The sequence below is a fragment of the Gossypium raimondii genome, chromosome 12 (genome assembly GCF_025698545.1).
Source record: "Gossypium raimondii isolate GPD5lz chromosome 12, ASM2569854v1, whole genome shotgun sequence".
NCBI lineage: Eukaryota > Viridiplantae > Streptophyta > Magnoliopsida > Malvales > Malvaceae > Gossypium > Gossypium raimondii.
Window position 1 is genome coordinate 57,420,382 of NC_068576.1, and position 277,711 is coordinate 57,698,092.

The window sequence follows — 277,711 nt, forward strand, 5'->3', positions numbered from 1 at the left end:
ATACCATTGGTCAAAAAAGAAGGAAAAAAAGAGAAAAAAAATCTGATATAACATGAATATGTGCATGGGATAAGGACTTCTCAACTGACATTTTTTAAAATATCTTTTATAATTTAGATATGATTCAAGTTCACACTGCTATTGGACTTTGACATTGATATTCTTTATTTTCATGGTTTTGTCGTCCCCAAAACTGGAAACTTGTAGAAGAGTTATTGGAGAAAATATCATAACCCACCGTATTATAATACCACTAATAATTTTAAAACATGCACGTAATGTAAATTATATACTTTTATCTTATTTCATTTTCGTTACGTCATGTTTGCGATATCATTACCTTTTTGAAATGCCTACCATTCATTCCACTTTTATTACTTGTGCCTCTCATTTTCTTCTTCCTCTTCTAACTTCTTTTACCTTTAGAACATGGTTTCTAAAATTAAAACCTTAAATTCTAAATTTTATCCTAAAAATTATCAATAAACCCCGAAAAAGTATAAACTTATACTTTACTATATCAAGTCTACATCATTCAGGCCCCTTTTCAATTATTTTATGATATTTCAGTAAATTTTTCCATGTTATTAACACATAATTTTTGTAATTTTTTTACCCTGAATCCCAAATCTTAACCTTGAACCCCGAACCCGAATCCTAAACTCGAACCTATTTAGGGTTTAAGATTTTAGGTTCGAGGTTTGGGGTTTATAGTTTCCAATTTAGGATCCATGTCATGGTTTGGGGTTCGATGTTTAGTGTTTGAGGTTTAGGATTTAGTGTTCAGAGTTTGAGATTTAGGGTTAAGGATTCAGGATTCAGAATTCTGAGTTCAAGGTAAAAAATTTACCAAAATTATGTGTCAATGACATGGAAAATTTTATTGAAATGTCATTATATAGTTGGGAAGTGTCACGTAAATTCAACTTGATTTAAGTCAAATTCTACACGTACTTTTCTAAATTCAATAATTATCGATATTAAAATTTTAATTAGAGAAAAGTATATAAATATTATTTAAAATTTAGTAAAATTAAGTTTTTAAAAATAATATTAGTTAGCTTAATTAGATTTTAATTTGTTACTATCTGTTTACAAATTCAATATGCTTTTTTCAAATAAATTTTTATTATCACTTATATATCATATTTCTTAAAAGTTAATATAATATTTTGGTATTTGAGTTTGGTTTTAATGTTCAATTTGCTAGTTAAGTTTTGTGTCCTAAATTGATACCTAAAATTGGCTTTAATGTTCAATTCGATATCGAACCAAACGGTTTCTTGTAGTCCAATAAATATTTGACATGTGTGCTTTAGTAAAAAAAACACTCAAGCATCACATTAAAAAAGTTTAGACAGCAAAGTGAATATTGAAGCCAAAATCAGATAAAAATTTTAGATATTAAATTAAACATTGAAGCCAAATCTAAATACCAAATAATATAAGGATAAATATCATAACTATATATGAACTTTGATTTTCACAAATCATTAACAATGTTATTGAATTGATACCATTTTCCATTGATGATTGTATACACAAATAATTATATTAATTCAATATAAAAATAAATATATGTACTTGTTTCTTTAAATGTGTACAATTAGATTAATATCAAAGTTTCACCTAAATAATTAGGTTAGATTAAAATATTCACATGTTAAATTACATATTAAAACAAAATTCATATATAAATTTAATATTTATCTCAATAAATAATTAACCCTATTTGTTACTGCACAAAGCGCATATTTACGTTTACCTACCGACAAATGGACATTTTACATTAATGAATAGCTGTATGAAACATACTGCTATTACATTAATCCATTATTTATCCATATACTATATCAGGTGACCGATATGTCTGAAAATGGAAGGTACATTTTGTGATTATGGGTTTTGGTTTTACACACTAGTGAGATTGACATATACTTTAAAACTTATTAAATCAATATTATTTTACATTGTCCTGCTTTTTGTCTTATGCTAATCATGATTTTTATGTTATTATAAAATCTTATATTAATTAACAACTTTCCTTCATTCAGCGGCAACTACACGCTCGGAAAGCCTTTTGCTTTGAACATTCTGACATCCCGGTTCCCAGGGTAACATGCCTTATTTTCATTGGCCTAGCTGTCTTCGGTCGGCTACTTGTTGGCCCCACAAAATGTCATTGGGCAGATAGCTGACCCTGTTTTAAATACGAACCCAAAATCTAATGAATCGGTCAATTTTAGGTTTATTCCACTTTGTGTCATCAAACTATGGCCTATATTCTAAATTAGTTCTTAAATTTTAAAACATTATTGAATCTTTAAAGTATCAGAATGGTATCAGTTTGAAGCTCAAATATGGCATTAAACATATTTAAAATATATTGATTAAATTAAAAATACATTTGTACCTATTGTATCGACAATTTAGAATTGACTTGCTAAAAAGAAGAGAAATAATCCTCTTAAATTTTAATGACATTATTTAACATGTTGAATCCAAGCTATTCATGTGATAGATATACATGTGCTTATAATTTAACCAAGGGTGAAATAAAAAAAAATTACTTAGGAGGATTGAGATAAAATTATAAATTCTTTTAGGGCAAAGGCTAAAAATTTTAAGACATAGTCAAAAGGGATTAGATTGTATTTTTTAGAGGGGCCAAAAACAAAATTTTTAATTTCAATTAAGAACTAAAGGGATTAAATAAAATAATTTAGTGTTTGAGACGGATCAAGGGAAAATTTTTCAATTAACTAAAGGGGCCAAGGCCCTTAGGCTACACCCTTGATTTGATCTATATGTTTTAAATATGCTTCATGTTAGATTCAAAACCAACATTTAACACTAGGCTCAAAGAAGGACTTGATTGATACAATATCAATATTTTCAGTATTCAATTATAAAAAGTTAAGTGATGAAGTTAAAATCTAGCAGATAGTTTGAGTGTGTTTTGTGAGATTAACCCTTTTAATTTTCAAAGTCAATTTATTTCGCGAGTTAGTACTCTACTTTTTAGCAGTTTCGGAGAAGCAATCACTTGTCCATCCTCAAAACTCCACGTGTCCCAACACGTGTCCTAATTACGTGGACGCCAAATCGAACCCAACCTGTCGTCTCACAGTCAACTCGTAAGCAGTGTGCAGTCATGTAATGCACCATATTCGGCCACGTGTCTTCCAAGATTTTCTCGTTATATTTTCCATTGGATTTAACTGAAACTCCTCACTCAGCTTAACCAAACAAAAAAAGCTTTTGGATTTTATATGCACGTAAAGGAACAGAGTGCTCTGTTGTTTTAAATTTTTACGCAAATGATACAAAAGAAATTCAATGAAGTTGATCGCCGGATTTTCTATTTTCCGGCAGTTCGTCCTTGCGAAACAGTATCTCCGGCGACCCTTCTCGGTTCCTTAATCGTTCTTTCTCAAAATATCGGTAATTACCAATCGAAATTCTTTGCTACCCAAAGAAGAAATTCCCGGGAAGCAATTCGGAAAATCGGGATTTTACTTGTGTTTTTCGAGGAGATTCACGATCGGGGTTTAATCCTTCCCGAGACGGCCGTTCTTTGTTTCTCCGAGCTCCATCTTACTTTCCAAAAAATCCGGTTCTTATTGGAGGATTGTTCACGAGAAGGAGCAAGACTATGGATTTTAATGAAGTCAGAGATGGTCGTCACTCAATTCCGCGTGCTCATTAGAACTGTGGCCACCGCCTTCGACATTTTGCCGTTGAATTCGATGGATATTTGCGGCGAAGTGATGGAATTGGTGGAGTTGGTAGCGAAACAAGCACGGAAGGCGAGAATCGAAATCGACCCCAACGATGAACGAGCTATGAGACGAGTTCTTTCGGTTTTGGACTTGTTCGAGAAAGGAATCGAACCAGAATTTCAAGTCCTCAAATGGGTTCTTGATTATCTCGAGATCAAAACATGGAGCGATTGCAATAAGGAAATCAAGTTTTTGGAAGAACAATGGGTTGAAAGTGATGAAAGGGAAGTGCCGTTTCTAAGTAGCTTGCTGGGTTTCATGTGTTACTGTCGGGTAAGGATTTTCGATACATTAGATTACCAAAACGCGGACCAAACTGACGTACGATGTAATATGGAGGTTCTCAGTTGTTTAAATCCTGAAGATTTTCGTTGTCCGATATCATTAGAATTAATGATCGATCCTGTCACGGTCTCAACAGGACAAACGTATGATCGATCATCAATACAAAAATGGTTAAAAGCAGGGCATACAATTTGTCCCAAAACAGGGGAGAAACTAACCAATACTGGATTGGTTCCAAACACAAATCTCCGTAAGCTGATCCATCAATTCTGTGCCGACAATGGGGTGTCTCTAGCCAAAACAGGGAAGAAAACTCGGGACATAGCGAGGACGATCCTTCCTGGAAGTCCGGCAGCCGCCGAGGCAATGAAGTTTCTGTCGAGGATAGTAGCGAGGAACCTGGTTTTTGGAACGAGTGAGCAAAAAAACAAGGCAGCTTACGAGATTCGTTTGCTTGCAAAAGCAAATATTTTTAACAGGTCTTGTCTGATTGAAGCTGGAACAATCCCACCACTTTTGAACTTGTTGTATTCTTTTAATAAGTCTATACAAGAGAATGCAATTGCAGCTCTTTTGAAGCTTTCAAAGCATGCAAATGGGAAGAAAATAGTGGTTGAAAATGGTGGATTGAGATCAATTGTTGCTGTTCTTAAAAGGGGAATAAGTTTAGAAGCAAAACAAACAGCTGCTGCGACTATATTTTATCTTTCTTCAGTGAAGGGATATAGAAGATTAATTGGTGAAATTGATGAAACAATCCCTGCACTTGTTGATCTTATTAAAGAAGGTACCCCATGTGGGAAAAAAAATGGAGTGGTAGCACTATTTGGTCTGGCTTTATACCATGGGAACCGTCAAAGGGTCATTGATGCTGGCACTATCCCGTTGCTCCTCCATATTATAGCGTCTTCGAATAAAGACGAGCTCATTGTGGATTCGTTAGCGCTTTTGGCAACGTTAGCCGAGTGTCTCGACGGAACGTTAGCGATCCTCCAGGCCTCCTCGTTTCCTTTAATAACCCGAATCTTGCAATCTACAACATCTCAAGCGGGGAAAGAGCATTGTGTTTCAATCTTCTTGTCTTGTTGCACTAATGGCGGTGACGAGGCCGTTGCCGTATTGGCTAAGGATACTTCGGTGATGAGCTCGTTGTACTCGGTTACGACGGACGGTACGGCTCAGGCAAGTAAAAAGGCTCGGTCGTTGATAAAGATGCTTCATAAATTCCATGAAACAAGCTCGTCTGGACAAGGGTGTCAAGCATTTACGAATGAACAATCAGTTCATGTTTGGTAGTATAGTAAAATTTATTTGCTGCATGTAAATATATATACTTAATTAAGATTTGAATTTCGAGACATTAGCTCAGTTTTTGTAGGAGCTAATGACTACACAATCATATACTTTACTTTTACCCTGAATTGAATTTTTTTTTATCATAATTCTTTTCTATCAAATAAAACTAAATAATTAAGATTTTGTGCGTCGAGAGACTTGAATGAAATTTCTTTCTTTGTTCGTTATGTATCTTTTCTTATTTCCTTATTTCTTTTTTTATTTAAATATTTTCAAATAATTAGTTAACTAACTAATTAATAAATAGTTAATTTATTTCATAACAAGTAAATGAACAAAAATAAGCATATTTACAATGACTATTTGAGAATAGAAATAATCATACAAATACAAACATGAAAGTTAAAAATAATTTTATATATACTTCAAATTTACCCTCCTTTCACACATTGTTCTTCTTTTAATAAATTTTCAGCCTTGGTATATCTAAAAGCATTTAAAGCTTTTAATTTTAATACATAATTGCTCTAAAAAATTAAAAAAATCAATTCTTTTACTTTTTCTTTTGATAGATAAAAAGTAAATTAATTATAGATTATTTGGTAATCGCATGCTGAGCATCTATACATAATTGTTCCATCAATAGATTTGGAGTTTTCTGGAACACTTTAGGACTGTAAGTAAGATTCCTCATCGAACTAGTCAATTCATGCGTGACAAATTAGCCTCCCTTGGAATTTGTTGTATGACCACATGCCAATCTCATCTACACAGATTTTGAATTCGTAAGATCAAATCTATGTATGAAACTACACAAGATGTATCAAAAATGACTCCAATAGTTAGAACACAATCCATTTCAACTACAATCTTCTCCCTCTTTGCATTCTGAGCCAATATGAGATCATCATATATTGCCCAAAGTTCAACTTGCTTAATGTTACATTTTCCAATGTTTCTCCCAACTCCACTAAGTCAAGTGCTGTGATCATCTCTCATCATTACTACTGCTGAAGCCAACCTCAAGCTTGGATTCCTTGTCCCATCTGTGTTAACCTTAATGTATCCAGAAGGCGGAGTTCTCCACTTCTGGTTCTATGTATTCCTTCCACTATTGAAAATTAAAAATTGAAAACATGATAGTATTGTAAGACCATGTTAAGTTTTAGATTTGAAAACCAACAATTGGATAATTTGTACTCATAAAATTAACAAAAAAAAAAACAGCAGCTCAATAGTGTTTACATGTAATAAATTAATAAAAATTATTAGTTCAATTTACCAACAAATGGATTAATTTCTCAATTTTCAAAAAAATACAAAATTAATTTTTGAAAAATTAAAATAAGTAAGCTAAATTTTCAATTTTGTAAAATAGAGAAATGAAATTTGTAATTAAACCTAAAACTTAAAAAAATCCTTTATATCTCTTTCAAAATATAATTGTTTTTTTTAATCTTAAAATAATTATTATTAAACGGACAAACTATTAAACGCGGGTAGCACTAAAAATAATTAATTGAAACAGATTAAAAACCTCGGCAGAAAAATTAATCTTCAAAGTCTCTCTGGTCTTTAGAATCCTAACTCGCAAGTTAGTAAGTATTCTTTGTTAATCTCTTTTAAAATTTAGATCTCTAATTTACAGCCTTCAATGTCCTTCTATTTCGATTCTCTATTTTCGGTACTTTCGAGAGTTGCTGTTTATGATTATCATTATTATATTTTATTTCAGCTAAGAAGAAATGGCAACTGAACAACCAAAGCCTCAAAATGAAGACATAAATATGGATTTGTTTGAAGATGACGATGAATTTGAAGAATTTGAAATCGATGGAGGTAATTTTTATTTATCTTTTACTTTTTAAGGAAATTTCCGTGATTCTAGGGTTTAATTTAGGCATATGTTAAGTAATTAGGTATCAAGAAAAAATTGATGTCGATCCGTTTGATCTTTCTGTTTTCTTTCTATTTTTGTTAATGTTGGGCTATAAACTTATATTTAGGGGTTCGTTTTATAGATTTTTTGCTGTTCTGGGAATTTTTTTGAGCAGCGATACTTGTTGTTATTCATTAGGTCATTGCTTCTGTTGCAAATGTGCATTTGAAAATTGTGATGATATGAAACCAGTGTTATCGATGACTGGTTGCTGGTTGTGATTTCGTTGCAAAGGTGTTCATGTGTTAATATGTCTCATAGAGTTTGTTTCTTTAGGTATCTGAGACGTATAAGTTGCCTGAGTTCATTCACTGGTTACCAAGGGGCAAATATCTACTGTTGAACTGTTTGTAAATGCAATTAATCTCCCTGATTTTGACCTAGATGGCCATATTATGCGAAATCTGGTTTGAAATCTTGTGCAAATTCATGCCTTGATCCTACACAAATAGAACTGATTCTTGATTTATTAGAAACTCTTTGCAGGCCTCGAGTTGATTGCCTACTCTTGTAGCTAATCTGTATCTTGATAACTATCCTAGCAACAAACCGGTGTTTAATTATAGTGAGTAAATTATAATGACTCTTTTTTTGTGCCACAATTTAGACTAATAAGTTTCGGACGGAAGCTCCATGCCTCAAGCTAGGATGGCCTATTATCATCTATATGACTATGGCAGTCTTTTCAAATTTGCCATATTTGAGATGTCACCTTACAGCCGTCTTATCCTCCATGAGCTTGATTTCAGAATTAGCTATTGATAAGTATATTCCATGAGATGAAATCCGTCCTGATTTGAAGAGTTAAATGTTATAAAGAGTGATAATTAAAAGCAAAATATCAACCTGAATATATTACATAGACTAGGAGTGCGAGAGAAAGAAGACAGGTGGCAATTTTCTTGTTGAATAATTTAGAGAGATGGGTCCTTTGGGCTTTTGAGTTCACACTATTTGGTCTTGATGTATTTTTAATGTTCAAGTTCTTAAATTCATAATTGATTTCAAAACTTGAAAAAGTAATTTGCATGTTAATACTTGTTTGAAGAGTATCGATTAAACATTTTTGTTGTATATCATTATATAAAAAGTTTCATTGTCATGTCATGTTGTACCTGTATTTGTTGCACCCGTATTGTTTCTGCTTCTTATGTTTACATATAGTTTTAATTAACATCGTATACTTTGGTTAGACTTATCCAAGGATTAAAATATGATGCTGGTATATTATTGTTTGTTCTTTTTTAATAGGGTTAAATCACTTTTTGGGACCTAAATTTGGCAACTACTCTCACATTGGGGCCTAAACATTTTTGTGGTTCAAGTTAGTCCTTGAACTTGACAATTGTTTCTGCATTGGGGCTTGAACTTTTTTTTGTCAAGTTCAGGCCCCCAATATGAGAACAATTGTCAAGTTCAGGAACTAATTTGGACAAAAAAAAGTTGAAGCCCCAATGTGGTAACAAGTGCTTAGTTCAGCCCTAATATGGGAACAATTACTAAATTCAGAGCCAAACTTGGACCCAAAAAAAGTTCAAGCCCCAATGTGGGCATAGGTACCAAGTTCATGCCCCCAAATAGTGATTTAACCCTAAATAAATTCATATTATACTTTCCTTTTTCTCTCTCTAGTATTTAATACCATATCTGAGAGTATAAAATTGCAATCCGAACAGAGTGGGATGACAAGGAAGAAGGAAAGGAAGTGACACAGCAGTGGGAAGATGAATGGGATGATGATGATGTCAGTGACGACTTCTCACTGCAGCTGAGGAAGGAACTCGAGAATAACACCAAGAACTGAACCAGAGTTGTGCTTCTCTATTGTCTTGCTTCCTCGTTTGAATTTATTTTGGTTTCCTTGTAAAACTGATGTTTGAGCTTTAACTCTTTCTGATTGGGATGTTTGATAGAAACAGTGTGCATAAACCGGTTTTTATGGTTATCTGAAATATAGATTGTGTGGGTGTTTGCCTTGTTAAAGCTGTGTACATGTTTTGGTTTTTCCTTTTTTATATATACTAGTTGTGTGAAAACTAGGGCCGATATTGGTTCGGTCGGATTTTTTTGGGATTTTTTAACCTTCCCTTATTAGAGGCGAATCCTCGTTATGGCCTAAGGTAGCCTTGGTCCTTTTTAAAAATTCTTGTTATATAGGTCCTCCGAATTTTTTGAAATATATTATTAAAAACCTTTGAAAAGTTTTAAAAAATTCAATTAGGCATTTCAAATTTTCATTTTGTAAATTTTCATAAAGCCTTTAAATTTTTTAAACATTTAATTAAACCTACCAAAACTTGTAAAAAATTTCACTAAAACCCTCGGTTTATAAAAATTTTAGTTAGCCCCCAAAATTGAATGCCAGGATCCACCATTGTTCATTATAATTGGTTATTGGTTTTTCATATTAATTTTCGGTTTTGGATTTTTAGTCTTATATTGAGAAAATGAGTTTTTGTTTTAATGCTTTAAATATTATTTAGCAAAATTTAAAAAATCCTAAATATTTGTAAAATATAATAATTTTTAAGAACTTTTAAATTATTAACATTATTTTAAATATAAAATATTTATTTTTTATACTAGAAAAATTAAAATTACTTATAAATTAAATAAAAAATAGAATTAATTTTGGTGTCGAATAATTATGGTTTTCAAATTTGCATTTCATAAATCGTCAAAACATTTCGTTTCGGGTTGGTTTTCGATTTTTCTTGCACAGCCCTAGTGGAATCTATTTAGAACATAGGTGGGGTTTAGTATCAATAAAGACTCAATTTTGAAATTATTTACGGAAATGGACTGTTTTCAAAAATAATGTGCATGGACCTAAAAAACGCGCTGACCTTGACGTGTTTTCAGGGGATATCCCAGAAAAGCGCTTCCACGTCAGCGTTTTTCTCCTTGTGTCAGGCAAAAGCACGTTGATGTGGAAGTGCTTTACTAAAAAGTGCTGACGAGGACGTGCTTTGGCCGTGTTTTCCCCAACGGTCACCTCCAACGGCCGTTTAAAAATCAGACAGTTGGGCCTGCAACGGTCAGGTAAAAAAAAGTATAAACCCCCAACCCATTTTTTCACACCAAATTTTTTATTTTTCCAAATTTCTCTCTAAATTTCTCAAAAAGCTCTATAAGTTTTTTATTTTTGTCTGAATTATTATTATTTTTTATAATTTCTAAGAAATTTGATCGTGTTAGCAATTACCCGGCAATTAATTCATCTTGATTATAAACATATCTCCGTCGATCACATACAAATGGTAAGGGTTAATTCCATTTTTTAAATATTATTTAATTTTTTATTTAATTTTATAATTTAATTAAATTTTTTTATAATTTTTTTATAATAGTCGAAAATAGCCCGGCAAATAATTTTTTCAGCACACATCACATCAAATTTATTTTTTCAAAACCCGTCTTGTCAAAATTATTTTTTCCGGAACAATACTTAGCAATTAAAAAAATTAAACCCTAAACAATTAAAAACCTAATACCCTAATTTAAAATTTTCATAACCCTAATCAAACCCAAAAACCCTAAGTAGCAAATAACCCACTCGAGATTACACGGCCAAAAACGCTTCCACGTCAGAGCGATTTTGCCTGACATGAGGAAGAATGCCCTAATTAGCAAATAACCCACTGGGGATTACACGGCCAAAAGTGCTTCCACGTCAGAGCGCTTTTGCCTGGCACAAGGAAAAAAGTGTTGATGTGGAAGCGCTTTTCTGGGATATCCCCTAAAAACGCATCAAGGTCAGCGCGTTTTTGGGTTTTCAGTCCATACCTGTTATTATTTTTAAAAACGGCTCATTTCCGTAAATAATTTAAGAAATGGGCCTTTATTGGTACTAAACCCACATAGGTGTGCATTTAAAAATAATACAAAATAAATAATAAAACATAAGATTTAAAATTAATAATAATAACACAAATGCAGTATGCTTTAAATTAAAATAAAGAAAATTAGATTAAATTGCATATAAAAGAGAAAATTTAAATAGGTAAATAAATGTTAAATGCATTCTAATTGGTTATTATGGTATTGTCATTTTGATGAGTTTATATCGAGTTGGCGTATAATACCAATTCAATTAATAATATTATTAATATATATACAAATAAAGTGGATGAAACAATTTGTGTAATAAATAAAAACATCCAAATTTATTATCTTACTTTTGTTTTTGACTCTTTGTTGCAGTTGATATGCCTATCTTTTACTGCTTTAGTCCCTCTCATAGATATTTCGTGATGTTCATATATATATATATATATTATTTATGCTCTGCCAAAAATGTAGTGGTCAAAATTGAAGTATGTATTTTTCATTGTGAATTAGTTTTTTTTTAATGAACAATTTTAGACGCTATTTTTTCATGCAGTGATTAGAATACGAATCCGAGCCTGCTGCTGGCAACACACATGTATAGATGTTTCTGATATTGATTTGTATTCATGGCTTAGCTCTATGAATTACTTACCCTAAAACTGGGGTAAATCCAAAAGAATCGATGGTTTAAAAAATTGCTGCCTCTATCTCGTACTCAAGAGTCAAGTGTTCATAAAAGAAATGCAATGTTTTCCAAGTAGATATGAGCTGCATGTGGCAATGTAGCTCAAAAGTGTGTACACCTAATGTTTCCACGAGTGAGCAACAACCCTACATGAGAATGGCTCATGCATGGGACCGCAAATTGCCAAATAAGAAGAATGTGTGTAAAATACCACAAATTGCTACAATGTCACTCTCCCTTTCCTTGCTTTACTTCATTTAGAGTTCTAACACCACAACTGCGTTCGCTACAAAATTCGTAACGCAATTTAGAACTACTTTTATTGCAATGAAATTCGTAGCGCCAATTTAAAACTGCTTTTATCGGTTATAAATAGGGGAGTACGTGGTTTCTTTTCATTACTCAACAACCTCTCTTAATTCCCTGGATTCAGTTTCTTCTAGTTGTAGGGGACGATTACCCAACAACTCCAACGGTGATTGTCAATAGCATGAAACCTGCAACAAGCCTTTCCAAGCTACACATCACCAACCACCATGTTGCGAGCCGTCTATTTATTTACATGGAAAATGATGGGGATGATGACGATGATGACGATGGAGCTGATGTTGCACCTGCGGCGTAGCTGACTAATGACATCATGGAGTTGTAGAGGAGTACCAATCGGTATCGAGCTGGAGATTATTTATGTATTTATAGACTTAGTAGCCAGTGATGTACTGGTATATGTAGCTTAATCATGCTGATGGTTGGCTAAATAGCATCAGACTTACTCTTAGTTCTTGGAGACTATGAGTCACTAGTAACTACTCACTATAGCTTGTCACTTGGGACTATACTACAAAGTGGCTTCCATGCTAATACATATATTTAGTAGCAATAAATGCTGATTTCACTCTCTCCTTCTCTCTTTCGTAATCAAATCTTGAATCTGCTAAATGTTATCTTTTAAAGCCCATCTTAACTAAATTCAGCTTTAGGTTTCAGCCAGGACCTCATGATACCATGCTTAGGGTTTACTTGTTTAATTAGGATACAACCATAATTAAATTTGTTGTGCAATGATTCTGAACTCCCTGGATAAGAAAACACATTACATACCCTTATCCTTCGCCACATTATATGCTTCATTATACATTGTTTAACAACTATTATCTGATAAAATATTTATTATTAGTGCTCTTCACTTGAAGTGTAGCACATTTCAAAATGTAAAAAACAACTCACTTTAATTATTTGAATATGTAGTTGATAAAAGTTATATATTTTACACTAATCTTTTAGTATTTAATTCAAGCTATAAAATTAGTATGATAAAAATATCATTTTAAGAATATATATATAAGGATAATTTAATAATTTTTAAACAAATTAGTGTCATAATACTAACTTAATCAAGAGTTTATATATATATATTCCCATTTTAGCATACATAATTATTAGATTTGATATGGTGATTGTTTTGACTGTTTAATGGGGAACATAATTATTTTGGTGCATATGCAATCTTTTGTACTGCTTTAGTCCTCTCATAGATATTTGGTGAAGATGCTTCAAATCAATGCCCTTTTAGATGTCATCTCTCTTTGGTTATGTATTGTGAATAAACATTTGAATATGTTAAAATTATTAAATGGAGATGAAAGTTGAAGTTAATTGATATTAATCAGAATGCCCAAAGAAAATATTAAAAAGACCCATCAAAACTCAAAAAATATTAACAAAAATATAAGCCAATGACTAGCTATAGCCATAAAAAAAAATAGCAACAAATACCTGTAATTTCAGGATTAGAGTGATGTATTAGGGTTAACACTATCTCTTAATTAAGAGCTGGTATTATCATCTACCTTACTCTCCATATTTTCTTTTGGAAAATGTTTGAAATGGTTTATTCCGATTCACCCAGCTTTTTCAAAAGAAAATAATGCACCATCCCGCATCACTTCTGAATCAATTTGTTTTGCAAACCAAATTATAGAAATCTCCAAAGATATTGAAGAAAGGAAACTACAGAGAGTTGGAGTAAATTTCCTTGTAACTGAAATCTTGGATTGACGCCCTACAACTATTACACAAAATAACTTTACCACTAATGCCTAAATGTTTCATATATGCTAATCAACCATCCCTTCATTTGGGCTACGATACTAGCAATTGTAGCCTACTGCACGAGGTGCATAAAATAAACTTGGATTCACGAACCCCTGCCGGTATGAATATTTTTTCATTTAAACTCTTTTATAATTTATAAAATTTTAAATTAATAATAGTAAAATTATATTTCAACCTTCCTAAATATAATAAAAATTTAATTTAATTTTTTAAAAATTCTAAATATATAAACTATTAAATTTATGAAATTACATTCTTTTTATTATTTTTATTATTGTAACCATATCTAATTTAATTTTTGACTCTAAAAGAATTTTCTAGATCGGCCTTAATAATGTCTTGGTCTAGTGTATAATATATAGAGTGGAGGAGGCAGTCCACATCCAGACTGGCAAATTAAAAAAAGGTATATATAAGATTCCATTAAAATAAACAAAGTAAAAAGCTTTACAATCATTAAACAAGCTTGGATTGAATTGTCATGTTTTGTTTTCATTATAATACAAATTAGACTTGTCTAACCTTTAAGCAACCGTCTTTTCTTTTTTATATGCATTTGGGAAATACTTCTTTTTAAGGCCCTCTATACCTTCTGAAGCAAAGACAGCTCTGCTGTTGATCAACAGGAATCATACCTCCACCTTTAGATGTGTCTATGGCTTCCAACATCGAAACTACCTCGTCCATTTCAGGTCGCTTGTCCGGGTTTGCATCCCAACATCGTTTCATTACGTTTGCAAGAGAACTAGGGCAACATCTTGGTATTTCCGGTCTCAAATTCTGCGGTTTTCATGTAAGGATAATTAGCAATTATGTAGGTAAAAGTATATAGTGGCCTCTCTACTAGTAGTTAAATTAGATTTTGTCCAATCTATTTAAAAATAGATAAATTAGTCCTCATGCATTAGATTAAAGAGTAAATTAATTTTTGTACTGTTAAAAACTAAGATGACTAGTGAAATAATTATATAGTGACACATGGCATGTTGTGTGTACCTCATGTTAACATATAGGGACTAGTTTTTAACAGTAAAAATAGATGAAAATTTTAATAGAATGACTAGCTTATTTTTTAATTGAATGTGAAAGAACTAATTTATCTATTTTTTTAGTAAACGGAACAAAATGTAATTTGAGTTTTAAGTACAGAAACTTCCAAGATGCTTTTACTCTATTATGTAAGATACAAGCATGACTCAATAATGCCGGAGGGAAAGAAAGGAAAACTGACATACTTGACGAACTACAGCCGAGGTCACTTCAGAGAAACTAAGGTCAGGATATGGCATGTCACAACAATATATCTCCCACAAACAGATCCCGAAACTGTACACATCGCATTTCCGGTTATAAGGATTGCCATTGAGAACCTGAAAAACCCTCCCATTCAATAACTCACAATCATTCACTTTCATTTTTCTTTTCATGTCTTGTATAAAAATGATAAAACTAAAACTAAAGTAACAATAACATCCATACCTCGGGAGCCATGTAACCAAGGGTTCCGGTCTCTCCGGTCATGTCATTAGGATTCGAAGCCTCAACACGTGCAACCCCGAAATCAGCAATTTTTACGGTACGTGTCTTGTCTAACAACATGTTCTCTGTCTTTACATCTCTATGAACAATCTTTTGTGAATGAAGGTAACTCAACCTACAAATAATGGAACCCCCTTTTTAAGTCTAAAGCTCGAGAAAATTATTGTGTATTGTATTTTATTCTATTTATTTAAAAAAATAAACAAATTAATCATTACACATTAAATCAAAAAGTAAAATAATTTTTCTGTTAAAAATTCAATCCATTCTTATTGTTAAAAACCAATCCCTTCATGTCAGAATAAGATACATGTAGCACACCACTTATAACTGTCAAGTTATTCCACCATCTAGACCAATTTTAACAATAGAATTAGATGAAAATTTTAACATAATGGATTAACTTGCTCTTTGATCTAACATATAGACACTAGTTTACTTACTTTTTTGAATAAAAAGACAAAATACAATTTGACTCCTAGTACAAGGGTTCATAAAACATTTTTTTAATAAAAATAATCTCATTATAGGTTCTGATCATATTAATCCCTCCCCAATCCATAAATATATAGGAGGATAATACGCTTCAACGTGCTAAAACTCACGTCCTCTTACATTAATAACAATGTCCATACCAATCAAATTAAAACTCAATTCACAATAAAACTTTTACCTAAGGCATACTACATGCTTGAGTAATAAAAACCAATAATACGATAAATAGAAGAACTAAAAATAGAAAATGGTATATATATATATATATGTGTGTTAAATTACCCTCTTGCAAGATCAAGGGCAAGTTGAACAACCACTTTGAAAGCTAATTTCCTTCTCCTGTTCTTTATCAGAAAACTTTTCAAAGCACCGCCGGGAAGGTATTCCACAACAACGCAACACACACTATTTGGCAGGCCTATTTGACCATTCTCTGTTTGTATTTGTAGCCCTGATGAACCCATTGTTGCCCCTATAAACTGGAAATCATAAACCAGAATATAATTTGTACCTATCAAATATCATTCTAAGGCCAAAGACTACTGATATAGGTATAAGTATCAAATTTATACATGAACTTTGATTGAATGTAACTATACACGTAAAATTTGAATGTGATTTATCTGAATATATAAAATTTTGATTTTTATTTAATTGTATCGTATTTAAAGAAATAAATACATATATTTATTTTCATATTTGATTAGTATAATTATTTGTGTATGCTATATATCAGCGTAAAATGATATTAGTTCGATAATATTATTACTGATTTGCAAAAATTGAATCAAATCAAATTTTATATATAACATTGCACCGTAGATCAAAGTTCATGTATAATTTGACATTTATCCCTGTCAATATCGTATGCAACCATATCTTAAGGTAAAAGTACCATGGCTGCTCTTGTATTAGGAGTCAAATTGCATTTTGCATCCTTTACTCAATAAATGGACACATTAATCCCTATACGTTAGAACAAAGAACAAATTAATTATTTCTGTTAAAATTTCATCTCTTTGTACTTGTAAAAATTGACGTGGCTAATAAAATAACCAGACAATGACACGAGGCATGCCACATATATCTCATGCTGACGTACAAAGATCTATTTTTAACAATAGAAATGGATGAACAATTTGCTCTTTGATCTAATATACAATGACTAATTTACCTATTTTTTAAGTAAATAGATTAAAATGCAATCCGAATACAGATTACTCCATAATATTTTTCGCCAAGATCTTAAGTAAAAAAGTCACCTTAGTAACATTGGGATGGTCAAGTTTATGCCAGACAGCAACTTCTTGTGAAAAAGCTGCCCTTAATGCGGCGATCTCGGCATCTGTCCTGTGACCTTCCTCACCCCAATCAAGCAGCTTTACTGAACATGAAAAAACCCATTGAATAAAACAAACAAGCTTGTGTATCAAAACCAATAGATCTTATGTTGGTTGGAATTACATACTTATCTCTGATGTCCATTTAACAGTTTAATTCTATTCTTTCATTGTTTACTGCTATCTATGATGTAATAACTAAAAGCTACGATCACATGAAAGTTAAATTAATGGTCACGGATTACATAAGACTACATTTGAAAATTAGTAATCACCATGGATGAGGATCTAAACGATTAAACCATAAAAATCATAGCAACATTGAAGCCAATGAACTAAGAAGGATCAAAGAAAAACAATGCTAAAGAAAAAGGGATTATTTTGCAATTTAGACATTTAAAAGAATAATCTGACCAGCAACATCGAGATCGTCGTAGATGCCACGATGAACCGTGCCAAAAGTACCACGAGCAATGACGGTTTTGATGATGAGTTTTGAAGGGTCGATCTCCCATTCTAGTCTTTCCCTTTTGGTGAAAGTTGTAGCCATGTTAGTGCTATTACCAGCAAGCTTGAGCTTCTCATCATTATTATCATCCTGATCACCACCATGATCATCACCATCACCATCACCATCACCACCACCGTCATCTTTCTTAGTGTTGTTTTCGCTGCTCCAAACCCTGTTAAGATGCTTCTCGAGCTGTTCATCTAAGCTTTTGAGATCAATTTGATCTGCTCTAACGAACCCATCACTGTTTTCCTTCATATTACTCATTGAGACAAAAACACAAACACGTAATGATCAGTGGGAAAAAAGGGAATGAAAGAGGGAGTTTTGGTTGATAAGTGATTGAAAAAAAAAACCAGAGACTTTGCTTTTTAGTTGAAGAAGAAGAAGAAGAAGAAGAAGAAGAAGAGAAACACAGAGTTTTGTTGAGTTTCTCTTACAAAACCAAAAGCAATGATCCATGTGGGCACATGGAATTGCCTCAACACAACGTGGCTAACTGACCCACTTTGGTCTCCTCTTCTTACTTACTCCTTCAATGTTTCAATTTCCTCCTTCACTGTTTTCTTTCTTTTTTTAATTCTTCAGTATTAATATATATTTTCTTTGGTTAAATTCTGTTTTAAGTATATGCAGTTTTTATACATTTGAGATTTTCGTCCTTCTATTTTTATTTTAAAATTTTCTACTTTTCATTTAAAAATGCATGTCTAACAGTTAATATCCTTAAAATTATTCTATTAAATATTCTATTTTTTTATAAAGTTAACAATAGAGTATTTTTTTAATTTTAATAAATTTAAATCTCATCTCAAGCTAGGAAATATGTATAGCATTATTATCTTCACGAATGGGTTTTAGAAGGAAAAAAACATTATACATCTCATTTATTTTTAATATCAATTAAAACCATGTTGCAATTTTTCAATTCTGTTTATGTATTCAAAACTATATATTAAAAAAAAACTACTTGTCTTTGTAACTTTGTATAAAAGTTGTTACGTTAGTCCTCACAATTGTTAAGGTATTTGTCGGTCCAAATTTATAGCCAAATTTTGTCCATTTTCATTATTTAGCTCCTTGTTATAAATAGCAAGAATGTCATTACATTAGTGCCACCGATATATTTATGTATTGATTTATCCACAATGATTCGCGTGGTCATTGGACTCGCATTATTTTTCAATTGTTTATCAACAAATTACAAAAGGACATATTTAGAAGTTAATTATTTACTTGATATGATGAATTAAATCTTAAATATAATTTTCTTTTCAATTGAGAGTTAAAATATGTTATAAATTTCTGTAAATTTTAAATATTTAATTTTAATATATTTTTTAAAAATTTGTTTTTCTATTTTCTAATTTAAAAATTCAGGTTCAAGCATTAATATTAATGAATTTTTTGTTAAATTTATCGGTGTTATATTTAAAAAAAACCCACTTAATTACCATGTAAATAAAAATGATGTAATTAACATGAAGTCAACAAAAAAAAGCTACCTTATTAATAGTTGGACTTAGATTTTTAAAATTTAAAAAGTAGAGGAATTAAATTATTAAAAAAATACAATAACTAAATTACAAAATTTTGAAAAATACAAAAACTTATGACATATTTCAAATTGGTATGTAATATTTGATAAATCTCTTGGTACAAAGCAAATGGTTAGATAATCACATCAATGATCAAATACATCAAACAATCTTTGATTTAAACTGTTAAATTCGCTGTACAAACATTACGAAGTATAAAAATTTAGAAAAGCTTAGAAAATTCATAAAAATATTATTTTATAAATTACAACAAAAAATTTAATAGTTAAATTAACTTAAATTCGCTTCAAAAGATTTTTAACTGATTTTTTATCTAATTTGGCCTATATTTTACTGGTTCAATCCTCGTTCAATTTTATGATACTTGTTGAACCATTTTTATCAATTCAATTCAATTAATTCAATCTGATTTAACAACGACAAAAATAACATAATTATTGGTTTTACTTGAATAAATAAAATGGGTAAACTACATTAGTAGTCACCCAAATATATTTTTCTTTTTAGTCACACAATTATGAAAAGTTACAAAATTGTCAACTAACTATAAGAAAATTTCTTTTTGGTCACCTATCTGTAAAAATTACAAAATGGTCACTCAATTATTTAATTTATATTTTTTTAGTCACTAGTTAGTTAACATAGAAATGGAAACACCCAAAAAAATTTAATTGAATGACCAAAATAGATAAAATTAAATTATTAAGTGATCGTTTTATAACTTTTTATAATTTATCAGTTCTCTAAATTTTATCCAAGAAACCTAAATCTAACATAAGTGGTCCAATTGAGTTTATAATAAATATGTGGTGTGTTTGAAGGTGTGAATTTTGTGGTTTAGCATAATGGACAATGACAATGATAGATGAACTTGCGAGCCCACCACGGATAGCTTTGAGGTGGCTAAATGCTAAAATATATATGCCAATTCAAGATTACTAGATGCCGATGTGCTATGTCCTTGCAATTATGTTTCCATCCACTTGTTTTTACTACTATTCTGAATATGACCATCCATCTTGTTCTATAATTGTTGTCCCTATGGTAACTGTCCTCATTTTTTTTTTTTTTACAATTTTTGACTTATCAGTATTCATAATAATATTAAATCTTTTTTTAATATGAATAGGGTAATCTAAATTTGTAAGTAAAAGTATTATAGAAGCCTCCGTACTAAGACTCATATTGCATGTTGTCATTTTTATTTAAAATTGAACAATTTAGTCTATGTACATCAAATCAAAGAGCAAATTGGTACTTCCTATTAAAAATTTATTCATTTATATTGTTAAAAATTGACGTAGCTAACAGAATAACCATATAGTGACACGTGACATGCCATGTGTACCTCATGTTGATGTATTAAGACTAGTTTTTAATAGTAGAAATTGATAAGAGTTTTTAATAGAATAATCAATTTACTATTTGATCTAATATATAAAAATTAATTTATTTACTTTTTAAGTAAAAGAGCAAAATACAATTTAATTTCTAATTTAGAGTCATCCATCAAATTTTTACCAAAACTTGTAGTGTTTGTATATGGTAAAGAAAAATTATAATTTTGGGGAGCTAAGGCGCCTTTTAACTACAATTTGCATCAACCATTGATGAATTAATGGCCGGATGATAATACGACATTTACCGGTGGGTATGGTGGAGTGTCTCTCATTTATAGCTGTCTATTGCTGGGTGAACCCCCCACTTGGTCGGCCCGGTTGAGTTTGGGCCGGATAAAATGTTCTCATTTTCACAAGTGGGTTTGACTCAATCGGGATTGAAATAAGATTATTTTTAAAATTTCTTTACTTAAGGTTAATATTTAGTACTCCGATAATTCATTTTTTTAAAATTCACAAGTAAAGCTAAATATTGTCGTATCTCATTTCTTTTATGTATATATATTTTAATATTTTATTATATTCTATTGGACAATTCAGATCATCATAATTTTACTTGTGAAATCTAAAAATTTATATTAAATATTTTTCTTTTATTTAAACTTAATTATAAATTATATAAATATTAATATAAAATTATATATTTTAATTTTTAAAATAGTAATATGAGTTTCTGGGTTGATCAAGCTAGGCACAACCTCAAGCCTTAACTTGAACCAATCTAATCTATAAACACTTCTACTCTAATTGTATTATTGGAAAACGATAGAAAATATATAGATTAATTAAAATAAAAATATTTTTATATATTTGAAAAGTATGGAAATATAAAATTTAAATTTATAAATATCATTCGAGTAATTAAGTATTTCAAGCTAATCACTAAGTAAGCATATAATAAAATTTTTATTTAAAAAAATCACAATTTACATTTATATTGCATGATATTTTATTTTAGAGATATTCATTGATGGGTGAAATTCAGGTTAGATTTATGTATGGTATTAACAATGTATACATACGCAACTCGATTTAGCTTGAAATAATTTTAAATTTTGCCTAAACTCATTTATGTAAATGATAACTCAAGTTTCTAAGTTTGTTTAGAAACACAAATATTGTTTTTAATTAATATTACGCACATTTAATATTTACATTATATTATAAAAATACATAAAAGGTAATTATAACCTATTTTATAATTAACAAAAAAACCCAAGTAATAAACATTAGAATCAACACTCATTTTCAAGTTTAATATAATGTTTAAATTATTTTGATTTAAAAAGAATTAAATGAAATTGGATGGATTTCAAAAAAAAAATCGAATCGAACTGAATCAATTTCACTAATTTAGATTTATTTGATTCATTAGCTTTTAATTTTAAAAAATAATTTTATAGTATATTAAATTTATTTCTATTAATTCAAATATGAACTTTTTTTTATGTTATGAAAAGTAAAAACTATTTGTAAATAAAAAATAAAAATTCAAATCAGTTTTGATAATGGTGTATTTTAACTTATGAATAATAATCAAACTAATATTTATTTGGATTTGATAAAATTAAACCAAAACCAGATTAAATGTAATGCTTGGAATTAATTCTTTTTATTTGATTGTTGTTTTTATTCTATCCTAGTTCATACCCTCAAAATATATTCAGCTAATTTTACTACGTAACTGAGCTGAGTTAGAGTTCGACTCAAAATTTAAAGCTTAATATTTGATTCGATTTTGACTGACCATCAATTTTTAATTTTAAACCCGCTCGATTAAACTCATGTATTAATTAATATACTCAAACTCAAACTCGAACTTGATTAAGCTATTCGTACTTGAGCTCTTTCTATATAATAAACGTAAAAATGTAATTCCATATTATAATATTAAATGAAAAGCTCAATTAGGTTAATTAGTCGTTCAAATAAAATATTTTGGTACTCAAAGCTGGCCCAACAAAGAGCTCAAGCAACTCAAGCTTGACTTGATAATTACTTAATTGTATTTTGAGTTTTTTTAAATTTAAATTTGAATAATTTGCAAGTACCAATGTCTCATTAATACTTCTAAACCTGAGCATCATGTAAAGGTATGATATCAAATTGGATCATCATGAATTTAATGGTAAAAATATTATGGAGGCCGTTATATTAAGAGTCGGATTGTATTTTATCCCTCAACTTAAAAATTAGGTAAATTAGTTATTATACATTAGATCAAAGAACAAACTAGTCTTTTTATTAAAAATTCATCTATTTCAACAATTAATTTTATTCTTATATACTAGAATGAGGTACACATGACGCACTGCATATAATTGCTTGGTCATTCTGGCAACAACGTCAGTTTTAACAATAGAAATGTAAGAAAATTTTAACATAAAGGATCAGTTTGCTTAGTGATCTAATTTACAAGGATTAATTTATCTAATTTTTTAGTAAAAGAAGCAAAATGTAATCTGAGTATAGGGCGTCTATGGTAGTTTTACCCAAATTTAATGGGTTCGGATATATCCGAATGACTCCTTGCTTTCATGCAATTATCTATAGCGATATTATCCATCCGATCCCTCTCTCCCTCCACGGTTAAAACCCAAAATTCTCGAAAAGAAAAAGAAAAAGAAAAGTCCACTGATACTATTACAGGACATAGATTCGTTGAGAATCGAAGATATCCTTTGTATCAACAATAGAAAGATGATAGTAAGCAACCATGTATGTGGTCTTGGGCAATCAATTTCAATGCCTCAGCTAAAACCCTTCTCTTATATCGATTTCTCAGCCAAGAAATCATCCAATTTCAGCTTTGTTTTGGGTTGGAATTGGAGTTTTACTGCTCAAAACAGGCCTTTTCTGAGGCACCAATCGAAGAACTCTTCTTGGCGTTGTTGCTGTAACACCACCAATAACAGCAACAATAATAACCCCAGCAACAGTCAGACCGTCAGTTCTTCTTCTGAATGGGATTGGAATCGATGGAGTCGTCATTTCTCTGAGATTGAACAAGCTGAGAGTTATACTTCTGTTCTCAAAGTAAGCCTTTTTGCTAAGTGTTCTTTATCTTGGTTTTTAATTTGTTAAATATTCGTAGTTATAGATAATTGAAGCTTACATCTTTACCTATCCATTTATCATGTTTCTATCTAGTCTTGATTTTGTTGTTTCTTGTTCAAATTGAGTCCCCTTGTTCGTTTTATCATATAAACTACTTCTAAATATTACAAAATGAAAAATTGGTAGCTTGTCCCAAAATTAATAGCTTGAAGGAAGATAGAACTACATGCAGCTTCTGCACTTTTCTCCATTTTCACCCAAGGAAGAAGAGGAAGAGGGGATTTGAAGCTTACTCTTTAGTGAAGGTGTATAAACATGAAAGGTTTTTACAGTGAATTTTTAGACTTTTGTGTTGCTGTTAGGTGTTATACCCCACTTAGTGTCAGCAGGATAAATTGAAATGAGACTCTCAGGTGGCATTAGATATAAAACATGTAGAATATATAGTGGAAGGGGAAGAGGAGAAGAGGGGGGAGGGGGGTAAATATTTGGTGTAAAACAAGGGGAAATAGGGAGTAAATATTCAGGAAACTGCTGGTTTTCCACCTGCATATTGTAAATTACTTTATTTGCTTCTTATTTGTGGTATTCATTACTCTCCGTCTTCTTTTTCAACTTTTCATTATTTTCATTACAAAGGCATGAAAAGAAATGCTTTTTAGCATTGAAATGCTACAAGTGGTAAACTTTTTGCTTATGAGTATAGTGCGTGAATTATTAGAATATACATTATCTAATTTGCCTTTAACTTTGGTTTGTTTGCACTTTCGGTTTGTACTTTACAATTAAATTGCATTTGGTACTTCATATATTTTTACATGTAACCATACATGTTACATTTATTGTTATATATATAAGAATCCTTCTCTTTTTTCCTGATTGAATGCTCCACCTTGTAGTTCCAACTTGAGGATGCAATTGATAAGGAAGACTTTGAAGAAGCTGCAAAGTTAAAGTTGGCTATTGCAGAGGTTTCTTCAAAAGACAGTGTAGCTGAAATCATGTCTCAGTTGAAGGTAAGAGATTGTAAGCCTCTCAAATAAACAGTTTGCTGTTATGCTTTGGCATTTACTGGAATCTGTTGTTTATCTGCAGAGTGCCATAGATGAAGAGCGGTACCATGATGCTTCACGGTTGTCTAGACTTACAGGAAGTGGACTGGTAATTTCTTTGGTTGCTACTTACTCTTGGGCTGTGTTCCTTATAGTGAATAAATGGCCTCCACTGAAAATAGTCAAGTAACACATCAGCACCATAGCTGCCTGGTTTTCTAGTATTTAGTAGCTCATGGTTTGGGTTCTACCATTGTTCTTTTTCCCAGCAATCTTCCTTTCTTGTCACTGGTGCACTGCTTTTATAAAGACAAACAATAGACTGTGAACCTAAAGCTCAGAGATATTTAGGTTCTTGAGAAAAATATTTTATGAATGAACATAATAGTAACTTGCTAGCATCGTATAACTGTTGGAAAGATGTTCCCCCTTTAATATTTAAAGCAATCACTGAAATGAAAATTTAACATTTGTAAGAGTGAATGACGGTAACGATAACTAGATGATGATATTTTAAATGAATAGCAGGGAATTATGAGTTTCTTTTTATCAAGGGGCCTTGCATAAGTATAAAATGTTCCAGTATTCCCACTTTTTGGTAATTTTTACCTCAAATGATAGGGAACTTAAAATTTGAAGCTTAGCTCCCTATAAATCTTTACTGGTAAGTTGTATGGATTTTAATATGCTTTTTTAAGCTATATGGTCAAATAGATTCCATAAGAACGCATTTCTTGAGATATGTTTTTTCCCCCTAATGGAGTCAATTCTTTGCATTGTCTGTTTGTTGCTACATTGGACTCAGCAGAGCTACATTGAACTGCTAACCAGATTTGAAAACCGGACCTTTAGAAGATCACTTTCTCTTTCTCTGTGGTGTTAATTTGATGTTATTTTATTTCTGTTGGGCAGGTGGGTTGGTGGGTAGGCTACTCCAAGGACTCTGACGATCCATTTGGCAGATTAGTACGCATAACACCTGGCGTAGGTAGATTTGTTGCTAGGAGTTACAGTCCAAGGTGAGAAAAATCCCTCCACAACTAAGGTTCTTTCTACTGTAAATTATTGATAATTATTTACTACTGATTGCTTGCAGACAGTTGGTCAGTGCGTCACCTGGAATTCCATTATTTGAGATTTTTGTGGTTAAAGAAGATGAAGAAACATATCTTATGCAGGTAAAGTAGTAATGTGCCTTAATTTATTATTATTTTTTGTTTGGGGTGGGGGGCATGAATTGATTCTAAATTATGACATCTTCAAAATTTGATGAATTCAGAGTATTTAATGATACCATGAGTCATGAGTGCAGTTAAATGCTGTGTATGGTTTGTTTGCTTTGTTTGGCTTTTTGCTGATTGATATGAGTTGAAATACTTTGGCACCATGCCTTAATGGCATCAACTAGTACGACCACGTTTGGAGAGATCTTGAGTCTTAGATATGTGGAACCTCTTCAAGAGAGATTTGGGTTAATCCACTTTGACTCTGGAATTCCATTAGGTTGGTTAAGCAGCTGCTAGGTTATCGATCATAGTTCATAACTTCCTTTCTGATCCAATCATAGTACAGAAGGGTCTACAGATTGATAAGATAAACAGAAAAATGAAGGCCTTGCTAGTTAGAATCAGTCTTTTTTTTGGGTAAAGTAGAGAATGAACAGAAAGAAAGAAAGAGAGCATGTTTTCCATGCCTAGGAAGATATTGGTACAACAGTGACTCAAGGACCTTTCAGTTATAGTTCATGGTTAGATATACTGTTCTTAAGTGTTTATCTAAGCACTTAATTGGGGCTTCCTTTGTGTGTTTTGCTTGTCATCTTTTTCACGAACACCATATCTGAATTGCTTTTGGATAAGTGCTTTGCTGCATGCTGCCTTCTCTGTTTCGCATCGTGAAACAGCTCTGGGTGTGTTTGTTCAGTAACTGAGCCTCGCTGCAGTACGATAAATTTTTTGGATTCTATAATTTGGTCCATGGAATCTTGAAATTCTGGATTAAATATTTTGGGTGGTAAATCTGCCTGAACATGGCTATTCTTAGACGTGTAATGTTATTCCTGTTATGTATCTATTTGCATGCATATAACTGTATCTATTTGCATGCCTGAACATGATATTTTCATTTTATATAACTGTAAGTTGGTTTCTGCATGCATATACACATGTTATGTATCTATTTGCATGTTAGTCTTCGACATCTCTTAACCAGTGTGTGATGTATATCTCCTGTAAAGTGATCTAAAGTCTTCTAATACAATCTGTTTCAGGTAGTTTATTTGCAGCGTGCTAAAGGAAGTTCTATGAATAGTACCAGCTCACCTTCCAGGCCTACAAAAACCCCATCCACTTCCGAAGTTGAGAATGCATCTGTTATAGATGTTCAAGGAAATGAAGCTAAAACAGAAAGAAGTGATGAGAAGGGAATAAATATTGAGGGAGCAACCGAGGAAGGGATAAAAAGTGTGATAAATTTTCTTAAAAATAAAATTCCTGGATTAAAAGTCAAAGTCATGAATGTTGATGTTTCTGAGGACATAATGGTTAATGATTCTGTGGAGCAACTGATACAGGAAGATGATGAAGAAACATCATCCACCGAGAATTCTGAAGATGAAGCTAATGATTTGGAAGAGATTCAGCCTGATGGAGTTGCTATGGGGGAGGGTGGCAATCCTGCAGATGACAGAAATGATTTGGATATGAAGCTTTTCATTGGTGGGCTTGTTCATAAAAATGAAGACGCTTCTACTAAGGATGAGTATATTCGTCTTCCAGCTGATATAAAGGACTTGGAGAGAGATTCTTTTCTGCTACATGTTCCCAAGAGGAATTTAGATAGTGATACCGGAGAAAGTAAAGCATCCAAGGTGAAAATAGCAGCCATTGCAGCTCAAGGTGTTTCTGAGCTTATGCCTCCAGATGTTGCCAAGGCATTTTGGAGTTCAGATAAGGCTTCTTCTAAGGTGAGATTTAATTCAATAATACATCAACATGTTCTCGTGTTACCAAAGTCTTTTTTTTGTTGGGTTAAGCATAAGATAACTGAAGCACTTCCAGATGTTTGATTCTAAGAACTCTTTCAACTTATAAAAACCGGACATCCTCTTCCTTTTGTGGGTTGGATGACAATAAATTATCTGTAGTTACCATGCTCCCTGTTGGGTGCAATTGAAGTGCCGAGTAGCTGCTTTATTACCAGGTTGTGCCATTTCAGAAATAGAAGGAAATGCGGATTTTGAGTTGTAATAGTGGATGCTGTGCATAGGTTGACGTTTTTTTATAACCGAGTTTGATAATTAGCTGACCAAATGTTAATGCTATTTTAGGTTTCTAGAGATGTGCGCGAAATTGTCAAACTTGCTGTTAGTCAGGCACAGAAGCGGAGCAGGTTATCTGAGTATACAAAATTCAACCGAATTAGCAGTGACAATGGCAATTTAGACCCATTTGAGGGTGAGTATTCTTATGATATCTTTTTATTTTCTCTCCACATACCAAGCATCATCTATTGATACCAGCTGATTGAAATGTAGGCCTCTATGTTGGTGCATTTGGTCCTTATGGAACTGAAATAGTTCAGCTAAGGCGTAAATATGGTCGCTGGAGTGATGCAGATGATGAATCTTCAGATGTTGAGTTCTTTGAATATGTTGAAGCTGTGAAGCTAACCGGAGATCTCAATGTTCCGGCTGGCCAGGTTTTTTTTCATTTTATTGTATCTTAGATAAATCTATTGATAGTTGTATTTCTAGCATGTGAGCAATCGGTATGCCTTTTACATCTTTAGGTTACTTTTCGTGCCAAAATTGGAAGGGAAAGCCGGCTCTCAAACCGTGGGTTGTATCCAGATGAGTTAGGAGTGGTAATTACTCTCTTTTGTCTCTATCTGTTTGTATGCTTCGATTACTATCTGAGGGGCATTACCAGTACTGCACATTACCCGTGATTTCATGACTGTGGAAATGAGCAGGTCCTATTAACCTGGAAGTCCCATTTAGTAATTTACAAATGTTGAAAACCGAGAAGATCAATAATTTACTAATGGGAACTTTAAAGCTGCATGAAATGAAATAAATAGATTGTCATCCTATGACCATGAAAACCTACTTACCAGAAAATTTTCGATTAATTCAATCCATCTATTGGACGTTTTCAGTAAACCATTAAGCATGCTCTAATGCTCATACAGACCAAGGCATGAACCTTGTTAGTGAATTCTTTCATTTTCTTCCCTAGGTTGCATTATGAGAAGCAATGCTATCTGATATATTGTGTTCAATATGAACAATGTATTGAATTTGGGGTAAGATTTGCCTGAAATATCTCTACTATCTCATTCATTTGACTTTATTTAGAACCTCGTATTGAGTACGTTAATTCATACTTTTGAGACTTCTAATTGATGGGAAAAACTCTAAAATATAGGTTGCATGTTACAAAGGTCAGGGAAGAATAGCAGAATTTGGTTTCCGTAACCCGCGATGGGTCGATGGTGAACTTCTCCAACTTAATGGCAAGGTAATAAAATATTCAGAACTTTATGCTAATAATATGATGTGACTTGCAACTTAAAATTATTTTGTTGAGTTTTCAAAACTATATGAACTGAAGGAAAATCCCTTGTGGATGGTCATATGCAGGGCATTGGACCCTATGTCAAAGGAGCTGATCTAGGTTTCCTTTACATTGTGCCCGAGCAAAGTTTCCTTGTGCTATTCAACCGTTTAATATTACCAGATTGAAATTAGTCTATTACTGATTTTGATCTCCCTTTGACACAACTAGAGATAAAGAAAGAACCTGACGATGAGGACCTATTTTGTGTACGATATTCGATGACAATGTGAGTCTTATATTAAGCCTTGTGTTTTATGCCTGTTCCTTTCTAACCATCGCCCCACACTTTTGATGTTGTATATCAATTTTGTTGATTGATCAAATAAAACTAATAAGGTAATATGTTATCTTCTTCCTAGGTCATTATATTCTTTGGAAACATTTTGTATGGTTCTCTATGCTTCCTTTTATTCTTATGAGCTTCATTAACACCTGAACATTGGCATGATAATCAGATCAGCAATGATAAAATGATGCATTGTCTGATTATTTTGTTAAGTATGCCAATTTGTAGTAGAAATGTTTGATTTGTTCATTGATTTAACGTATGAGGACTATTTTGTCCATTTTTTAAGTAGAGGATGCAAAACGTAATTTAACTATTAATTTAGGGGTCTTCATGGTATTTTTACTTGCAAGACGCATATTTCAATAAAATCACTCATAATTTATTCTTGCTAGCTCATGCATTTTTTTGGCTGCTTATCAACAAATCATTGATGCATGATGGGGGGGGGGGAGGGAGGTCCAAGTGTTTGCAGTCACTGCTCATCCGCATGCTTAAACCAAACAATTATCCATGCTAGGTGGATTACAAATGTATATATATTGTGATACCAAAAGTGCTTTCAGAAAAGCAGAAACTGATGGGGTTCTCTTTTTGTTGTGTGTTAACTAGTGAAAAGCATTGGATTATTTGAAAGTCTAATGATGTGAGAGATAAAATGAAAAAGAGGGGAAGGATGCTTTACTTGTCTCTTTTTAATTATTTTTCATTCTTTTTGGGTATATTCTTTATGAAAAACCTAGGGGAGGGGCTACTTGTGGAATACAGGTGTCTGATCAATTACATGTCAGTCCATTTTTTTTTCTTAAACCTAACCTGACATATACGTATGGTTAAAGCAGTGTTATTAGACAGTTGAACTTTCGCTGTACACAAGGTTATTATGCAATTAATTCTGAAAGGGATTTTGCATGTTTGTTTATTTATACATGGCAAATTCAGCTATTAGTCCTTATACTATGTGCAAGTAGTGGATTAAGTCCTTGCATTCTAATTTGATCATTTTAGTTTTTATACTTTTAAAATTTTAAATTTTCAATCCTAAGTTAAATGGTAGTCATTAAATTTTATTAATTTTAAAATATTATACGGCTAATATATTATCATTTGTGTAATATTATACCAATTTGTTAATGTATATTAACAGTTTATGTATAGTTCAAGTCTAATAGCATAAATCAACTTAATGAATTTAACTACTATTTTTTGGTTCAAGCTTGAAAATATTGACCAAATAAAAGTATATGTATTAAATTCACTAATTTATTATTAGTCCAAGGACTAATAAGAAAATTTGACCTTTTATTCAAGAGTGTAGGAGGGAATCTTTGTTAGGATGAATGGAGATGGTGCTTTGCCTTTTTATCACAAAGCATAAGCATAGCCCACTCCTAAAGAAACCCAAAAGATGAAAAAGAAAAGAAATAGCTTTACTTTTGTAAAGTCTCTCGACGAATTTGATATTGCTAAGTAATTGAATTCTCTTTTCCACCTGCATCAAAAAATGGACCCTCCTTCATTTTAATATTATATTTTATTTTATTCTCAAAATTATAATTTCTTTTTAAGAAAAAGTATTAAATATTATTAAAATAATACTAATAATGCCATCTCATGCTTTTCTTTTATAGTAAAGTCACAAATTCCAAACCCAAAAATCTTCTCAATTAAGTACTATTTATTCAACTTTTGATTAATTAAAAAATTGAGGAATAAAAATTAGGCAAATTACACTCAATGTCATTAGACTGTTAGTATATTTATATTTTAGTCATTCAACTTTAAAATGTTACAAAATGATCACTAAATCATTTAAAAGTTTTTATTTAAGCCGCTAGACTATTCATTTTTTTTAATAAAGTCATGCTATCGAGCTTCAAACAATAATTCGATGATCGGTGTAATGGATCAATATCCATCAACGAGTAAAATGAAATATCTTAGATCTAAGTCAATCTAACAGTTAGTGTCGGAGATCAAAGAAAAAAAATAGTTTTGGATTATTGGTTCCCAAATTTGTGAAGTTTAAAATTGTTTCATAAAAAAATAATTGTATAAGAAAATTGGAAGGAGAGCTTTCGTTCGGTGCAAGCGGTAAAAATTGATTAGGCCATCCAATAACAGTTTTAATAGTCCGATGACTTAAATGAAAACTTGTTAATAATTCAATTACTATTTCGTAGCATTTTAAAATTGAGTGAGTAATTTATAAACTTATAATTAGTGAGTCAATCATTGCATTACAATTCTAAAGGAAAACTAGTTAGAATAATTCCCGGGAAAAAGGTAAAATAATAATGTAAAATTAAATAAAAGTTTGTATTTTACGAATGATTTCACCTCAAATATCGAATTTCTATTTTCTAAAAAAAATGACCAAATATTATTAATGATTGCTTTTGAATATTGAAAGCTTTTGCATTTGAGTTATGTAGAATCTTCAGATTCTGTCGAATGGAAGTGTCTTATCAGATTCACCGTCAAAACAGTCAACGAGTAACAACTCGCCACGTTATGGTATTTTATTAACGTGGCAGGTCTTCATTGGTAAAAAATCCTGGATTTCTTTTAAAACTTAACAAGAGATGCCACGTGGGTGAAAGCATGAAAAGTGGACTTGGTTAATTAATTGTCTGTTGTCTCCCTTCTCCCGCGACTTTCTCTTTTTGATTACTTTTTTTTCTCGCTTCCCAAACACTGAGAATCCTTTTAAATTTTTTTTTTCTCGCTGAGTCTAATAAATTGCGAGAAAGCAAGAGAAACCAAAGCCGCGATGAAAAGGAATCAATATCCCAACGAGATCATGAAACGATCCTCTTCTTCAAATTCCGAGACAATGACTCACTACGAGTCACCACACTCACCTTTACGACTCCATACCCATTTCCGATCCGACCAGGGCGATTCCGACAACAACACCTCCAATTATGCTTCCCCTGAAGCTTCCCCCGTTCCGCAGCACCCCGTCGTCGATAATTCGATGGCACTCATCGCTATCGACAAGTCAACTCAGCACAACGCTAATTCTTCTCCTACTACTCTTCCTTCTCCGCCGCTTCCTCCTAGTACTCCAGCGCAACAGTCATTGCATTTGACTATGAACCGCGCCGTGAGGGAGGAGGGACAGGGGGTGACGACGAAGACCAAAGTAAGTGGTGGTGCTGGAGGAGGGGGAGCGAGGGCAGAGGCGCTGAGGAGATCGAAGGTGTATCATACGGCGACGAAGGCGGCTTTAGGGTTTCGATTAAGCGAAATCGTTTTGTGCTTGATTTCTTTCTCTGTTATGGCTGCTGATAAAACCCAAGGCTGGAGTGGTGACTCTTACGATCGCTATAAAGAATACAGGTGTTTTTTTTTTTTTGTTTATACTTTCTTAATTAAAATTCTCGAGACTTGCGCTTCATTGTGGGTCAAGTAGTTTTCTCCTTCCATTTATTTCTTATCGTCGTTTAGATTAATGCTTTACCCCTGTTTGACAATTTGTGTAAATTTCACAGATACTGTTTAGCAGTAAACGTGATTGGATTTGTATATGCCGGATTTCAAGCCTATGATGTATCCTACTATCTCATGACACAAACGCATGTCATCCACCATTACCTTTTCCCGCCTTTCGAGTTCTTCATGGATCAGGCAAGTTTCCCTTAAATTAAATACGCTTATTTGCTAATTACTCAGCTTAGCTTCGTTCTTGGTTGTTCCCCGCTTGCACTTTTTTTCGGCGTAATCAAAGTTTATCTTATAATTTAGACCAACACAATGTTTTAATGACTTCTCCTTTAGGATGTTTCCCGTGCACCTTGTAGCTTATAGCTACCACACTACTACTATATTTTGATAGACAATTAAGTGTTGTCCTACATTAGTTTATAGTGTAATTTATTATGGTCTCTATTTCATATACAACATCATACAATTAGCTGTGGATTTTGAGATTAAATTTTGAGGAGTCTAATTAAAAATTTTAAAATTTTAAAGAGTTTCATGAGATTTTTTTTTTTGAAAATTGAAGTTCCAATTTTAATTTTTAAAAATTGTGACATTAATAAGAATTTTGGAAAAAAATTTTCAAAACTTGGAGTTCCAGATTAAAATTCTCAACAAATTCCAAGGAAAAAAAAGAAGAAATTTTCGAAAAATTTTGGGGGAACCGACGCCCTCTTGGCCTCTATTAGGGTCGGCCCCTACGTGCAAAAATTAGTGTCTTCCAGTATTCTGTTTGGGCATAGGGTGCATTGGTCTCTCTATATCAGTGTAATTTCAGGCATGGTACGGTACTATTTTGCTCATAGGTTATGCAAATGGCTCTCTGTTTTGTGCATAGGTTGCTTGTTCTCTCTAAATCAATGTAATTTCAGGCATGGACTCTTAATGGTTCTATTTTTGCGCATAGGTTAGGCATATGGCTCGTATGGTTCCATTCTGGGAATAGGCTAGGCTTTTGGGCTTGTATGTTTTTCACATAGGTTAGGACTTCGGCATAATCTTCATTTTCATCATTTAGTTGGACAAGCTACATCATAGATTTAGTGTAATAGATAAGATAGATGTGGGTCATTCGTATCGCTAGGACCGTACGAAATGCAAAAAAAAAATTGCAATTAATGAATTGGCTCATTTTGCAGATACTAGCCTATCTTTTGATTTCAGCATCATCAGCAGCAGCCACACGAGTGGACGATTGGCAATCTAACTGGGGGAAAGATGAGTTCACTGAGATGGCTAGTGCCTCAATTGCAATGGCCTTTTTGGCTTTCATTGCTTTTGCATTTAGCTCAATTATATCTGGTTTCAAACTCTGGACCCATCAAACTCCATGAAATCTCTCTGAGGCAAGTAATAGATTGTACTGAAATTACATTTAACAGTTGGGTTAAAACAACTTGAGTTGCGAATTCCTTTATTATTATTATTGTACAGAGAAGAACATACATAGCATGTTTTTCTTACAATTTTTTAACATACTGGATATGGAATTTCTTAATAGCAGATACCATTTTATTGTTGTCATAGAATTTGGTGTAGGGATAGAGAATCAAACACAAACAATTTTCAGTGTTGGGAGACACACCCATATATAGCTTAAAACCCATTTATTATCATAGGGAATGCATAGGATGAAAAAGAGCTGTTATTTTCTCAAAGCATCGAATTTTGTGTGTAAGGGATGAATTAGTTGAAGCTCAAACATCAAATTTTATTTTGATATCCATCTCTTCCACTCACTCGAACCTCAAGAATCTAATCAGTTCTCTCTCGAAAAAAGAAGACAAACTTAACACACTGTTTATTTTTTTTGATTATTTTAGAGCAAACAAGCAAGTTCTCAGTTGCAGCAGATAAAGTAAATGAGACGACAGTTAGAAAGGCTGGGGCATGGGTGGCAAGGGTGGAGCTGGTGTGAAGGCCCTCCATTGCTCAAAATGTCCATTAACAAAGTCGTAATAACCTCCTCTCAGTGCCAATTGTCCACTCGTCATAGCATCTCTCACATATGGATATGTCAGTAGATTTCCCAGTGAGTTATTCACTGATTCCTGCACACACACACACACATATATATATATATATATATATATATATCAAGTTGATTGATTTTCAACCTTTAATTTGGTAAAATTACTGTATAGTCCCCTGTACTAAGAGTCAAATTACATTTTACTCCTACCCAACAAATGAGAAAATTAGTCTTTGTATGTTAGATCAAAAAGCAAATATCAAAAGTACCATTGAGGCTCCTATACTATGAGCAAAATTGCATTTGGTTCCCTCTACTCAAAAAATAAGTAAATTAATCCATCTATATATCAAATAGCAAATTGATCTATTTTGTTAAAATTTTTATCAATTTGTACTATTAAAAATTGGTGTTGTAGATAGAATAATCAGATAGTGACATGTGGTGTGTCATGCGTACTTCATGTTGATGTACAGAGATTAGTTTTGAACGGTAGAAATAGAATAAATTTTTAATAAAAGGGCTAGCCTACTCTTTTATTTAATTTACAGGGATTAATTTGCCAATTTTTAGTAGAGGGGTAAAATGTAATTCAACTCCTAATTTAAGTGCCACCATGGTACTTTTACCAAGAGCAAATTAGTCATTTCTGTTAAAAATTTCATCCATTTGTACCATTAAACATTGTCTTGTTATTTCATCCATTTGTATTGTGAAAAATTAACGTGAATGACAGAATAACCAAAAAATGGATGAATTTTTTAACAGAAGAATCAACTTATTCCTTTTTCTAATGTAAAAGGAATACATTACCTATTTTTTAAGTAAAAGAAATAAAATGCAATATTCCGACCCTTAATACAAGGTTGCCGGCTCTAATTTTACTCCCATAATTGCTATCAACATATCCATAGTTAATCAGCTTAAATTAATTTACCTTTTCGCAAAGCTTCAATTGTTCTTCAGAAGGCAGGCCACTATTTTCTTCCAGGACCTTTTTCTTTGCAGGCAAACCAATTTTCACCCAGTCATCTATGAAGTCACTGCAAATAAGCCCAAAAAAGGATTAAATATTTTATCCCACACATGATGGAATTTTCAGTAGAAGTACTATAGAAGTTTTTGTACTAGAAATCACATTACATTTCACCTATTTACTCAAATTAAATATGAGTAAATAGATCAAAGACTAAATTAGTCCTTTTGTTAAAAAACATCCATATTTACCGTTAAAAACTTATTTGTATATATTAGCATAAGGTACACGTGGCACACCATGTGTCATTGTTTGGTTTGCCATCCTAGTTTTTAACAATACAAATAGATAAAATTTTTAATAGAAAAGATCCATTTTACTTTTTGATATGATGTATAGGAATTACTTTATCTATTTTAAAAAAAATGTAATCTAACCGTTAATATGAAGACTTGCACGATATTTTTACATGATATTTTTATAATTGATTGATATATATATATATATGTGGCTTACTAAGTATGAGAATCAGAGTCATCTGGAAGATTCATAAGCCTCTCCACACCACCACAACGACTATGCCCAATTACCAATATGTTACGTACCTGTGTAAACATAAAAAATGGGTCGTTTTATTTCTTCATTTTATTGCATAAAAAAAAAAAAACTCCCCTCTACACAATAATTATATTGATCTTTATTTAATTACCTTAAGAGCTTTAATAGCATACTCAATGACTGCACCAGTCTCAGTGTGTCTTAGCTGTGCAAATCAACACACAAAAGCAGACTTTAAATTATAGCTGAAATTAGACTAGGATTTGGGGTTTGGGGGGAATTATAAGAACCTGGTCAAATGGAGGGACCATGTTGGCAATATTGCGAGAAACAAAGGCTCGGCCTGGCATCAAGTTGAAAATAGTCGAGGGGCTTACACGGGAATCCGAGCATGCAAACACCAAGTACTGATCACAGATTTATGGATTCATTTAACAATTAATAATTGAGTTTAAAATTATTTTGAAACAAAAATGGAAACCGATAATATATATGATAAAAGTACCACAAAGGCATCTATATTAAGAGTTAATTTACATTTTATTCTCTTTACTTAAAAATAAGTAAATTAACCTTTTTACATTAAATAAAAAATAATTTGATCTTTCCGGTTAAAATTTTCATTAATTATACTGTTAAAAATTAGTGTGGATAACAAAATAATTAGAAAGTAACACGTGACGTGCCAAATATACCTTATGCTAATGTAAAAGGGCTAGTTTTTAACAGGTGATTTTTTAAATAGAAAGATCAGTTTACTATTTGATATAACATATAAAAATTAATATCTCTATTTTTTCAATAGATGAAGCAAAGTACAATTTAACTCTTAATATAAATTCTTCAACTATACTTTTGCCTCTCTATATATATAGATACCCTGGGATGCTGGGCTTTTGCAAGTTGACTGAACAAATTAGGATGTTGGCTGCAAAAGAGAACATAAGAAATATTAGCAGTTATTATTGGTTATTCGAGGGTAACATAAGGGGCATGCAGAGGCTTTTGCTCTTTAGGTTAAATCATCATTTGAGTTTGGCAAAAATATTATGAAAGTTAGTATGGCATGACATGTGTATCTTATTTTGACATATAAAGACTAGTTTTTAACAGTAAAAATGCATGAAACTTTTAACAGAATGATTAGTTTGCTATTTGATCTAACATATAAAGATTAATTTACCCACTTTTAGATATTAAATGATTTTATTTAAGCCTTTTAGCTCTTAATTAAATGGAAAAAAAATCCATTTTCAGTCCCTCTAAAAAAATAATAATGCATTGACCCCTCAAAAATTATAATTTTTATTTAGGTAAAATTTTTAACTTTCCCTAATATCTTACTCGAAAACGTTGATCTTAAAGGATTGAAAGCCATTGTAAAGCGTTTGAGCATCTTCGTCGGGAACGGGAAAAGGGATTCTCCCTTGGAGCTCAGCAATAAGCGTCTCTACTTTTCCTTGTACCTCCTCATCCAGCTTTACTTCCTCACTGCAACCCAACATATATATATATTTATATATCCACAGCTAAGTATACGTATGTATAACAATATGGAGCTATATATATGTGTGTGTGCGTGTATATATACCTGATGAGAATCTTCCTCAGTCCTTCAACAACAACATCAGCAGAATATTGCTTCTCAGCCATTTGTATATATGCTCTCTTTTTCAGGTTTCACACCAAAAGGTTCACAAAATTAGCGAATTACAATCAACTGTGGATATTGGCATTAAGTTTTAGAGGGTGTAGTTAAAATTTTCAAAAATTATAATGGATTTAATGAGAATTTCAAGAAATCTTGGAGAGTCTGATTAAAATTTTCAAAACTTTGAAGAGCTTAATTGAACCAAAATCCCGAAAGACTTGATGAAAATTTTCAAAAAAATTCGAGGGGACCAAATTAAATTTTTTTAAGAAAATTAGGAGCCTATTGAAATTCTCCCATTAGCAGTAGCTGTTGGAGAAATATTAGGTGCATGCATAATCATAAAATATCACATAATAAATGAATTACAAAGACATGAAATATTGGTATTAGCTATGATAAACCAACTAACCTTTGAAGTTGAATTGGATATGTTTGATATTGCAGCTTCAGGCTTGTGGTATTTATAGGCTCTGTTGAGTTTTCTCTTTGAAAAATTGGTCACGTTTAAAATGACAATAACAATTTGTTTAGGTAAGAGAAGGAACAAATGAACACGTCTCTTCCTTTCGGATAATTGCATGTAATAATATGTAGAAAGACAGAACATATAGTTTGGTCTGAAATGGAAATTATCCCAACTTATGGTCATATTTAACATCTTATTTGTGAATAAACGTATTTGTTTATATGATTTTTTTTAAATCAAAAAATCTTTTTATGTTTTTTTTCTAATAATATTATTTATAAAGGTTTAACAAGAGCAAGGAGTAAAAAAAGAATAAAAATTGGGAATTTAAAGTGCAATTTTATCATACCTTAAAAACTAAATGGACTTTATAGGGACCAAGGCCACTACTTGCTCCTCTCCCTCCACCTCTGTAAAGGTTAAAATATGCTATAAGTTCCTATATTTATAAAAAATTTAAAATTCAGTCCTTATACTTTTAATTATGTGAATGTAGTCTATTTACTTTTCAGATTTTAAAATTTAGATCTAATTGTTAATACCTTAAAATTATCTTATTAAATTCAAGTTCATTATAATATCATTTTTAGTTACATACCTGCCAAGTGAGTATTCTTTTTTAAATTTCAAAATATCATCAATAAATTTAACAAGAAAAAATTTTACAATATTAACTAATTGAACTTGAAAGCAAAGAGGTTAAATTCTAAATTTATGAAAATTAAGTGATAGATTTTTATGACTATCTGCGAATAATTTTCTCCACAAACGAATAACATCAAAACGTAATGATAGACACGTTGAGAAGCTGCATCTCACTCCATAGATTATAGGTATGACATTGACTCATTGCAGTAGAAAACATGGATTCAGTGGCCTCGACAAACACCCTTATCTAAACTTGTATCAAAACCATTGGCTGCCATTTCTTCATTTCTTGTTTCACGTTTTTTATTTGTATAAATAATTATGATAATTATGTTTTTTTTATGAATTACAAATAAAAGTAAAGTCCGAATAATTAACATGATTAACACAATTCGAACTCAAATCACATTTAAGGCACTTAACTATCACATGAAATTCAGTTTATGTTTATTTAAAAGCATTAATTAAGTTGATATTATTAATTAATTTAGAAATCTCCAAGAATTTTTAAACCTTTATAAAATAGTTAGTATTTAATATATTAGCAGCTAAATATTTTAATTATACAAGCAGAAATCAGAATATTTGATATATTTACAGTACAAGCAAACTTATAAATTTATCATATATCTTATTTTGTTTATATATTGATCTACTAAAATTTTTCTTTAAAATATTATACAAATCTTATTTTGAGTACTAGCTTTTTTATATTACAACTTTAAGGAGCGTTACTTTTAAACTCTACCGACAAATGTATCAATTTTTTATAAAACACTATAATTTTAATTATTAAACTTGATAGCTAAAATTATTTTAGTATCTCTAATTTTTATCAATTTTAATATTTGAACTTAAATTGCATCATGACATAAAAATTATATAAAATCTAAAAAAATTAGGCAATGACTTCAAATATCATCATAAACTTAATTACTAGATTAAGAAAAATTACATTAATCCAATTATACAACAAGTTTGATTTATTTAAGCGTGATTATGTGTTTTCCAATGGAAAAAGTTGACCCATTTTCAATATTTTTAAGATAAATTAATTTAGATTTATTATTTATTTATGGATAAACAAGCAATTATATATTTTGAACCAAAAAAAAGTTTGAAGAGATTATATATCACTAGAATCTTGACCCCGCGCAGCATGTGTCTTGACTTGAAATCACTGATTGCGAATTCTATTTATAGTCCACACGTGCTAGGCACGATCTTGGTCAGAATAAAGAACTTTAAATTGGGTTTAATACAGTTTAAATTTAAATTAAATAATTATAAACTAATTTAATATCAAAATTTTATTGTTAATACTTTCTTTTTTAGAACAGTAAAATATGACATTTGAGTAAATTATATGAATGACTTATAGATGAAAAAATGAAATTAATATTTTAATATACCAGATTGAGTTGATACTTCAAATTTTGATTAAGAAAAACTATTAATTTATCTACATATTATTGCATCTGAAATCAATGAACTTGGTACGTAAAAAATTATAAAATTATTTGCATGAATTGCGAGTAAAAAGAAAGTAAAATGAATTGCAGCATTAACAATGTCATAGGAGTACAATTTTATATTATTATTTTAGAAAAAACAAAAACACAACTGCATTAAAAAAAACGAAAAGGGAAAAAACTACAGATAAATTATTGGTGGAGATGTAGTAAAGGAGACATTCTCAGTAGCTTAAATTAAATTTTAGATAATGCATGGGGCAAAAGGGCCTTATTGTGGGTGGCATGGTTTGGTACACATCTTCCATTGCTCAAAATCTCCATTAACAAAATCATAGTAACCTCCTCTTAGTGTCAATGTTCCATTCACCACTGCACTCCTCACAAACGGATACGTCAGTAGATTTCCCATCGAGTTCTTCACTGATTCCTGCATATATATATATGAAGTTAAATCTTAATTCGCTTTCAACGTAAACCACCTCAAAATTTAAAAATATTAGTTTTTATACACCAAGTTGGTGCATGCCTCACAGGTTATACCTTTTCGCAAAGCGTTCTTTGTTGTTCAGGGGCACAGGTCACCAGCTTCTTCCAGTACCTTTTTCTTTGCTGGCAAACCAATTTTCACCCACTCATCAATGAAGTCACTGCACAATTCATCCAAAAGAAAATATTTTATATTTTGGTTAAAAATTGGTGGCTTTTTTCTTCATATTTAGCAATAACAGCTTACTATGTTTGAGTTTGATCTGGAAGACTCATAAGCCTCTTTATGCCACCACAACGGCTATGTCCCATTATCAATATGTTGTCCACCTGTAAATATAAATATGTGGTCGTGATCTTGTTCCTTTTTATTACATGACAAGAAAAATAGAATTGGTCTGTCACTGAGAAATGAAGATTTCATACCTGAAGTTCTTTAACTGCATACTCGATGACTGAACCAATTTCAGTGTGTCTCAACTGTGCAATAAGTATATATAAACAGGTTTAGCTTCCTAAGCAAATAAACCATAAGGTCTTTTAATGACTTAAAACTTGGTAAAAATATCAAAGAGTACTTTGTGCTAAGAACGGAATTGTATTTTATCTCTCTATTGATAGATGAGAAAGCTAGTCAGAACAAGGAGTAAATTAATATTTCTGATAAAAATTTCATTTATTTTTACTGTTAAAAATCGGCAACTATACCTTAGCAAGAGTTACCGTGACACGCCATGTGTAACTGTCTGATTATTTAGTCATCTACACTAGTTTTTAACAATAAAAATGGATAAAATTTTTAAGAGGAATAATCAATTTATTTTTTAATCTAACATACTTAAAAAAAAAGAAAAAGGAAAAGGGGTAAAATATAATATGGCTGTTAGTGCAGGAACATTTATGGTAATTTTACCCTTGAAATGGGGGGTATGGTACCTGGTCAAATTGAGGAACCATATTAGCAATATTGCGGCCGGCGAAGGCTTCTCCTGGTTTGAAATTCAAAACGACTGAAGGGCTTACTCGTGAATCCGAGCATGAAATCACCAAGAACTGAAAAAAACAATGGATTCAATTTAATCATTGTTAAAGAAAAAAAAAACCTAGGAAAATTACCATTTTCATTGTCTATGATAGTATACCTTGGGATGCTGATCTTCTGCAAGTTTCTTGAAACATTCTCGGTTTTTGCTGCCCAAAAAACAATGCAGAAATTAGTGTGATTATCCGTTGGTGAGTTATTAGGGATGTAAGCTGGGAACATGTATACGTACTCAAATATGTTGGTCTTGAAGAAGTGAAAGCCATCGTCTAGCCTTTGAGCATCATGGTCACAAGGAGGAGGAGGAGGAGGATGATGATGATGCTCTCTGCCTTGGAGCTCGGCGATAAGCTTCTCAACTTTGCTTTGAACCTTCTCATCCAGCTCTTCTTGGACACTGCAATCAACAAATGTATATATTATTGTTATTATTTACAGACACTGATCATATTGTTCTCCTGCTAAAAAAAAGTGATCGGTCTTGAGTGAGAGGAGAGGATGGAAAAGGAAGAAAATAGTTTTTTTTTTTTTCAAAAAAATTCCAAAGAACCGGTAAAACGGATCGTCTTGACCGAAGACGAAGACCTGAGTCGTTGCCGTTGACAATCCAATGGTAAGATCCAATTGTTTAGAGATGGAGCAATAATAAATTATTAATTGTAACACCTAACTCCTTAGTGACCGACCAATAATAAATTGTAAATAGGAGTACACTCTGGTTCATGTAAATTAACTCAAATAGTAACACACATGCTTCTACAAATGAATAATTAATTAGAATAAATTACTTGAGGAGAATCTTCTTCAATCCTTCAACAACAACTTCAGCTGAATGCTTTGCCATTTGGGCGCTTTCCTTCTAAAAAACATAAATATTTGAGTCAGCAAATTTTCACAAGCATGAGGAGGTTGGAGCAAGAGCAAGAAAGTTACTTGCATGCATGCATGCATGAAATTTGTACGTTCATGCAGCATATATACAGTTTTAAGAAGAAAAAAAAAACTTTAAAATCAAATATATATATCGATAAAAAAAACATCAACTAACCTTTTCCTAAAGATATTAGCTCTTAAACTTTTACGATAAAACAGGAAGATATGATGTTTGATGCAGTTCCAAAGGCACAGATATGCTATTTATAGGCGGAGTAGTTCAAGGGTTGTAAAAGAAGACATCATTCAAAGTAAAAAAGAAAAGTCGCTCTTTGTAATAAATAACTGTTGTCACACGGTTTTAGTGACACGGCAATTTACTTTTAGGTACAAAAGCTGACACCCCTTTGCCATTTTTTTTTTCACCAACAACCAATCTTGGAATTTTTTAAACCTAACCTTGTCACGATTTAATTGTTTTTTAATTAACCTTTCCACTACGTCTTAAATTTCAATTTCAATCACAGATCATACTTGCTAAAAGTAATGAGCTTTGAACCAATTAATATTAATTTGAGGAAATAGCTGTAATTATTGGCATCAACTTTTAATTAAGAAAGAGTTATCAAACGTGCACTAACTAAAAGAAATTAAAATTTAAAAGTTGTAAAAGAATAAAGGACCAAAGATAAAATTATATATTTTTTCAAAAAAGCTCACGTTGATAAATTACCTATTATTTACTTGCAATGAAGAAATGTAGTAGTTGGTCGGTCTTTTCATATTCATTTCTTTATCAATATAGAAGAATATTTGGTATTGAAATATGAAAGTTGATCTCCGCAACCATTTGTAATTAAAGCAATTATCAATATAGAGTTTGGAGTGCTATCCTTGACATTACTAGCTACGACTTTTGCTTATTAATGGTAATATAGGAAAAAGATTTTTATACTCTATAGTTTGGATACAGATGAAACATTGAAATCATCCAAGTCTAATATTATAAGCATGGGGGTGGTATACGTTGAATGAGAAAAGGTAACTTTTGACTGTCCGTGACTCCAAATTTCCACCTCTCAACTTTGGGGAAAAAAAATTAGGCAATGACTTCAAATATCAGAATAACTTAATTACTAGATTAAGAAAAAAAATTATATTAATCCAAATATACAACAAGTTTGAATTATTTAAGCATGATTATGTGTTTTCCAATGGAAAAAGTTGACCCATTTTCAAGATTTTTAAAATAAAATAAATTAATTTAGATTTATTATTTATTTTAAGGATAAACAAGCAATTATTTATTTTGAACCAAAAAAAAGTTTGAAGAAATTATATATCACTAGAATCTTGACCACGCGCAGCATGTGTCTTGACTTGAAACCATTGATTGCAAATTCTATTTGTAGTCCACGTGCTAGGCACGATCTTGGTCAGAATAAAGAGCTTTAAATTGGGTTTAATTCAGTTTAAATTTAAATTAAATAATTATAAACTAATTTAATATCAAAATTTTATTGTTAATACTTTCTTTTTAGAACAGTAAAATATGATATTTGAGTAAATTATATGAATGACTTATAGATGAAAAAGTGAAATTAATATTTTAATATACTAGATTGAATTGATACTTCAAATTTTGATTAAGAAAAACATTTAATTTATCTACATATTGTTGCATCTGAAATCAATGAACTTGGTACGTAAAAATTATAAAATTATTTGCATGAATTGCGAGTAAAAAGAAAGTAAAATGAATTGCAGCATTAACAATGTCATAGGAATACAATTTTATATTATTATTTTAGAAAAAACAAAAACACAACTGCATTAAAAAAAACGAAAAGGGAAAAAACTACAGATAAATTATTGGTGGAGATGTAGTAAAGGAGACATTCTCAGTAGCTTAAATTAAATTTCAGATAATGCATGGGGCAAAAGGGCCTTATTGTGGGTGGCATGGTTTGGTACACATCTTCCATTGCTCAAAGTCTCCATTAACAAAATCATAGTAACCTCCTCTTAGTGTCAATGTTCCATTCACCACTGCACTCCTCACAAATGGATATGTGAGTAGATTTCCCATCGAGTTCTTCACTGATTCCTGCATATATATATATATAAATCTTAATTCGCTTTCAACGTAAACCACCTCAAAGTTTAAAAATATTAGTTTTTATACACTAAGTTGGTGCATGCCTAACAAGTTATACCTTTTCGCAAAGCGTTATTTGTTGTTCGCAAGGCAGGTCACCAGCTTCTTCCAGTACCTTTTTCTTTGCTGGCAAACCAATTTTCACCCACTCATCAATGAAGTCACTGCACAGTTCATCCAAAAATAAAATATTTTATATTTTGTTTAAAAATTGGTGGCTTTTTTTTCCTCATATTTAGCAATAATAGCTTACTATGTTTGAGTTTGATCTGGAAGACTCATAAGCCTCTTTATGCCACCACAACTGCTATGTCCCATTATCAATATGTTGTCCACCTGTGAAATATAAATAGTGGTCGTCTTGTTGCTTTTTATTACATGACAAGAAAAATTGAACTGGTATGTCACTGAGAAATGAAGATTTCATACCTGAAGTTCTTTAACTGCATACTCGATGACTGAACCAATTTCAGTGTGTCTCAACTGTGCAATAAGTATATATAAACAGGTAATTAGCTTCCTAAGCAAATAAACCATAAGGTCTTTTAATGACTTAAAACTTGGTAAAAATATTATAGAGTACTTTGTGCTAAGAATTGAATTACATTTTCTCTCTCTATTGAAAGATATTGAGAAAACTAGTAACAAGGAGCAAATTAATATTTCTGTAAAAATTTCATTTATTTTTATAGTTAAAATCGACAACTATATGTTAGCAAGAGTTACCATGGCACGCCATGTGTAACTATCTGATTTTTTAGTCATCTACACTAATTTTTAACAATAAAAATGGATGAAATTTTTAAGAGTAATAATCAATTTATTTTTTAATCTAGCATACTTTAAAAAAAATGAAAAGCCGTAAAATATAATATGGCTGTTCGTGCAGGAACATTTATAGCAATTTTACCCCTGAAATGGAGGGTATGGGAAATTAATTACCTGGTCAAATTGAGGAACCATATTAGCAATATTGCGGCCGGCGAAGGCTTCTCCTGGTTTGAAATTCAAAACGACTGAAGGGCTTACTCGCGAATCCGAGCACGAAATCACCAAAAACTGAAAAAAATAATGGATTCAATTTAATCATTGTTAAAGAAGAAAAAAAAACCTAGGAAAATTACCATTTTCATTGTCTATGATAGATTGATAGTATACCTTGGGATGCTGAGCTTCTGCAAGTTTCTCGAAACATTCTCGGTTTTTGCTGCCCAAAAAAGAATGCAGAAATTAGTGTGATTATCCGTTGGTGAGTTATTAGAGATGTAAGCTGGGAACATGTATATACGTACTCAAATATGTTGGTCTTGAAGAAGTGAAAGCCATCGTCAAGCCTTTGAGCATCATGGTCACAAGGGGGATGATGATGATGCTCTCTGCCTTGGAGCTCGGCGATAAGCTTCTCAACTTTGCTTTGAACCTCCTCATCCAGCCTTACTTCCTCACTGCAACCCAATATATATATATATATATCCACAGCTAAGTATACGTATGTATAACAATGGAGCTATATATGTGTGTGTGTGCGTGAAATGAAATGGAGAGTCTATATATACCTGATGAGAATCTTCCTCAGTCCTTCAACAACAACATCAGCAGAATATTGCTTCTCAGCCATTTGTATATATGCTCTCTTTTTCAGGTTTCACACCAAAAAGTTCACCAAATTAGCGAATTAGAATTAACTCTGAATCTTGGCATTAAGTTTTAGAGGGTTTAGTTAAAATTTTCAAAAATTATAATGGACTTAATGAGAATTTCAAGAAATCTTGGACAATCTAATTAAATATTCAAAACTTTGAAGAGCTTAATTGAAAATTTCCAAAATCCCGAAGGACTTGATGAAAATTTTCAAAAAATTCAAGGGGACCAAATTAAGAGCAATATTATTGCATGAAATAGATGTAGGTGCATGCATAATCATAAAATATCATATAAGAAATGAATCAAAAAGAAATGAAATATTGGTATTAGCTATAATAAACCAACTAACCTTCGAAGTTGAATTGGATAATATAAAAGCTTGTATGTGTATGTTTGATGCAGCTTCAGGCTTGTGGTATTTATAGGCTGATGAGTTTTCTCTTTGAAAAATTTGGTCACGTTTAATATGACAATAAAAATGTATTTAGGTAAGAGAAGGAACAAATGAACACGTCTCTTCCTTCCAGATATAATTGCATGTGGAATATGTAGAAAGAGAGTGAAAGATATAGTTTGGTCTGAAAATGGAAATTATCCCCAACTTATAGTCATATTTATTAATAAATGTATTTGTTTATATGATTTTTTTTAAAATCAAAAATATTTTTATGTTTCTTTTTCTAATAATATTATTTATAAAGCTTTAACTATAAAGGCTAGAAAATTGTTTTAGGGAGTAAAAGAATATAAAATTGGGAGTTTAAAGTGCAATTTTATCATATTAACTTATGATTTTTAAAACTAAATGGACTCTATAAGGACCAAGGCCACTACCTGCTCCTCTCCCTCCATCTCTGTAAAGGTTAAAATATGCTATAAGTTCCTGCATTCATAAAAATTTAAAATTCAGTCATTGTACTTTTAATTATATGAATGTAGTCTATTTACTTTTAGATTTTAAAATTTAGATCTAACTGTTGATACGTTAAAATTATCTTGTTAACTTCAAGTTCATTATAATATTAATTTTTAGTTACATACCTACCAAATGAGTTTTATTTTATTTTAAAATAAGTTTAGAATATTAACTAATTAAATTTAAAATTTAAAAATTAGAAAGTAAAGAGGTTAAATTCTAAATTTATGAAAATTAAGAGGTAGATTTTATGAAGATGCAAGTGTATATCTGCGAATAATTTTCTCTAAAAACGAATAACATCATAAATCACAAAACTGAATAATAGACACGTTGATAAACTGCATCATACTCAATGGATTATAGGTATGACATTGACTAATTGCAGTTAAAAACATGGATTTAATGGCCTCGAGAAACACGCTTTTCTAAACTTGTATCAAAACCATGTGCTGCCATTTCTTCATTTCTTGTTTCACGTTAATAATTGTGATAAGATTGGAATTTATATATGATTTTGAACTTCATTAGTTGATTTATGTTTTTCTTTTTTTATGATACAAATAAAAGTAAGGTCCGAACAATTAACATGCTTAATGCAATTGAACTTTACTATCACATGAAATTTAATTTATGTTTATTTAAAAGCATTAATTAAGTTGATATTATTAATTAATTTAGAAATCACTAAGAATTTTTAAATCTTTATAAAATAGTTAGTATTTAATATATTAGCAGCTAAATATTTTAATTATACAAGCAGAAATCAAAATATTTGATATATTTACAGTACAAGCAAACTTATAAATTTATCATATATCTTATTTTGTTTATATATATTTTTACATATATATTGATCTACTCAAAATTTTTCTTTAAAATATTATCACAAATCTTGTTTTGATCGTACTTGCTTTTTTTTATACTACAACTTTAAGGAGCGTTACTTTTAAACTCTACCGATAAATGTACCGATTTTTATAAAATATATAGGGTCACTATAATTTTAATTATTAAACTTGATAGCTAAAATTATTTTAGTATCTCTAATTTTTTATCAATTTTAATATTTGAACTTAAATTGCGTTAACATGACATAAAAATTTATATAAAATCTAAAAAAATTAGGCAATGACTTCAAATATCATAATAAACATAATTATTAGATTAAGAAAAAATTACATTAATCCAAATATACAACAAGTTTGATTTATTTAAGCATGATTATGCGTTTTCCAATGAAAAAGTTGACCCATTTTCAATATTTTTAAAATAAATTAATTTGGATTTATTATTTATTTAAGGATAAATAAGCAATTATATATTTTGAACCAAAAAGAAGTTTGAAGAAATTATATATCACTAGAATCTTGACCCCGAGCAGCATGTGTCTTGACTTGAAACCACATTTATTGCGACCGTATATTGGAAACAATAACAACGTCCACGTGCTAGGCACGATCTTGGTCAGAATAAAGAACTTTAAATTGAGTTTAATTCAGTTTAAATTTAAATTAAATAATTATAAACTAATTTAATGTCAAAATTTTATTGTTAATATTTAATACTTTCTTTTTAGAACAGTAAAATATGATATTTGAGTAAACATTTACATACATATATTATATAATTTGAGTAAATTATATGAATGACTTATAGATGAAAAAGTGAAATTAATATTTTTAATATATTAGATTGAATTGATATTTCAAAATTTGATTAAGAAAAACTATTAATTTATCTACATATTATTGCATCTGAAATCAATGAACTTGGTACGTAAAAATTATAAAATTATTTGCATGAATTGCGAGTAAAAGAAAGTAAAATGAATTGCAGCATTAACAATGTCATAGGAGTACAATTTTATATTATTATTTTAGAAAAACAAAAACACAACTGCATTAAAAAAACGAAAAGGGAAAAACTACAGATAAATTATTGGTGGAGATGTAGTAAAGGAGACATTCTCAGTAGCTTAAATTAAATTTTAGATAATGCATGGGGCAAAAGGGCCTTATTGTGGGTGGCATGGTTTGGTACACATCTTCCATTGCTCAAAATCTCCATTAACAAAATCATAGTAACCTCCTCTTAGTGTCAATGTTCCATTCACCACTGCACTCCTCACAAACGGATACGTCAGTAGATTTCCCATCGAGTTCTTCACTGATTCCTGCATATATATATATGAAGTTAAATCTTAATTCGCTTTCAACGTAAACCACCTCAAAATTTAAAAATATTAGTTTTTATACACCAAGTTGGTGCATGCCTCACAGGTTATACCTTTTCGCAAAGCGTTCTTTGTTGTTCGGGGCACAGGTCACCAGCTTCTTCCAGTACCTTTTTCTTTGCTGGCAAACCAATTTTCACCCACTCATCAATGAAGTCACTGCACAATTCATCCAAAAAGAAAATATTTTATATTTTGGTTAAAAATTGGTGGCTTTTTTTTCTTCATATTTAGCAATAACAGCTTACTATGTTTGAGTTTGATCTGGAAGACTCATAAGCCTCTTTATGCCACCACAACGGCTATGTCCCATTATCAATATGTTGTCCACCTGTAAATATAAATATGTGGTCGTGATCTTGTTCCTTTTTATTACATGACAAGAAAAATAGAATTGGTCTGTCACTGAGAAATGAAGATTTCATACCTGAAGTTCTTTAACTGCATACTCGATGACTGAACCAATTTCAGTGTGTCTCAACTGTGCAATAAGTATATATAAACAGGTTTAGCTTCCTAAGCAAATAAACCATAAGGTCTTTTAATGACTTAAAACTTGGTAAAAATATCAAAGAGTACTTTGTGCTAAGAACGGAATTGTATTTTATCTCTCTATTGATAGATGAGAAAGCTAGTCAGAACAAGGAGTAAATTAATATTTCTGATAAAAATTTCATTTATTTTTACTGTTAAAAATCGGCAACTATACCTTAGCAAGAGTTACCGTGACACGCCATGTGTAACTGTCTGATTATTTAGTCATCTACACTAGTTTTAACAATAAAATGGATAAAATTTTAAGAGGAATAATCAATTTATTTTTAATCTAACATACTTAAAAAAAAGAAAAGGAAAAGGGTAAAATATAATATGGCTGTTAGTGCAGGAACATTTATGGTAATTTTACCCTTGAAATGGGGGGTATGGTACCTGGTCAAATTGAGGAACCATATTAGCAATATTGCGGCCGGCGAAGGCTTCTCCTGGTTTGAAATTCAAAACGACTGAAGGGCTTACTCGTGAATCCGAGCATGAAATCACCAAGAACTGAAAAAAACAATGGATTCAATTTAATCATTGTTAAAGAAAAAAAAAACCTAGGAAAATTACCATTTTCATTGTCTATGATAGTATACCTTGGGATGCTGATCTTCTGCAAGTTTCTTGAAACATTCTCGGTTTTTGCTGCCCAAAAAACAATGCAGAAATTAGTGTGATTATCCGTTGGTGAGTTATTAGGGATGTAAGCTGGGAACATGTATACGTACTCAAATATGTTGGTCTTGAAGAAGTGAAAGCCATCGTCTAGCCTTTGAGCATCATGGTCACAAGGAGGAGGAGGAGGAGGATGATGATGATGCTCTCTGCCTTGGAGCTCGGCGATAAGCTTCTCAACTTTGCTTTGAACCTTCTCATCCAGCTCTTCTTGGACACTGCAATCAACATATGTATATATTATTGTTATTATTTACAGACACTGATCATATTGTTCTCCTGCTAAAAAAAAGTGATCGGTCTTGAGAGAGAGGAGAGGATGGAAAAGGAAGAAAATAGTTTTTTTTTTTTTCAAAAAAATTCCAAAGAACCGGTAAAACGGATCGTCTTGACCGAAGACGAAGACCTGAGTCGTTGCCGTTGACAATCCAATGGTAAGATCCAATTGTTTAGAGATAGAGCAATAATAAATTATTAATTGTAACACCTAACTCCTTAGTGACCGACCAATAATAAATTGTAAATAGGAGTACACTCTGGTTCATGTAAATTAACTCAAATAGTAACACACATGCTTCTACAAATGAATAATTAATTAGAATAAATTACTTGAGGAGAATCTTCTTCAATCCTTCAACAACAACTTCAGCTGAATGCTTTGCCATTTGGACGCTTTCCTTCTAAAAAACATAAATATTTGAGTCAGCAAATTTTCACAAGCATGAGGAGGTTGGAGCAAGAGCAAGAAAGTTACTTGCATGCATGCATGCATGAAATTTGTACGTTCATGCAACATATATACAGTTTTAAGAAGAAAAAAAACCTTAAAACATCAACTAACCTTTTCCTAAAGATCTTAGCTCTTAAACTTTTACGATAAAGCAGGAAGATATAATGTTTGATGCAGTTCCAAAGGCACAGGTCTGCTATTTATAGGCGGAGTACTTCAAGGGTTGTAATAAAAGACATCATTGAAAGTAGAAAAGAAAAGTCGCTCTTTGTAATAAATAACTGTTGTAACACGGTTTTAGTGACACGGCAATTTACTTTTAGATACAAAAGCTAGCACGCCTTTGCCTTTTTTTTTTTTTTATCCACAGCCAACCTTGGAATTTTATAAACCTAACCTTGTCACGATTTAATTGTTTTTTAATTAACCTTCCCATTATGTCTTAATTTTCAATTTCAGCCACAGATCATACTTGCTAAAAGTAATGAGCTTTGAATCAATAAATATTAATTTGAGGAAATGGCTTTAGTTATTGGCATCAACTTTTTAATTAAGAAAGAGTTATCAAACGTGCACTAACTAAAAGAAATTAAAATTTAAAAGTTTAAAAAGAATAAAGGACCAAAGATAAAATTATATTTAAAAAAAAAAAAGCTCACGTTGATAAATTACCTATTATTTACTTGCAATGAAGAAATGTAGTAGTTGGTCAGTCATTTTCATGGTATTGAAATATGAAAGCTGATGGTCTCCGCAACTAATTGTAAGTCATTAGCAATTACATAACAGTAGTTTGGAGTGACTATCCTTAACATTACCACGAGGTGAGTCTTGACTTTTGCTTATTAACGGTAATATAGGAAAAAGATTTTTATACTCTATATGAAACATTGAAATCATCCAAGGTACGTCTAATATTATAAGCATGGAGGTGGTATACGTTGAATGAGAAAAGGTATTGACCGTCCGTGACTCCAAATTTCCACCTCTCAACTTTGGGGGAAAAAAATATACATGCATGTGGACGTGGTAAATTCTTGACCTTTTGTCAATAAGTGCCAACTACCACCTGAAACACAATGTAAATGCATCCCCTCATTTTTATTTAAAACTATTTTCTTATGTGCTTGATACATCAATTATTTTGCGCCGAGGGATGTTTATATTTATGGTTCTACTCATAATTTCAATATAACTTATTTTAAAAAATAAAATATAGATGGATCTAAAAACTATATGACTTAATTATTTAATTATAGACATGGGAAACTTAAATATTTATAATTTTTTGTCATTAATACATTTTAATATGATGTTAATTAATCAAAGAGGAAAAAATTAGATTTAAATATTGAAAACGATATATTATTTAAGAGGACAATCACAAATTTCAAAAATAGACAAAAAAATCGACATAAATAATTAAAATTTCACTTCATTGTTATCTCTTTTCTTATTCATTTCATTTCAACCTATTTTTTCTTTCATATCTCCACATTTCATCCTCCTAATCTCTATAGTTAATTTGTTACTTTTATGTGATTTTAATGTTCTTTTTATCTTTTGTAACAAATAAAATTCAAACTCTTGGGGTGCAGTTAAACATCAAATCAAATTATTTTTGGCATAATGATTTACTCTACCTTCCAACTTTATAAAATAAAAATCATTTTAGCCATTTATTTAATTTTTTATCTTTTAGTACTAAACTTGCATTATTTGTCAAATCACTTTAAAATTGATGAAAAAGTTAACATTCATTAACTTTGCTGATGTGGCATCCACATGTATGCCACGTCAGTGCCACATTAGCAATTAATTCATTTTTAAAATTTTAAAAATAAAACTATTAAAAAGGTATAAAAATTATTAAAAAATTAAGATAACATAACATACACGTGGATGTCACGTAGCAGAATTAACAGACTATCTATTTTGAGTGATTTGATAAATAATATAAATTGAAGAAGTAAAAAATAAAAAAATTTTACAAAATTAAAGCGAATATTTTTAATGATAAATTCAAGTTAGATGGCCAGTAGTAGTAAACCAAAATTTATTGTTAAATATTTTTCCCAAAGAAAACTTGCCATTCAATTAGTAACCTCTTTGTTACAAAATTATGATTTGTATGCCATATATATTTTTATAATGTTTTAGTATACGAAATAAAAATAAATTAATTTCAATTGATAATTTTAGTCACTCGTATAATTTGTTTTTGAAAAGATAAGGAAAAATAATTATTTTTTTACAAGAGTTATTACTAGTCTTTCTAATTTCAAACTATTATAAGATATATCTATTTAATAAACTTTTTGCGGGTAAATTACTATTTACTCAAAACCAAATCTTTGATCAGCACTATTCATGAAATTTGCTTTTAACAGTTTAAAAATTAACAAATATTTTTGTTTTCAAACTAAATTCTAATTTTCTGTAAGTTAGAAGTTAAGGATCTTGTCCAGCCCATCACACTCCACAAAACCCAAATCATCGCCTTTTTAATTATCGGTAATTGATTTGTTGTTAGTGAGAGCTAAACTAAGCAATAAAGGAAATGGACAACATCTTCGATATTTAAGTCAATATAACCATAAGTAATAAAGGGTATAGTACGATAATGTATCTTATTAGTCATATGCATAAGCTTTAATCATTTTCGGATAAGTTTCAAAGATGCTAAATCCTGTATACCATACAAAAGCTAGCAACAACAAAACACAGCTCCAAAAGAATGTCACGGTTGCCATGAATTATCAAGTTTAGCAGTTGAGAATTGCGAAAAAGTAACGTGCACTCCAATTCTTTTGCCAATCCCAACTTTTGATAATGTTGTTTTCTTTTCATTGCTATATATAACATTCTAGGTTGAAATGGATGAAGAAAAAATTATATATATAATATAATTGAAATCATACGTTAATATTCTCAATAAATATATTTGAAATCATACCATATGTAGAATTTTTTTAATAAATAAATAAATTTGCTCATACTTTTTCCCGATAAATCACAAAGAGATAGAATTGATTGAAAGATTGCATCTATTGGGACATCTTCACGCTTCTTTCAAATTTCACTTATTTTAGACAAAGATGTTAAACATTGAACTTAAACTCTAATATCATATTATACAAGTAGTTTTATCATTAGATGAAGAGGTTATTCGCACATCACAGAAAAAACAATGATAAAAGTACCATGAATGTCTTTGCATTAAGAGTCGAATTGTATTTATCACATTTACTGAAACCAATGAGCAAATCAATCCATGTAAAGTAGATCAAAGAGCAAAATAGTCATTTCTACTTTTAAAAATTAGTGTGACTGATAGAATAACTAAACAATTGCACGTGACGTGCCACATGTACCTACTTATGATATATAGGAACTAATTTTTAATAAATTAATAATAATTTCCTCTTTGATTTACAATGACTAATTTATCTATTTTTTTAAAGTAAAAAAAACCAATATTTAACCAGAATCCTAATATAAAATTACTTCAACCCAAAACAACTATGACAATAAACGTTAACCTCGAGTTTGTAAGGGCTAACCCTTGGATTAAAAGAAGTTGTCCTCACATCCATTAATAAAAAGTGAATAAAGCCTAAAAATCAACTTAATATGAAAAATATCACATGGATCCTAAAATCCCAAAAAGGCCACCACCTTAATGATGACTTTAGTGAAAGCCCATTACAGAGTTTAAAGAGTAAAACAAAAATCTGGGCTAGTTTTGGTTGTTTTTGGTTTCAAAGAATTCATTGTGTGGACCTAAAAGAAAACTTACAGATAATTTAAGCCCTTGAATGGATAAATCATAGCAGCAGCAGCAGCAGCATCAGCGTCATCGAAATAAGCGAAGTCCTCCTTTTATTTCCGAAATTTTCGTTTTTCAATTTTTCATCACCAAATCGTCAGCAGCCCCCCATTAGCCTTCTATTTTCTCAAATCAAATTTGGTTTCCCAATTCTCTTTTTACCTTAAAGTCCTCACCTTTTGTTTTTGTTCTGCTTAACTCAGTAAGCCGCCATGGCTACGACGACTCAGTCCCCTTCTCCTCCCAATTCCAACGATGATAAGCCCCAACCAAGCTCAGGTCTGATCCCTTCTTCTCTCTAGTTTTTCTTTTCTTTTCTTTTTCTAAGTTATTGTATAGTCTGTAATAAAGTTCATTGCTTTGACTTTCTATTAACAAAGAATTAAAATCCAATTATATATATATATATATATATATATATATATAAATTTCCTTGCTTTGAAGCTGAATATACATATACATACTGTGTTATAAGAAAAAAAGAAAATTCTGGGTTTTTTATATAAGGATAAAGGAATAATTCTGATTATAGATACTGGTTTCAGCAGAGGTGGTAGAACAAGCTAATGGGGTTCAACAAGATGTTAGGCCAGAAGCTACTAAACAGAATGTTCCAGCATCTGTGTTTGTGAACTCTGAACCAATAAGAGAAGACCAAGTTTCCAATGCTGTTAAATTCCTTTCACATCCCAAAGTTAGGGGTTCACCTGTTATTTATAGAAGATCCTTTCTTGAAAGGAAAGGCCTTACAAAGGAGGAGATTGATGAAGCTTTTCGGCGTGTGCCTGTAATTTATATGATTGTTTTGTTTTGTTGATTAGTGTATTTTGATTCCGTTTGATATGTGTTTATGGAGTATTCGTTGATTCTTTTGACAGGATCCACCTCCTAGTTCACAGCCAGCTAGTTCGAATCAAGGTAATGCATTGTATCAATGAATCGAGGTTTTGTTTTTATTGTGTTTGGGTTTTGTATGTTGTTTTGATACTGTAATGGAATTAGATGGACAAGTCATTACTTCATCGAATGTTCAAAGTCAGGCCGCAGTTCCAGCACCCCAGCCTGTGGTGGCTGCTCCTACAGGTATGGTACCTGCAAGGACGGTTGCACGGTGGCAATTTCATTGGTACCATGCTGTTTTTGGTTTAGGGTTTTTGGCAGCTTCTGGTGCTGGCTCAGCTTTATTAATCAAGGTATCGATGACTATTCCATTACTATCTCGTAAGCTAGATTTTTCTTACTGTCAGATAACTTGTGTTTGGTTTTAGAATGTTATTGTCCCAAGGTTGAAATCTTGGATACGTAAAGTTGTATTGGAAGAAGAAAATGACCATGCCAAGAAACTTGATGCAAAGCCAAGTTTGGCAGAAGAGGCAGCAGCCGCAGCAAAAGCAGCTGCAGCTGCGGCTGCTGATGTTGCAAAAGCAAGCCAGGAAATGTTGAACTCCAAAAATGAAGGTGGAGTCATAATGGCATTTTTATTTTTAGCTGACTAGTTTCATTATGTTTTTTGGGTCTTCTTTTTGTTTTGTTTTGTTTTTTTCATAAGCATCTTCTTGATTTACTGAACCTAGTTTGAATACTTACCAGAGAGAAGACGCTTTGAAGAATTTATGAATCTTATGGATGCGCAAGTACAAGAAATGAAGTTGATGAGTAATTCCATAAGGAAATTGGAAGGTACTCTGTTGTCTTGTTGCCTTCATGTATTAATGGTGCTAAGTAAGAGGCAATATAATGATGATTGTTAAACGGCTTCTAGTCTTGTTGGTACTGCTTGCTTACCGCTTCTGAGGAGCATGTGCCTGTATGTTGTTGGACTTCATTACTAATTTTGTTATTTGTGTGACGATTAGGACAAGCTAATAGCCCCAGCAGGACATTTTCTGATCACGAAGATCATAGAGTGTCAGCCTCGAGTACAAAGGTATGCTGAAACTAAGTTAATTATGAACACTTCATAGCTGCATTGGAAAATAAATTCTCTGATCCCAGTTTTGTGCAAGATGAGCTATTACTAAATAGAAAAACATCTTTCCAGCAAACCTATCCAAATGGCAAGGTGGATATTGATGTGTTGTCAGGTAATTTTCTATGATTAATTTTCTCGAAGTTAGTTTATCTCCAATGGTTTGAATTCCAGTATCCTATAACTATGATTTTCTAAGCAGCGAGATCATCCTCACCGCCTGTATCTGCCGAACCACCTCACCCAAAGTCATATATGGAGGTACTGACATGCTTCATCCTTAACTGGCTATACTTTATTCACCTAGACCGAGCTGTAACTGAGTTTCAATATTTATCAGTTTCAAAACAAATACTGTATTTCTAGACGTGTTTTGAAGACATTTCGCTAATTGGTATTTGTAATTGTGTTGTAGATTATGGCAATGATCCAAAGAGGGGAGAAACCTTCAAATATCAGAGTAATCCATTTAACATTTCCATGTTGATATTGGCTTGTATACTGCATTGATGTTAACTTTGTTATTCCTGATTTATATGCAGGAAGTTAATGATATGCCTCCCAACCCGAACCAACAAATATCAAATCCTCGCATAACACCAAGATCTAAGGTGTGTTCTAGAGTTCTTCCGGAATCTTTCGGATCATTTTCTTTGGCATTATATTCATATAAACTACTACGATTCTACTTCAATGTGGTTATTCGAACATTTTTGGAAAGTGGGATATTTTAAATATTATATTTGAAGTTTTTTTGGGTCATAGAGTAGCCTTATGCTAACTTTGAATAAAATCCGGACCGCTATCTTTTATTCTTTGGGATGATTTCTAAATTACCAGTGGTTGGTTTATGCCATTAGAATGTTAGAATCCTTGAAAACATGGATACTGCTTTTGTGCTGAGAAATACGACTTGTAAAAGGTAATATCGACGTGCCTTCAATTTGCTCGAATCTGACTTTTTATTTTCTCCTCTTTTTGTATGTAAATGAGTAGCCATGGGAGGCCCAAAACGGATCCAGCCAGGTACTCCAGTCTCAGAGAAGTGCTGAAGGCTTGAATCGACAAGATAATGGATTAAACTATCTGGTGGATGATGAGAGCTCAACCCCTTGGTGGCAACGCAAAAATGTTAGAATCACCGAGATTGAAAACGAAAACGAAAACGAAGTTAAGGCTGCTGCCGGACCTTACGGTGTAAGAACCGAACAACCTGTTCAACGTACATGGGTTCCACCCCAGCCACCACCTGTGGCAATACCAGAAGCAGCTGAAGCCATTAGAAGGCCAAAACCATTAGCTTCAAAAGAACAATCGGCTGATGAACAATCAATGGTTCACCCCGCAGAGCCAATTGATGAGTTACAGAGGATCACAAAAATATCGGAGTCAGGAGGTTCAGTGGAGATGAATGTAGGTTTTCCGAGTGGAACCTCCAGTGATGTACAAGAACAAGAAGTTAGCTATGAAGGGAATTGAAACTGGACTCCGTATCCAGGGTAAGCTCGATGTAAAGTCTATCGATGTGCCATAATATTGAGCGTCCCTGTAGTATATGCAGAACTTTCTCATCGTGATACGTTCTTTATGTACACCCAATAATGATAATAAGGGTGGAACTTTGTAAATGGGGTTGGTTTATGTTTATTTGAAGCTAGAATGCTGGCTTGCACTAAACGACCAATACCTCTATAAGATAAATCAAGAGGCCAAGTCTTGTTTATCTCTACTAAATTGCACCAGTTTATAAATCCGACAGCCTTAGCACTTGAATTGTTTTTGTGCTTTTGTATACAATGTCTTCTTTATTATTACATAAATATATGAAGAATACAAAAAAACTTTTATCTATTTTAAAAAAGAAAAATATTTTTAAAGAAAAATTAAAGTAAATGCTTTTGAACCACATTTTAGTTTAGTAAAACACTTTTGTCTAAGAATATTTTTGTCCCAAAATGCTTCTTAGAAGCAATATTAAACACACATTAGCACAGAAGTAAAAAATTGTATAAGAAAATTAACATGTAGCTTTATTAATTGTAGAAATAATTAAAATTCAAAAATTCAAAAACTATCTAAAATAACAAAATATACAAGTCGTCCTTTAATTTGCTAGCTCTTTTGTTTTTGTGAGGTGAATGCTGAAGTATTAAAAACCATGAAGTGGAATCAGTAGTTTAAAGCTAACTGCAAATTTGCTGTCTACATATTTACTTCCGTAATCAACTAAAAACAAGATATAAATTCATGAGAGCGGTTAAACATCACACACAGCAGCACTGGCTTTAAGTTAAACAAGAAAAAAAGAAGCTTTAGCTTTCCACACTCATCCACTGCTTCCTCACTTGTGCCTGTATTGCTGCAAATATCAAACAACAAAATTCAGGGACTGCACAGTACAATAATAGCTTCTGCTACTGCCCAATTACAACCCTTGTTTCGAAATTTTTACAAGGTTTTAACTAAAAATTTTTAACCTTTCTTCATCATATGAAAAATTTATAAATAAACACTAATAACTCTAAAACTTGTTAAATTTTAGATCCAGAATCACAAACTCAAAACTAAAAAATGGTGCTTAAATAAAATGACTAGTGTTCATATATGAACAAAAAATTACCCAGAGGCTAAATTTTGTCGTTAAAAAACAACTAGGCTGGAACCAAATGGGGCATGAGCACAACTCCTCATTTATTAATTCCAAATTTCACTTTTCTTTTTTCTCAAGAAAACATACATACGGGGTAATCATAAGAATTGTATTCAATCAAGTACCTTGGTCCTTGAGGATTTGATGACAGCAATCAACAACTTGTCCCCAGCAAATTGTCTCACAAGTTGTATGAGTTCATGCCTTGATATTTTCTTATCCTGCCCAACCAGAGATTGAATAATAATTAATCTCACTTCAACTCTAAAATATTAACTAAATTTAAAATAATAAAATTTTAAACAAAATGTTATTGCATAACAGTAAAGAATTTTTAAAACAAATACTTCTTAAAATAAATAAAATTGAATAAAAAAAAAAGAGTAAAGTTTTTTAAAACAATCACTTTTGATCTAATAATAATTTGAAGTTTAGAGATGAAATTAAAATAAGTGTGAATGTTTGGTGGAATTAACTCTAATTAATAATTAAATAAAAGCTTACCTTGTGATCTCTATAATACTTGGAGATCAAGTTCATGGCAGTTGGAGGTAGGTATTTAGAAAGTGCTGATATAAGAGCTGGAAACGATATCCATGGCGAAGTCGGCATCTTTAGCCTATCTTGCATCCCACGAAACCCTAAAAAAACAACCAAGCATTCAAAGTCAAAACCCAATGTCAACAGGCTCCTAGCTTTGACTTTCAAAACTATTCAACCGCCATGGAAGCCCAAAATCGAAATTTTGCTTACCTTTCAATGACGACGTAGCCCTGAAACTCACGATGAACTCCGGCAATATATGAGTGTTCAAATGCGTACTCCACACGACGTACTTCTTCGGCGACGATAAATCATCGACGCCGGAATCAAACTCGTCGGAACTCGGATGACATTGCTTCGAACCAGGTTGCACCAGCTCTGCCTTCCCTAATATTACGCGACAGAGCATCAAATATCGGACTCCATTTTTATCAGCCACGGCATTCTTCACACTGAAGAAAAAAAACAAAAACAAAATTAACAACAAATTACATAATTAAAACGTAACTAATTGATGGTTTCTTATTTTGACTTTTTCTTACCTCTCCATGGGAGAATCATCAGGGGAAAGATAGATTCCATGACCGTACAACCCGCTGTTTTTCGGCAATCCACAATGCCCAAAACCATGCTCGACGATCTTGCAAACCTCGTCTCTAGTAGCGGCACACCAAGCGTACTTAACATTAGCGTCGCCACCGCCGCCGCATTTTTTCTCCATTGCTTTATTGAAAATCTGGAAAGATTGAAGCCTCGCTTGCCAAGTAACACCAGCAAAGCAGTTTTTTTGAATCGTCAAATCCTTGATATGAACCGCCATAGAACCCAGATTAGAAAGGAACCTTCTCGTGATAAGATCATGCGCTTTATCCCCAGAACATAACTGAATCAACCCATTGTTACACAACGAAGGTTGATCAAAACAAGGACCAGAAACACCGCTTTCGCAATCGGAAACAACCGATTCCTTATCGTTTGCAGTGTCTAAAGAAGTTGAACCGGAAGAAAAAACCGTGGGAGCTTTGTACAAATCTTTTTCTAAATGGTTGTATTGGTTTCCAATATAAGCCATAATAGCAATACAAATTTAAACAACAACAACAACAACAAAAAACCTAAAATTTACAATCAAAAGAACAAAAAGAATCAATTGGAACAAGGAATAGTCGTCAATTTGGGTACTAAACGAATAACAGAGTGCATGTATACGAGGAGAAATTTAGTAATGATTCATCTCTGAAACAAATTTTGAAGTTAAATATAAGTAGTGAAGATGGTTGGGTTTTGCTTGGAGAAGAGAGAAAGATGAAAAATGAGGAGACTTTATATAATTTAGAGAGAGAAGAAAAAATTACGAAGGCAAACCGACTTTTGGAGCAGTGGGAAGGAAGGAAGGAAATTTATTAGCGGTGGGCGGGGAAGTGGGGGCGCTAATTGTTTTTCATTTTACATATGTGGGTGGGGGACGGGGACTGGGACCAGGGCCTATCGTTTTGGGTAATAAAGGTTTCCGGATTTGGCTTTGGAATTAAATAATAGGAATAAAATATGTACATAAATAGTATGTCGGTAAAAATACCTCTCCAGTCCCTTTCAATTGCAAAATTAAGTAAATTAGTCTTTCTCAAAAAATAGCAAGTAAAGACAATTAATCACATCATTGTACATAATTTTAATTGGTATAATAATAAATTTAGCTCTCGACACTTACATGTTTGGTTAATTTGGTCTTGATTCCAAAATTCAACAAATTTAGCCATAACATTTACACATTTACAAAAATATTGCAGGCTAAATGTGTTTAATCATAACCAATTTGATAGAATGTGAAAATTATGAGAATTAGTTTTTCTTTATTATACCAATCAGATTTTATGTAAAATTGATGAAAATGTTAATGTCTTAATATCAAAATTGACAATGATTAAATTGCTCTAATTTTTGAGACAAACCAATTTGCTCAAAAACGAAATTGAGAGGGACTAGAGTGGTCTTTACCTATACTATTCTATTATTCTATTTGTTTTAGGGTTAATATATTGTTTTGTACTTGAATTTTGTTTCAATGTTTAATTTGGTTTTTGTTTCAGTTTACTACTTGAATTTGACTTTGTTGTTTAATTTAGTACTCGATATAACGTGTCATGTGGTCGATGAATATTTAACACATGTGTTCTAATAAAAAGTATAAGCGGGATAAAAGACAAAAAATCCAATATCAAATAGATAATTTGGAAAAAATAAATTTATTGAGAAAAAATATTAAAATACTAAATTAAATATTAAAGTGAAACGCAAATACTAAATCAAACATTAACTCTACTTCTTGAGTCATTGAGACTATTATTGTATATAAATTTTTACGTTAAGTTATTTGCTGGACTCATGGATAATGATTTTTTAAAGCTAGTTATTTATTAATTTAATTAAAATATAATACATATTAAAATTAAAAATACACTCACAATTTCCAAAATATTATACGCTAAATTAAGCATTAATGCATTGGGAAGATTTATTTATTACCTCGGTGATAATTAACTATTCAAGTCGGCTCTACGCAACTAAAGATAAGATGAACGTATTTGAGACCAATTTGAAAACCCTAAAGTATCTATCTATACCACGTTTGCATTAAAAAAGGTAAATTATATCCCAAGGTCATAAACTATTATTGAATTATGTTTTGCTCACTCAATTTTAAAAGTTTACAAAATAGTCATTAAATTATTTAAAACTTTTCATTTTTCATGTCTAACTATAAACGAACTGACTATACTCAGTTAATGTTTGTTAATGACTATTAATAGCAAGTTAGTAATTAGTTAATAGTGGTTAATTTTCAGTTTGGCAGTTGTGTTAGATACATAGTTGTTAGCTTAATTAATCAACCTGCTATATAAACAAAGTCCTTCCATGAGCTGAAATAATAAAGTTTCATCATCTTCTTTGTTAACAGTCTTCTTTGTTTAGTTTCTTGTTCGGAAAATTCTCAAGATTCTTGAATTTCGCTCACTAATCGTCAAATCGACTTAAATTTAAAATATGTTATTTTATTAATTGATCGTCACTTGGAACTCATTAGTTGAACTTAAAAAAAAAAACTTAATAGCCTAGTATTTAAAAACTATTTTATAAATTTTTAAAGTTGAATAGCGAAAACTTAAATTTATGAGGATTAGAGTGTAATCTACCTTTAAAGGGAAAAAAAACCAGTGTCTAGTGGAATCGAATGGAGCATATAAAAATTTGACTGAGCTGAATTTGAGGATGGGATGGGAGTGTGCATGTTGTTTCCAGTGGAATATATATATATATACCACTGTTTTCCATTAATTATGGCTTTTGATAGCACATGGTATTGTGTCGATTTTGATGTTTCATTGATTTTCTTTTTTTCTTTCTTTAGGGTTATCCTAAAAATAAAATGGGATATTGGATTAAATAAATTTCATTAATTACACGTATTTTTAAACCAATATAATAGGTGGTGGATTAAGTATTTATATTACCATATATATATATATATATATTATTTTATTATTACAAATGTTATTGTGATCTCATTGCATATATCTCAAAATTATATTTTTGTATTGCTTCTGAAAAATTATATATTTATTATACAATATTAAAAGTGAAAAATATTATAAATTTTGGCCCTTCATTTTATAAAAAATATTTTAGTCTTTCATTTAATTTTTCATTCTTGTCAGTTATTTAATTTGTATTTTTGTCAAATTACCTCAAAATGAATAGAAGAATTATCGTTTGTTAACATTCTTGACATAACGTACACATGGATTGTCACATGAATGACATGAAGTTATTCAATTATTTTAAAAATATTTTTTAATTTTTATACTTTTGTAATAATTTTTATTTTTAAATTGTATTTTATAATTTTAAAATTTTAAATGTTGACGTGTCATCTGCAAGGTACTTCAAGTGTATGCCACATAGAAAAATTAAAAATATTAACTTTTACCTTTTTTAATGGTAATTCGATAAAAATATAATTAAAAGTTAAAAAGAACTAACATAACTTGAAAAGGTAAAATAAGTTGAAAATTTTAAATTGGTATAACTATAAAAATCTAAGCACTGGTTTACATAACTCAATGCAGAATAATGGAACATTGGAGTAGTTCAAACAAACCGACCTTTGTAATAAAATTTTCCAGTAGGTTTAAGAGATAGTTTCTTATTAATCTATTGCTTCAAGAAAGTGATTACGTTCAGTTGTAATCACTTAAAAAATACACTAAACAAATAATTATAATATTATGAATAATTAAAACTCAAATATAAAAATAATTAAAAGTTATTAATTATATGTATAACCTACCAAAACATAAACATAAACTTATGTTAAATATATATATATATATATATATATATATATATTTGGTGATTCAAAGTTTCTAGTAATAGAAGACTGTTTACATACAGTGAGCAGAGCATCTACCATCCATAACTAAAGCAGTAGATTGAGGAAATAAACACCATGTGCTGCCACACTGCTTCTAATTAATACTAAATAAAACTAACCACCCTATTCAAGGGAAACTATAAAATAATGTTTTATTATCTATTTTTCAATTAAAAATTTAATTTTATTATTGTCGAGTTAAAAATTTGTATTGTTAATATATTAAATAATTATTATATGTTATATTAGACATAAAATATGTCATGAATTGAAAGACGGTACAAGTAAAAAGATTATTTTTAAAAGAATTGTAACTACGGTAAAAATTATTTAAACATGAGATAAATTAAAGCACAACATAAAAAATATTAGCTATAATAATTTAATAGTCAAAATAAAAATATAACAAAACACACTGTCGAGCTATTTTTGTCTTTGTTGTGGATACGCAGATGGGAATATAGGTTGTTTTCTGTTTGACGTCGACAGTTGGTTGTTTATTTAGGTATTAAGATTTTAATTAAATGTTAATTTATTAAGAAATAATAAAAATATTATTATTTTATAAATTAAATTATATCATATCTCATTTGTTTATTATATAATTATGATTTTTACCCAATATATTTTGGGACCAGAAGAGAGATAAACCCATGAAAGCTGCATCAGTGTTGGATTAATTGATCAAAGGGGAAATTGTTTATGGCCCAAAAATGAAATTGAACATAACTAGCGGGCCAAATTGGGTTCAGCATCAGTGTTGGATTTATTGCTCAAATAACCCAAAATGTTGATGGGATGGTACTCTTAACTGAATTGGAATAAATCCAATACCAAAAGTTGAATGAAAATTGATAGCATTCAATATCTCTTGATGTCATATGATTTTTCTTGCCCAATTAGCTCTAGCTTGATAAACTTAAATATTTTTCTATCAATATTAAAGAAAAGCTTTTAAAAAAGTATTTAAAGCTAAAACATGATGGCGCGTAGGAGCCTCCACGACCACCAGAGCCCAATGTGCCGTTTATTGTTTCTATTTTTGGTTAAATGGTAACTTTGATTTTCTTTTTAACTTTTCATATTATTGGTAAAAAAAAATTTTAATTATTACGTTTTTAAATTTTTTTATAAATTTTTGGTAGAAATTTTAATTATAATTAGAATTAGTTTTAAAAGTCATCAATTAATATGTGTCTCAAAATCATATTTTAAAAATAAAATGTCATAATTAGTGCAATGTAGTTTTATACTTATTCTAATTTTTAAAATAAGTAATAATAGTTATCTAGAATATTTTTTAAAAATTTATACAGAACGTTATTTATATAATTTTTTTAAATTAATAAAAAAATAATATTTCATAGTATTAAAATATAATATTTAAATGTTTTTAGAATACATTACTTTACTAAAACTAGTCCCGCTGTATCCTCTTCACTCTTACTATATTTTCATTAAATTGATTGCCTTGTTTTGCCTTTGCATTCACCTCCAACTATCAACAACTCAAAACTTCAGTCTTCACTAAAACATTATCGTCAAATCAAAACACTCCATCAGAAGGTCTGCTACTGTTTTCATTTTTATTTATTTTTTCCTGTTTTTCTTTTTTCTCTTTTAACGTTTGACTATCTGGGGGTTTAACTTTGATTTTTGATTTTTCTTTTTGTTGCTTATCTTGGATCATTCAATGTAACCCACTTTTCTTGTTGCCCTTTTCCTCCTATGAATTATACTAAATACTTTTTCTATTATTCATAATCGGATCCTACTCAATCATATGCCCAGTTCTCAAAGCAGCCTTCTTTTTTCCCCCCTCAGCTTTATCGATTGAGATTCAACAGACCCATTTCTTATTTTTAGCTTATTGATTCGTATAATGGATTAAAATTTTAGTTCTTGACTTACACACTATTGCTTTTTAACGAAATGAATTTGGTAAATTGAGTACAGGGCAAGTGGCCAAAGGGCTCTGCCAAGAAAAAAACAAAAGAGAGGTAAAAAACAACAAAATACTGTTTGGTTGGCGTGGTTAGGCAACAGGTAGTAAGATATTGTGGGATTAATGGCTGGTCTAAATGGAGACCCTTTTCTTGGAATTGACGATAACATTGAAAAGCTTCAATATAATAATAACAGCAAGGAGGCTATAGACAAAGAAGGGTTGGTGGTGGGGATAGGAGAAGATAGCAGTAATAATAAAAACAACAATCAGGGAGGTGAAAAAGATATGGCTGGCAATTCAATTCACAGGTCAGGTTCGAGGCCTCAACTTGACCTTAGCAAAGCTGAAATCCAAGGCAATTCTGAGGAAAGAGATCCTACCATTTTGCTGCCTAATCAAACTGATGATATCTCTCATTTGGCTCTTGATATTGGAGGTATATCATGATTTCTATTTCAACCTGTTTTTTGTTGCTTTTGTACTACTCCTTTCTGGGTTTGTATTGCTCTTAATTTGAACTGTTGGCTACAACTTTTTGGGGATAATTTTTCTTTCTTTGGGGGGCAATGGAGCTGGAGAAAAACTCTGTTAATTTTCCTGTATTCTCTAGTTTATATGTCTGGTACATGCATGCTGTGCTTTTTCTTTCTTCTTCTTCTTCTAGTCTATTTCTTCCTTTTTCTCCTTTTCAACCACACTTGTCTGGAAGGAGTTCCACAATGCTGATGCCAAATCTAGTGTGAATGATCTTGTAATTTTTAAAAGGGGGCGGGGGAGATTGAAATATTATATATGAAGGAATCATTTTTAGTGTAAATTGGCTTATCGTTTTACCTTTTTATGATTTCTGCATTTTAAATTCTTTCATAAGAGTTAAAGATGTCATTTATAAGCTATTACTGTGTCAACAGTCGAATGAGACCCCTGCTATAATCTCTTCATCCCTTCCCCACCCTAGTTCTGCATGTCGGTTCTGTTCTGTTCTTTCTGCCATGCACAAAAGCTATGGGTTTCCTAGAAAGAACATATTTGGCAGCTTCTTGTAGCGCATTCAAAACTTCAAACATCATCTTTTGCAGGTTCACTTATTAAGTTGGTCTATTTTTCAAGACATGAAGACCAATCAGTTGATGATAAGAGGAAGAAAACTGTCAAGGAAAGATTGGGTATTTCAAATGGTAACAGGAGAAACTTCCCTGTTCTTGGTGGGAGGCTTCACTTTGTGAAGTTTGAGACAAGCAAGTTGAATGAGTGTTTGGATTTTATCTCTTCCAAGCAGCTTCACCGTGGCGGTATATATTCTTATTTCTTTCACTTTCATTTTTCCATTGATGAACTTGGTGATGGCATCAGATTTGTGGCTTTTTAACCTGCATTAATAATTATATTAAGTTTAATATTTTCTTCTGTATAGGAATTGACTCCCATCATTGGAATTCTGAGGCTTCTGCCAATGAAAATGCAGTTATCAAGGTAATTGCACTTATGACTTCTTCATAGCTGTTTTATTTTCTAATTTTGTAGAAGTTGGACCTATTTTATATTGTATGTCGTGTAAGATACTGTATTAAAGCTTTGCTTTCAAAAACATTGGCAATTGGAAAGTGATGCTAATTCTAAGCAATTTTTTCCTTATACTGATGGAACAATGCATGAGTACCCTTAAGCTGCTGCCTTTGCTTCTACTTAAGCAAGTATTTTATGAAATATTTTCTTGAGATTTCTTTCAAAACCATGAACTTTTAAGTCTTCTTCTCGAACAATAATTGTAAGGTGTTCTTTGTAGGCAGAAGAATTGTTTAACTAAGGTCTAAATTGTTAATACATTAATTGCTTCAAATTTATACTTTTATAAATGCATGCTTCTCCTAACAAGTTTAGTTTGTGAGAAGGCCACAGGGGGTGGGGCATACAAGTTTGCGGACCTCTTTAAAGAAAGGCTTGGGGTCAGTATTGACAAAGAAGATGAAATGGATTGCCTTGTCGCAGGAGCAAATTTCTTACTTAAGGTCAAACCTTGATCATAGTTTCATTCTGACCTTTTTTCAACTATGACACAACATGCAAAAAATCCTTATATTTAAGATGAGAATGTAACGATAGTGTATTCTCGAGATGAAGTAGTGAGACAGACAATCTTATAAGCCAGTTGAAGTTTTCCATATATAAAATCCAAAAATGCATTTCAATAAGTGAATTATTTTAAAACTAATCTTTGGAGTATATTTCTTAAATCTTTTACAAAATGTAAGCTTTCTCTAGTACTTTACTGAACATCAGTCAATGTAAATCTGGTATTTGTTAACTGAGCAGGCTATTCGCCATGAAGCTTTCACGCACATGGAGGGTCACAAAGAGTTTGTGCAGATTGACCACAATGATCTGTTCCCTTATCTTCTGGTTAATATTGGATCTGGTGTTAGTATAATTAAGGTATTTTTTTTTTCTTTCATATTTTGCCCTCGTTTTACTAATTGCTTGAGACATGGGCTCAACTAAGGTATAAACAATTAACACTCCTGGTCTGGTGCAGGTTGATGGGGATGGCAAATTTCAGCGTGTTAGTGGAACAAATGTTGGAGGTGGTACTTATTGGGGATTAGGAAGGTTACTAACAAAGTGCAACAGGTTATATTAATCTCCTTTTGTCCTTTTTGTGTTATCCCAACATGTGATATCTCTCTATTTATAATTTTATCCAGACCTTACTCTTTACTGACCCCCCTATTCAGTTTTGATGAACTGCTAGAATTGAGTCAAAGGGGAGACAATAGGACCATAGACATGCTTGTTGGGGACATCTATGGTGGCATGGATTACTCTAAGGTATATATTACTTATGATCTTTGCTTTTTAAAAGGCATGGACTACTCCAAGATGCATCAATTCTATAATTCATGGATAGCTTTGGTTCTTATTTTCTCCACTGTGGTTACCACCCTCTAATCTTAAACAATAACAGATTGGCCTCTCTGCATCAACCATAGCTTCTAGTTTTGGCAAGGCTATTTCTGACAAGAAGGAGCTTCAAGATTACAGACCTGAAGATATTTCCTTGTCTCTCTTGAGAATGATTTCCTACAATATTGGACAGGTTAATTCTAGAAAATATCATGTAAAGTAGAAGTACCTGATTTGAAATAAATTGGTGTTATTTTCTTTTTTCAAAGGGGTAGGTATAGTGACTAGGCTTAAAGTCTCGCTAGAATTGTCTTCAACGATTTTCTATGTTATGATAATAATTCCCATTTTCTTTATATTCTTGAGAAGGGTAAAGATTTATATTGTGAAGAACAAATCATTTACTTGTGAAAAATCTTGATACTCTCAGAACTAACTAAATTTATTTCTATATCATCTTGAAACTGACTTCTATTTGGAATTTTTCATTCAAGCTCTTACATAACCGATCTGATAATTAATATTGATATTCCTATGTGCTTCTGACTTGAGTAATTCTGCTGTATAGATATCTTATTTAAATGCACTTCGGTTTGGGCTTAAGCGAATATTTTTTGGAGGATTTTTCATAAGGGGTCATGCGTATACCATGGATACAATCTCCTTTGCTGTTCATTTTTGGTAAGTGTAGAACTCTTTATTGTGCAAGCTTATCCTTCTCTGTTCCTGCTGATGAGTGCTACTGTGCTCTTGAGACAATATCAAACAGTTCATCTCTGTTCTAGGTCAAAAGGAGAGGCACAAGCTATGTTCTTGAGACATGAAGGATTTTTGGGAGCTGTAGGTGCATTTATGAGTTATCAGAAGCATGGCCTTGATGACTTGATGGTGCATCACTTAGTTGAGAGGTTCCCAATGGGAGCACCATACACTGGTGGAAAGATACATGGACCGCCACTTGGTGACTTGAATGAAAAGGCAAGTATAATGGAATTTTGTCTTACTAATATGAGACAATTCATGCTTTACTCAGTATCTGAAATACCAAGATTATATTGAACCTATTTCTTGTTATAAGAAAAAGCATCATTCCTTCTAGAGAATGAATTATGGATTATTTATGCTGCATGAACTTTATCACAGTTTTCGCATACATTCATTCTTTAGAAAGATAAAAACAAAAGGCTTAGATGCATATGCTTTACCCCAAATGGAACATGTTTTAGATGAAACAATTAGTTCATTGATTTTAGTTCCCTTTTACTTTCTTTTATTGTTGATAATTCTTCACTTTTTCTTTAGGTTTACATTTAATAATTTACAACAATAAATGACTATCTGTGCTTCTAGTTGCAGACAAATAATCTTGTACGGTTAAAGAAACTAAAATGGACTAACAGTAAAAAATAAGCTTGGAAGCTCTTTTCCTTTTTAATTTTTGTTTTGAGCTTCACTTCTCCTACTAGGCGTAACTCGTAGTATGTGTGTCAACTGCAGATTTCTTGGATGGAAAAGTTTGTTCTGAAGGGTACTGAGATTACAGCACCAGTACCGATGGCTCCACCTGGAACCACAGGACTGGGAGGATTTGAAGTTCCATCTTCCAGAGGTGCCACTCTGCGCTCTGATGCAAGTGCTTTAAACGTTGGTGTTCTCCATCTTGTACCCACTTTGGAGGTGTTTCCTTTATTAGCCGACCCAAAAATGTATGTAATTTCGTATATTTGTTTCTCACTATTTTCTTCTCTGATCCTTTTGTGTGTGTGTGTGTGTGTGTGTGTGTGTTTGTGTGTATTAGCATAAGTTAGCACTCACAGGTTTTGCATGTCTATCCAGCTGATAAAATAGTTAGCTAAGAGCACTAATTTACTTTCTGTTGTGAATATATGCACGAACACATACATATATATAAATGAGTCTTGCACCTTTTCTTAACCTTTCATAGGAATAATAATGTAATAAATGACCAGTTCAACTAAAAATATCTTAATGCTCATCATGCATGCAAGTTTCAAGTGAAATTGATATCTACATCACAATGATTGTGAGTTCCTATTTTACTGTATATGTTAACTTTTGAAATGTTTTATGTTGAAAAAAATAGCTATGCATTTTAGTTAATTTGATATTTTACATGCACGATTTATATATATAGAGAGAGAGAATGTAATCCAGCACTTGAATTGAAACAATAAAAATCATACAAAAAGATATGGAAGGGTCATTTTGCCACTTTTTTGTTTACTAAGGTGTCATGCTATGAAGCAGAAAATATCTGCTTTTATTGAATATTTGTTCTTAGTAGTTATTTATATATCCATCCATGCAATGTTCTAATCTCATATCTTGAATTACAACACACTAACAGGTACGAGCCCAATACCATTGATCTATCAGATCACAAAGAGCTAGAGTAAGTATGCTTTTCAAATATGCTACTTAATACTCATTATTCTGGACTTCGTAAGAGTGCCTTGCAAAATAGATCATAATAACTTTTATGATCCAAGATACTGATTTATCTTATTTTTTATATACATGTTTCAGGTACTGGTTCACTGTGCTTTCAGGGCACTTGCCTGACCTTGTTGATAAGGTAAATAAATATACACACTATGAGGTATCTAGGATTCTCTCTAACATAAGAGAATTTTCCATTTGTATTCTAAGAAAGGAGTCATGTCAAGTAGAGTTCTGAAATCATATAAGCCTGAGGCTGTTATTGTCCCCTTGAAGCATGTCTAGATACTATTCAAAGCATTGGGGGTACCTGAGCTTTAAAAATGCTTAAAATGAATTCTCCTTCTTCTTTTTTTTTTTTTTTAAATTATCCATATTAAAATAGCATAAAATCCAACAAGAAAAGTATTTCTTAGTGATTAGTGTAAATAATTTGAAGTTGAAATTTTCCTATAACTGTTTTATAATGTGTAAGCTTGTCAAATGTTTTAGGCTGTGGCAAGTGAAGGTGGAACTGATGATGCTAAAAGAAGAGGTGATGCTTTTGCTCGTGCTTTCTCCGCTCACTTGGCAAGGTGACTTTACTCTGTTGAAACATCGAAACATTTCTCTTTTTAGGCTTTTGTAGTTGGTAACTGGTAAATCCATATATAGACGGCAAACTATCATTATTGTAGCTGAGGTTCTTTTTTCTTTTATGTCTGTGAGGATTAGCATAGAGCAAGAGATGCTTGTGATTACAGTTTCTTGTTGTTTCTAGATTCTGTTGTACTTGAAATCATTGGAATAAATTTAACTTATAGTTTTAGATGATTATGCGCTTACAACTTCCTGAATAGGTTGATGGAGGAACCAGCTGCTTATGGGAAGTTAGGATTGGCCAATCTTTTGGAACTGAGAGAAGAGTGCCTGAGGGAGTTTCAGTTTCTTGATGCTTATAGAAGCATCAAACAGAGGTAACCTGCATTTCAACCAAGTTTATGCATACATATGTGCATATATATAATGTTGTTTCTTGGGACCTTGTTGAACCTCATTCGTTCATCGTTGTTTTTCCCAATCATGACAGGGAAAATGAGGCATCTCTTGCTGTTTTACCTGATCTACTACTGGAGCTTGACCATATGGATGAGGTATGATAATCTAGATTTTAGTCCTTTTCCTCTCAGGAGCTTTAGGGTAACCATATCTACCATGCAGTTCGGATCACATAATGCATACTACCAGTTTTCTTGCCCTGTCTTTGCCACTATTTTACTGATCTTTCGAAATTCTCATTTTGCAGGAAACAAGGTTGCTTACCTTAATTGAAGGTGTTCTAGCTGCAAACATATTCGACTGGGGATCCCGTGCCTGTGTTGATCTTTATCATAAAGGAACAATTATTGAAATTTATAGAATGAGTCGCAACAAAATGCAAAGACCATGGCGGGTAAGTGGAGAAAAAACCCATTGCTTTTAAATTTCGATTGCAAGTAAAAGTACCATGGAGGCCCCTATATTAGGAGCTGGATGACGTTTTGCCCCCTCTACGAAAAAAATGGGCAAATTAGTCCCTTTACGTTAGATCAAAGAGCAAACTAGTCCTTCTGATAAAAGTTCCTTCTATTTCTACTGTTAAAAATTGATCTTTGTACATCAGCATGAGATACACTTGGCACACCACGTGTCACTACCTAATTATTCTATCAGCCATGCCAGTTTTTAACAGTACAAATTGATGAAATTTTTAACAAGAATGATTAATTTGTTTTTTGATCTAACGTACAGGGACTAAAAATGCAATATGGCTTCTAGTACAAGGGCCTCCCTGGTACTTTTACCCTTGATTGCATTGGACTAGTCTTTATTGGATGTAAATCTCCATTCTGTACTACAGGTTGATGATTTTGACCTCTTTAAGGAACGAATGTTAGGATCTGAAGGGAAGAAACCTAGACCCCATAAGAGAGCTTTACTCTTTGTTGACAACTCGGGTGCTGACATTGTCCTTGGCATGCTTCCGCTAGCAAGAGAACTCCTTCGACGTGGAACAGAAGTAAGTTTGTCTGGAAGATGATGTTACTGCTTCACTGAGTGCTGTAACTTTGGAACTGAAATACCAAATTACAATTACATTGCATAATAACTTAAATGAGTTGTTTCCGCAGGTTGTTTTGGTTGCAAATTCTCTTCCTGCACTGAATGATGTAACTGCTATGGAGCTTCCTGATATTGTTGCTGAGGCTGCAAAGGTTTGCCTTTCTCTCCAGTTTCTCACAAATCTTCTTTATTTAATTCCGAAAATGGAGGTACTCGTTTCACGGGTAAATTTGTATTATAGATGAACTAGTGCATGACATGTATTTAACAGAGCAGAGATGGGGTTAACGAAAACAATCAATGCAGCGGATACGTATAAATGGCATAATTTCTGGTTTTATTTGGGTTTTTATCGAACTTCATACCATCGTGCATTGAACACAATAACCTGATACTTTTAGTACACACACAGCATTGCGACGTCCTCCGCCGAGCTGCTGAAGCAGGAGGCCTCCTAGTAGATGCAATGAATAACAACTCATTAGATGGTTCCAGAGGAAATTCTTCTTCAGTTCCATTGATGGTTGTTGAGAATGGTTGTGGAAGCCCATGTATAGATTTAAGGCAAGTCAGCTCTGAGCTAGCTGCAGCAGCCAAACATGCTGACTTGGTACGTGTTTAATTCAGATAATACCTTTTCACCGCCTTGCCTTTTATTCGTTCTTCTGTTTTGAGAATTAGGAAATCGCTAAAGAAAATAAGACAAAACCATGCACAGGTTATCTTAGAAGGGATGGGTAGAGCTCTTCACACCAATTTCAATGCTCGGTTTAAATGCGAAGCCCTCAAGGTATGTATGGTTTTAAATAGATGGCCTAACAGGTTTGCTTGACTCGAGATTTGAAGTCGAAATAATCGTTGTTTTGCAGCTTGCAATGGTGAAAAATCAGAGGTTGGCTGAAAAACTGATTAAAGGGAAGATCTATGATTGCGTTTGCAGATATGAGCCTGCCACTTGATCTTTCTCTACTAACAACTTAAGAGCTTTTGGAACAAAAATTTAAAAAAAATATAAAAACTCCTGGAATGGAAATGGAGCAATGGGAGTCCCACAGCATTTTAGCCTATACCTTTCATTTGTCAGCTTTTAAGTTTATGATTTTATTGCTGACAGTGTTCGACAATTACCAGCAATTGTAATATAATCAGTAGAATACATGCCTGTAGATATCAATGTTATATACTTAAATTATTGTGAATCTAAATTGGGTTGAATTTTTAAGATTGCTCGTATAAGGTCTTAAGTTTTTAAAATGATGGTAATTGAGTTAGATTTTATTTGAAAAACTAAAAACATAAGCTGAAATTTTGACATATAGCATTTGTAAGGTCTTTATTTGATCACCAACTTGCATAACATTTTCTCGATACACAATCAATTACAGAAAAAAGTGATCATAAATGAGACTAATCATTTTTTCCAATAATATCATCAAGTATAATATATCATAACCCTTTTTTGTGCAACAGCTTACTTCAAAGTCATCCATTACTTGGTTTGCACGGTACAAAGTTTTCCCAAATGTTTTATGCTCGCCCTAGTCTACAATGCAACATATGAAGAAAGGCATGTCAAATTCCAAAAATAAATAAGCAACGACCAGGAAGCAATAATCCGTTTTCTTTCTTCCTCCAAAACTTTTCATCCTAGAAACAAGTTCTGTAAAAGTGTTCTTCAACATTATCCTAATAAACAAAAAAGAGCAAAGCAGCTGAGCTCATTCCATGACAGCAACTCCTCCAGCTGCTTTTATCTTCTCCATTATATCATTTGCTTCGTCCTTCGTGATCCCTTGTTTGAGTATAACAGGTGCCTTCTCAACAAGTTCCTTAGCCTCTTTCAAACCCAAGTTAGTAAATGCCCTCACTTCCTTAATTACCTTGATTTTTGCAGCTGCATCGAACTTTTCCAACTTCACATCGAATGCTGTTTTCTCTTTCTTCTCCTCTGCTTTTGGAGCTCCTGCACCTGCACCTGCTCCACCCTGTGCACCCAAGTCCATCCCTTCATCTGCAATGACTTGCATTTTTGGGTGTCTTAGCCTCTCGGTGAGAGTAGGACCGATTTGTCTGCGTTCTTCTGGTGGTAGGGCTGCAATTCGCTCTGCCAGTTCAACAACCTTATCAGACGGTGGAGGCCTTGGGCCATATGGATCATAAACTTGAGGGTATTTGAACCTTTTAGGCTTAGCATTGGGATCTCTAGGAACGAAATCATGCTGAAATGTCCGGACGTGCAAAGGCCCCATTATTTCACAAATGGAGGGGCGGGCACAAACTGCTTTCACAAGTCTGACCAACTTCATTATTCTGCACCAGATAACACAATGACGTGTGGACAATATGGATAGAGAATTTATCTGCTTCAACTAAGTAAAGAAAAGGCGTCTTCCGTTTTAAATACTTTCAACGCTACCTTATAAGAGCTCACCTGCAGGGAAGGGAAAACTATTACTGTTTTGCAGAGGAAAGACACTTCTCACAGCTAATAAAAAGGCAATTAATATCTGGCTATCAACACAAAAGATGTAGCCTGTCAAACCAAATAATCGATTGTGAACATTCATAAGTTATTAAAATGCATTACATCATAACCATATTTATATATTTTGCATGGTTGTATTTAGCTGATGCAATTATTGACTACTGGTCTGAACACACAACATATTTAGCTTCAATAAGTCAACAATCAAGTTGAGCTCAATGGCCGGCAATCATGTGGTTTTCGGAGAAATAGACCCATACTTCTAATGACCAATGATCGAACCCTGATTATCTAAAATATCAAAAAGCAAGTTGAGATAGCAATCATTTAGCCGGTTCATGGTATACTCGACTCATAATTCTAATGGATAAGGATCAAATCCACACAACCTCAAATATATAAAAACAAATTGAGCTAACAATCATGTTATCTGTCAGTAGAGAGCTTGAATCATAGTTTAACAGCCAAGCATCAAAACCCAAAAATCTCAAATATCAAAAACCAAGTCAAGCCAATGGTCATGTCATCTGTTGGTAGATTGCTTAACTCATAGCTCTGATGGCCAAGGACCAAACCCTCACAATCTCAAATATCAAAACAAAGTTGAGCCAACAATCATGTACTTTGCTAGTAGAGTGTTTGAGTCATAGTTCTAATAGCCAAGGATCAAACTCTACAACTTCAAATATCAACAAACAAGTTGGTCTTCATACTCAAGCACAAGTATTCAAAGACTTGGCTATAGCAAGTCACAAGGCGTAATTGAGCTTGGGCTTAAACTCAAATCAAAACTCGTGAATTAAAATTCAGCTCAATTTCGACGATGTTTTATGACTCTAGTGCCAGTTGAACTTGAAGATAAAAACCAACTATTTGAACTTGTGAACTTACTTTATCAGCCTAAGCTTATCTAATAAAAAATAAGATCAACCACAAAACAAGAATTCAAACCCGATGTACTCGAGCTCTTGTTAACATACAAATATGTTTTTGACTTTTTCATATACCTCTAGCAGCAAGCTATTCAAATTCAAACGGATTAAGGTTTCAAATAGCAGTGGAGTGGCAGTGTCGCAGCCGCTATTTCGCGGTGGCGGCAGCCGACAGTGCTAAAGACCTCAACAACGGATGAACAAATTTCACATCAATAGCAGTTGGTCGCGGCCAAAAATAGCAGTGTAACGGAAAATAGCGGCAAAGATGGCCCGCCATTTCCGCTAAACTGATACATTTAAAAAAAAAATCGATGAGACAGAGTAACAAGCAGTAGGATGAAAGAGAGAGAAAATCAAATATAGCAACAGCAGAGGCAGAGAGCAGATAATTCAAAATCCAAACACTGAATCACTATTCAAGATAAGTTTTTTAGGGTTTCAAAAAACTACCTTATTTAATTTCCCGGTCTGTCGGAAACTTGAAGCCGAGAGAGGGCTTGGGTCAGCCGCCGGAGGAGGAGAGGAATTGAGCTGACTAGATCAAATAGGAGGGAGAGAAAGACGATGCCGGGGCAGACTGGTGGCGAGAGGATTGTTTGGCGGCGGGGATGTGTGAAGAGAGACGGGAGTGGGTCGGCCAATTTCTAAAGGGAAACATTTTTATACATATAATTTTATTTAGAAATTAGAAATTTTAATACAAGATAAATTTACATATATATATATATTTTAAATATCATTATACATTAAAAATTTGAGTTTTTATTTTATATTTATATTATTTTTCTATTAAATAAATTCATGTGTAATTAGAATTGTTATTTATTATAAAATATATACTTTAATTCATAACCCTAAATGGAAGAGAAAATATGCATAAACACAATTCTAATTGTTGCTACAACTTCAACTATAACATAGATAACAATGCATTCATTTAACCGATGAAATATTAATAAAAATATCATGTATTAGAAGTTGAATTACATTTTATCCCTTCTACTAAAAAATGATAAATTAATTTTTATATGTTAGATTAAAGAATAAATTAACCATTCTATTAAAATTTTCATAAATTTCTATTGTTAAAAATTAGACAGTTTATTTTTAATTCAACATACATAAATTAATTTACTTATTTTTTAAATAAAAAAACATAATCTGAATTTTAATATTAAATTTATCCACGCATTTGAATTATTAGAAAACAAACAAGAAAGATCAGTACATAAACTTAAGTTTCGGCCTAATTTTTGTCAATTAAACCGGTGAGGTTGATTTTTGTTACACCATACCCATAAGCCTAATAGTAAAAGGGCCTAAATGGTTCAACAACATCCTTAAAAACATATGATGGAACAGCTGTCAAGTCTAATCGTAAATAGGTAAAAGAATTGAGCTGTTAAGAATAACTACAGACAAAGGACTAATGCAGTCTATCTAAGACTAAAGAAATACCTTGCCATTTTTATGGATACATTCCATCCTCTCTTTCCCTAAATTGTTCTGGCATTTCGATGCGCTTTAGCTAAATCTACTCAAACTCAAACAAGACACTAACATTTTAAATCGACTTAATTTGTGCTTCATCAATTTAAATTTGAGTGATTTCATATTTAAATAGTTTCTGTTTGAGTATTTTAAAATGGTATTATTTGAATTCATTTAAGTCTTAAATTATTTTTTTATCATTTCAAATTTATTTATTTTAGATCTAAATTATTGTCAATTTTTTGACTAAATTTACATTAAAATTAAGAGCCCTATGCTTTAAAAATATACATGAGCAATGGGACAATCCTTTCAAAAGATGATTAGGCATGTCGAATCCCATTCTTTCATTCTTGATCATCACACATAAAACAAAAAGGGGAAAAAAACAATCTATAGATCTTCCTCGATATAACAACAAAATCCTAAAGCTAGCATTGAATGTCTTTAGCCTAAGACACCAATGACAAAAAAAAAAAAGAAACACTAAGTAGCCATTTAAGGAACTCAATAAAATTACATTCTCATTCACAGCACATATTCTCCTTATGTTAAAACTTTATAAATTTGAAAGGCCAGCCCACTAACCCCCCACCCAAAAAAAAACAAATATTTAATAGAAATTAAATTAAAGACCTTTCTTTCAATCAAAGGCATTTTAAACGACGTGCCGATCCATCGAGCTGCCTTAGTAATTGGTTACAGAGATTGGTTTGAGATCACTAATGGATTTGTTGTGGAGGGTCCATAATATTCATTACACCAGGCCATGATCCCAGGCTATTCATGTATCCGTAACTGTCTTTTCCAGCATCAGGATAACCTTGGTCTTTCCATTCAAGAGACAAGAGCTTGTTGTTTGGTTTTACATCGATTGCATGTTGTTGGTCTTCATTTGTATCATAAGGTAGCATCATGAAACCACCCCCAGTGCCATCAATGGTTGACATTCCATATTGTGAGCAGAGACCATGGAGATTGGGTGCTATCCCCATATCCCCAACTCCTTCAACCAGTCCCATTTCATTACCATTCCCCAAAAAATCATAGTTCCTCGAGCTCCCAACTATGGCTTCCAGCTTACTCTCCATGAAATCAATCGGCATTGGGTTCCCAAGCAGAGAATTGTATTTATTACCGCCTATGAAGTTACCATCAGCAGCGTGATGAGTAGCAAGCATGTTATTAAGGTGCATTTCAGGGAATGATAGGTGAAGGTGAGTAGGGTTGTGATGATGAGCATTAGACGATCCAACAACATTGTTGTTGGAATTGGATGATTGGTCGGTATTTGGTTTTTTAGAAACAACTTTCTTGTTCTTCCTACATCCCCCACCAACAGGAATGTTCCTTAATGTCCCCCCTTTGGTCCAATACCTCCTACAAGTCTTACAGAAGTACCTTGGCTGAGACAAGCTGTAATTGTTGTAGTAACAAAACTTTGTGTGTGTGGACTCACACCTAGGACATTTGAGAGCTTGTTCATGTTGAGGTCTTAACCTCCTTTCAACCAAAGGCCTTGAACATGTCAGCATATCCCCTGATAATGACGATGAATCCATTTCAGACTCCTCGTGCATCGTCCCCTATAAACATTTAATAAGTTCAAAAAACAGTGTCAGAGAAATTCAAAAACGGTATACTCTAAGACATAATGTCAAACACTGTGCACATTCTTTTGTCTTTTTTTTTTCGTCAGATAATGCATTTATGACTAGATAGAAATATATATTTCTTTTATCCTTTTCACACATAATCACCTAACTATATACATTCTTTGTTGCAGCTTTATAACTATACATAATCAAGAACCTTATAACTAACATTGCTTCATAAACATGGATTGATGCTCATCAACATATGCATACCTGAAGCCAATCAGATGAATCCATGCAAACACGCAATGAAGTAAGACCCATCAATTGTAAAACACTAACCCAACAACAGCGCGAAACCAGATATAACAAAGGCACCAAAAGAGCTCTATTACAGAAAATGTAAGAGAGAGACAGAGAGTGAATGAAGGGAATGGTTTGTCAGGGAAAGGGGGAGGGAGGCTGTGAATATAAAGGAACAAAAAGGCACGAATACTGTATCCAGTACACTGTAGAGTATATAGGAGAGTATCTTTTGTGTGTGTTGTATTCGTATATTAATTTTATCTTATAGATTTTGAACTAAGGGATGATGATGATAGGAGATTATAGGGTGAAGAAGATTGTTTATAAAATGGTAGTCGTCGGTGAGCTGAAACAAAATATTTGATGGACCCACGGTGCCATCCAAATCGGAGGACATAGGGTCCACTGATCCTTGACTAATACTCAGGCAAACGAAGGGTTGTGATGTCACCAGGGTCGTCTTGTTGGGACAACCTGAGCCGTGTAAATACAGGGTTTAGAGCACGTCAGAAATATCGGCAGTGGGCGTCACACTAAGTTATGTCTTAATTTAGAACCCAGGCTTTGTAAGAGAATTATATTAATATTAATTAATTTTTTATTAGTGGGTTTTTCAATAAAGAAGGGGGAAGGGCATACCGAAAGAGCACTCCACATGAGGGGCCCAATATCGAGTGGGCCCCCCTCACTCTCCTCCTACAAGCAAAGAATCAATTCGCTGCTGCTCGTCCCCACCTTGTCACGTGCTTCCCCTCTAATGGCTTAAATTTATTATTTTATTACAATTTAGTCCCTAGTGGATTTTGCTATCCATCCATCTCCCTTGCTCCACTTCGGCCAATTACTACAATAATAACCCAAGGTTAGATTAATGTTTAGATATGTAGTCTGAATAAATGTTTAAAATACAATAAGCCTAATGCATGATTTTTTTGGGGGGGGGGGGGGTTGAGTGATCTCAAATGATTGCTTCAATTTTGGCAAATATAAATTGTATCATTTCAGTCACCAATCTCTGAAATAAGAGATGAAAGATAGACAGATAGAATGAATACTTTTCCCCATATACTCAGCTGAAATGAAAATTCTACCAGGCAAGCTGGCAGGCAAAGCTACAACACTTGATTGCTAGCTACAAAATGAGTCATTAGATTCTTTAAGCATCCAGTATTTTTTATATCGTTTATGAAAATTAATTTTTCTTTTTAAATTTTGTAACTATCCCTTCCAGTTGAAATCCCATTTTTCTTCTTTAAAATGTAATACACTTATTGATTTGGAGCATCTAACTAGCTTGAGGATCACACTCTCGGGCAGAACATGAGGGCCCAAAAGTACAAACTGTCAGGTGCATAAGTGCTCTCTATGCCCCACGTTCCGCCCCTAAACCTACACAGTTCCTTGAACTCAGTTCAGTAAAATTCATGATTAATTTCCCTTTAGCCTTCAAACCTTTTCCTCTTTTTTCGTGGTTCAGGAAAACAATGATCTCCCAATGATATATCCCAAGGGCGCAGTAACCAATCATTTGTTAACTCATTAACTAGCTAATTTCATGATGCTTGGTGTTGAATTCTTAAAAATTTGGGTCAAATATGCTAAAATTAAGAAATCATTTGGCCACAATCCCATCTCGAATTTATATTCGAATATGTATTAAATATATAAATGTGGGAAGGGAAGGAAATGATAGTGGACCTTCCAGATTTTGTATGTCATAGGTCTGAGTTGTCTTAATTTGTTGCCTGATGGTGACCCAAAAAACAAAGTCTCGATCTCAATTGGTAGCTTTAAACATGGATGAAGACGTTGTAATTAGCTGCTTCTTTTGTAGGAAAAAAACATTTGGAATAAAGAGTAACTATGCATGTATGGGTCGTTGTCTAATTTTTCCCGGTTTACCAAAACAAAACGATGGGGGGCATATTAATACGAAAAAAAACGACAAGCATTTGTATCTATTTATTTATTTCATGTGAAATACAATATTTCGAAGTTGAATATGCATGCTTGCATATAGTGCAAAAACACGTACTTTTTTTTTTTTTTGTATGTTTTCAGCCTTTAATCTTCAAACTAAAAGTTGAAAAAAAGCCATTTTGTTGCTTTGGTGTTTAAATTAAGAATAAATATATATAATTTTTATAGCACATTTGTAACTAAAAAAAGATTTTCATGTCATAAACTTTAAACTAAAATTAAGCATTTCAAGTTTATATGTATATTGGCACATTTAATTCAATAATAATAAATCATACAATCAATGGGGTTTTATTCATGAATTGAAATTAACATACTTTTGGTTCAAAATGATTCCCGATTTTGATCAAAGTAAACTAAATGCCAAAAAGAGAAAGGTGAAAGAAATAAAAATGGAGTTTGAGCTTCAGCTTCAGCTTCAGCTTCACGGTACCGCCACACCACATCTTGAATCAGTTCTTGTTTTGCTTTTATTTTCTTTTTAAAGATCAGCCTAAAGTTGAGGAAAAAGCCATTAAAATTCACCCCTCGAGCTCTCATTTAATTTCAAAAAGTTCTCTTATTATTATTAATATTCTTTTTTTATCTGAAGGGCTTCTTTTCTTTATGCATCTCTCCCCTTTACCTTTTGGAAAAAAAAATAAACACTTATTGAATAGCTATTAAATTATATTTCTCAGTAAACAACATCATTACACGTACACCCTAGCTATTACAAAAGACAACAACATTATCATCTTATATCTTTGTCCAGCATCAAAGTTGAACAGCCCCGCCCAAGAAAAAACAAAAATGAGGGACTCAATTGATCGAACATTGTCCATTGTCCAAAAGCATGCGTACGACATATAGGGGTGAGCATCCGATCGAATCGAAAATTTTCGAGTTAATCGATTTTTCGAATCTCATTTTATCATCCTAACTTTATTTGAAGTTTTCTCGAATCGAGTCGAGTGAGATGATATTCGAATCAAATCGAATCGAATATATTTGTTCGAGTTAAATTTTAAAAAATAATTTTGGATCATTGTAACCATTGTCACCCATCGTAATAAAATTTGTCCACCTTAATCAAAATTTTTATTAACTTTCATCACTTCATAATTTATTTATTAATTTTTTATATATTGGTTAGCTTCTTTGCTTGCTTAGTTGTTTCAATTATCTTGATTCTTGTCACTTGTATTTTAGAATTAAAAATATATTAAATGTAAAATATAATTTTTAATAAAAGTTATTTTAAAAATAAAATGTGAAATTGATATTAATATAAAATTTTAACACGAATATTTTATGGCATAATTAATAATTTAATTTTAATATAAATATTCAATATGACTAAACAATTCAATAATATAAATAATATAAAATATGAAATTTAATTTAATAATATAAATAGTAGATATAAATAAAATTATTACTATTTACGTTTAGTGATTTTTTTGGATAATTTTGATTTTTTATTTGAGAGTAAAGGGTGAGAAGTAAAAGTTTAGGGGAAAAATAAAAAGTTTTGGGGAATAAAAGTTTGAGGGAAAGTAAATAGGGGGAGTAAAATTTTGGAGGGAAAATATTAAAAAAAATTGGAGGGGGGAGGGTTTGGGATAGATGGGAGGTGAGATGAGAAGGGAATAAAAGTTTTAGGGGAAAAGTGGGAGGGAGTAAAAATTTTGGGGGAAAATAAAAGGTTTTGAGGGTTTTTGGGAGTAAAATTTTGAGAAAAAAATAAATGAGAGAGTAAAATTTTGGTGAGAAATGGATTTTGGGTAGATTGGGGGGTTGGGAGGGGAGGGAAGTAAAAGTTTTGGGAGAAAAGTGGGAAGGAGTAAAAGTTTTGAGGGAAAAGTAAAAAGGTTTGGGAGTTTGGGGTAAAAATGTAAAATATTATAGTTTGATATTCGAATTATTCGAATTATTCGAGTTATTCGAATTCGAAAACTCAACTCGATTCGAACTCGAAATTCGAAAAAGAATTCGAGTTGATTCGAATAACTCGATTAACTTGAATAACTCGATTCGTTTAACTCGAAATTCAAATTTTTTTCGATTTTTTCGAATCGAATCGAGTTTTACTCACCCTTACGTAGGGCGAAAAAAAAGAGAGTGATAAACCTTCAAATTTTAAATTGAAGCCAAATGGTTTTTGAGCTTTGGGGGCCATATTATATATATGTACAAAATATATAGAAATGGAGAAGAAAGAATCAAGCAACTTTGATGTGGGGGGATGGGCAGTGGCATGACATTCATGAGAGAATCTGGTGTGGTCCTCAGCATGAAGGTAATGATGGAACGTAGTTGATTGTGGTCAAGTAGACCTCGTAAAGTGTGTAGTCAATCTGGTTCAGTTAGGGCCTAGCTTAGGGTTATAGAGGGAAGGGACAATAAGAGTCTTATCATTGATCTTTTATGTATATGCTATATTTGAAAACCCACATGGAAGGCAATGATGCAGTCGAGGTTCCTTTGATCAAGTGGGACGTGGGGACCATCATTTCATGGGGGATATAAGAAACTAAAAATAAAAAAGAAGGTTATGTATAGTTGCTTTTTTCATCAGGCAAATCCCAAATCACAGCTTGGAACAGTTGCAAAAGTTGGAGAGGGTTTTAGTGTGAAAACAACGTGGATAAAATAAAACAAAGAGTCCTATGAAAATGAACATAATCCTAGATTGTCTGATCCGATCCGATCCTACCTCATGCATATCCATCCAGTCTCCATTAAATGAATATATATATTATATAATATCCATTCTTCATGCATGTGAAAGATTTCGTGTGTAAAATATAATGTTAATGGACTAAATTAGTTGCTTACCACCACATATTTCCAACGTCCAAAGAATGTTCTAATGAGAAATTGGCTCAGCTAGGTTTTAAGTAATTAATTTCGAGATTATTATGTGTATATCTTTAAGTTTCATCGTGAGATGTTGCTATGTATGAGTTTTAGTCCAATTAATTAGTTTATAGTTTGAACTTTTGTAGGTTGTTTATGTTAAATGGTTTGATTCTACATTAATAGTTACTCATATATGTATTTGTATTTATACATTGGGTTAATTGCACCAAACATCTCCAATCTATGATTCTCATTCTAAATTGGTACCTAAACTTTGAAACATTCTAATTGCATTCCTAAACTAAAAATGTTATTATATCGCTTAAGTTATTCCGTTACTAAAATCATTATTTTTCTATTGATTCATTTTAAACTTTTACTTTTAAAAGTGATGCGACAACGTCCTATTTATTCATTTTAAACTCAGTTACATAAGATTTGACGTGTCATTTAACAATTAAATTTAACATTTTAATAACGAAAGAACTTGATTGAACATCAATACTAATTTAGAATGAGAGTCATAGTTTAGAAATGTCTAGTGCAAGTAAATCTATATTGCGATTATTAGAGGTGAATTTAGAGAGTTGGCAGGGGCCTCGACCCCCTTAAATTTTGTAAAATTTATTTTTAAGCCCCTCTAAATTTTAAAAAAATTATTGTGATATTATAATTAGTGTGCAAATTTGTGTCTACCTCCAAAGTTTTTTTTTAATTTGAATTATTTTATAGAATTTATAATTTTAATGATAAATTTAGTAATATTTTAGTTTAATTTGATAAACTAATACAAAGTAGTATCTAAATATTAAATTGTTAAAAATAAAGTTTAATAATTACAATATCTAAATATTAATTAGACAAAAATAAACTTAAATAATTATAAAATCTAAGACAAATTCAAGGTTTAATAGAATTTATTTTCCTAAATTTTAATGATAAGAAAAATATATTGTTGAAAATAAATCCGATCCACACCATATATATTTTATATAAATTAATCAACAATTCTGACAACATCCCTGCCGATTATATTGTAATTGTAAAATTTAAAAATAGTAATAATAAAGGAGTAGGCTGTACGTATAATTTTAATTAAATGAGGGAAATCTATAACAAGATGGATCTGTGTATATAATAATTTGTGAAATTTCATTGATTTCATAAGGTAACAATGTCGTACAAGTATATTATTAATATTTGTTTGGAAGTCATTGGTGGAGAAAGTCAAAGCATGAACGTAATTTAAGCTAAAAAAGGCCTATAAATTTCAATATTAAATTGATAGCAAGTCTCAAACTGTGGTCTAATGAGTTGGTGGGTGGATATAGTTTAAAGGCGCATGGCATGCGCGATAGATACATACATACCCTCCCACGATGACTTCGGCGGCATGCACCCGTTGTCTGTCTACGCCTTGCAATTTGTAACGAAAACGAATCTCTAGGTTCGGTGGACAGTATCTTTAATTACACGGTTTTAATACTACAATATATATTCCAAGGATAATACACTATTGGCCAAGTAAAAAATTATTTGAAAGTTTTTATTTAAGTCGCTAAATTATTTAAAATATTTCTTTAATTCATTGGGTTGTTGTTGTTTTTTTTTTTAAAGTCTAGTTAGTGAGTTCCAAATAACGATTCAATGATTGATTCATTAGATCAATACTCATAGATTGATGTTCAAAGCTGTTTCATGAAAAAAAAATTAAATTGTAGAAGAAAAGAGGAAGGATACTTTCGATTGATGTAAGCAGAGAATACCATACAACAATGATTTTAATAATTCAATAACTTAAATGAAAACTTTCGAATAATTTAATGACAATTTTGTAACTTTTGAAGTTGAGTGACCAAAACATAAACATGTTAATCATTCAATGGCCTTGGGTGTAGTTTACCCTAAAAATTATATATATAAATTGGCTTTTTGAAATTTTTTTATTTAATTAACTGTGAATAGAATAATTATCTTGTTTATTTTGGCAGAATATAAATCCTACAGACCCTTTTGGTTTCGTAGCTAATTTTCATTCGGTAACATCTTCCCTACGTCTCCATTCTTTTATCAATGTCACGTTTAATGTTTTTATAGAAATAAAATTTTGAATCAATTTTTAAATTTATTTAAAGTTTAAAATAGATTAATAAAATATGTTACCGAATTTTTTATTTTTGACTGATGATATATTAATTATCCCTTCTTCTTTTGTCCGAATGGTTATTTATATGGACAACCGCATTAGACTTTTGTCCGAATGGTTATTTCTTGTATATAATAAAATAAATTGCAATTTGAATATTGATTCGGAAAGGATGGTATGATGGTAATAATTTGAAAGATGGTAGGTTGGGTTTGGTTTTGGAAATGTTTTCTTCCTTTCTTTTTGAAAATTAAAAACATGTTTGGTAAATAAAATTTATTTTAATAATAAAACATATTTATTACCTATTTTCTTATAAAACATAAAAAAGAAAATAAAAATTCCAACAGATTGGAATCGTGAAATATGTTTAACATTTAAAATTTGTTTGAAAATATGTTAGAAATAGAGGTGAGCATTCGATCGAATCGAATCGAAAATTTTAGAGTTAATCAAGTTTTCGAATCTCATTTTATCATCCTAACTTTATTTGAAGTTTTCTCGAATCGAGTCGAGTGAGATGGAATTCGAATCGAATCGAATCGAATATATTTGTTCGAATTAAATTTTAAAAAATAATTTTGGGTCCTTGTAACCATTGTCACCCATCGTAATAAAACTTGTCCACCTTAATCAAATTTTTTATTAACTTTCATCACTTCATAATTTATTTATTAATTTTTTATATCTTGGTTAGCTTCTTTGCTTGCTTAGTTGTTTCAATTATCTTGATTCTTGTCACTATGTATTTTAGAATTAAAAATATATTAAATGTAAAAATATGATTTTTAATAAAAGTTATTTTAAAAATAAAATGTGAAATTGATATTAATATAAAATTTTAACACGAATATTTTATGGCATAATTAATAATTCAATTTTAATATAAATATTCAATATGACTAAACAATTCAATAATATAAATAATATAAAATGTAAAATTTAATTTAATAATATAAATAGTAGATATAAATAAAATTATTACTATTTATGTTTAGTGATTTTTTGGATAATTTTGATTTTTATTTGAGAGTAAAGGTGAGAAGTAAAAGTTTAGGGAAAAATAAAAGTTTTGGGGAATAAAAGTTTGAGGAAAGTAAATAGGGGGAGTAAAATTTTGGAGGGAAAATATTTAAAAAAAAATTGGAGGGGGGAGGGTTTGGGATAGATGGGAGGTGGGATGGGAAGAGAATAAAAATTTTAGGGGAAAAGTGGGAGGGAGTAAAAATTTTGGGGGAAAATAAAAGGTTTTGAGGGTTTTGGGGAGTAAAATTTTGAGAAAAAATAAATGGGAGAGTAAAATTTTGGTGGGAAATAGATTTTGGGTAGATTGGGGGGTTGGGGAGGGGAGTAAAAGTTTTGGGGGAAAGTGGGAAGGAGTAAAAGTTTTGAGGGAAAAGTAAAAATGTTTGGGAGTTTGGGGTAAAAATGTAAAATATTATAGTTTGATATTCGAATTATTCGAGTTATTCGAATTCGAAAACTCAACTCGATTCGAACTCGAAATTCGAAAAAAAAAATTCGAGTTGATTCGAATAACTCGAATAACTTGATTCGTTTAACTCGAAATTCGAAATTTTTTTCGATTTTTTCGAGTCGAATCGAGTTTTGCTCACCCCTAGTTAGAAAGATGAAGTAAAGAAAGTTGGAATGAAAGTGTAAGATTATGATGAGAATGCTAAAGGAAGAGAGAGAAAAAAAAGTGATGTTTTGGGGAAAAGAATTTAAGTTTGGTTTATTTTAATTTTAATATGAAATAATTAAATAAGATGTGATTAATATTATTGAATTTAGCCGTGAAAGGTATGTTAGTATTGTAAAAAATGATAAAAGTGATGATTTAGTGATTAGTAAATTTTACGAAACTAAGGATTAAATTATAGAGGGTGAAATTTTATTTATTTATTTATTTGTCATAAATTGATAAGTGAATAGATGTAATATAGTAAAATTATTATAGAAATAACTAAATTGTAAACAAAGATAAGATTTGATATGTGAAATAAACATTGTGATTAAAGGTTTAAATGAAATGAAAAGTGATATTGGCGTGTTTATAAAAGTAAATGCTGAATTTTCATGAATTTAGAGATTATACTGTAAAATGCTCAAAAAAGTATTATGTGTGCTAAAATAGTGAAATAAATAATTAAGAAAAGTGTTATATGAAAGTGAATTAAAATCTAAAGTATTCATGTGATGAATTAATGTACAAAGAGAGGAGGTAGTGCATGTCGATATGAAATTCCAAGTGAATAAGTAATGTGATACAAAGTGATACATGTGCATGTTATATGAAAGTGAATGTGTGAAATGAAATTATTATGTATATGTTTATGTGATTTAAAATGAAAAAATAAAGTATTAAGTAAATAAATGCCTTAGTGAACTCAAAGCATATATGATATGTGATAATGAAATGATTTTGGAGTTGAGAGAGGTTGGGGGTTCGGATGGGAAACGGGCTGGTGTTGTGAGGATTTGGAGGGGATAAATGGGATATGAAATGTGTTTAATGGAATTTTGTTATTTGATTTCCGTTAAAGGCTAGGAGTTTGTTTTGACTTTAAGCTTAGCAATTTATTGAAATTATTGAAACTCCTCTGAGAGTCACTAATGATTGGAAAAGTAATATGTGAAAGTCAATGTGTACGTGTAATAATACGTGAAAATAAAGATAAAAGTGAACATGTGAATTAAGTGTTAAAAATATGTGAATGCAAAAGTTAATTAGTGGTAATATATGTTGAAATTAAGACCATAAGTTATAAAGTTAATTTAAATGATTTTATGTTTGGAAAAAGAATTAAAAGTTTAAGTATATTAGTGAAAGAAATTACGTGAATAAATGTTATTAAAAAATTATTAAATTTATATATATAAATGGTAAGATTGAACTCAGTTAACTGAACTATTCACGTAGCTTAATGCATTTGTTTTAAACACGTAGGTGATAGATAAGTTTTGAAAAGAATCGAAGATTGCTACTTCACTTTGGACCACATCACTCCTCAATCATTTTGGTATATATATATTTATTGGACTTTAGTTTGACATGTACTTAGGTTTATTAGTAAAAAAAATGTGAATTATGCATGAATAATAATGTTTTGTACTATAAGTTACTTCTATTATAATGAAATAAGAATATGTTTAAATGGTGAGTTTAGTGTTTCAGTGTAGCAGCTCTTCCTCGGGATTGGGTGAGGGGTGTTACAGTTTGAATCAAGCATTACTAAGCTTAAATTAAGCTCAAGCTACTTGAGCTCGGGTTGATAATTACTGAGTTGAGTTCGAAATGTTTTCGAGTCGAACTTGTAACGACCCAAAATCCGTGGGCACCGGAAAAATGTGTTATCGGGCCTCCGTCTTAGTAAACCGAGTTAGTAAATAATTATTAGGAGTAATTAAAATTATGAGTCTGATAGTGTATTTAATTAGATTTTTTCATTTAGTGAATTTAGTCTAAGTAATAATAATTAGGAAAAAGGATTAAATAGAGTAAAGGGTAAAATATGAATTATAGATTAAAAGAAAAAATAAAAAGGACTAAATTGGCAATTATGCTAATTGGATAAATGAGGCAACAATTGATGATAAAAATTTAAGATTTTATTGTTTTATTATATTAAATTATAATGTATACCATTATTTTATGGTTTCATATTAGATATTAATTATTAATGGATATAATATTAAATAAACTAAATAGATGACAATTGTATGGTAAAGATTAAATAAAAGTGTAATAGTAATAATTATATAAGTATATTTGTAATAAAATAAACATATGCTTAAATAATAAGTAAAATATTTTTTATATAATATATTATTATTATTATTATTATTATTATTAGTTAAAATAAAAGGAATAAAGTAAAGTAAGTAAATAAATAAAAGAAAAGAAACAAAAGAAGAATAGAAAAGAAGCAGAGAACGAAACGAAAACAGGGAAGAAAAGGAAAGAAAGAAGAAACGGAAAATTAGGGTTTTAAAGATTGAAATTTAATTGCTAAGTTTAATCAAGTCCTTTTCTTATAAATTTGATGTTTTGGAATCCTAGAGTGAAATACTCTTGGATTTAAGTTGAAATTTTGAAAGTTAATAGATTTTTAGTAGGGTTTATGTTGAAAAAAATGATGGAATTGAGGGTTTACTTTATAGAAATTTTGATTGGAATTGAATAAAGGATTGAATTGTAAACTAAGCTATAAGTTTTGAGTTTTAGGGATTAAATTGAAATAAATTCGAAATTATGAAAATATGATAAAAATTAGATAGTTAAATGTGAGTTTGGCAAGAAATTGAGTAGAAAAGGGTATGAATTGAGAAAGAAAATATATAGGTTTAGTCAAGATTCAAATTTGAATTAAAGTAAAAGTTAGATAAAAATTTCAGTAATTAAATTGTGTTGTGCTAATGATTGTGAAATTAGTTTAATTGTTTATAGCTAATATCGAGCCTGAAGCATCGACCCAAAAAGGAAAAGAAAAGATCGTTGAGGATTAAATCCGATGAGAATTCTGGTTTGTATCACTACAATTCAAACTTTATCATTATTATGTGTTTAATTTACTAAGTATGTGTGGTAAGTATTTTAAGGTAAGTGTTTAGTAAAATGAAAATTTATGATTGGGTATTGAAAGTGAGACTTATACTGAACTGAATTATGGAATACTGAATATTGTTTTTGAGTACTGAATTGAATTGTGAAGGTACTGAATATTGTTATGTGTATTGCATTGAACTGTGAAATTACTGAAGTAATGAATTACTGCAATACTGTGAAACTGATTGAAATAAGGAATTATAATTGATACTGAACTAAGATGGAAATTGTATTGAAAAGTGAATTAAATACCCTATTAACTAGTCGGGCTAGTCCGATATAGTTGGCATGCCATAGGATATGGAATAGTATGATTTTTTGTCGGCTTACTGATCAGGCATTTATATGTCGACTACTGTTACTGTTACCGATTCGACACTTTATGTGTCGAATACTGTTACCATTACTGTTATAGATTCAGCACTTTGTGTGTTGAATATCATATCATATCGCCGCCACATCGACATCTTGTTTAGGTGTCAGTACCGTTAAGGTACAATGTGTAATCTTGGTGTGTTGGTTGGAATCGTGTATTCACGAGTCCGAGTCAAGTTAATAGGGCAAATGAAATAAATTTCTTGATAAAACTAAATTTGAATGATATGACATATGTGAAAGGTGAGAATTGAAATAAAGAAATAAGAATGGTATATATAATCAAATGATAATATAAAAGATTGAATTGCTCATTAAGTGATGATAATTGTAATGTAAAAGTATATGTGTGTGATTTAATGTATTTAAATATGAATTGAATTATAGTGATACCACTGAGTATATTCATACTCAACGTACGGTTGTTTCCGTGCGCAGATTGTAGAAGTCAAGCATCGAATCAAAGATCAAAGCCGACGACTTCAAAAAACTTTTGGTGACGTATATTTTCTTTTGGTAATGTGGCATGTACATAGGATGTATATAAAGGTTATTACGTTTTGAATATAAATGGTTAAAAATGTTAGTAGTACAAGTCTAAGAATTATAATGAAAGAAGTTTGTCCGTTTCAATTTAATTAGTACATTGCTACATTTATAGAGTTATTAAATGAGAATAGTTTATTAAATTAAAATAGAGTTATTAAATGAGAATAGTTTATTAAATTAAAATAGAGTTATTACTTAATTAGAATTCTAAGTATCTTAATTATCACTTAACTAATATTAGATTTAATTAAAAATTAATAGAAATACGTGTATGCCTTATTGAAAACCGAAGTAATAATAAAATTGATCACCCATAAACGTAACCCAAATAGAAAAAATAAATTATAATTATAAACTATTCTCATCAAATTTAGTAAATTTTAAATAAACTATTCTCATCAAATTACCAAAATAATACATAAAATGCTAATTAATTTATACTTTTTAAATAGCTTTACTTTAGGTAAAATATATTTACTTTAATAATAAAATAAAGGGCTTTTATGAGTAAAAATCATAGATTAAGAGCTTATTTAATTACAAAAATAGGTTGAGGGCTTGTTTATTAAATAAAAAAGTGAGTTGAAGGGGAATAAAAAACAATAATAAATAAGGAGGGCTTAGAAGGCAATTTGTCACATTTTAATTTTAGTGCGCCCCGCTGCAGCAATTCACTTTCAAAATCTGAAATGGCAAATTTTCATGTCAGGTCCTTGAAATTGCAGGTGGTCACATTTTAGTCCTTTGGCACCATTGGTGCTGCCAATCTCTTTGGCACTTTTGGTGCCGCCAATGTGATTGGCTTGATCAGGCTGTTGTCAGTTTTTTTTTCTGTTTTTTGTTTTTTTTGGGTATATTTTAGTAAATAAAAAAAATTTATAATATTTTGGTAAATAAAAAAAGTTATAATATTTTGGTAAATAAAAAAGTTATAATATTTTGGTAAATAAAAAGTTATAATATTTTGGTAAATTTTATTTTTTATATTATTTTGTAAAAATCCGACCAAAGTTCATTTATAAATTTGACATTTATCTAAATTGTTTAAATTGATATTACGTTATATGTACATTAATTAACGTAAAATTTTCTTATTAATAAGTTTGACAGAGTTAACTATCAAAACTGTATTTACAAATTGCTATATAATTTGAAAAGTCGAGTGATTGATTTTAAGAGACCATCTTGATTAATGTCTAATTCATAGTATAGAAAATCTCACTTAAATTAAGAAAAGAATATTGAATGAAGCCATTCAGATTTTATTTTATTTTTCGTATTAATAGAGTGATTTTGTTTTGTTCTTAATTTTAGTAACATTAATAATATTTATTAATAAGAAAAAATTTAACAATACAAATCATAATCGATGAGGAAAAATAGATCTGAAATGATAATTGGTTAAGGATAAATAATAAATTTATAAATTAACTTTAGTTAAACGTATAATTTAATTTATATGTATAATTATATGAAATCAAAATTATACATTAACAGATAATTTTAATATTTATCCCTAATTAATAACTAATTATGAATTATGCACATGAAAGCTGGCTTATAGGTATAATTAATAATTATAACAAATTAAAATTTATGTATGAATGCACTAAAATTGAGCGGTAAATTTGATATTTATCTCTATGGGTAAACTACCAAAATAGTCACTTTTGTTTGCCTTAGGTTACATTTTAGTCACTTATGTTTGAAATGTTACGTTTTAGTCACTCACGTTAACGTGTTGTAACATTTTAGTCACTGAGTAGTTAATTGTCGACAATGGTGTAACGGTAAGTTGATGTGGCACGTTAAATCATCATTTCAAATGAAATTTTTAGGTTAAATTCTACAATTGGTCCCTATATTTTTTCATTTTCAACAATTTAAAAAATTTCTTTTATGTTCTTCTAACTTTTTTTTTTCCATTCTCTTATACTTCTCCCTCTATTTTCCTCCCTTCTTCATTTCTTTTAACATAGTTTTTCTATGCTTTCCAGTTGTAACTAGTCCACAAGCTCGCCTTACTCGAAAAAATTAAATTGTTCAAAAAAATAAAACATAAAATAACTATGTTGAAAGAAATGGAGAAGGGAAGAAAACAAAGGGAGAAAATAAGAGAATGGAAAAGAAAGAAAGTTAAAAAAAAATAAAAGAAAAAATTAAATTGCTCCAAACGAAAAAATATGGGGACCGATTGTATAAATTAACTTAGAATTTTTGTTTGAAATGATGATTTAACGTGTCACATCAGTTTACTGTTACACCGTTAACAGAAACTAACGGCTCAGTGACTAAAATGTTACAACGTGATAACATAAGTGACTAAAACATAACATTTCAAACATAAGTGACTAAAATGTAACCTGTGCCAAACAAAAGTGACTATTTTAGTAGTTTACCCTTATCTCTATTATAATATAATCAAATGGAAAGAATGGTATGGTCGCTGACTCAGATCATAGCAGAAGGAAGGTAAGTGAGAGTGAGAGCATCCAAAATCAAATCCACGGAGAAGAAACAATGAGACCAAACATAGTCTTATTTGGAGATTCAATTACGCAAGAATCCTTCAGATCAGGCGGCTGGGGTGCTTCTCTCGCTGATACCTACTCTCGCAAGGTTCTTTTTTCATATTTTTTTTCAAGTATCACCCCTTTTCCCTCCTTTTACTCTTCTCCTCTCTATATGTTCTGATTTGCAGGCTGATGTTGTACTTCGTGGCTATGGCGGATACAACACCAGATGGGCTTTATTTTTGTTGCATCATCTCTTCCCTCTTGTAAAGCTCTTCTTCACTTTTTCTGTGAATATGCAAATGGCGTTGTTGATCTGTTAAACTTTAGAATTTTAGATTGTGCTTTTGAACTTTGTTTGATCTCTATAGTAAATGAGAAAATTTTACTGCTAGGCTATGGTTTTAGGTCATTATGTTCATAGATCGAAGACAGATTAGACGGTATGCTCAGCTCAATGCTGTGTATTTAGGGATCAAACGGTTCAGTTTGTAACATATTCCTTGTAGTCTCCCACTTCAGAAGAATGTTTCTACTGTATTGTTGTGGTTGGTTGATCTCGTTTTGCTTCCTTGTTCGAGATACAATCATTTCGTTAATGATAGTTAACCAACATTTGAATATCTTCTTTTGCTTGCTTTGTTTTATCCTGGGAAACTCTACTGTTATATTTTGTTTCTCGTGGCCTTCCCTCATCGTTTTTACACAGGATATTATATGCTGATCCCAGATTTATCTTTCTTGTCTCAGGGCTCAACTAAACCTCCAGTTGCTACCACGATTTTCCTTGGGGCTAATGATGCAGCTCTCGCAGGGAGAACCAGTGAAAGGCAGCACGTCCCTGTCGAAGAGTACAAGGAGAACCTTAGAAAAATCGTACGCCATTTGAAGGTTAATTTTTTCATCTCTTCACTATAATTTTTAAGCAACCAGCTTAGCAGGGCAGTCCACAATAGTCGTGTATTTCTTATAGCTTCAATTATTGCATAGGTTTTAGTAACGGACATCCCAAATCTAGAATCCATTCTGCATTATTTTAACAAACATGCTTTCCATTCTGAGAATAAAACAGAAAATAAAGGAAGCTGCTAGTTAATCTGCATGGATAGTGATGATCTGTAGCAATGTTGTTGAGGCGTGAGCCTAGGCACTGCACTTTAGTGCCAAAACACAAAAGCTGCTTAGACCTTTTTGGGTGAGGCACATTGATTAGGTGCATGGTTATTGCAGCCAAGCATCTCCCTGTTTGGGTTGGGCTTGGCCAATTTTTACCAATCTTGAACATGTGAAAAGCTTTATTGGAGTTCCAAAGTTATATTTAAACTTAGTTAGTTTAATTTAACTGAGCTTTCAAACCAAGCTCAAGCTGCTAACAAGTTTGTAGAAAACCACAACAAAAATGGCATTGAGCTCACAAATGGTAGAGCTGTAGTCAATGAAAGCACAAGTGGTAGAGCCACAGTGAGCAGACAATATTTAGGCTCACTTTTTGTGAATCCAGCATGTAGGTTCCTGTTCCTGGGTATTTTCATCATCTTCGTATTCTGATGGGAAAAGGTATTGAAATCTACCTCCTTTTCTTGTGTATGTACTTTTCACTTTATCATCATTGTCTCTCCACAGGAATGCTCTCCCACCATGCTTATCGTGCTTATAACTCCACCACCTATAGATGAAGAAGGGCGCATGGAATACGCACGGTACAGGACATTATTTTCCTTCACACATCTTTACACATAACTATAGGACTTTACCATCTTTTTTAATCTTTTTTGAGATTATGAAGGATCCTTTATGCATCTTTACACATTAACTACAATGCTGTTATCATCCCTTGCATCATCCCTACTTCTTTCTTTTACTTTGGTTGTCATGAACCTATCTTGCATGTACTATTATTTGTCTTGTACTAGATTCTTGAACACTGCTTTTAACTTTCAAAGCTGTACATCTGAGAATGAAACGTTGGGTATCCTTTGCCGTTGACAATCCAGTCATACCACATCTACCAAAATGCTCTTTTTTGCTTACCCAAGTCTCATTACATTACCGTTATGACATTGGCAGTATCACTGGCAACATGAAACTTAATTACATCACCATTGTTAGTTTCCAACAGGCAAGCATGTTAGCTTCTCCGATAACACTTGCATCAATTTTCTGCCATTTCCTCGACTAGGTGCTACCAAAAGTTTACAGCTTTGCAAAAACTTTGAAAGAGGAAAGGGAGAACGGAGAACCCAAATAATGTTATATCCCTTCAGTTTTAAACATTCATGTGCCCTGAATATTCAGGAAGACAGACAAAATTGTGATAAGGACTTCTGTTATGATTATGAAACTGTTACTCCTAATTCTTAGTTCATCATAGCTCAGAAATAATTTTTAATTTGGTTTGACAGAGAAACTTATGGTGAGAAAGCAATGACATTGCCAGAACGAACAAATGAAACTACAGGAGTATATGCAAAGGGGTGCATTGAACTAGCCGGAGAACTGGGTGTCCGATCCATCAATCTTTGGTCCAAGATGCAGGAAACAGATGGTTGGCAGAAAAAATATCTAAGGTTTGTGCTATTCTAATCTTCTACATTTTAGAATCTTGCTACTATTCCATATCTAAAAATAAGATCCTTAGTGAAAGAAGAACTGCATACACAAATAATGGTTCACTAAATCTAAGTAGTTTCTTTTTTAGTTTCAACTTGACAAAACTGAATAAATTGTTGGGGTATTAAGCACACCAAACCCTCGAGAAAAATGTTGCCTGTTACATTAACCACGAAACAAATGCATTTTGATATGTATTTCAGAGATGGGTTGCATTTGACAGCAGAAGGCAATGCAGTAGTGTTCGAGGAAGTTGTGAAGGTTTTCAAGGAAGCATGGCTTGACGCCTCCGAAATGCCATATGATTTTCCTCACCACTCCGAAATTGATGGGAAGAACCCAGAGAAGGCTTTTCAGCAGAAATGCTTGTAGTTTCCTTCACTTTTTTTGCTTCATTTATTAAAACCACATTATTCTAAGGGTTTTACATATGTTCATGAAAAATAATTACAAATGTTACATTATTTTTGAAATCCAAGTCTTCAATATTTGTATTATGACTTGAAAACCAGTTGTTAGAATGTTAGTGCCTTCAAAGCTAACACATCTAAGCTTTTTTCTTTCCTTTCTGTCATATGGTATTTAAACTTGTTCTTAGTTAATAGGAATGACAATAATGTAAATTAAAGCAGGTAATGTAAGAGTTTAAGACGAATGGGATGCGTTAGTATTGAGTCCGAGTCTATGTCTGACCGTCATTAAGTATTTAATACAGCTATTAATTGCATCTATTTTTTGTAATGAGAATTAACAAAATGGCCTTAATTGCGTTTTTTGATATTTTCAACTCCTAAATTAAATTCTAGTTCATGTTCTTTTGCTATACCTCGTCCAACAAAAAAAAGTTCCACCTTTTACAGGCTTTCTACATGTTTTTGAGAAATTATTACAACATGCAAGATTGGTTAAGAAATGAAAAGTGAAATTTGTAAATATATTTCTTTATTTCCACCTTCTTTCATCAGTTTACAAATAGGATCCAAACTGGGGATTGTTCATCTACAAGTGTCTAGAGCAAATTTACCACCAACATATGGGAACCATCTTTACTGCAAAGAAAGAAAATGTAAAAAGGTTACAAAAGAATATATTAAAAGGTCATTAATTGTTTTAGTATTAATTCAAGTCTCCCAACACTTTGCGTTACTGTTTACCTGATTTTTCCCTTTCAATGTAGTCTTTTTTGTAATAAAATTTTCATATTAGGGGCCAAAGGATATGAACCAGCCAGCCAATCAGCAACTGCCATGTACCCAATTGGAGCATATAGGGTATATAGTAAACAAGGGCACTGTAATATAATGTGAAAGCAAATGTTGACCGTGGGATTAAGCCTTAACCAACGGCCAAGATCAAAGAACATAGTTAATGCCCTCCCTTATTTCTCACCTTATTAAGGAACTCAAAGCTGACAAGACATGGCCAAAAGGTACTTTACTTTGGTCCTGGTTTTGATTGCATCATCAATGGAGTTTGATCCAAAGCTTAGAGAAAACATGTCCCCTCAACACCAGCATCATCCTATGATGTTGTCTGAAAACAACATACTAAAACCACTCCAAACCACCACTCCATTATCATCATCATCATCAAAGGATTATTATTTACAAGACTTCCACCACCTTGATGATGATGATGATGATCAGATCCAAGTCAATGTATCAACGTCGTCTTGGAACCCTGTTTTCGGTGTCAATGCTGCTTGTTATGATCCTTTCGATGCCTTCCCTTACGGTTGTTCCACCAACCGCGTTGATTTTTACGAGTGTAAGCCTTTTGCAGCAGATCATAACACTGGTAATTTAGGACATGGACATGTTATGGGCAACTTCCAGAGTAGCGTGGGGCTGTTGAACCTTAGGAGCACAACATCTAATGATGTTATTATGATGGGGTCGGATGTTGGTTACCTGCCCTCCTTTGAATTTCCAAACCTTGGCGATGAAGTGCCGTGTGTGACTGCTGAAAATGGTTATAGGCTATTGGTTGATTCAACCAGCTCTAGAATTAGGACAAACTGGAAAGGTCGTAAGAAGACAAATGGAGTGAAGGGACAATGGACAATGGAAGAAGACAGGTAATAAATGGGACATTTAATTAATATGTATTAGAATTGAATTGCTTTTTAATGTATGTTTTGTTGGTATTGTTCTGCAAACAGGATGTTGATTCAGTTAGTAGAACAATATGGAGTGAGAAAATGGTCTCATATTGCACAAATGTTGCCTGGAAGAATAGGGAAGCAATGCAGAGAGAGATGGCACAACCATTTAAGGCCTGACATCAAGGTTCATTCACACCACTTACTTATATTTCTTATTATTATACATGCATGTATGTATGTGAGATGAGATTGTTAATTGCAGAAGGACACATGGAGTGAAGAGGAAGACAAGGTCCTAATACAGGCACACAGAGAGATAGGAAACAAATGGGCAGAAATTGCAAAGAGGTTGCCAGGAAGAACAGAAAACTCCATCAAAAACCACTGGAATGCAACCAAAAGAAGGCAATTTTCAAAGAGAAAATGTCGGTCGAAGTACCCAAGGGGTTCCATCTTGCAAGAATACATCAAGAGCTTGAACTTAGATTCCACCGCCGCCGCCGCCGCGAGATCACATGAAAAAGCTTCAGATGGTGCCGCTGTAAAGGCGGCGGATAATAAAAGTTCAAGCATTAAGCAGCCTCAAGGTTTAGATATCGGGCCTAGCACTGATCGTTTAGTGCCAGAATATGAATGTGATGAGGTTCATGAATTTTCATTCGATGAGAAACTGCTTCAAGAGAGCTGCAGCATTGAGTTGCTGCTTGATCAAATACCCAGTACTGCTGCCATGGCTGATGAAAAAAGCTTTCAAATGGGAGATATGGGAGCAGTCAAGAAGGAGATGGATTTGGTGGAGATGATCTCTGCTCACCCTAATATCTAATTACGCCTCTTAAAAACTTGGAATTATTCAAAGTGGAGGGTTTTGATTATGTTTTTTGGTTATATACGGCTTACTTAGAGATGTGAAGGTACGTGGTATCGTGAAGAAATATATGCCATGCAAATTTTCAGAAAAATAGATTAAATAATAATAATTAATTATATATAGTAATTATCTATGAATAAAGGGACTTCTTTTTAAATTTGTTGGAAATGTTGTATGAGTGTAACAATGTAGATTGCATACTCACCACCGTTGGAATATGCTTATGGAAGCATAAAAATTTAGGCTTTCGAAGAGTTTTTTAAATTTCTTACTATCAACTTTTAATGCAAGAAATAAAGTGCGGTTCAATAAATGTTAATTAACTTTATTCTTCTCTGAAGGATTTGTCGATTTAATGGCAAGATTATTGTAAATATTATTTAAGTGGTAGGATGCATGAGTCATCTTGTTATAATATATTTGTTTTTATATTATCCTTAAAAAAAATCCGAGGTGTAGAAATAATCAAAGTTAAGATTTATCATTTATGTCTCTGGAAGAACCGGAATTGGAGCATTGTTGCTTCAGGCGTTGGTTTTGTCGTTCAGTGGCAGCCGCCAGAGGAGGGTTGGCTTAAAATTAATACTGATGGGCGTGCGGTGGTAGCTGTCAACGTTCTTCGGTTGGAGATGTGTGCCGGGGTCCTACTGGGGACTGGTATTTTGGTTTTGCAATGACTATAGGGGCATCCTCGGCTTTTCGGACGGAGGCGAGGGCTCTATATGAAGGTCTCTGACTCGCTTGGGAGCGCGGCTATCGTCATGTCGAGCTGGAGAGCGATAACGGGAATCCATTACTGCTGACTGTGCTGCGGATAGTAACCTTATGGAGTTGCGGCTTGTATCTCAACTACTCCGTCGGTTAGGTTGCGTCATGTCCGTCGTACTGCTAACCGTGCTGCCGATCATATGGCTAAACTTGCAGGTGCTGTTGGCCAAATGCGGGTGTTTTGTTCAGCCGCCTGGTTCGATCTTGAATATTCTTGAGCAGGATCTTGAATATACAAAAACACATATTATAGGGGTAATGGACGACGACGTTGGGGTTGTTGATGGAATTTTGCCATCAAATATTATAACATCTCAAATTACAAATCAACATGTTATATTTTAAATTTTATGTTATCAATCTGAATATTGTTGCATTTGAAGTAGTAAGTAATAAATTCATTTTTTTTTTCAATAGTATCATGCATCACCATATAATTTATAATTTCATATCATAAATGCTATGAATATATATACGGTCAATAAGCATATAGCATATTACAGATGGCTATAGTTGGTGGCAATTACTTTCGAGTGGAGAAGTATGATCACATTTTAGAAAGTTGCATGATTTTGAATATTTAATTAAAAGTTATGTAAATATATAATTGCATACAACCACAACAAAACATTCAAAAATAATTTAAAGCATACAAATTACAATATTTATATTTATATTCATATACTCTTTTCAGATATTACAATTGTGTCTTTAAATTCTTACCATTCGATAAATTTTAATAAAATATGAATTAATTAAACAATCCATTAATCTTATTTAATTTCAAATTTTAATAAATTAAATATACTTTTAGTATAAACCAGCTTATGTAAATGATAAAGGCGCTTTACTTCAAAATCAATTGACAATCTGAATTATATTTTTTTTTTAAAAGAGAAGATATAAAATTATCCAAAGATGAAAACGGAATAAAATGGAGAAATAATACCCAAAATTAAGTTCTCTGCCTAAAATCAGTAGCGTAAAACATATGTAATAACTGGAATTTATCAGCAAAGCAAACAAATTAGGCTGCCTTTGCCTTCGGCTTAATTCGCTTCACCCTAGAATACAGGAAAACTCCAGCGAGAGCAATTCCAGTGCCTGCCAAAAATCATCACCAACAATAAGATCAATAAAATAAAACGCGACAATTTTAGATAGCAGATTATTAGAAAGCAAATTTACCAAGAGAATTGATCAGTGAGACAGGTGTCTTGAAGAAAATAACAGAGCTGACAATAACAACCACCCGCTTTACACAGTTGCCCACTGAATGAGTAACAGGGGACACCCTTTGCAGTATCATATATGAAACCTGCTCATTTCATAGTTTTGGATCAATCTCTTTTAAGCCAAAGATTAAATATGATCAAACAGAAATTAAATTCCAAAAATCGAATCAGATAGATCAAAAGAGTTCAATGAGAATATCAATACTATGCAAAAGGTTTATCACAGTTGGGCATAAAATTTCAAATATGTGTATTGGACAGTGAAACTTTGTTAGAATTTTCAATAAAAATGCCCTTTGTGTAATTCATTCTCAACACTTGCATCACCATGCTGTGAGTTTGTGTATTGATTCTTAAGGAAGACGAGAAAAACCATTAACGTCGAAAATTCTCACCTGCTGATAGGCATGGAAGGAAAGAGCAGCAAGCAGAGATCTTACAACAACTTCTTTAACATTCAAACCCTATTAGAGAAGATAGAATCGTTAGCCCATTGCAAGGAAATTAAGATAATGCAGCTATCAAAATTACTCACAGCAGATTGCATGTAGGCAGGGGTAAACTTTATGCCTTCCACAAAGATAGCCACAGGAGCTAGCAAGATAAAGGACATAATTGTTATTATTGAGAAGAGGGTAATGTTGTCCAGCGATTCCTGTCACATGATAATTGCTCGTTATGCGCTGATGTGAAAGTCAACTCTAAAATTAGATTATCAATGCAGAAAGACCACTTCGTAGTTAATCAACAAAGGAGACAGACTTTCCGCTCCAATAAATTTTAGCACCATAGTGATAAAGAAAATAGAGATCAAAAAGTAATATTACCTCTTTCTTAACCATGAGTTTTTTGCTAAGAACATTACGGGACTGGTTTGCCAAATTGGAAGCCATTGCACTCCAAAATCCAGGCCTTTAATGTAACAAAAGAAAGGGTTATATTACAATGATACAAAGTAGCCAATTGAAGTACTTTCAAGATATCTATAACAAATTCAGAAATGGATTGCAAGTGAAATAAAACCTTCTGCAATTAAATAGAGATAGTACATGCTGGCATGCACAATTCTTACCAATTGAAAGATGCCTCAGTAACAGATGCAAGTACAACCCCTCCAACAATTGGTAGAAGTGAACCAACTACCCAAAGAGTTGGCAGCTGTAAAAGCGAAATTTAACACCCGAATAAAGGCAACTCAAAAAGGAAATTATAGATAAACTATAATTATGAAAATGTGAATGAAAAAAATGATAAAAAAAATAACTAAACAAGAAAAGAAAATCACCTCTCCTAAAAACATTGCAGAAAGCACAACTGAGAAGAATGGCTCCATAGCTTTAATGGTGTGAGTGAAAGAAACAGCCACTTTTCCTAGACTCATATTCGTAAAGAGGTTGCCCAAGATATGCACCAAAGCAAGAGGCACAATTGCTACTAGCTGTGAATAAACAAATCAAAAAGTAGTATCAATCCACAAAAGGGACCAACAATTCCAAGAGAATCATTATTTGCACCAAATTTTTTTCTTAATACCTGTTCACCACTAACTTTCGGCTTCTTATACAAGTTAAACGTCCACATTAGGGAAACAATTATCGTCCCAACAGCGAACTGAACTGCACTGATAGTTACAGGGTAATGGAAGACCTTAAGAACCTGTGAACAAAGAAACAGAATTCAATAACAGTTCATTTCTCTTAAATTATAATCTAAGATTCAATCGCACCGTAATTCTTTAAAAAGGAACAAATAACTAGCATGCAACACTAGTTTCTAACATTATTAAGATAAATTAAAGTCATATATTTTCCTCCAAAACAATTTAAACTATTTAATTCGTTAATTCTTCAAGATATTATTTGCTCTTTGCATCCGATTACACTTTTTCTTCTTATTGATTTTGAACGCAAGATCCACACCGAAAACGAACCATTTTGATATATTTCGCATGAACCGTTAAGTTTCAGTTCAATTTACTTTTCTGGTAAAAGACTAGTTAACACTTCAATTTCCTTTAAAGCTTTATTTAAAAACAAATAAAGTCACTGAAATATTGTCATGTTAGCTGATTTCAAAACGAATTCTGCTAAAATAACAAAGAAAAGTAAAATAAGATGGTAAATCTTAAGATCTTGTTAAAAACAAAAATGAAAAGAAGGAAAATGAAACCTGTTTGTTGTAGATATTGAAGTAGATATTGAAGAGGTACCACAAACCAAACAACAGTCCAAGCTCCAAGGTCTTGACCAGGCTCCCTGACTTCTCGCCTTCACCTGCACTCTCCGCCGCCGTGGCTCTAACTTCAAAGCGATCCGGTTTTGAATCGGAAGGAACTAAGTTCCAGGCCCTAAGCGGCAAGGACGAGGAGGAAGAGAGCCGCCACGATCTATTAGGCAAAGAAACGGAATGTTCATGCCGTTCAGGAGCGGCAAAAGAAGATGAAACGCGAATAGGTTGAGATCCAGCGCGGGAACCGAATTTTCGCGGCTTCAGAGATGGAATCGAACAGGGAGAAGACAAAGAATACGCTGCGCTTTGCATTGTTTATTTGATTTGACAAAAGATCTGAATCGGAGACTTACAGAAGCAAAAAGAAGAGATAGAAAGGATCTAGAAAGGAAATGAGAAAGTGCTTTGAAGAATCCGCCGAGAAAATTAAAAAGAGAGAAAAGTGTGTGGACTGTGGAGTAGGTGGGAACAGTGGGTGCTACTGCTAAAGGAAAGTTCCTCAGCCCTCGCAAACGCAGTCTTTCATATTTATTACTAATTAGTATTTTGTATATATAAAAAGGGATAAATTTAATTTTCACCCTTGAACTTGACAACATTTTGGTTTCTAAACTTGAAAAATATAAAAATTTAATGATATGACACTTTGAAATTGTATCACAACATAACTTGAAAATTTATATAAATTTTTAGGTGATAATGTGATAAAATGTTAAAAGGTCGTCATATTAAGTGTTTTACTGACTAAATCGATGTTAGACCACCTATTCCCGATTCAACTAGTTCATTCAATTCGACCACCAAACCAATAATAATTAAAATTTTATAAAATGTAAAATATTTTAAAAAAAATATAGACAATATTATTGAACAAGATCAACCAGTTAAATTGACTATTTTTGTCTCAAATTTCAAATTTTACCAATTTCAATCAATTTCTTAGTCAATCGATTCAATCCTTTATTCGAAACACTATATCGATCAATTCTTGCTCTGTCCAATCCACTCTTGTTCCAATAACACTAATCATATAATCAAATATTGACAATATCCAAGTTCAAGTAGGTGTGAGGTTTGATCGAATCAAGTAAAAAAAATTCAATTTAGTCAAGTTAAAGAGTCTTATTTTACTATCTAACTTAATTTAAAATTTTTCAAATAGAATAATTTTAAATTGAGTCAAGTGAAATTGTTCAAATCAAATTAAGAAAAAATTAAACATGTCAAAATAAAATATTGTCACAATAAAACTAAATCTATGTTAGAGATACTTTTAGTATGATAAACTTGAAATTGTAATTTACTTGTTTATGTCCTTAAATTTATTATTTTGGTTTTTTAATTTTAAATATTTTTAGAATTTTAAGTTTTTAAATATATATAATGTTTAAAAATATGAAATTTTAGATTTTTATAAATATTTTAAAATTTTGAAAATTATTTCAATTTCTAAAATTATTTTAAATTTTTTGTTGAAAGAGACTAATTTGCTCATTTTGGAAATTGACAAGGACCAAAAGGGTATTTACACTAATATGTTATTTGATTTATTTAAATTATTCGAGTTATTCAAATAGTAAAGTTCAACTAAAAATTGAATAACTTGATTTGATTCACTTAAAATTGAAAAAGAATCAAATTTTCGAGTCGAATCGAGTTTTACTCACTCTTAAATTTAAGGACTAAAATAAATCTAATGTCATATTCAGAGACCAAAGAAAATAAAAAACACAGGTACCAAAATAGACTTAAATAACAAGTTTAAAGGCAAGAAATTATATTATCCTTTATATAAAAAATCATCATATAAGGAAAAATACAAAAGCTAATGGATTTCGAGTGTCAGATGTTTTAATGTTTGGCTGAAATTTTGTTACTTTTTTGCCTAATTATAGTTCCAAATTATTTTTTCCGACATTTTCAATTTATGTTTATGATAAGTTACATAAAAATCAATTTATTAAAAATTATAAATATAGATTTTTAAATTTTAAAGAAAATTTTGCAAATATATATTTACGAAACGTAAGACAAATATATTTATTTATGAGTGAAATTTAGTATTAACAATCATATGATTTTGTTGGTATTTGTAAGTATAGCATTGTACTTTATAATTTCAAAAAGACCAACCTCTTGGAGGTACCGTTGGATCCGCTTAGGGATTATCTTACCTACTTCCTTTTGTTCATAAATTAAAGACCCACTTACTTGGTTTTTAGGTAAATATCTCCGGCTGGTGAGATCATCTTGGACTAGAAAAATATTCCCTTCCCAAAAAATTTGAGGCTCTATGTTGTCGAGCATGCTTGTTGTAATTTTATCTTAATAATTAGGATAAAGTAATATAGATCAATTGTATTTTATTTTTTCCATTCAAAAAATAAGTAAATGTATTTTTATAGGTTAAATTAAAAAGTAAATTGATATTTGAAAAAATTATTTATTTTTACTGTTAAAAACTTTTGTAATCGATAAAATAATCAAACAATTAAACGTAATGTACCATTGTACCTCATTCGATGTATAAGGTCAATTTTAAAAGTAGAAATGAATAATTTTTTATTAAAAGGATAAATTTACTCTTTGATCTAACATACAATAATTAATTTGTCTTTCTAATAATAGATGAGGCAAAATGTAATCAATTCTCACTAAAAAACCTCCACACTATTTTACCTTCGTAATTATCATGTGTAATTTTTCACTAAATTTATTTTGAGTTTAAGTTTATTATATATGGGTATCATTTGAATTTCAGTCTAATTGTGTTTTGTATTGTTTTTATTATTATAAATATTATTATATATATGATTTGTAATTGTATCTACAATTATATTTTTAAAACTATTATTTTTCTAATTAAATTTGATGTCAAGATTAATTAAACATCCATTTTGTGATAGCCCGAAATAGGGCCTAATCGGAATAGTGGTTTCGTAACCACAAATCCGAAGTGAAATAGTTTAATTTTATAAATTTTTATTAGTTACTGATTGATTGAAATATTGTGTGAAAATATGGATAGAAAATTTTAATGCTTTAGTGCTTAATTGAATTTTTAGGACTAAATTGAGAAAATGCAAAGTGTGTCTAATTAGTGATTAAATGACTTAATTGAATTATTGCATGAAATTGGAAGTGTTTATGTGGCAATTAGACCATGAATTAGTGTTATGGACACAAAAGGGTATTTCTAGAAAAATATCTAAGTAATGGGTCAAGGGCATTTTGTCCAAATTGAATAAAGACAAAATAAAGATGAAAACAAGTGTTCATCTTCTTAAAATCAGACGTTTGCTGCCAAAAAAATTCATGTCACCATAGCTAGGGTTCTTGAACTTCCTAAGCTCAATTGTAAGTGATTTCTTGCCCCGTTTTTGATTATTTTCGTATTTTTATGCTTATTGAAGCTTGAATTTCATGTTTCTACCATTTAATTTAAATGAAATTAAAGTTTAAAATTGACCCATTCATGATATAATTGTAAATTGATTAGTGATGTTAGATAATGAATGTTTGAAGTGTTAATTACAAGTTTTACTAGATGAATTTTGATGAAAATGTTGAAAAGGGCTAAATTGTGAAAGATTGTAAAGTGTGCATAAAGTTGTGATTTTGTGAAATTGAGGGCTGTTATGAGCATGAAATATGATTTAGTGAAGTTTGAAATTTAAAATTTAGTGAATTTTATTTTTACGAGCTTAGGGACAAAAGTGGAATTTTGAAAAGTTTCGGGAAAAATGTAAATTTGCCAAAATGTTGTGTATGAATTGTATTTGAATGAAATGTTGATAAAATGTATTAAATTGTGTTAATATAGATCAAGAAAGAAGAAATAGTGGAAGTGATCGGGGAAAAGAGAAAGTTATCGACTAAATTACAAAAATAGTCGTTTTGCATCCGAGGTAAGTTACGTGTAAATAATAGTTATATTTTTATAAATTGTGAATTATATTTGATATGTGAATTAATATTCAATGTGGAAGGAAAATTATTCATGAATTATTCAAGTGTTAAAGTGTTGAAAATAAAGTGTTAAGTGTAAATTCCCGATTGAACTTAGGAATAGAAGTGGATACAAGTGACATGTCACTAGAGATCAGTGTTACAGTGTTACAATGAGTCCCGAGTGCTGGGTGATTTAGCATGTGTTGCAGACACCTGACAGCTTGTGTGAGCAGGCCCGTGGACATTTCCAGTGTTATTGATCAGTGGTAGCTTCGGCTACGTTTCAGTGGTAGCTTTGGCTACATAACAGTGGTAGCTTCGGCTACATAACAGTGGTAGCTTCGGCTACATATCAGTGTTGCACTTATGTGCTAAATCTCTACGTATCTGTGTATATTCCGAGTGTTCAACGGGATTAATAATGAGTTAAAGTGAATATGAAATGAAGTGTGTATGCAGGTACATTTGAAAAGAATGAGCATAGTGATAAAGGTTAAGTGTGAAAATGTATATGCAAGTGAATTGGTAAGGTTGTGCATGTATAAGTGATTGAAATTGCTAAGAAATGTTTTGATTAGTTATATGTTAAAAGTGTTAATTATTAAATGAGTAATTATTGTTTACATGTAACTTACTAAGCTATTTATAGCTTACACCTTTCTTCTTTTCCTTTGTTATATAGTGATTTGAACTTGATCAAGTGGGGATCGTCGGGAGCTCGTATCACACTATCATAATCATCTCGGTATTATGTGCTTTTCAAAATGTTTAAACTATGGCATGTATGGAGTCTTGATCATTTTGAGCATGTTCAAATGATATAGCTAATATTAGCTATTGAAGTAGCTATTAAAGAATATGTTTTGGTGTTATGTATGTTAAATAGTAACTAATTCAAAGAAGCAGTTTTTTTGACAGCAGCAGTGACGTGAATGTTAAAATTCACCATAAATAGTAGAAATGGAATTAGAGAGTGAATTATATATGGAATTAAAGCTTATCAAGTCTATTTTTATATGAAAGAAATGGTGTAGGAAAAGGAATTCTGTATTTTGAGATATTTGAATTTTAGTGAGATAGGGTCAGAATGGTTTTTGAAGTCCCCTGCTCTGACTTTGAAAAATCATTATAAATTGTACAGAAAGAATTATGGGTCATAGTTTATATGTGTAGATTTCTTAGTGAGTCTATTTTCAAAAGAAACAAACGACAACCTTATATGAATTCTTTACAATGAGATAATTGATTTTTAGTGCCAAGAGGTCAGATCTGTCGAGCTGTGAAACAGGGGATACTTTAATGAATAAACTGTACTAATTGGCCAAGTCAAAAATTCTGAAAATTTTATGGTCAGTAGTAATATGAGTCTAGTTTCAGGGAAAATTTACGGATTTAAATTTTGATTCTCGTAGCTCGAGTTATAATTAAATTAGTGACAGTTACACAGATAGACAGTTTTGCTGTGAACAGTGAATTTAATTTTAAAAGCAAATTTTTATGCTCCGAATTGGTAAGTTAAATTGGATGACATCTCGTACTCGATTCCGGCAACGGTCTCGGGTAAGGGGTGTTACACATTTACTCATTAAAATAATAAAAAAATATTTTAAAATACATAATAACTTTTTTTACATTTCAATTTTTTTAAAAGTCATTTTAGCCTCTATTTAATTTTTCAATACTTTTAGTCATTAAACTTGTACTTTTTGTTAAATCATCTTAAAGTGAATGAGAAAGTCAACATTTTTTAACTTTACTAACGCTGTATACACATAGATTGTCATGTAAATGACATGTCAGTATTCTAATTAATTTTAAATTTAAAATAAAATATATAAACTGTTTTAAAATTTTAACATTATTAAAAGTATTAAATATATATAAATACATTTTAAAATTTTAAAAATTAACTAAAATTTTCTGTGTCATATGTATGTCATGTCAAGAAAGTTAATAAAAGTTAACATTTCCATCTATTTTGGGGTGATTTAACAAAATATAAGTTTAAAAGTTAAAAGATATGAAAATTTAAATAGAAAGCTAAAATAACATTTTTATAAAGTTGGAGGGCTAAAAGTTATTATACCCTAAACACACTTGTTAGAGATTAGATAGTATACAATTTAAATGTACTTAAATTTATTTATCCTTTTTAATCTTTATAAATAACAAGTCATATTCTTTTCAACATTTCACACATAAAATAGTGTCGATTCTGGTTTATATGAATTAAATATATTTACACAAATATGAAATTTTAATCATTTTACATTCTTTCATGATTTTTTCATAATTAATAATTCAATCGTTAATATAATTATATTTGATGGGTATGTAAATTTTCAAAATAATTTGAAGAAATAAATATTTGTAACTTTTACTTGTTTTGATTTTATTTTATATACAGTAGGTACAAAGTCCGCACAAATATATTGTTACAATTATTATTTGATAATTTAAGATATATTATAAAAAAAACATTTTATTTTGAAGAAAGAGACGGACAAAATAATTTCAGCAACAACCTTGAGGGTTTGTTGCAAAAGGATAGGTGTTATTCTCTCACTCTCTCTCTCTTTCTATATGCCCATATAGGATAGGCTAAAAGTATCATGGAAACAATTGAATTAAAAGTTAGATTGCATTCTGTTTATTCATTTAAAAATTAAATAATTCAGTCTTTACTCTTCATACGTTAAATCAAAAAGAAAATCGGTCGATGCACATCATGTATAATATATGATTATTCGATCAATTATACCATCTTTAACAAAGGGAATAGATGAAATTTTAACATAAATAACTAACTTGCTCTTTGATTTAACATGTAAAAATATATTTATTTATTTTTTGAGTAAATAGAGTAAAATATAATTTGACTCTTAATACGAGTATTCTCATAATAATTTTACCATAAAAGTAGGTAGTGAAAAAATAAATGAAATGATAATGATGATAGAAAATGTAAAGACCAAAATAAAAAGGAGTGGGTAAAACGAGAACGTAGGGTTGAGTTTTGACACATTGGGACTTTGTTTAGGTAGGAAGAACTTAGAAGTAGGAGGAAATAAAATGGACCTGGATAGTTTGTCCATAACTTAAAGGAAATAGGATCTAAAATCTTTGCTTAGATTAGAAAATAATACTTTAGATTTCTTTACCTAATTTGGAGAACCGTATATTTATTTTTTGTTATGTAAGACAATTTTAGCTGTGTGATATATTTCATTATTTTAACCTGTTTGTTTATATATTTTAGTGTTTTGATTATTTTATTCAAGTGTTACTCATACAATATGTTATTAGATCATCATGAATTCTCCTGTCTACACATTTATTGATACATCTTCACAAAAAATTCTTAAAAAAATCAATTTTTTTTTGACAATCCTTAGTAGCCCGCCATTCGACCTACCAACGGCCGGTAGTCACCCAACTATTTTATTTATCTTTCCCCTCCTTTCCTTTCCCTATTCCTTTTTCCCATTTCTTTTCTCCACTACCTTCTTGTCCCATGTGGCTGGTTGGTCGGATGGCCGACTGTGCCCCTCGTAGCCATCACTCTCTTCCCTTTTCTCTTATTCTTCTTCCTTTCTTTTCATCTCATTCTTTTTTTCTTTTTTCCCTTTCATTCTCTCTCTTCGTCACCGAGGACTACCTAGTTGTCCAATGACCACAACCCTTTGTCACTCACTTCTCATTTGTCTGATCTAGTCATTTTTTCGGTTAAAGGAGTTTTTTTTTTTCAAAATAAGAATCCCTTTCGAGTTGATGGTGGCTTAGGTTTTCTCAAGTCCATGGTAACTTATTTTCTTAAGCTCAACGAAGCTCGATTAAATCAAATCTGCAATGAATTATTTTTGCATATTTTATTTGATTTCATATGTTTCACTAAAAAAGGAGATGATCATTGTTGGGGATCGACCCGTGTAAACGAAGAAAAAGAAAAGGTAGAAAAGATTGAACACATTTTTACGTGGATAACTCATCCGAAAAGGATAAAAACTACGGGCAAATGAGGCTTTGACTTTTCATTAAATTAGTTAACAAACGAGAGTACAATATGAAGAAAATAAATCTAAATGTACTAAACGTACATTATCTAAAACCTCGAATAGAAAGGCCCAACTCTCATAGAGCAAACTCGAAAATAAAACCCTAATTCTCATGAAGTTCTCTCAAAAGGGATACAAATTTCTCTCTATAGTTATCGTGAAAACTCTCACAAAAACTCGTCTGCGACTACATTTTGTCACCTCCAAAAGAAAAATCTTGTAGTACTACATCTTAAATTGGCCTTTCAAAACAGGGATATAATGCCCATTTAAATAGGCTAAGATTAAAGGTCTAATCATATTAAAATATTACTGGAGTAATCAGAGTTTAGTTGCAAAAAAAAAAAAACAGAGTTTAACTAGGAGAATAAACTCGATTTATGTGAAGAACACGTCGCCACGTCGCAACATCCTCATTTGTATTGTCATGACGTCGTTTGTCGTCACAACGTCTAAATATTTCTCATCGTAACATCATCATCTGTTCAGCCAAAAATACGAGGCACACCCCCACAACAATTATATTCAAATCCAACATGACATTCGTTTTTCTTTCTAACGTTTCATTTGTAACGATGGGCTCAAGTTAGGCTTATTTTCTTAGTATGGTTTGACTTTCAATCAGACTTTTTGACCCTTTTGTGCTCCTTTCCATTTATTTTGAGAATTTTACATATTAATGAATTTCATTTTCGATTTTTTTTTATTTTTTGTTCACTGATAGGCCAAATAATATGTCAAAAGCAACTATAACTAAAATGAAACTAATACAAAGTACAATCGACTTTATAATTAATAACTCCTATATTTATATAAATAAATTAATAAATGTAATTATATAATGTAATTATATATTTTTATATTTATCATTATGTTAAATATATTTTATTTATATAAATAAAAGATAAATTTTAATTTTTTGAACAATATGAAATAAAAAATATAAATGTAAGTAAGAGAGAAATCAAACTTAGAACTCTAAGACAAAGCTACTAACATTTAATCATTTGTCCTAAGAAACTAATATGTAAAAAGAACATGTGTTTTATAGAAAACATTTTCTGACATGAAGCATTTTCTGTTTCTCTCTCCAAAATTGTATTATTTTTCTAAATATAAAAAAATGACTTACTTTGTAAATTTAAATTCGGCCTTTTTTCCTAATTTTCTCATGTCTAGGAGTCAACTTGCGTTTTGCCTATTTTACTAAAAAAAATAGATAAATTAATTTTTATACATTAGATCAAAGAGTCAATTAGTCTTTTCTGTTGCGCCGCTAACAAAATACTCGAATAATTATATAAGTTGTGTCATACGTAACTTATTTTGATGTACAAGACTAATTTTTAATAATAAAAATGTATAACTTTTATAAAAAAAACTAATTTACTCGTTGATGCAATTTATAATAATTAAGAATTTTTAAATAGGAGTTAAAACGCAATTCCAGACGAAAGCATTTAAACAGTGGGCGTTAAAGCTTAACCACAAACTCAAACCGTACCTCCAATGCTGTCCTCCTGGTAGATATATGTTCTAAGAATAGATAAACCAATAATTCTATATTTAGATAATACATTCACAGATACGATACATGACGTGCAACATTCTCTTCCATAGGATATTTGAACAGTGTCTAAATTGAAAATTGTGGCGTCTCCTACTCTTTAACTGCTGGCGCCGTTGTGGTGTGTGGCTCTAATCAAATATAATTGAGGCCATATCCAACCGTCTGTAATTTTCCTAAATCCTCGGAATATTCTTGCTTTTTGAAACATAAGTGCTAGAAACTTTGATTTCAAAATTTTAAGAAGCAAAAATGCATTCGCTCAGCCTTAAGGTTTTTACTGATTTGAATTCCGCGGGGACGAGGAGGAGCTGTTTTCCGGCTCAGGTGGGTCGTGGATTGGTGGTTGATCAAAGGAGAAGGGTTGGATCGGGTTGTTGGGATCACGGCGGCGGTGCTGCTGGTCGGAAGTGTTGGGTAGTGAGTTGTGCGGTGGATGGCGGGAACGGTGGTGGCGGTGAGAGGCCGAGTTTGGACCCGAATCCGACTCAGAATCAGAGTTCTTTTTTATCTCGTAGCCAAACTTATGCGATGCTGAAACAGCAAATGGAGGTTGCTGCTAAATCAGAGGTCAGTTCTCTTTGTTCTTTTTTCTTTTTGTTTGAATTATAAAATTGAGGTATGAGATATTTGTTTGGGATTTTAGGATTACAAAGAAGCAGCTAGAATACGTGATTCTTTGAAAATATTCGAGGAAGAGGAACCTGTTTTGAGATTTAGGAGGTTGATCAAAGAGGCTGTTGCTGATGAAAGATTTGAGGTATTTTTCCCCAACATTCTTAATCTTAATGCCTTCTCTTAGTTTGAACACAGATAGTATCATAGCTCTTAGTTTGAAATTCAGCATGAATGCAACGAAATTTTGCTGAAGATATTGGAATTAACTGCTGCTTGCTGAACTATGCCTGTTTCATGCCATGCTCATACGAAACTGGATATAAATGACTTTCAATTCATTCAGGACATAAGCTCTTTCGAGATTCATTTCTACTCTAGTTACCTATACTTTTAAACGTAATCCACCCCCCCCCCCAAAAAAAAAAAGAAAAAATCTGTGTTCATTTCTAGCGTTAAGCAGTTGGAGATTATTTACGGTTATCAATCTTATATAGTTCACGTTTATGATAAACCTCTTTGACTCTGATGCCTTGCCTGGAATTCTTCAGGATGCTGCTAGATATCGTGATGAGTTGAAGGAAATTGCACCTCACTCTCTCCTGAAATGTTCAAGTGATGCAACAACCTTGGTATGAAATTAGTCTAATTACCCGCTGCTGCTGTTGTTGTTTTCTAGAAGGATGTTACTATGACTTTAATTTTTTTTTCTACTCCCTGGAGGACTTAAATGGATTAGTTGATAAGTTGGGTTGTTTTTGAGCTCTATTAGCTGGATTTGACCTCCTTTGACTTTGTTTCTAAGATTTAGTTTGGTGTTAGTTTGTTGATTACCATTTTACTTTTGGGTGGGAGAAACAACAAGTGTTTGGATGAAAAAGCAAACATATGTCTGAGGATTTAGAAATAAATGTTTAGTGTGTTTAGATAGTAATTATAAGAAAGGGTAATTATTAGGGTAATAATTACAATGTCTTGTAATTACAACGTATTCTAATTTCATAGATGTGTTTACTTTACATAATATAATTACATCTTAAAAAAAAAAGATAGTCATCATGGTTAATTATCAATGTAATTTTCTCAATTCTTGACTCTTTATAAGAATTGAAGAATGTAATTGAAGTTCTCCAATCCGATTATAAGTAATTATGATGATTTTCTGAACATACCACACATATGTAATTATAAATAATTACACTCAAAGCCTATTATTAGGCTGTTTTTAAACACACCCTTAAACTTTAATAAATAACAAAATAAACTTTTGCAACCACCCTTTCATCTGAATCTATTTACTTTTTAGGCTTTTCTTTTCATTTTAGATCTAGCGTGTTCTTTTATTTATTTATAACATAATTGAGAAAGTAAAAGATAAGCAGTACATGCAACAGAATGATAGATGAATGAATCCTTGACAAAATTAGTAATATTTTTGAATTGTGAGATGTCTTTATTTAAGGTGTGATCGGATGCTGAAGTTTCATTTGCCCCAATTTGATAATATATCTTAAGATTGTCAAATTCCAACTTCTTTATTTAAGGTGTGATCGGATGCTGAAGTTTCATTTGCCCCAACTTGATAATGTATCTTAGGATTGCCAAATTCCAACTTCTTTTGAGTAACTTGAGGTTGTTTTTTCTTTTCTATTACAAGGGGGACTACAACCTCAAGATAGGGGGAAATATTTTAGGTGTTGCGATTTGAATCCTGGACCTAGTGGATACTAGTACAGCTTCTTAAGGGTGATTGCATGCTAAAGTCTGGTTCCGACTTAAGATTACTTTTGATAACCATATGTTCATTGTTATGTTCTAAAATTATATTCTAGCTATAAGGGTGAATTTGGCGATTATTGTTGTCAAGAATCTAGATTTTTAAGTGAGATACTCTTCCTGTTTTGTTCCTTTTTCTAAAAAAAGAAAGAAATTTCTCTGACCAAACTTGAAGTACTGTTTGTGGTCCTAATTCCTTCCCAAACAATTGGAGTACGGTCTGTAAGGTTTCTCCCACTAAGGCACTTTGCTTTGTGGTATCTATTTCCATTCCTTTATTGGAAATTTTAATATGTTAATCTGCATCTATTAAGACAGCCAACAAAAGAAAAAAACTGCCAATCTGAGACAGATATATGGATATTTCAGGGAATCAGAGTTCAAGTTAGGAGTGTGTATATAGAGGGGCGTAGTCTGCCCTCAAGAGGCCAGTACTTTTTCGCATACAGAATAAGAATAACCAATAACTCAGATCGTCCAGTTCAGCTTCTCAGAAGGCACTGGATTATCACAGATGGCAATGGGAAAACTGAAAATGTTTGGTGAGTTGATAAACTATCTTCTTTGCTATCTTTTATGTCTCATTTTTAATATAGTTTAATTTCAGCCTTCTCCTTCCTTTGTTTGACAAGAATCGGATGGAACTTGGAAGTTATTTTATTCCTTAATATTCATAAAATCTTATCTTGTACCATTCTTTTACCGCAGGGGGATTGGAGTTATAGGCGAACAGCCAGTTATTCTTCCCAGAACAGGCTTCGAATACTCATCGGCTTGCCCATTAAGCACTCCCAGCGGCAGAATGGTATGAGAGGCCTGCTCCTTATTTGCTTTCTTTCTCACTGGAAAAGATGCTTAATTTGGCTCTTACCTTTACAGGAGCACTAATCTTGATGTTTAATCATTACTTAATTCTAGGGTTTCAATCTGAATCGATACAATCCTATTTATTTTAGTTTGCAATGAGTTGATAATCTGGGTAGAAAATAGTTGTGATTGACAGATAGACTGATAAACAGCGCAAAACATATCTTGTAATTTATTCATCATTTCCTATTGGTTGTGATTTGTACTTCAATTTTTTGAGCTGTACATAGATATTCTAACATAGCTGTAATGATAATCTTTCTTTGGCAATGGCCAACTGGTATGAGTCAAATTGCCTGACCCTAATCTAGTTTTTTGGTATTTTCTCCCCTTCACTGAGGGTGTGGAAGCTTAAATTCTGATGCAAATTACGAAGGGTCCATGTCCCGGTCCCTTGTATGCAATGCATGTCATTGTGAGCAAAGTTTGTGTCCATTTATTTCACTTTTGATACCCTTCTGTATCATGAAGTGACTCCAACTTTTTGGCCTACTTGGACTATAGTGCAAGAAGTTCTTATTTCCTCGGGTTCATTTCCATGCAGGAAGGAGACTTCGAGATGAAACACATCGACAGAGTAGGCTCACCAAGTTTCAATGTAGCAATTGCCCCATTTTCACTCTCCACGCTAGGGGATGATGCCGATATCTTCTGAAATTCGACGCCACATTGTTACTTGAGAAGCAGAGTAACCATACCAGGTTATTTTCCAATTTAAGCTTCACTCTGTAAAGTACATCCTTTTTGTGATAATGTGTATATATATTGTTATGTAATGTAAGAGACTATATAGGTTAATAGTATAGTGTCATTTGAATTCTTGGAGAAATATAATAAACCAATGAAATGTATCTAAGCAAACCCTATACATGTCACCTAAGTAATTATTCATCATTCATGCTTTTGTATTGAAACTTGTTAGATATCCATCAACAACATGTATGTCACCTAAGTTAATACTAACCCGTCAGCAGCAAAGGTGTGATGTTTAGAATTGAAATGTGAAGGGTCGGTCCATTAATTCCGCAGCAAAAAACGGGGTGTTAGGTAGATAATTGGGTTGAAAACAGCGTTGTTGTGACCGGTGAGAGTGACCTTTCATGCTATTCTTCTTTGTTGGAGGTGACTAAATTCTAGACTCAAATGCTTCGTTATCATCCCATTTTTGTTATTTAAACGTGTTATGTCTTCACGTTCTTTAGCTTGGCTTCTAAATCAATCCACGACCATTTCGACTGTACATTTTTTTATTAGGTTTATATTTGTTGGAATATTATGGAGTAGAGTAAGCGTGCAGATATTGATAACGAGGATTGAGAGGGATTTTTTTGTTCTTATGTATGTTTTAGGGGTACACTAAAGTGGTCATCATCAAATTAGTAAAAATTGTCTTAGGTCACCCAATAATAAAAAGATACAAAATGATGATTTGATTATTCGACTTTTTTATTTTACTCAACAGTCTTTAAATTTCTAAGAGAAAGATAATTTGATAGCTTTTAAAATTGACATAATAGCAATTTTAACCTCGATATTTATAGACTGTGTTAATTTAGTTTTGATTCTAAAAAACTTACACTCCACATTTATACATTGTGTACTTTGATATTTTTTTTTGCAGTTTTACTTTTATTTGTAATATTGAGTGTTAACTTTAAAAAATGAGAAAAGACGAAAGTTATTATTTTAGATTTTCGAGTGGTTTCATTTTTGATATATATCCAATCAAATTTAGTTGATAAATTTATTTTTTAGTTTTTAGGTGAAAGGGTCTCGTGTTATTGTCTAGTTATTCTATTAACCACGTCAATGTTTAATAACAAAAATAGATGAAACTTTTGACAGAAAAAATTAACTTACTTTTGATATAATATATAAAGATTAATTTACTTATTTTTTAAATAAGATAGGCAAAATATAATATAAGGGTTTTTATGTTATTTTTAGTGATTTTTTTTTGTATGAAAATGAAAGAAATGAAACAAGATTCCGCAAATTTAGATAAGTTACAATGGCAAGTCATTGGTTTGTGCTTTTTGTAATGCTTGGATAGCACGTTTAATACTTTACACGTCCGTCAAAGCAACGAGTAGTAGTTACCCTCACCCTTTTTCTTTGGGGTTTTCACATCAAATCCCTATCCAATCCAATTATCAAAGTTCACCCCTTCAGTTTCCCTTTATTTGTTTCATTCCCCACATACCAATTTAATAACTGCTTGTATTTCTTTTATTTATTCATTGTTGCCCAAAAAGATGAGAAATTCTGTCTCTTACTTTTTGTCCCTTTTCTTTTCTTTTCTTTAATTTTATTAAAATATTTTGGGTAAACTAAATGGTATCACCCAATTATTGGTAAATTTCTTTTTGATCACTCAATTATGCAAAGTTACAAAATAATCATTCAATTATTCTATGGTCTTTTGTCATTAAATGGCTAACGAAAAGATGACATGGTAACTTTTAAATTGGTATAATAACAATTTTAACCTCAATGTTTATATATTGTGCCGATTTAATTTTGATTCTAAAAAATTAACCCTCAACATTTACTCATTATATAATTTAGTCTTTTTTGTAATTTTATTTTTCTTTGTGACCTTTTAACTTAAAGAAATAAAAAAATTATCGTTAGATTTGGTTGAAAATATACCAAAAATGAAAATGTTAAAAATTCAAGATAATAATTTTATTTTTTCTTTTAAAATTATTACTCAATGTCACAATGAAAAGTAAAACTATAAAAGGACCAAATTATACAATATATATAAATGTTGAGGGCTAAAATTTTAAAATTAAGGCTAAGTTGACACAATATAAAAACATTGACAGTTAAAGTTGCTATTATATTAAATTAAAAAGTTGTTTATCTTTTCGATAAAGATTTAATGAATGGTGATTAAGAAAGAAAAATTAGATAGTTAAGTGATTATTTTGTAATATTTTATAGTTAGATTACGAAAAAAATTTGGTGTTTAGCCGTGTAAGTTACCCAATATTTTTTTTATTAGATTGGGATTCAACGTATCCATTAAAATTGAAATCGCTCCAACATTATTATTTTTGTATGTATGAGATTGGAATCGAAAATTTTAGTTAAAGGGATACAAAAGCGGTTACTATTTAATGCGACAAGTATTGGTCGTAACATATATGTAGTTATACTTTCATAAAATGCATAAATTTCTATTTCTAGTATTTGTAAGGTGAAAGAGGATTGTGGAGTAGGACCCATCCAGTTGCTCCAATCTTACGTTTTCAGAATGCAACCAATGCATGGATGACAAGTGTTTACAACCGACATAGCTATGAATTATCCCCCAAAGGGGAAATGGAAGCTATGTGATTGTCAGGGAAACAAATAGGAGACCCCACTATAGTCAACTGCTTTCAACTATCATGCATTTCTCATTGCCAAATGATTCTCACTTGAATATTTACATTTTCTCTCTCTTTTTTTTATTTAGAAAAAAACCTAACAATAATGCAAATAATATGATTTCACATCTGAGACCATAAATATTTTTATCATCAGGTCAATACACGAGTTTAATATTTACATTTTTTAGCAATTAATATGATTTCACATCTGAGACCATAAATACTTTAATTACACAAGTTTAATATTTACATTTTTAAATTATCTACCCTTATAATAAATACTTAAGTATATTTAAATATACTAATAATATTTAACAATTTATTCTTTTAGAATCTTCTAGTAACTTGATAATTTTAAAACTAAAAACCATGTCTTAAATTAAAGAACTTATTTGTGATTATGAATTATAATTGTTTGGAAGAAATAAAATGTAAATTAAATTATTGGTAGGAGTGTTAATTGGCATGATTTAAGCAATAAAATCAACGGCCCTAATATATAGTCAAAAGAAAGGTTCATGACAAGTTATGGTAGCTCACATCACCGTACAATTCCCCCATTGGAGCAGCTTTGGCTTTATTCCTTTGAACAATATTGAGTTGATAAATCAGAACACAGCACCTTTCACAAAGGCATCAAAAACAGGTTTCCAACACAAAATCCAAATATAATAGTGACACTTCCTCCCCTTCCCATCTCTCTGTCTTTTAATTTTCTAAATAAAAAAAAAAATCAAAGAATATTACTAAAAAGACTACACCAAAACATTGTAAATCCAACAATATAATATAAAAAAGCTTGCATGTCTGAGAATATATAATATTTGCATGGAAATTTGGGATATAAGGAGTTTATTTCCCAAGAATTTATTTTGTTGGGTTATAAATTATTTAAGATGAAGAAAAGAGAAGCTTGCCCTCAAAGCACAGCACCCTTTATTTCTCCTTTCCCTCAAATTTAAATTTCTTCTTTCTCTTTAAGCAAGCAAGCAAAGCATCTCTTCTTACAAAACCCTTCCACATTTACTTGCTTTCCCTTGTAAGTATCAACTTTTCCTTTGCTTACACTGTATAGCTTCTGCTTTAACATTCATCAATTCTATATTGTAATATATTTCTCTGCAAAAACATTTTCTAAAGTTTGGAATCTCTGTCCAAAAGGCTCATGCATTAGTTAATGAGGTCAAATTCAAACTTGGGTAATGTTTTTTTTTTTTTTTTTCATTTGGTCTTCTTCTTCTCTCTGCTGGTTTTTGATGTTCATAAAGACTTGTTTTTTGTGGCTTTTCATGTGATTTCAGCTATTTTGTTGAATTTATGTTAAAGATCATTCTTTTATCATAAAAAGTTTTATGTTTTTTTCTTCACTGAAATTTATTTCAATGTTATAAAGCTGATTGTTAATTTGTTTCATTGGAGCTTTTAGTTGTTTCATGCATTCAATTCAGGTTTCTTTTACTAATTCCTTAATGAAATAAAACTATTTTTCTTTTTTTCCCTTCACAATATTTTCATGACTTATTTTTAGCTTCTTTTAAAAATAAAATTCCATTTTTTTTCTTCTTCCTGTTCATCTTCTTTCTCTGGTTTTTTCCCCATAAAAACAATTTGAATACAACAACCCATCTTTCAAATTCATTAGCAATAAACAGACAAGTATTTATTTAGTACAAAACAAAGAAAAACAACAGACAAGTAAATTAGTTGGTTTTACCATGAGTTCATTAATATCAGCAGGAGGAGATTCTTGGCAACCGGCAATGACAGGCAATTCAACTATTTCAAGCTATTGGTTCAATTGGAGGGTGTTGGTTTGTGCGATATGGGTTTTAGTTACTGCATTTTTTTCCTTCGTTTTGATATGGAAATATGAAGGTTTCCGCAAATCAAATGAAAATGGTGATGAAACTCAACAAGACAGAGCTGGATTTCTTGATGAGGATGAGACATGGAGACCATGTTTAAAAGGGATTCACCCTGCTTGGTTGTTGGCTTTTAGACTTGTTGCTTTCTTTGTGCTTTTGATACTGCTAATTGTCACTGCTTTTGTTGATGGAGGCAGCATTTTCTACTATTATACTCAGTAAGTTCTCCTTTTTCCTTTGACTAAACACAACCAAATTTGATGTATGATTAAGTAACCTTCAATTGGTCTACACTTTGTTACAACGAGATATAAGAGGATTTCCTTGGTGGTAAGGCGCCCACAAACTCCATGAACCCTTTTGGGCTCTTTGTCAGAGTAGGGAGATAAAACCCGGGGCTAAAACCAAGCACACTCCCCGAGAACAATACCTCCGTTGAGACTGACCCAGAGAGCAACCTCCCCTCAACAAACATGAATGTCTTTTGATTATATGTCATTGAGGATCTAAATCACATGATTTATCCAAAAATCAGCCTCATTATACCAAGGTCAACTTGTTTCTGAATCATTTTGGTGTTTTCCTTGTTCTTTGCAGGTGGACATTCACATTGATCACCTTTTATTTTGGGGTATGTTAGTGGTTTTTTTTTATTATCTCTTCTACAAGTGTATAATCCTGTTTCTTTGTACATAAACAAAGTGTTTCATTTGTAGCTTGGGTCACTGCTCTCCATACGTGGATGTTACCAATACCACAAGAGTGTTAGTGGTGACAGGGTCGATAACGTAGAGCTAGATGCAGAGCAAGGTAACCATGCTGCTGTTGCAACAGCATATGGAGAAACCTCTAGCAATATTGCAGAAAAAAACATTAACCCCGAACATCCCCAAGTACATTTTGTTCGCCGAAGAGCAGATACTTGGGGTTATGTCTTTCAAATGATTTTCCAGGTAACGTAAAGACGGTAGCTTTTATCTCTGTCCATCAAGTGAAGTTTTTTTACATAATAGTTGTTTTGTTGTGAAGCAGATGAATGCAGGTGCTGTTTTGTTGACAGATTGTGTTTTTTGGTTCATAATCGTCCCGTTTCTTGCCATTAAAGATTACAATCTCAGTGTTGTAAGTAATCAACAATTCTGTCATATATAAATAAGATCAATCTATTAAAGAGCAAAAAGGCATATTTTTATTTCTTGTTTTGGTGGCAGCTGGCTATTAATATGCATACTATCAATGCTGTTTTCTTGCTTGGTGATACTGCTTTAAACTGCTTGGTAAGCTTCCACTAATCACATTCAAATTATGGTTCCTCCAGATCTTTCAACTAATTTTTGCTTTTCTTTGTTCCAACTCAGCACTTCCCTTGTTTTCGGATCGCATACTTCTTCCTGTGGACGGTGACGTATGTTATATTCCAATGGCTCCTTCATGCATGTGTGAATATTTGGTAAAATCCGTTGAGCCCCTCGTCTTTGTCTAGTGGGATATAATGTTGGGTAAAAGTACCATGGAAGCCAAGAGTTGGATTGCATTTTTTGTTCCCTTTACTCAAAAAATGAGAAATGAATCCCTGTATGTTAGATTGTGCATAAACTTATTTATTTTCTCACTTTTTGAGTAGAGGTACTGGGACCTTCATGGTATTTTTACTGTTGATTTGTGATTTTTTTTATCAATGTTACTTTCAATTGCTTGAAACAGGTGGCCATATCCATTCCTTGATTTGTCATCTCCATATGCTCCCTTATGGTACGTGATCTAAAACAAACCATATTTGATATATTTCTAAAAATGTCATCTAGTAGTCTGATACATATCCCTCTGAAATTGGGACTTGAAGGTACTTCTCGGTAGCATTGATGCATTTCCCATGCTATGGTGCCTTTGCTTTGGTGATAAAGCTGAAACACCATGTATTTACAAGATGGTTCCCTGAATCTTATCAATGTGGGAGGTAACTCTGGCAATTTGATTGAGAAAAAAGGTTTTGAAGAGAAATGTAATTTTCCCCACAGAAGCAATAGGGAGTCTGAATTATACTGGATTCTTGTGTAAAAAAAATACGCACACACAAAAAAAGGAGTTGATGCATATATAGATGGGAGTTTTGGACGATTACAGAATTGCTTATATAGCAAAGAAAGCAGGAAAATCTTTGTTTTATTCAAGGAGTAGCTTTAAATTGTAACTATTATTGACATAAATATATTCAAAGGAAATCTTTTATTTCTCTCATAATTTGACCTAAAGTATTTATATTTGATATCAATATAAGAAAGTTGAACATGGAGTCACCAAAGCTAGATAACATAACAAATGTGTACTTTACAATTTTAATAAAGGGTTTGTTGACAGGTTTTTAATAAAGGCTTGGACAACTTTTCCAAGTCATCATGTCAAAACACCGAGAAAAAGAAAAATAGAAATTTTTTTTATGGCATCAGCAACTTTAATTTGTAAAGGTTATTGGTCTAACATTATTATATAGATTTAATAACTTGAGTCATTAATTATTGAGACTGGAGGGCCAAGTGGGGCATGACCTGTCCATCAGGTAAAGAAAGGATCAAAGATGGAAATGTAATATGCTGGAAGTTGTATTTAATTATATCAAAAGAGTAAATTATTTTATTAAAAATTTCATTCATTTCTACTATTTAAAATTAATTCATATACATCAACTTGAAATACATGTAATGTGTCAAGTATAATTATCTAATTTTTCGTTAATTACGTCAACTTTTAACAATAAAAATGATAAAATTTTTAACAAAAAAAAATATTTGCTTTGATTTAATATACATAAATTAATTTACTAAAAAAAATAAAATACTATCTAACGATTAATTTATAATTCACATGGTTTCACTTTGTGGATGCGCTCACTTTAGGCAAAGCAACACAGAGCAAAGAGGATTATTATCCTATCTCATATTAACGGAGTTTAAGTCTATAAAGTTTTTATTTGGACTGTAATTTCTTTAAAAGACATTTATAGAGGAGGCAGCTTTCAGTTTCAGAGCACAGACCACGTGAGGAACAGCCAATGCTATGTTGGGTACAATCCTGTCTGCTTCAAGGACTCAGGCACTAATGTCTGTTTCAGAGCACAGCTGTTGTCCCTCTCAATTTTTACGCTGCTCCCTATATGCACATTCTTCAATTCCATTAAGGGGAAAAAAATGAAATTTACTTTTTGCTCCCTTTGATCCAATTATAACCAAATTGATACCTTCACGCTTCACAGTTGCTAAACAAAATTTACAACTTTAAAAATATCACCTCTGGCAAGTTTCAGCCAGCTGGTAAATCTATATGGCCATTGAGACAGCTTTATTTGTGTATGTTTCATTACAGGGGACTGGCTAGTCAGCAACTGCTGCAACAATAGAGGCTTCCATTTAATACAACTGAAAGGAGATCAAGTAAATGGTAATTAAGGACATAAATAGGAAGTTAGTACATCTATTGATAACAGAAGCACAAAATGTCAGAGTAAAGGCATTACGGATCTCACCTTATATTGATATCAATTAGTTCTGATTGTCTAGATGATAGAAACCAAGGTCAAACAAATGAAGTCCCAGTCATGAAATCAAATTATGTACATAGCATACAACATATGCGATCACAAATAATTGCTTGGCATTGAACCCATTAAAATGGTATTTTCATTGTCCTTGTGCTCCATCTCTTCTTGCTTTGTCTTTGAAAATAGTCTAGATAAGAAACCCCCAGGCAACAACTCTGAGCTTGACCTCTTCCCTAACAAGTCCAATGCTCCATTTGCCCCAAAACTCAAACCACAGATTTGACTATTTGAACATCTCATAGCCTCGTCTGCTCTAAGTACTGCCCCACAAGGACAGTTTGCAATCGCTTTAAAGCAATGCTTATGGAAAACTGATCCACAGGATATACACTTTTCAATCTCACCTTCCTGTTAAATACTTATTACTGTCAGATCGTAGCAACGAAAAAGGACCAACGATACACAATTTTCACCTTTCTCAAGCAATATATACATGAATAGCAAAATATGCTACATTTTTTCTTTGCAAGAATTACCAGCGAGCATGTATATAATAAGTAATGCTCAGTATCAAAATTTGAGGCATTATTAACAGCCAAAAGAAACTATAAAGAGCATCATGTAGTAGGTGCTCATGAAATGATCAATGCCAAGGGTTATAAGAAAAAAGTTGGAAGGAAAAATTCATCTAGGAGCAACTGATTAGCTAGACAGTAAACAGCAATAACCAATGGCATGTATACTGACCTGAAAAGGAAATATGAGAGATGATGGGTCAATACAAGAGTGGCGAGCGCTGCAGGGGACTCCCACATCACAACATATGAGGCATTGCTCTATGATATGCTCCTGGATTTTCTTTGATACAGTTTCCACCATAACAGGAAGAGCTGACATGAAATTGACACATTTACTTCAAAGTCAAATCAACATGGGAGGAGAAAGCTGAAAGAATGAAAGGGAATACTGGAAAAAGAATTAAATTCAAATCCTATGTTGCAATGTAAAAATAAAATAAAACCGAATGCAAATAGATTTAAAAAAAGGAACAAAAGATCCAAAGTGGAAGTCTTGTCTTATTTCCCAGGTAATACAGAAAACATATTATCTAATGACTTTGCACTCATTCTCAGATAGACAGACATGGATTACTTTGAAAACCTTAACAATCAAAAACTTCAAAATTGTGTCATTTGTAGTCTGTGCATGTTTGATGGATTTGCAGGTCAGTCTCCCGAAAAGTGGCATTCTGCCTGCCTTTTCTAAAAAGGAGAGATTATTGGATGTATTAATTTTTTAGATGATCGTGACCTTTTCATGATTAGATTGTTATAAAGTCTAGCCTAACAAGGTTTTAAGCTTTATAAATTATCTCCAATAAGCACCAACTGGCTAACCCAACTACCATCACAATCATATGTCAGAGAGAGAGAGAGAGAGAGAAAAAGTACATTAATCTTAAAGGAAAATTAATAAAATGCTCATAAACAGCTCTGGCAGCAGTTTGCTTATCTTCCATTCTGAACCCAAGATTTATAATGCAAAATAACAACATAAGCAACAAAGCCCTTAGAAAACAAGTTAACCACTAATATATTTAAAGCTGAAAATGTGATAAAGGATCTGCCACTAAATTCAAATGCCTGTGATCAGAAGCTAACCTGCAAAAGCTCCTTTGGAAAGATCAATGAGATCTCTAAGTGCAAAAAAATCATTGCTTTCAAGAAGATATCTTCGAGACCCAAGTCCTTTGTTAATTGACATACGAAATGGACAGTGAACATACGGAAGCATCTTTCCTATTTTTTTCCTGATGCCCATAACATGGTTCAGAGCTGGAACCTTTGAAAATAGGAAAGGATTAACAGCACTGACACAAAGCATGGGCTGCAAAAGAAAGGGACAAAGGCATTTAAAACACATGGCTTAACCTTTAAGTAAACATCTGTGAAATTCAAATGTTACTTGAAGAAATTTTCATTAAGTGCATACATAAATCTTAATATATATATAAACATGCACTGTACAACAGATTTCTATTGGAATATAATGAACATCTAAGTTGCTCATTCGGTGATCCTTATCTTTAAATCTTGTGAAAGTCTTAAGAGGGAGTAAGTCAATTGTTTCTGTAAGGAGGAGTAAAGACATATACCAGAATACCACTAATTTCCATACTGTAAGGGCATACATAAAAAAATACCAAGTCCGGGTTACCTTTAACATACAATTCACCTATACCTATATTCTAACATGTTCCAAGTCATTACCTGGTCATGTATAGAATCCAGATATGATTTAGCCAATTGAGAAACTGGATATCGAGTAAAATCCCAATGATGCAACACTCTTGCTGGTAAGACTGCCATCTCATTTGTGTGACAGGAAGAACAAAACAACTGGCCAGTGTATTCACAAAGTCTAGGCTTTCCCCATCCAAAAGATTGGACAAAATCTCGCAGTAGAGTCATTCCTTCATCAAAATGTTTGTGGCATCCAGCACAAGTGTAATGTTGAGTTTCTAACAGCTGTTTCATTGATTTTGGTGCTCGAATTTCAACAATAAGCGATATAGTCTTCCCTAAAGGAGAAATATTTTCTGTGCCTTGCCCTCTTGAAAAATATGTACTCTGAGACAAATGGGTATTTGATGGAGGAATGCCAGGAAATGCATCTTGAGGTGACAAAAACCAAATCAATGCACCGGGAGGGTTAGAAGAGAACCTAGAACATATAATGGAACGTAGGCATTCTTGAATAAGAACACTTCTTTCAGCAATAACATTGGGAGACGCATTCCCAAATAACTTTCTAGATTCTGTTTCTACGGATGACCAGGGAGGAGGAAGATTCCAACCTTGTTCAGAGAATATTGATTTCAAGCGACGATAGAGAGTACAGAAATCACGGTATCTGCGTTCGACCTCCCACTGGTCATCGCCACACCACACTCTTATCTTATACACAGTGTATTCCTTTACCCCAACCAACCTTTCACTAAGTGAGACATTTCCTTTCTTCTGCTTTGCGCCCACCACTTCAACACCATCTATTCTCAGTATACGTGCAGAGCGCAGGTAGGCATCGTCTGCATCTGACGTAGAAGGATTTGACCCTCCATCTTGTAGAGGAAGCGGTAACCGTGGTTGGATAATCCTATTACCCTGAGAAAACATGGCTCCAGGAGAGTCAACAGACTCAAGCAAAATTTCTTCCATGTCATGGACTACCTCGTCATAAAATTCATTAAGCTCAACATTCTTCATCTGCAAGATGAAGTGGATGAACAAAGAAAAATATCAGCAGCTTAAAGTGTAATTTAAGTGAGCTGGAGCTCCAAAGGTTGGCAACCGCTTAAATACATAAAACAGTTGACCATCACAAGACACAAACTGAAAAGGGTGATGTATTGATTTTGAAAATAAACCATCACATACGGGACTCACACAATGGCTAGGGATTAAAACTAAGGGAAGAAAAGATGGAAGTTTTATTGATCTAATGGTTAAGCTACAAAGTAGGAAAGTGGCTATGGATCCTAATCACTGGATTAACTTCCCACCCTTCCTACCAAGCAAAGCCTTAAGTAACTTATTTCTAACTCCGCCACACAAATGACAACTCTGTAGTAAGTCAGTACACTTAATAAAGGTGAATATAACACAAAACATTAGACAATGGAAAACTATGGTATAAATGAGAGTTAGTTACTGCTGCAGCTCATCTTTGAACCTTTCAGCAGTTCCTCGCAAATTACTCCCCCAACCAAGTTCAGGCATCATCTTGTTTCTTGACCAAAGTATCCAGCCAACCAGTAGTTCAATAAGATAGAGAAAAGCAACAAGCTTCTCCAGCCAGACCAAAATGATTTTAGTCTAAGTTAGTATTTGTTCAGTTCACTAGCAATGTATAAACGCATGCAGCCAACAGTTGAAATCCATAAGCATATAATAAATCGTAAACAATCCAAACTGATAAGGATACTAGAGGCTAAAGAAGAAAATTTACAAGTGACTGACCTCAACCACTCCAGGATGTTCTTCAAATTCATCTGGTGGCACAGGAAGACTCTTGAATGTAGTGCTCACTTTACTTTCACTTGTAGATGCGGGTGAATCTGGTTTGCAATTGTTGTAAAGCTCTGCATTTGTTTTTTGAGGATAGTAGACTGGATGGACACAATCATCAAGGGCATCCAATTCTGCTTCATACTTATCGATTTCCAGTCTTTCAGATAATTTACTCTCATCAACAACAATGAATTCCCTGGCTTCAGAAGATTGATGCTGCCTTACCCTGTCAGAATCTACAACATTCAATCCTACCTCGACGGGAGCTTTTTCTACAGGGGGATCCGGGTCCATTGCAAAGACATCAGTAACAGAACAAGTTTCTAGATACCCCATGTCATCATCAGCATCATGGAGTTGATTTTTAGCAACAGCAATATCTTTCACATATTTCTCTCCGTCACAAATCCTTGAAGAACTGACTGCATTGACCGAATAACATTTTGCCTCTTCTACTGTATCTTCAGCCACAGGAATGTCTTTTACTTCTAGAAATTCGGATTCACCTGAACTCGGAAAACCAATAGCCATTGCACCGAAAGTATTAAACTCCTCTTGCAATTCATCCGAACCTTGAAAACTTTTCCTTGCGACGGAGGCATCTAGCATGAAAGCTGCCAGATCACCCATGCCCGCTTCTTGCTCAAAATCATCCCAATCATTAGCACCAAACGCCACAGACGAATTAATCCCCAAAGGATTCTCGATCATATTCTTATTCTCATCATCTTCTTTCTTCCTGTAATAAGGATTATTGCTAAACTCGTCTTCATTCGTCCCATAGTTAGACATCGAATCTTCCCCTTCAGAATGCTCATATCTTGATGAATTCCCATCTTCCTCCCTTAAATCCATGTCCAAACATGAAGAGCTACCTTCTTCAACACTTTTAACATTAAGAAAGCTCCTTCCTTCTTCGGTTCTGTCCTTCCGAAACTCAATTCTCCGATTAGGTGGAACTTTTAGGTTCCCGTCCAAACTGAAATTCTCAAAATCATCACCTAATGCAAAACCACTAAAACTCCTCGCTGACCCGAACTCAGATTCTCCGAAACAGTCATTGAATGTAGCTATTGAACTGGGCGTTCCGAGGGCGGAGTTGGCGCTGCAATAACGATCGAGTTGGGATTCTCCACAAGATGAGTAGTGCGGCGACGAAGCCGTGGAGGCGCCGTCCGATCTCGAATGGGATAAATCGAGAGGATCGGAAGAGGCGACTTGGGCGAGGTTGTTCTCGCGAGTCCCCTCTTCATTAATCATTTGATGAATGGAAGTGGAGAAAATTAATCAAACGAATCCACAGATAGATTAATAATCAGCTGAAAATGAAACTGATAGAAGGGTGTTAGGGTTTGATACTATTCAATTTACACTATGTTCGGAGAAAAAATATGAAGAAAAGAGAGAACGAAGTTTACGAAAGGAAATGATGTATCTGTAATTTTTTGGATAATTAAAATTTATAAATGAAGTAATTTTGTAAATTTTGGATGATTAGATTGTGTAAAGTAGAAAAATAATTGTTTATAATAATTTTTCAAAATAAAAAATTATTTTTTATAATTTCTAAAAAACTGTAAAATGGAGTATTTCAAGAAAAATAAGAATATTCAATTCATTTACTTATTTTTGCTTAAAAAAGTTTTGTTTTTGGATGAATTGCACTTAAGGTTACTCAATTATTAGTAAGTTTATATTTTAGTTACACAACTTCAAAAAGTTGCAAGATGGTTACTGAACTATTCAAAAGTTTTCATTTAAGTTAATAAACTATTAAAATCATGGTTGTATGGCTTTCTTTATTCGCTCTACTTGCGCTAATTGAAAGTTTCTCATGAAACAACTTTTGAGAGTCACAAACTTATTAATCAAAATTCAAATAATTTTTTTCTCCGATCTTTAACATCGACTGTACTTTAATCTAAAGTATGTTATTCTAGCAATTTATTGGTTGGAGCTCACTATCTAGATTTAAAGAAGGAATATAACAGTTTAATGACTTAAATAAAAACTTTTAAATAATTCAATTACTTAAATAATTTTTTAAAATAATTTAATAATTATTTTGTAATTTTTAAAGTTTAATAATAAAAACAAAGATGTTTTTGTGAGATAAAAGGTCAGGGAAATTTGGTGGTGGTCTCATTATTCTGAAACCAAAAATGTGCATGCTGATTGAAGATGAGGATGGGTTATTTCACCGCATTGGTTATTCAGCTATATTAAAAATAAATAAATAAATACTTTTATATAATTAGTAAGAGTTGTCATTAAAACATCAACACAGTCGGGGAAACTTGAAGACCCCCCCCCCCCCCCCAAATAAATCATCCCACTCATTTGTAGCCAGCCAAGCAATAAAAAGACCACTCCAGACCAAACTTTTACTTTGTTTACGCCTCAACATTACTTGCTAAGCCCAACTATGATTTTGATGAGCCTGAGCTTCTACAATATCACAACCTCTAAGCACTCCATACATTTTGCAATATATCCAAATGGCCAACACTCAACCCTCCTTCAGACTTGGGTAGTTCCCATTGCTGAACCCTCCTTTCCTTTCCATAAGAAGGAATTGCAAAGCCGAATTACAGATGGAATCAACACAACCCTATACTAAAAGTTTTGTAGACCCAATTTTACATATTGCAGCAGTTGCAACCTACCAGTTTGAGCTCACCGATTTGACATAATAAGTACTAAATTGATATTATACCCTTTTTAAACTTGACACGTCATCTTCCCGTTACAAAGTTAACGGTGGTTAACGAAAATGGACCAAAAAGACACGTTCGATTAGTTTGATGGCCATTTTGTAATATTTTATACTTGGGTGACCAAAAATGAAACATAAGCATAGTTGAGTTACTTGCTGTGTAGTTTTATCCTTTGTTATTGATGCCAATTTCAAAAATACTTAACAAAGCTCGGCTACTATTCTTCTCGCCGCCAATAAAATCCTAAACCCTAACAAAAAGAAGCTAACTGTATGATTCCTTCGGCAATGGCGAATTCGACCGAAACAGCCGTGGAATCTCTGCACCATATCAAGTCAACAGAGCCACCGGAATGGCTCGTGCCTAAACAGGAGCTCTCGCAAGCGGTTCGAGCGGCCTCGAAGCTTCTGTTTTCTAGCCTGAAACCGCATTGTCCAAAGTCTCCATTTGATCAGCTTCTGACCGAAGGGTTCGACACGGAGCAGATATGGCAACAGATTGACCTCCAATCACAACCGCTACTGTCCTCCCTCCGCCGCGAGGTCAAGAAGTTTGAGAAACACCCGGAGGAGATTTCCAAGCTCAAGGATGGTGGTGTAGGAGGAGGAGAGAAGAAGAAGGTTCTAGAACAAATCGAGACTGACAATGTTGTTAATGATGACGAAGACGATGATGATATGGATATGGACGAAGATGAAGATGATGAGGAAGAGGAGGATGAAGAGGGGGAGGAAGAGGAGAAAGAGAGAGGAACGGAAGAAGAGAGTGAGAATGAAGGAGAAGAAAAGGGTGGCATAGAGGATAAATTTTTGAAAATCAAGGAATTGCAAGAGTATTTGGAGGAGGATGAAGCTAGGGAATTTGGCTTGAAGAAGAAGAAAACAAAGGCGGAATCTAAGAAGGAGGAAGAAGACACAGAAGAAGAAGGTGATGACGATGAAGATGAAAATGAAGGAAGTGAGGATGACGATGATGAGGCACAGGAGGAGGAAGATGGGGTAAGAGCAACTGTCCTTTCTCCGTTTGGCTGTTGTTTGATAGTTTTGTTTATTAGAATTTAATGCAGTTCATATTATGCAGCTCGGGCTCTTTGATGGGAATGATGAAGAGGATGAAGATGACTTGGAAAATGCCAGGTTCTAATTTGTGAATTATATTTGCGTGTTTGTGTGTAATTTGACTGTTTGTTAACTTTACTTGTTTTCTTCTCCGTTCTTATTATTGAAGTGAAAGTTTACAGCATCTAAGAACCGAATCTAGTTATTTCTAAATTTTTCTAACAATAGGAATGCTTCACTCTTAATGCTTCACCATAAATGATTCTATTACAACCTATATAATGGTGTTGGTATTGCAGCGTGAGAATATCTGTTGTAAGACAACACTGCTTATTTTATGACCTCTGCTATTATAGTTGACGGTGTTATTACTTGCAATTTCTTAGTTGCCCTTTAGTTTATGAGTATGTAATTGTTTATTTTTTAGGTTATGCACCTCTCTTTATATTTGGGATTTCCTCATAGTAGGATGATGAACAAAAGGTCCATCTATCACCTCTCTTTTACCCTGATGGGATATGATTCTTCCTTAATGAAGTTTGGTTTTGGTTGCCTTCAAATTCTCTAGCGTTTCTTTTCCTTTGCAGTTATTGTATGCTAAGATCGTTTATATATTCTCACTAGCATCTTTTAAAATTTAGACCATCAGTAGACCTTTTATTTCCCCTTCTTAAACACTGTGCCCTTGTTATACTCAGATATGAAGATTTTTTCAGTAGAAAAAAGAACAAGAGTTCCAAGGAGAAAGCCAAATCTAGAGACATGTTGGAAGAAGATTCAGGATCAGGTGATGAACAAGATGTGGATAAGGTAGTTGGAAACCTGGTTTTGTAGTCACTTGATGTCTCTAATTTGAAAATATATAATGAAATTTTATATACAGTATGGATAACTACAACTTGTCACAGCTGCTTTGATGGTTTAAGAGGGAAATAGTTGAAGTGAAAATAGCTAGAGAGAAAAGCTGGTGAAAGGAAAAAGAAGTTACATAACAATAAGGGTTTTTTCCCTCCATTATATATTTGCTATTACTCTTTTTTTTCCTTCCCTTTTTTGGATAATTTCACTAAATTGATGTTACTGGCTTGATTAGTCATGAAATCAAGCATATAATAGACATCTATAACTTCAATCAATAATATTGCATATATTGGCTTTATGAGACTATGTTTCTGTTTTTCCCTCTTTTACAGAGAAAGGATGGCCCTTCTAAGCATGAAAAAGAACTTGACAAACTCAGATCTAAAATAGAGGAAATGGAGAAGGCCAACTTGGATCCAAAAGTTTGGACAATGCGTGGAGAGGTAAGTTTTTCATATAAGCTGTCGTGGTATTATTTAGTACATGCCCTTTTGGACAAGAATAAGATTATTTATACTAAGATTTTAATAACAGGTAACTGCAGCACAAAGGCAAAAGAATAGTGCATTAGAAGTTGATTTAGATTTTGAGCACAATGTCAGGCCTGCCCCTGTAATCACAGAGGAGGTTACTGCATCACTTGAAGATTTGATTAAGACTAGGATCAGTGAGGTAAGCTTCTTCCCCAACTGCTAGGATTTGAAACTTGTTCTTTACTAATTTAATCTACTTAATACAGATGTTTTCATCACAATGTTTCTTGTGAATTGTGAAATGTCTGTACTTTTCTCTAAAAACTGCAGCACTGCCTGCCTTTCTCTTTCCTTTATCTGTTCAACATTTATACAGCCTAGTTTGTTTAGTACTTGAAGAGGTTCCAATTGGACTGGTTGAACTTGAAAACTTGGAAATAAGCAGCCTATTCAGTTATCAAGTCAAGATTGTAGATACTTGATTTTGATTCCTAATATATAATCTCTGAAAATAGATCAATATGTTGTTTTATAGGAAATTATGTTTCCATGTATATGTGAAGCTGATTTTAAATAGTTAGCGACAGTGTTTCTCTAAATATTTCTTCATTGAAGATTGTTTCACTGAGGGTTGCTTTACTGAAAATTGCTTCATTGAAGCTCTTATTAAAGAAATCTCCTTGATTTAACACCTCTCTTTTCTGAAAAGCTCTGTCATAAAAGAACTCTTTAGTAAAATCTTCATTAAGCTAAAAAAGTGAAAATAGCTGATTAGGGTATTTCTCTATTTGGTTATCCCCAAGAGCTTGGCTTTGTGGATAAGATATGATGATAGTTAAGAGATCTCTTAACATTTCTATGAAGTGCTTCTCCTTTTCTTTTAGTTGATTCCTACTCTATTATAGTACTTGTTGGTTGTCATTGTGAAATGACATTGGGATTGACACAGACGTAATATGTGTTTAACACATGATTGGAAATGCGGACACAGCCTTGTGCCTAGCTAAGATAGCTGTGTCTGGAGAAAGGGGGGCACGATCCTGTGGCATTGGACAAATTAGAGCATTACTTTCTTTTAATTATGAGCCCAAATATTGATAAGTGAAGCTTTTTTAGTCTTATTGCTATCGAGATTGTGTGATAGATGTAGCATTACTTTCTTTTAATTATTAGCCCAAATTTTGATAGCTGTTCATATTTTTTAAAATTAGTAGTAAAAGATGAATTTGATAAATGAAGCATTTTTAGTCTGATTGCTATCGAGATTGTGTTGTGCAGTCTTCGTTAGGTGTGACTTCCATGTAACCCTACATGTGATGCTTAGATTTTTCTTCTTGATTGTGTGATGCGGCCAAGGAACCTTATGTCTCAAGTGTTTTTCCCCTTTCTGTTTCCATATCTTTTTATCCTTTTTTTCCTTATTTTCTTTAAAAGTTCAATTAGTGTTATAATCCTTAGTTTCCTAAGCAGTTCTGTATTAGTGTTAACAAAATTTAATATGATTTTATTCAGGGCCTGTTTGATGATGTTCAAAAGGCTCGAACTTCATCATCCAAAGTGCCAAGAGAAATCAAAGAGCTGGTAAGTTGTATTCATCATTAATATGTTCTTTTGAAGGTTCTCATGGCTCTTCTCTTTTTTAATTAATAAAGGAAACTAATTATTTCTAGCTGTATGTTTGTATTATTGCAGGATGAGAGCAAGAGCAAAAAGGGTCTTGCTGAAGTTTATGAGGTTTATATGCTACGTGATTTCATATTACCATTAAATGTTGTACTAGATTAAACATCCTCTCCAATCACCCTACTGCACTTGTGTATTTCTCATCCATGTACCAGCTTTTATAGATGCTCAGTTCAAGAATCATGAGTGACAAATCCAAGTTGGGATATTTTATTCTTTTTCTTCTATTTAATTGCAAAAACTGTATACTCCTTTGCAGGAAGAATTTGTCCAGAAAACAGATCCAGCCTCTGCCCCGTTGACCTTCTCAGATGAACTAAAGAAAGAGGTAAATATTATATGGATTTGTTTTTCTTTTGATACCCTAGTCCTACAGCATTCTAGTCAAGAATGCACCTTTATATTAGTTTTTGACATTCATACATCTAACATGTTTCGTTTTTTTAATCTTCTTTTACCAGGCCAGTATGCTGTTCAAGAAACTTTGCTTGAAGTTGGATGCTCTTTCTCATTTTCATTTTACACCAAAACCTGTATGCTTCTCATTTGGTTTCCCAATGGCTAAATACAGTAAAAATCAGTTTGCTGTAGTGTTTATATGGTGTCTTGATTTCTGTAGGTTGTTGAGGACATGTCTATACAAACAAATGTCCCCGCCCTTGCCATGGAAGAGGTACAAACTTTTCCCAATTATTTTCTAAGAATTTTGGTCTTGTCATGGTTTGACAATTTCTGACATGCATGCGTTATGATAATATTCCTTGGTCAGGTTGCACCTATGGCTGTCTCAGATGCAGCTATGCTGGCTCCTGAGGAAGTTTTTTCTGGTAAAGGTGACATTAAAGAAGAAGCAGAACTGACAAAGGCAGAGAGAAAGAGGAGGAGGGCTAACAAGAAAAGGAAGTTTAAGGGTAAGGAAATTTAAATTTCTTGGAGAAGGAAAAAATAATAAATGGATTTTGGGAATGTTTAGATTCCCATGCTTTGTAATTTAAAAAATCTGTTGACAAAGAATATAGGAAAGATGTTGGCAAAGAAGCCTTTCCTGCATATGATTTAATGCGCTACCTCACTAGCATATATTTTTTAATGAATAATCACTACCATGCATTTATTTATTGAAAGTAAACCCGCGATGATTATGATGAGACTTAGATTTGGTAATGGAACAATGATTGGGTGCTAGCTTTCTAGCCATTGAGTTTTATTTGTTCATTTCATGCAAGTTTTATGGTTTATGATTGTCACCTTGATTACAGCTGAAGCAGCTAAAAGGATGGGTAAAAAGGCACGACAGATGATAACCGTAGGCAACAATGACGAAGGTTTGTATTGTATTCCTATTCTACCTGCTATTGTTGGTGGTAGTTAAAAGTACCATGAGACTTTTATATTAGGAATCGGATTGTATTTTTCTCCCTCTAATAAGAAATGGGCAAACTAGTCCCTGGACATTAGATCAAAGAGCAAACTGATTTTATTTGTTAAAAATTGCATCCTTTTCTTCAATTAAAGTTGGTCCTTGTATGTTAGAATAAGGTACACGATGTAATGTATAGGGATTAATTTGTCTATTTTTTTAGGAAAGGGGGCAAAATGCATTATACTCTTAATATAGGGGCTTTCATGATACTTTTACTGTTGGTTAAGTAAATTGGTTAATTTATGGTACGTGCAGGCAGGGAAGGATAGTTTGTGACCTAGTTTTGGTGAAGCGGGGGAAATGGCATATTCTAAAGAGGGAAAGACAAAGCATGCATCCATGCATACTTAATGTTACTCTTTATCTCTGTCTAGCTTTTGCAAGCTTAGAGCAAGCCAAACAATGAGACAGAGGTGGAATCAAATCTGGTATTTTAGTTCCTAAGAATATAATTAATATTGGTTACAAGTTTTGGTAGATAATGTTTAATGTTTACACTGACAGACAATAATAACATTTGCTATTGTATGAGCCAATTCAAGTGTTATTAATTGCTTTTTCACTACGTATTCGCTCACTTTGTACAAAAAGAAAAGATTGCAACGTGACGATATAAAGAGTTACTGTTAGAAAAGACTTGGAAACATTCAATATGAAATATCATATCAATGTGGAACATGATTTCCAACTTCTTGATTTGTTTCATTAATATATTAATGATCACGAGTCACACGCATGGATAAGTTTAAAATATTAAAACTCGAGTGCAATTTTATATGATATTTTATTTTATTCAATTTTCGTAAGCTAACAGCAGTATTGATATTATATAATTTTACGTGATATAATTATATAAATGTATATAATTAAATTAAAATTGAACTAAAATTAAAGTTTAATGTGTATAATTATATATAATTATAATTCATGTATCAAATTACATATTAAAATAAAATTAATATATAATTTTAATATTTACCCCTCTTACCTTAAATTCATAAATCAAATACTATTTTATTATATGTACATGTTATTAAAATTTAATAATGAACTTTCAATAAAATAATATGCTGATAGAAAGTGAGGAAATGGCAGAACGGCAAATCAAAATGGTGATGGAGCAATAATGCTTTTCTTGTTCATTGATGTACCGATAATGCTTGTATGCATTAATGAAAGTAAGATCATAAACGTGGAGCGGTATGGTAAAATTGTCCACTTTAGTTTTAGGCGGCGAATAGATTCAGGTTTTTTCGGGTGTATTTTAATTTTGCCGCGCTGTAAAAAAAACTAAAATTTACTGAACCCTCCACCAACCCCAAACCGAAGCCCCTTCTTATTTCTAATTCTGATGCTCCATTTGCGGCAAAAAAATTGTCTAATTTATGGTGCATATTTAATAATTAGCTTAATCCCCACTCATGATTTTCTCCCTATATATTTGCTCCATTGCCCATTTGAATTCCACTATAGTTTTCTCAAATAATAAATAGTCAATCTTTGTGGTGGGTTTTTATTTGACTTAAAATTTTCTGGGTTCAAGAGCAATGGCGACAACAGTGTTTCTACAGCAGTCTTCTTTATTTTCTTTCTCTTCATTTACTCACAACAGCCGCCCTTTAACTAAACTTTTCGATAGTAGTACCGCAACAATTGTCCCTTTCTCTAACCGGCGTCGTTTCAGAGTTGTTTCTGACTCTGTTTCTGTATCTGCTCTGCCCACTGTTCGTGGAAACTCAAGCTCATCAGTTGGTTCAATTAACGAGGTGAGAAGATTTTATGGTGCTCATTTTTGTTTGGGAAAATCAAATGTTGATATATATATATTGGGTTTTCACCGTTTCAGTTGATTGAGTGTTTGATTAATCGAGTTGATTTAACGGAGTCCGAGGCTGAGGCATCTCTTGAGTTTTTGTTAACCGAAGCTAATGAGGCTTTGATCAGTGCTTTTCTTGTTTTGTTGAGGGCTAAAGGCGAGACTTTTGAAGAAGTTAGTTCCTTTTTACCCCCTTTTTTTAAGTGAATTTTTTGGACAATTTTGTGTGATCAGTTAACATATTACTTGGCTGTGACATCTAAGGTTGTGGGATTGGCGAGGGCAATGTTAAAGCATGCTTGGAAGGTAGAAGGGTTAAATGATGCTGTTGACATTGTTGGAACGGGTGGTGATGGAGCGAACACCGTGAATATATCAACGGGTGCTTCAATATTGGCTGCTGCTTGTGGTGCAAAAGTTGCCAAGGTCACTGACAATTACTCAATTTAAATCCATTTTCTCTCATTCTTTCTTTCTCCTTGTTGGGTCTATTAATGCAACATTTATTGTCCTACTATCATTGTCATACTTATTGCTTGTGTCTGTGCTACAGCAAGGGAATAGATCAAGTTCCTCTGCCTGTGGAAGTGCTGATGTATTGGAAGCTTTGGGGATAATTCTTGATTTGGACCCTGAGGTTGGTGCCTCTTTAACCATAGCATTATAGTTGCATTAATGATATTGTCATACTAGGATTAGGTCCCGCAAGTTTTTTTAGCGTGCCTTTTTTTATCATTGGAGGCATATCTTGTTTTCTGTTTCTTTTGTCATTAGTTCAATGTAAAAGCATCTTGGTGAGAATTGTTAAAGCTCTTCCAGGGGGAGTACTAAGTTTTTCTATACAATGCTTGTCAGGTTATTGTGTAGAAAGTGTTTGATAAATTATTTAACTATTCTTGTTTCTTAATTAGTTTGAATTTTTTTTTATAGGAATTCTACTCTTTAGGTGTTGCAAACTTATACTTGGTTGCAGTAGTAACCGTTGCCCATAGTCAACTGATGGATAATCTGATAGAGAATTCTATTGGAATGTTCAATATCCCATAATGTTTCTTAAACTTGTACCTAATTACTGCTTCTGTTTTTTTCCTTTTCAAAATTTTTAATAGAACAACCTGCATGTTTTAATATAATTACAAAAAAGAGCCTATTCTGTATGACCTGTTAAGCTTTCAGTTTTAACGCTGTCTGTTCTGCTATGAAATGGAAATGTTACTTTACAAATTAATGCTTACTTTCAATCTTTGGGTCCAATTGATGTACGCTTTTTATGGCCTACTGTTGAGAATTTATGAAGATTCTTTGTTCCTATCGAGCAACACAACATACACATCAAAAACTTTTAAGGACTACCATCTACTATTACCTTCTACCAGAACTCTGCGTGGGTGTCAATAGTTAATATCATGACTGGTTGGTTTTTATGTTGTCCATGCTGCAAATTTGTTTGGTTGGTTTTTACTTCTAGATGTAAGTGGAAAATAAAGGCATTAAGTAGCTGGCCCACTGAATTAAATGAATGTAACTGTACCAAATATCTTAAATATAACCCTTCACAGATGTTATTATGGCATTGAATTTTTCTTTTCTATTTCTTGAAGGGAGTAGTGAGCTGTGTGAATAAAGCAGGAATTGGTTTTATGATGGCACCAAAATATCACCCAGCAATGAAGATTGTGAGCGGAGTTAGAAAGAAGCTGAAAATTAAAACTGTGTTCAATGTACTGGGTCCTATGTTGAACCCTGCAAGAGTACCTTTTGCTGTTGTAGGTGTTTATCATGAAGATCTAGTAAGTGTTCTTTGCGCCTTATAGCATTCTTAAAAGTTCTCTCTTTTGCTCTCTCTCCTTGCAGCCTAAGAAAGTAAAGATTTCTAGTGTATTGATTTTTTCTTTACCAAAAAAACTATTTTTATTTCCTTCTTGAATTAGTATCTATACTTCAAGTGACGCCAACTCAGTGAAGAAAATTACATAGAAATCACATTCATATTATAATAAGAAATAAATTGGGGGGTATTTGGGTCTGTTTTTCTAATTTTAAGAAATAATTACTCACTTAGGAATCTGCTTTGTTACTTTTGTTTTAATTTATTTTTGAATATAATAAGTTTTGGAAAAAATTACAAAGTTTCATGGATAGATTGGGTATAATAAATTATTGTTATTTACAGTTTCATTGATATTGTCCTTGGTTGTTTCCACTATGATCACTTTGAATCTGAATCTTCTACTTACGGTTAGAGTGATGCTATCAATCTGCAAGTGAGCCTAGTTTTCAAGAATTGGTTCCATTTGACCAAACTGAATCCATTTCCATTGCAAGCCTGCAAACTTGCATTCAGGTTCTATAAAACAGACTTTCTTTACTACACTTCCCTGACCTTTTAGCAATGGGCCTTTCCCTGCTTTTCCTGTCCCTGAATTGTGATACAATTGCTGGATTGGGAATTATTTTGTGGATAGATTAAAGGCTCAAGGAGTTAGCTGTGTCTCTGCTGGCTTAAACATCTTATTGGTTGAACCTTAGCTAAAATGTCTTTCTGTTGGCAAATCCTCAGTTCATGTCCTTATCGTTGCCTATTTTCCTTGGTTATGTTTAAAGGTTCTTTGTTAATATTAGAATATGTTAGGAATTGTAATATTCTACTAAAATAATATACTGATAATGTTTGAGTTCATTTTAGGTTCTTAGATCAATGTAGTTTCCTGTCATGCAAACCCAACAAAATTATATCTTGATTTTGCAATTGGTACCATGTGATTTTCTCTGTCTGATCAATATTTGATTAAAGATACGTGTATAATTTAGGGTTCTGTCTCCAATGTTCCTCTTTTATTTTGAAAATGTACTCCAATATACGAACCTTTAGTTGCCACAGGTTTTGTGTTTCAACATCAATCTCTTTATTTTCAGGCTGAAGAAAGATATCCTGTACCATATATCGATTCTCTAGTCTTTCAATAGCAAAACTTAACACTTGAGTTGTAGATATTGTAACCACGATTGTGTCCATTAACCTTCCTGATAATAAAAGTAATTGCTGATATTATAAAGGAAAAATAGTAATACATGCATAGTTGCTTGAGCACATTAAAACTGGAGTGGTGCTATACATGTGATCTTATGTTTAACTATGTTGCTCGAAAGAGTTAAAGACATGTTAAAGTACTTGCATTGTTATGTAATTTGATAGTTTGCTCCTTTGAATTCATCACTGAGATGAGTTGTGACTGTAGGTCTTCAAAATGGCCAAAGCACTACAACGGTTTGGCATGAAAAGAGCATTAGTTGTGCACTCAGAGGGTTTAGATGAAATGAGTCCCCTTGGTAAGCTTCATTTTATTACTCCTTTCCCTCGGCTCAATCATCGGCTCATGTCGTCTTTGCTTGCTGTTCCTTATATCTAAATCATTACAATCTCACAACATATATCCATCCATACAGGGCCAGGGCGAGTCCTTGATGTCACTCCAGAAAAAATTGAGAAGTTCTCATTTGATCCATGTAAGATCTTGTTTGTATTTCATGATGTTTTCTTCCTTCCTTTATTGAGACCATAGATGTATTTTATTGAATGATACACAAGATTTTGAAACTGCTGTATTTATATACTGATCAAGTTGTGCTAAGAAAATACAATGTTTGGACAGTGGAATTTGGCATTCCTCGTTGTACTCTAGATGACCTGCGAGGTGGTGGCAAGAACTACAATGCGGATGTGTTGAAGCGTATTCTTTCGGGGGAGAGTGGGCCCATTGCAGAGGCACTTGTAAATAACTTCTTTTCCTTCTTTTGTCTATGTGCCTATACGTGTACTTTTTTGCATGCCTATCATTATTTTTCTTTTAATATAAAATAATGGCATTCCGTAAACGCTGAGACGATATTCTGATACGAAAGCAAAATCTTCATGGTTCAGATCCTTAATGCAGCAGCAGCTCTCCTAGTGAGTGGTCATGTGAAATCACTTTCTGAAGGGGTAGCATTGGCTCGTGAGACACAATTATCAGGAAAAGCTCTAAATACGCTTAATTCATGGATAGATATCTCCAATGTAAGTGAAACCACTTAACTTTCCTCCATAGTGCTTTACTTTTTGGGCTTGCAACTACACCTCATCTTCTCTTCTTCTTCAATGCAGAAAGTGAATGAAAAAACTACAGTACAGTAAAAGCTTTGGAAACTTTGGGTCCACATTCATCACAAATCTCAGACTTTAAAAGGAACTTTATGGGATCACCATGTAACAGTGGAACATTTGAATATACCAGATAAAGAAATTTGGTTGCAAGGCTTTGGGCTTATATCCTGTTTTATTGCTTTGCTAGATTGTTCTCAAGTTTTCTTTTCATGAAATATACTTGAAACAATTTCTTTTTAAGTGTGGAATAATAATAAATTAACCAAATTAACAATCTGCAAGTACCAAATTGTTGCATATCATTATTGAAGCAGTTTTAAGTAGAAACATTATGTATTGAAAAGGGATATGAAGTCTGGTATGGTTCCACTGCAAAGAAAATTGCTTTGCTGTTTATTGTGTGCAGAAAGGTTTGGTGTCAGGCATTGAGATCGACAGTCATGGCACCAGCATCTGAGAGGAGGTTCAGAAGCTGACCTGCTTGATACTTGGCAATAACAGCTGCAACAAATAAAAGAGTAATATTAATATTATAACCCAAAATAACAACAATTGCAATTTACTTTTTTCAGAATTATGAGTTAACTAGAAACCATGACATGAACCAACAAGCAAAGCAAGGCAAAGTTGGGCTTACAATCACAGCCACCAATATGTGTTCCTGCAATGAAGACATTAGGTACTGTCCTCTGCCCAGTCCACTCTGCCAGAGCTGCTTGCATTTCACCACCATCACCTTCCAAAAAAAAAAAAAAGAAAAAGATTTTTACAACAACAGCAGTAGTTAAAAATATAATTGTTTAAGAGATAGTTGGCTTACTTTCTTGATCCAATTCAATGGCCTTGTAAGAAGCTTTTAACTGAGCAAACAGCTGCTTAACCCTATTACAATACCCACAATAGGTTTTACTGCAACAGAAGCAAAGTTATAGATTAGAAATAGAAATCCCAAAATTTGAAGAAACGTAACCATATATAGCAGTATTCAATTCATGATTGAAGAAGTTTAAAGGAATCGGAACTTGGGTACCTGAACACAACAACGGGGGTGGAGGAAACGATGTGCTTGACCTTGTCAAGTGCCATTTGGGTATCTTCCTGGCTTAACTTGTTGGAGCTTAGAAGGGAACCCATGGCTGTTTTATATTAGGACCGGCTTGGTGGGGTGTCTTAAACGGTGAGACTAGGTGTCCCAACTATCAAATATGGAATTTGGTGGCAGCGATTGGAGTTTCCAGCTGGTCAGCTTTTGTCAGGCAAGACACAGAGTTGAGACGGTCGATGCAACAAACAGAACTCTCAACTTTCACTATTTATTTCATCATCACCACCATTATTATAGTTGACAATAAAGCAGATGCGGTGGGCTTGGTTCCGATTAGAGGTATGTTGGGCCGGCCTCAATAACCTTCCACTCGGATACTAATATTATATTACCAATTAAAAATCTTTTATCAATTGAACTTTTCTTTTCTTTTAGTTGTTTTAATATTTTAAAAAATTAAATTTGACCATCAATTTTTTAAAAAGAATTAGATTATTAATTTTTAGAGAATATTAATTAAAATATTAAATTTTTAAACATGACCGCTTACGTGTATTTCATATTTTTTTATTAATTTCTTTTATATATTTTTAGAAAATTTAAAGTATTTGTTGACATAGTATATAATACAAATAATATCATGTCACATGCACATGTGGGCTATCATATGTATTGTTATGATAACATCATTAAAATTAATGTTTTAGCTAGTATTTCTATTAAAAAGCGATTTGATTCTATTTTAGAATAATAATAGTTAAATTAAACTAAAAAACCAAATTGATAAAATCGTAGATATTGAGGACTAAGTTTATCATATGAAAATAACAAAGCGTTAAAGTCAATAGAGTGCGAAAAGGAAAACCAACAAAGTCAATAAACTTAAAAAGACTAATCCTGCAATTTAGATAAAAATGAGGAGTATTCGTATATTTAACCGGACTATTTATACCTAAAAGAATTACTCAAATAAAAAAACTAATTATAAAATTATAGCGGGATATTTACTGAAATTAAAATAAAAGATAAAAGACTATTTCCATACTTTTAAAAATTGATGTAATTATGTAGTTTTCAATTATTAAATATATATAAATTACTCGAAATTTGGAAATATCTAACACTTGATGCCCACGCAAATGGACTTGGTCCCCAAGAAACGCATATGTTTATTTGAGGAAGAATCGGTTTTGTTAATAAAAAATTAATAGTCCCAGTGCATCACCATCCACTTCAAAGATACCTTTAGACGTCCGTCTTCAAAGTACAGCTGTACGCATACATCTTTGCCTAATTTATATGCTCCCTCCCCATATAAAATACCAAAATATCAAATATAAACCTCACTTAAACCCTACAAAGTTATACTAATAATTAGTTGAAACAAAAAAGCTTACGTAGTACCAAGAAAAGATACCTTGTTTTATTGATCTTCAAGTCTTGAGGATGATGATGAGTCGTGGTTACACCAGGTTAGCCAGCTCCATGTTTACAATGGTCAGCCCTCGATTCTTTTCCACAGCAGCAACACGGGGGGTCCTTTCCAACGACATGGTGAAGGCTCCCGCTGTTGGACTTGGCGTGCGCTGCAGGAGCTCTATGGCGGCCATAGTTGGTGGTGACAAGGAGCAGGAGAAGAAACAAGCAGTAGGCGGCGGCGGCGGCTCCGCCAAGGATGACAAAGAGATCGTCAGTTATTGGGGCTTGGATCCAACTAAGGTGTCCAAAGAGGACGGCTCCCCATGGAAGTGGACCTGCTTTAGGGTACTATAAATTGGTCTTTTTCGTGCAACAGTCTTTTTATATATAGTATATATAATTTTTTCTATGGGCCCTTTTTTCCAGCCATGGGATACATACCGGGCAGACTTGTCAATAGATCTGAAGAAACATCACGCACCGGTGACTGTGCTTGACAAAATGGCTTATTGGACTGTCAAATCTCTTAGATGGCCTACAGATCTTTTCTTTCAAGTATATTTCTTGATATATATTGTTTTACGTACGTACGCATGAACATGATTACAATATTATGTATGTTTTACGTACTGGTACAGCGGAGATATGGTTGCCGAGCAATGATGCTGGAGACAGTGGCAGCAGTGCCAGGAATGGTGGGAGGAATGCTATTACACTGCAAGTCATTAAGGAGATTTGAACACAGTGGAGGTTGGATCAAAGCACTGTTGGAAGAGGCTGAGAATGAACGTATGCACCTAATGACATTCATGGAGGTGTCGGATCCTAGATGGTACGAACGTGCCCTTGTATTTGCTGTCCAAGGTGTATTCTTCAATGCTTACTTCTTGGGGTATATTATATCACCTAAATTTGCCCATCGAGTGGTGGGATACCTTGAGGAAGAAGCAATCCACTCTTACACCGAGTTCCTCAAGGAGTTGGACAATGGTAACATTGAGAATGTGCCAGCTCCACCTATTGCTATTGATTACTGGCGCTTGCCCCCTAACTCCACTCTGCGAGATGTTGTTTTGGCTGTGAGGGCAGATGAGGCACATCACCGTGATGTTAACCATTTTGCATCGGTAATCAATTAACATCCTCACTAGCTCTAAATTTCACTCTTTTTTCCCTCCATTCCTAGCTAGTTAATATATCTAAATAACAATTGTTGTGGTGTATGTATGTATGTATGTAGGATATACATTATCAGGGACGTCAGCTGAAGGAAGCTCCTGCTCCGCTCGGTTATCACTGAAAACTGCCTTGCTTGCAACTTCAATTCACACACATATATATACCTCTTCTTCTTTTTTTCCTTGTAATCAATAATTATGGTTTATATAAAGTCATATATGATATGAGTGCTGGTTCCTTTATTAATTCAAGAGAGGTAAAATCAATAAGAAAACCATTTTGTAAATAAATAAGAAAAAGAGTTTCAAGTATAATCTTACGTTATACTTTTAGAAGTTTTTTGTTGGGATGCTTGTGTGGGGGTCTGATTTTTTTATCCTCTTCTGGTGTTGTTTTAAGAAGCTTCTTCTGTGTATGGTTTTTATTATTAATAGCATCTTAATGGCTTAGGAACGCCCCCCCCCCCCCCAAGTTTGAGGTTTTTGGTGTGTACAAATTTATCTGTAATTAGGACCTGAATAGAAAAAAAAGAAATAAACTCTATATGTAACTAAAAATATAATTAATTCTCATATACTTTAAAATAAAATATATGAAAAAGCTTGAAGAAGCTAATATAAAATATATGAAAAAGCTTGAAGAAGCTAATATGGATTGACTCAAGTAAATGAGCTCTCGTCCTATTATGTATTTATGATCACTAATCTGAAATTTAGATAAATTTGAATCGCCTACCCGCGACCCTGTTAGGCCCTACCAGATGGGTTCATGCAGGCCTTATAGTGGGGGATTGCAAGGAGAGTTCGCGATTACAGTTCGTATATACCCCCAACAGTAACCATATGTATAAATATTCGATTATCCCCTTCAATGAGAGATAATGGAAAAAAAAGTCCCATTTAAATTATCAAATAAAAGAGTTCGAAGAATGGGGTTGTCTCAGCTATACAATATATATAAATATAAAAAGTCAAGTGGTTACATTCTTGGGTTGGACGCAAAAATGGCTTCCAAGTCTTTGTACAACCCTTTTGATTTGGACTTTGACTTGTAATCTAGAGAGGAATCTAAAGAAGAGCTGCCACTCCTTTTTGTTCCCCACAATCCACTCCATTTGCTTTTGCTGCTTGAAGGATCTGTTGGAGCTTTGCTTCCATCTTTACTAAAGCTAGCCTTTGCCATTTCCCTTAGTTGTCTTGGCCATGCTCTCTCTGAACTGCTGCTGTTCCTATCACATGGTAAACCTGTTGTACTTGTATCCATGCATAATCCAAATACTGGGAATTTGCTCTCAAAGCTTTTCATCAGTTTCTGAGGGACGAAATATAGGAGAAACCCGACTGATGCTATTTTCAAACCTGTGAAGAACCTGTTCTCACTGGTGTCTAGTTGCTTTGTTTGTTCATACAAAGCATACCCTTCAGCACTCATTTGTGCTAAGAACCCAATCAGGAATAAAGTAAGCATGAAGATACCGATTGTAGTCGAAAATTCCTTGTCCAACAGAACGAAACAAGTAGCAAACATGGCCACCTCACACGAAAGAGAGATGATCTCAACTAACTGTACCTTTTTCTTTATGAAAGGCTTCTTCAGAACAAGGAAGAATAGCTGAAAAGAGGTAAGGCATAGCAAGATAATTATTGGAGTCTTAGATGAGGTGTTATTATTATTCAAGTAGGCACCTGCTAAAATTCCCAGTGTAGCTCTTCTTGCAGATTCTAACATGGTGTAGTATATTCTGAGTATTCCAAACAATTTCTGAATAAAAGGTGCTTCAGCATCTTCTGTTTCATCATCTGAAGCAATGATAGGACCACCTTGCCTGCTGAGATTGCTACCGGATATTTGTGAGACCATATATTTCGGAGGACCTCTTAAATCTTCGAATAGAGGGCCAAACATGGTTAGATAAACAGAGTTGGCTTCATTTTTCCAAGTCCACTGGCCTCTTTTCCCAGGACCAAGAGTCACTCGGATGAGTTCTTGATACCAGTGAAATTGCTGACCTTCTCGATGGACTTCCTTGTATTGAAGCAGCTTTCCAAATGTAATTCCGACCGACAGGAACAAGAATAATGACAGCAGTAGGAAAGCCACAACACCAAGTAACAAAATGCCAACTACAACTCCTGATGGTGTTCCTCCTTTAATCATAAAAGTTCACAAAATGAGCGACTAAGATAACCAATATGTAAATATGTCATGAATTCACTTTAGTATTGATGCAAATCAGTACTGCCTCCTACAGGATTTGGTATTAGGAAACAAGGATGTATTGAAACAAGATTCAATGTAAAGGATAGCAAATATAAAGCTATGTAGCAGTGGAGGGGAAGTTTTTAATTAAGATACCTGCAATTAGAGCAGCAGCAGCCTGGCAGATACAAGGTAGTGCAACAATTACGAGAAATATCTCGAATCTAGGAAATATGAGTGCTCCATAACTCCCTTGCTTTTCGGAATCTCTCTTCTTGTATTTGAGAATGAAAAAGAGAAAAGCATGCAACAGTATCAAACTACCACCAATTACAGCTAACCAGAACATGCTTCTATCAAAGTTCCTCCACCTACTCAGATGAGATAAACAGGATATATGATCAATATGTGATCAATCACAGATACAAGGCATGGATTGTTTAATTAAGCACATATATCCATAATCAGCAAAGTAGTATTTGAGATGTTCTTTCAGCAAGATCCATTTAGAAAGCGAAGAATTTGTTCGATACACTACAGAAAAAATGCTAACCAACTTACCCATTTGAATGCAGTCCATCCGAAATATATTCTGCTTCTGGTATAATGCTTTGGCTCTGCTCAATTAAATGCACATCTGTTACTTGAAGGTGTTCTTGTAACCTATGATATTTTATAATGAGAAAAAACAGTGATTTCTGACCTCAAAAAATGATCTGTACTCTACTGGAGTAAGTGGTGAACCATATACTGCAGCTGCTATTTTGTTCGGTTGAAAACTACGGGAGATTACCCTATCATAAGTTCGGGAAAGGAAAGAATTTGAAGTTCCGGTGGGGCTTGAACCCATCATGATTGGCTGAACATGCCCAGTTTCCCATGGGAGACTAAAATAAGGAATGCTCCACTCTATACTCCTTGCAAATTCATAATATTCCACCGGCAATGTTACTGGTAACCACCTAGACAGTGCAAAAATCTGAATGTGGCATGCACTTCTCTGTAGAAAAGAAAAACATAAGAATAAAATTGTTGGTAACATTTTTTTACATATACTTTTTAACTTGCTAATTATGAGAAAGCATCAATATTCTACTCCACAATCCATACATGAAACTTTTTGTTGGTCTAGAACTCATGAAGCTTAATAAATTAATAAATGACTGATTAAAAACATGGGGAAATGTTTGTTGGCATGAAATCTTATGTATGGTTAAGGAAAATAGAAGGAAAAGTACCCAAGTCTGTGTGGTCCTTCTAGTATGGCACATAGAGTTATGCATCATGGTTTCATGGCGAGTTATGTGGCGTGGAGATGAACAATAAAAAGCTGAGAAGTGTGAGGTATCTTACAAAGAGAATCCTTGTAGGGTCAGAAGACAAAGATGAAGATGGTCTTGAAAATGCCCCAACCGATTGAAGGCTTGCAGTTGACATGGTCAGAAGCCCAGCGGTGAAACAGGTCAGCAAAAAAATGGCAGTTACAAATATGGATATCACAGAAGAAATTACGGGTATAGTATCTGCATAAAGTTTGTGTAACAGACATTAGATTAGAGAGACAAAAAATGTTCAGCAGACACAACAACCTCACGAATGTAAAATTTTCAGACCGATTGAATTAGTAACAAGAAAAGATTAAGTGGAAAAGAATCCATACAGTGCCTGACTCGAAGAACATTAGATGCCAAATTTTTATTTCCAGCAACATCCCCAGTTACATTCTCAGGGACACTGACAGAAACAACATCATCATCTGCTTGTATTGCTGCTGCATATATGCTTCTACTAATTTCATGGAAGCTGGAACGTGTTCAAAGCAAGGAAAATAAGTTAGTCCATTGCTGATAAATAACATATTTTCAATCTTATTTTCCTTCAATAACATGCAAGCTGAGAGCACAAGTACATATTTATTGAATTTAAGTTTCTTTCTAAGCTGTTCCTTATTTTCCTACATAAACCAGTACATAAAGGTCTGTAATTTCTTGCCTCTGCAATCGACCTCCGGAGATGGATATCAATGATGAATTAAATCCAAAAACAGGCTTCATGAACTTTATCGAAATTGGTATGTTGTGTTCTCGTGTCCTCATACGACATGTTGTGCTTAATCTCACAGCAGTCCTCTGAGAATCTAAAGATTACATCAATATCCATATCAGTAGGCAGTTGTACATCTAATTAATAATATCATCCACAGTTAATGTTAATTAACTCCATGAAATATAGAAAAACTCTCCTTAATGAAGAGAAATGTGGAAACACTCAAAAGTAAAAGTTCATCCTCTATGAAATATGAAATTTCTTTATCATTTGCTTTAGAATTGTAACATGTACCGTAAAGGAAAGTAACAGGTGCAACTGGAGAAACCAGGGTCCCTTGTCTGCTTATTGTAGAGTTTGCATCGAAGCTTATTGTTATTATAGCAATATTGGATATATTAGCAACCTGAACGGAAACAATGAAATTAAAAACAAAAAGGCAAAACATGAATCTACATTAATGAAGAGTCAAAGATACAATTAGGTAAGTGAGGTAACTTTAGAACTGACTTACTAACCATGAAGCCGAATCTGCGATTCCCGTGGTTTTCTCCGGTAATAGGAAGAAGTGTACCCTTACTAATGCTCAGAGAACTTAGAATCTCTGTTGATGAATTGAGAATAGGAGCTGAGAAGTATAGGTACACCTTAAGGTTATTATAATTATTAGTTGCCTGAATTGTTCTAGTTTCACTTCTTAGTTGAAGCAATTTCTCAGGAACATGAGCCCTCAGATCAACAAATACATTTCTTTGATCTGAGAAAATATAAACAATTTAGGAATAGTTTTGAAGGAAATTTAATATGACATTTATAGACACTAAATGTGTAATAATAATAATAATAAAACAAGAGAAGAAAACTCGCCATAATGCACATAGAAACTAGAATTTTGTGATCTAGCAAAAGGGTTCCCAGCAGCATCAGTGCAAAAATTCGTATCCATTACCAATACCAGTCTTCCATACCGAGAAGCAGATGATATGCTCACAAGAAGCAAATACTTGAGGTTTGGCTCCACAACGGTGAGCGATGATGGTACAACTTGGCCAGCACCATAAACAAGCAACTGCCAGGAGATGTGTTAGATAAGAGGAAAAAAAACAACAACAAAATTAATGACCTTGTGAGCATACATTGCTGTTGATGAATTAGTAGATGGAAAACAAAGGGGGTTGTGCACTGATAAACAACGATAACAAATGTACAAAGCACGAGAAGAAAAAACAACAAAATTTAGAAATTTAAAAGGTTTAAGGCCATCTACTTACGTTGCAATCATTGACAGATGAACATCTAAAACCTCCGCCACCAGAACAAGATTCAGTGAAAGAAATATTTACAGAAACATTTAGAGCATTTGTGAAAGGTGTTGATGAGGTTATATATGCAGTGGGAGGGACTGTGTCTGCAAAAAGTAAGGTACAATTGAACTTAGTTAAGGACACTATAATTATTCAGTATTGGAATAACTGAACAATCTAAATATAAAAAAACAAACAGAGATGATTTAAAATAAAATTTGAGGCTAACACATTTCATTTCTAGTTTGCTGAACCATGCTTTGAAGAGTTTCATTGTATGAGCAAAGTTGATTATATAACAGATTTATCGTAGATAGGAGAAAAGATGATTACAAATTATAAAGAATAAAGGAAGGTTTCTTAACCAACAGTCCAATTATAGCTAGTGCAGGCAGCTCCTTGAGAGCCATTAACGCAGACCCCAAATGAGTGGTTTCCATCTTGCAAGCCTGAGTACAATATCTTTCTACCTCCACAATCTGAAGCAGAGCCGTCATCCAACTGCATGCATGCCATAATATGAAAGGAATTAGCTTTAGAAAAAGGGATTTCAGGGCCCCTTTACCGCTAATCCAAAAAAAAAAAAAGGCAATTGCTTTTAACTCATGCTACTTTGTAGCAGGCTACTCCTTGGATAAATAGAATACAATTACAAACTGCAAAAAAATCAAGAAGTGGAGTTAAGCAAAAGTAGAAATCATAAGAAGGCAACCTTGCAAGTGATGCTACAATCAGAGCAAGTGACATTGGCAGCTCCAAGAACTTGAAATACAAATTTGGCTGAGTTGAGGTGTGAAAATGGATGAGGAGCCTTAAAGAACTTTAAAGTGAACTGAGAATCATCACAGTTCCCTTTGAAACTCAAAACAGAAAATACCAAAGAAAGCAAAATCAGACATGACATGTTGAAGAAACCCATTGCAGAGGGGAACTCCAGAGTCTCCAGACTGAAGTCTCAAACACGTACAGTAGAGGTTAGATTTCATTAGAAAAAAAGAGGCATTGTGGTGGGGTCTGACTACAACGTTAAAACAAAGAAATGAATGCACTAATCATAGATAATAAGGGTGGGAAAAATGTGGTGGAGATACAAGGAAAAGAGAAGAAAGAGATTTTAGAAAGTGAGTGATTGTAGTGGTTAATAAATTTCCCAGATTAAGCACAGTGCACATGAACCTGACACTCTAGGTCAGGTCGTGTTTCGTGAGATAAGAGATTCCCCCTCAAAGATTTGTTCTAAAGTAGCGCACACACATCTACAGTAATTATTCACTGCTGTTTCCTTACTGTTACAAGTCTTGATGTCAGGAGGGGCCTAGTGAATGATATTATAATTTTGTTGATGTATTTCTGGGTATGTAATAGACATTAAACTGTCATGAATATCCATGGTGAATTCAGTAATGTATTTGCCATACAGCCTAATAATGGGGAGCTGACGTCAAAAAAAGGCTTTAACAGTGTGAATTAGTGTATAAAATTTTCAAGAAATTATATAGTAATAATCACTTGTAGAATTGAATTCAATGCTATATTGTTTTCCAGTTTGCATCCTTGAATTTATTTGTCAGTGTTGATAAGAATTTTGTACTCCACTTTGCCTCTTACATAGGGAACTTTGACTCAGTAGAAGCAATTTATTATTTTTCCTTCAATGGAAGTTGATCATTTGCCAATTCTTTTTCATAAAATTTACATTAATAATTAAAAATATATATCAGGATACATGCAGCATATAATAACATTTGGATTCATAAAAGTTGAGCTAAGCGCAAAACGAGATTATTGTTTTGAAAATAGGCATATATCGCAGAAATCAAGATTTTAAAATAGGCGATTGCTTTTCGAAACTGATTCAGGGTACCATCACTTTCAGCAATGAATTTAAGAGAGGAAAAAAGGGGGGTTTAACGAACAACGAAGTGTAGGCGTCGTCTGGTCTGCTCTGGTGAGTCAGGCCCCACAATAGAGTAGGAAAAAAGGCAAGAAAACAAAAGTGAAATTGAGGGTATCCATCATGCAAAATTGACAAATACAGCAGCAGTTTCAAATAAGATGAAGGGTTATTGAAGCTCAACCTCAAATACATTATCTCTTTTGGATTTGGCCTTTCCATTCTTCTCCCATCACTCTGTCACAAGTAGAACAGAGAGAATATGTATCACACATGCCAAAAAGATGAGAATAACTTTTACAATGAAGAAATGGGACTCGTATCAGATGGAAACAAAACAGGGCAAACCAGCAAGCTATATTCAACAAGTGAAGTGTTAATAATAATAAAAACACCATAGGTTAAGTGAAACATTATTAATATCTTGAGAATGGGATAAAATACAATAACTGGCAGACAATATGATAGCTATCCAAGAGGACCAACACTTGAACAACTGGCAAACATACATGGCTTAGCCAACTATCCAATCAAATCATGTGCAAGAAGAGGCCTTAAGCCCTGATGCTCTCTAGTATAGGGTGTATTGAAGTTTTCAACAGAAACCCAAAAGTACTTCAAGCTCAACCTACTACCACTAGGACAAAATCTCAGATCCTTTCAGCCCATATCTCTTGCGTATATCCCTTTTTTTTTTTGGGGGGGGGGGATATTTCAAAAAATACTGAATGGAGTTATTGAATAATTCAGTATTTGATGGAGAAAAGTAGCAGCAGTACCTGACAATAGCTCAACTATATCAGCTGCAGCACAGGAATTGCTCATACCCAAAAGAAGAAAAAGGAACAAAGGGACAGTTTCAGGCCCACCAGCAGCAGCTGCCACTTGCCCCTACTCTCACAAGTGAATGCTTGCTGCTACCCTCTCAAATTGCAAACATCAACTAATTCCCTGATTTAAGTACAGAAAGTTAACTCTGCTACATACCTCACAACATCTTTAAGTGCTCTTTTTCTCGGAAAATTTATACTTATCACACTTGATTTCCTTAGTGAAATAAGTGATTGATAGGAGAGCATAGCATAGCTCTGGTTTTTAATGATTGATGTATGAGTCCCACTGGACACAAAAGTTCCATGTATAATTGTCATATATACTTTCCTGCCATCCTTAATTGGAAATAACAAAGATTGCATATGTATATACAGGCAATACATAACCAAAATAATAGGTTTGGTGTCAACTCAGATGTGGTCAAATGTAGCAAACCTCACTTTTTAGCATCCATAATTGCAACTTGGACCTTAGAATTCTGGAATACTATATATCTCAACAACAGAATTTGAGCTTTTCAAATTCTCTTAATTTGATCCATTTTGAAAAGGGACAAATATAGAAGAATATTGTCTATCACAAATATTATTAATTTCAGTTGGAATGAAGCCAGACTAGAGCACCAATTAAAATACACGTTGAAACGTTTTGATAAACATAAAAGTTGAGGATGAATAATATACAGTGCGAATCCCACCTTATACATTCATGGAAAACGGTCCATATAAATTGTCCATAATTGCGATTTGCATGTTCCCCGATGGTTTCCAATGTCGTTTCCTTTGATTTATAAACCAGTTGTTTATCTGTTTCTGGTCCAGTCCTGTTGCTTCAGCTAGACCAACCTTGTCTGCTTCCTGTGTGATTGAATTTCTAACAATGATTTTTTTTTATTTTTCTAATTGGATTTATTAAACACTAATCCATGAAATGAAATGAAGTCTCAAGGATTTACCGTTGGATATGGCCATTTATAGTGAAGATCCCACCAGTGAAGCAATATTTGCCTTGCATCTCTAGGTAGTTTGCCTTTCTTTTTGTGTTTTGAAAATTCATGCTTAAGTGTACTAATATAACCACTATATTTCTCCAAGAGTTTGTCTTTGAGTTGAGGGTCTCCATTTTTGTGATAACCATGGGGTACCATCTCACCTCCACTTAAGTCTTCTTCCGATGACCCTGTAGATGATCAAATCAGCACAAAGCTTACCCCCACAAGAGGCACCACTATATAACATGTTCTCATTTAAACAAAACATTCTAAGATACCAACAACAACAAAAAAAAATAAACAGTCGTGCAGCTTAAATTCCACTAGGAAACAAAACTAAACACATTCAAGCATTGTTATAAACCTTCCCCTAACTCGAACAAAATGTGAGCTAAGTTATCAAAAAAGGCTAAATGGCAAAAACCCAAAAAAGTGCAATCTCACAGCTCCCACACTAGGAGGCCCAAGTCCATCAAAAGCAAACCAAATAAATAAATAAATAGAAAGGTCCATTATTACTTTGTAGGTAAAAGACAAACCCAAATGAGGCTGAAGACAGAAACCACATGGAGGGGGGCAAGAATCCATGCCATGTCCTACTTTTTCATTGTCTAGATAAGAAAAACTGCAGAGGAGAGGGAAGATAAAAAGATGCAGGCTAAGTTAGGTCGTATCCAAGTCAGAGCTAAGAGTGGAATTATTTTTACACAGCATCTGGGACAGTTAGGGTACAATAAAAAAGAAAAGAAAAGAGCAGGAGAGAGCGGTGCACCGTGCAGTGCAGTGTTGTAGTAACTAGTAACCCGCAAAGCACGCACTGCTTTTGGAGTTTTGGTATTTCAAACTTCAAAGCTTCTGTCAAACACTCTCTCAGTCATGAGTTTTCAGTTGAGACAGAAAGTTCAACCCTATGTTTAAGTTAAGTAGTGCTTTTATTAAGCAGCCAGCCAGCTTGACAATTCCCACATCATAGGGAAATGGGTAAACTTTTCTTCTTACCCCAGGAGATGCATGGCATGGGGCTACTATGTCGACGTTTTCCTCTGAGACCTAAGGAATTGGCTACTGCAATTTGCAGCGGTAACAGCGGGGGGATCATCTTTCCACCTTTCCCCTCTTTTCAATTATTTACTTTGTTCTCCTCTAAAGCTTTAGTGGGTACCAGTAGTAGTTACAATATCTCCCATCTTTCAGCTAAAAAGTTCAGTTTATAAAATGGGCATGCCATAAAAGAAAAAGAAAGGTTTAATATGCTGATGCAGGAGACCAATGATCTAAAAGAAAAACATTTCATACATGACTGTTCTCAGAAAAGAAAACAAATTGGTTGAGTGGATGAGTCAGAGATTCTTACGACCTCCAAACAATGACACGAGACATGACCTTATTTTCATTTCGTGCCTGACAACTGAAATATATGAAGGCATGAAAAATTATCATACATATATAAAATAAAGCTGTAGATAGCCCTGGTACTATTGTATACCACTCTTAACTCATTTATAGTAATACTATTGCCTATTGGTACAAAAACTCATGCTATGCCATGTGAAGCAAAAGAAACTACTCAGCTTTGGACAACAATCGTAAGAGTAGTTTATGACGTCCCTCAAAACTTATTTAAATAAAACAAGGGAACAAACCATTGCTTTCTTTTATTATTATATCCTCCTAAACTTATGCAAAAAAACCATTGCTTTCACTAAAAAATCTCATGTACACCTGTTGCATAACAGACACAAATTTCCCTGCAACCCACGAAATCAATCAACCTATTTTATCTATGAAAATAAACAGTATAGTTGGTGTTACTGAGAAACACAAACGAGCTTAAATGGCATTTCTAGAACAAATATATATATATACAGTCAGAGATGAAAAAAAGGAAGTCGTCTTTCCTAACTTGCTGAAAAGGTTGCATAACATACAGCAAATTGGGTTATAAAAGAAACTACCGGAGGAGTGACAGTAGTCAAAACCCCTATTAATCTCCTATACATTTATGGTTGTGTAAGTGTGATAAGGAACCCTAACTCAAAAAATAGACAAGAATGCATAAAAGAACCTTAAGGAAAAAGGTTCAATTAATATTAAGAGAATTATGGATTAAAAGCATAATGCATGTTGAGATATGTCAATAATCATAAATGACCATAATTGAGCGTATGCATAATGCATGTTGAGATTTGTACAAAACAATATAATACATCTACCAAGTTGCAAAATAGGAAATCCTTACACTTCATAATTTTGTAAATTATGTTGTTTCGGAAATATATATATGACTAATACTTAATCCCTTTACCAAAAACATATTGAATGTTACTTGAATTAAGGGTTATGTTACTTGAATTTAAATGTGAATATCAAATATTATTTAAATTTAAATGTGAATATCAAATATGAGTATACGATTAATATAATATGATTAATTATTTTTTCGATTCATCGGAAAATCACATCGCATACCCCATATGTGAAAATGTGTCTCAAACATGGATATACTCCAAGAAAAACAAAAGTCGAAGCGTATTAAAAGGGTAACATGTGCACAGCTACAGCGTGGTATCTATCCACTAGAAAAGCAAGTAGTGAAGGGATCCTAATGTCGCAAAAGAAAACCCAAAGAACCACTTAATCATGCAATTAGCAGAGAAGGTACATAAAGCCTGCCAATGAGCTTCAAGAGATTTAACCGATCATATGCTTCAACCAGAATGTGTTGTTTCAAGAATTGAACTTTATTAGGTTCACGCATGCCTGTTCCTATAACATATATTTATTGCTAGTTCTCCCCATCATATCCTCGTACTCAAACCAAATCCATAAACTCCGAGCTGCACAACTAAAAGTAGCATGCAATAAAGTACCTTTCTCTTTAACTGATGCTAAAAATAGCTTCAGACAATACAATATGGGTGCCATTGTCGCCTTGACCACACAAAAAGTATTAGTAAACAAACACTTTGGAGACAAAGTCTATCTGTACCAAGTGCAAAAGACTATCAACAGACTGTTTTTTAAATAACAAAAATAGCCTTAAAAGTAGTAAATCAGCATCAACTAGTTCAATTAAAAGGAAATGAAGATTGGATCAATTCCCCCACAAAATCAAAAACAATATTTTGGAAACCTAACACTTGGTACTTGATCTGTTGATATCTTGTGTTTATCACAAGATTCTATTAGTCATCTATGATCTATCTGTATAGAATAGATGATGAGGATGCTTATAGAGAAAGGGCGGTTTCTTTTACGTCTGGTTTCATTTTATACCCCACAAAGCTGCCTGAATCTATTCGTTTTAAGTACAAGGAAACATTTACTAGTTCCAGACCAATCTTTACAGTACTAGTGCAGCTCATGCACTGCACCATCAAACAAAACTGAGACATCATAATAGGACACTGCCATTACAATTATAAAGCAAAATGAAGTAAGTGATAGAACCATATGCATGTGCCTACACAGCAAAAACAAATAATTGCTGAACTATCCCATAAAATAAAAAGGGGGACGGGGGTATTATTAGTGGTTTTATTTTAGGATGCTCCACCAATATTGGAACTAAATAAGAAGGGGAAAATGTTTGTAATGGATATTAATGTGTGATAATCATTTAAGAGTTGCATTCTCGGACAATATTTCATAATTACTTGAGGGTTGCATGTTTGTCCTTGTAAAAAAGATGCATTCCATGAGCCAAGGAATGCCTCAGCTTATGCACTCTATATTTTGTTAGCAAGAAAAACTTCAAAGTAGAAATTTTCACCTTTTGAATGCAGTATAAAGCAAAATGCGGTTAGGAGTAACCATAAAATATAAAGAAGAAAACCCGTTTCCCTTCTCATACTTACTGATTATATTAAAAAATGAACAACCATTACCATACATATAGGACGATTAATCTTGTCTCTGTATTTGCTAGTAAGAGACTAATACAATCACAACACCCTAACTAATAATATAAACCCTTCATGTACACGAAAGTGGTTAACATCCTAATTGAACTTGTTATGATCATCTAGGAAAATTAGCAACTATCTTAATTAAACACATACGGTATGTCCCATAATCTAAGGTAGCCTTCACGGTCAGAATTGGAGAGACTTTGATATTATTTTTTAACAATTAGGAGTGGATCGAGAATGCAGTTACTTAGATTGAATCCAAATTTTTACTACTAAGTCAAGAGTTTATTGACTAAACTACACTATTATTAAACATCATAGATATATACAAGTAATTAGTTCTGCAAGGTTAAATAATAGAAACAATATTGAACTTAGATATCAAATTAAAAATAAATTTAAGACATTTCTTATTTATTTTAAGCACTATTAGAAGCAAATCTGAGAAAAATATGTTTCTAATTATCACTGGTAATGAACAGGCATATTTTGAAAATTAGAAACATTTATTTACTTGAACAAAATTAAAAGAAAAAAAAAGTAGCCTTAGCTAAAGAAAACAGCTCAATATTCCTTGAGTTCATTCAAGGCAGGCTGCTAAAATGCACTAGGTTTTTCTACTAACTTGCGCCTATATGACATCATGTAACTGGGAGGTCTCCTTACACATGGTAGAATAACAGGCACAACTTAGCAAGATGGATGCTTAAAATAAATAAAGAAAAAGAAAAGAAGGAAGAGCACAAAAACCAACAAACTGGTATAGAAAAATCGAAAACTGAAACATACTGCAAAAGTGAATAAAATAAGAAAGAAACTGATCGTCATTATATATAATAATTAAGTTAATGCTACTTGAGAAAATAGTATAGTAGTTAATAATTACCATTGCAGAGATGAGAAAGCTGCATTTGAATATTGTCAAGAAACGTGGTGGCTTCATCAAATGGCTTTGACAGATCTGATTTGAACTTCACCAACATTTCGCAGTAAGTTTCCTTCAAAAAATTTCAAGTCACGGATTCAAACAAAGGCCTGGAAATAGATGGATGGTTTTTGAGAGTAAAGGAAGGAAAGGGAAGACCATGAAGTGATCAAGCTGGGGATCCGCATCCACGCTGCACGGAACTAAGTCTAAGCCTCTTTCATCGGCTCCGCCCGTTTCATCTAACATTGTCGCTATCCCCGGCGGTGTTCCCAACTACATCATGTGAAAATTAGTATAAGAAAAATTAATCTCTTGCTTGCAAACTGAACTATTGTACAAGATGATTCAAGCTATAAAATGAAACTATAATCAACAAGTTCAAAAAAGAATAAGAGGAATAGAAATCCTAAAGACGGCGGGAAAGTTGATGCATGTTTAGAGCTAAGAAGTACTGGTATTATTATATAATAAGAGAAAAAAATTTAGCAAGAAGAAGAGCACATGCAAGTGTTAAAGCTCATATAATATAATTATTAAGAGTAAACTTATTAAACTGAAACCAAACCTGAATTCATAAGCTTAGCAGAATCTAAACTGCCAAAAGTAACTATAATTTTGTTGCAAACGAGGTAGATATATTAGGAGTTATAATTAGTTAGCCTTGTAAAATTCACGGTAGATATACGAACGAGGGGTTTTCTTCCTCAGCATCCAAACAAATAGTATTATGTTGAATTAATTATCTACCTTGTGGCAATCTATATGAGCTTGAAGTAGTTTAGGGTAAAGAGGGTGAGAGGCAATTTTAGCCCTAATATCAGTACTTGAAACCCGGTCATCTTCAAAACCAGCTCTTGGAATCTCAGCAATCACTGAATCAGCATCGGATATCCCAGGTGACGACCCAGATAACCCAAACACGTGCTCCTCAAAGGCAGGTGGCTGAGTCGAGTAGTTTACAACAGGAAGATAACTGAGTACGTTCTCCGGTTGGGTTGTCTCCATGGGGTAAACAACCGATGAATGATAACCGTAGTGTTCTTCCATGGTTTTGTTGGATTAATTGCTTTTGTGAGGAAGACGATCGATGATGAAGAAACAAAAGGAAGAAATAGTAGAGATGTGGAAGTGGAAGTATAAGGAACCGTTCGTTTTATGTAAGTGAAAGAGATGAAGAATCTGAGATAGTGCTACAGTGGCAAGCTTTTTTTTATTAAGGAAAAGGGAATAACATGAAACCAGCCAAAGGCAATATTAGACAAGAAAAGATGGGATAATTAAAGCAATATATAATTAATAAAGAGAGGGACATAATTATTCGAATTTCCTTCAGCATTTTATAAATTATTGATTTAAGAATTAATCATTATAATAGCCTAAAGAATTAACTAATATTTTTAATATCTTATAATAAAAGGATTGTAATTGAAAATGGTTAACGTAAAAATCAAACACAATGAAATAAAAGTCCGAGGAGTTAGAATGATGTTACAGAGCATGTAATTAAATATGTTGTAATACGAAACTCTCTAATTATTTGAATATCTGTCGATTTCAATAAAAGATATGTTGTTATTTTAGTTCAGTTTAATATGAAATGTTGATATATTTGTTTTTTTAAATCAAACACAATGAAAATAGTATAATATAAAATGGGAATGCTGCAACGTCCAATCACAGTTCAGTTAGTGCAACATTAAACTAATTAACACCGAGGATCAAAATGTTGAATCCCACTTCACTGTCCGTTCCGTAAAAATATCATAAACTCAATTTTGCTAATTTTTATATATTAAATTAGAGAGTAAATTGTTTTTTAAAATACATCTATTTTTATTGTTAAAATTTTATCTTTATATGTTAACACGTGGCACGTTATGTGTAATTATTTAATTATTTTGTCAACTATGTCCGCTTTTAATAAGAAGAATGAATGAAATTTTAACTAAAATGATTAATTTGTTCTTTCATTTAACTGAATTGATTCATACATTTTTATTAAAAATTACAATCAAACTCTTAATATAAATATTTCATTAGAGTTGTGTGACTCAAATTCTAAGAGATTACTTGGAAGTTAAGTTAAACAAAATATATCATCTTTCTAGAAGATTTAGTATTTATGAGTATAATATATCTAGCATTTATTAGCATAATATATTTGATTTTGATTAGAATTAGGTTTTTTCAACGTATAAATAGATGTAGTTGAAACTTCTCTTGCAATCATTTGAATTCGGCATAGTGGATTTTCTTCTCATCTGCGTGTGGTTTTTTTCCTGAAAGGGTTTTCACATAAAATTCTGTGTGTTCTTTATTTTTATTTCTCTTTTCTTTGCAATATATTGTCATTACCGACGTTCTATTTTTACAAATTGGTACCAGAGCTTCCAGGTTGTTCATCTCGATCACGGTAATGGCGTCTTTGAAGTATGAAATTTCGTTTTGAATCGCAACACCAGATTTGCGTTGTGGCAGGTTAAGATGCAACCAGTTCTTGCGCAGATGGATCTGGAGGATGCCCTGCTAGGGATAGATAAAATGCATTCGACATTAACGGATGAAGAGAATAAGCGTAAGGATCGAAAGGCGTTAACACAATTACATCTGCATTTGTCTAACGGAATTTTGCAGGATGTGATGAAGGAGAAGACTGTCGCTGCATTATGGAAGAGGCTGGAACAAATATGTATGTCGAAAACTCTAACCAGCAAGTTGCATATAAAGCAGCGTCTTTATGCTCATCGTTTGGAGGAAGGTGCGTCTGTGCACGAACACTTAACACTGTTTAAAAAAATTCTCTCAAACTGGAGGCCGTTGAGGTTCAGTATGATAAGGAAGATCTAGGGTTGATTCTACTTTGTTCGTTGCCCTCGTCTTATTCAACCTTTAGAGACACGATTTTATATAGTCGCGAGTCTTTCACAATTGATGAGGTTTATGATTCTTTGACCTTGTATGATAAGATGAAGCATGTTTGGGTTAAACTTGACTCTAAGGGAGAGGGTCTCATTGCTCGTGGGAGACAAGATCGAAATGCTGATGATGATCATGGAAGGACACAGAACGAAATCCTCGTGGTAAAACTAAGGGTACGTTTGGTTCAATGTAATGGAATAGAGCTGAAATGGAATAGAGCTGTAATCAATAATTAAATTATTTGGTTGAATGGAAAATAGAGCGGTAATAGCATTCTTTTGTTTGGTTGAATAGAATAGATGTTGCAATAGTATAAGAAAAAAAGCTTAAATGACCAAAAAGTACCCTTAACAGAATTTTTTTAGGTAGATAATTATTGTTATTGTTATTAAATTTTAATAAAATTATTGTTAAATATATTTTATTAAAATAATAATAAATAATTTAATCATATTTTAACATAATTATTATTAAATATAATTTAATAAAATAATATACAATTTAATAATATTCTTAATAGAATAAGGTTGTAATAGGACTGTAATGGAATGAAATAAAATCCAAATATTACATATTTACATAGTTTGGTTGAATAGAAATCACAAATGACAACTTTACCCTTAAAATAAAGAATTTGTTATTTATATTATTAATATATAATAAAAGTATTTATATAAAATATATTTTAAATTAAATTAAATAATTTCTAATAAAATTATATTAACCACCGTTCATCATATCTGGATGAGTAGGCCAGAATTACTGTTCATTTTTCCAGAAAACCACCGTTTCTTGAAGCTTTCCAGAAATGAGAAAACCACTGTTTCTTAAGCTTTCTTTAAGCTTTCCAGAAATCCGCCATTTCTTGAAGCTTTTTTTTTTTAAGTTTTTTCTTGAATTATTTTTCATCATTTATATTATTGATAAAGTTTTCTTTTAAGTTTTCGTTTCTACTTATCTAATTCTACAATTCCAAAATTTTCAGATCTACCTTTCTTGAAGTTTTTCATGCTTTGTGTATTTTGGATGGAAGTTCTGAATTTGTCTTTTTCGAAAATTCTCTAGAAATTAGAACTTCCCTCAACAATGCATGCAAGTTTGAATTGGAAAGGAGGTATTTTTGACAGAAAAAAGAGAAAGTTATTATGGGTGACATCAAAATGTTTTGACCTAGGATTTTTTTAAAGATTCATCAAAATGCCCCTTGAAATCTTTCTTTCATATTTTCTAATTTATTTTTTGTGAAATTTCTAAAAGAAATCATAGATCTACAAGAACAGATTGTAGGTTCCTTATCCATTTTGGTCATCCTCCTTCCTAATTTTGGATATTTAAATCTCTATATAATAGCTTAACCCAAAATTGAGATAGAAATGCTCTTTTTTTTTAAGTTGTTGATGCAAATTTTGAGATTTTTCTTTCTTTTTTTCCAGTAAAAAAAATCTAACCATATTATTCCTGGAACCATTGGAGATCATCAGTATTATTGTTAAATTCAATTTGACACAAAATTGATGAAGAAGAAGAACAGTAAAAAAATGATAGACATAATTAGAAATAAAAAAATTGTTATTACTTGTGTCGCTAAATTGTCTATTCCTACCCTTAACCACCGAATATGGATTCATTAAATTTGCTGAATAAATAAGGAATGACATTCCATGGAATGGCTCATTCAGTTAACCAAACTAGTGTTTTACTGTTCATTAAAGAATAAGGAGGGAATGGAATAGTCATTCCCTCCAACCAAACGTGTTGTAAGGGTAGATCGAAGTCTTCAAATAGAGGTAAAACCTGTAACTTCTGCAAGAAGAAAGGGCACATTAAATCTGAGTGCTATAAGCTACAGAACAAGATCAAAAGAGAGGCTGCAAATCAAAAGGAAAAACAACCAGAAAATTTCGGTAAAGCTAATGTTGTAGAAGACTACAGCGATGGTGAACTTTTAGTCGCTTCTGTCAACAATTCTAAAGTGAACGAGGAGTAAATCATTGATTCGAGCTGCACCTTTTACATGAGTCCCAATCGGGATTGGTTTACAACTTACGAAACAGTGTCTGAAGGTGTTGTTTTGATGGGAAATAATGCTTCGTGTAAAATTGCAAGTGTTGGAACAATTAAAGTTAAGATGTTTGACGGAGTTGTCAGAACACTTAGTGACGTGCGACATGTTCCAGAATTGAAGAGAAATTTAATTTCTTTGAGTACTCTTGATTCAAAAGGGTATAGATACACAGCTGAAAGTGGGGTTTTGAAGATTTCCAAAGGTTTGCTCGTTGTGATAAAAAGATAGAAAAAGACTACCAAGTTATATGTTTTACAGGGTTCTACTGTTACTGGTGATGCAACTATCGTTTCCTCTTCTTTGTCAGATGATGATATTACTAAACTTTGGCATATGTACGTAGGGCATATGAGTGAGAATGACATGACAGAATTGAGCAAAAGAGGACTTCTTGATGGGCAAGGAATTTGCAAACTAAAGTTCTGTGAGCACTGTATTTTTGGGAAGCAAAAGAGAGTTCGATTCACTAGAAAAATCCATAACACGAAGGAAACATTGAAGTATATTCATTCTGATCTGTGGGGGCCATCTAGAGTGCCTTCGAAAGGTGGAGCTAATTTTATGCTAACTTTTATTGATGATTTTTCTAAAAAAGTTTGGGCGTTCTTCCTGAAGCAGAAAAGCGATATGTTTTCCGCATTTAAGTCTTGGAAAAATATGATTGAAAAACAGATGGGAAAATAAATAAAATACCTCCGCATAGACAATGGCTTAGAGTTCTATTCTGATGAGTTTAATAAATGGTGCAAGTCAGAAGAGATCATGAGGCACTTGATAGTTCGTTATACTCCACAGCAAAATGACATTGTAGAACAAATGAACAGAACGATCATGGAGAAAGTTTGATGTATGTTGTCAAATGCCAACTTAGCAAAGTCGTTTTGGGCCGAAGCAACCTCTACTGCATGTTTTTTTATCAACCGATCTCCATCCGTTGCCATTGAGAAAAAGACTCCACAAGAGGTATGATCTGGTAATCCTGCTGACTATTCTAATTTAAAGATATTTGGGTGTCCTGTGTATGCTCATATTGATAATGGAAAATTTGAACCGAGATCCATTAAATATGTTTTTTCTTGGTTATAAAGATGGTGTCAAAGGGTATAAGTTATGCTGTCCTGAAAATAGAAAAGTTGTGATTAATAGAGATTTTTTTATGAAACTGTTATACTACCTAACTTATCTCTTAAAGACTCTTCCAATAAAGAAAATCAAAAGCAGGTGGAGCATCAGATTAATCTAGAATCTACAACAGAGTCGACTCCTTAAGCCAATACAAAAATTTAGAATAGAGTTGCTTCTTTACCATAATACTCTATCGCCAAAAATAGAACAATAAGAGAAATTAAACTTCTAGAAGTATGCCGAGGCTGATCTAGTTGCTTATGCTTTAAATGTGGCTGAAGATATAGATGCAAACCAAGAGCCATCTAATTATTCTGAGGCGATTAGTTGTGAAGACTCAGAAAAGTGGATGTCCACTATGCAAGAGGAGATGGAATCCACAAAAACAGAACCTGGGATCTTGTGAAACTTCCTAAAGGTAAAAAGACTGTTCGTTGTAAATGAGTGTTTAAAAAGAAAGAAGAGACTTTAGGAGTTGAAGAACCTAGATATAAAGCAAGGCTTGTTGCAAAAGGTTACAGTCAAATTCCAGGAGTGGACTTCACAGATGTGTTCTCCCTAGTTGTGAAGTATAATTCAATTCGAGCTTTGCTTGGTATTGTGGCCATGTATGATTTGGAGCTTGAGCAGTTAGATGTAAAAACTTTATTTTTGCATGGAGAACTTGAGGAAAATATTTACATGTAACAACCAGAGGGTTTTACAGTCTCAGAAAAAGAGGACTATGTTTGTTTGCTAAAAAGTCCCTTTACGGTTTGAAACAGTCACCAAGACTGTAACAGCCTAATTTTCAGTGGTGTCAGAAATAGTGATTCGAGATCACTAAATCTGACAAGTGAGTCTTAAAATTTAATAAATTAATAATTATGGGTCAAGTGTGAATTTAGAAGAATTTTTGAATTAGTGAATTTTGTGTTTTAAAAAGAATTTAATAGGTAAATTGGGTCTAAAACGATGTATCGAGACCTCGAGTTCATAAGCCGAACCATAAATATTTTTATGAATATTTATGGTGTGTCATTGAGTTAGTATAAAAGTTTCAGTTAGAAAATTTTAACGTTTGATAGTCAATTAATTAAAAGGACTAAATTGGAAATAGTGCAAAATTTGTTAAATTGTGGTCAAATAGCTTAAGTGACTAATAAGGAGGATTTAAAAGGTAATTAGGCCCAAATTATATGGCTGGACGGTTGGGCAAGAAAAATCAGCAGAAAGTAAGGAGAAATAAGGGCAAAATTGGAAATTTCACAAATTAAATGTATAAAATAAAGATAAAAGTGAAAAATCTAGAGATCTCTTCATATTTTATCAGCAAAAACGCCATAGGAGGTCTGAAGAAAGCTGGGGTTTCATATTTTTACACTATGTAAGCTCAATTCTTGCTTTTTCTTTGTAATTTTTCATGTTTTGTGACTTTTACAACTAGGTCCAACTATTGAATTCATTAGTTTTGATTCTATGAATGATTTTGAAAGTTACCATGAGTGAGTTCTGGAATTTTATGATGAATTATCATATAATTAAAGCTTTAATTTTATTATATGATGATTTTATTAAGTAATTTTGGTAGAAATTGATTTTAGGGACTTAATTGTGAGAAAGTTTGGAATTAGGGTTTGGTGTTGCGGTTTTGAATATGAAAGGATATTTAGTAGTCTAAAATAGTTGGACAAGGTGTTAATTGAGAAAAACTAGATCAATTGAGGGGTTAATTGAGTAAGGATCAAATTGTAAAAACTGTAAAATTTGGGGTAAAAGTGTAATTTCGAAAATTTAAGGGCAGAAACTGCGAAATGAATTAGAATAGAATTAAATGCTGATGAATGAATAAATTTGCATTTTAGATCGAGAACCTGAAACAAGTCGAGGAAAAGAAAAAGTAGCTGATTAGTCCCTGAACTTTTACGAATTCAGCAAATTGACCCAGGTAAGTTCATATGGCTGAATTTTTATGATTAATTGTTAATGTGAAAATGATATAATGTATCAATTTGTATATTGTTGTTGAATTATTAGTATGGTAAAAATGAGAATAAAATGAGATTGTTAGTTCAAATTAAGGGATCCGCAGGATTGGGCACATACGTTCGACAATCAGTGATGAATTGACGGATAAGTCCATTGTGGCTCCATGGAAAAATGTGAAAAGTAGGTATGGTGTTTCAGTGAAGAAAACCATACTGAGTTGTGAAAAGTAGGTATGGTGTTTCAGTGAAGAAAACCATACTGAGTTGCGAAAAGTAGGTATGGTGTTTCAGTGAAGAAAACCATACTGAGTTGCGAAAAGTAGGTATGGTGTTTCAATGAAGAAAACCATACTGAGTTATAGCAATGTGAAACATCAAGCAAACCGTGGCACCGGGAAAACGATGTACTCAAATCCGTAAGACGATCCTTAATTTGACAAGTGTTTATTTGTAAGTGCAATTGAAGCTAAATGTCGAAAATTAAGTTGACATCTGACATCGAGCTCGATTGGATAGAGTCATGGCATGAAATTGTGGTTGGCAGGAAGTGTTAAATTTTTATTTGTCTATTAATATTGTTAGTGAAATTGTGGTAAGATTTTATTATGAGCCTATGAACTTACTAAGCTTCCATAAGCTTACTTGTGTGTGTTTAATGTTTCTTGTAGATTGATATATATATACGTTCGGAGGATCGGATCTACATCAACGACCACACTATCCAGATTTACTCCGGTAGATTTTGTTAAACAACTTTTTGGATTTATATGGCATGTATAGGGAATTGAAATAAAAAGTATTAGTATGAATGACTAAGTATAAAAAGTATTAGTATGAATGACTAAGTATGCAAAATAAATTTGAATGTTATGGTTGTGTTAGATATCGAAATATATACATGTTTTTAGTTTGAAATGGTTGATTGGTTGAACTTCATTAGTATTTAAATGAAGTAGTTGAAATACTGGAATGGGTTGTGATTTAAAATTGCGGGAAGGTTAGATAATTATAAAAGGGTTATATTGAATTTTTTTATTTTATGGAGCAGTTCTTGGACAGCAGCATTGAGGTAACTTTGAAAAATCACCAAAATAGTGTAAATTGAATTAGAAGCTAAATGAGATATGAAATTAAAGATGAATGAGTCTATGTTCACATGAAAGAAAAGAGTAAGAAAAGAGTTATATATTTTTAGATAATTGAATTTTAGTAAAACAGGGTAAGAACGTTTGTGAAGTCCCCTGTTCTGACTTTAGAAATTCATTAAAAATTTTACAGAAGGATTTATGAGTTATAATTTATATGTATAGATTCCTTATTGAGTCTATTTTCTGTAGAAACAAGTAAGAACTTCATATGAAAATCCTACAGTGAGAAAACTTATTTTTAGTGACAAGAGGTCAGGACAGTCAGGTGGTGAAACAGGGGAAAATTTAACTAATAAACTGTACTAATTGGCCCAACAAAAAATTCTGAAAATTTTATGGTAAGTAGATATATGAGTCTAGTTTCAGGGAAAATTTATAGAGTTAAATTTCGAGTTCCGTAGCTCAAGTTATAAGTAATTTAGTAACTGCTGCGCGATTGGACAGATTGCTGTAAATAGTGAAATAAATTTTCAAACCAAGTTTTTATGCTCCGAATTAGTAAGATAAGTTAAGTAATGCCTCGTGCTTGACTCCGGCAACAGTTTCGGGTACGGGGTGTTACAAAGACAGTGGTACAAGAGGTTTGATTATTTTATAACTTCTCATTATTTCAAAAGAAGTAGTTTTGACAGTTGTGTTTACTTTAAGAAAAATAGTGATGGTTCTTTTGTGTATCTACTCCTTTATGTTGATGACATGTTGATAGCAGCAAAAGATAAATGAGAGATAAGAAAAGTCAAAACCCAACTAAGTGAAGAATTTGAGATGAAATATTTGGGACTAGCAAAGAAGATACTTGGTATGGAGATTCTTAGAGATAGAAAAGCAAGTAAATTGTACCTAAGTCAGAAGGGGTACATTGAGAAAGTTCTTTGCAGGTTCAATATGCAGAGTGCTAAGCCTGTTAGTACTCCTTTAGCAGTCCATTTCAGATTTTCATTGGCTTTGTCTCCACAATCAGATGATGAGATTGAGTACATGTCACATGTTCCATACTCTAGTGCAGTGGGATCTCTCGTGTATGCTATGGTTTGTTCATGTCCAGATTTATCATATGCAGTTAGTGCAGTTAGCAGATACATGGCGAATCCCGGTAAAGAACATTGGAAAGCAGTTCAGTGGATTTTCAGATACTTACGAGGTACTAATGATGTTTGCTTACAGTTTGGAAGAACTAGAGATGGAATCATTAGGTATGTTGATACTGATTTTGCTGGAGACCTTGATAGAAGAAGATCTCTCACAGGTTATGTCTTTACAATCGAAGGTTGTGTAGTTAGTTGGAAAACTACTTTGCAAACTACAGTCACTTTGTCTACCACTGAAGCTGAGTACATAGCGATTACTAAGGCTTGTAAAGAAGCTATTTGGTTGAAGGGACTATTTAGTGAACTCAATGACGACCTTCAAATCAGTACAGTATTTTGTGACAGTCAGAGTGTCATCTTCCTTACAAAAGATCAAATGTTTCATGAGAGAAAAAAACACATTGATGTTCGGTATCATTTTGTTCGTGATATTATTGCTCTTGGTGATATTGTTGTGAGCAAAATTAGTACTCATGAAAACCCCTACAGATATGATGACTAAGTCACTTCTTATAACCAAGTTTAAGCATTGTTTAGACTTGGTTGGTGTTCATTGTTGAAGTTAAACCCTTAAGGGGTTTTATGGAAGAGGTGAAAAACTTATTCGTTGAGAATTCGTGTCAAGGTGGAGATTGTTAGAGTTGTATGACCTAAATTCTAAGAGATTGATTGGAAGTCAAGTTAAACAAAATGAATCTTCTTTCTAAAAGATTTAGTATTTATGAGTATAATATATTTAGCATTTATTAGCATAATATATGTGACTTTGATTAGAGTTAGGTTTTTTCAACCTATAAATAGATGTAGTCGAAACTTCTTTTGTAATCATTCGAATTCGACATAGTGAATTTTATTCTCCTCTGCCCGTGGTTTTTTTCCCGAAAGGGTTTCTACATAAAAATCTGTGTGTTCTTTATTTTTATTTCTCTTTTTTTGCGATATATTGTCATTACCGAATTCAATGCATACTGATCTCATTCTATCCTAAACCTTTTTTTACCTAAAACATTGGTCTTTGAATCCCACTTGCTTACAAACAACAACATAATTTTTTATTTTTTTTAAAAGATAGAAGATACAAAATTCATTTTAAGTATTTGATAAAATTTTAAATATTTATTTTAATTAATGAATTAGAATTAAAAGGGGAGAATTTTTTATTAAATACACTGATTTGAGTTTCTTTTAATACACTTCTCAAAGTTTAGAGCAATGCATTTAACTGTTTGTAATGGTTAATTCTTATATAAAAGTAATTAATTTATAAGAATGCATTATCATGGGGTAAATTTATAAATCTATATATATGAAAGGAGGGCTTACATCATAAGTGTCCAAGTTATACTTTTATATTATAAAATAATGTTCCTCTAGTTTTTAGATTATATAATAAATCCTAGTTTTATCTTTATATCATACTTTAATTTTTAACTTTTATGATTTTACTTCTATAAGAAAAACTTATAATCTACTTTTAATCTCTTAAAAAATATAACTTCACCCTTAAATATTATATTAAAATCGAATATCAAATGATATATTAAACATAATACATTTTCTATGGATAAAAGTGATGACTTATATATCTTAGAAAAACTATTTTACATAAACAATAGAATCAGTCTATGGAATGGAGGTTTTATAAAATGTTATATTTAATGAACTTATTTCACCAATATATGCACTTACATGTTACTCCAAAGTAAGTCAATATGTTTAGGCTTAGCATATAACAATCTTTTAATATATATAATTTATTTATGTGAAGGTTGATTTTCGTGATTTTACGTATTAAATTTTGATTTGATTCAATTTTTATAAATTATTAATATAATTATTGATGTAACATCATTTTATGTTTATATATTGTATATAAAAATAATTATATTTATCCAATCTAAAAATAAATTGATGTATTTATTTATTTAAATGTGTATAATTGAATCAAAATTAAAGTTTCACGTATAAATTTGAACCACAATCAAAGTTTCATATGTATAATTGCATCAAATTAAAATTAATGTATTAAATTACACATTAAATTAAAATTTATGTATCATTTTAAAGTTATACCCTAAATTTTTAGGATATAATAAAATAAGAGCAAAAATAAAAATAAAAAACATTTGATAACATTTTTCTTGTTTTAATAATTTACTTTTAAAATAAAAACTACTACATTGTTAGGGTAACATATATCATTAGTCGCCTAATTATTATTGTGTTTCTGTTTTGATCATAAAACTATAAAAATTCCAATTTCATCACTAACATTTTAAATAGTTTATGTTTTGATCACTCTCCGTGAAATGGTTTAGGAAAATGATAGATGTGACCTATAATAATGATAGATGTGGTCAATCTCAATTCTAAATAATTCAGTAAATTTAATTATCTATATTTACAAATGTTATCCTCAAACGTATATAATTAAATAAATTTCCCAACATCCTGATTCTATAATCTCTACCATGAAAGCTAGCTGCGTTAATGTAGGCCTGAATCAAGTCCAAAAAGGTTCCATCAACCCAACTTTTGTTATTTTCATTTGTAGGCATGATGTTTGGAGAATTGGATTTTGCGAATCAATCAACTTAAGCTTCACTTCCACTAAATCAACCTTATTTTTAGTTTCTTTTCAATCCCCCTCCAAAAAAAAAAATTTGTTTGAAGAATGCTAAGCAACAGAAACACAAATAACTGAACAATCTTTTTGCATTTTTTATTACTATACTAGATTTTAGGAATGAACATACAATAATATATAAATATTGAGAATCAAATATGTTATTATACCAGATAAAAATAATCACATCATCATCTCTTAATTATATTTATATTTAAGGGAAACAATTGGGTGTAGTTTTTTTTTTTTTAATGGCTAAAGGCAACTCTAATTCCAAAGGATAAAAAACCTTGGCCCAAGTTAAATAATCATAAAACTTCAGTGAAAGCAGAAAAGGTGAAAGGAAAAAAAGGGTGTAAACCACCGCGCCACTAGCCGGCAGTAGTAGACTGAAACCGAGGCAAAAGCAAACACTGGAAGGCAAAGCAAAACCTTGTGAGAGAAGAGAGGTGATGGATGGTACGGAGATAGAGAGACCCACATTACGGCTCACCAACATACCCCAAACCGCCGTTGCCAAAGATCTCTTAGACTTCTTCGAGTCCAAGCTCGGCCCTGATTCGGTCTTCGCCATTGAGATCTCTACCGACCGCAACAACTGGAAGTCTCGTGGTTTTGGCAGAGTGCAGTTCGCTGCTCCCCAAGCTAAGTCCGATGCCCTTCGTCTCTCCCGCCACGATCACCTCCTTTTCAAGTCCCATTCTCTTAAACTCTCTCGAACTTATGATGACATCATCCCCAGACCCATCAGGGCCGATCATAGGCTTGATGGTGGAGTCCTTCATGCGGGTTTTATGTCTAGTGATGATTGCTTGCGTGTCTTGGAGCGCTGGGAGGGTGTGAGAGGTTGGATAATGCCCGAGAGAAGGAGATTGGAATTTTGGGTATGGACCGATGGAGAGTGTTACAAGCTTGATTTTCTGTTTGATGATATTTTTGAGACTGTTGGCTGCTGCTTCGATGGCTCTGCATGCAATGCTCTTCTCTTGAGGGTATGCTTTTTTCATCATCGCTGCTAACCAATTATGTGTTTCCAGTCTATTACATGGTTGGTTATTTGCAATTTTGAGCACTAATTTCATGTTTACTGTCATTCTTTTAACGGGGATTTGTTATAAAGATTTCATAGCTAGAGAACTGAAACAACCGAGCTTATTCATGTTATGTGTACTTTCCAGTAAGCCTATGTTTGCAGTTTATTGAGCTTGTTAATATCATTTTGAACAAGAAAATTGCATTTATAGAAATATCATTAATGTTTTCACCATGGAGTTAATTGATTTCGTAATGCCATGGAAGGACTCGTATGCAATTATTTTAGATGTAATATACTGCTGGGGTACATATGTTGAAAACTATTAATTGTGTTAATTGTGTGGAATGGTTTTTGGATAACTATTGTTTCCAGGTTAGGTATGCTCCAAGGATATATCAGAAAGTATCTGGGCCGAATGTGGCTTCAAAATTCAGTACGGATCGGTATCATATATGCAAGGAGAAGTTTGACTTCCTTTGGGTTCGAACAACAGATTTTTCAAGGATAAAATCGATTGGGCAATCGACTTCGTTTTATTGGGAATTTAATGCAGGATTTTCAATCTCGGATATGTCTACATATCTCCCGTGTTATAGAGAAGACATCCAATCTCCATCTTTAGAGGCCAGAAGAGAATTCTCATCTCCATCAGAAATTGTTCCGCTTGTAAAGTTCCCATCAGATTCCAAGTTAGCATATGAGATCCTTTTTCAGCTCAATGCCCTTGTTCATACTCAAAAAATTAGCATTGCTGCAGTGGACACTGATCTGATTGGTATCCTCAGTGGTTTGCCTGTCGAAACTGCTGTAATGATTCTGCAGAAGCTTCGCCTGCTGCAGTCCCCTTGCTATAATCCCGTTTCATTTGTGAAAGCAAAATTACCTACAGGAAAAAACTACCGAATTCCTTTATCTGTTTCTGAAAGGTTAAAAAATCACAATGTCATGAGCTGTCGTAGAGCCCTAATTACGCCTACAAAGATTTATTGCTTGGGTCCCGAGCTTGAAACAGCTAATTATGTGGTAAAGAACTTTGCAGAATATGCTTCATATTTTATGAGAGTCACTTTTGTTGAAGAAGATTGGAGTAAGCTTTCTGCAAATGCCATTTCTACTGGTGTGCATCTGGGTGTTTTTTCTAGACCTTTCAAAACAAAAATATATGACAGGATATTGTATGTTCTTCAGAATGGAATTGTTATCGGAGATAAGCGATTCGAGTTTCTGGCATTTTCTGCTAGTCAGCTTCGATCGAATTCTGTCTGGATGTTTGCGTCTAATGATGAGGTTAAAGCAGAAGATATTAGAGAATGGATGGGATGCTTCAAGAAGATACGTAGCATATCTAAGTGTGCTTCAAGAATGGGTCAATTGTTTAGTTCCTCGATGCCGACTCTTGTTGTCCCTGTGCAGGATGTGGAGATTATTGATGATATTGAAGTTAAAACTGATGGCATTAATTATTGCTTCTCTGATGGTATAGGGAAAATTTCTCTGCCTTTTGCTAGACAAGTTGCTGAGAAGTGTGGATTGAATCACATTCCATCAGCATTTCAAATAAGATATGGTGGTTACAAAGGTGTCGTTGCTGTTGACCGTAACTCCTTTTGGAAGATGTCTCTGCGTGATAGCATGCTAAAGTTTGAATCTAAAGTCAGGATGCTTAATGTCACCAAATGGAGTGAATCCATGCCTTGCTTTTTGAATCGAGAAATTGTTACTCTCTTCTCCACCTTGGGCATCAAGGATGAAGTTTTTGAGAGAATGCAAGAGGAACAACTGTGTCTGCTTGGCAAAATGCTAACAAATAGAGAAGCAGCTTTGGATACCTTACAAAGTTTAGGTGGAGTTAATTCCAAGAACATTCTGGTTGAAATGCTTCAGTTTTATGAGCCAAATGTCCAACCTTACCTCTCAATGATGCTTCAAGCACATTATGAGAATCTACTGTCTGATCTAAAAAGCAGGTGCCGTATATTTGTTCCAAAGGGACGGATCTTAATTGGTTGTTTGGACGAAACTGGTACACTGAATTATGATCAAGTTTATCTCTGCATAAAAATGAAAAAAGCAGAACTAGAATGTGCAGACCAAAGTTACTTCCGTAAGGTGGATGAGGAAACAGCTATAGTTATAGGAAAGGTGGTTGTCACAAAAAATCCTTGCCTTCACCCCGGGGATGTCAGAGTCCTTGAGGCTGTTTATGAACCCCAACTAGAAGAGAAGGGTTTGGTGGATTGCCTTGTTTTCCCCCAGAAAGGTGAAAGGTATTATGGTTCACAGTTTAATTTAACTCTTGTTTTCGTATTCTTCATGGAAAACTCAATATACTCTGCTCTCCTATATGAAATAGTTGCTACCACGTGTTTGTTCCTATCATTTTCTGATCTTGAGGTCACTTATAAGATTGTGTTTGTCTTACTATTCCTGGATAACATTGTGTCTGATGCCATTTATGGCAACAAGAGGTGGTTACTGTTAGTTATTTTTGGATCTTAAATAGATTGGTGTGGCTAACGCCTACAATTTGATCTTGTAGGCCGCATCCAAATGAATGCTCGGGTGGTGATCTTGATGGGGACCAGTTTTTCATTAGCTGGGACAAAGATCTCATCCCATGTCAAACTGAGCCGCCAATGGACTACACTGGACGAAGACCTCGGATAATGGATCATGAGGTGACCTTGGAGGTAGTTTGAAACTGAGCTGGAATTTCTGATGTGATGAAACTTGGAAAGATTTGTATTTAGTTAGATTTTTTTTTCATCCTTATCCTTTGGTGAAATTTTTGCAGGAAATTCAGAAGTTTTTTGTTGACTACATGATCAACGATACTTTGGGTGCCATTTCTACTGCACATCTAGTGCATGCTGATCGTGAACCAGACAAAGCGTGCAGTGAAAACTGTCTAGCATTGGCTACTCTTCACTCTATGGCTGTTGATTTTGCCAAGACAGGCGCACCGGCTGAGATGCCTCGTGCTCTGAAACCAAGGGAGTTTCCGGACTTCATGCAAAGGGGAAACAAACCCATGTATACTTCCTCTGGTGTACTAGGAAAACTGTACCGTGCTACAATCAACTCCACAGTGCAAACAAGGTCAAAGTTTGTTTGGACAAAAGAGATGGCCGAGTTAGTTTATGATCATGACCTGGAAGTAAATGGCTTTGAGTCGCTGATATCAGTTGCAGAGACCCATAAAGAGATGTATGAAGAGAGAATGAGCTTATTGATGAGTTATTATGATGTAGAGTATGAGGACGAGATCCTGACAGGTAACATATACAACAAAGCACAGTTTTTGCTGCGAGACAACCGGAGATATGGAGAAATGAAGGAACGAATCGTGTTGTCTGTCAAGGACCTACAGAGAGAAGCTAAAGAATGGTTTAAGAGTAGCTGCAGCAAGGCTGATGAGCATCAAAAACTTGCCTCAGCATGGTATTATGTGACTTACCACCCGAATTACTTCCAGGAAAGGATGAATTCCTTGAGCTTTCCATGGATTGTTGGAGACATTTTACTGAGGGTTAAATCTCGGAATAAGTTTTTGAATAGCCGAGAAATTCAGAGAAACCGACCGAAATTCGATAATGTCTACATTAAGTCCCCAAGAAGGCATACTTCAGGTGATGAATCATCCATGGAATGACCAAATTTAATAATATTCTCCTGTGAATGTAAACTGCTGTCTCGCTAATTTGAAATGATTTGAAAGGATATGGGTAGGGAAAATCAAGGTATTTAAAATTTAAGAACTACAATTTTATTTTTATTTTTATTTAATATATAATTAAAATAAATCTAAAAATTTAAAATAAAAATTAATATGAAAAAATTATAATGAATGGTTCAAGATTGTGGTAAAATTTTCATCTTGGCTTCTTGTTTTGGAACTCTAGATGATAATTTTTTTGAGAAAATACAAATTAACATTTAAATTTAAAAAAATGTAGTATTGTATTCAGTTATAATAAATTAAAAATGATAAATTAAGTAGGCATGGAAGAAAATTCATCTTGTATTTATTGTTACCACAAAGTAAAAGTTGTGTAGACGTTAGGCGGGATCATTTGGATATAATATTAAATCTCTGCGTCACGTCCGTCATGAATCTCCTTGAATGCTAGAAATGAAAACTGACAAATCAATATCCTAATACGTATTCTGTATTCTCTGGGATCAGCTCTTGCTTGGTATTGGGGCCTCAAAACCAAGGAAAATGCTTGAGTTGAGATGATAAATTGTCCAAAAACAACGACAAACAAAGAGAGCTATATATTTGAATACCAGCAACAACCCCACCTCTACATCAACTAGAACCCGACCATAAAGAGCTGAGCCTCGATGCAAGTTTCGCACTCTTGTAGTCTTCTCTAAGCTGAATAAACCTGAATTTCAAGCCAAACCCAATGTCATAACACATAAAAGTCTCGAATGTAATTTGCAAAGATGAATATCAATAGCATGAGCAATACCTTTGTGCATCTTTCCGGATACTAGGTGTGCCCTCAAACAAACTAGACAGACTTTCAGGAGCAACGATAAAAACATTCGCCAAGCTGGAGACAAAACAGTTTACCAATGAAATACAGGTTTAAATGTCAAAAACGGTGGTCCAAACTTTTTTGAATTCAAAATTACTTACATTCCAAGGAGTTCAAATTTCTCATCAACAGAAGGAGCATTAAAACTACGCACAAATTCTCCATACTCTGTTATGTCACGCTTCAGTCTTAGTCCTCCACTGCAAATTAGTAGGTACATTAATGATTCAAAAGTCACATGCAAACGAAGCACACAAGAGGTCCTCACTGTTAAACAAAGTAGAAACATTAGAGCAAGGTCAAATACCTCGGATTAAAAGTAAACTTCTGCCAATGATTAAGTAGTCCTTTGTACAAGCGATTTCCCTGAAAGATATAGGATTCACAGTTTAACTTTTCAAAATGTAGTATATTCATTAGTCAAAACAGAAACAGGAAAACTGATGATAGACAAGAAAAAGAAACTTAATACCACATACCACAAAACAAAAATACAGAAAATAATCAAGGGAAATTTTACAAGTGCATGCATATCTTTGCCTATAGCATGCAAACTAATCTTGCTTGTACACAAAAATTCAGCACACTCGAAGTCGTGAAATTATGCACAATATAATCAAGGGAATATTAAATGAAAGCATCATACCAGTTCAGTCAGGAATGCTTGTTTGTTAAGACCCTCTAGTGCAGTGAACGCAGCCTCCAGAACCCGAGAAAGATAAGCAACAACTCTAAACATGGAAAAGAAGACAAGAAAATGAAATAAACCAATTTGTTTTTCATAGCTGCAGAACTAAAGAAAATAGCTACCGTAAACTGGAAAAATGGAGTTTTAATTAACAAGCAGACAACAAAAAAGTAAAACATAACCAAGCAAAAAATACTATAGGAAATGGAGTTTCTAATGTTTCCAAATCAATCAGCTTCTCATCCATGGAGTAAGACCCCACAAAAGTTGACTAAAAGGACAAACCTTGTGCAGGCATTTGTAGGACGATGATCCGGAGCCATTCCATCATCAGGTGAGCGGTAATCCGTTGCCTTTTGCTCAGCTGATAATAATCGTTCAACCTACAAAGGATTTTCAACAAGATAGCTGATAATTAAGAAAACTGAAGAGAGCAAAATAACAGGAAAAATCTATAAGCTTGGTGAGAAATAAGAGTTAAAAAATAGGCACCATGTAGTGGGTGAAAAGAAGATTCAATGAAAACAAGAAGTAGCCGACACATCAATCAGACACTGGTATGGAAGTCCCACCCTCCAAATATAAGGAAAACTTAAAAAAATTGAGCACACCCGACATTACCGTATCTGACAACCTCCCCAATAGAGTTGTCCAGAAAAATCTAAATGGAAGACTGGAAGTTAGTAACTGACCTCAGCCATCACAGTTTCAATGCATTGCTGAAGCCCTTTATAAGCAGCACCCTCTGCACTAGACATTGCTGTGGCCATTTCTTCACAAGAAGCAGCATGAGCACCATCAACAGGCAATAAGAGCCGAGATATAGAATTTGCAAAGTACTACAAATAAAAGGTAAGATAGGTTCAAATATTCATAATACTATAATATTCTTTCATAGTTAACTTCAGAAACAACCAAGAAATGCAACATACTTGCTGAACTATGGCCACGCTACTGCCACAACGCTGTACAGCAACCATAAAAGATCTGAAACTGCTCTCACCAGCAGCTGCTGCAGCTTCTGCCTGCACATCAGGTCATTAACCTTATTTCCATTTTTTTGGGTTAAATTGAACTCAAAATTCATGAATTATGTCATAATCAGGTTTTTACCGCAGAAGCAGCTGCAGCAGCCACCCTTCTACTAAGATTTGTACCTAGCACAAACCTTTCCCTCATGGTTGCAGCCTCAGTCAAGCTATCTCTAGCCCGTTCCAGTCCATCAGTAATATATTGGCTGACCTAAAAAAATGAGTTAAATTAAGTACCTAGACAAAAATCCAGACGACCAACATGTTTAAAACCAACTTACTTGGTCAAGTAGGCAAGTGAACACTGCTTTTACATTGGCTGCAAGTGTTGCAGGCTGTCAAAGACATTGTAATTCAGTTAATAATTGATCTCATTTATGTCATAATATCTGGTTCTTTTGGTCACCCACCCTTTTCTCTTTTTACCACACTAGCATTCTGTTGCATAATGCATGCTTAATTTTAATATATCCTATCATGTCACATTAGCTATATTTTATTTATCACAGTCATGGTGGCGGATAAGGCCTCTGAATTGCAAGAATTAAGAGTTTTTCAATCAACGTATTACATCAGCAAGCACATTAAGAAACCCACTGGAAGGTTAAGGTTTAGACAAAACTTTAAGGACAACAACAATTAATAGTTAATACATAATAGAAACATTCAAAAGCATCGTCTTTTTTTCCTTAAAACCCTTTTTTTTGGGTGCTAACTGCTAAGCCAAATCTTATATGCAGTGTCTCTCTTGAGCTGCAAATACTACACAATTAACAGAGCATACCTCTGATTGGTGGATAAATTATTACCTGAGACGAAAATAAAGTGCATCTGGTTAATGCTTCTTCATTCCACCGTACAAACTCTGTCACAACTGCAACAGATATTTGCTGATGCGAAGAAGCCACTGAAGCCCCTTTAGAGCGCCCTATAGTTCCAGTTGAATCAGAAACATTCTGGTTTTCAGCACGCAGTTCATCCAACTGCACCAGATCACAGATGTTACAAGCTGCAAGAATGAAGCAAATCAAGCATTCGAACTTTACGGAACAAGCATGGCAAATTCACAAACCTTTGCTTGATACAGTTGTCCGAGAGATGCTTGTTCATGTTCAGGATATTCATCCATGTGAGATGAAAATAGAGACTCTGTGAGACCTGTAACAACAAGCAATTTCGTCATTACGGTGATAAAACATGAAAAAATTATATAAGAGCAATTGACTTTCTACTAAAATCTTATTGTTAAATTAATATATGTCAATGGTCATACCTTTTGATAAGGTTAGTAAAACAATTATATATTCAGATAAAAGAATTACATATGAAAGAATCAAATCCAAAACAACCTTTGTGAGTTTGGACAACCTCACAAAATATCAAGAATATAATGTTACATCATATCTCTAAATTGAAACCCCATATTGTACATTTGATTAAATTTTCTAATTCATCCGACACAACCATCATCCATCACTTTAGTTTATTTTTTATTTAATCCCATCAACAGTTCTAAATGACCTTGTTCAACCATATAGTAGCTACCCAATAATTATATTTGATTCCAATAGGTATTTAAAATTATAAAAGGAATATGCACTACAAGGAGATTTGCAAAGAAGCTACTGTCATATGGTTACCTTCAACATCCAAATCACCACATCCAACGGCTCGTAGCTCTCTAGCAAGTTCCTGGGTCTTCTCATATGCCACAGCTAGCATTCTCAAATACTGAAAGCCTCAAGTGGAATGTGTAAAGTTAAAGTTTGTTACTTTAAATTATGGATGCATTTTCTGGAGGTTTACTCACCAATAAAAGTCCGCCTTCCTCCATGGGAGGAGGATTCACAAGAGATGGCTTCACTAATAATTTGTCTAAAAGAGCAGTAACTCTCTGCTCCAAAACTCGCTGCATATGGCATAAGAAACCAAATATAACTAGAAAACAGGTAGACATAATGGGATTGCATATGAATTGATTAAATTCAATAAAAAGGGAACATGAAGGACTGATTCTTCAAGGAACCTGAACTAAAATTGACATAACATCATTAGGAGACGGGAATACTGCCATAATTGTTGCTGCTTCTTTGCGCACAGTATCTGCAAGACAAACAGCAAACACATGACATGTCTATTGGTGAACTAAAACCCTTGACTTAAGGATCAATACACAACAACTCTCTCAACCTGTGATTTCTTTGTATAATGAAGAAAGCCCACGAGCAACATTGCTAGGACTAGCTTGAGAACCCTGGTCGCCAAGAACTAGTCTGGTGTCTGAATTCATGATTTCTACATCAATGAACATTGGACGGGTTGCCACATAATGTTGCATGGCACTGCTGCCCCTGTTAAACTGCAATTATGGAAGAGAAATATTCAAAATTGGTTAACAAGATTCCTGCTCTAATAGAGGAAATTAATACTTGAATTCAATTTTATGGAGGATAAACAACTACATATACAATTAATTATTACCTGAGATAAAATTTTAGCACATTCAGACATGGTAGACAACTCCCTTCTCTGTGATGCAGCATCAAACCGAGATAACAATCTGTTCTCCAATTCTACAGAGGGTTCGGAGAAGATAAAGTCAGAGAGAGACTCGATAGACTTGTCCTTCCAATAAGGGAGACCATTTATAAGACGGAATTTTGTGGATTCCCCCTTTCACGATTTAATTCTAAAGCTTCTACAAATTCTTGAGATAACAAAATCAACTTACAAAATTTACATAATAATCCACTAAAACTCACTCATTTATCATTCTCATTTATTGAACAGGTTTCATGTTAGGCAAGTATAACAAAATAGTTAACATACCATTGCAGTACTCCTGAAGATTAGCAACAGCAACTTCCAATCCTCTGCTGGCAGTTGCACTTCCCACAACTGACGGTACAGCTCTGGCAATATCCTCCTCAGCAAATGATCCTAAAATTAACAAAATGACATGAAAGGTAAAAACTATTCATAAAGCATAAATAGATATATAAGTTTTCCAGTTACGGAAATAAGTTCCTATAGTCAAATATGTTACATTTTGCCAGTTACAGTTTAGAATGGTCATATCAGATACATTGTATCACATTCAGTCAGTCAGTTTTCATGTACAGATATGGTAACTCAAAGAACTCAAGAATAATGTGCAGTAACTAAAGCTTTTGGAAAAGTGATGTCATCTTACGCAATTTCTGTGCAATTGAAGCAGCCTCAGCAACACGGCTGTCATCAGAAAATAGAGGTGAGAGTTCCATTAGATCGCCCGGACTGCTGTTAAACTCCATCAAGTACTGCAAGGTATTAAATTGTCAAAGCGTTAAAGCAACTTAAGCAACAGATAGCAGATAAAACACACCAACTCAAAGTACCTTTACAAGCTCTATGGTCTGACTAGCAGTTTCACGCTGAGCATCTGCACTCTGACAAGAAAGTACCAAATAAATGCATTCAGGGAATGCCATAAATAACTTCAATTTTTAGCAATAAGATCCATCACATGATGACAACCAACTAGGGTCAGACAAAACTGGTTAGTGCAGCCAATACAATGGATCAGATTTTGCTCGTTTGAGCTTTGAAGGCTCTGATTACCATAAAGAAAACTGTGAATAAGGAAAATGAAGCATGCTTTTCATTGATTGAATTTAGAGTATTTATAGAGCAAAATTCAGCAAACAAGAATTCAAAATAAGAGTTTAAAATGAACCAAAACAAAATAAAAGATAATAATCAAATCACAAAATATCCAAACAAAAGAATTTAAAAAATTTTACTAAGTCATTTACTGTCAATTCTTACCTGCAAATGATCTCCTATTTTCGCAGCAGTCTGCCCAACACTTGAAATACGTGAATCCAGTCTCGCAAAGCTGTCGAACAATCCATCTACTCCTTTTTCCAGCTGGAGAAAAATAAGAAGTAAAACTAATCAGTTTATGACCCAATGGAAACTCATATTTTTTGAAATTCACTTTCACCTAAAAACTTGTAATTAGAAAAATCCAAAACTTTTTATCAGATTTTTGACATAATGGCATAGTTCCATGTTGTTGCTGTTCAAGTCAACGCAGGGTGCTTTTATTTTTTATTTTTTTATTTAAAAAAAGACCTTTTATCTCAATATTCACTATTTTGTTTTCTTAAAGTCCTTACAAGCAAAAATCAGTGAAACTATAGGACTTCATCTTTCCTTTTTTAGTTTTATTATATAGAAATATCCAAAAGACAAATACTTTCTCTAAAATAATGTTAGGCATGAAAGAAATAATTACTTCTTTCTTGTAATAACATTTCCACATGAAAGCTTCAAAAGAAAAGGTGTGAAGGAATTCTGCTGACAAACCTCAGTTAGTGTCTTCCGGTGCTTAGCATCTTGAGTAGAAACCTCTTTCTTGAGATTGTAGAGTTTTCCATCAACCTTCATCCCATATCAAGAAAATAAAAACATTAATATGAATCCTACAGCTTTTTCCAAACCCAACACCAACTATTATAGAATAGACCTGCTTTCGAAGATCAATCAACTCTTTACAAGAATCCTTGAACAGTGATAGCAAAGCATCTACTTCTGGAAATAGAGGGATAGAGTCTCCTTGTGCAAATTTTGCTGCATCGGAAGAGGCACGGGCATGTCCATTTGGTAGAGCCTCAGTCCCACCAAGGCCATGTCCACCTGCTGTATCTGCTTCTTCTTCTTGGAAAGATGGCAGGAGCTCGTTAACCAGGTTCCCAAATAATGCATCAAATGAAAAATCACCCTGCCAGTTGACATTCAACCATAAAGTTATCCAACGGCATCCAATGAGAACACTAAAAGAGGCTCTGACAGTCTTCTTTTTGGCCAATCACAATCTTTAACTAATGGAAAGCTTAAATCAGTGGTTAGAATCATTACCTTAAAGTCATCAATGTCCAGGATGAGTGGAAGATTACTTACAGAAGAAGATTTTGACCTCTCTGGCATCTATTTGACACAGATTAAATCAAACAAAAGTAACATTAGACCATAATCAAAGTTCTCGATAGGCAGAAAAGAAAAACCCTAGCAACAGCTTAATTTTAAGATAAGAAACAATAAATAAATAAATAAAAGCAAGCAAGGCAAATGTGATTATTTTTACATATGCTAGCCTGTAATCAAAAAATAGAGTTTAACTAAATATCCCATTGTGTCCTAACTTGATCCAGTACATTAATTGCCTTAGAAATAAAAAATAAAACACTTCATTTGGTATATTTCTGTATGGCCCTCCATTTTCTCAGCTACCAAATAGAAACAAATGGGAACAGAAAACTTACCTTCAATACACAGCTTAGTTACAATTCAGTGAATTTTCATCTAACTGTGATCGACAAACTCATACAGATTCAACTAGAATGTCAAGTGCTAAATTTCTTTTAGTGGCAACCCAACAGAAGCATTGCAAAATTACATGAATTACCCATCCAATAGAGAACTCGGATTTACCTTACTTTCCAAATGAACAACAACAAATCTCGGATCAAAACTAACATGTCTAACTATTTGAAAGAGACCCAATCCCATAAATCACCTAGACCTTTCAGTCATTTGTTGGGGAAACTAACATCATAAATCTTTAACCAGTTGGTACCTAATATACATTTCTTGAGATAACAATAATTTTTGTCCTAAAACCTAGTCTTTTTTCATTCGTTCTACAACTTGTACACAATCAGCCCTAAACCTTTTCAGTGTTAAATCTAGCCCTTTCAGCAGCCCTTCAAACGGGAGTACTAACCGGAAGCTTACATGGAATCTAAATGTCCAATGTAGATCTTGCGTGGCACCCACCCACTGGTTGAGCAAGAATTTTACCAACCTTTCCTTCCCCATTTTCCCATGAACACCATAAAAATTCCTTATAATATATTTAGTTTTATCCTCTTAAGCTTCAAAAACAGGGGAAGACTAACCAAAATTGATATCAGCTAGTACTACACATATAAAATACTACCTAGAACTTTATTAAAAATATATAACTTTAAAACATATTGCAATTTCATATGAAAATGTCTTCAATAAATAAAAAATAAGTAAAATGGGATTTTAGCTAGAAGTCAGGCTATAGGTGAGATTGCTTTAATCAAAATCTCAACATGCAAAAATATATAATCATGCGGAGCTCATAAAAGAATATAGCTTAAAAGGCGAGAAGTAAAGAAATTTGCAGAGATATCAAGAAATTTAGTTGATCTAACCTTGATCCACAAAAATTAAAAAGCTAAATCAGGAGTTGTATTTTAGAAAGAGAGCTGAGCTGGGGACGGAATGGGGAACCAGATTTCAGGGATGGATTGAAGGCACCCCAAAACCAGCGGTGATCTTTGGCGATGAGACTTGATCAATGGGTTTTCTTTTTCTTTTAATCAAATAATGGAAGAGGATTAGCTTTAAGCTTTAGCTACTCGGGTTGAAACGGCTTCCCGTCTTCGCTTTAGAAATTGACTTGACGGATTTAGCGAGAAATGTTATTCTTTTTTCCTTTTCTTTACCCTTTTTGGATAGGAATAAAAGGTCAATAAATTGTGCACATAAAATTAAATTAATTTTGACGTTAGATGATAATAATAAAAATTATTCTATGATATTCCAACTAAATTTTATCATCGTGATTGCGGGAAAAAATAAAGAAAATCTTAAAATTAGACATAATTTTGATTTAATATATAATTATATACATGAATTTTAATTTTGTATAATTTTATACATGAAATTTTAATTTGGTCAAATTCTTACAAATTATTAACACAATTATTGATATAGCATCATTTTATATTTATATATTGCATATAGAAATAATTGTATTTTTCAATATAAAATTAATTAAAATATTTATTTATGATTGAATCAAAACTAAAATTGCATGCATACATTTGAATCACAATCAAAGTTTTAAGTATAAATTACACCAAATTAAAATTCATCTATACAATTACACATTAAACCAAAGTTCATGTATAATTTTAAGATAAAATTAATTTTAAATTTAAGCAAATATGATAAATTAATTGGATCAAGCTAATTACTGTTTAGATAATATTATTTAAATTAAAATGATTGTGATAAAAGTTAAAGATAATTACTGATTTTTTAAGTGATTAATTAGAATAAATACTGTTTGATGGTAGGATCAAACCTGATTAGTCGCCTTCCCAATTTGGTAGGTAAACGGACCGTGTTAAGCGAATTAGATTTGAAGCATTGATTTATTTATTTGACGTGAGAGATACTGTTTTTTTTCGGTTTTAAATTTTATTTCACATAATTACGTAACTCGAATTATTTAATATAAAATTTTAATTAATTTTTTCGAATCCAACCAAAATTAAATTTCGCTGAACCCTGAGCAGCTGGTTCTTTGTCCCTATCCTTTGGGTTTTAAACAAATACATATTCAACATTACATATACACATGTACTAAATAATAATATCTTAGAATAAGACATGCATAGAGCATATTTAATTTATTCCCAAGCTATATCAATCTGAGGGCATTTGCTTTCTTGGTGTGATGCTTTTGTTCAACATCTATAGCTATAAAAAGAAATTGCATATCAAAATAAAAACAATATAATGGTTGCAACCATGAAACCGAGTGTTCTAACTCGATTTCCAGGGATTATCCCCATAGTAGTATGCAGTGCCAACCATAAGAGCAACTGTAGCTCCCTGAACTACCACCCTAGCTCGCATCAGCATCTGACCCAACTGAGAATTTCCTTGTCTAAAACTGATCAACCCCGCAGTGAGCACTCCAGCGGTAATAAGTGCACCTGTATATGCCCAAATCTATTAGTGGCTACGAATTTCGATGACTATTTGTTTCCACTAGCATCACACAGCAAAGAAGATTGTATTGGTTTTACATAAACCCGGGTTCCAGTTGGAAATAACATTTTACTTGGACTCCAAACCTAGACAACATATTAAGATGCTAAACCCTGAAATAATGTAAAATACCAAATATAATTCTAGTACTATGAAATATCACAATTAAGCCTGGTAAATGCAACAAGAGCACCAATCGAAAGTCTTAGTAAGCTAATCCCTCAATTAGTTAAGTAGGGTTCAGCATTGATTAGATTATGCATTTAAGGTAGCTAACAACATCCTAACGTGCAGCAAATGCCTAAAGCACTATAAGCTATCGAGCTGAAGATGAAAACAAAACAAAGGAAAACAGCAAACAACCTAAACATTAAATGAAGTTCAAAATAGCAATAAATAAAACCAAATTGAACCAAGTTGTAAGCAATATATCAATCTCTTTGCTATTTCCTGCAGAGAGGTATCATTAGCTCCAAATCAAAACAGGTTTCATCCAAGTTGTATTTAATAATCCATCCCAGTGTGAACTCTGCAAGATGATTAGGTAGCCAATAAATTAAATCAAATCCTTGGAAAAAGACATGGAGTTCATATATAGAACATGCAAGGAAGGTCATTGATTAAGTTTTGGACACAAGCTTCCAAGGTTCCCAACTCCTACACAGGCACCCTTCATGTCTAGGTTTGATAAGAGTGACAGCATCACACTAACTGATAGTCACACAAGCATCTTAGGATTCAATTCATCAATGGAACTGGTAATGGTATTCACAGTGAAGCATGATCTTTCTAATTGTCATATTATAAATGAAAAGTTGCCAATAACAATTATAATACTTTGATAAAGACAAATTTGTAAAAATAAAGAAATGCAAAATAGGCAACAATAAAATACCAAAATACAGGATGCTCATTGCTTCATGTTGAACATACAAACTTGGCCAAAAAACCAATGAAGAGAATTTTCAAAAAGTCCTCTAGAAAATTTTAAAAATAAAAAACTTGTATTTCAAATATTGATATACTATGGATATGCTCACAGTTACAATCTAGTTTCATTCAGTACTGGTTCTATTAACATGAAAGAAAAAACAAAGGTGAGACAAAGCAGCTAACTAGTCCAAGAAGCTAGAAACAAAAGACCAAGCAAATTCTCAAGCATCAACAGACAAGAAAAAGGAGTAAAGCAATACACTCAAATTGATTACAAAGAGTTGGCATCCAATCATCCACGAAAGGTCCTATTACGTCCTTTGAGGTGTAACTCTAAGAAGTTTACGTTAATTTACAGCTCCCATTTGGATAGTAACCACATGAAGCAATCCTTAGTTAAGCAAAAACTCAACATAATCGAGGAAGTGAAGTGTTTTTGCAGCCAAATAAAAGGGCAACTCCAAGAATATGCTACATACACATAACAAATCAAAGCACTTAGCTACACAATTTTCACACTTGAGATTCCATTTAAAGGAATAAAGCATTAGCAATGGGGTTGTTAATTAGGTAGCTTAAACTGGCTATCAGAAACATCAATTTATTAATGAAAGCTTAAAATTAGAAAAACTTTATCAGAAACATCCTTCCAACTATGGATCTGCAAGACAAACTGAAGCAAACAAAAGTTTAATTTCTATAAAATTCGAACCACAAATCTTTCATACAAAAAATAGATAAAAAGCAAGCATAAAATCGGAGAATTTGAAGAGGGGAAATGGAAAATTACCGACAGGGACAAGAGGGTTCCTGACACGCTTCTTCTCCTCCAACAATTCTTCGAAACTAGGTTCCCCCGAACTCATCTTCTACCTTTCTGTATATTGTTCTGCTGGGATTTTGCCGCAATAGCTTTCAGCTTCGAGAAAATTACCAAAATTTCTATGTAGAAATTGCTTAGTGAGCTCAAACAATGGGTTTTGAGGTCCAATGAACTTGACCCAACTGCGATGGTGTGAGGGCCTGTTCAGTTTAATGGAGATTAGCCCGTGGTAGTTGAGGCTTTGTGGATAAAGACCCAGAGATAGATAGCAGATTTTATTAATTTTTCAATTGAATCGGTTGGACTGATAAATTATTGATTTCATCATAGATTCAGTTTTAAAAATATTGATTTGCTCTTTAAATTAACATGAATTAATTTATTAATAGAAAATAAACAATATAATTCAATTTTTAATAACAAAAACTTTCGTGGGAGGAAAGAGTAAAGGCGAAAGCATTAAAGCTTTTAAGCAAAATAAAAATAAAAAAGAAATTAAGATGATGAGTGCAACTTTAGCTAAACAGTTGTTTAACTTTTGTGGGCAATCCTTGCTTTTGCTTTTATTATGTTTACTTAATCTTTACTTATACCTTCCACCACCACTTTATCAATGCTTTGCAATTATTGGACTTCCCCCCTAAACTTTTGCTAATTTTGGGGAAGACCAACTCACCTAGATTCCCTTCTTTTTCATTTTCATAATTCCCATGTACCATTTTCTTTTGTTAAACCATCAACACATTATTTCTGATTTAACATTATTTTATATTTTTATTTCACTTAAAATTAGATTTATCTAAAAATGAAGTTCCAAATCAATTATAAATATGATTTGAAAATATAAAAAGAAGAAAATTGAATGAGTCCAAATAGAGCGGTCCAATCGGAATATGACATTAAAAGAATTAATAATAATAATAAATGCGGTGTGGTCGTAAATATAAAACCCAAAGGGTCTTCTCACCCATATAATATCATCTATATATTTAATGTAGTAGGTGTATCACTTCAATGGGATTTTAGTGGCAAGCCATTTCTTAATTTTTGTTTTGAAATTATAAATTCGATTAAAATGTTATGCTTTTCTTAAGTTATATATGTATCAAGTCTATTCATTATTTTTAAATATATATTTTATTTTATTTTATTTTATATATATTGCATACATAAATAATTATATTTATCAAATATAAAATAAATTAATATATTTATTTTTTAAATACGTATAATTAAATTTTATAATTAAAATTTCAATATAATATATTTAATTACACATTAACGAAATTTGATCCTAGATAATATTAAATGAGTAATTATCTCGTGAAGGTGAATTTTAATTTTAATTATAAGCAGGGCACATCAAAACATCTTAGAAAACTAGTATGTGGGATATAACTATCGACCGATTCAATCTTTCATTTTTTAAAAGATAATTATACATTTATTGATTATTTAATGTGTTTAATTTCATCATTTAAATAATATTTGTCACGTCAAATTGTTGAAAAGCCTAGAGTTTTTTCTTTTCTCCTTAAACAACTTGCCAAAAAAGAAAAAAAAATTGCTGGTGTCTGTCTTTATGTGTTGCTTTCCTCGAAATAGACCCCAATTTTCTTTTATGTATTTCTTTGTGATATTAGGTAATGGAAATCACTTAATAATATTAATAACATAATGAAAATCACTAATCTATAATAAAAGGGTAAATTATACCCAATGTCACTAAACTATTAGTATGTTTATGGTTTGGTCACTCAACTTCAAAAAGTTATAAAATAGTCACTGAAATATTCGAAATTTTCATTTAAATCACTAAACTATTCGTAAATTTTTATTTAAGACATTGGGCTGTTACGTTTTTTTCTTTAAAATTCTAGCTAACAAGCTCCAAGTCACGATTTAACGATCAATACAGTGAATCAATATCCATTAACGAGTAGAATATACCTTAGATTTAAGTTGATCGGACGTTTAGTATTGGAGATCGAAGAAGAAAACTATTTAGTTTTTAGTTCGTAAATTCGTGACGTTGAACTCTTCTTTATGAAAAGAAACTGAACAATAAAATAGAGAGAAAATGAGAACTTTCGATTGCTGCAGACAGTGTGAACATAGAAAGCCAAACAACAACAATTTTAACAACCTAGTGACTTAAATGAAAACTTTTGAATAGTTCAATGACCATTTTGTAACATTTGAAGTTAAGTGACTAAAATATAAATTTACTAATAATCTAATAACCTCGAGTGTAATTTAACCAATAGAAAATTAGAAACCCAAAAATACTTTGAACGTATTATTATATTATCTTTTAAAAGCTCTTAACCCCTATATTACTCAACTTGAAAAATGAAAAGTGGAGAAGGAAGAAAGAAGTAAATTATGCATAATTCAAAGAAGAAATATTAACACTAAAAAAAAAAATCTGGAGTTGTGCAGTAAATTCACAATCTCCATTGTCAAGAAAGAAAGAAAAAAGTAGTAAGAGTAGTAATAGAATTGATAAAGAAGAAGTGAAATGAGTGAGAATCATGTGATCCACCCCACTCTTCTCTCTCACACTCTTTGTCTCTAAATCCAAAATCCAACTAAAAAAGATCATAAATTTATCCATCCATCAAAACTACCCAAGCTTTTTTCTTTCTTTCTTTCTTTCTTTTTTTTTCTGTATTTGCTTTATTGTTTTGTGTTTCAATGGCTTCAAGCGCTTCAAGATTTATCAAATGTGTAACAGTTGGAGATGGAGCTGTTGGCAAGACTTGCATGCTTATTTGCTATACAAGTAACAAGTTCCCGACCGTATGTTCTTAATTTTTTCCTCTTTTCTTATCTCTCTGGGTATATATCTTGTTTTTTAGATTTTTGCTGCTAAAGTTTCCATTTATTCTTGTTTTTGTTTTTTTCATCCTGTTTCATGTAAAGACTCTAGCTTTATAGTTCTGAACATGTTTCTAGCTTACTTATTCATGATCATCAAAAGTATGTCCTTTTGGGGTTCTTATAACTTAGCTGAATTTTCTCATCTGGGTTTTTCTTGTTCTTTTATTGTTTGAATCTGGGGTTTTACTGTGCTTTGTTATCAGGATTACATACCAACAGTTTTTGATAACTTCAGTGCCAACGTTGTAGTTGAAGGCACAACTGTGAACTTAGGTCTTTGGGACACGGCTGGTATCAATTCTACTTTGACGTTTTATGCTTTAAGTTTTATGTTTGAAGCTCCAATTTACAGTCAGTATGGCATTGAATTTTCACATCAAAGTTGTTTGTTTCTTTTTAAAGTGAAATTTGATAAACATTTTCTTAAAATTTAAACTTGTTTTCAAGTATTGATTGATAACATTTTTATAGGACAAGAGGATTACAACAGACTAAGGCCATTGAGCTACAGAGGTGCAGATGTCTTTGTCTTAGCTTTCTCATTAGTTAGTCGAGCAAGCTATGAGAACGTACTAAAAAAGGTGAATTATCTTGGATATTCAACTTCTTTCAACAGTTGTGATGTCTTATGTTAATATTCTGCAATTCTCTGATGACAGTGGATTCCTGAACTTCAGCATTATGCCCCAGGCGTCCCTGTGGTTCTGGTTGGCACCAAATTGGGTAATTCTGCAATTACATCACTAGCTTTTTTAGTCAAACTAAATCTTAATTTAGTTTTTCACATTCTATACTTTGTAGTAGAATAGCATCACCAGATAGTTTAAAAACTACTTAAATGATATCTGCATGAAATTGGAGATTGGAGTAATATTTAGAATGGGGCTCATAGACTCATAGTTAGGGGATGTCTGGTGCAATTAACTCATGCAATAAATTAAGAGGTAGTGGAAGTGGCACTGATTGATGTGTGTAGTGCAAAAATTTTGTTTGGAAACTACTTGATGTACTAGAGATTTGGTCTAACCGAAGTTATGCATCTCGTAGAGATGGAAGAAAGGTAGGATATAGACTACTAAGACTTGAGAGAACAAATGAACAGAAAAATATTCCCTTGAGTGAAATTTGTTTTTCAAACCTTGGTAGGTGGAAATTCAATGCTATTTTATTCTAATCATAGGCCTGAACTCAGGCTTGCTCGAATATCATGAGGTAGTTTTGTGTTGTTTTGATCTAAAAGTGGTCATGCTCATAAATTAAATGCAAAATTGAAAGCAAATAGAGTTAAGAGAATAGTTGTCAATTGCTTCTGCACAAGTCCTTGATTTCTTCAATATCAAGTCCACAATTTAGTGACACTTCCAGCTAAATCTTTGTATCTTCTTTTCTCCATTGTTTTCACCTTATGTTGATGTTGCATATTTTAAATTCTACTGGACAGACTACTTCTCCAGCTAATTGACCAAAAGGACTGTTTAGTGCTCTCATGTAGAAATAGAAATTGCGGGTTCTGGCATCTTCTGAAAGGAAATTTTTTAACCTGAAACTTTTAATATGCCCTTTTGAATTGGTATTTGAATGATCCATGTCTTTTATAAAGGAGCCTTTAAAAGTTAATTTAGTACTATAGGCAACATTGCAATTTTTATTTGATCATTTGCTAGATAACGTACTAATTTCTTTTTTTTTTAAATGGACAAATAGATCTTCGTGAGGATAAACATTATCTGGCTGATCATCCTGGCTTGCTGCCGGTTAGCACCGCACAGGTGTGATATCTCTTACTGGTAGGATTTGTAATATAGATATTATTAGCGTTTTTGTACTTTAACCATCCTATGAAAAACAGGGCGAGGAGCTCCGCAAACAGATAGGTGCTGCTTATTACATTGAGTGCAGCTCAAAAACTCAGCAGGTATGAAGAAAGTTTGGTAACTACTCTTTATTAATGACCTTGGGAGACTTGAGTCTCTTAAGGACAAACTGGAGGAGTTCTTGGTGGAAATTGGTTTATAGACATGAACTCTTCGATCTTGGTCACTTGTTAACTCTTTATCTGTTGACATGCATCACGTCATGTTACTAACATAAAGATCCTATCTCAAACTTGTCTTTGGAGCTTCCATACTTTAGGCTCAGATCCTGGTGTTATGGCAGTCTAAAAAAGATTCATGCATTGTTTTACAAGTAGCATGGAGCTTTTTCAGTTATGATTTTGCTTGTGCAGAACGTGAAAGCAGTTTTTGATGATGCAATCAAAGTTGTAATCAAGCCACCCCAGAAACAGAAGGAGAAGAAGAAAAAGCCAAGTCGAGGATGTCTAATGTCGGTATTTTCTCTTATTAAAGTTTTGGGTGCTTGTTATTATCTGACAGTCTTAACATATGAAATTTAAAGCTTTTGAATTAGTATGCATACTTGATACTGAGTAGCTTAGATATGACATGGCACATTTGTTCTTTATGTTATCAACAAGCGACACTAAGAATCCCCTTATAATTGAATCATTTCCGTGTTCTGCATTCTCATGCTTCGAAGCTCACTAAATTATTAGCTATGGGAGTTATTTGTTGTATTCAATTAAATCAAATGCAAGTAACAAAACTTTCAAACTTGAGTGTGGGGCTTAACCAGTTGCATCTTGACATATCGTGTATGGATGTGTAAGAAATGTGCGATTACTGTGTATTTGTTTAATCCGGAAGCAACAATATCCAGGACATGATCTTTCCATTCATTCAAATTGCAGAAATGTCTTCTGCGGGAGGAACTTCGTGCCTGCTAAATGAGACGGATTGGCTTCAGTCAAAAATCAAATGCTTGTGTTCCTCTTGCCACCTAGAAATTCTTTTTAGACAAACAGGATCAAGTCCGCTTGTTTATCATGCAACGCTTTTAGCATACAGATTTATTTCTAATCTTACGCTTTAATTCGGATGCTAATTTACTATAGTGATTTCTTGTATAGAGTTAAAGCTTAATGGACTTGTGGTTTTATGCATGGAAAAGAAAAAGACAAGTGTGCTTTGAGTTATGTTATCTTACAATTGAAGTTTTTATATTATATATTCATAAACATTCCCAATACGGAGGAAATGGATAATGAGAACAGTTTTTGCTGTAATTGAAGTCAAGGAATGATTATCGATATCGGAATTGCACGTCTTTACGTTCAAGAGAAGACCCAATTATTGTTTTCTGGTGCGTAAATATAATAACCAATTCGGCGTGCGTCATGATTTTGCTCGATGCTGTTAAGACTGACATGTGGGTCAAGCACAAACAAGAACTCGAATACTCCGACAGAACGGTAGCATTGTCATCAGAATATTCTGTTTTCCAAATGGATATGGGACATGTAGAAATCGGAGCATGGAAATTTGACGTGAATATGTCAATGGCTCACCGCAAGCTCCAGATTCCAGACAGGGCTTGGCTTTGCCTACTACTCGAATCAACACCAAATATATGAACGCAATGGAAAAGGATGAATGATCAAATATTACTTGCCCACTCCAGTGTATGCACTCAAGTCTTACTGCCTCCATTACATTCTAATAATATTCATAGCAAGCAAAGCTGACACCAATTAAACTGTAGCATATCAACTACAATTAGAGTTTATCAATTAAATAAAATATATGAATACATCATCAACCACAGCAACCAAGTCATGCCACATCAGAAAAAAGGCTTCAGTATCAAAATTCGGTGACCACTTTAATTGGAAAAGAAAAAGAAAAAGAAAATTAAAAGGTGAAAGAAAAAAAAAAAGTCAAGAAAAATATGCACTAAAAAGCAGTATGGGCACCAATTTCTAATGTCTGGGCAACATATGGGCATGATTTCCAACAGTTATAATATCTACAAAGGGAAAATGATCTGTGTCCAGAACAAATTCAAGGAACAAAGCTTGAATACACCCCGAACAGATTCTTTTACGGTACAGTCGATATGCCGAAAAGGTGGGGGGTTGGAGACTATGAACAAACATCAAATGGCTCACTTACCACCCATCCTCTAAGCAAACACAGGTCAGAAGACCTCTGGGGGTTAGCCAATGCCCATCCTTGAAGAACTGAAAAAGAATACATCAAATTGGTCAATAAAAAATTCCATAGTTCTAATATCAATTTTCTCCCTAGTAGGTATAGAAATAGCAAAATGGGGAGAAGAAAAATGGAAAATTTGTCAAAAGAAGCTGAGAAGAAACTAAATGACTCACAAGCTTTAATGGGCCACTAAACAGTGACATCTAAGGATGCTACTGCCATGAAGATTGCTTGTATCCATCCCATCCTCCCTCAGGTTCCTTCCTTTTCAAAACCCCACCTGGCACCTGATACATTCTTGCTTGTTCCTCTGCCAGGGCCTGAGAACTGGCAACAGACAGATGCCGAGATGCAAGAGGTGCTGTCTCATCTCTTCCTTCAATGTCTGGGCCTCCAGGCCCTGCATTTAAATCTAGACCGTGCCTTCCCCACTTCCTTCCACTCTCAGCACTACTATTATAACTACTGTCCGGAAGGTTAACAACATAGGGCCTTGTGTAATGGGATGGAACAGTGCCAGCAGGTCCTAACAATTGTGAATGGACCGGGGGAAAACAAAACCTCCCACCAGAAGATGAATCAGCATAAGTTGTTGAACTGCCAGAAAAGCTGGTTGAAGGAAGAGGAAAAGTAGTTCCAAAGGGAAACACAGGATATTGGAAAGGAGTTGATGGAAAGGGCACTGCTGGTGCAGATGACAACACAGGTGCCCTATAGACATCAGGATTAAAAGGGGTGGCACCAGTAGGGGGACCCAACACCCTTTGTGTTCCACCAGTTGCAACAATTGGAAAAGGTTGCTCCCTATCAGGCAAAATTGATGGAATAGTAACAGCTGAGTATGTATTCCCTGTAGGAAACCATGACGAGAAATTTGCCATCTCAGCATTGTTTATCTGCAGGCTGGGAACTGGTGCTTGAGATAGCACATTGCTGTTTCTATTATGATGGCTAAATAGTGATGGTTCAGCACTCGCCTCATCAACAGTGGGTCCATTGTTCAAATCAAAGTCCCTGCGGAAACTTGCCTCACCATTAAGAATACCAACTGATGATTTTATTGGATGCATAGGGGCATCTATTCTGCGACTATTTCCAGTTGAGTGATTACCCAAATCAGCAGGTTCATCAACTCTGTTCAAATCAAGATCAAGTCCACCAGAAGAGCGAACGGGTGCCGGACCAACCAACCCACATTTTAAATCACGATTATTTGAAAGGTCTAGTGCAGAGTTTGTGCCCTGGGCAGAACTTTGAAAAGCAAGATCCTCAAGGACTCTCTCATCAGGTACATTCAAATCAATATCCAATGGAGGACGACACTGTTTTCCAGTACTGGCATCAGGAATGGAAGCATTGTTTGTACCCAGAGGCATATCTAGACTTTTTCTGGGTTCAGCTGGCCGAAACGCACTTGTAGCAGCTGATCCCTTCCAACCGAGTGCCCCTTTAGTCCTCAGCAGGTCCTGTGGGGGAACAAAGGGGCCTTTAGCAGCAGCAGCAATAGTAATAGAAGCAGGAAGGCTGCTAGACACGGAAGAAACAGGGAAAGGCAATGAGCTAATTAATTGGACAGGAGCTGTCACATTATTTGATTCCACAAATTTCCCATCATCTGCATTGAAGTCTTCATTCAAGTCGAATTCTACTTTAGCATCTGTATCAGCAACACCTGTAGCAGGAGTATCTGTAGTGATCGATGTGCATTCTTCTGCTTCATCTGCTTCTACACCAGTCACCTTAGATCCCCTTGGCTTCTTAGTTTGTCCTGTTTCCGACGATGCCTTACAAGGAGATGGTCTACCATGTACTTCATGACCCTCACTACATTCTATGTTCTCCTGCACGTGCTCACCTTTCTGGGCAGTAACAACTGAACCAAAACATATTCAATTTAATTACCAGTTTAATAATGACAAAATAATAATAATAATAATAATAATAATAATAACAATAATAATAATAAAGGAATGCAAAACAAAAGCTTAAAATAATAAATAACAAGTGCTTCAAACTTAATAAGGACATCAATGATCAGAGAAGCATTACTTTCCAACTCAGGTTTTTGTTTCTCATTGTGACTGGCATGACTCGGTGCATCAGTCTCAACATCCTTCTCAGCCTTCACTTCATCAACATGTTCCAAAACTGTATCTCTGGAAGGACCAGGAGGCAGTGCTTCTTTATCTGTTCCTTTGATGAAATGCCCAAAAACATTCGCTGACTTCTGATGAGTCTGTGAACTTCTCTCCGAATCTTCAGTGACATTTTTCTTGTTATTATCCGCATCAACTTCAATAGAAGGTACAGACGAAGAACCTTCAACCACTTCTTTCTCCACTTTTACACCTGCATCGATGACCTCTTCATTTACCGCAGAAGTGCTCCCCAAACAGCAATCATCATCCACTTCATCAGACTTTTTATCCAAACGCTCTTTGGAATCATCAATATCAGTAGTTTTCTCCACGGTGCATGCAGAGGGCAGATTGACTAAAGCAGCCATCACAATTTCCTTTAATTTACCATTTTCCGGACATTGATCTGCAATCTTCGGCAAAGATGAAGTTAAATGCTCATTCAGCTCTCCTAATTTCTCTAGAGAGGAACCAGTCTTGCTTTCTGCATTTTTAGGCCATGAATTACTAGCAGCAACACCCTGCTTTAGATGCTCATCATCTGCACCCTCAACAGACTGATTCCGATTTTGAACAACCTCATCCCCCGAAGGTTTTAATTTAGTTTCATTGCCTGTGGAAGAATGCTCAACAAGAGGGGTATTTCTTTGTGGAGAATCAATCGGTGAAGCCCCATCTGACTTAGAGAAGTCTCCAGTAGCCACACTAGCAAGCAAATTCATTCCAGCATCATCCCCAACTGGCAAGCACTCATTTGCTTCGGCGTACTTAGCACAACTATCAATTAGAGCATTTATGGAACTAAAAGAAGCATCTTGCAGTTTCCCTGATTTAAGTTCATTTCCAGAAGATGAGGAAGCAGTTTTTGTAACTTCAGTTGTTTTCCTAGCATCTTCTCCAGTCCTACAGTTTTCCTCATCATGAACAGCTGCAGGTGAACCATCTCCCTCATCAGACCCAGTCAGCACATCTTTGAAGTCATTGCTCTGCCAAGATTCGGTATTCACATCAGTGGCAACATTTGCCCGATAACTCTCACTTTTCTCCTTCATGTTACGATCTAATTGCTCATGTTTCTCTGAAAGCACAGGAGAAGAAGCTCTGCTATTCATGACTGGATGATCTTCAAGAGATCCTCCACTGGCACTTTGTGCAGGACTTCTACCTCTATTTGGGATCTTAACAATGAACTTATGACTATTACCCTCAGCTGTAGGAGGATCAGTTAACTTTTCACATGTTAAACCAGACTGTGATACTTTTTCTGAAGCAGGATTTCTATGCAATGAAGAATTTTTGCTTGATCCAGCTTCCCTTTGAGCCCCTGATGGACCTGGGAAACCATTAATGGATTTCCGGTGCCGTGAAGAACTACCTGAGATCTTAGCCACTATTCCTGAACCAGCTGCAGAACTTCTTGCATCCTCCTTTCCAGAAACTCCCCCAGTCTTCCCAAGATCACTAGAACAAGACTGACTATTGTTGTGGGACTGACTAGAACTGCTGCTTTTTTCATCCCGTGTGGTAGTTTGAGGGTCAGAGGTGCCAACAACAGCAGCATTTCGTGCCTGCCCATCTTTTAAGTTTGTACTGGCTGAGGCAGGTGATGTTGCTGCCTTCACAGGCCCTGGTGATGCAGAAGCAGACTTGGTCGTGATCTCTCCTTGAGCAAGCTTAACCGAACCAGTTTTAGAGGCAGAAAGTTGGGTTACTGAACTCTTCATGGCAACATCAGATGATCCAGAGTGCTTGCTTCCACTGTGAGAAACATCAGAAAGACGAGCTCTAGCAGACCACGGAACACCCTGATTTGAACCACACTTGGCATCCATCTCAGCCTCTACTCGTTTTTTCCATGTATCAACTAAACTCCTTGCTTTCTTCTGTATTTCTATATTCTTATGAGTACGCAAATGATTCACAGACTTGCCAATGTTACACATCTGCAGAGCTGTAAGATTTACAGGTAGCTTATCAAGAGCTCGGAGTAAGGTTAAAAGAAAATCATCAACTGATCTATCATCCTTGCAGCCGCTACCATCTCCAATCTTCCCTTTGTGGACTTCCTGGAGCCATTCATCAAAAACAGGCAACCCTCTGAGCTGAACAAAATGACTAAGACAGTCAAACTTATCTGTAGCTGCTATGACACCAGCAAGCATTGACCGGCTCACCAAATCTACTTTCTTCTCATTTCTCTCAGACACCATGAGTTGAACCAATTTCTCAACTCCTGCATAATCTTCTAGTCCCCCCTTTTCAGTAATTTTAGCAATCTCAGATTTTAGATTAACTTCTGGTCTACCATGACCAGAATCCCCATCATCCATTTTACTAGTACGTTCCCTTTTGACAGGCTCGAAGCCTTGATCCCCACGCTCCCTCTTTTTCCCCTTACCCTGAGAAGGAAATGAGGAAGCACTGTTCTGTACGCTATCTGAACCAGGTTTTAACTGTGATGTTGACGTCGGACCATTCATTGGCTTTGGAGAACGGCCACCCTGCTGCACTGTTGCATGCATCTCTAAGCGCGTCTTATACAACAGCTGATCTACTTCTTCTTGTAGTTCCTGAAAATATAAGAAGAAAATATCAATAAAAAGGGTACAACATTAATAAGACATATGAAGGAGCAGATAGAACTCACATTAATATAATCTTGATCGGTTAGCCACCATAAACACTTGTTTGTAATGTCATAAACTCGCCGGCACACAAATGAGCAAATCCCTGATGGAAGTTCAACGTCTTTAGGAAGGAATGCAACTTTACACGGATGGAGTAAAGATGCAGCAGGAATCTCATCCTTATGGAAGGAATAAAAGATTTCGTTTGGCGCAGCTTCCAACAGGAGGCCTTTGCCAAGCTTTACTTCAGCAGGTCGATAAAGCCAATTTACACACAACTTTAACTTGTTTTCTTTCCCAGCAGTTAGACAACGAATTATTCCAATGAAAGGTGGAGAATCTTCGGGCGGTTTGAAGAGAGCACAGTCACCAACACTGATCTTACGTCCATCCTATTGGTAGCAAAACAGGCTATGTCAGTAACTTAGTGAACATCCGTGTATGTAATTTTTTATCAGTGAAAAACTAAAGCAATTTGTACTATGAAAAAAAATGCTTGATCAAAAACCCAGATTGTAACCCACTCAGTTGTTTCTAAAAGCCATCAACTCTTGCCTTCAAAGACTAAGCCACCCAAAGGAAGCAGTGCAGGTAATTTAACACAGACAGAAACAACTCCAAGAACAACCCTCTACTAGCAAATAGCAAGAAATTCAGCTATTCAGATCTGTTGTGATTCCAATAATCCAGCTTTATTAGATAAGGACTTTTTGAAAAGCATATGTATAGATAAAGATGCAAATAATAACACCATTTAGGGTATGATCAGTCAGTTTCTAAATAAATTCACAAAACAAACAAGTTTTTCTTCAGTAAAATTACAATGCTTCTATAGATATTAAACCATAGTTTCACAATGTAAGAAATAAATCTACTAAAATTCAATTTAAGAGAAAATTGCACATTAATTATCCCTAAGCCATCAAACTTCAACAATAGCAGGAAGGAATTATAGTAATTCAGATATATCTAAAGCTATTTTACAACAACAATCAAGGAGAAGTTGAATTAGCAAGTCATTCAACCACTCAGATCTAGTCTGAGTCCAATAATCCAGCTTTATCAGACAAGAAAGACTTCAGAGATTCATATGTACAGAAAAGAGGCATATACCACCATATAGAGCATGACTGGCCACTTTTAAACAAATTCATGAAACAAATACTTCTCTTCAGTAAATCTACATCAAATGGAAAAATACTTCTACAGATTTTAAACTTCTCAGTATCTATTATAATACAACTTAAGAGCAAATGATGAACTAGAAACTAATTATTTATCAACAAATTTCATGATTCCAGCTGTCCAAACTTTGGAAACTTCCCAATATTCTGAATAACAATAACGCTGGTGATTTCTTCTCCTTAACACTCCTTGATGGTAGGCAAATTCCCATGATCAACATATATACATTGATCTATCTGGACCTAAATTTCTCTATCATTTCCCAACACTCCCCCTGTCCATAACTCCATCATATTGGGTGAAAGGAAAACATCCAAGGCATGCTAAGCAACTGCTACTCGAAGTCCACAATTATAAATTTCAGACAAGTCAATGGAAGGACCGTATCATCTATAGAAAAACTTGTATATGAAAAGAAAAGGACGTTCTGGTATCATAATTTAGCACACAAAAGATATGTTAAAGAAAAATGTAAATTGGCCCAAGGAAACAGACTCTTCTCGATCATTACCCAAATTACAATGTAGTACACCGCTTCCCACAACTGAAGCGCTGTATGAACGACAAAAATCAAGCCAAAAGTTCTTACACGAACACCTCGGCCAAACAATCCACCCAAAAGATCAAAAGTTAAATGCCTTCCAACAGATCAATATTCCAGCTGATTCAAAACCAAGCCAAGAAAAATCCAAGAAAATTAGGAGTACTTCCACACAATCCAGCACCAATTAAGCCACCATACCAAATTCCCAAAAGCAAAAGTGAACCCCTCTCTTCATTTCCACCAAATCAATACGACAAAACCTCTCTTATCAAATCACAAGACGAAACAAAACAAGCAAACAAAAAGAACAGAAAATTGAATAGAATCAAATCAAATAAAAGCAGAAGAAAAGGTATACCTTTGAAAAGAAATTAACGGTAGATGAAGAAGAAGAAGAAGAGAGAGAAGCACCACCATCACCACTCAGAACAGCCGTTGAACGTGTAGGGACTGTCCACATGTGCCGTGCCTTTTTCCTCTCCTCACCTCCTCCCCGCCCATGCATAGCCTTGCATTTTCCCCTTCGAGTACCATCAATTCCCCCTCCTTATTTCTATCTTATTTTTCCCCTCTTCAATTTCCTCCCCTTTCTTTCAACAATTCCGTGCCCTAGATCCGCCCAAAACCCTACCTTTTACCATCTACAGAAAAATCCCCCCTCAACCAACCCTAATTTCCCCAATCGCAAATCGGAAACCCTAATTCCCTTTAGATCGCGATTCCCCCTTTTACCCGACCTAATTCAATCTCAGATCCATCCACCGCGTTCGATTTTGCAAGCCGCCTTTCGATCTATAGAAGAACAAAAGAGATTATTGAAAATTAAAGAGAGAGAAAATCGAGAGAGATTAAAAAAAGAAATTTGTTTTTGATCGACTTTTAGAGAGAGAGAGAGAGAGAGAGAGAAGAAAAAAAAAAGAGACAGACAGAGACAGAGACAGAGAGAGACGGCAAAAGGAAAGGTGTACTTGGGGTTACATGGTAGGGCAGAGCGGGCAATAGGATGGGCAGTTCGGGCAACTACTTAACGAGGGGCAAGATATAGTCACAGTGCTGTGACGGAAATGAAATGACGTGTGTGGGATTCCGGATACGGGACTGGACTTGTTCGATTTCGTTTCAGATTATTAACTTAAAAAGTGTTTGACTCATCAGTGTTTGTTTTGGCACCTTTGACTTTTATTTTTATTTTTGGGAGGGGGTAATGAGGGCAAATGGGATTTTCAACGGCCGATAAAATTAAGGTTTTTGGGTTTTGATTTTTAGGGCGGGGACGATAAAGCTACCCGTGTGGGGTATTGCGGGTGATGCTTCAAAGAGGGCAAACTCGTAATTTCTCACTTGAGGGAGAGTTAAGGTTGTCTCCCCTCCTGGATTCTTTCATCCAACATAAGAAAAATAAAAACAAGTTGATTTTTTTAAAAGAAGAATAAGAAGTGAATTTTTATTATTTTCTTTTATGGGTAAACAAAGCATAAACAATTCTCTATAGCCTTCAAAAAATCATGGAATTTTTGCATGATGATCACAGATATAAGTTGTTGAATATTTAAATCCAAATTAAATATCATCAAATTGAATCTAGAAACGGAAACAGGCAAAACTAATAGTAGTAGTAAAATAGGGTAGGGTAGGGCAGCGCTTCCAGTGGTGTAGGTGGCAATAAACCGCTGCTCTTGGGTTTAAAGGCTACGGTTGCTCAAGTTTGGATGGATGGTCCTTCAAATTTTTTTTTTCTAAACCAGTTTTTGTCCTCACCTAAACAAATCAGTCGAGTACTAGCCTTGAATAAATGAAAGAAACAGAATTTTAGAGTGGTGGAGACTATCGTTGGGATGGGATCCATCATCCTGAAAGTATGTGAGACCAGAAACAGAGCATTATTCATTAAACTAACAAAACCAATTCTTCAAAGCGTTGCAATGGCAATTCTCCCTTTCGCTTTCCCTCAGGCATTTGGGACCACTCTATGCTGTGTGTTAAGCAGCCTTGAGAGGACACAACACAAACAATGCTCTTGCTCTCGAATCCCCACTTGTAAGAAGTAGCAGGGATTCGCAGTTGCTATTTTCCAACTCCCTTCATATTTTATTATCTATTTTTATTTATTTATATTTCTGAAAATACAGTTGGAATAGATTCAAGCTTAGACTTGATTGTGACTGTGGACCGTCAGCATCCCAAGGGAAGATTAAAAATAAAAGAAAAAAGGCACAATTCTTCTATCGAGTTCGAGTCTGTCTGTGTGGGGGACAAAGCTTGAACCACTGAACAGTCTGGATCATTGCATTTGTGTATACTCAACATTTTTACTACAACTTCGGTGAGGAATCCGGCTAACATAGTTAGAAATTTTTCAGAATAGAAACCAGGTGTAAAAGGGAAATATGAAATAAACCGAGTTCCTTTAAGATGATCAGCAGCAGTTATTGATTATGTGCCATCCAAAACAAACACAAACACTAGTTATGTTCCTAAACACCTAAGATGTCTGATGCAACAATGGAATAGCAAGTCAGAATCGAATCTCCACCAACAAAAACAATAGAAAGCCTTCAGTGAACGGGATAAGCAGTTTAGTACAATATCACAGAGCATTTATCATCCTCTTCATCTCTGCAGATCTCCTCGGATCAGGGTCTTCAATTGCTCTTTCTGTAAGTACTTGCTTAATTCGGCACATCGACTTCCTTACCTGAATTTCATAATCAGTATAAAAAATCCAGTAAGCAAGAGGTGCTTCCTAATGGTGGAGGAATATTAAAAATCTGGTAAGCATGAATGATTCCAAACATAATTTCAGTATTAACAAACATGATTACCTATGCAGAGTAAATTTTAAAAATATTTAAAAATAAGTCTGATTGTTCGATAGTCGTAGTTACAAGGAATAACCATACACGACTGCTTCATTTTAATACATTTTAACCATTCATTCTGACTTATTACTAAGAACTACAAAATGCTACTTTGTTCACAATAGTATAAACATTTAGAACTAGTGTCTAATCATCTAAAGAATTTGCAGTGTGTTTGCATTGGAAATTTGTAAATTCAAAGATCTTTTAAATGAGGGCGGCCATATGAAACGAAAGTGAGAACGTATTTAAAAGAATTTTGAAAACCCGCATCTTTATATGGGGTTCCAGAGAGGGATTTCAGGTACTCAATTTCCTTCAGAAAATTCCTCCAAGTTTTGAAATTTCCACTTCTTTTACCAAACAAGACAATAGGATTTTAAGCATTTAATATCCCGATTAAATGAATTCCCTTCCAGAAATACCTCATCCAAACAGACCCTCGAGGATATTCAAGCAACAATGATCACAAAGCATATCAAATGACAAGCAGAAGAAACAGGGTTATACCTTTGGGATGCGTTCTGGATTGGGAAAGCGGAGATTCTGAGCATGAAGCATCTGCCGTTGAGTCATCAGCATGTTCTTCTCTTTCAACAGAACATACCATAGTTTATGGAGATCATCCCAGGACTTTACACGCAGTTCAGAAGCTTTCCAACTTCGACCTGACAGCAACGAAATTTTAAGAAGAAATTGAACAAATTACAACAGCACTAGAACTAGCATGGTGACTACATGGGTTGGATTGGGTCTTGAATAGCAGCTCTACCCTTCTTAGGGTAGGGGCAGGGTCTTCGGGAAAGAAGAAATTCTTTTGAAAAATCCATTAGGTGTAATTATGCTGAAACTCAAAACAAAACAGGAAAGTAAAGATTTGGGTCTATAACCAAGTACTATGCAAATATATCCAGGAAACGGTATGAGTTAAAATGTTATAAATGAAAACCAAATCTCTTGTTTAAGTTTAACAGGGAAAAAAATGCAGCAATATCAGTGTATCCTTCCTCTAGGAGTGCAACAGTTGTTAATGCTTTATTAGCTAAACAGAATCGGTGGAAAGAATAGCTTCAGGTTCAAGCCAATCATAGGAATTAATTAAAAAAAAAAAGTTGTACTTCTTAAGGAAAATGTATTCCTGTAAATAAAGGGGGCTTCTGTAAGAATCTTGTCATGAGTAATTTATGGCCAGTCTATCATAACTACCACATAACACCAGACAATGAAATCCAATGAAACTATCACACTGATCCCAAAGTTGAAATCTATCCCACAACACCAACCATCAAACTACTTCAAACAGATAAACTTCGAATCCAATTTTAGAGAAACCATAGATGACTTATCAGTTTCAGAAAGAACCAAATAAAAATAGATCTTTCATCCAAGGTGGCAAGTAAAATTATATCCGTGGTTTGCATGCTGACTTGAAGATTTCTTCAATAACGACAACAACAGCATTGGCACTAAATTCCCAGGTGCCTGACAGTTATTAATATAGAATTTTGCAGTAACTTAGGGGATGATGTACAAGAAAGTTGATTCTTTAACAGGTACCAAGTTTTCAACAGTTATCCTAGTTTATTCTAATACATGGCATCTAAAATTCAATTATGCCTTTACAATTGTAGTTTGTTTTAGAGTGTGAGCAATTAAAGCATTATCTTGGACTCTCAAGTCCTAACTCCGACTTGGGGAAACACTGGCCATTAAAGTGAATTTGGCAACCCTTCAATTGCACGAACTCGATGAATAAACACCAGCAACCCACAGATTCAAATAAGTTCAAAGATTGTAACAGTTTCAAAGATATGGTGTTCAATAGTCCCATATTGCTTTTACCTTATTCTAGAAAATAAGAAATGAAAATTGGAAACAGAGAAGGAAAAGGAAACTCATGACTAAAAAAAAAGAAGCGAAAAGCATACGAAGAATGTACCGTAGACAGGTTTTTCATCTTCGGGATTTCTATCAGCCTCAAAAAATTGCTCAAGTGGGTTGAGATTAGTAGGAGCAGCTGCTGATGCGGCGGCGGCGGTGGTCGCAGCTGAACTTTCTGATTTAGCGGCAGCCAAGAGAGCTGTTCTGCCTACAAATCTAGACAGAAACATGGTTAATCTCTCACTAGAGTAATATCTGTTTTGCCGAGACAGTGTAAATGTTTTGTAAGGAAGACTTGAGTTTGCGGAATGTGATAGGGTTTTAAGAGCCCAGTCCACGGCCATTTCAATCTAATTTCCAGATTTGATGTGGGGGTCACGGGCTCATTTCTATTCTAATGGGTTTTAAGAACCCAAGTCACGGCCCTTTATAAAATTAAACGATGAAGACTAATATGTAGGTTTTGGGCTTTTTTATATTTAAATATAAGAGCGTGTTTGGGTGAGAATTTTGTAAAAGGATTTCGTTTGAATTTAAGGTTTTTAAAATTCTAAAAATGAATTTATTTATTTAGGTAAATATATTAGATAATTTTAAAATTTATGAGTAATTTAAAGAGAATTCTAACAGTTTAAATTTCTTTTACAGATTCTACCTAAATAGTTGGTTTTTAAAATTGCTCATATATAGTAATTTTATTTGATTTAATTCACATGATCTCACTATAAAATAAAATTTATAACTTAAAAATTATTTTTATTTAATTATAATAAATATTTTAAATTTTATTTTATTAAAACTGTTTATAATTTTATAAAATATAATGATATACTTATTGAATATTTTTATATTCTTTATTCTTAATATAATTATTCTTCTTTTATGATTATTTTTTAATTTATAAAATTTCATTAGCCTATTTTTGTAAAACCAGTTATTTATCTAAATAAATCAATTACAAATCTTAACCTTTTGAATTGATGAATTCTAAAATGCTAACATTTTAAAAACTCAAAAAATTATAATTCTCCATCCAAAGACATTTTAATCTTTTATAATGTTACAATTTTTGGATAAACTATATTAGTACACCCAACTATGCTTTTTATTCTTTTTTGGTTACCAACTATGAAAAGTTACAAAATAGTCACTCAACAATCTAATTTTGTCTTTTTTATCGCTCAATTATCTTAGATTTCTTTGTGTTTTTATTTTAGGTTAGCTAATTGGTGACATAAAATTTTTTTGAATAGTTGGGTGAAAAAAATTAATTTACTAATAGTTGAGTGATTATTTCGTAACTTTTCATAATTGGTTGATAAAAAAATCATAGTTGAATGATCTCTATCGTAATTTATCTCTTTTTTATTATCTTTTAAAATATCAAATTTTAATCCATGTTACATTCTCTTCTTAAAAGTATAATATATTTTATTATTGTATTAATATTTATTAATTATATTATTGAAATTTTAACTCTTAATCTACTAACCTCATCTTTTAAAACTAAATTACGAATTTATTCGAGTTTGAATCCAACACTTGTCTTTCTTCTGTTTTTTGGGCCCTTAAATTTGGAGAAGGAAACAAAGCCGCCGACCGAGTAGCTGAAATAAAAGCAAAACACTTGCTTCTCCATCTCCACCACTTTGTAATACTTGATTTAAAAAAAAAAACGTTATTATGATAAAAATATATATTTGATCATTTTAAACTCAGTATAATTAGGTTACAGAAACACGTCATAGGAAAATAACGTAAATAGATTCATATAAAGAAATGCAATAATTGCATGAAACAGGATGAGAACAAGAAATAATAAAAGATTACGTTAATTTGTGGGATCCTCGTTTTATGTTATAGTAAGTATGTTGATTTTCAGCCCTTAAATCTTGGCTTTAGCGCTCCTCGACATGTGTCTGTGATTGCGTTGTGTGAAAGAGATTGTGCAACCAACCACTTTAATCAAATATGAATTTGTGAGAGAAATTAAACGCAACCCAACTCTCACTTCTCCAAGGAATAATCACATTACAATTCACAAATCATTCCTTTGTAGTTGTTTATTAAATGAAAGTGAAACATAAAATGTGAAAAATGATAGTTTATTTGTTTATCATTTCACAAATTTATAAAATTAGTTTTTTGAGATACATTCGACTATAATGATTTAGGAAAAAGAAATGTTCCCCAGCCTAACCAATAAATCAATCAACAGAAGCATCAGTTTTAAAATTATTAACGAAAACACACCAAATATAGATGATAACGGAAAACCAATAAAAATGCATTATATTCAAATTCTACTCATTCATAGTATAATGAGAAAGGACATATGTGTCTCCAATTTTCGAAAAAGGCCAAAAGAAAGCCAGAGAATTTCCCAATCAATGGGTCCCACCATTACCATCAGCAATATGGCAATGGTTCGGTGGCTTTGGCTGTACCCTAAACTTTCAACAACTTGCATCTCTTTCCACGTTCTCCTTTTCATCCCTTGCCATTGATTTCATGATAGAATGGCGGTAAATTTTTTATAAAAAAACTATAATTTCCAGGTCAATTAAACCACTTTTTGTGTTCCATTATGCATTTTAATCCAATTTTACAAAAATTTGAAACCTTAATTATATGAAGCAGTAGCCTTGTCGTATTATTACAGCTGTATTTCACTAAATGACATCCATCCTCTTTAAAATATTAACCAACATTAATTCCCCGCTACCTTTGCGGCTTCAAAAACCAATTTTATTTATAAATTATGTTCATAGTGATGAAAATTATAAAATTATCATTTCATTTTTTTTTTGTTATCGATCGTTAAATGACGTTGCAACTTTAAAGAAAAGAGAAGAAGAGATCGAGCTTCATAACTAGATGCTGCAAATAGAGACTTGTTTGACTCTAGAGAGAACCCTAAAGGCTAACACCAGTGGCCTGGGCAGTTCAATGGTGCTAATCAGTACAAGGAGGGGCGAAGAAGGTGCTGAGAATGAAAGTTGGAAGTGGTGAAGGTCAAGGATTGAAGATGGGTTTTGATTGGTGGACACAAAAGATTGAGTCAGATTTAAGGAAAATTTGACCATAAATATATTTAAACCACCAAATAAATATTTTAGACTACGAATAATAAATTCACATGCAAATAAATGAAGTAGCTGCCTTTAAATACATCATTCAAGAATAAATATATAATGTTTTGCAAACTATAAGTAGAAAATTTAAATGAAGACATCATTTAAAACTTTAAAACATTTTCATTTATTCTTGCTTTCTAGTCACCCACATCGTAAAAACAAATAAATAAAATGGATATGTGCAGTGTAAACATGTGATTATAGGCATATATTGTTTATTTTTGGAAGGATTTTTTAAAAAGTAATATAGTTTCTTTATGATCTAAATAAAATTGCCCATGTTTCAGATACTAACAAAATCCTGAAATTACTCATCTAAATAATCATCATAGTTTCTTACTGCAGATCATCAATATAGCTTTGAGATTTTTTGGTTTTATTTTCTTTTTTAAAAGAATAAATATCAAACTTTGGTAGATATATGTTAAACAATGTAAAAACTCATTTGTTAACATATACAAAAACGAATGCTATAATCATCTACTTAACAAGAACTTTGAATTTTCTGTATTGATGTAGAGTGTTAGTAGGGCAAAATGTTAAATTCAATTTCAACATCTTACCTAGTTTTGTTTTGACCTATTAATTAAACTATTGCGTGTTAACATAAGAATCAAAATTAAATCAAGCAAAATGGTTTGAAATCAACTGTTTCAAACTAATCTTAATATTGTAGACTTTGAAATATTTTTGAATTCCTGTTTTAAAATATTATTTTTCGTTATTTTAGAAAAACCTACAAATTTTTAAACCATATTTTCCTTATCGTACTTTTTAGAACAAGCTGTAAAGGGAAATATCGGCCTTTGCTTTGACCGTCTTATATAAACGTTTATCCCTTTTCTCGCTCCATTGGTTTTAGGGGCACCTCTTACCCACGTGATTATCTTTTCTCAGTTCCCCAAATTGTCCTCACCCTTCGATCATTCCAGAGCCACTGCAGTTTCCTAAAACATGCCACGTTTGCTGAGGTCAATCCCGTCATTTTCTTTACAAGAGCATGTAGATTTTTCAACCTGAGAATTGATATGGCCACACGTCGTCGTTTAATTCCCTCCTTTAGCTTGTTTCAATGATATAATGAGATTCTTAGCTGTGTTTATCATTTATTTGTTCCAATGAGGACTTAATTGTATTAATGTTTGGTTTAAGTTACATGTTATTTAACCTCTGTGTGTGTGTTTTGGTCATGTAATAATTATAAAGGCTGTAGCTTCAGACGAGAAACAAAAAGAAAAATTTTCTTCGAAAAGGTGAAAAAAGCAAGTGAGGACAACTTTGAGTAAAAAGTCAGTCGGCACTCCTTTTTAACATTCAATTCAATCTTCACTTGAGCTTAAACATTTCTGATTTCTCATAAAAATTTCTCCTTTCTCATTTCTTTGCTTGCAAAAAGCCTCTGGGTTGTTTTTTGCATTTCCTTTCACTGTGACAACTTTTTAGGTGAAGTGGGGTAACATGATTTATTTTTTACTTTAATGCTTTCCTTCACTTGATTTTGCTTTGTAACAACCTAAATCTGTTGGCTCATTATTTTTGCTATTGCAATTATTAACACTCCCTTGCTCTCCCCCACATTTCATTTCATCTTTTTTCTCTTATCTTTTAAGCTTAAATCTTTTGTGCAGATTTCCTTATCTTTAGTTCAACTTTGTCCCTTTTATATCAGTGTCTACACATGTAAGTGGCTCACTCTTTTGGCCTTTTGGGGTCCTTTTTCTTATTTTCCCTTACTTTCTCCAGTGTTTCATTCTTTTAATGTTTTAGTTACCTCCTTTAGGATTTGGGATCTGGGTAGTTCTCAGCTTTAGTAGTTTACATTTGCTGATTCTCAGAAGTTGTGTTTTTTTTTTGGGGGGTATAGAGAAATAGATCATGGCAAAAGTAGATGAACCACAGCCACATCCACCAAAGGAGCAGCTGCCCAACATTTCTTACTGCATTACAAGTCCACCTCCATGGCGTGAGTTTCTTCAATGTTCTATTTTTTGTTTTTTACCCTAGTTATGACTGTTTAGATCCTAAATTTCACATTCAGCAGCAGCTGATGTATTGTGTTAGATTTTTGGTTGGTTTAAAGTGTGATTCTTGTGAATCCTCCTGGGAATATTCTAGGTAAGGTTCAGGTAGTAGTCATTTAGTTTTTTGGATATGTATCTTCTGTAAAATGTATATTCTTCTTTTAGCTGAAGCCTGAAAGTAAGTAGCTTTTTTGGCTAAGATACCCCTTTTTGGAAAAGTGAAATGCCATTATTCTGCAAAAAAAAAAAGAACTTTCTTTTTATATTCTGCAAGGATGAAGAAAGAGAAGGGGAAAAAACATAACGACCTTTCAACAATGCACGTAGTAATGTTTGGGTCTATTTTATAATTTCACTTGGGTAACTACGGATGATAATTCTAGTCATATGGTTATTGTTTTGGTGAGAGTTAACCTAAAGCCTACTCTTTGCTAATTGGCTTCATTTTGGTTGAATTTCCCCTCTTCTATTTGTCTTTCCCTTTAGAGTGTTCTGTTTCCACTTTAAACAAATTGAGGAAATTTTCATTTATTGTTTTGATGTGGGATCAAGATATTAAATAAATATTTTAGATATGTCTTCACTTGGCTATATTAAATGGCGGCTATTGCTGGTATTTGAATGCCGGTTGAAAAATAATGCAACTAATCTCTTGACACTTTGGTCTGTATTTGATGCAGCCGAGGCCATCCTTCTTGGTTTCCAACATTATCTTGTGATGCTTGGAACGACAGTGATCATTCCAACTTCACTTGTTCCCCAGATGGGAGGTGGAAATGTAAGTCCCCATGGAAAACAAGCAACAATTGTTACTTACTTTGAGTACCATGGTATTTGCTTTATGCTTTCACTATGGCATTTTGCCTGGCTTAATAATTTCAACAATGTTTTATCAATAACCACTATAGGAGGAGAAAGCAAAGGTTATCCAGACTCTACTCTTTGTTGCTGGTTTGAACACATTATTGCAGTCACTGTTTGGATCTAGATTGCCTGCTGTGATCGGAGGGTCTTATACCTTTGTCCCAACAACAATCTCAATTATTCTTGCTGGTCGGTTCAGTGACAGTTCAGATCCTATTGAGGTATCGTGATCTATACTCCAACTTTACCATATTAAACAATGTATGTTTGGACTTTGTAATTACTAAAGTTGCGTATTGATTTGGAAAAGCAAGTATTTACCTAATCCAGTATGGGACATGGTTACCATGCAGCTCAATCATTACTAATGTGATATACAATGACTTCACTCTTCATCATTCCATTGAAAGGAACATCCATTCTCATTATAATGTAGTTTTATTACTTGAAAATTTAAAATACAGAAAAGAGCGTAACTAAGTTGTCCAGTTCGAATATTAACTTCCACATATTGGTGTTTTCTTTGGTTTTTTGGAGTATTGTGTTTTACTGCTTTTTCAGAGAATTTCATTTGGTTTTCTTAAGTATTGTGTTTTAATGCCTTTCAGAGATTTAAAAGGATAATGCGGGCAACTCAAGGTGCCCTCATTGTAGCTTCCACTCTTCAGATTGTCCTTGGCTTCAGTGGCCTTTGGCGTAATGTTGCGAGGTTAGTTTACTTGTGTTCAATTTTTCAGGGAAAGTTTGAACAGCTTGGCTTTATACGTTTTTCCTTGTAAATAAATTGAAACTAGGTTGATTTTCTTATGGTCTTGGACTAATACATGCTTCATGCTGATTCACTTGAATGTACCAAATTCAAATATTTTAGTGAGACTTTCAATTAACTATTTTAATCATATGATTGCATTTTTCTTTTTTCCAGGTTTTTAAGTCCACTTTCAGTCGTTCCTTTGGTATCTCTAGTTGGTTTTGGGCTTTACGAATTTGGCTTTCCTGGGGTGAGTCTCTGCTTTATATGATAGACTTAGTCTAACATGGTATTATAACATCATCACCATGGATTTTGACTATTGTGTCAATTATTAGGTTGCCAAATGTGTGGAGATTGGACTGCCTCAGCTGATTCTTATAGTATTTGTCTCACAGGTAATGTCTTATAACTTTCGGGACATTCAGATATCCATCTTCTATTTATAGTCTTGGATGATCTAGCTTGAGTTTAAAAACTGTAAACTTTATCTAATTAATCATTGCTTATCTGTTTTTATTTTGCAGTACGTGCCTCATGTGATAAAGTCTGGAAGAAATGTCTTTGATCGATTTGCTGTCTTGTTTTCAGTGGTGATTGTTTGGATTTATGCTCATTTACTCACTGTGGGTGGAGCTTATAATGGTACAGCACCAAAAACACAAACAAGCTGTAGAACTGATCGTTCTGGTCTAATAGATGCTGCTCCATGGTGAGTTTGTGCAGCTCAATCACTTGTTTCTTGATTGGTATATCACTAAATGTTAGGTTTTTTTTAAGATGAATTTTGTTTAGTCTTAGGGTTTCAGTATCACTTAATAGGTGAGGCCATGCATTTTTAAGTTGGGCTTGCTGATTTGGCAAGACTTGCTTGTATCACTAAATGTTTTATACGAGGACTTGTTGCCTTCAGTGAGTTATAGTTAGTAGTTTATTTAGAAGTGCTAACAGTGGTTTTCATACAGAAGGCACTTTGGGCTTGTGTTTGATAACAATCCTAAGATTTATTTTACCATACTATAATAGCATTCGTCAAGAATGGTGTAGTTATAATTAGCTCACGAGAATTAGGGGTTTGCAGGATAAGAGTTCCTTATCCCTTTCAATGGGGAGCGCCATCATTTGATGCTGGTGAAGCCTTTGCTATGATGATGGCTTCTTTTGTTGCCCTTGTAGAGGTTTGTTTTCTTCTATTATTTATGAATTTTATTAACTGCTAAAACATCCAAACAAATTCCTTCATACTCTTTGGAAGTTAATAGTTAATTGCAGTGTTATTCAAAATATACTAACTTTTTACCTGTACAATGGCCTGAACAGTCCACTGGGGCTTTTATTTCTGTGTCAAGATATGCAAGTGCGACTCCAATGCCACCTTCTATTCTTAGCCGTGGTATTGGTTGGCAGGTAATTTTAAAAAGCTTGTTGATTCATGTCTAAATTGTTTATAAATTTTGTCTTCATCTGCATTTGCTGAACTTCAGTTTCATGTAAATCTTGAATTTTTATTTTATTTTTGTGAAGTAACTTTCTTTGACTTGCTTTAGGGAGTTGCAATTTTGGTGTCAGGATTGTTTGGAACTGCCAATGGTTCCTCAGTTTCTGTGTAAGGCTCTGACAAGCAATGAACACAATGTTGGACCTACTTTTACTGTGCTCAATTAATCTAAAAACAGAATTTGTGTACTAACTTTGTTCTCTCTACAGAGAGAATGCTGGCCTTTTAGCCTTAACACGAGTTGGCAGCCGAAGGGTTGTCCAAATCTCAGCAGGGTTTATGATTTTCTTCTCTATTCTTGGTAAATTTTTCTGATTTATGGGTTCTTTTTCTTCTTTCTAAATAGACGTTGAGCATTTTCTTTGTCATATCAGCTATTGATTTTTCTTTTTATACTTAATGTGCAGGGAAATTTGGAGCAGTCTTTGCTTCAATTCCAGCACCTATTATTGCAGGATTATACTGCCTATTCTTTGCATATGTTGGTAGGTAGCTGATTGGAGCTATTCACAAGGAAACATATGGATCTCCATTTTATTTGTAACAAGGTGTTTCAAGAAATTATATAATGAATCTATTTCCTTATGTTTCTGCAGGTGCTGGGGGTCTTAGTTTTCTTCAGTTTTGCAACCTCAACAGCTTCCGTACAAAATTTATATTAGGCTTCTCTGTTTTTATGGGCTTATCTGTGCCACAGTACTTCAATGAGTATACCGCAATTAATGGCTATGGTCCTGTTCACACAGGCGCAAGATGGGTACGTATATCCATGCTAAATCTGTTTTCAACGGTTTTATTCTTAGACAACCTTTTTGTGTAGTGATTTTAGAGTGAAGTGAATGTGAGTGACAAGGATATCTACTCATTTGTTAACAGTTCAATGACATTGTAAATGTGCCATTCTCATCGGAAGCGTTCGTAGCGGGATGCTTGGCATATTTCCTCGATAACACATTGCACCGCAAGGACAGTGGGATTAGGAAGGACAGGGGTAAGCACTGGTGGGACAAGTTCCGATCCTTCAAGGGTGATTCGAGGAGTGAAGAATTTTATTCCCTCCCCTTCAACCTAAACAAATATTTCCCATCTGTGTGAGATATAATGGAGGTATTGTCATTTTAAGTTGTAAAATCTCAATTGCCCTTTGTGGACGACATCATTACTATTTAATTCCATGTTAATTGTATTACACGCTATAGCAGTTGGTGTTTCCCTTTATAAGAACACTTAAATGACTAATTCCAATGGAGACGTGGGTTTGAAGTAAGCAATGCAATGTAATGCCTCTGTTGAGGTTATCTTATGTCTGATTTTTGCTTTCCAAGTTTTAGTCTACTGATTCCTGCGCTGGCCGCTAAGCAGGCATCGTCCATGTCCTTGTGATCGACAAGAGTGAAGCCATTGGCCCAATAGTCCATTAAAATGCCTTCTCCCCTCGGCCTAGGACAACAAAAAGTCCTCGTCTTCCTTACAGTCCTTCACCTTGAGCCCTAAGGTGCCTTATCAAGGATGGTTGCTTCATAACTAAAAAGATAATCAACTACTTTACCGGTATCCTACCGTATCAAAGCACTGACTAAGGATGTTACGTTCATGCAACGTTGATCTGATAATTACAACTTAAACGTATTTTTTTTTACGAAGCATATTTACCTCTTGGACTTTATATAGCAAGGAATATCAAATATGTTTACACAACTTTCCACAAATGTGTATATGTTTACACAGCTTGTAGGTAAAAATGGCTTTCAAGTTAATTCCATTCGATTTAAGTTATGGCTTATTAGTTGAGTGTTCATCTTTCTAAAAATAGTCTAGGTTTGAATTATTATTATACGACAAAAGAAATACCATTGCTTAACATGATATGTGTTGCATTCCATAAATCAATCCGATTATTCTTTGGACCATACACGAATCAACACCAATTTTGTACTCAAATGCATCAATTCAAAAAGATCACAAAAAAAAAATTATATCAATAAACTCAAACTCTTCAGCTGAATGTTTATCTCCGATGACAAATACATATAATAGGATTAACACAATAATAGCACTTTGTATGCTTCACAAGTTGAAACCGATTCATGCTTGAAGACAGGATCCTTAGGCCACAGTGTTCTCAGTCACCCCTTTAGCTTCTTCGTGCTTGCCGAGTTGGCTGAAGTTACCCTTCTGTTTGAACAGTTGATTGTGGTGATGCCTACAGTATAGACGATGTTCATGCGCAACGTAGTTTGACGGGCTGATAACACAACCTCCATGCGTGCATCTGAAACAAGCCTTGTGATATGAAGTGCCATCAACCGCCACCTGAGGATTCGGGAAAACCGGTAAAACTCAAACACCATCAAAAAATGTACTTAAGGCAATGCAGTGTTGTACAAAAGGACTCTAGCTTTCGGTAGCAATCAAGTAAATCCATATTGCCTAAGGTGACTGCAAAATTGACTGGCTTTGTTTCATAAACGAGAACAACAGAACCAGCTTAATTTGGCCAGTTATCATTCTTAATCATTGATGCAAAACTTGATGAGACAAAAAGATATGTTTTTCCTACAAGTTATGCAGTTAATAATTTAAAATTGGGACGAATACCTTTTCAATCGGGTACACAGTTTTCTTGCAAGCAACACATTTCTCTTGAGTTCCGGCAAACAAGCCCGAAAATTTGCTGTTGGTGACCTGCAGAGTTCCACTCAGAATTAAGTATCAACTTATAACAGTCCTTGATGATCAAGTATGGTAGTTTGAGTTAAGGGCTAAACAAGATTTATGTGGCCTGGAAAGGGAAGACAGAGGTACCTGGTCAGCTGATCGGTCTACCCTAACGGTTTTAGGAGTTCCTGACAAAGACAAAACAATCAAAATAACCGGGCTTTTGAAGCAGAAATAACGGGAAAGTAAATAAGCCTGAAATCAACTCATTAACTAGTAAGCACCTTCAAAACTTTTATCCAAGCTGCCAGTCATCTTAAATAGTTGATCAAAGTGAGGCTTGCAATACAAGACACCCTCAAAGGAGCTATAATTACTTAGCTGCAAATTTGTCAGAAAAGATGAGTAAACAACACATAGGATAAAGAAGTAAGGGGTTCAAGGTGCAATACAGCCAAGCAGACATGATTTTTTGAATGAACAGCTCATAATTAACAAGTCAATTTGCAGACGTTTTCATTGTTGTGGAGTCCTGATTATTCGTATCCGATATGTTCACTAATACGAGTGTGCAGTTGAATACAGGAAAAAGGGTGAAAGTAGTCCAAATCATATCCGTTGTTTCCTAGACACTCAATGAAAAAGAAAAGCGTATGTGTACCAAATCCAGTAGACCATTTCATATCCCTACATTTAATACATACAAGTGATCACTTTTCAGCCATTTGTAGCTCAGGCTTCAATGTTTTAGGCACAATCTAATTGTGATTCCACCAAAAACAGTTGACCAGGTGATTGTATTTTATGAATTCTCAGTTGCAAATCCTATATAACCTAAACTGATAAGTTTTTACTCAACCAAGTTCAGGAAAAAAATGGATAAGCAATGAAGCCACATGGTACATGTAACTCAATTCTATAACAAGTGATGAGATCTCAAACACAAGTTACAAAATGGCAGGCAGCTTTGATCATAAAAGCTGTCTGTCTGCAACATATAATCAATCAACAGAAAGGACGGACTAAAAAAAAGTAACACTATTTAAACCCCAGATACACACAAATCCAAGATAAACTAATTAACAAAAAGACTGGATTAAGATGAAAAAGCAACACAAAATACATGTATATGTGAGAGTGAATGAAACCTTAAGGGTACCCTTGCAATGGTGGCACCTGAAGCAAGCTTTATGATAAACTTTGTTGTCAGCAGTAAGCTGGTCAACCAAGTAAACAGTTTTTTCACAAGCCTTGCATTTCTGGGTAGTCCCTGCAAAAGTTGCCATTCTCTTTCAGATCTTTCCTTCGATAATTCAGTTTTTCTTTTTGTTGTTGATGTTAAAGGCAAGAACAAAGATAGAGAAGACTTTTTTTGTTTGTTCTCTCTCCTTTCTTAATTTTGTTTTTATTAATTCAAAATTCTCGTGTATGCGATTACAGCTCACAGATATTGAATTTGAAGTTTAAGTAATAATTGCATCTCAAAAATAATTAAAAGATATTATATAATATAAATTAATAATACAAGTGTGGCCGCCCATATAGAATTAGGACACACAGTGAGTAAATTACTGGAATTTATACCATCTTCAGACTAAAGCAGTAAAATGTAGTACCCTCTGCCACTGGCTCTCCAATAATTAAAATAAATTTAACAAAATCATTTTTTTACCGTTCGTATATTTAATATAAATTTTATTTGGACTGTTTCATAAGAAATATTCCTTGTATCCAATTTTTTTACCGTTTGTATCTTTAATATAAATTTTTATTTAAAAGTTTTTAAACAATAAAAACTTTGCACATTTAGTTAATAGTTTTCAATTTTGGTTTCCTTTTTTTTGTATTTTCCTTAATCCTTTTCATTCCAATGGTGATAAGTAGGTCGAATAATCCTTGTAATTTAAACTGTGTTACATCAAACTAAAAATCTCAATTACAAAAATGAAAACATAATCCAATATGAAATGACTAATTATCTCCATTTCCTCTAAATTGGAGTTGAAATGATATTATATTATATTATTTATAAAAAAATATTAATTAATTAATATACTCATCCCATTCCCACCTAAATCAGGACAACAATCTTTTTTGTAAAATGAATTTATTTCCCGGTTTCCAACTCGAGCAAAACTCCAGTAAAGAAGAGGAGAACCTGTATAAAGCTGGTGGCATTAGGAGGAATCGGCAATTATTTTAAGCCTGACCTACAATCAGCACTTTCAAGCCCCCTTTTTATCAGTGAGATGGGCCAAAGCCAACCATTCAATAACCATCTTGTTGAAGCTCAATCAAAATATATTTAAATAATATAAAAAAACCTGCTCTGCTAGAATTAAAGGATACCATCTGGACTAAATCCCCAAGGCTCGGTTTGGTTCACTTCTTTCATCTTTAACCCACGTCATCTACAATCTACAAACATGATTACTGCAGGAACAATTGATCGTACTCCCACATCAATTATCAAAGTTAAATGCGACAAAGTTCTTGCTACAATGCAATCGGATCTTGTGGTTCGACATCATGTTGATGATGCCCCCCACCAATACCAGCAAGGATTTGGGAGTTTCCTTCATGTCACACTGCATACTCCAAACCCTATTAACGGGCTAGTTTCTATAATTATTGGAATCATCATTTTTTTTATGACAGAATTCATATGATGAGAACATGATGGAAATTTGCAGACTAGGGTCTTCAACAATGTCATAACATATGTCAGTTTTGCTTATTTATCACTAGGCAAAATCTTTAAAATCTAAAACAGCATTGCCAAAAACAAGATGAAATGCTGACATCCACTTTTTCGTTTCCACACACAGGCCAAAGCTTGCACAGCCTCATTTACTTCCACCACCAGCCTTTGCCTTGTTCCTAGCTTCTTCTCGCATTACTGCCTTGACATAAATTTCATAGCAACAACCTGAAACAAATGAACAAAACACCATCATCATACAACAAGTTTAGTCATAGATGCTCATCCGTTTTAAGCAGAAACACTATATTTCTTTCTGATCTTATGCAGGGTCCAGGACAGCGAACTCTAGAAATCGTAACACTTTCTAATCCATCAAATCTATTAAGGTTGATTCAACATGCTTCCCTTGTTCGTGAATTGGTTCATAATTTCACAATCTCATTGAAAGGGTAAGGGAGGGCATAAGTGATCATGGGCCGGGCCGGGGCCAGATAAAATTTTAGGCCCATTTTCTAAGCCTGGGCCCGGCCCGGCCCATATTAAATTTTACAACACCAAAAAAAGTATATATTTAATATATATTTGATTAAAAAGTATATTTTGATAAAAAATAAAAATATATATTTAATATATAATTCGGGCCGGGCCAGGCCCGGGGCCAAAAAAGTTTTACCCAAAGCCCAGCCCGTTTTCTAAATGGGCCTCTTTTTTTGCCCAAACCCATATTTCGGACCTATATTTTTACTTGAACTCTCCTATTTTTTGGGCGGGCCGTCGGGTAGCCCAACCCATGATCACCTCTATAAGAGAGTAGCCATTAACCAAACTAATTCTTACAATCTAGCCATTGACAAGGTGAGGACTCATCACCAAACAGGCAGCATTCTTTCATTTCAAGTCCCCCCCCCCCGGTAGTAAGAAAAAAGGGGAAAGTGAAAACTAAAAAGATTCAAAAGAAAGAAGATTTCCAGTTACAATCAAAGTATAATATCCAAATTTACCAAACATTAGAGACATATTTAGGGCATATCTAAAAAGGATAGTAGAGAACCAAATCCAACTTCTTGTGGAGTTATATTCAAGAGCCAATTCATTCAACTTTTAGCAGAAGTAGGCTCACCTGCTACAACAACAACTGTAAGAACATCCCCAATTCTCTTCAGTGTCGACACACTCTTCTTATAAGATTTAAAACGACTTAACGAAGGGTCCTTTGCCAAGAGCTGCAGGGTGTAATCCATATCAACACGATGTCAAGTATGGCACAAAAGCATCACATTTAAGAACACACACACGTGAATATATATTAAAAAGATCTGATGACTTCTAATCCTCCCCATTCCATGTCACAAAATACGGAACTGATTAAAGGATTAGAATCATTAGATTATAAGTAATCATCAATAATCAAAACCCAATTTCCGTATCCAATGTAATCACTCAGTAGCTAAACATAAAATCCCTTTTAAAAAAATTTCTTGAAAATCACGATCAAGAAGGTTTAAAACAGACCAACATTCTGAATCATTTCAAATAATATTCTTCTCCTCTGCAATTCCATCAATTAACATGGGCCAACTCAAAGAAGATGCAATGGCACCTATAAAACCCAAAAACACTACCTCATGGAATTATGAGCTGAACCAAATGCTCGAAATTGAAATTCTCAAAGCGGATCAAAAGAGTAAAAATGAAAAGAATCAAAAGGGAATATATATTTATTATCAAGGAAGTCGAACTCAGAAAGAAATACAGTAAAGGGGAAAACTCACAGCTTTCTCACGATCCCCAAGTTCAACATGAAATGCTCGTGTTGGCACAGCCATGGAAGCCTCTGTCTTCTGCTTTAATCAGAGGACAATTTTCATAGACCGAATTAGATAGAGCTATGAACAAATCAAGCAAAGACCCAACAAAGATCTATACACGTATAAAATGTTTATATGCTTTAATACCTGATAAGATCGGAAGTGGTTCGCAAAGCTACTTTGTCCAAGGAAAAAGGCCATCTCTTCGATCTCTCACTGATTTTCAGACTGAAGAACAAAAATAAAAACAAGAAGTCAGCTGCTGGGTGGGGATTGTCGATTGTCGACCAAAGGAAAACGCTAATAGGGCTTTAATTTTCTCACTAAAATGATTCAACTCCTACGTTTTTGTAGGGCGGGCCCGGCCTGGACCGAATTTGGATAACCTTAGGTTCACTTCCGATTAAAATTTTAATAGAAATTAATATTTTTAATTTAAGTTTGTTTACAAAATATTATAATATTTTTAAATATTTATTATTTCTGGAATAATAAATAAGAAATTAGAGTCAATTCAAATTCAGTCTGAATAAAATGTTCCGTTATGTTCAGTTAAATAATTATAAAGAAAGGTTAAGAAAAAATACATATTTTGTTTAAATAATTAAAATTAGTAAAGGAAAGAAAAAATTTACTATAATGAATTTTTATTTCACATTTTAATCCCCAGAAAGTAGAGATTTTCATACAGCAAAAGGTATTTTCTCTTAAATAAAAAATATTTATCCAAACAAAGAAAATATCACATTTTCTCTTACTTTCCATTTATTTCCCTCGTTTTAGGCTTAAAACATAAAATGATATTTAATATATTTTCTTTAATTTAGTACATAAGTACCTAAATTATACGTAAGAGTACGTGTTTTCAACCTTTTTTTTTTCCATTATCATTATTAAGTTAATTAATACATAAGATTGCCGATAGTATACAAGAAAAGAGCTGAACGATGAGAAAGCGGAAAAGAAAGCGAATATACAAAAAATGCAATAAATTTGCAGTTATCAAACAAAAGCATTTCATTCATGCATGGTCCATGCTTCCACTGAAGCAACAGTGATAATTTACAACTAAAAATCTGCGAAATTCTGTGTTGCCCATCAATATAATATTTACAGTGTAATATGATACAGAGTACTGCATTTCTGACCTCCACCAAGGATTTGTAAACAAGCAGCTGTATGGTGTGAACCTAGGATACTTCAACCTCTTCAATTCTATAACCAACCAAAATTCAATAAGGCAGCACTTGGCTCCCCCCTACTATTTCCGACTGCACCTGTAAAAGTATTAAAGTCCAGTGCCATATCTCAGACCTAGAAATTTTTCTTTAACTTTTCTTTTGATAGAGAACCACTTCAGTACACTAAAAACCTTGGTCCATCTACTCTTCGCTTGGTCAGCAACTTTACGTTGCACAAGGAATCCGTCAACAGCAGTTTGTAGATCCGCTTGTGATTCCAAACCAAGGCCCTGGGAATGAAGATCACCATCAAAATATCCAAGATGATCCTCGTCACCAAAAGTCTGAGAAATATCTGCGTCACACGTTAGGGAATTATTGACTTGGCCAGGATAACTCAATGTTTGGTCATATCTAAGATCCGGGTTTTCGATACCATGCAGGGCATAATCCTCCAATCCACCCATACCCCAAACTGAATAGATGGTTGAGATGATATCGGGAGAAGAAGCACTTGTTTGAGCATAATCATATCCATCCATCTTTTGAGAAGCCAAAACCTTGCTACCATTAGAATTCTCTGTCTTGGCAGAGTTTGTGCAAGGAATCTTAGCTAATTTTGAACAACTACTTATGAGAGAGGCTTCGTCGTCAAACGAGATGACTTCTGCCCAATGTTCAAATGCAGAAATTACCAAGTTTTGAGCTTCAATCTAATGGGCAAGCAGATAATCAGAAGCCATTAATGAAAGGAGTGAAGAAATGCAAAGAAATAATAATAATAAGATTAGATAAGGGAAGTTTTACCTTCTCAGTTTCTGATAGCTTATCAGTTGTAAGGTACTGGCATTCTGAAAGTAGTCCTGTCAATTGTCCCACGACGTTGAAGACCACACCAGATTTCTGTTGAGAACCAGGAGGGCAATACACGTGCCTCCTCTTATCAAGCACACATGTTCGAGCATGCTCCACGGTGATTTCCCACATCTTAGCAGACATACCAGTGCCGAGGATCTGCAAATATCTCATGAAACAAATATTGCTTTCTTTTAGCATTTTGGCATCATCAAAATACTACCTTTAAGCATCAAAGCTGCTTAAATTGGTGTCAAATAGTCAACATGTAACCTGGTGAAGCTTCGGCAAAGCATGGATATCTCAGAGATGCTAAGTTACATTTAATTTCCAAATTTATATCATTGTTCAATTATTTGCTGATAAAAGAATATCCTTGGTGCAGTAGCAAAACTAAACTTTAATCAATGCAGGCATAGGGTCCCGTAAGTAAACTGCATAAAGTTGGAAGTAATATGAAATAAATGTCCAAGGAACCTTTTACGTTATATTTTTCATAAATGAATTTGTGTGGTCTAATCCTATAACATTCACAGCACAGTTCCTTCTCAAAAGCTAACCAAACATGCTTAAGTTCAATGAGTACTTAAAACTGATTAAACTCCAAGTTTCACAAAAAGAGAGATAAAGCAGAAGAATCTCACATGTCGAAGCCTTGGAGGATTTATACAGAGCATGGTCAAGAAATCCTTAACAGTGTTGATATTTTCCCGACTCAAGCGCTTATGGAAAGCCCCATCTTTGCCAATTTTCTCTAATCTCCATACTTCATCAGAAAGAGATGGAGGATGATGCTTCTTGTATACTGCAACCAGAAACCAAAGTTCAAAACGTGTTTCTTTAACAACTTCTGAAGAAAACAAATTCTAAGAAAACAGAAAAAAAAGAAAGGGCAAACTTTCCAGCACTCCAAATATCAACCTCCCCATTTTTTTTCTAGTTGTTCTTGGAACCCTGAGACTAATATTGCTCTTCACAGTCTAAGACTATACTAAAAGTGAAGAAAGTTAGAAGTGACCAATAAATTAGAGTTAATTCAACATCTTGGTAACATAAACATTGTGGAGTGATTGCCAATATGTATCAGATATGAATTATAGCAATATAGGACTTGTATTTCAAGTTTTGAACACTGTACTAACCAACACTGCTCAAAGGTACAAGCATCCATTTAGCCTGAAATCTTTCTACATCTTATCAACATATTAATTTAAGCAGAAATTTGCTACACAATAAATAGATACATGTTCATCAAAAATGGATTTAATCAAGTTCTTACATTCTCCACGGTGATCCCTGACAATGAAGGATTCTGTCTTTGCTTCTCTTACTCTAGTGCCACCAGAACCATCCACAACTCTAGCACCAAGTCTGAAACGACGGCATCTAGTCCAGCTTGAATTATCTGTAAATGAAATCTCACCCACTAAACCTATGCCCTCGGTGAGAGTTAGAAATGCATCTCCGGTAAGAAGAGGTTTCTTTCCTTCTCTCTCTTTTACAATGTTATTGTTAAACTCTTCAACCGCCCAGTTGTCCTCCTCATCACCATCAAAATCTCCCTCAAGGACTACAACTTCTACTTTGGCAGAAGACTCCGGACCAGAGGTAACTATTTGTCCAGTAAGAGCATCAACTATAGCCACTTTTATGGTAGAACAATCTTCTGCCTCAATTCGAGCTCCAGTGAACACAGGAAGGGAGAGATTATTTAAGAATTGGAGTTGTAAGCTTCTTGACTCAGAAGAATTTACCTCCTTCCCACCATTCCTTAAAACAAACAAGGAGCGTTACCATGTGATTTAGTATAAACAAACAAGTTAACACAGCTCTGGAAGAAAATATTTCTAATTCATACTTTTTTTCTTCCTTCTTTAAATTGAATTCATACCTTTTCATATTATTCAAATGCTTTCTAAGAGCCAATTCAACTTCTTCTTTGACCTACAAAACAGAGGATTGGTAATTTACATCCAATTCTTAATATATTTAATTACTTTTTAAAAAGTATTGTGCAGCAAAACACTAGTAAAAGATATGGGAGCTTGCTACAAACAGATCTGAAATACAAGTTTTTGCTGCATTTTCCTGAAAAAGCTTTGAAATTAGATGCCAGACACCATGACAAGGGCGTTTACAAAGAAATAGCAAAAATATCAGAATAAATAAAAATACAAGCCTACTTGACAGCATGTCCAGTTGTCCACCCACAGAAGCAAAAAAAAGAAAAATTCATGCTCCAAACGATTACAAAGATGCATAAAACAGTTGACTGAAGAAGCGGAGAGAATTTGTTGAATGAACTGAAAAGCATTCAAGACAGTCTATAAAACAGACTTAGAGTTGAATCAAGATTCAAACACAGGACGCTGATAAAAGTAATTGTCAGTAGGCAGTAAAGGACATGGGACATGGTAGTTTTATGATTTCAATTATTGAGAGGCATCATCCCCTATTCTTACTAGAGGTGAAGCCAGGGATTTTATATTGGGCGGATGAGATAAAGAAAAGACCCAATTATAAGTTTTTAGAGGACCGATTTCTTTTTACTATTTTTTCAGTATAAAATATTAAAACTTCAAATATTTGAAAGCAATCTGAAGGAAGGGACTGAATAGAAAAGAAAGGGCATATAGTATCAATGCACACTTTAAATTTCATGGTTAAATGAGAAAACCTGACAAGATTTTAATTGAAAAAAGGGCTGAAAAAACAGAATACAGAAGTGAAGAAATAACATGATCAAAGGAAGAAACATACCACCCTACGAATCAATGGCTCCAAAACTGGCTCCAGCAAATGTTGGACAGACTGCAACTTCATCACCTCCTGAACCACACTGGCATAGTTTACAAATAGATTAGCAGCCTAAAGAAACAGAATAAATAATACATAATTTTACATCGATTATTATTACCAATTATCACATACACCAAATAATCACAGGTAAGATTCATCTACATAGAGAATGAAAATGTATTCGAGGAATATTGCTCCATTACCAACACCAAAAGCACCAAAACTACTTCTAGGACCATGCAAACCATTTCTTTTCTCATATTTTTAGTTGTCAAAATTATGTAGCAACTTTGTTTTGAATAAAAAGCTAATGGCAACTCAACACTCTATGGTAAAATAGCCAAATATGTTTGCCTCCTCAGATGTATTGAAAAAGCATGTATATCCGCCATAACAGCATTAGAACATCTCTCACTCTCCTAACATATCATTCAATAGAAAAAACCCCATAACCCTGATGAAAGCTCATGGATGTCCACTACAACAAATTGCAAGAAAATAAAGTCCAAGGAGCAATCGACAATCAATTAAGTGAAAAATAAAAAGTGTAATTCAGTTCTCTAATTAGTTTCAAGATTTGCAGAGAATTTTAATCATTTTACAAATTGGGAAGACATATTTAATCAAGAACTTTGGTAAGCAAGTAATAAACCCAGTAAAAATATCACTCATCCATTCTGAACTTCAATCATATTAAACACATGAATTATACCAAACAACGAAAACCCAATTTGTTTCAAAATATAACCAAGAATAGGAAAACAAGAAAGGGAAGGGGAATACTTTCTCAAGGTTGGAACCCTTCTCCGTTTATCTTGATCAGGACTGTTCCCTTCAGACGGTCGAGCCTTACCATCCTCCTGGGGCCTTTTCTGTGACATTACTACTACTAACTCCAACAACAAAAACACCCCAAAAGCTAAGCGGTATCGATGGTGGTAAACGATTAGGTTCATTTAACAAACACCTAGACGACAACAACAACAATAACAGCCAAAGAACCCACCATGCGCCACTTCAATAATAAAATGAAATCATGAAACAGCCCGGGGGAGTTCACATATACATATATAAGCTACTCATTCATAAATAACTGCTAATCAAATGAGTAAAATCCAAAAGAATAAAAATAAAAAGTAAAGGCAAAAGCAACCTAGCACTTTAATCTCACTTTCCTATCCATTGCCTGAATTTGGCGGAATCTGGGATGCTTCTTCGCCGCAAAACTCTTTTCATTTTATTATTATCTTTTTTCTCTCTTTCCTTTCTTCGAGTTTAACCGCAATGCCAAAGGCTGCTGTATAAGCTGTGTCTGCAAGCAAGGATTTTTGTCCGTAACATGGGACCCGACAAACCGCGTTTTGGACTAGATTTGAGGGATGGGGTCCACATAATAATACGCATTTTCCTTCCATTTCGTTCCGATCCTATCTAATCAAAGCGTGTAATGGAGTTTGACTTTAATTTCAATTTTAATTTTAGGATAAAATCTTTCTTACATTTTTTACATACAACACCCCGTACGTAAAAAAGTTTACATAATATATTTATTAATTTTGATATAACACTAATTAAATATGATTTTATTTTAAATAGTAAAATTGAGTTATTAAAATTATAATATTTAGGTTTGAATCGAGTAAAAATATCAATATTAAAAGTTGGATTATTTTTTGTCTTTTTATTAAAAATGAATAAATTAATTTTATATATTAAAAAAAGTGTAATTTGACTTTTCGTTAAAAACCTATAATTGTTGAGTGATGATTTAGATTTTAAAATTTCTTATGTAAGTGATATTAAATTCAATGATGAGTAGCATTAGGTAAAAAGTATTAAGATTCATATTGCATTTTTCCATTTCAACTCAAAATTGGTAAATTAGTGCAAACTAATCTTCTATTAAAATTTCCATTTATATCTACTCTTAAATTTTGATATGATTTACAAAAAACTAAGTACTAACCTTGCGTTGATGTGATAATATTTTAAAATTAAAGTATCCTAAAATAAATATTTGTTATAGTTATAATTATAATTATTTAAAACTACATCCAAGAAGAATCTAGACAAATGATTTTCTAATTCATCTTGGATATGATTTTTCAAAAATTATAAAAATAGATAATTATTTAAAATTATTAAAAGTTGCAAAATTTTAATAGCTTTAAATAATTTTTATAGTGTTTTATAATTATTTAATAATAATATATTATTATTATTATTATTATTAAAAGTGACTAAATTGATGTAATGTATCAATAGAGTTTCAATTCAATTGTGAAATTACTATAATCTCATCCCTTTACAAAATAACAATTATTATTTTGAGAGTATTTATCTTTTATATTTTAATAAATCTAGGAAATTATATACATATGATGGGAATCACGAATTTGTATCCAAAATATCATAGCCTTCATTACTTAACTTTATCATTTCCATTAAAGTCATTTTTATTTCTGTTTCAATTTTTTATAAATATATTTTTAAGATCTAGTTTTATTTAATTTTGGCTTTATTTTTGCATATCCAAACAAATTTTTATATTTTAATTTATATTTAAATTCAAATCATGCGTAATCTTCAATTTAATTTACATTTAAAAGGTAAACATAAATTACTTAAAAATTTTAACATAAATTGCTTTTTATTTAAAATAAAATTTACTCATCTACAAATAAAAATATTACAAATTATTTAAATTTAAAAATATAAAAATTATTGAACTTAAATTATAAAATTCTCATTTTCGATAATTTACCTTTAAAATTAAATTAGATTAAATGGTTTTGTCTGGGAAGGAAAAGTTGTGGAGTCCACTGATTTTTTAGAATTTTATGGTTCGTTTTTTTTTGGAAGTTTTTCCGTTCTTATCTAATTATAAAAAAATTACAATGACGAGTCTTATAGTTATTTCAGAAAAAAATCATAATAAGTCTCTATAAAAATACAATAAAGAAAAATGAGTTAATTTTATATAATTCTATTTTCTTAAAAGTTAAATTATTGATTTCATTTTCATGGATACGTCATTCATTTTATAACATTATCTTTAATATATTTTAAAATTAAATTGATATCAGATATTAAACTTAGTGAAAAGCATTGTAATAGCAATAATGGGCATTTACGTGACATGACACGTGCATAGTTTTAGTCCATGTAAAATATTGATGGATGCGAAGCTAACTTATCAAATCAGATCGAAATATTTGATACTAATTTTATTTATCTTATTTGTAAGGTGTAAATTTTCCCCCATCCACGTATTTTCTCCTGCATATTTAAAATAAAGACAAGCTTATTGGTAGTATCTTTGGAAAAAAAGAGAGTACTTTTTAGTTCATTGGACATTTAAATCAAACGTTTTTTTTTAAAGATTATTGGAGTAACATAATGTAATTTTAAGTAAAAATTTGAGTGATCAATCTCTGCAATACTTTCTTCCATTGAACAATAATGGAAGTATTACGGTTGCACCTCCGTCGGAAGTTTTCGGTGCTGGTGTTCAGGTCCAGCAATTCTTCCTTGTTGTTCAGCTTCTTAATAAACCGTCTAACTTCAGTTTACTGCAGAAGACGGTGAAAAATTTGGAGCTCTGGAGTTGAAATCTATGGGCATAAATATTTATCTTATACAATTTTCAACTTTGGAGGCTTATGATTAGGTGTTGGACCATTGGCCGTGGCACATTCGAAATAAACGAATGCTTGTTCGTAAATGTGAACCAAGTATAAAACGACCTGATTTTGATTTGCATAAATTGCCTGTGTGGGTACATCTTAGTCATATTCCATTAGAGCTATGTTATGTTGCTAGGGCCATTGGCGTTCCATTATACATGGACATAATTACAGCTGGACAATCTAGATTAGTCTATGCGAAAGTTTGTGTAGAAATTGATGCAAATCAGATTATTCCTAGAACAATTGATATAATCCTTAAGGATAGCTCAACTAGAATATTGTGGGTTGAGGTGCCATGGATACCACAACGTTGTTCAAAGTTTTCAATTTTTGGGCATGTTGACAAAGCTTGCCCCAAAAACCTAAAGGAGATTAATAAGGGTTGACATTGATGAGGGTAAGTCGGAGTCTGAAGTGCAATATGTTATTCTATCTAATGTAAGTTTGGTTGATGGGAGTCTTTCTAAATAATGGAGCTCATGGTGAAAGTGATTTGGGTGTACAAGCAAAGGGTAAGCACAAGTTATCTAGTAGTTCACAAGTAAAGGGCAAGGGTGTCCTATTAGGTTCAACCAACAGATTTGCTTTGTTAGAAGACAACCAATTAGCCCAGGACTTCAGCGAGCATGAATTGGATGAGGGAGAAGAAAATTCTCCTAGGAAATCTAGAGCAACTGCTTCTAGGGTGGCCAATTTGATGAAAGTTCTCAAACAAAAAAGGAAAAAATCAAGTTGATAGAGGGAAAAAGGGTAATAAGGTAGTAGTATCTACCTTAGGAGGTCTTCCATCAACCTCTGAATTTAGTGGGCAATTTGGAATGTTTGATGAATGAATCATTCCTCTAAACTGAAGAACATTGTAGATTGAAATTTTTTGCTTAAAGTTGATATTGTATGTTTATTGGAAACAAGGGTTAAGCATAGGAATGCACAAGTGATTGCTGATGAGTGGTTTCAAGGGTAGGGATTTTTACGTACTTACGGTGAGGCTGAAAATGGAAGGATATGGATTATTTGGAGAAATAATGTTCGATTGCAGCTAGTGGCAGTTACTGATCAAAGTATTACTTGTAGTTTCCAAGCATCTTCTAAGCAGGTTTATTTTACAGCAATCTATGGGAGAAATGAGAGTAGAGAAAGATGCAGACTTTGGGGACATTTGAAGGACATTCAACAAGGTGTTGGGGCTAATCCATGGTTCTTAGCTGGTGATTTTAATGTTATTGCTGACATTAAGGAGAGTTTGGGATCTCAATGCAGCAGCCAATTGATGAGGGATATAGAAGAGTTTCTTAAATGCATTAATGGTTTGGAATTGCAGGATCATTCATACTTTGGTCCAACTTACAGTTGGTCAAATTTACAAAAGGAGAGTTATTTAGCTAGAAAACTGGACAGTGATGATTAATGGAGAATGATTTAATGCTTTTGCCCATTCTTTTGTTGAGGTTCTGCCACCTCAGATACAGATAATTGTTTAGCTATTCTGGTTTTGGATAGAGAGGAGTCGTCACATCCGAAGCCTTTTTAAAATTTTCAATTTTTGGATAAAAAATACTGAGTTTTTGCACATTGTGGAAAGTTATTTGAAGGTGCCAGTTGAGGGTAATCCTATAACCAGATTATTCCTAAGGTTAAAGAGACTCAAGGTGGGATCGAGGAAGTTAAATGCAACATGTTATGATGATATTTTAATAAGGGTTCCGAAGGTTAAAAAATGCTTGAGGAAGTACAATTGCTTACTTTGGGGGACAATGTTGATCTTGTATTGGTGGAGCAATTAACGTATCTGTCTAAGCAGTACAGGGACCTTCTTGCAACAGAGGAAAGTTACTATAGGCAAAGATCTAGGATTATATGGATTCGGGAGGGGGATCAGAACACCCATGCCTTCCTTAGTGTAGTAAAAAGTAGAAATGGTAGAAGCTCAATAAAAGTTTTAATGAATGATAATGGGGATAGACTTGAATCTCAAGAAGAACTAGAAAAGGAGGTTGTTGGATATTATAAAGAAAACTTTTGGGAGAGAAAGATTTGTTGCCAATCACTTTATCACAGGTTGAGCAGAGGGAATTGATGAAACCATTGGGAAGAGGGGAGATAAAGGAGGCTATGTTTTCTCAATATAGTGATAAAGCACTTGGACTAGATGGTTATACCTCTCATTTCTTTTAGATAGCGTGAGAATTGTGGGGGAGGATGTGATAGAGGCAGTGTAGAGTTACTTTGAAACAAGAAGGTTCTTGCCTGCTTTTAATTCTACAATTGTGGTTTTAATACCAAAGAAGATAAATCTTGTGGATCAAAAAGATTACAGACCAATTTCTTGTTGCTCTGTAATTTATAAGTGCATTACAAGGATTTTGGTGAATAGCCTTGTTAAGTTTCTACCAAGCTGCATTGCGCCTAATCAGTCAGTTTTTATTCAAGTGAGGAGTATTTCAGAGAATATACTCTTGGCTCAGGAGCTTGTTAGAATATATGGGAGGACTTCTCTTTCTCCTAGATGCACATTGAAGATCGATTTACAAAAAAAATGTTTGATTCAGTGAGCTGGGATTTTTGGGATATTGTTTTTAAAGAAATGTGATTTCCTTAATTTTTTATTTCATGGACTGAGGGGTGCATTACTAAGTCCAGGTTTTCTATATCGATTAATGGCAGTTTAGAAGCGTACTTCAAAGGGGCAAAAGGGATTAGACAAGGAGACGCTTAGTGCCCTTACATCTTTGTGATTGTTGAGAATAATTCAAAATAATATTGGTGGGATGTTTAGAAAATCTTGGTAGTATCTTGGTAGTTTCAGATTTTCTAGTTTGACTAAATAATTTGTTAGCTATTTTTATCTTAAGTTAGTTTTCATGTAAGCCTATAAATATAGGCATTTATTCTTTGTTTTTTACTCGTTCAGAATTCATTAATAAGAGAGCAACTTTCCTACATATTATTCTATCTTTCTCACGTTTTATTCTCCAACAATTTTGGTATCAGAGCTAGGTTGGATCCTTTAGGCAATTGAGTGAAAGTGAGGTTTGGGTCCATTAGGGTCTTTGGGAAACACGAGAGAAAAAAGTGAGTGTTTTTGGAATGGCATCAGCTGGTTTTTCTTCCTCTCAACTACTCATACCCATTTTCAATGGTGAGAAATATGAGTGGTGGAGCATCAAGGTGAGGACATTGCTCAAATCGCAAGAGCTATGGGACTTGGTGGAGTACGGGTTCGTTGACATACTTGAACCTGATGAAGAAGAAGATAGGAGGTTGAAAGAAGTCAGGAAAAATGATGCTAAGGCATTGTTCATTATCCAAAGAAGCGCTTCATGACTCTATTTTCTCTCGAATTGCAGCAAGAAGAACCACATCGAATGAAACATGGTCAATCTTGCGTAAAGAATATCAAGGTGATTCAAGAGTCATAGTAGTGAAATTACAATCACTACGACGTGATTTTGAGACCTTAATGATGAAGAATGGTGAATCAATTGCTGATTTTTATCACGAACAAGGACAATAGTCGGTCAATTGCGCTCCTATGGTGAGAAAATTTCAGACGAGACAATTGTAGCAAAAGTCTTGCGAAGCTTAACGACAAAATTTGATCATGTTGTGGTCGCTATAGAAGAGTCCAAAGATCTCGGTTCTTTCCGTTGATGAATGATGGGATCTCTTCAATCTCATGAGGCGAGAATCAATAGATCGCAGAAAGGAGTGAAGAGAAGAGTGAAGAGAAGGCATTTCAAGTGAAAGGTGACAATAACCGCTTCAACAAATAGAGGACGAGGAAGAGGAGGATTTCGTGAGGTCGTGAGCGGTGGCTATGGCGAAAGCAGAGGCAAAGGAAGGTATGATGGACAAAGGCAATCGAATGAGCAAGGTAACACAAAAATGGCATTCAATGTTACCATTGCAATAGATATGGGCATGTAAAAGCGATTGTTGGTATAAAGATCAAAAATGAATTTTGCATCGAAAGTGAGGAAGAAAACAAGCTTTTTATGGCTTGTATTGATACTAACCATAAGTCAAGTAATTGGTGGTTTGTGGACGCGGTTGTTCAATCACATGACGGGTACCAAATCCTTATTCAAGGAGCTCGACGAGTCACAAAAGCTAAAGGTGCAACTTGGAAACAAAAGGGAGATGCAAGTTGAAGGAAAAGGCACTGTGGAAATCGTTAATAGCCATGGAGAAGGAAAATGTTGGACAATGTTCGGTTTGTTCCCGATTTAGGATACAATTTATTGAGTGTTGGACAACTAATGGTGGTGGATATGTTGTCGATTTGATGATGATGCATGTATCATCAAAACAAAAATCAGCAAACGAGTCCATGTCAACATGACACCAAACAAGATGTTTCCGTTGGATGTTTCAAACATGGAGAACTTTGTTCTTGTTGCAAGTACAAAGGATGACTCGAAGCTATGGCATTTGAGGTATGGTCATCTCAATATTAAAGGCCTGAAATTACTGAGTGATAAAGGTATGGTTCTTGGACTACCGAAAATTGTCTCTCTTGATTTATGTGAGGGGTGCATTTATGGAAAGCAAACTAGGAAGCCATTTCCTGTTGGAAAAGCATGGAGAGCTACTTGAATGTTTAGAATTAATTCATGCCGATCTATGTGGTCCTATGCAAACCGAGTCCTTGGGTGGGAGCCACACTTCTTCTTTGTTCTCGATGATTATAGTCGCATGAGCTGGGTGTATTTTTTGGAAAACAAGTCAGAAACTTTTGAAAAGTTCCAAAAATTCAAGGTTATGGTGGAGAATCAAAGTGGCTGCCATATCAAAGTTCTTCGCACAGATCGAGGTGGAGAGTTCACGTCCAAAGAGTTTAATATGTTTTGTGAGGACAGTGGCATCCATAGGGAGTTAACAATTCCTTACACTCCTGAGCAGAACGGTGTCGCTGAGCGGAAGAACCGAACTGTTGTGGAGATGGCAAGAAGCATGTTACAAGCGAAGGGACTCTCAAATCAGTTTTGGTGGAAGCTGTGGCAACATCTGCTATCTATCTGAATCTCTCACCAACAAGGGCATCATGAACAAAACTCCATATGAAGCTTGGTGTGGTAGGAAACCTAATGTAAGTCATTTAAGAATTTTTGGGTGTGTTGCATACGCTTTATTAAATTCTCATGCTCGTAAAAAGCTTGATGAAAAGTCTGAAAAATGCATTTTCATTGGTTATTGTACTCAATCCAAAGCATATAGATTGTATAACCCTCATAGTGGAAAATTTACAAGTAGAAGAGATGTAGTGTTTGATGAAAATGCAAGCTGGGATATGAGTGTAGAACAGGTACAACAGGAGATTTCTTTTCCCATCAAAGATTCTATAGATAAAAAGGAGGAGCCTGCACCAGCAATATCTACAACACTTGAAGAATCTTCTGACGAGCCAATTCCACTAAGGAGATCAACAAGGGTCAAAAAGCCAAATCCGAAATATGCTGATGACACTTATGCATCCTGCCAATTTGCCCTAGCCGTTTCAGATCCTCAGTATTATGAAGAAGCTGCTGATAAGGAAGAATGGAAAAAGGCAATGATGGAGGAGATACAATCCATCGAAAAGAATAGAACTTGGGAGATGGTCGACTTGCCGGAAGATAAAAATGCAATTGGTTTGAAGTGGGTGTTCAAGACAAAATTCGGTGCAGATGGAAGCATCCAAAAGCACAAAGCTCGTCTTGTAGCGAAAGGTTATGCACAGCAATATGGTATTGATTTCGAAGAAACTTTCTCTCCAGTAGCTCGGTTCGAAACGGTGAGGCTTGTTCTAGCAATAGCTGCACAATTGCAATGGCCTGTTTACCAGTTTGATGTCAAATCAGCGTTCCTCAATGGAGATCTACAAGAGGAAGTTTACGTAACACAACCAGAAGGTTTCATAGAGAAGGGAAATGAAACAAAAGTTTACAAGCTGAAAAAGGCGTTGTACGGATTGAAGCAGGCCCCTCGAGCATGGTACAACAAGATCGATGGGTATTTTCAGAAGAAAGGGTACATGAGAAGTGAGAACGAGCCCACCTTGTACGTGAAAAAGGAAGGTAAAAATGATTTCATCATTGTTTGTCTTTACGTTGATGATATCATTTATACTAGTTCCTCTAACTTACTTGTTGATGATGGAATTTTTATCTCACAAAGGAAATATGCCAATGATCTTCTCAGTAAATTTAGTATGCTTAATTGCAAGCCTGCAGCTACACCCATGAATATCAATAAAAAATTGCAGCAAGAGGATGGAGAAGAAATGGTAGATGCAAGGAGGTTTAGAAGCTTGGTTGGAGGTTTAATCTATTTGACTCACACTAGACCCGATATTGCATTTCCTGTTGGTGTTATTTCCAGGTTTATGCAGCAACCTTCAAAGGTTCATTATGGAGCAGCAAAACGAGTCTTGCGATACATTGCTGGAACTTCGGAGTATGGCATATGGTACTCAAAAACTTTAGATTTCAGATTGTGTGGGTTCACAGACAGTGATTGGGCAAGTTCTCTAGATGATAGAAGAAGTGTATCAAGATTTGTTTTACTCTAGGTTCGGGGTGATCACATGGAGTTCTAAGAAGCAAGCTGCAATGACATTGTCAACCTCGGAAAATTTGAATATGTAGCAAAGAATCGCAATGACTTGTCAAGCCATTTGGCTAAGGAGAATGTTAACCGATCTCCAACAAGAGCAGAAATGTGCAACTACCTTATTTTGTGACAACAAATCCACTATCTCTATGACAAAGAATCCAACATTTCATAGTAGAACAAAGCACATAGATATTCGTTATCATTTCATTCGAGATTTGGTAGCAAAGAGGAGATATCTTTGGAATATTGCAACATCAAGAGCAATTGGCGATATGTTAACAAAAGCATTATCAAAAGAGAAGTTTTGCTATTTTAGAAGTTCACTTGGTGTCTGCAACTTTGAATTAAGGGGGAGTGTTGAGAATAATTCAAAATAATATTGGTGGGATGTTTAGAAAATCTTGGCAGTATCTTGGTAGTTTCAGATTTTCTAGTTTGACTAAATAATTTGTTAGCTATTTTTATCTTAAGTTAGTTTTCATGTAAGCCTATAAATATAGGCATTTATTCTTTGTTTTTTACTCGTTCAGAATTCATTAATAAGAGAGCAACTTTCCTACATATTATTCTATCTTTCTCACGTTTTATTCTCCAACAGTGATGGCCATGGACGTGCTATCAAGGTTACTAGATAAAGCAACAACTAGCCAAATATTTCATTACCATCCTAGGGCCTGAAAGATAAAACTCATGTTTTGTAGATGATCTTCTCATTTTTGTCGAAGGAAAGCTTGAGTCTATTGTTGGAGTTCAGTGCATTCTTGAATAGTTTTATACTTTTTTCTGGTTTGAAGCTGAATCCCTCAAAGAGTTAGGTCTACTCAGCTGGTATGACTCAGGTTGAGTTGGAGGTGGTGTGTAAGATTACTGGTTTTGCATTGGTTTGTTTACCAGTAAGATATTTTGGGATACAACTTGTTGCAAGGAAATTCACAGTAAAAGATTGTGCTCCTTTGCTGGGAAAGGTTGCCATGAAGGTTAATGGGTGGGTAGCTAAAAATTTGTCTTATGCATGTCGGGCTCAGTTGGTTCAAACTATTTTGTTTCACATTCAGAACTACCGGACACGACATTTTCTTCTACCTAAGGTAGTGATTAAGTTGGTGAATCAAATGTGTATGAGATTTTTATGGAAGGGACAAAACGAAAAAGTTAAAGCGGCTAGAGTGAGTTGGGGGCAAATTCGTAAGCCAAAAAATGAAGGAGGCTTTGGTCGTAAAGATCTTGCCAATTGGAACAAGGCATGTGAAGTTCATCACCTTTAGGCCATTCTTGTCCAAGCTGATTCATTGTGAATTGCTTGGATTAATGCTTACATGCTAAGGGAAGACATGTTATCCAATTGCCTTCAGTTCAGAATAGTTATTTGGGTTGGAAGAAATCGATGGGATTAAGAAATGAAACTTCTCAGGTTTTTCAAGCAAGAGGTTGGCCAGTGCAGGGAAAAAGGTGTTGGAACATTTTTAAATATTTATAGTAACCCAATAACTATAAATGAATGGGTGTAATTAATCAAAAGATAAATCTTTTGGTCATTGGTCAAAGGTTATATCATTTGATTTTTTAAAAAGAATTATAACTATTCAAAAAATATTATTTGAATAGTTACAAAATTAAATGAATAATTATTATTTATTTATTCATAAAGACACCTATTGAAATATGTCTCTATGAAGAGATATGAAAACTCCTATAAATAGGAATGACATTTCATTTAGAAAGATATCAACAAATTCTAATATTCTTTCTTTCCTTCCTTCATTTTCTAATATTATTAGATTATTTTATAAAGTATTACTGCAGAAATCCTTTGTAGAAATTGAGTTTTTTGTTATACATTACTCAGCGCATAGTGGTCTATTCTCGTCAGTGCAAAACGCAAATAGTCATTGGCTTCATTGTATCTTCGAGGTTAATTTGCTTGGAACTCATTTGCACACCGAAGGTAGATGGGGGCGAATATAACCTTAAAGATAGTGGCTTGATACACGCCTTGGAGCCCATCCTATTTCTTCTTTTTCTGTTCGAGTTTCAATTGTGTGTTCGAGATTTTTCTTACCGGAATTTTGAACATACAAGAGGTATCAAGTGAATATAGTTTGGTAGGAAATAAGGCCAAAGGCTAGCAAGGTGCCTTGTTGTAGGGTCATCTGGTACCCTCTTTATATTCCCAATAATTCCTTTATATCTTGGTTGGCTACATTAGACAGGCTGCCGACAAAAGATAAAACAAGGACTTGGAGAATGAACTTAATGAAAGTTGTATAATCTTCAAATCAGGTCAAGAGACTAGAGACCACTTGTTTGTGGAATGTGTTTACTTCAGAAGAATCTGGCAAAAGATACTAAAACTTCTCAAATTAAACAGGAACTTATGACTTGGAGACAGTTGCAACTATGATTGCAAGCAAAGCTAAAAGAAAGAACTTTCACTACAGTGGTACTTGGGCTGGCTTGGAATGCTGATGTTTATTGGAAATGGTGAGAGAGGAACTGTCAGCAATTTAGGAGCCAACAAAGATTTGAACTGGAGCTGTTGGAATTTATTAAGGACATAATAAGAGTTAGATCGCCAACTACTAAAATCAATAGGAATGATAATGTAAATAACCAACTTTGTTTAGTGTGAGGCATTAGTTAATGTATAGGTGATTTGATTTGTTGATTGTTGGTCTACAGATCAGTTGTTTGATGTTTTCTTGTAGCAAAATTTTGCTTTTTCTTGGATACTAAAATCAAAGCTTATAAAATAAAATAAAAATTTATGTGATATGATTATATCTTGATAATAACGTGGAGAGTTGATAATTGAGCTATGGAAAATTTTATTATATGTGTGCTTGGATGTGATAGGAAGAGCCTTCAAGTGAATTCCGACGTGAATTGATAATTATCCATACTTTATCTGTTGATGTGCTACTTATAAGTGAGATATTCACTTTCACAATTAAAGTAGTTGACTAATAAATTAGGAGTATTGTACAAAGTGATCATTTTTTTTTTGTGAAAAACTCTCACAGTTTATATAAAAAGGAAAAGAAAACAAGTCTGTGACATTTGGTAATTTCCAATGTAATGAAAATTTTGGAAATTTGAATGATAAAAATGTATTATTACAAATTGATATGTAATAAGTCAATTTAGCCTAAGCTCATAAAAATAATAATAAACTTAAAATAATAAAACAAAGTCCAAATCCAGTCCAAAATTATATCATTTGGCTCAATCGAAATGACCCATTACTTGAAAAGGTTAAAGGTCCATCTTCAAGCTTGACGCATATGGAAATATAATCTTTAGGGATATGCAATCTTAGATATGATATGCAATCTTAGAAGATATGATTTTGTAATGTTAGAGATTTAATTTGTAGATACCCTTTAATCTTAGCCGTTGATGTAATTGATCTATACCGTTGGATTTGGGGAGGCTCAACTATAAATAGAGGCCTCTCCATTCATTGTAAAACACTTGAGTTTGGAGCAATAATAATTCTTAAGAGCATTCACTCAAATTTCTCTCTCTCTTACGTTCTTATTTTCTGTGGTTTGTTCTTATTTTGTTCTTCGTTCATCTTCGTTTCTTTTTAAGTTGCTTTCATTTGAGTTAGATTTTGGTGAAGGAATTTCGTTGAATCTTCATGTTGTGAGAGTTAGGCTGACTTAAGCCTTTTTTTAACCTTTTTTATTTATTCATTTAATTGTTTAATCGTTAATTATTCTTTTACTTTTATTCGTTTATTTATCCATCGACTTTCTTATTTACATATTGTTCATTCATTTAACCATTCTTATCATTCTTTTATTTTCTTCCATTAATTATATACTTTATTTGTTTTTAATTGTGATAGCCCGAAATAGCGCCTAATCGGAATAGTGGTTTCGTAACCACAAATCCGAAGTGAAATAATTTAATTTTATAAATTTTTATTAATTACTGATTGATTGAAATATTGTGTGAAAATATGGATAGAAAATTTTAATGATTTAGTGCCTAATTGAATTTTTAGGACTAAATCGAGAAAATGCAAAGTGTGTTTAATTAGTGATTAAATGACTTAATTGAATTATTGCATGAAATTGGAAGTGTTTATGTGGCAATTAGACCATAAATTAGTGTTATGGACACAAAAGGGTATTTCTAGAAAAATATCTAAGTAATGGGTCAAGGGCATTTTTGTCCAAATTGAATAAAAGACAAAATAAAGTGAAAATAAGTGTCCATCTTCTTCAAAATCAGACGTTTGCTGCCAAAAAATTCATGTCACCATAGCTAGGGTTCTTAATCTTCCTAAGCTCAATTGTAAGTGATTTCTTGCCCCGTTTTTAATTATTTTCGTATTTTTATGCTTATTGATGCTTGAATTTCATGTTTCTACCATTTAATTTAAATGAAATTGAAGTTTAAAAATTGACCCATTCATGATATAATTGTAAATTGATTAGTGATGTTAGATAATGAATGTTTGAAGTGTTAATTACAAGTTTTACTAGATGAATTTCAATGAAAATGTTGAAAAAGGGCTAAATTGTGAAAGATGGTAAAGTGTGCATAAAGTTGTGATTTTGTGAAATTGAGGGCTGTTATGAGCATGAAATATGATTTAGTGAAGTTTGAAATTTAAGAATTTAGTGAATTTTATTTTTACGAGCTTAGGGACAAAAGTGGAATTTTGAAAAGTTTTGGGGAAAATGTAAATTTGCCAAAATGTTGTGTATGAATTGTATTTGAATGAAATGTTGATAAAATGTATTAAATTGTGTTAATATAGATCAAGAAAGAAGAAATAGTGCAAGTGATCGGGGAAAAGAGAAAGTTATCGACTAAATTACAAAAATAGTCGTTTTGCATCCGAGGTAAGTTATGTGTAAATAATAGTAATATATTTTATAAATTGTGAATTTATTTGATATGTGAATCAATATTGAATGTGGAAGGAAAATTGTTCATGAATTATTCAAGTGTTAAAGTGTTGAAAATAAAGTGTTAAGTGTAAATTCCCGGTTGAACTTAGGAATAAAAGTGGATACAAGTGACATGTCACTAGAGATCAGTGTTACAGTGTTACAGTGAGTCCCGGGTGCTGGGTGATCTAGCATGTGTTGCAGACACCTGACAGCTTGTGTGAGCAGGCCCGTGGACATTTCCAGTGTTATTGATCAGTGGTAGCTTTGGCTACGTTTCAGTGGTAGCTTCGGCTACATTTCAGTGGTAGCTTCGGCTACATAACAGTGGTAGCTTCGGCTACATATCAGTGTTGCACTTATGTGCTAAATCTCTACGTATCTGTGTATATTCCGAGTGTTCAACGGGATTAATGATGGGTTAAAGTGAATATGAAATGAAGTGTGTATGCAGGTACAATTGAAAGAATTGAGCATATGTGATAAATGTTAAGTGTGAAAATGTATATGCAAGTGAATTGGTAAGATTGTGCATGTGTAAGTGATTGAAATTGCTAAGAAATGTTTTGATTAGTTATATGTTAAAAGTGTTAATTATTAAATGAGTAATTATTGTTTACATGTAACTTACTAAGCTATTTATAGCTTACACCTTTCTTTCTTTTCCTTTGTTTTATAGTGATTTGAACTTGATCGAATTGGGGATCGTCGGAGCTCGTATCACACTATCATAATCATCTCGGTATTATGTGATTTTCAAAATGTTTAAACTATGGCATGTATAGGGTCTTAATCATTTTGAGCATGTTCAAATGATATGGCTAATATTAGCTATTGAAGTAGCTATTAAAGAATATGTTTTGGTGTTATGTATGTTAAAATGGTAACTAATTCAAAGAAGCAGTTTCTTTGACAGCAGCAGTGATGTGAATGTGAAAAATCACCATAAATAGTAGAAATGGAATTAGAGAGTGAATTATATATGGAATTAAAGCTTATCAAGTCTATTTTTATATGAAAGAAACGGTGTAGGCAAAGGAATTCTGTATTTTGAGATATTTGAATTTTAGTGAGATAGGGTCAGAATGGTTTTTGAAGTCCCTTGTTCTAACTTTGAAAAATCATTATAAATTTTACAGAAAGAATTATGGGTCATAATTTATATGTGTAGATTTCTTAGTGAGTCTATTTTCAAAAGAAATAAACGATAACCTTATATGAATTCTTTACAAAGAGATAATTGATTTTTAGTGGCAAGAGGTCAGATCTGTCGAGCTGTGAAACAGGGGATACTTTAATGAATAAACTGTACTAATTGGCTAAGTAAAAAATTATGAAAATTATATGGTAAGTAGGAATATGAGTCTAGTTTCATGGAAAATTTACGGATTTAAATTTTGAGTTTCGTAGCTTGAGTTATAAGTAAATTAGTGACAGTCGCGCAGGTGGACAGTTTTGTTGTGAACAGTGAATTTAATTTTAAAAGCAAATTTTTATTCTCTGAATTGGTAAGTTAAATTGGATAACACCTCGTACTCGATTCCGGCGACGGTCTCGGGTAAGGGGTGTTACATTAATATTATGTCACACATGTTGTTTATTTTTTAAAAACTCGTGTTATAAATCATCCAATTTAAATTGTTTGATTATTTGCTTAAAATTTTTTTTTCCATATATTATCAATTGCAAATTTTTTTTATACTATCTATTTTATATACCATTTATTTTTACGATGTTTTGTGTATAACTTGTTCTAAATTCCTTATTACACAATATTTATTTTTAAACTCATTTATATATTATTACTTTATATATTACCTATTTTCATTTTTATATATTATTTATTCCAAACTTATACATATATTACCTTTTTTTTTCTATATAATTTCTTTATTGATTTGTATATTGTTGATTTCAAATTTCTTTTTCCTTATTATTCATTCTCAAATTTGATTATTTTTAATTTGTTTACATTTTATTTTGCCTTTTATGTTTTTTTATACTCTTTGTTTTAAATTCATTGGTATTTGATTATTGATGCTAGTATTTAAATAATTTCCATTATATGTTTTATAAATTATTTATTTGTATTTTCATATTGCCTTTTTTTTATCAAAGTTTTTACGCATCGTTTTAATATTGCGTAAATTTTTCCCAATTTTAAAAAGGAAAAATTTTAAAAATAAGGCAATATTCAGTACTTTGGAGCTTTGAGAAAATCGTGCCCTAACTTACTGGATTTCGATTTTTTTATCCAAATAACCAAATATCCTTTTTAAAACTTTAATGCATGAGACAAACTTAGTTTCGAGGGTTAAAATGACGTATCCTAACTTACTGGATGTGACATCTTATTACTTCGGGACAAGGAGGTCTTAACATCAAATTTGATTTATTCAAGTTTTTAAAGAGGATCGTATTTTACAATCTTTTCAAATTTTCGACATTAGGGCGTTAATTAATCAATTAGGTACAATTTTTGGGCGTTACGAGGGTGCTAATCCTTCCTCGTACATAATCGACTCCCGAGCTTGTTTTCTCAAATTTTGTAGACCAAAATCATTATTTTAATAAATCAAAATGTTTTATTAAAATGATTAATCTCAAGGTGACCCGATTACACCTCGAAAAAAAGATTGGTGGCGAGTCCATTTTCGTTTTAAAAGTCGACCCCATTTTTCAAAATAAAAATGGTTTCGACATGATATAATATTGAAAAATTTTAATACCTTTGATTCACTAATCAATTTTTAACAGTTTATTAATAAATGCAAATTTTATTAAATTTAACATTTTTATTGAAATAGAATTGTTATAAAATAAAAACAAAAAATAAATTGTAATCACACAAATATATACATGTTATAGAAATGGATATAATTGATTGAAACATGAAAATAACTACATGGCACAATTAATTAAAATATAGTAATAAAATTTAGAATATTTCGAAAATAATACCTCTTAATGGTAGCTCCAAAATTAGGAGCTGAAAATAAATGATACAACGATAGATAGGTATAAAATAGAAATTCTTATCCATACATACATACATAACGATGCTGGTGCAGAGAATCAGAAACGGATGCCATCATCATTTGCAACATCGAAAACCATCCATTCCATATAAAAATCATTTGGTTTAGTATTCATTTTATAATTTATAAAATAATAAAAATTTAATTTAATCTTTTAAAATTATAAAAATATAAAATTTAATTTCGATACCAAAATTTGTTTCTCCACTTCGCTCCTGGTTTGGATGAAAAGAAAATTGCAAATGTAATAGTAAGAGAATACAATCTCTTGATCGATGATTTTAGTATGATATATTGCTCACATTATATATGGCCACCGCCAGAACAGAAGTGTTCAAATGTGAATAGAGTTAAAAGCATCGCATTTCAGCCTGACTTCTCCTTGATTCCCAGTCTTAACCCCATTAAGGCTAAGCTTTTCAATTGCTCGAGCGAAATCATTGAAAAAAGCAGTCTGGTTTTTAGCATACAATTGCACGAAAGGCCTGGTTTTGGGGTTCTGGAAGAGCGCATTGTCAGATTCCAACAGCCCCATTCCCTTCTCCAAGTTCTGGTAATAAAGATTGTCAAACTTGGATGGAGTCATTACATCATTGAAAGCTGACATTGCAGGATTCTTCTCATAGTTGTGACAGAGTTTCTTTAGAGCCTCGGCATACTTGGGATTATAAGCAGGATCGGTGGGGACAGTTTTGCTATACCTGAAGAGCCTGTAAGCGAACTCCTTGCAGTGAGCGAATCCGAGGGTGTGGGCACCGGTGAGGGCGACCAATTCTTGAACGGTGAAGTTCTTGGATTCAAACTTTTTGATGATCTCATCCATGGTCATGTTAGCCAGTGGCATGTGCCCTTCTACGCTGGACTGAGTGGACACCAGGCTGTCCTTGCGGCCAAGGTTAACGGTGTAGAAGGGTCCCCCAACCATGGTAATGGCGTTACGTGTGGCCAAGGCGAGGATGTCGGCACAAGAGACAATGCCGGGGCAGGAAAGCTCGACGGCAGTCTTGGCACGTACAATTACGTCGAAAGCATCGCCAGGAAGAGAGAGGTTGATGTCGGCGTCACGTTCGGCCTTGTTGAAGGAATTGCTGGAGATGAGTACGGAAGCGTCACAGCCTCCTATCATGCAGTCGTGGAAGAAGAGGCGGAGGGTGCCAGCGGCGGTGGTGGGGTTGCTGATCTGTTTGGTGGTGACGACATCTCGAATGATGTTGTCCAAGTTAGGGCAAGATTGCCTGTAATAGTCAGGCGAAAGTTGGGACTGTGAGAGTGAGAAAGGGATATTGGAGAAGAAAAGGGGAAGGAGGATGAGGAGGAAGAGAAAGGAAGGAAAAGCCATGGGTTCCTTTAGCTTCCTGTCCCTCAATGGAGGGACGGGGGCAGAAAAAGAACGCTAATGTCTTGAATTTTGCACCAATATCCTGGGGATGCGTCCACCTCTGATCTGCTCTCTCGCGCTTCCCTTCCCTCCCTCTTTATTTTAACCCTTTTTCTGTTTTTTCTGTTTTTTCATTTTGGGTTTTTCTTGTTTCCATCCTAAAATTTGGGTGACTTGGCTTTTTCTACGCTTCCCCACTAACATTTCCCATCTGGATTATCTTTTAAATAAAAATAATTTCAAAATTAGCAATATATGTATAAATCATTTTTATTTGCATATTATTTTACTATTTCTAATACTTATTCATATTAAATCACTTCTTGCGTGTGTTTGTTCAATGTTATGGGATAGGGGGATTGTAAAAGGTTTTTCTAAAGAAAATTTTGTCCTTTCCAATCACTTTAATCCAAAATTCAACCTAACGATCTTTTCTTTTTGTTATTTTTACATCTATGAATGCTAGGATCCAAACCAAAATTGAAAATTGAATAAATAAGCTTTTTGGTTTTCTTTTGACTTTTAACTTAGATTTAAATCCCAGTAGATTTGAAAGTCTATCTATTTACCAATTTTTTATTTAAAATCATTATTTAAGTTTAAAAATGTTTTCAACCTCAACCCAATTACCTTAATTAGAATTAAAATTAAAATAGCTTCAAGGAACAACAATTATAATCATTCATCGAGTAAAGAGTGTAAATAAAAAAATTCTAATTTATTTATGCACAATTATCTCTGAGACAACTCACATATGTATTAGTGGTGAGTCATTCATTTTATATATTTATTGAGAAAATAAGGAAGAGTTCAAGTATAACTGAAAGTAACGTGTGGGTCCTCAAACAAAAAGGATAGCAATTGGTCACTTGCTAGTTATTAAACCCCTATGTTGACCTCTCTAGGGCAGCATGAGGCTTACCTTGTACGACAAGCTCACGCCCAATGCTTTCCACTCTTGGTTTGAGTAAAAAATCAAAGCCCCTACACTAATTAGGATCTCTAATTAATTTTAAGGTAAATTATATTGCTATTCGCTCAATTATTGGTAAAAAAAAATTTATTCACCAATTATTAAAAGTTACAAAATATCACTCAATTATTTGATTTTGTCTTCTTCTTTTTTATCACTAACTATTAAATAGCTAACAAGAATATAACATGACAGCTTTTAATTTAACATAATAATAATTTTAACCCTCAATATTTATACATTATATCAATTTAGTCTTAATTCTAAAAAATTTAACCCTCAACAACATTTACACTTAGGGGACAGGAACAATCTTTGGATGTCAACTTTTTCTGGCTACTTCCTTTCATCGTGCATTTGCGACAAAGCTTACCATGTGTATACAGAAGACAGTTCAGATCAAACTTAAGTTCGTTTGGGATCCTACGGTTGAGATGAAGGTATGTCTTATTCCTGTCCGCTACAGCAGGGACCCAACCGATGGCCCTAGCAATCTCAAAAACCTGCAAAGATATTTGAGAGCTAATAAATAAGTTTCAAATATTAATTTAAACACAACTGGAACAATCTGTTGCTACTCACATGTGTGTCCACTGGGAAATCATCTTGCTGAAGATTGAACATCAAAACACAAGCCACCTGTCAGGCATTGAGAGTTGAGGATTTGCATGGTTAATCTGAAATTTCAATGCTGGTAATATTAAGCAATTTAAAACACGTGATAACTCCAAAAACAGATCACAATCCAAAGAGTTTAAACAAATAAAATATTAAATCTAAACGAGAGACCAGCATTGGAAATGACCAGTAATAGAAATCTTTAACATACTACCTAAACCTAGTCAGTTTGATACAAGGTCTGAAGCATACAGATATCTGATTAACATACATGCTGTAATTCTGTGAATAACATGCAAACTAGCATGGATTGCACGACAAAAGCATGTGACAAATTTAAGTCAAATACCAATGAAATGATGGCAGTAAAAAGAGTAATACCATATTCTGGTGATTGTGAAATTCAATTCAACACCCTTGCCAAATTAAATAACTAAAGATAACATTTATGTATTAGATAAAATGAAGATGATCAGGAAGAATAGCACAGGCTTAAAAATGATCGACACTGATAACAAAGCTTATATATTCCATTTTTCTTTCCTTTCTCAAATTTCAATAGATTTCATATAGAACATTGGCAAAGTCAATGAACATATCCTTAACATCATAATTCAACAGGACACTGATTCATTCATCAACGGTTACACACACATGCAATTATGTAAGTGAAAATACATAGAGAATTCATCAAACTTGAGCGCAGGATCCTGCAGCTTGTCACTATTTTCCATGCTGAGATATTTTCAACAATTAATTCCATGGGTACAGATCAAAGGGCACTTGTAGCACTTTCTGCCTTAATAATAAGCACCTGAAAAAGGCCTTACAACATTCTATACAGCAAATTGTTAGACATTCTCATGTACCATGCACACATACAAAAAAAATAAAAAAAAACATTTAGACTATCTGAGTTTCATATTATCTTCATAGTACTCGTTCATGAAATATGAAACTAAAGAGATAGATATTATTAAAGGGAAGATGCACTAAATAAATTATCACAGGACCACTAAGGTCTTTTATCTGTATCTTTATTTCTAGAAGCAGCTATCCATACTGAATTAGGACAGATGCAGCAATGAGTAAATCTTGGGATGAAATGGGCTCCAAAACACACACCACAGCAATCAACAAAAAGGTGAATATCTCTAGAAGTTTTTGATGTTTCCTATTAGCAGTTAAGACATATATATATCTTCAGTGAATAACATGTTATTAGTAAATAGAGTAATATCCTAGTAGGCCAAAAGTTGAGTATTTTGCTTGACTGCATCTAACTGCAATGACCTTAGGAACCTTCGGTTGAGTTACTAATAATCAAGTTTTTTTTTTCCTTCCCTTGAATAATAAAATGAACTATGGATATACTCAGGAGGATCACAGAACTTATAGGATGATATTTAAGAAAGAAAAAGAAGTATAACCAAAAGGACATTGATCAAAGACTACAAATGGAGTGAAACTATGATTGAGTGGCAGAAACATTCTATTAAATGGAACATGGAATTTACGTGATCACAGACATGCATGAATAGAGTCAAATTGCGCTTAAAGCAAAGTAGGTGATTGAAGATGTCAAAAGTACATTACTCTTGTGCTTTCAGCATAAAAGGAAAAACAGACTGATTTAAAGGTTGCAAGAGAAAAAGCCACAACAACAAATCTGGCCTTTTGAAAAGATAAGCAACAAAAGCAAAATTGCCATGGACAAGAAAGGCATAAATTTAGTTAGTAGCACACACAAACACATCCATATGAAAGATAGGTCTATCCAAAGCGCAAGAATTCTCTAATTTTCTACAATGCTTAAAAGGAGTAAGCAATGCTTATTTCCTTTCTTTCAATAGAAGTACTGAATTCAGATTACTTAACATATATGCTAAAGTCCATTCGTGGAAACTTACTGTCTTAGGGCCAACTCCTTTAAAATTGGAGAGCTCAGACTTAATTTCAGCAACCGACAAATCTCGTAAGTACTCCAAGCAGAGTTTGCCTTTTCTCTCATGCAGACAACTCAATACATTCTTAATACAAGAAGCTTTCCTTGGTGCTAAGCCGCCATATCTTATTGCATTTTCTAGACTTTTGGTTTCAGCAGCATATACCTGAAGTAAAACTGACGTTAATACATATATCCCAATTCATCTGATTAAAATGTGACTCCAAATTGGAACACCCTACAAACCAAAGTATTCAACCTCACCTCTAAAGACTAAAAACCCTAAAGCCAACATAACCTAAGAAGCATTTTAACTAAAACAACACAATACCATCAAATGCAAAAGCAATTAAAAACATGTAAAATGTTCCACACACACACACATATCCAATTCATCATCAACCAAATACATAACAAGAGCTTTAATGAGAAAAGGGAATTCTTGTTATTAACGGATAAACCATGAAGCCAGTAAAAGCAAATAAATTAAAACTAACTATAGGTCCAAAGTCATAAATACCCATCAAGCCAAAACGATCAAAATTAGAAAGAAAAAAAAAAAGTTGCAACAAAATGGAAGAAAATCTCAGAAAGCTTACATCTTCCCAGGTGGGAAAAACAGACTTGAGAGAAGCAAAAGCCTTTTGGGAATTAAGCTCAGTAGTATTCTGAGAGAGCACAATTTTGATCAGACCATCCAACACGCTTTCTTCCTTATGATCCCCATCATCACTGTTAATCAACGGCTCTGACTGTGCTTCGTTACTGAAGGGCTCCATTTTCATGAGTCTGTGACGGCGGTACTTGAGGAATTCTGGAGGGAAACCATGGAGAGCCAAGAGCTCGTCTCTTACGGCTCTACATTCTTCAGCGGTGGGTCTATGGTGACATGGGTATGGCTCTTCAGTGGTTAATTTGGGTGTTTTCCGGGACCGCCCATCCAGCTGAAGCTGCTTTCTTTTGCAGGTTTTCTGCATTTTTTATTTCGCGCTTTTGTTAATGACAGACGATACCGCACTTTTGAAATTTTTTTACAGTCATCAAGTAATTTTTTTATTTTAAAATGTCATAATAAAAAATTTAATAGAAAAAAATAATTAGACCTAAAACTTGAGATCTGAAAGTTACATGGACAAAATTTTTAAAAATAAAAATAAGGTGATTGAATTTAAGATATGTGAACCTTGGAGCAAATTTCAATTTATCTAAAAAGTGTTTTTAAAAGATGAAATATCCCTATAGTTATGACATCTATAATAATTGTATTTTTAAACAAAACAAAGTAAATAAAAAAGGGTTTTTTATAATATCGAAAACTTAAATTAAGTTAAAAAGCTAAAACGTTGAAAGTGATAATTAAAAGTTTAAGAAAATTAATAGTAAAAAAGTTCTAAACAAACGTAAATTTTTGATTGATAAATTTAATCATGGACACAATGATGTCTTCAATACATTTAGTAAATTAGTTGTAGTTAACTTAAAGCCGAACAACTAGTCTATCTTTGCTTTTTTTTAGTAACCAAGAGGCAACTCGTTTCAAATTACCCTAACCAATAAATAATCTTGTAACTCAGCGCTCAAGATTTAACTTACCAACAAAATTAAGAAATGAGAGGGGCCTAATTCTAACCAACAAACTCACCTCAATGAGGTTCATTTTAGCTAGATATCCACACCACATGATCATAAACTACGACATAAACAAGGCATGCAGTTTGTCACTAGTATTAGAATGAATTAAATAATTACAAATTTAATTATTCTAATTGGCAACACAACCGTTCTAAGTTATCAAATACTGGTCGAATGTTTAACAAACCTAAACAATTGTAATTAAAATATAAGATACGTGAATACTAAAGAACAAAAAGAATTAAGCACAAATTAAGTCTAATAATTTTATTAAATCAAATTTCAATAATCCTTCAACTAGAAAAAGAGTTTAGAAACCCATAAAATTGTAAGACACAATCAAGAAGAAAATAACTATAATGCAAAAAATAACAAATGTTCTCTCACTCCCTTTTAGAATATCCTATTTATATTGTCGGATTAACGTAAATTAGCTAGGTTAGAAAAACTTGCTTGAGGTTGTAGAACTCATAAATGATCAAAATACCCCCTAAAGCTTGGATAAAATATTCACGTTGGCGTAGGGGCGTTGAGCTAGAGGCTGAGTTTTGAAGTTTGTGGCACAGGGACACCAACATTTTGTCATGCGATTCCGCGTTGAGATGCCAATTCTAAAATTATGGTGCTCAAATTTTTTTTCATGCTTTATTTCTTTGTCGATGATGTTCAAACTCAAACCATAAATTTTGATGAACTTAATCTAAGTCATAAAACAATTAATTAATTACCAAATACTACAATTTTATAAAAATCAAGCATAATTAAATAAAAATTCAAACAAATAGAAAGTAAGGTAAAAAAGAACTAAATGAAATGCTAAACACAAGGGCCTAAAATGTAGAAATATAAGCACTCATCAGTAACTTGTATCGACAAAAGCCCGAAGCTACAAATTTCAACTTTAATGTTTGGTTGCAAAAGTTATTTTAAAAGTAGTTTTTATCTTTGAAATTCTTTAATATTGTTTATGGTTTTTGCATTTAGGTGTAAAAGATTTTTTTTGTTACTAAAAGTCGCTTTTATCTCTTATTTTGTGTCTTTTTTTCAAAAGCAATAGGGAAGGTCTTAAAATGTTTTTCTAAGTTAAACCAATTTTTCAAACCAACTTTTTAATTCAAAAGTTAACATTTTAAAACCGAATTAGAGTGCCAAATTATAATTTTGTCTTTCATTTAATTTATATAAACTATAAATATGATATATATTTAAATTAAGTTTTACAAATAATTTATACTTCATATATTATATTATTAACAATGGATTATTGTAAATTATTATGAACTAAATTAAATATTTACTACCAAAATAATACTACCATACCATTGACTAAACAATAAAAAGACAGGAGGAAAAATTTTCAAATCAATGCTAAGCTGTTAAAAGTAGACTGGTTTAACATATTATTTTAATTTGTTGATGTACATATGCAACTACCCGTTGATATCAATTTAAACTTACTTAAAAATATTTATACCATTATAAAGTGTTTGCCTGAAAACCTTTAACACAGTGATATTCAACATATAAATAAAAAATTGATTAAAAGTTGTTGTTTTTCTTTGGCAAGAGAAACAAAAGAAATCCCATGTTTTAGCATATTGAAAATTAAGCATCAATTTCCAAATGTGGAGAAAATAATTAAAGATACGAGTAGTTGAATAATCGGAATGGAAGAGAATGCAAACGAAACCAGAAAGCTTTAAAACAAAAAATAAAAGCTGGGTAAGGGCTTGGCCTTCAGTTTTACCGAGTTTTTATTACTTTTGCCGCTGCTGTTGCAGGCATAATCCTCAAAAGAAGCATCCTACGGGAAATACAGCCAAGTTTTTCTCCGTAAATTGTATAAAAGAAGATGAAGTGTTAATACTAAAAACTTGAGCTGCACATTCGTTGAGTATTCTTTTTTAATATGATCAACTGAATCCCAGATTCAATGCTAATTTAAATGGAAGAGAAGAAAAACGATAATTAATGATTCACTGCTGAAAATATATGCAGCTACCAAGCAAAACCCTAGTTTAAGTGTTATTTATTGTACTTAGGGTTGCAGGCCACTGGGAAAGAATTTCATCAAGTTAATTTCTGAGACCTTTACGACGAGAAAATCTGTCAAGAGTTCAAAGGTTTTTGGTCAAGGTTCCATGGTAATAATATTTGTTTGCATATGTCATGGTGAATATTTATATTTTTGTATCAGATCACCAAACAAACAAAATTTAAGAAAAGACAATGGAAACATGTTGGGAGATTTGAGAGAGAAATTAGGGGGAGGGGGGGGGGGCAACATACAATTAACATATCACCATCATCTTCTTCTTCTTTCATAAATGATATTGCCACAATGTCTCCATCTAAAACTCTTTCTTCACTTAAATATTGCATAGCATCCTTGAGTACTGCTTTTGATCTGATGCCCTTCTCACCTTTGGTCTGCTCCACAACTTTATCATCCGACATTGGGAGATCAGCCCTACCGCTAAGAACACCATCAACAAACACCATGCCTATAGTATGCCCCCACAGAAAAAAAAAAGAAAAAGAAAAAGAAGAAGAAGAACCAAGGCTAGCTATTGCTACATCTTTTGATATAAGTGATGGATCAAAGTAGTGAAAAAGGAAAAAACTCCATGTCAACTAAAATAAAAAAACTTATATGAATTGCTTAAATCTAGCAAATAAATCGGACCGAGAAGCTTGATTCCCCATATAGAGTTGTTGGATCTTCTGAAACAAAAAGACCCTTCCACTCATAACACATAATAGTAAAAGACTTCGTTTAAGTGAAAACTGAAAGTAGTGTTATCACTGCTTGCTATGCTTCTTCTTCTTCTTCTTTTTCTTCTTCTTCTTCTTGGTGGTGGTGGTAGTTCTGTTGTGGTTGTTTAGCTTTGAGCCTTGGGTTGTGAGCTTGGATGATGTTGTAAAGAGAGTGGGGGTGATCATGATGACGATAAGTGGTAGTGGTGGTGGTGGTGGTGGTGAGGGGGTAATGATGATAGTATTCAAGAGTCAGAAAGGTGGGAATAAGGACTTGGAGGAGGAGTCCATGATGCTTGATGTTTGCTGTTGATCTTTTAGACCAACTAAAATTCCAGCCTATTGCGTGACCTTCACCTCCATCCTATTACATCTATGTGGCTGAAATAAAGGATCAAATTCACGCCCAACAAGTTTTTAACTCTTTATTTTTATCCCTTTTTATATAATTATTTGAACACACATTTAAATAATATTTTAAATATAATTATAATAAAATTAAACTTAATTTACGATTTAACCCTTAAAAAATATTTTTTTTTTACTTTTAATATCAAATTTTTTTTTGGAGCAACTATTTTTTAGTCAATTTTCTTAACAGACTTTAAAAAACATTCCACCAATTAAAAAAGGCCACGTGCTATCACCATTAAAAATCTCTCTCTCCTTTCTCATGTTAATTCTCACCATATTTCCCTTCTTCTCACCTGCGCTGCCATCACCACCACCAACCTCCTCCGACCAGCCCACAAAGTGTAATGACAGACCTCTTTCCAGCTCCAACCTCATTCTTGAAGAAGCTAAAGCTTTAGAGCTCTCTGCCGCTTCATTGCACCTAGACGATAACGCTCCCCCACCACTACCCTTTCTTCCTTTGCCTGTTGAGTTGATGTTGCAGATAAAGGAGAGGGAATAAAATATAGTGTGCTGTATAGAGGGATGATTGTTGGATAAGGTAAGTTGGTTATGGTTGGCTGCCAAAACATGAGATGAGAAGATGGACTCTTTAAAATGAAAAAAGCTACTTCTCTGTCAAAAACACATTTCCAACACATTACCAGTTCAATGAAACAAATAGTAGGAAATGACTTATATGAGTGGGTTAAGATTGCTTAATTATAGGAAATGGAGAATATATATATACACACACATACATATATATACGTAAATCGATTGAATAACGGGTATTTTAGTAAATATTGTTTCGAATGTGGGTTTATGAAGGTGGTTGTTATAATTTGTGATTGCATATGCCTTTGCCTGTGGATTACGTGTTGTTCTTGATTTGGTCGACTGGGTGTTGCTTTTATATTGTCAATCTGGTTTTAAAGAAGTTTGTAAGTGCTTTTGATTTTCGATTTCTTGCTATGAGAAAATAAGATGGAAGTGACAACACTGAGATTTTTTTTTCGGACCATCTAATTACCAGGATATTTAGAAAATAATAAACATTGAAGTATGACACATCTATGGTTGGTGTTGGTATAAACATCGAAGAACGACATACATATGATTGATATTACACTTAGCAAAATTTGGATAAGAAATCATTTGAATTATAACTATTTATCTGAAAAAGATGAAAGAAAAATTTATAGTCATCACATGATTTTGTTTGCTTAGCGAAAGGGAATTGAACTTGCAGGATTTAAAGGCTGTTTTTTTTTTAATGTTGAGGTGGTTTAAGGCTGCTTCCATGGTTTCCCATTACCGTCGTGAGTCTAGTAGTGAAGGAGCTGGAACGGAGTTTGGGGGGTGCGCTGGTTTATCTGCAGGGTGAGGAATTTGATTGGTGGAAAGAGATGAAAGAAAATATTCTGATTGGTGGGAGGAGGTGAAAGAGAGAGAGAGAGTTTAAGCAAATATTGCTTTGTACTTTTATTTCAGTCAAAACAGGGAGAGAATGGCATGTGGTGAATGATTTTTCTAAAAATTATTAGAGAATGATAATTCAATTATTAAATTGGAGAAAAAGAATTTAGTGAAAAAATAAATTTAAGGGTGAAAGTGTAAATCAATAGTTACAATAAGAAAATACAATTTGATTTCTTTCTTCAAACGGAGAATTATGACGAAACCCCTAGGCAGCTTTTTCTTGTTCTGAAAGAAAAAAAGGAAAGTCCCACGCTTTCTTTTTCCTCAATTAATTTGAATTTTTTATTCTATTATGACAATAGTTATCATTTCACCACTTTTTTGCATAACCTTCCAATTGCAAAGGTCCATCCTGTCCCTTTGACATTTGAGCTTAACCTTAGTTATTTACCATTACACCACCTACATTAATTAATTAATTGCTACTAATTCTTTCATAAATCAACCCAATTTATTTTTAAGTTTATTCGTATTTGATTTGTATTTATTAAGTATTTTAAATTTTTATTCGTGTTTATTTATTTAAAATATGTGTGTTCATATTTGTTTATTTAATATTCACGAATATGTTTGTGTAATTGTTTAACTTAAACGTACATAGATGTTCATTAACATATAATTAGACATGTTCACGAACAATAGTCATGAATAATAAGCAAATAAATAATAAATGAACATTATTTTTAGATATAAAATAATCAAATATAAATATTATATTATAAATAAATAAATACAAATCAAAATAATTTTATTACTATATACTAATGAAATAATAAATGATTTATTAGCGAATATAAACAAGTTTATTCATGAAGATAAACAAACTGAACAAGTTGTATTTGTATTCGATTCGTTTAATAAACGAATATGAATTTCGTTTATTAAACGAATTAATTGAATAAACAAAACAAAAATTCAACTATTGATGGGTAAGTACATATTTAACCCTACTTAACCTCAAGTAACATGAAATTTAACAAATTAATTAGGTCACTTGCATAGTTTTGGAGATTGAATAATGAATAATATGATTACAGCAAAAAGGAAAAAAAAAAAAAGGTTTTTTATATATTGCATCTTTGTTATTTAAGTAAAGATATTGTTTTTTATAATGCAACAGTGAAAAGGCTGTTTGTGATTGTCTATGGACTAAGATAAATTGAGGAATGCTTTATTGAATTGAGTTAAAGAAATGGAATTTGGCAGGCCTCTTGGAATTTTGGTTAATCTATTGACAACACACAGAGGAATCACAGAGTTAGAGGATCGAAGCATTCCTCATCTTTCAACTTTTAATTTTTTTTTTTATTTTTTAGTATAATTAATGTTTAATGATTATAATTAAGATGATATAGATAAAATTAACAAACTAATGAAATTATATAAAATAAAATAAATTTTCTAACAAAATTAAATGGCTTATTAAAATTATTATTATTTAATTTTCACCGGTGGGGCATTGGTAAGAGTATATTTGCTTCACTGCAAAAGCAGCCTGGTAACTGCTATAAGTATATATTTGGAGACAAATTTGATGGTTGCTGTTCCTCTTTTGCAGTTATCTTACTGCCAAACAATGGTTTTTTTTTTTTTGGTTTGAAGTTTGCACGAATACTTCTTATGTTATATTATATACAAAGACAAAGGACCAAATAAGCACAAGAAGTATATATATATATATATTTATTAAACTAGTTATCAACTATTGTAATCACTACAATATCAGATTATCATAGATTATTGTGAATTTACATGATTGTGTGTGGAATATGGTTTTGATTCATTAATTAATCAATAAAAAACACTATCAAAGGACAGTTTAAATTATTCAAGAATTGTAGAAAATTGCAAATGAATAAAAAGCTTTCACCTATATTTGTGAATTTTGATTGATACTTGGGAGGAAAGCAATCAAGTAGTGCCGAAATTTAGATCCTATTTCGATTGATTGCTATCATTTTTAATAAATATTACACATTTCAATTCCATCAATATTTTATTTTTGGACTATAATTGTTCAATATTTTTAACAATATATGTTCTAAACGAAAACATATCAATTTAGGTTAAAATTTAATGTATCTATATTTATACTATTATTTAAACTTTTAACTAAATTGATATCATAAGTCGATCGAAGACTAATACAATTAAAATTTTATTAAAATTTCATTGTTTTTATAAAGTAGTAAATATTAATAAAATCATATTCTTATCTTTTTACATTTTTATGTAAAATATTTTAGGATGGGATTTAAACTTATCCTTTTAACTTAAAACCTTTCAGCCAGAAGTTTTTGTAAATTTATATTATACATAATCTAATATCCATTTGATTCTTGACCTTCCCGTATCATATTTTTGACATTTGTATAATTGATTTTTCCAAACAATATTGTCAAGCAAAACAGATTGATTATGTCACTAAAACTATTAATCTATATAAACTTATAATTTAAAAAAAATGTATAAGTAAATAATTTTATGTATAAGTAAATAATATAAGTAAATAATTTAAACTAAAACAGATTGATTATGTCACTAAAACTATTAATCTATATAAACTTATAATTTAAAAAAATGTATAAGTAAATAATTTTATACCAAGTACAGGTGGATTGTAAACGTATAGATAGGGAGGAGGAAGAAGATGAAGCATTAGCCGGGATCAAACCAGCTTCAGGTTGTAAGCAGAAGCATACGCTTAAAGCTGAGAAGGACAGGCTTTGGCAAAGCCTTTAAGCAGGTCATAATTCAGCTTTTTTGTAGGGCCGAAAGAAGAATATATAGATAATTTGAATGATTTAAAACCAATCCCAACCCATGTTCAAAGACTGAAGCATGCCCTTAATAAAGTTGAAAAGCGTAATGTTTTGTTTTGAGAATATCAGGCAAAATGCAAGCTGTCTTTAGAGTGTTAGGTTAGGTCTCAAGTAACATGTTATCACCATTTTTTTCTCTCAATCACTTTTAAGTTTGACTCTAATAAAGTCACCTCCCCACATGAACCGGGCTTTTCATTCCACTTTCTCCTCTAGGGGGAAACCAAAGTAGTTTGATTGATTTGATGAAATGAAAAAGTGCATATTCTAGAAAATTTAAAAAGAAAAAGAAATATTCCGGAGATTCAAATCTTTTTAGCACCAAAACAAAGTCTAAAACCAAATGATCAAAAGCTCCCAGTATTTGATGTCTGCAGCAGTGTCTTTATCGATGCTAGCTTGCTCTTCATAGAATTATGTGTATATATAATTGCTGGGGCATGTTCATCGCCATGTTCTTTTTCTTCACTGTTTGATGTTTTATTTACCAAATTTGTTGCAAATTTAGTGTGACATGCCACATCATGTACAGTTGTTAAGCTTATGATCTACCACCCGGAATTTGTCTAGAACGAGAAGTTGTCAAATTTCAAATGATGCAAAAGATAGATGAGGGCAACAATATCTAGAACAGTACTATATAACAAATTTATGATAATAATAAAAACAACTAATGATGATCATAAGGTGGTTACTCACTTCATCCCTAAATAATGGGGCTAGAATTTCAATTTTCGTTCATAAAAATGGGACATATTTTATAATTAGTCGTTTATTTTTTCGAAAAACACCCGCAACAAGAGAATATTGATTGATATAATATATATAACAGAAGCTAATTGAGAAAGTGGTGATATAATTGTTTTTTAATGATTAAGTTGTTGCTAAAATATCACAAGGAGGTCGGTTTATTTAGACCTCATTGAGTATTGTTGAGAGAGAAAGGAGGTAGGAGAAAGAAGCCGAGGTTCATGGTGGAATATTGCTAAAGGTGGAACTTATAACACCTTATACTTGATCCAAAAGTTGGTAGGATGCACAAGGCTGCATTGGTTACTAGAGTAATCTTATACAAAACTGAAATAATTGAATCGACATGCATACAACATATCTAAGTCATATTAATAAGAGTGTTAAGAGTAAAAAAAAAAAATGGTCAAACAAAAACGAGTTTTGAAATGATATTCAGGTCCAAAACAACAAAAATAGAGAACAGGTATCGATACTTTAGTCCCTATGTACCAACACTTGCATTAGAAATTGCAATCAATTTAGCTCCAGGTGTCCAAGTACCGATACATAAATACAATGTATCGATACATAAATACAATGTATCGATACATATATAGATGTACCAACACTTTAGACCATGTTCCGATACAAGCCAAAATTTTCTGAAATCATGTTATTATGTAATGGTGTTTTGGGCATGTTTCAATACAAACCATAATTCTAGGCATACATATTTTGGCAAGCCTTGATGACCCGATATTAGCACTAATTTTGTTGCTGGTGTAGCGTGCAACACTTTGGATCAATAGCATGGTGATGACCAATAATATTGTTAAATATTTTTTTTATTTTTTGCCACATGTCATTATCTCGATGATTAACAGTGTCATGTCAAAGTATTTTAATGGTGTTAGTTAGGAACTTAAAAAAAGTATCAAATTAGCCTACAATAGATACTAGTTAGGTCTCAATAAAATTTGAACTGTCACGTAACAAACTGTCATGTTCAGATGCCTCCGCACATATTACTTAAAACATAAATTTTTTTAAGAAATTAATAATTTCTAAAACATTTAATAATTACTAAAAACATGAAAGAATTTTAAAAAATGAAAAGATGCTGTGAAATTAAGTGATTCTTAAAACATGAAAATATTCTAAAAATTAAATAATTTTAAAACATTAAAGATAAGTTAAAAACATGAAAAATTACTTAAAATATAAAAGGCTTCTAAGAATTTAAATAATTAATATTAAAACATGAAATGCCTTTAAAAAGTTAAGTAATTTTTAAAACATGAAATAATTACTTAAAAACTTAAATTATATTTAAGAAATTAAGTAATTTAAATTATAACCTGCTAAACAAGTTTCACCTCAACAAAGCTTCATAGTAATGAGCTCACCCTAGTACTCCCTTTCAACACTGAATAGAATCAAATCAACCCTCCAACATTTGAACATAAATAAGAAGATTTTCTAGGACTTGTTCAGTGAAAACTGATGAATAATTTTGTGCTTCTAATTAAATTGTACAGACCTAAAGCTCGGTTCTTGTTCTTATTTATGTTTCAAAGATCACATTGTTATGTTAGCTATACTCTAAATTACTACAAAATCACTTGAATGCCATAGAAGGAATAGGGGAGTTACTTAAAGCAATTATATTATCCTCTTTGGATCCATCTGAAGATGAGTTTGTAGCAGACAACATTCGCTTGAGCTGAGACCGTTGACAAACAATTCGACCATTGTTCCACCCAGGAAAAGAAAATGATGACGAAAAATTATCCTGCAGGAATCTATAGGCAGCCCTAGCAACTGGAATATCATGAGCAGTTGCGCATTTCTCCATCAGGCCCCGTCTGCTCAAGACAAAATGTTATCACTACTCAGAAGAAAACTTGAATCATAAACAGTACAGTACAACTGATTGTATAACTAGACGGGAAAAAGGGCATAAGCCGGAAAATGTAGCAGAAAATCTTCAAAACTATGTGCATTTTACTGCATTAATTATACACATTTCCAGTTTGTAATAGTGCATCACTTTTTCATAATCCATGAAAAGGCGAAGTTTGGCATGAAATAGTTGGCAAATATGCTCAATGTATATTATGCCTATCATATAAAAAGAGGTTACATCTAGACCTCATTTGGTTGTGTAAACAAGTTATAAAAAACAAATGCATACCATCAACTATGCTTACCATCTAGTCAAAACATTCTAGGTGCGCACAATAATGAGGAAAAGTCCTTCAAGATGGTTTAATCAAGAGTCAAGCAGGAAGAACAGAAATTAATGGTGGTACTGGTACCAGGGCAAGAATGACACCAATAACATCATCAAAAGAACATTAGAGGTGTTTATAGGCCTAGCTAGGTTAGGGTTCGGATCGGACACATGAACCTTCTAATGTTAACCCCACCCAAAAAATGGGTTCCAAATTCAGCTTAGACTTGCCCAGATTTGTATATGGGTAGTCTAAACGAGTTTAGACTATAATATGGTATTTATTCTTTATATGATATAAAGACCATATATACTTGTCCAAGCCTAACCCAAAAATTGTAGGTTTCAAGTTCTAATTAGATTTATCCATAATATTATATTTATTCCTTATATGATACAAATTACAATATCTATAAAGTAGGGGAGAGATCCACTTGCACCAATAAAACTAAAGTAGTTTTACATCCTTTCTTATCTTTTGTATGATTAATATTTTAACAATCTAACAGTCATATTTCATATTCCATTCAGATAGATAATGCATGTCAAGTTTGAAGTAAATTAAAAGTTCTAACTATTTATTCTAGGTAGAGAACTTTCGACTGTTTAAGAAAATATCAATAAATATAGTATTTTAAATTGATATGATAGAGACATCGGACCAGTTCAAAATTTTACATGCATGACAAATATAGTTATATTAATAAATTCAACAGTTGAATCATGAAAAAAATAAATCTTACAAAATGATACAAAAGGGTGTAAAAGTGGATCCTTCCCCTGTAAAGTAATATATTATATAATATAAAAAGGGCTAGGCCAGGCTTGTGCTTTCAATGTTTGGAGCCGAGACCAAGCCCCTTCCTTAAAAACCTAACTTTTTTGTCCAAACTCCTTTTTGAGTAACATTTTTATCCAAACCCTCTCAAATATTAGGCAGGCCTCGACCTTGGCCTGGTGGTGTTCCTAGGGACAGAAGTTTATAAAACAAGGATTTTAAGGCAAAGCACATTACCACTGTCCATTTAACCATATATAAGTAATATTTAATCATTAACATTTTCATTTCATGCAGAATTTGATCACACCTCACTGGTGGATCTCTCTCAAATGTGAAGGATAGGAAAAAGATGAGTAGCATGGAGAATCTCACTTACGCAACAACCACAGTAGCAAGTTGAGGAAGATCATTGCCACTCAAAAACATCTCATGCAGATTGTTGAGCCAAATTGACATTGATGTATAAGTGCCACCTTCCCACATCCTGTGAAATGACCAACTTCATTTGTCAAATAAGATTGACATGAAACCGGAAAGAAACAACTTTGAAAGTAAGTCCCATGATACCTGTGCACATCCACAGAAAATACAAGTTTGTTTTTACGGAAAAGTTCAGGGAATAGGCCTCTCTTTGTTGCTTCTTTGAGCACCCTTGCAGCTCGTTCTTTCTGACCAAGCCACCAAAGTGTTTCCAAAAGCGCATTATAGAACCTTATTCCAAAGCCATATCCTTCAGAGTTAAGTTTGTCAAAGATGTACTCTACCATCTGCCAATTTCCATCATCATCAAAATCTCCTCTTATCATCTGCCCAATTACTTGATGAATATTTGACACTTTGTTCGCAAGCATGTCATCAAGTAACTTATAGGCATCATCCCACCTAAACACATTGATTTTAGGAAGATAAATTTACAAATAAGGAGAAAATTATTCTGCTACCAAAATGCTTGTACACTTCACGAACTAATTGTATCTCAAGAATAAACAAAGATAAAATTTAACTCTAAGACACTATTTGTAGTTTTGTGACCATTACAAATTTCGACAATATATTCATGATAAGTTTCTGTAGTTTAACTTACACATATGGGGGCTCTGCCTCACACTTCCTTTTACATCACTAAATTTCAAATTTTATCCATTTCAAGAACCTCATTATTACTCAAGGGCTAGTAGCAATGTTACTCAGACTCACATGGGAATGTCGAATATGATTACCTGTCCAGCACGGGTATGTCCAATTCTTTCTAAGTTTCTACAGGTATTTGGAGGCTTCTTGGAGGATATCTCTCCATATCCATGTTCGAAAATGTGTTGGACACAAGTGTCAGATATGGACACTTAAAGAAAAACGAAGAATCATAGCAACATAGGCTAGTAATTTCTTAGCTTTAGTACTTGAGGTACTTTTCCAGGGTAAAATCCCTAAAACAAGTTTGTATTGGGTAGTTTCCTAAGAAAAGGAGGCCAATATTTAATAGAATCAAAACATCAATCTTAAAAATAAAAGATAGGTAATGGTCTGTTCCAAGATATTAATGCAATTGCCAGATTGCCCTGCTTGTATGTCTATGCCCTGATACTCCCTCCTTCCTAGACTGCTATAGCATAAATATCATGTATATCACCTAGATGGTTGGGATTGGAGAAAGGCCAAAGATGGAGACACAGAATGATTCATTGGCCAATTTTTCGAGAATAATAAAGACCATCATACAATTCTAACCATGTGGCTCCTATTTTTGGGAAAAAAAAGGGTATTTTTCAAGATCATTGCGCCATTCTAAGCATGTGACTCCAAAAAAAAAAAAAAAGTTGGCATCTACCTATTTACGTATTTTTGCTAAAGCAATTATCATGTCATCATAAAACATTTTCCTTGGATTCATTCTAGAAATTCCATCACATAGATAAAATAGTCCTACAATCACAAGAACTAAACTTCTAAGAAACACTGACTGGAAAATAGCTGAGCACCTTCAGAGACCAAAGAGAAAGAAAGATGGAATACAGATGGATCGCTGATCAGCAGGATCACAGACAAGAAGAAACAAGCTAATCTTTTGTCAAGACAGCAGAGATTACCTTGTATTCTTAACATGTCATTCTTGGTCTGTGATAGTCTTGTATTCTTAACATGTCATTCTTGGTCTGTGATACTGGAAAGCAATTATGAAAGACAATGGTTTGAGCAGTATATGGTATGGTAACAGCTGACCATTCTTACAAGTCAAGATCATCCTTACAGCTCAGGGAATTATGTGGCAAAATCATTCACAGTGATATACCAAGGTAGGTTATCTCTTTCATCAAATTTATTATTATATAGCTATTACCAAATGCAGGAGAAAAACAGACATTCATCATGAAATTACCCATAGACAGATAATTCTGCCTGTACACAACATAAATGGGGAACAAATTGCAGAATAGAGTGAAACTGACCTGTCACACTTTGCATAAACAGCCAGCATCATGCAGTAGCTTGTGACACTGGGCAAAACTCCTAAAGCTTTGATTTCCTTGAATTGCTCATTGCTCTCATCACATAGGCCTGCAAAGCAATATACACTTAAAACTGCTTCAAGGGTTCGTTCATCAGGATCACATCTTGCCTTTTCCATCTCTACATAAGCCTTGATAGCATCCTCAAACTGGCCTCCTTGCCTATATGCTTCAATCAAAGCATTGAAGGAATCCCTGCTCTTTGCAATACCAGCCTCATTCATTCTAGACAAAATTGCTTCAGCTTCCTTATGCAATCCACCTCTTGCAAAAGTCTGAAGCAGTGAATTGTAAGTTTCAATGGTTGGTTTGCTCTCTACTTCATTCATTGTGTTAAAGGCAACTAGAGCTTCCTCATATAATGCTGCCTGTCCATAAGCCTCAATAACACCCGTATAAGCCCTGGAACTAGGTACTATCCCTTTTTCATTCATGTGAAGTAGAATTTTCTTGGCATCCTCATGAAGACCTCCCTTCCCACAAGCAAATATCAAACCATCATAAGTCTTCATGTTAGGTTCAACATTCTCCTCCACCATATCATGAAACAATGTCACTACCTCCTTAAAATACCCACCCTCTCCAAAAACCTGTATCAAAATATTATAAGTAGCTGCATCTGGCTCTGTATTGCTAGCTTTCATCTCAAGAAAAAGTTCACGGACATCATCATACCGCCCATTCCTCCCATACAAATTCAACAAAATACTATAGGTACCTGCATTTGGCACACATCCTGCCGCCTGCATCTGCCTAAACACACCCATCGCCTCCTTGATTGACCCTGAGTTAGCATAAGCCTCTAACAACACGTTATATGACATGATATCCGGCAAATTCCCTCCCAACTCCATTTCCTTAAGTAACTCAGAAACCTTCTCCAGCTTTCCTAACTTCCCAAATGTCTCAACAAGATAACTATAAGTAGTTAAATCCGGCAATATCCCACCTTCATTCATATTCCTAAAAACCATTTCCGCCTCATTGCCTAAACCCCTATCAGCACAAGCACTAAGCAGAGTGTTATAAGTAACAATATCAGGTTGTATTCCCTCATGTCTCATTTCCGCAAACAACCCTAACAAACCCTCCCAATCCAACCCACCCCTTGCGCACGCATTAATCACGGTGTTATAAGTTAAGATACTCGGCAGAACTTTGTCTTTCTTCATTTTGGCTAGTAATTCAAGAGAAACATCATACGCACCGTTCCGCCCGTAAGCATTTATCAATGCGGTGTAGGAGAAGACACTGCGGGGCACACCTTGGCTTGGCATTTCGTCGAACACTTCGCGACATTTATCAAGCAAGCCTTCGCGGCCCAAAAGACTGATCATGATGGTATAAATGTGTTCATTCGGCTTACACCATATCTGGCGCTGCATGTATTTGAAGAGTCGGAGGGACCGTTGCCAATCGCCGCGGTGAGCGAACTCTTTGAACACTAAAGCGAAGTCTTTTAGCGAAAGTTTGTTACGGAAGACATCCAGACATCTCGCGATGCTGCCACGTGGCGGGAGGCTGCTTAGCTTGTTGATTAGTGTTTCAACGTCGTAGCTGTACTTTCCTTTCTCTACTGTCACCGCCGGGTTTCCGAGGACAATCTCCCGAGCTTTCGCTCTGCATATTCCAGCGCCGCTGGAGTGGAAACTACGGTTGGTGAATATTCGAGAGGAAGAGAGTTGCCTCCGATTGATTGAAAGATTGGAAGGCTGTGTGAGAGCTATGAAGTTATTAGGTATTGAAATTGCCATTTGAAATCTGGCATGTGCTAGCAAAAGTTAACCAAGTTTATCGAGGAAAATGGAGACGAAATTTGAGAGATTTTGATGGGAAGGTTGCTGATGAAGAAGGTATGTTTGCTTCAACAAGGACACTTCGAGTTTTAGTGGATAACACAGCGGGGAGCGAATGCGATACTACCAAAAGCAATTAAATTGCACCAGAAGTCCCCCAGTTATGATTCACGTTCTAAATTGATTTTTAAGTTTTTGAGGTTATATCAATCATGTTTTTTTATTAGTGGAACCATAATTTAAAATTAAAAAAATTAAGAAAATTTTAAACTTCAAAGTTAAAAAAAAAAAATCAATTTACATGATTACTCAATCACGAATATAGCCTTCCCACATTTCAGTCCCAATTGAATCCCTTAAGCTGTGAACCAAGTTCTGGTTGTTTTGCTTCAAATGCAACTTCCATATCATGGGTATCAACAAGCATTATTGTTTGTTCCACCTCTTGTGTAGCCAATGATTCCTGTATTTATAAAATAGTCTCCAGTTCATACATTTTAAAAAGCATGTCATGTGGTTTCTTCCTATGGATGTAATGCAGTGCGCATGTTGCTAGTACCAATTTCGCTTGTGTTTGCAATAGGTAAGGAGGAGCCGACATCAAAATAGGGAACTTTTTTTTTGAATCAGTAGTATTTCACAGTCACAGCAAGAAATGTGATTGATTAAATGACTAGACAATTTGATGATGATAACCACTAGGAAATTCATTTTTCTTGGGGACACCAAGATGCGGGGCAATGAAGCCCGGCAAAATTGCCTTTCTGGGCCCAACTTATTTGTTTCCTTGTCTGGTCCCATTGATCTTACAAACTCTAATTTTTGTCTCCTTATGATTTTGATAGGCTTAATATGTAATTTACCATCTGAATTCGTTTAAAAATATTTAGTTGGTATTTAAATTTATATTCTATTACACATATTGCCCTAAATTATTAATAACTTTAATTTTTCAAGGGTTAACATGTAGTTTATCCCTTAAAATTGTCCATAAAATGCTTAGTTGATACGTGAATTTTCTAAAAAATTATATTTTAAAAAGATTTTTAATTTTTAATTTACATCTGTCACATATCATACTAAAAGTCTATCACATGCCACTATAAGATTGGTTATCAGTGTCACATCAACACAAACTGATGATGTTAGTGCGATGGTACCAACTTGAGTGATGAAATACAAGTTCAGGTGTCAACTAAATACTTTTGGACAAGTTTGGAGGGCAAACTATATATTAATCCATTTTGATATTATTGATTTTTTTAACTTTTTTTTTAGATATTAAAGTTTGAGAACTGATTTAGAATGTAAATCGTAGTTTAAGAATATTTGGTGCAATTTACTCAAAACATAAACCACACTACGACTTTGTTTGTTTGCCAGTTAAACATTTTTCGTAAAATAATTTCCTTATTTTACGGTGTTTGTTTGGTGAAAAATAACTCCTCATGTAAATCATTCTCCAAAACACAAGAAAATGAGGCCTGGTTTAAAGAAAATGTCTTACCATTTTTTTTTCTTTCAGTAAGACATTTTTCAATCTTTCTCTCTTCACATCCCAACAAAGAAAGACCCTCTTCCCCTTCCCTTCATTGCGACTTCGACCCAGTGCTTGTGGCTAACATCTTCCCCCTTTCTACCTCTTCCTCAAGAAGATGGTCCTAACCCCGTCGTCCTCATAGCCTACAAGGAAGAATTATGTGAAACCATGGATTACTTCCGAGCTATCTACAAAGCCAATGAACGCTCCCCTCATGTCCTTTGCCTCACTCGACGAGCCATCCATCTCAATCCTAGCAATTACACTATAATTTTTTATACATATGTTTGTTTTTGTTGTTTCTTCTTTTAATGGCCTCTTTTTCGACTCTCAAAATCTGTAAATATTTGTTGTTTGTGGTGTTAATGAAGGTTTGGCATTTTAGTCGACTCGTGCTTGTAGCACTTAATGTCGATTTGGACGAGGAGTTGGATTTTCTTCAACGGATTGCTAATTCTAACTCTAAGAACTATCAGTTTTGGTAAGTTTTATCTTTCAATTTAATTCATTCCTTCTGTTCATACATGAAGAAAAGTATTTTGTCTTGAAACTGATTCGTGGATTCTATTCATTTTGAGTCAATCCTTTGCTGATCATTTAGATGTTCATAATGATTGGTCTTTGGGTGTTGAAGGATCACATCATACTTTTGTATCTATATCTTGATATATGACAAACACGAGTTTCAAAGTATTATTTAGAAAATGAAAAGTCCCCTTGTTTTCAATTGAGAATTTGTACGCTGGCATTGAGATCATGATTTCAAAATCTTATAAGTAAAACAATGTGTAACATCCTTAAAACCCCATTGGTCGTAAATAATATGAGACAAAATCTTAGCGAAATAAGGTATAAGATCAAAGAAAATGGAAGTTGAAATATATCAAAAGAGAGTTAAATCAATAAGCATGACATGATGTATTAAGAAAGGGACTAAATCGTAAATATGTGAAAAGTTTTTGGCTCAAGTGTAAATATTCAAAATTTAAGGGATCAAAGTGTAAAAATGAGAAAGTTTAAGGACCAAAAGTGAAAATAATCCAATTTACTAAGATATGGAATTGGCATGCAGGGACCAAATTGAATAGGTGAAGAATTAAGAGGGACTAAATCATAATTTTACCAAATTAAGTGATGATTAAGGATAAAAATTTGAAAGATCATGAAGGGTAAAATGGTAAATTAGAAAGAGAGAGAATTTTAGAATGTAATGATGGTGTTGATGACATTTTGGTGATTTTTTAATTAATTAGTTAAAATTATTTTATTAATATTTTACTTAGATATTTATTATTATTTTATTTAGAAAATGGTAGTATAAAAAGAAAGGAAGGATGAAGGAAATTTATCATCCTTCCAACGTGAGTGAAAGGATGAGAAAAGAAGTTTTCTTTTCTTTACAATTTAGTCATTTTCCATGAAAACTTACCTTTTACCCAAAATTTTGAAAATTTCCTTAGATATTAGAGAGAGAAGATGAAGTAGAGATTCTAGAGAATATGTTCATCAATTTAGAAGGAAGAAAATAGTAGATGAAAGTAGAGAAATGAGGAGAAAAATAAAGGAAAGTGGTGAATATAAGAAATGCATGGAAATGAAGAAAAATGAAGAAATTCTTGACAAATGAGGTAAGTTTCATACTAAACCTACTTGTATTTCAGTAGATTGAGTTAAAGATGTTTTAAGTGAGATGTATGGAACATGTATTTAATCTAAATACTAGAAATAGAAAGCATTTGATGAAGAATAGAGATTTAAAACACTAAATTGGTAAGAGAGAATGTGATTTGTATGGTGAAAAGTACTAAGATTAAGAAATGAATATGTAATCTACACATAAACATAAGTGTCTAAATTGTATAGTAATCAAAAGTATGACAATTATGTGTGAATGAATGAAAGATAGTGCAAAGAACCATGAAAAGAAAATATTTTTTCATTAAAATAGTTTGGACAAGAAGACGTGACTTAACTTTGAAAATTTACCAAAATTATAGAAATTTAGTTAGAGATTGAATTAAATATTTAATTAAATCTTATTGAGTCTAGTTTCATATAGAAGAAAATGTGAAAGAAACATAATTTTATAGTTTGAGATATATTAATTTTCGTGAAACAAGGTCAGAGTGGATTTGGGTTCCCCTGTTATGACTTTGGAAAATCATAAAAAATTGTAAAAAAATTATTAGAGTTTTAAATTTATAAGTTTAAATTCTTAATGAGTCTATTTTCAAGAGAAGTAGATGGAAACATCATCCAAACCCCGTAATAAGAGATGATTAATTTTTAGTAAAGAAAGGTTGAAGCTGTCAAACAGCAAAACAGGGACAAATTTGAAAATTTACTGTACTTATTGGCTAAGTCATACATTTTGAAAATTTTATGATAAAAATATTTGATTCTAGTTTCAAAAACATCAAGTAGATCTTAATTCGAATTCTGTAGCTCAATATATAAATAATTTAGTGACTGTGACTCAAGTAGACAACTTTGATATGAACACATAAGTAAATAGTAGAATTATAGATAATGCTACATATAAGTATGTTATATCTAAAAGTTAAAGATTCTAACAAATATATACATAAAGGATGTGGAATGGAGAGGAGGAGGAGGGAAAAATATATATAAATATATATATAATAATGATAGGGTTTCGAAACCACCAAAAATAATTCCTACAAAATAACTCTAAATAGTAGTAAAGTGTGGTAGTAGGGTCAAGTCCACAGGGATTGATGTTATAATCAACTTTCGCGTTTAACTTGTAATCAAAATTTTTGTTGTGTCGATAGTCATGGCTATAGTCGTGCCCACGACTCCAAATAGACCTGCTGAAAATTAATTTTCTCCTCCAAATAATAAACTGGTTATGGCAGTTAAGAACGTCCTAACCACCAATGTTTCCTCTCGTAGCTGGTCTTGGTACGACCTGCAAACCAACCCTTACCGATTATCTAATCGAGATACACTTGTTCTCGATTCAAGATTTCGATAGCCTTGCGCTCTGAAGATCTCAACTAGAATTAACAGCATCAACCGCGTGGATCGTTTAAACCCGATCACTTATTCCTTGATTTGTTCTCGGAGATCCGAATACAGCACGACAGACTCATTTCTCCAACTGTCAGCAAACACGACTCCAACCCAATGTGCACTTTTTAATGATGTCTGCTTTGTTGTTTAGCAGTTTGGTTTGGTTTGGGGTC

At 33.1% G+C, this 277,711-nt stretch overlaps 37 protein-coding genes and 1 pseudogene across 62 annotated transcripts; 16 read left to right on the forward strand and 22 right to left on the reverse strand.

Annotated features, from left to right (window-relative positions):
* Positions 1-3,248: 3,248 nt before the first annotated feature.
* Positions 3,249-5,571, forward strand: LOC105765713 (U-box domain-containing protein 19). The gene has a single exon (XM_012584937.2). The coding sequence runs from the start codon at positions 3,321-3,323 to the stop codon at positions 5,361-5,363; it is 2,043 nt and encodes a 680-aa protein (XP_012440391.1). The 5' UTR covers positions 3,249-3,320; the 3' UTR covers positions 5,364-5,571.
* A 1,231-nt stretch (positions 5,572-6,802) lies between these two features.
* LOC105765716 (protein DELETION OF SUV3 SUPPRESSOR 1(I)) lies at positions 6,803-9,285 on the forward strand. 2 transcript variants are annotated; one of them, XM_012584940.2, is made up of 3 exons: positions 6,803-6,961; positions 7,099-7,202; positions 8,979-9,285. In XM_012584940.2, the coding sequence occupies exons 2-3, from the start codon at positions 7,109-7,111 to the stop codon at positions 9,104-9,106; spliced, it is 222 nt and encodes a 73-aa protein (XP_012440394.1). In that variant the 5' UTR covers positions 6,803-6,961; positions 7,099-7,108; the 3' UTR covers positions 9,107-9,285. The 2 variants fall into 2 exon arrangements, with proteins under 2 accessions (XP_012440394.1, XP_012440396.1); XM_012584942.2 differs by having other exon boundaries at positions 6,863-6,957.
* Positions 9,286-14,329: 5,044 nt separating this feature from the next.
* Positions 14,330-18,360, reverse strand: LOC105765717 (serine/threonine-protein kinase STY13). Its single transcript, XM_012584943.2, has 6 exons — positions 17,722-18,360; positions 17,230-17,351; positions 16,250-16,446; positions 15,413-15,587; positions 15,169-15,303; positions 14,330-14,713 (listed from the first exon to the last, which is right to left on the reverse strand). The coding sequence occupies exons 1-6, from the start codon at positions 18,083-18,085 to the stop codon at positions 14,507-14,509; spliced, it is 1,200 nt and encodes a 399-aa protein (XP_012440397.1). The 5' UTR covers positions 18,086-18,360; the 3' UTR covers positions 14,330-14,506.
* A 4,966-nt stretch (positions 18,361-23,326) lies between these two features.
* On the forward strand, positions 23,327-29,868 carry LOC105765718 (protein EXECUTER 2, chloroplastic). Of its 2 annotated transcripts, XR_001124868.2 has the most exons (12): positions 23,327-23,813; positions 24,734-24,850; positions 24,930-24,995; positions 25,799-25,905; positions 25,983-26,064; positions 27,156-27,851; positions 28,215-28,341; positions 28,422-28,585; positions 28,676-28,750; positions 29,125-29,191; positions 29,314-29,406; positions 29,529-29,585. XR_001124868.2 is itself a non-coding variant. In XM_012584944.2 (11 exons), the coding sequence occupies exons 1-11, from the start codon at positions 23,478-23,480 to the stop codon at positions 29,628-29,630; spliced, it is 1,965 nt and encodes a 654-aa protein (XP_012440398.1). In that variant the 5' UTR covers positions 23,328-23,477; the 3' UTR covers positions 29,631-29,868. The 2 variants fall into 2 exon arrangements, 1 of the variants encoding a protein (XP_012440398.1); XM_012584944.2 differs by lacking the exon at positions 29,125-29,191 and having other exon boundaries at positions 23,328-23,813; positions 29,529-29,868.
* A 2,567-nt stretch (positions 29,869-32,435) lies between these two features.
* Positions 32,436-35,769, forward strand: LOC105765719 (CASP-like protein 4A2). Its single transcript, XM_012584947.2, has 4 exons — positions 32,436-33,136; positions 33,289-33,424; positions 34,417-34,623; positions 35,101-35,769. Exons 1-3 carry the CDS (start codon positions 32,565-32,567, stop codon positions 34,609-34,611), a joined length of 903 nt encoding a protein of 300 aa, XP_012440401.1. The 5' UTR covers positions 32,436-32,564; the 3' UTR covers positions 34,612-34,623; positions 35,101-35,769.
* LOC105765720 (carbonic anhydrase 2) lies at positions 34,868-47,657 on the reverse strand. Of its 3 annotated transcripts, none has more exons than XM_012584948.2 (9): positions 38,847-39,036; positions 38,375-38,451; positions 38,128-38,274; positions 37,663-37,711; positions 37,074-37,190; positions 36,935-36,988; positions 36,742-36,830; positions 36,187-36,292; positions 34,868-35,328 (listed from the first exon to the last, which is right to left on the reverse strand). In XM_012584948.2, the coding sequence occupies exons 1-9, from the start codon at positions 39,015-39,017 to the stop codon at positions 35,152-35,154; spliced, it is 987 nt and encodes a 328-aa protein (XP_012440402.2). In that variant the 5' UTR covers positions 39,018-39,036; the 3' UTR covers positions 34,868-35,151. The 3 variants fall into 3 exon arrangements, with proteins under 3 accessions (XP_012440402.2, XP_052480906.1, XP_012466361.1); XM_012610907.2 differs by lacking the exons at positions 34,868-35,328; positions 36,187-36,292; positions 36,742-36,830; ... (4 more) ...; positions 38,375-38,451; positions 38,847-39,036 and adding exons at positions 45,162-45,534; positions 45,644-45,749; positions 45,839-45,921; ... (4 more) ...; positions 47,142-47,218; positions 47,579-47,657; XM_052624946.1 differs by lacking the exons at positions 38,375-38,451; positions 38,847-39,036 and adding an exon at positions 47,142-47,218.
* Positions 41,088-43,695, reverse strand: LOC105784977 (carbonic anhydrase 2-like; annotated as a pseudogene).
* Positions 47,658-50,098: 2,441 nt separating the features above from the next.
* On the reverse strand, positions 50,099-52,575 carry LOC105765721 (carbonic anhydrase 2). Its single transcript, XM_052624947.1, has 9 exons — positions 52,438-52,575; positions 52,206-52,276; positions 51,650-51,814; positions 51,518-51,566; positions 51,312-51,428; positions 50,809-50,862; positions 50,630-50,712; positions 50,435-50,540; positions 50,099-50,321 (listed from the first exon to the last, which is right to left on the reverse strand). Exons 2-9 carry the CDS (start codon positions 52,259-52,261, stop codon positions 50,163-50,165), a joined length of 789 nt encoding a protein of 262 aa, XP_052480907.1. The 5' UTR covers positions 52,262-52,276; positions 52,438-52,575; the 3' UTR covers positions 50,099-50,162.
* A 3,580-nt stretch (positions 52,576-56,155) lies between these two features.
* On the forward strand, positions 56,156-59,897 carry LOC105765722 (peroxisomal membrane protein PEX14). 2 transcript variants are annotated; one of them, XM_012584950.2, is made up of 12 exons: positions 56,156-56,434; positions 56,701-56,942; positions 57,034-57,073; positions 57,158-57,348; positions 57,424-57,613; positions 57,746-57,835; positions 58,012-58,082; positions 58,197-58,239; positions 58,327-58,385; positions 58,540-58,584; positions 58,667-58,735; positions 59,121-59,897. In XM_012584950.2, exons 1-12 carry the CDS (start codon positions 56,368-56,370, stop codon positions 59,601-59,603), a joined length of 1,590 nt encoding a protein of 529 aa, XP_012440404.1. In that variant the 5' UTR covers positions 56,156-56,367; the 3' UTR covers positions 59,604-59,897. The 2 variants fall into 2 exon arrangements, with proteins under 2 accessions (XP_012440404.1, XP_012440405.1); XM_012584951.2 differs by having other exon boundaries at positions 56,704-56,942.
* A 231-nt stretch (positions 59,898-60,128) lies between these two features.
* Positions 60,129-62,701, reverse strand: LOC105765723 (probable inactive poly [ADP-ribose] polymerase SRO5). The gene is made up of 5 exons (XM_012584952.2): positions 61,860-62,701; positions 61,528-61,769; positions 61,279-61,415; positions 60,900-60,995; positions 60,129-60,483 (listed from the first exon to the last, which is right to left on the reverse strand). Exons 1-5 carry the CDS (start codon positions 62,387-62,389, stop codon positions 60,466-60,468), a joined length of 1,023 nt encoding a protein of 340 aa, XP_012440406.1. The 5' UTR covers positions 62,390-62,701; the 3' UTR covers positions 60,129-60,465.
* Positions 62,702-67,169: 4,468 nt separating this feature from the next.
* Positions 67,170-76,362, forward strand: LOC105765724 (pantothenate kinase 2). 3 transcript variants are annotated; one of them, XM_012584953.2, is made up of 23 exons: positions 67,170-67,315; positions 67,706-68,133; positions 68,777-68,989; positions 69,112-69,170; positions 69,590-69,706; positions 70,011-70,130; positions 70,231-70,325; positions 70,430-70,523; positions 70,660-70,791; positions 71,167-71,279; positions 71,384-71,576; positions 72,096-72,304; positions 72,967-73,011; positions 73,146-73,194; positions 73,551-73,633; positions 73,898-74,014; positions 74,128-74,191; positions 74,344-74,490; positions 74,938-75,096; positions 75,209-75,292; positions 75,553-75,750; positions 75,859-75,930; positions 76,010-76,362. In XM_012584953.2, the coding sequence occupies exons 2-23, from the start codon at positions 67,818-67,820 to the stop codon at positions 76,097-76,099; spliced, it is 2,769 nt and encodes a 922-aa protein (XP_012440407.1). In that variant the 5' UTR covers positions 67,170-67,315; positions 67,706-67,817; the 3' UTR covers positions 76,100-76,362. The 3 variants fall into 3 exon arrangements, with proteins under 3 accessions (XP_012440407.1, XP_052480612.1, XP_012440408.1); XM_052624652.1 differs by having other exon boundaries at positions 67,193-67,315; positions 67,892-68,133; XM_012584954.2 differs by lacking the exon at positions 67,170-67,315 and having other exon boundaries at positions 67,400-68,133.
* Positions 76,363-76,698: 336 nt separating this feature from the next.
* On the reverse strand, positions 76,699-79,227 carry LOC105765725 (uncharacterized). Of its 4 annotated transcripts, none has more exons than XM_012584960.2 (3): positions 79,011-79,227; positions 77,572-77,673; positions 76,699-77,450 (listed from the first exon to the last, which is right to left on the reverse strand). In XM_012584960.2, exon 3 carries the CDS (start codon positions 77,444-77,446, stop codon positions 76,859-76,861), a length of 588 nt encoding a protein of 195 aa, XP_012440414.1. In that variant the 5' UTR covers positions 77,447-77,450; positions 77,572-77,673; positions 79,011-79,227; the 3' UTR covers positions 76,699-76,858. The 4 variants fall into 4 exon arrangements, with proteins under 4 accessions (XP_012440414.1, XP_012440410.1, XP_012440413.1 ...); XM_012584956.2 differs by lacking the exon at positions 77,572-77,673 and adding an exon at positions 78,633-78,847 and having other exon boundaries at positions 76,699-77,571; positions 79,011-79,226; XM_012584959.2 differs by lacking the exon at positions 77,572-77,673.
* Positions 79,228-80,361: 1,134 nt separating this feature from the next.
* Positions 80,362-82,105, reverse strand: LOC105765727 (dof zinc finger protein DOF5.6). The gene is given in 3 exon segments (XM_012584961.2): positions 80,362-80,803; positions 80,806-81,637; positions 81,920-82,105. Coding segments are annotated over 3 exon segments (936 nt in total). The 5' UTR covers positions 81,971-82,105; the 3' UTR covers positions 80,362-80,750.
* Positions 82,106-96,904: 14,799 nt separating this feature from the next.
* LOC105765730 (GDSL esterase/lipase At5g62930) lies at positions 96,905-100,120 on the forward strand. Its single transcript, XM_012584965.2, has 6 exons — positions 96,905-97,074; positions 97,157-97,234; positions 97,719-97,859; positions 98,592-98,668; positions 99,371-99,535; positions 99,782-100,120. The coding sequence occupies exons 1-6, from the start codon at positions 96,976-96,978 to the stop codon at positions 99,948-99,950; spliced, it is 729 nt and encodes a 242-aa protein (XP_012440419.2). The 5' UTR covers positions 96,905-96,975; the 3' UTR covers positions 99,951-100,120.
* Positions 100,121-101,044: 924 nt separating this feature from the next.
* Positions 101,045-102,686, forward strand: LOC105765728 (transcription factor MYB98). The gene is made up of 3 exons (XM_012584963.2): positions 101,045-101,655; positions 101,740-101,866; positions 101,945-102,686. The coding sequence occupies exons 1-3, from the start codon at positions 101,045-101,047 to the stop codon at positions 102,506-102,508; spliced, it is 1,302 nt and encodes a 433-aa protein (XP_012440417.2). The 3' UTR covers positions 102,509-102,686.
* Positions 102,687-104,167: 1,481 nt separating this feature from the next.
* LOC105765729 (triose phosphate/phosphate translocator, non-green plastid, chloroplastic) lies at positions 104,168-107,289 on the reverse strand. Its single transcript, XM_012584964.2, has 9 exons — positions 106,726-107,289; positions 106,090-106,212; positions 105,842-105,994; positions 105,629-105,714; positions 105,384-105,468; positions 105,092-105,211; positions 104,952-105,020; positions 104,510-104,639; positions 104,168-104,425 (listed from the first exon to the last, which is right to left on the reverse strand). Exons 1-9 carry the CDS (start codon positions 107,095-107,097, stop codon positions 104,349-104,351), a joined length of 1,215 nt encoding a protein of 404 aa, XP_012440418.1. The 5' UTR covers positions 107,098-107,289; the 3' UTR covers positions 104,168-104,348.
* Positions 107,290-116,385: 9,096 nt separating this feature from the next.
* Positions 116,386-120,524, forward strand: LOC105765736 (uncharacterized). The gene is made up of 6 exons (XM_012584978.2): positions 116,386-116,928; positions 117,005-117,118; positions 117,525-117,605; positions 119,119-119,291; positions 119,458-119,554; positions 120,161-120,524. The coding sequence occupies exons 1-6, from the start codon at positions 116,611-116,613 to the stop codon at positions 120,269-120,271; spliced, it is 894 nt and encodes a 297-aa protein (XP_012440432.1). The 5' UTR covers positions 116,386-116,610; the 3' UTR covers positions 120,272-120,524.
* Positions 120,525-123,805: 3,281 nt separating this feature from the next.
* LOC105765735 (uncharacterized) lies at positions 123,806-127,102 on the forward strand. Of its 4 annotated transcripts, none has more exons than XM_012584975.2 (9): positions 123,806-124,035; positions 124,731-125,079; positions 125,459-125,492; positions 125,578-125,814; positions 125,894-125,983; positions 126,073-126,138; positions 126,220-126,311; positions 126,566-126,613; positions 126,705-127,102. In XM_012584975.2, the coding sequence occupies exons 2-9, from the start codon at positions 124,757-124,759 to the stop codon at positions 126,820-126,822; spliced, it is 1,008 nt and encodes a 335-aa protein (XP_012440429.1). In that variant the 5' UTR covers positions 123,806-124,035; positions 124,731-124,756; the 3' UTR covers positions 126,823-127,102. The 4 variants fall into 4 exon arrangements, with proteins under 4 accessions (XP_012440429.1, XP_012440428.1, XP_012440425.1 ...); XM_012584974.2 differs by having other exon boundaries at positions 124,734-125,079; XM_012584971.2 differs by lacking the exon at positions 123,806-124,035 and adding an exon at positions 124,047-124,195.
* Positions 127,103-127,768: 666 nt separating this feature from the next.
* Positions 127,769-133,895, reverse strand: LOC105765731 (uncharacterized). 3 transcript variants are annotated; one of them, XM_012584970.2, is made up of 6 exons: positions 132,416-133,895; positions 130,667-131,662; positions 130,058-130,283; positions 129,144-129,286; positions 128,382-128,804; positions 127,769-128,240 (listed from the first exon to the last, which is right to left on the reverse strand). In XM_012584970.2, exons 1-5 carry the CDS (start codon positions 133,724-133,726, stop codon positions 128,493-128,495), a joined length of 2,988 nt encoding a protein of 995 aa, XP_012440424.1. In that variant the 5' UTR covers positions 133,727-133,895; the 3' UTR covers positions 127,769-128,240; positions 128,382-128,492. The 3 variants fall into 3 exon arrangements, with proteins under 3 accessions (XP_012440424.1, XP_012440423.1, XP_012440421.1); XM_012584969.2 differs by having other exon boundaries at positions 127,769-128,243; XM_012584967.2 differs by having other exon boundaries at positions 127,769-128,274.
* A 1,482-nt stretch (positions 133,896-135,377) lies between these two features.
* On the forward strand, positions 135,378-141,246 carry LOC105765737 (M phase phosphoprotein 10). Its single transcript, XM_012584979.2, has 13 exons — positions 135,378-136,181; positions 136,264-136,319; positions 136,940-137,051; positions 137,435-137,545; positions 137,637-137,774; positions 139,088-139,156; positions 139,268-139,309; positions 139,518-139,586; positions 139,720-139,791; positions 139,878-139,931; positions 140,028-140,169; positions 140,518-140,583; positions 140,937-141,246. The coding sequence occupies exons 1-13, from the start codon at positions 135,456-135,458 to the stop codon at positions 140,948-140,950; spliced, it is 1,671 nt and encodes a 556-aa protein (XP_012440433.1). The 5' UTR covers positions 135,378-135,455; the 3' UTR covers positions 140,951-141,246.
* Positions 141,247-142,019: 773 nt separating this feature from the next.
* On the forward strand, positions 142,020-146,922 carry LOC105765739 (anthranilate phosphoribosyltransferase, chloroplastic). Its single transcript, XM_012584982.2, has 10 exons — positions 142,020-142,447; positions 142,528-142,671; positions 142,762-142,923; positions 143,051-143,134; positions 144,099-144,287; positions 145,737-145,827; positions 145,945-146,004; positions 146,151-146,269; positions 146,420-146,554; positions 146,642-146,922. The coding sequence occupies exons 1-10, from the start codon at positions 142,229-142,231 to the stop codon at positions 146,669-146,671; spliced, it is 1,233 nt and encodes a 410-aa protein (XP_012440436.1). The 5' UTR covers positions 142,020-142,228; the 3' UTR covers positions 146,672-146,922.
* A 1-nt stretch (position 146,923) lies between these two features.
* LOC105765741 (glutaredoxin) lies at positions 146,924-147,962 on the reverse strand. Its single transcript, XM_012584984.2, has 4 exons — positions 147,672-147,962; positions 147,462-147,550; positions 147,279-147,377; positions 146,924-147,142 (listed from the first exon to the last, which is right to left on the reverse strand). The coding sequence occupies exons 1-4, from the start codon at positions 147,773-147,775 to the stop codon at positions 147,060-147,062; spliced, it is 375 nt and encodes a 124-aa protein (XP_012440438.1). The 5' UTR covers positions 147,776-147,962; the 3' UTR covers positions 146,924-147,059.
* Positions 147,963-148,906: 944 nt separating this feature from the next.
* Positions 148,907-150,619, forward strand: LOC105765740 (ubiquinol oxidase 2, mitochondrial). Of its 2 annotated transcripts, XM_012584983.2 has the most exons (4): positions 148,909-149,450; positions 149,532-149,660; positions 149,744-150,232; positions 150,346-150,619. In XM_012584983.2, exons 1-4 carry the CDS (start codon positions 149,133-149,135, stop codon positions 150,403-150,405), a joined length of 996 nt encoding a protein of 331 aa, XP_012440437.1. In that variant the 5' UTR covers positions 148,909-149,132; the 3' UTR covers positions 150,406-150,619. The 2 variants fall into 2 exon arrangements, with proteins under 2 accessions (XP_052481336.1, XP_012440437.1); XM_052625376.1 differs by lacking the exon at positions 149,532-149,660 and having other exon boundaries at positions 148,907-149,450.
* Positions 150,620-151,165: 546 nt separating this feature from the next.
* LOC105765738 (uncharacterized) lies at positions 151,166-157,033 on the reverse strand. 3 transcript variants are annotated; one of them, XM_052625330.1, is made up of 13 exons: positions 156,546-157,033; positions 156,199-156,334; positions 155,801-155,937; positions 155,397-155,598; positions 155,048-155,157; positions 154,824-154,935; positions 154,476-154,620; positions 154,144-154,286; positions 153,837-154,006; positions 153,187-153,483; positions 153,045-153,100; positions 152,640-152,854; positions 151,166-152,431 (listed from the first exon to the last, which is right to left on the reverse strand). In XM_052625330.1, exons 1-13 carry the CDS (start codon positions 156,750-156,752, stop codon positions 151,263-151,265), a joined length of 3,099 nt encoding a protein of 1,032 aa, XP_052481290.1. In that variant the 5' UTR covers positions 156,753-157,033; the 3' UTR covers positions 151,166-151,262. The 3 variants fall into 3 exon arrangements, with proteins under 3 accessions (XP_052481290.1, XP_012440434.1, XP_012440435.1); XM_012584980.2 differs by having other exon boundaries at positions 155,048-155,286; XM_012584981.2 differs by lacking the exon at positions 156,546-157,033 and having other exon boundaries at positions 155,048-155,286; positions 156,167-156,334.
* Positions 157,034-159,068: 2,035 nt separating this feature from the next.
* On the reverse strand, positions 159,069-165,617 carry LOC105765742 (homeobox protein knotted-1-like 6). 3 transcript variants are annotated; one of them, XM_052625031.1, is made up of 5 exons: positions 165,139-165,617; positions 164,548-164,664; positions 164,350-164,434; positions 159,517-159,740; positions 159,069-159,418 (listed from the first exon to the last, which is right to left on the reverse strand). In XM_052625031.1, the coding sequence occupies exons 1-5, from the start codon at positions 165,436-165,438 to the stop codon at positions 159,260-159,262; spliced, it is 885 nt and encodes a 294-aa protein (XP_052480991.1). In that variant the 5' UTR covers positions 165,439-165,617; the 3' UTR covers positions 159,069-159,259. The 3 variants fall into 3 exon arrangements, with proteins under 3 accessions (XP_052480991.1, XP_012440440.1, XP_012440439.1); XM_012584986.2 differs by having other exon boundaries at positions 159,069-159,434; positions 164,350-164,461; positions 165,139-165,616; XM_012584985.2 differs by having other exon boundaries at positions 164,350-164,461; positions 165,139-165,614.
* A 12,008-nt stretch (positions 165,618-177,625) lies between these two features.
* LOC105765743 (RNA-dependent RNA polymerase 2) lies at positions 177,626-182,140 on the forward strand. The gene is made up of 4 exons (XM_012584987.2): positions 177,626-178,321; positions 178,738-180,632; positions 180,905-181,055; positions 181,160-182,140. Exons 1-4 carry the CDS (start codon positions 177,782-177,784, stop codon positions 182,015-182,017), a joined length of 3,444 nt encoding a protein of 1,147 aa, XP_012440441.1. The 5' UTR covers positions 177,626-177,781; the 3' UTR covers positions 182,018-182,140.
* A 230-nt stretch (positions 182,141-182,370) lies between these two features.
* On the reverse strand, positions 182,371-191,125 carry LOC105765744 (exocyst complex component SEC10b). The gene is made up of 25 exons (XM_012584988.2): positions 190,859-191,125; positions 189,534-189,602; positions 189,142-189,396; positions 188,982-189,056; positions 188,439-188,540; positions 188,009-188,059; positions 187,825-187,930; positions 187,461-187,571; positions 187,113-187,204; positions 186,822-186,990; positions 186,658-186,734; positions 186,442-186,540; positions 186,272-186,362; positions 185,704-185,789; positions 185,441-185,614; positions 184,913-184,966; positions 184,714-184,842; positions 184,533-184,625; positions 184,293-184,439; positions 183,886-183,983; positions 183,559-183,643; positions 183,220-183,278; positions 183,014-183,112; positions 182,844-182,927; positions 182,371-182,756 (listed from the first exon to the last, which is right to left on the reverse strand). Exons 2-25 carry the CDS (start codon positions 189,600-189,602, stop codon positions 182,678-182,680), a joined length of 2,484 nt encoding a protein of 827 aa, XP_012440442.1. The 5' UTR covers positions 190,859-191,125; the 3' UTR covers positions 182,371-182,677.
* Positions 191,126-192,092: 967 nt separating this feature from the next.
* Positions 192,093-194,458, reverse strand: LOC105765745 (RING-H2 finger protein ATL48). Its single transcript, XM_012584989.2, has 2 exons — positions 194,212-194,458; positions 192,093-192,433 (listed from the first exon to the last, which is right to left on the reverse strand). The coding sequence occupies exons 1-2, from the start codon at positions 194,285-194,287 to the stop codon at positions 192,261-192,263; spliced, it is 249 nt and encodes an 82-aa protein (XP_012440443.1). The 5' UTR covers positions 194,288-194,458; the 3' UTR covers positions 192,093-192,260.
* A 2,127-nt stretch (positions 194,459-196,585) lies between these two features.
* On the forward strand, positions 196,586-200,161 carry LOC105765747 (rac-like GTP-binding protein ARAC8). Of its 2 annotated transcripts, XM_012584993.2 has the most exons (8): positions 196,587-197,046; positions 197,331-197,418; positions 197,599-197,708; positions 197,787-197,850; positions 198,832-198,896; positions 198,977-199,042; positions 199,355-199,452; positions 199,877-200,161. In XM_012584993.2, exons 1-8 carry the CDS (start codon positions 196,942-196,944, stop codon positions 199,914-199,916), a joined length of 636 nt encoding a protein of 211 aa, XP_012440447.1. In that variant the 5' UTR covers positions 196,587-196,941; the 3' UTR covers positions 199,917-200,161. The 2 variants fall into 2 exon arrangements, with proteins under 2 accessions (XP_012440446.1, XP_012440447.1); XM_012584992.2 differs by lacking the exon at positions 199,877-200,161 and having other exon boundaries at positions 196,586-197,046; positions 199,355-199,649.
* Positions 200,162-200,716: 555 nt separating this feature from the next.
* LOC105765746 (uncharacterized) lies at positions 200,717-208,612 on the reverse strand. The gene is made up of 5 exons (XM_012584990.2): positions 208,032-208,612; positions 205,965-206,336; positions 203,229-205,887; positions 201,353-203,052; positions 200,717-201,205 (listed from the first exon to the last, which is right to left on the reverse strand). The coding sequence occupies exons 1-4, from the start codon at positions 208,176-208,178 to the stop codon at positions 201,392-201,394; spliced, it is 4,839 nt and encodes a 1,612-aa protein (XP_012440444.1). The 5' UTR covers positions 208,179-208,612; the 3' UTR covers positions 200,717-201,205; positions 201,353-201,391.
* Positions 208,613-210,061: 1,449 nt separating this feature from the next.
* LOC105765748 (uncharacterized) lies at positions 210,062-212,701 on the reverse strand. The gene is made up of 3 exons (XM_012584994.2): positions 212,471-212,701; positions 211,042-211,199; positions 210,062-210,368 (listed from the first exon to the last, which is right to left on the reverse strand). The coding sequence occupies exons 1-3, from the start codon at positions 212,640-212,642 to the stop codon at positions 210,261-210,263; spliced, it is 438 nt and encodes a 145-aa protein (XP_012440448.1). The 5' UTR covers positions 212,643-212,701; the 3' UTR covers positions 210,062-210,260.
* Positions 212,702-216,767: 4,066 nt separating this feature from the next.
* On the forward strand, positions 216,768-221,986 carry LOC105765749 (nucleobase-ascorbate transporter 6). 2 transcript variants are annotated; one of them, XM_012584996.2, is made up of 16 exons: positions 216,768-216,838; positions 217,178-217,229; positions 217,414-217,512; positions 218,251-218,348; positions 218,479-218,655; positions 219,043-219,143; positions 219,360-219,435; positions 219,524-219,583; positions 219,713-219,897; positions 220,267-220,363; positions 220,506-220,592; positions 220,733-220,791; positions 220,893-220,984; positions 221,091-221,168; positions 221,280-221,440; positions 221,560-221,986. In XM_012584996.2, exons 3-16 carry the CDS (start codon positions 217,425-217,427, stop codon positions 221,776-221,778), a joined length of 1,578 nt encoding a protein of 525 aa, XP_012440450.1. In that variant the 5' UTR covers positions 216,768-216,838; positions 217,178-217,229; positions 217,414-217,424; the 3' UTR covers positions 221,779-221,986. The 2 variants fall into 2 exon arrangements, with proteins under 2 accessions (XP_012440450.1, XP_012440449.1); XM_012584995.2 differs by lacking the exon at positions 216,768-216,838 and adding an exon at positions 216,891-216,992.
* A 550-nt stretch (positions 221,987-222,536) lies between these two features.
* LOC105765750 (LIM domain-containing protein WLIM1) lies at positions 222,537-224,768 on the reverse strand. The gene is made up of 5 exons (XM_012584998.2): positions 224,490-224,768; positions 223,626-223,722; positions 223,489-223,529; positions 223,282-223,368; positions 222,537-222,996 (listed from the first exon to the last, which is right to left on the reverse strand). The coding sequence occupies exons 1-5, from the start codon at positions 224,625-224,627 to the stop codon at positions 222,790-222,792; spliced, it is 570 nt and encodes a 189-aa protein (XP_012440452.1). The 5' UTR covers positions 224,628-224,768; the 3' UTR covers positions 222,537-222,789.
* A 1,166-nt stretch (positions 224,769-225,934) lies between these two features.
* Positions 225,935-228,185, reverse strand: LOC105765751 (succinate dehydrogenase subunit 7A, mitochondrial). 2 transcript variants are annotated; one of them, XM_012584999.2, is made up of 4 exons: positions 228,001-228,185; positions 227,818-227,889; positions 227,166-227,268; positions 225,935-226,270 (listed from the first exon to the last, which is right to left on the reverse strand). In XM_012584999.2, exons 1-4 carry the CDS (start codon positions 228,052-228,054, stop codon positions 226,188-226,190), a joined length of 312 nt encoding a protein of 103 aa, XP_012440453.1. In that variant the 5' UTR covers positions 228,055-228,185; the 3' UTR covers positions 225,935-226,187. The 2 variants fall into 2 exon arrangements, with proteins under 2 accessions (XP_012440453.1, XP_012440454.1); XM_012585000.2 differs by having other exon boundaries at positions 227,818-227,886; positions 228,001-228,179.
* Positions 228,186-228,845: 660 nt separating this feature from the next.
* On the reverse strand, positions 228,846-233,980 carry LOC105765752 (calmodulin-binding protein 60 A). 3 transcript variants are annotated; one of them, XM_052625008.1, is made up of 7 exons: positions 233,472-233,980; positions 232,650-232,728; positions 231,781-231,833; positions 231,169-231,659; positions 230,534-230,694; positions 229,842-230,048; positions 228,846-229,747 (listed from the first exon to the last, which is right to left on the reverse strand). In XM_052625008.1, exons 1-7 carry the CDS (start codon positions 233,642-233,644, stop codon positions 229,142-229,144), a joined length of 1,770 nt encoding a protein of 589 aa, XP_052480968.1. In that variant the 5' UTR covers positions 233,645-233,980; the 3' UTR covers positions 228,846-229,141. The 3 variants fall into 3 exon arrangements, with proteins under 3 accessions (XP_052480968.1, XP_012440457.1, XP_052480969.1); XM_012585003.2 differs by having other exon boundaries at positions 233,842-233,963; XM_052625009.1 differs by having other exon boundaries at positions 233,860-233,940.
* Positions 233,981-251,164: 17,184 nt separating this feature from the next.
* Positions 251,165-252,397, reverse strand: LOC105765753 (peroxidase 31). The gene has a single exon (XM_012585004.2). The coding sequence runs from the start codon at positions 252,250-252,252 to the stop codon at positions 251,248-251,250; it is 1,005 nt and encodes a 334-aa protein (XP_012440458.1). The 5' UTR covers positions 252,253-252,397; the 3' UTR covers positions 251,165-251,247.
* A 1,051-nt stretch (positions 252,398-253,448) lies between these two features.
* LOC105765754 (putative DNA glycosylase At3g47830) lies at positions 253,449-256,860 on the reverse strand. Its single transcript, XM_012585005.2, has 4 exons — positions 256,427-256,860; positions 255,793-255,993; positions 253,847-253,903; positions 253,449-253,767 (listed from the first exon to the last, which is right to left on the reverse strand). The coding sequence occupies exons 1-4, from the start codon at positions 256,802-256,804 to the stop codon at positions 253,537-253,539; spliced, it is 867 nt and encodes a 288-aa protein (XP_012440459.1). The 5' UTR covers positions 256,805-256,860; the 3' UTR covers positions 253,449-253,536.
* Positions 256,861-267,131: 10,271 nt separating this feature from the next.
* LOC105765755 (pentatricopeptide repeat-containing protein At1g74850, chloroplastic) lies at positions 267,132-273,096 on the reverse strand. Its single transcript, XM_012585006.2, has 4 exons — positions 271,107-273,096; positions 269,227-269,541; positions 269,036-269,143; positions 267,132-267,510 (listed from the first exon to the last, which is right to left on the reverse strand). Exons 1-4 carry the CDS (start codon positions 272,918-272,920, stop codon positions 267,264-267,266), a joined length of 2,484 nt encoding a protein of 827 aa, XP_012440460.1. The 5' UTR covers positions 272,921-273,096; the 3' UTR covers positions 267,132-267,263.
* Between the last annotated feature and the right edge of the window lie 4,615 nt (positions 273,097-277,711).

Excerpts from the sequence above, each read along its gene's own strand:
- LOC105765717 (XM_012584943.2), bottom strand. The coding sequence starts at position 18,085 with ATGAGTAATATGAAGGAAAACAGTGATGGGTTCGTTAGAGCAGATCAA. Across the intron at positions 15,588-16,249 it reads GCCCTTGATCTTGCAAGAGG|GTTGAGTTACCTTCATTCAC; the intron begins GTAATTTAACAC and ends CATTATTTGTAG. Across the intron at positions 14,714-15,168 it reads CCTCGGCTGTAGTTCGTCAA|AATTTGAGACCGGAAATACC; the intron begins GTATGTCAGTTT and ends TGAAAACCGCAG.
- LOC105765713 (XM_012584937.2), top strand. The coding sequence starts at position 3,321 with ATGATACAAAAGAAATTCAATGAAGTTGATCGCCGGATTTTCTATTTT.
- LOC105765731 (XM_012584970.2), bottom strand. The coding sequence starts at position 133,726 with ATGATTAATGAAGAGGGGACTCGCGAGAACAACCTCGCCCAAGTCGCC. Across the intron at positions 130,284-130,666 it reads TGGATTCTATACATGACCAG|CCCATGCTTTGTGTCAGTGC; the intron begins GTAATGACTTGG and ends TTTCTTTTGCAG. Across the intron at positions 128,805-129,143 it reads CTCTCATATTTCCTTTTCAG|GAAGGTGAGATTGAAAAGTG; the intron begins GTCAGTATACAT and ends AGTATTTAACAG.
- LOC105765741 (XM_012584984.2), bottom strand. The coding sequence starts at position 147,775 with ATGGGTTCCCTTCTAAGCTCCAACAAGTTAAGCCAGGAAGATACCCAA. Across the intron at positions 147,378-147,461 it reads CATTGAATTGGATCAAGAAA|GTGATGGTGGTGAAATGCAA; the intron begins GTAAGCCAACTA and ends TTTTTTTGGAAG. Across the intron at positions 147,143-147,278 it reads ACATATTGGTGGCTGTGATT|CTGTTATTGCCAAGTATCAA; the intron begins GTAAGCCCAACT and ends TATTTGTTGCAG.
- LOC105765755 (XM_012585006.2), bottom strand. The coding sequence starts at position 272,920 with ATGGCAATTTCAATACCTAATAACTTCATAGCTCTCACACAGCCTTCC. Across the intron at positions 269,542-271,106 it reads GTTTATGCAAAGTGTGACAG|GTGGGATGATGCCTATAAGT; the intron begins GTCAGTTTCACT and ends CAATGTGTTTAG. Across the intron at positions 267,511-269,035 it reads CTTGCTACTGTGGTTGTTGC|ACGGGGCCTGATGGAGAAAT; the intron begins GTAAGTGAGATT and ends TGTCTTGAGCAG.
- LOC105765743 (XM_012584987.2), top strand. The coding sequence starts at position 177,782 with ATGGATGGTACGGAGATAGAGAGACCCACATTACGGCTCACCAACATA. Across the intron at positions 178,322-178,737 it reads GCAATGCTCTTCTCTTGAGG|GTTAGGTATGCTCCAAGGAT; the intron begins GTATGCTTTTTT and ends TATTGTTTCCAG. Across the intron at positions 180,633-180,904 it reads TTCCCCCAGAAAGGTGAAAG|GCCGCATCCAAATGAATGCT; the intron begins GTATTATGGTTC and ends TTGATCTTGTAG.
- LOC105765725 (XM_012584959.2), bottom strand. The coding sequence starts at position 77,446 with ATGAAGTTGGTCAGACTTGTGAAAGCAGTTTGTGCCCGCCCCTCCATT.
- LOC105765752 (XM_052625008.1), bottom strand. The coding sequence starts at position 233,644 with ATGAACCTAATCGTTTACCACCATCGATACCGCTTAGCTTTTGGGGTG. Across the intron at positions 231,660-231,780 it reads CATTTGAATAATATGAAAAG|GAATGGTGGGAAGGAGGTAA; the intron begins GTATGAATTCAA and ends GTTTGTTTTAAG. Across the intron at positions 229,748-229,841 it reads AGCTATCAGAAACTGAGAAG|ATTGAAGCTCAAAACTTGGT; the intron begins GTAAAACTTCCC and ends CTTGCCCATTAG.
- LOC105765738 (XM_012584980.2), bottom strand. The coding sequence starts at position 156,752 with ATGGGTTTCTTCAACATGTCATGTCTGATTTTGCTTTCTTTGGTATTT. Across the intron at positions 155,938-156,198 it reads TAGCTATAATTGGACTGTTG|ACACAGTCCCTCCCACTGCA; the intron begins GTTAAGAAACCT and ends TACTTTTTGCAG. Across the intron at positions 155,599-155,800 it reads CATCTGTCAATGATTGCAAC|TTGCTTGTTTATGGTGCTGG; the intron begins GTAAGTAGATGG and ends ATCTCCTGGCAG.
- LOC105765735 (XM_012584971.2), top strand. The coding sequence starts at position 124,174 with ATGAGGTCAAATTCAAACTTGG. Across the intron at positions 125,815-125,893 it reads TCTTTCAAATGATTTTCCAG|ATGAATGCAGGTGCTGTTTT; the intron begins GTAACGTAAAGA and ends GTTGTGAAGCAG. Across the intron at positions 126,139-126,219 it reads ATACTGCTTTAAACTGCTTG|CACTTCCCTTGTTTTCGGAT; the intron begins GTAAGCTTCCAC and ends GTTCCAACTCAG.
- LOC105765751 (XM_012584999.2), bottom strand. The coding sequence starts at position 228,054 with ATGGCCTTTTTCCTTGGACAAAGTAGCTTTGCGAACCACTTCCGATCT. Across the intron at positions 227,890-228,000 it reads ACCACTTCCGATCTTATCAG|CAGAAGACAGAGGCTTCCAT; the intron begins GTATTAAAGCAT and ends CTCTGATTAAAG. Across the intron at positions 227,269-227,817 it reads TTGGGGATCGTGAGAAAGCT|CTCTTGGCAAAGGACCCTTC; the intron begins GTGAGTTTTCCC and ends TACACCCTGCAG.
- LOC105765750 (XM_012584998.2), bottom strand. The coding sequence starts at position 224,627 with ATGGCAACTTTTGCAGGGACTACCCAGAAATGCAAGGCTTGTGAAAAA. Across the intron at positions 223,530-223,625 it reads CTTGGATAAAAGTTTTGAAG|GAACTCCTAAAACCGTTAGG; the intron begins GTGCTTACTAGT and ends TGTCTTTGTCAG. Across the intron at positions 223,369-223,488 it reads TAGACCGATCAGCTGACCAG|GTCACCAACAGCAAATTTTC; the intron begins GTACCTCTGTCT and ends GGAACTCTGCAG.
- LOC105765737 (XM_012584979.2), top strand. The coding sequence starts at position 135,456 with ATGATTCCTTCGGCAATGGCGAATTCGACCGAAACAGCCGTGGAATCT. Across the intron at positions 136,320-136,939 it reads GATGACTTGGAAAATGCCAG|ATATGAAGATTTTTTCAGTA; the intron begins GTTCTAATTTGT and ends TGTTATACTCAG. Across the intron at positions 140,170-140,517 it reads CAAGAAAAGGAAGTTTAAGG|CTGAAGCAGCTAAAAGGATG; the intron begins GTAAGGAAATTT and ends CCTTGATTACAG.
- LOC105765740 (XM_012584983.2), top strand. The coding sequence starts at position 149,133 with ATGATGATGAGTCGTGGTTACACCAGGTTAGCCAGCTCCATGTTTACA. Across the intron at positions 149,661-149,743 it reads CTACAGATCTTTTCTTTCAA|CGGAGATATGGTTGCCGAGC; the intron begins GTATATTTCTTG and ends GTACTGGTACAG. Across the intron at positions 150,233-150,345 it reads ATGTTAACCATTTTGCATCG|GATATACATTATCAGGGACG; the intron begins GTAATCAATTAA and ends GTATGTATGTAG.
- LOC105765748 (XM_012584994.2), bottom strand. The coding sequence starts at position 212,642 with ATGTTTCTGTCTAGATTTGTAGGCAGAACAGCTCTCTTGGCTGCCGCT. Across the intron at positions 211,200-212,470 it reads AGATGAAAAACCTGTCTACG|GTCGAAGTTGGAAAGCTTCT; the intron begins GTACATTCTTCG and ends CGTTGCTGTCAG. Across the intron at positions 210,369-211,041 it reads ATCCAGAACGCATCCCAAAG|GTAAGGAAGTCGATGTGCCG; the intron begins GTATAACCCTGT and ends TATGAAATTCAG.
- LOC105765716 (XM_012584940.2), top strand. The coding sequence starts at position 7,109 with ATGGCAACTGAACAACCAAAGCCTCAAAATGAAGACATAAATATGGAT. Across the intron at positions 7,203-8,978 it reads AGAATTTGAAATCGATGGAG|AGTGGGATGACAAGGAAGAA; the intron begins GTAATTTTTATT and ends CAATCCGAACAG.
- LOC105765730 (XM_012584965.2), top strand. The coding sequence starts at position 96,976 with ATGAGACCAAACATAGTCTTATTTGGAGATTCAATTACGCAAGAATCC. Across the intron at positions 97,075-97,156 it reads CTGATACCTACTCTCGCAAG|GCTGATGTTGTACTTCGTGG; the intron begins GTTCTTTTTTCA and ends TCTGATTTGCAG. Across the intron at positions 98,669-99,370 it reads GGGCGCATGGAATACGCACG|AGAAACTTATGGTGAGAAAG; the intron begins GTACAGGACATT and ends TTGGTTTGACAG.
- LOC105765747 (XM_012584992.2), top strand. The coding sequence starts at position 196,942 with ATGGCTTCAAGCGCTTCAAGATTTATCAAATGTGTAACAGTTGGAGAT. Across the intron at positions 197,047-197,330 it reads CAAGTAACAAGTTCCCGACC|GATTACATACCAACAGTTTT; the intron begins GTATGTTCTTAA and ends CTTTGTTATCAG. Across the intron at positions 197,851-198,831 it reads TCTGGTTGGCACCAAATTGG|ATCTTCGTGAGGATAAACAT; the intron begins GTAATTCTGCAA and ends ATGGACAAATAG.
- LOC105765720 (XM_012584948.2), bottom strand. The coding sequence starts at position 39,017 with ATGCAATTATCCGAAAGGAAGAGACGTGTTCATTTGTTCCTTCTCTTA. Across the intron at positions 38,275-38,374 it reads CTGAGGAAGATTCTCATCAG|TGAGGAAGTAAAGCTGGATG; the intron begins GTATATATACAC and ends GTTGGGTTGCAG. Across the intron at positions 35,329-36,186 it reads AATTGAAGCTTTGCGAAAAG|GAATCAGTGAATAACTCACT; the intron begins GTAAATTAATTT and ends GTGTGTGTGCAG.
- LOC105765753 (XM_012585004.2), bottom strand. The coding sequence starts at position 252,252 with ATGGCTTTTCCTTCCTTTCTCTTCCTCCTCATCCTCCTTCCCCTTTTC.
- LOC105765744 (XM_012584988.2), bottom strand. The coding sequence starts at position 189,602 with ATGCCAGAGAGGTCAAAATCTTCTTCTGTAAGTAATCTTCCACTCATC. Across the intron at positions 187,205-187,460 it reads TCTTCAGGAGTACTGCAATG|AATTGGAGAACAGATTGTTA; the intron begins GTATGTTAACTA and ends AACCCTCTGTAG. Across the intron at positions 184,626-184,713 it reads CTGCTGCAGCTGCTTCTGCG|GCAGAAGCTGCAGCAGCTGC; the intron begins GTAAAAACCTGA and ends CCTGATGTGCAG.
- LOC105765736 (XM_012584978.2), top strand. The coding sequence starts at position 116,611 with ATGCATTCGCTCAGCCTTAAGGTTTTTACTGATTTGAATTCCGCGGGG. Across the intron at positions 119,292-119,457 it reads GGGAAAACTGAAAATGTTTG|GGGGATTGGAGTTATAGGCG; the intron begins GTGAGTTGATAA and ends CTTTTACCGCAG. Across the intron at positions 119,555-120,160 it reads GCACTCCCAGCGGCAGAATG|GAAGGAGACTTCGAGATGAA; the intron begins GTATGAGAGGCC and ends ATTTCCATGCAG.
- LOC105765754 (XM_012585005.2), bottom strand. The coding sequence starts at position 256,804 with ATGCAGAAAACCTGCAAAAGAAAGCAGCTTCAGCTGGATGGGCGGTCC. Across the intron at positions 253,904-255,792 it reads AAGGAGTTGGCCCTAAGACA|GTGGCTTGTGTTTTGATGTT; the intron begins GTAAGTTTCCAC and ends AATGCCTGACAG. Across the intron at positions 253,768-253,846 it reads ATTTCCCAGTGGACACACAT|GTTTTTGAGATTGCTAGGGC; the intron begins GTGAGTAGCAAC and ends ATATCTTTGCAG.
- LOC105765721 (XM_052624947.1), bottom strand. The coding sequence starts at position 52,261 with ATGGCAAAGCATTCAGCTGAAGTTGTTGTTGAAGGATTGAAGAAGATT. Across the intron at positions 51,567-51,649 it reads TTCAAGACCAACATATTTGA|CAAAAACCGAGAATGTTTCA; the intron begins GTACGTATACAT and ends TTTTTTGGGCAG. Across the intron at positions 51,429-51,517 it reads CAGAAGATCAGCATCCCAAG|TTCTTGGTGATTTCATGCTC; the intron begins GTATACTATCAT and ends TGTTTTTTTCAG.
- LOC105765724 (XM_012584953.2), top strand. The coding sequence starts at position 67,818 with ATGGCTGGTCTAAATGGAGACCCTTTTCTTGGAATTGACGATAACATT. Across the intron at positions 69,171-69,589 it reads ATGAAAATGCAGTTATCAAG|GCCACAGGGGGTGGGGCATA; the intron begins GTAATTGCACTT and ends GTTTGTGAGAAG. Across the intron at positions 70,524-70,659 it reads GTGGCATGGATTACTCTAAG|ATTGGCCTCTCTGCATCAAC; the intron begins GTATATATTACT and ends AAACAATAACAG.
- LOC105765722 (XM_012584950.2), top strand. The coding sequence starts at position 56,368 with ATGGCTACGACGACTCAGTCCCCTTCTCCTCCCAATTCCAACGATGAT. Across the intron at positions 56,435-56,700 it reads TAAGCCCCAACCAAGCTCAG|CAGAGGTGGTAGAACAAGCT; the intron begins GTCTGATCCCTT and ends TACTGGTTTCAG. Across the intron at positions 58,240-58,326 it reads GGATATTGATGTGTTGTCAG|CGAGATCATCCTCACCGCCT; the intron begins GTAATTTTCTAT and ends TTTTCTAAGCAG.
- LOC105765723 (XM_012584952.2), bottom strand. The coding sequence starts at position 62,389 with ATGGCTTATATTGGAAACCAATACAACCATTTAGAAAAAGATTTGTAC. Across the intron at positions 61,770-61,859 it reads GATGATTCTCCCATGGAGAG|TGTGAAGAATGCCGTGGCTG; the intron begins GTAAGAAAAAGT and ends TTTTTTCTTCAG. Across the intron at positions 61,416-61,527 it reads GGCTACGTCGTCATTGAAAG|GGTTTCGTGGGATGCAAGAT; the intron begins GTAAGCAAAATT and ends TTGTTTTTTTAG.
- LOC105765718 (XM_012584944.2), top strand. The coding sequence starts at position 23,478 with ATGATAGTAAGCAACCATGTATGTGGTCTTGGGCAATCAATTTCAATG. Across the intron at positions 23,814-24,733 it reads GTTATACTTCTGTTCTCAAA|TTCCAACTTGAGGATGCAAT; the intron begins GTAAGCCTTTTT and ends TCCACCTTGTAG. Across the intron at positions 28,342-28,421 it reads CAATTTAGACCCATTTGAGG|GCCTCTATGTTGGTGCATTT; the intron begins GTGAGTATTCTT and ends ATTGAAATGTAG.
- LOC105765749 (XM_012584996.2), top strand. The coding sequence starts at position 217,425 with ATGGCAAAAGTAGATGAACCACAGCCACATCCACCAAAGGAGCAGCTG. Across the intron at positions 218,349-218,478 it reads CCCAGATGGGAGGTGGAAAT|GAGGAGAAAGCAAAGGTTAT; the intron begins GTAAGTCCCCAT and ends TAACCACTATAG. Across the intron at positions 219,144-219,359 it reads CTTTGGCGTAATGTTGCGAG|GTTTTTAAGTCCACTTTCAG; the intron begins GTTAGTTTACTT and ends TCTTTTTTCCAG.
- LOC105765729 (XM_012584964.2), bottom strand. The coding sequence starts at position 107,097 with ATGCAAAGCGCAGCGTATTCTTTGTCTTCTCCCTGTTCGATTCCATCT. Across the intron at positions 106,213-106,725 it reads TCAATATCTACAACAAACAG|GTTCTTAAGGTCTTCCATTA; the intron begins GTTTCATTTTCC and ends CTTTGTTCACAG. Across the intron at positions 105,995-106,089 it reads CGAAAGTTAGTGGTGAACAG|CTAGTAGCAATTGTGCCTCT; the intron begins GTATTAAGAAAA and ends GTTTATTCACAG.
- LOC105765719 (XM_012584947.2), top strand. The coding sequence starts at position 32,565 with ATGAAAAGGAATCAATATCCCAACGAGATCATGAAACGATCCTCTTCT. Across the intron at positions 33,137-33,288 it reads GATCGCTATAAAGAATACAG|ATACTGTTTAGCAGTAAACG; the intron begins GTGTTTTTTTTT and ends TAAATTTCACAG. Across the intron at positions 33,425-34,416 it reads TCGAGTTCTTCATGGATCAG|ATACTAGCCTATCTTTTGAT; the intron begins GCAAGTTTCCCT and ends CTCATTTTGCAG.
- LOC105765739 (XM_012584982.2), top strand. The coding sequence starts at position 142,229 with ATGGCGACAACAGTGTTTCTACAGCAGTCTTCTTTATTTTCTTTCTCT. Across the intron at positions 146,270-146,419 it reads GGCCCATTGCAGAGGCACTT|ATCCTTAATGCAGCAGCAGC; the intron begins GTAAATAACTTC and ends TTCATGGTTCAG. Across the intron at positions 146,555-146,641 it reads CATGGATAGATATCTCCAAT|AAAGTGAATGAAAAAACTAC; the intron begins GTAAGTGAAACC and ends TCTTCAATGCAG.
- LOC105765746 (XM_012584990.2), bottom strand. The coding sequence starts at position 208,178 with ATGCATGGGCGGGGAGGAGGTGAGGAGAGGAAAAAGGCACGGCACATG. Across the intron at positions 206,337-208,031 it reads CCGTTAATTTCTTTTCAAAG|GATGGACGTAAGATCAGTGT; the intron begins GTATACCTTTTC and ends TGCTACCAATAG. Across the intron at positions 205,888-205,964 it reads CCGATCAAGATTATATTAAT|GAACTACAAGAAGAAGTAGA; the intron begins GTGAGTTCTATC and ends TTATATTTTCAG.
- LOC105765728 (XM_012584963.2), top strand. The coding sequence starts at position 101,045 with ATGGAGTTTGATCCAAAGCTTAGAGAAAACATGTCCCCTCAACACCAG. Across the intron at positions 101,656-101,739 it reads TGGACAATGGAAGAAGACAG|GATGTTGATTCAGTTAGTAG; the intron begins GTAATAAATGGG and ends TTCTGCAAACAG. Across the intron at positions 101,867-101,944 it reads ATTTAAGGCCTGACATCAAG|AAGGACACATGGAGTGAAGA; the intron begins GTTCATTCACAC and ends TGTTAATTGCAG.
- LOC105765745 (XM_012584989.2), bottom strand. The coding sequence starts at position 194,287 with ATGAGTTCGGGGGAACCTAGTTTCGAAGAATTGTTGGAGGAGAAGAAG. Across the intron at positions 192,434-194,211 it reads GAACCCTCTTGTCCCTGTCG|GTGCACTTATTACCGCTGGA; the intron begins GTAATTTTCCAT and ends GGGCATATACAG.
- LOC105765742 (XM_012584985.2), bottom strand. The coding sequence starts at position 165,438 with ATGGAAGAACACTACGGTTATCATTCATCGGTTGTTTACCCCATGGAG. Across the intron at positions 159,741-164,349 it reads GCTTTCTCATCTCTGCAATG|GGTCATCGGAAGAAGACTTA; the intron begins GTAATTATTAAC and ends GATCATCTACAG. Across the intron at positions 159,419-159,516 it reads ATAAATGGCCATATCCAACG|GAAGCAGACAAGGTTGGTCT; the intron begins GTAAATCCTTGA and ends TCAATCACACAG.